The following is a 214,849-nucleotide window of genomic DNA, read 5'->3' on the forward strand; positions in this document are numbered from 1 at the left end:
GAAATAAATAAATTTTACTATAATTTCATCTTTTCAATGTCCATGTCAGTTCCCATACGTGTTCTACACATGACATATTAAAAAGAAATTCGTTTTCCTGAGAAATTATAAAAAATTATAAAAATATTAAAAATTAAGTTTATAAAAACAAGAATGAATATTACAAAGGCTGATATAAAAAACCGTTTTTAGTGTCGTTGTGAATAATAATTTCCATAAACAATTGTTTTATAGTATCACTACCCTTTAAATATACCTAAAACCTGGTACGGTCGTTATTAAATTTTTTTTTAAAAACCATTCTACGTACAAAAAAACAAACATTCATGCTATAAAAACTTGTGTGTTAACATTTTTTATTAATTGTTATTTTATTTATTTTATGAGTTTTTTTTTAGTGAAAGTATGAAAGTATTTTAGTCTAGGAGCCTGTTATATATAATAGGTATGATATTACCGTTCTTGGTATGGCTTTCAATAAACTTAACCGGCAAACTTGATTATAAGCAAATAGTGGGTATAAAAGATCAAAGTTAGTCGAAATATTTTAAAATATACTAAATTCAAAATAAAATATCTTGAGAAAGAAAGGTCAACTAGCACCACTCTTTCAGTGGATGGGTACGAGCAATTCTTAATATATATATATATATATATATATATATATATATATATATATATATATATATACAGGGCGTTCTGTTATTAACTGCAGATCGTGGGTCTACAGAATAAGCTCATAAAGACGAAGGAAAAAGTCATTTACCAATTTTGGATCTGAGCCCTAATTTGGGCGCTACAGATATGACAAAAATTGATAAATTAGTAAATTCACTGGCTATCATTCGATAACCAGTAGCCAATGATAATGAGTAGATATTAATAAATGTCATTTGATAATATTTAACTAAAGAAGGGGTATGAACTGATTTCAATTGGGTTATATTATTTTGAAAAAAAACATTTAAACAAAACTATTATATTATCTCATTGGCTTGTTCAATTCCCACTTTTTTTTATTATTATATTTTTGCAAGAAAACATTAGATTCTTAGTAAAAAAACAAATAACGTCACAAAGAAGGCGTTTTTTGTTTATTTACGCTAAATTAAAAACATCCTTTTTGTGACGTAATTTGTTTTTTTACTAAGAATCTAATGTTTTCTTGCAAAAATATAATAATAAAAAAAAGTGGGAATTGAACAAGCCAATGAGATAATATAATAGTTTTGTTTAAATGTTTTTTTTCAAAATAATATAACCCAATTGAAATCAGTTCATACCCCTTCTTTAGTTAAATATTATCAAATGACATTTATTAATATCTACTCATTATCATTGGCTACTGGTTATCGAATGATAGCCAGTGAATTTACTAATTTATCAATTTTTGTCATATCTGTAGCGCCCAAATTAGGGCTCAGATCCAAAATTGGTAAATGACTTTTTCCTTCGTCTTTATGAGCTTATTCTGTAGGCCCACGATCTGCAGTTAATAACAGAACGCCCTGTATATATAAGAATTGCTTAAGAATTGCTCGTACCCATCCACTGAAAGAGAGGTGCTAGTTGACCATTTCTTTCTCAAGATATTAAATATCATCAACTTTTTATATCTTACTGTGTACGTTTTGATGAAAAAACGCACATGAATTTGTAACACAGACTAAGGTTATAAATTTGAGTGATGGTTCACTGAGTTCTTATACTATGTTTAGTACCTGGATGACCGTGCTTTGCTCGATCAAATTTTTTAGGTAAAAAGATACATTTTCACTAATATAAGAACCATTTAAAATGTCTCCACACAAATATTAATTTGAGTATTATTTTACAGCCAATGTTTCAGTTTTTCTGAAAACACGTATAAAACGACGTTCTTAATTTAGAATCAATTTAGAAACTCGATTATAAGATTCCATGATTGGTTTGAAAAACTGATATAAGCTTTGAGAAATTATACGTTAAAATAGTTACTATAATTTCAGAAAAAATTAAGTCAGGAAAACCTTCATGAAAAATACTTTAATGAAAAACACATTTTATCGTAGAATCTGAAAATGAAATATTAAACTTCAATACAGTAATTTTAAAACAGTATATTGTATAACTTTAATTTATTTACTAAAGCATGAATTTTATGTAACTGGCACCTAATCTATTCGATGTCATAAGCTTCAAGCTCTTAATGGTTGGTGAAACTATGATGATAGCATGATATGCGTACGTAGATGTATATACGTTTGTACGTAATGTACGTATGTGCTATCCATAATTACGAGCTGTATAATTGAATTTTTACTGCATATATCATGCAGAATAAACCACTTATTATATTACGATTCTGAAACTCATTATGATAAATGCGTTCAATTTTTTTTTTTTTTTTGTGTATATGTTTTTTATTTATTTTACTTTTTTTTTTGTAGTAAATTTTGTAATCTTTATTCTGTATTCGTTTTGTACATAAAACATTGTCAAAATGCATTTTGATGACAGCATTGTCAGGAGTTTATAACTCAAAACAAGTTATACAGTGTGTTTATTTTTATATCATGCATAGGTATTTGTAACATGCAAGGTATACTAAGTTTAGTCCCAAGTTTGTAACGCTTAAAAATGTTAATGCTATGTACAAAATTTTGGTATAGGTGTTTAAAAAATCACCTAATTAGTCCATTTTCGGTTGTCTGTCCGTCTGTCTGTCAACACGATAACTAAAAAACGAAAAAAGATATCAAGCTGAAAATTTTACAGCGTTCTCAGGACGTAAAAAGTGAGTTTGAGTTCGTAAATGAGCAACATAGGTCAATTGGGTCTTGGGTCCGTAGGAACCATCTCGTAAACCGTTAGAGATAGAACAAAAATTTAATTGTAAAAAATATTCCTTATAAAAAAATAACCAACTTTTGTTTGAAACATTTTTTCGTACACATCACTTTTTACTCGTTACTCGAGAGCACAAATTAGTCGTAAATTGTATGGTATGTATTATATGGGGATATCAATTATGTATGTGTGACATGTATGTATGTGTAATGTGATAGAGTAATCAACACTGCTTATGCATGGTATTTCAATAACTAACTCAGTCAATTGTTTTTTTTTCACTTGTTTCTTAATAACTCTTGAACTGGTGTGATTACCTATTGTTTTGAATGATAACACATCGGTTAAGATATCGACGGGGGAAGTTCAAAAATGGAATTCATACCTCTTATCTTCTGTGTAGTGTATCTTAAGAAATAATCAATCCATTTCTTTTTTTATCATGGTCCGAAAATTGTATGCCCTTTCAAATGAGGTATCACAAAGTAGAAGATGCTGTTAGAAATTTCAAAGTTGGGGTGGGCAGGTGTGAAAGAATGAAACCTGAAATTCTCTAGGTACCATTTTTGAACTTCTCCGTCTATATCTAAATCGAATTGTTTTCACTCAAAACAATAATCACATCAGGCCAAGAGTTATTAAGGGTGAATGCCATGTTCCATCTTCTATGTTTAGTCTTCCCAGAACCAATCGATTGATAGTGAATTTTATGCCCTTTTAAATGATGTGTAACAAGGTTGGGGCATCATTTAAAATTTCAAAGTTGGGGTGACTGGGGGTGAAGGGATTAAACCTAAAATTCTTAAGGTACCATTTTTAAACTTCCCACTTGATATCTAAATCGGCAGGTTGCCTCAAAACAATAAGCACATCAGGTCAAGAGTTATTAAGAGTGGATTTGACTTTTTGAAATGACACGCTGTATAAGAAAAAAAGTTTCACAAATTCGAAAGAAATGAAAAATGAGAACCTAAAAATTGCAATTTTCGTAAAAGAAATAATTATAAATTTTCGTGTAAGAAAAAGTTGTAAATTTTCGTATAGAAAAAATTTGTTAAATACGACCATGACAATAGCCATTCAATCAACACTGAGACCTAAAATCATAATTTTCACTTATTAAATCTTTTGTCACTTATTTTCATATATTAAATTAAAGAAAAAAAAAAAAAATTCGAAAAAGAAAACTTTCGGAAGTGTTACCAAAAACCTGAAATTTTGTGTGTAAATTAATAAGTATTTAAATTCCTTTCCCTTCTGTATAAATTTCAAAGTCGATTCTCTGAACGGTTTACGAAAAATTAATTATTAAAAACAGCTCCTTTTTACATGGTGATATGAAGAAGTCGTTATTAAGGTTAGGTTTTTTGATTAATAAATGCATTTCAAAATGTTACCATTTACATAAAAAACTTTTATCAATATTCCTCAATTTTTAAGGTTTAAAATCAAACCAAAATTAAGAACTATGCATAGAAAACACTGACTTTGATAGTTAATTTTTCTAAGCCGTTCAGTGAATCGATATAAATTTTTTACAAAAAAAAAAGTATAAAAGGATGATTAATTGATAAAAATGTATGCGTCAGTCCAAAACTAACAGCGTCAAAAGTGAAACTTTTTATGTAATTCAAAAACTGTCAATGAGTGTACAAAAAAATACATTGCAGCAAAGAAAAATTGACTGGAAATTATAATAAAAATGATTTATAATAAAAATCAAGAAAAATCTACAGACTATCCCGAATTAATTACTACGGAAGTTTCACTCGTACGTACTATTATTTACATATACATAAAACTATACACATATACGTACAAGTGAAACTTCCGTAGTAATTAATTCGGGATAGTCTGTAGATTTTTCTTGATTTTTATTATAAATCATTTTTATTATAATTTCCAGTCAATTTTTCTTTGCTGCAATGTATTTTTTTGTACACTCATTGACAGTTTTTGAATTACATAAAAAGTTTCACTTTTGACGCTGTTAGTTTTGGACTGACGCATACATTTTTTGTATCTTCATTGACAATAACTGAGAATAAAAACAATATTAAAAAATTTTTAATATGAAATAATTTAATAGACATATACATATATATATATATATATATTACATATACATAAACATTCTACATTAAGAAAAGAACTATATAAGTAAAAAAGATAGTAGATACAAACATTTACAATTTATTGTAAAAACATTTAATAAATAAAGATCGACATATAAGATTTAAATGTAAGTAGGTTTGAACTATCCTTGTTTAATAAATAAATGGTATATGTACAGTTATCAAGTCCCACGGCCTCTCTCACTCTGCTGGAGTAAATGGTAATAAGAAAGAGACAAGGAGTTTAACAATGTTGTTAAACTCTACGAGTTAACTCTCATGACAAAACGTCCCATAAAAAGTTTCACTTTAATAAAATTTTTAATTTTTTGGATCATTTTAATTTTTTTGGTATGGAAATACCTTTAAATATATATCAATCTTTACACACTGAATACAAAATGTATTACTTGAAAAATAAATTAATTGTAATATGTTTAATTATAATTATAATAATTTTAATTGTAACATATAATTATATTTATTTATTCAATAATAATATATTTATTTTGATTATTTTTAAAAGCATTATCAAAATTAATATAAAATAATGCTATATTATTATGAATTGTACAACACATTATACAACTTTATGTAGTTTTATAATCATACAAAGTGTATGAAAAAAATATAATAAATAAATAATCATGTAATGGTGACTGTCGATAGAAATAAAACTTTGGAATAACTGTGTTTTTGTTTTCTTTTAAACTTTTTTCATGTAATATTCGTTATTAGTAAATTGAAATAGATAACTTGGTTATGAGAAACTATTGTGAATAATAAAACAAGTGAAAACAAACAATTGACTGTGCTAATTATTAAAATATTCCGTACAAGCGTGATACCCATTCGCTTCGCTGGGTTTAAAAGTAAATATTGATAAAGACCACCGTGTTATATCATCCACCTCTCTTGCTTTCACTTATCCCCTTTTTATAACAATCAAAATAATGATAGGGATTGTTTTACACAGGTAAAATATATTTAAATGTAAAATAGTAATTCATTGAGTATACCAGAAAAGATGGCCATAAAATTTTTATATTATCTATTTTTAGTAAAAATAAAAATGATTTAAAATTGGCAATACCATAAATTACAGATTACTGTAAAATTGTTTTACAGAAATCTGTAATTTATGGTAATGTCAAATAAAATTTAATTTAATTTAGTTTTTTTTTCTAATATATCTTTATAAATTATAGATCATGTGTTATTTTGATATATGAGCTATATTATTGTTAAGTTTCATTCAAATCAATTCATTAGTTTTGCGTGAAAGCGTTACAAACAAACAAACAAACATCCATACTTTCAAATTTATAATATATAGGGATAGGGATAGACAGTGTTGAAAAAAACCAAAACGAGAAAAGTTAAAAAACCAACACAATTATGATAAAGTATTTTATAGAATGTTTTTGTTTTTCGAGAATCTTTCACGAGTCCACTCGTTGAATCTACCTGTAAATTTCAAATTAAATCAACTCCCTATCGTTTATAGTTTTGGAGGAAATGGATACCAAAAGTTTGTACTAATTTACGTCCTCGCGGATAAACAATGATGTTTACAAAAAAATGTTTAAAAAAAAGTTATTTATTTGTTTTTTATACTTAAACTTTTGAACTATCTTTGTTTATAATATGGATCCTACGGACCCAAGACCCAATTGACCTATGTTGCTCATTTACGAACTTGCTTTTTACACCTGTATAAAAATTTCAGCTTAATTTCTATTTTCGATTTTCAATTATTTTGTCGACGGACAGACAACCGAAAATGGATTCATTAGGATATTTTATTTTATTATAACACCTGTACCAAAATTATGTTCGTATCATCAATATTTTTAAGCGTTACAAACTTGGGATTAGTATACCTTGATAATATATTTCATATTTACAAGGTATTCAAATTTCCAAAAAGTTTTAAAATTCAGGTTCAATGTTCAACCTACTTCAAAATTGTTTTCACACATTGGTATTTTTAACAGATATAAATTAAAAAATAATAATAATAAGAATAATAAATATCGCCTAAGCAAACCTTCAATCCAAAAACTCATTCAGATCAAGCTAGAGAAAGAACTCACTTTATCTATTAATATAATTGGACTTGATATCTTACTTAATTTCTCTTTAAAATCTCTTTTAATTGGGCCTTTTTGAATAAAATATTTGTATGTAAAAAATATTTGGCTTCTCAAAAAGCATAAATAGTAATAATTATTTCTTGGAGCACCTTGCATATTTATTGTTGTTTTTCTATGGTTTGTTGTTGTTGATGTTGATCTAATATAAAGCACGAATAAAATGATAATAATAATAATAATAATAATAATAATAATAATAATACCCAATGGTTTTGTATGTTTAAGCATCATTGTTTTGCTTGTATTTATATCAAATATACAAGATGTTCATTTTCAAAGTAAGGTAAGTGTACATTATTACGGGTTAGTACGTTATTCCGGGAGTTTTTTATTTTGATCAAAAAATAAGAAAAACTAAATTAATTTTTAATTTTAAAAAATAACAGATCCTCTAGCACTAAAATATAAACAAAAAAAATCGACTTTTGAACAAATCAAATCACACTTAAATACTCATATTGATCGAAAAAGTGATCGATCGGTTAACATCTGGTTTTATAACAAATATGTTGTCTGTAAACGTAAGATGACAGTGTTAGATTGTTAAGCTTTTTTTAGTTTACTGGTAACTTTATCATTTTTGAATATGTAAAAATATTGATTAGATTGAATAAATAAATCGTTTTAAAGCTTTTTCAAATTATTTTAATTAATTATTTTCTTTAAATTATGATTCCCGGAATTATGTTCTTAAATCATTGATAGTGAACCATATTACGGGAGTCTACCGTAATTAGGGAAAATAAGAAGTAATTATTTTTAATTCTCATTTTAAATTGGTGTTATAATTATTAAAATATTTTATACTGATTGAAGCAGTAGATACCGTAGATTTTTGTAAGGTAATTACGGGATATGTTTTTTTTTTTTTTTTTTAATTTGGCTAATTTATGCTTAAATACTTGCTTTTTATGATGAGTATATAATGTGTTTTTAACTCCCGGAATAATGAGCAGAGTTTTTACTTATGTATACAATTCCGGGAGTATCACATTGTCAAGGAGAAAATTGAAACTTGATTTTATTTTGTTATTTAAATTAATTTTTGATCATTATTAATGTTAAAATAACTTTTACTATTATTAAAAGAATTTTAAAAAATAACAATTCTATTAACTTCATTAATTTAATGCCGATAATATTTATAATACCAGTGATTTATTGTAATTAGTATTCCGCAATATGTTATGATATTTTTTTTTTAATTAATTAAAATTAAAAATTTTTTTTTTTTAATCAAATTTTATATGATAATATTCAATAATCTTAATTACATTAAACATAATAATTTTTTAATTTACCTATGTTAAGTGTGAATCCCGAAATGATGTACTTTTATTCCCGGAATCAGGTTGAAAGCCAAATTTTATCACGGAATTAGAGACAAATTCGAAGTCCAGAAAATTAACGTTTAATACTATAAATTAAAGACTTTGGGGTGAAAAAATGATTGTGAAACTAATTCTCAATAAATCATTTTATACGACAAACCAATTTTTATAGTAGAAATATTTATATTTATTTCAATAATCAGCTTCAAAGTGCATTATGCCTAAACATCCCGTAATATAGTACATTTACCTTATCGAGAAGACAGTTCAAAAATGGTAACTAGACAATTTCAGGTTTCATTCCTTCACCCCCAATCACCACGACTTTGAAATTTCAAATGGCACCCCATTTAGACTACCAGGCTTCTTACCGTTAATCATTAAGCAACAGAACTTATAAAACTTTCATGGAGATAAATCAAAAGCATGATGAAATTACCCGGGAGTAAGTTTTTTATAATTTTGTGGTTAATAAAAAAAATTTAAAAATTAAAAACTTTTAATATAGGTACCTTTTTTTACGCATTTGAAATTTTTTAACAATTTTTTCTAAAGTAAATCAAATAAGTTTCAAAAAATATTGTTTCGAGATAAAGAATTCCAGCTGTTAGTAAAAGTTTTCGGTTTCTCTGTCTTTGCAAAGAACTATTATAATTATAATAATTGTATTAGTAATTAGTCATAAATATTAGTTTTGTGATTCGCTACCTTGCAGGTTTAGTGTAAGTAGTGTAAGTATTTTTTTTTCGATCTCCATTACTTTTTGCATTTCTGTACGTTAATAGATTCAATGTTTTTTTTTTCCTTTTTTCTTGCACGATATTGTTTGCATATCTGTGCATTGGTAAATCTCAAAATTTAAAGTATTAAATTAAGAAGTCAAATACTTGTTTTATTGTTTAAAGCATTAAATATTATAGCTACGTTAACTCTATGCTTTATGAATTAATTGTAATATTAGTTTAAAAAAGACATACTTGTGATTTAATAGTCAAACCAATATGTGCGTACATTACCTACAATTTGGTTTGATACAGATATTTATTATGACTCTTCTGATAACTCATAACTCTTTTTTTTATGAAAAAACATAAATTTTAGACAAAAAATACAAATTGAAAGATTGTAAAATGTTTTTGCAAATTCTCAAAATTCACGGAAGGCTGTAAGGAACGTGCAATAAGGAACATAATTCCAAAAAATGAGTCGACTTAAAATTACCTTCTTTTTATCTTAGGCAAAAAATCTTAGATCTTAGAAGGGGCCAATCTTAGATGTAGGGAGAAACGTACATTTGGTACTACAAGACAGATATTCAGGTTGCGCCTATTTCAGGACACTTTTTGGGCGGCAGGTTTGCTGAACGCCTGGGTCTGGCAGTGTATCATGACCACTGCAGGTGCTGTCACAGGAGGAGGAGACAATGTCTCTCCTTCTCTGTCACTGCCCAGTTCTTGTTATGAGGAGATGAACTTACTTCAGCCAGCCTCTCTTTGATGACCTCTCCGACCTAAAGTCCGTCGACGTCAAAGCTCTTCTCCTGTTCTTAAACAGCTACAAATGGTTCATGGGATAATGGCCATGGATGCGTCCATCCTTTTTCGATATCACAACGGACCCTGTGATCTAAGTGTGTCCCACCCCAGGACAGCCACTCTAACCTAACCTAGGCTAGACATAAAATCTCATTATATTCTGAGTATGTAAATTACAAATAAATTTTTAATAATATTTAAATAAACATTAATACAACAACTTACACCCATTCGTAACATCCCTAACATATTTATTATTACGTCTACTATATAATATTTATTTAGAATAAAACTTGGAATGTAGTGTTTTGTATCCAATAGCAACGCTAAATTTATGGATTTAATTAAACTGCCCTCTATACTCTATAGCTATCTATACACAGCTTTTTTTTTATATATGCATTTATGTATGAATCTTTTATATATGAAAGACTGTTGTACCTTGAATCATAATTTGCATTTCAATTAAAAAAAAAAATTAATCGTCCCTTCTGATGAGAGTACCATTTTTCCTACATTATAAGTATTTTTTAACCACCGAACTAAAAGTGTAAGTAGTGTAAGTATTTTTTTTTCTATCTCCATACTTTTTGCATTTCTGTACGTTAACAGATTCAATGTTTTTTTCCCCTTGTTTCTTGCACGATATAGTTTGCATATCTGTGCATTGGTTTGATACAGATATTTATTATGACATAACATAAAATTATGTTTAACTTCTTCTGATACCTCATAACTCATTTTTTTTTATGAAAACACATAAATTTTAGACAAAAAAAGGGGTATTATAAGTTTGACCGCTATGTGTCTGTGCATGATAAACCTATAAACAGATTAACCGATTCTGATTTTTTTTTTTTTTTTTTGTTTCGTTTGAAAGGTAATTTAATGGAGAGCGTTCTTAGATTATTTCGAAAAACGTTAGCTTTCAGAGGAAATGCGACGTACAAATGTGTCATTAATGTCAATTATTCGCAAGAAAATACGCTAGCTTTAGAAAAATGTTTTATACAAAAGTTATCAAAGACAATAAAGATTATATTCGCCTTGTTAAGATTGTTAATAATTTTTAAACCCAAGTAAAGTATATTTATTTGAAAATCAAGGTAAAATGACCTTGAAACTGGAAATTTGGGTTAAAGTCATGGCTACAGATACATATATGATTGTAGCTTATAGCTAAATCATGTTTCTGTAGTAAGCGTGTTTTCTTTCGATTAAATGCAATGATGATATATTTTTCCAGAAGTTTTTTCGATTTTCGAAAAAAAGAAGAACGATTTTAGAAAAAAATCAACTTTCAAGGATCAACATTCTAATTTCAAGTGCTATTTAATCTGTTTCTGTTTTGGATCTAAAATGACTATAGAAGCAAACATAGATCTAAAATGACTATATTCAAAACATGATGTCCCTCATCAAACCCTACAACTTTTGACTCAGGTGTTTTTTTGATGGTTTACTATAAAACGAGCTAGAAGCCATATTATATGAAAATTATACACCCTGTATTCGGGTATGAACAATAGTTTACTTAAAAATAAAAATACATGATCGAATTATCTTGTTTGTTTGTTTTATTACCTTTCAAGAAACTTAAGCGGTTCGGTTGTCACGTAATTAGTAAACTTGTAAAGCGCCATTTGTGATAAATTCTCTTCATGATGAAAACTTTTTTGAAGCTCATTCACCGATTAATTTTTGTACAATTAACATTATTATGAGTTCTTCCATAAGGTACTGTGTTAAAAATCACTATTTTAAAATGAAATAATTCAAAATTTGCCTCGCAAGAATCCCCATAACTGTGTTTATTGTCATCAAGGGACTTTGAACTATCATCTACCGCCATTCACCGTAAAAAAAATGAACATTCACCGTACTTGCTGAAACAGCCGAACCACTTGAAGGTACAACACTTTACCCTATATATTATTACGCATATTTTATTTTTCTCGCATAATATTCTGTTCATTGTAGGCTGTTGTATTATGTGAGATGATTTTTTATAAATATTTGCGTTCTTTTTATTTGGTTTGAAAATGTTTCGTTTATGTAATTCTTTTTATACCATGCATATATGAAATATACATAGTATATTAAGTTTAGTCCCAAGTTTGTAACGCTTAAAAATAATGATGATAGGAAAAAAATTTTGTCATAGGTGTTCATAAAATCACCTAATTAGTCCATTTCCGGTTGTCCGTCCGTCCGTCTGTCCGTCTGTGGACACGATAACTCAAAAACGAAAAAATATATCGAGCTGAAATTTTACAGCGTACTCAGGACGTAAAAAGTGAGGTCGAGTTCGTAAATGAGCATCATAGGTAAATTGGGTCTTGGGTCCGTAGGACCCATCTTGTAAACCGTTAGAAATAGAACAAAAGTTGAAATGTAAAAAAGGTTCCTTATCAAAAATTAAACAACTTTTGTTTGAAACATTTTTTCGTAAACATCACTGTTTACCCGTGAGGGCGTTAATTAGGCGGAAATTTTATAATATGTACTATACTTGATTATCAGTTATGTATGTGTCACATGTTTATATGTGTAATGCGATAAAGAAATCAACACTGACTATGCATGGTATTTCAACAATTTACTCAGTCAATTGTTTGTTTTCACTTGTTTTTTGTTATTGTTGAATAGCGATATCCACTTATTAGCGTATATAAACAGAAATGATGATAATATGAATACCAAATGTTAGATAGAAATACTTTGACTTTCTAGAACTGATTATTTCAAAAAGTAAAAAAAAGGTTCTGAGTAAATTTGGTCAAGAGTCAAGCGTAAAATTAATACCTAACAACTTTTTCAAATTAGACGATAATTAAGGTAGTACGAGTGCCAGGACAGAGCAAGTTTTGACTTGTAGTTGAAATTATTTGTACTTCATTTTCAACTTTCATGATGAATTTTGTTATAACTTCATTAATGTACACGAAAAATGAGATACAATTTTTCGATATCTGTCTTAGTTTTCTAAATATCGAAAGCTAAATATTTAAACAAAATTTTCAATATTTTGAACATTTCTCCAGATATCGAAAAGTTTTATTCATACTTTTCGTCTTATATTATTGTCAAGTTATAACATATATGTCAGTCAAATCCTACATTAAAATCGCAAAGTGCGATGTATGGCTACTTTTTTAGTTATGTTATTACTTATGTTATTTGGACACTTTAGGAGAGTATGAAACCACACTTTGCAAGCAAAAAAAAGTTGCTTCTTGCGTAATAAGTGAAAAACAAAAAAAATTTCGAACTATTTTCAGTTTTTGCAATGCAATTCAAAAACTGTGAGCTTTTTGACATTAGCTATCATTATCATTTTGAAAGTATACTAAAGTTGAAACAATTTCAGCCTCTTTACAGTTCCGTATGTCTAATAGTTTTTGAGATATAATGTTTCAGAAATGCTAAAATTTTGACTTTTGCTTATGCTAAACCGTTAGAGATAGAACAAAAGTTTAAGGGTAAAAAATGTTCCTTATACCAAAATTAAAATCATCTATAACCATAAATTAAAGATTTCTGTAAAAATTTAATGATAAATGTCAAATTAAATTTAATTTTTATAAATTATAGTTCATGTGTTATTCTGATATATCAGCTATATTGCTGTACAGTTTCATTAAAAACCATTCGCTAGTTTTAGGGTGAAAGCGTAACAACGCAAACAAACATGTTTACTTTCACATTTATAATATACATATATGGATAGAGATTTTGATTTAACGCTGAAAATAGATTGCTTTGAGACATTTTTAGGTTGTTGTAATATCGCCAAAAACGAGTATCTCACACTAAAAAATTGTTTTTATGGTATTAAATGTTAATTTCAAAATTTGAAAAAATTACAATGTATTCGAAATGCTTTAAAGAATTTATTATCGTTGGAATGTATAATTCGATACAAATATAATTACTATATCGTTTATATTTCAACGTATTTTAGGTAATTATGATAAAAAAGATGTTACTGATAATAATCTATCAAATATCAATTCAATATAAATTTTTGAATATTATTAAATATCTATAGGTGATTCAACTCCTGGCGATATCTTTTGTGTATCATAACATCATACATCAATTATACCTACATGTAATGCCTTTTGAATGGATTAATTCGACATGACTCAGCTAGGAATACTCGTTATAACCTCAATTAATACAATTTGTTCATTTTATTTCATTTTTTTTTTTTAAATATTCAGGAAAAAAAATGTATATACATTAATTAATTATGAGAATTTTGTTGGCTACGACAGTTGTATCTGTAATTTTCATACAAAAATAAATAAAAATTATAAAAAAATAAAGTATATTTTTTATATGCATAAGGTAAGATGTAGTACCTACTTACGGAAACCTGAATGACTCACAATCAATTTATGAGAAAGTGGCGCTAGATTAGCTTAATTTTTAAATGTGTACTACCCACAAGTATAAAACCAACTTTTAAAAGCCACTAGTTCACTTTCAACAAGTGCACTTGTGACTTGTGGTATTATGGAAACGAACCTTTTTGAAAATGTCAGTCGGTGATGATTATCCTTTAATTAGACACTACCGAAACTATCTGGAATTATTAATAATTACTTTTCCGGATTTAATGATAATATGATAACGTTTATAATTTGTCTTATGTAGTCAGTAAAAAATTTTTCTTTATTTAAAAACTATAATACTTTAATCTTTGATGTTTTTCTTTTGCATCTGACATTTCTAATTTCTAACCTTAAAAGTATTATTAAATGTTTTTTATGACGTTATAATTAGAAATCTGCACATGACAAAATATCGACATCTTCAAAAAGGTTCGTTTCCATAATACCACAAGTCACAAGTGCACTTGTTGAAAGTGAAGTAGTGGCTTTTTAAAAGTTGGCTTTATACTTGTGTGTAGTACACATTTAAAAAATAAGCCAGTGTAGCGTCACTTTCTTATACATTGATTGTGAGCCACTCAAGCTTCCGTACCTACTACCTAGAGTTATCAGACCGTGGGACACTACGGTTTTTTTTTTTTTATCATGAATGCATACTCGAAACTTCATGAACGACTTCCTTTGACGGGTTTGCTAAACTTTCCTCTGCTATTTTTTGCGTTTTAAAATGAGCATAATGAATCATACTTGAGATATCATTTTGAAAAAACGCCGGAATCTGTTGACACTATGACCATTTGATAACATTAATAATTTAAAAGAATATATCGAAAATGGTAAAATAAAAATATAAAGAGTCAAACAGTGCTTAGAATAGTCAAATTTGTAATATCAGATGTTTTTTAAATACAATTTTTGACCATAATCACAAAATAAACTTGATTTTCGTCAATAACAAATTTTCGGAAAAAACCACTATTCTTTTTCAAACGCTGGTATATCGAAAATGCTAAGGTAAGGTAAAATGTTTGACTAAAACCACAAAATAATTTCTATTTTCGTCAGTAGCGAATTTTCGGTAAATATCCGTACTTTATTTATTTTTTGAACGCGTACATTTTAGTACATCGAAAACGATACATTTTAGTACAAAATGTCACAAGTCAAAAAAACTTAAAATCTTCCAAATTATAATTTTTAATAGCTTTCAAATTAAATTTTCGACCGAAACAACAAAATAATCTTTATTTTCGTCAAAATAATATATATTTTCGAGTTGTCGGCGAAAATCCACTTTTTTGTTTTTCATATGTTTATAGCTCAAAAACGGTGAGGTTAGGTAAAAAATTTTAAGGATAAAAATTGATCAAATTTTTCAATGTTAATTAAAAAGAGTGTGGTGTCCGGAAGTAGGGTGCTTCTGTCCCACCCTGTGGGCGTAAATGGAAAAAGCACAAGTACGCATGCATATGACTTTGTTGAGTACACAGTTTCTTGGTCAAATGCTTCATTTCCTATATAAATTCGTTTCTTCCTATATTTAAGATTGACCTTTTTTAAGATTTCCTTATTCAAAGCAGCTTTCAGTTCGAAAAGGGTACTCTTGGATGGCTAGTGATGATTATGTCCGACAGCTTTGTGTTATTTCTAATAAAGTCGTCGACTTCGCAACTTTCTGGAAGTATCCATAGCCGATTTTCGTTGATTTGTACCGCCCGCGGAAATTCAGCAGTCGTGTGCCATCTTTGATATTAGGATGGAATGTTAGAAGTATTAAAAACTCACCAATTTTTTTATATTACCTAAATGTAAAATGCAAATTTTTTTCACATTGCATACATTCCCTATAATTCAAAATTTAAATACTCTATGACCATTTGTCATGCTTAAATGTGGAAATATTGACGTAAATCCATATAGAAAATGTGTATATCTAAAATAATCCTACCGGTGGTGTGTAGACTGAGTTCAACTCACTGAATGGGTTACCCAAGTTATCGTAGTATAAGTAGAGAGAGTAATACCTACTACTAGGTGGACATTATTATCCCATAGGATCAGTAAACAGGAGTACTTTTCATACAGAGACATTGTATTTTATGTATTAGATGTAGTATGTATAGTGACTGAATAAAACTATTTTATACAAGTTATTGTCTCTCTCATGACAAAACTTAATATAAATGTGATTCGAGTATTCTTCGAAATTTTATGGTAATTAAGGGACGAATATCAAATATTTCTTTGTATATTTTTAAGACATCTGTAGTAGTATGAAATGACATGAATATATTTTTCTTTTATGGTACTTATTTTTGACTGAACGTCTTGATTTCTAACTATTATTAAGTTTCTAGGCAGTGATTGGGAACAAATCATCATCAGAATGCTCCATTATAATTGGTTCATGATGTGGGTTGTATTTAAAAGTTTGAACAAACAAAATAATTCGAAGAAAATTATTGCCAAGAAATAACAGAAATCATGAACTATGGGACTTTCCTATTAAGGATGTATGAGCATGACAACAATGTTTGATTTAAAGGCTCAAAATTTGTTTGTAGGTAGTCTTTTACTCAAAGAATATGTGGTTAAATTTTCAGCTTAGGTATCCGTGCAAATTTTTAAGAAAAAAGTCATTAAAAATCGATATAAAATACATTGGCTCTTATGGAGAAATCTCAAAAAACGACATATTTTGGAAGTTTTTGATAATTTTCATTTGGAATGAATGAAAACAAATTTAAAAAAAGCTTTTTAATAGAAAGTAAACATATTAGCAATGAATTAGAAAAGAAAAAAACTAAGTGTCACCGTCCATATAAGGGATGTAAGAGCAGGGTAGATTAAAGGTTGAAATTATTTTTATCTTATTTTCAACTTTGATGATGAATTTTGTTATAACTTCATGAATGTAGACGAAAAATAAGAATAAAATTTTTCGATATGTGTCTTGGTTTTCGAAATATCGAAAGCTAAATAATTAAACAAAATTTTCAATTTTCGATATTTTGAAAATAAAGCCAGATATCGAAAAATTTTATTCTTTCTTTTCGTCTTATATCGTCAAGTAATAATATAAATTTATCATCAAAATTGAAAATATCTATTTTTAAATTTGTGCCCCCACTACCATGCTCATACATCCTTAATCGCATTAAAATGGAAATATTGAAGAAATAGTTTCTTTAAAATGTACTGTGTTTAAATGTGCTGTTGAAACATTCTTCATATAATTTTATTTATTTTCGAATTATAAACGAACCTCTTTTCAGAATTATAAACAAACCTTTTTTCAACCTCTTCAGAAATTATGAGAATTTCTCTCATGACGATGACTTAATATGTAAGCAAAGTATAGCTTTTGGAAATTTTAGGCCCAGTATAATTTTGTTAGTTTACGAAAATTGGTAAGCGGAGAATCAGCTGTTAAATGGGCTAAGCGCTTGAGCTGAGCATAGTATAGCTATTATTGAATTGGAGCTGTAGGTTAATTAAGACTTATAATCGCTGATCAAAAGTTATTATCGAATAAATTGCAGGCGAAACAAAATTCGCCGGGCCAGTTTGTTTCAGAATAATATTTGAAAAATTTAATAATAATAATTGAAATTCTGCACATTCCAAAAATTTTATCATTGGAAAATATCTGGAAAAATACCACAATATAACCTTGTTTTATTGCTAAAATTTAAAAGCTGGGACTTTCGAAAAACAGTCTCTTGGAACTTTTTAAACGGACATGATTGATGAATCAGCAACCATACGAGAATCATACGGTAGTTGCCTATTGTCGAATTTGCCATATTACGCATATAAAAATGTAAAACTAGACTGATACCATGGCAAAATTTTGAAGTGAAATTCAAATTGATTAAAAAACGAAGAAGTTGTAAGCATTCATAGATTGAATTCAAAGGTTGTGCATCTCTTTTTAGCAAGTATTTTATATGTATCTCTAAGGATATTTTGGGTTCATCTAAAGATTTTTAAAAACCAACATCACTTTTCTGCCCGTGCAATGAGAATTACTCACCTGAAGTGATACAAAAAGTTTAGACAACATCCCTATTGTAAAATTAGTGGGGAAACAAAAATCCTTAAATCCTATACACTGGCGAAACTTTTCTACGAGTATTAGAATATTTTCTAAAATATTAATGCAGTGTTAAGATTATTAAACTATTCTATAAAGTCGTTCTATGTGCTTAAGAATATGTAATAGTTTATGTGTTCTCAGTGAATATGACCTAAACTAAAGGATTGTTTTTAAGATGATGTAAGTGTATTAGGTAAAGACCTTTCTATTTGACCTATGAAACAATACACTACTAATCTTTCAAGAACAATCTAACTTGCTTTTAACTTCACTAGTTATGTAAAATATAAACGGTACTAACCCGTTTCACATTTAATATTATATGTCACTTACAGGAAGTTACAAAAACTGTGTAGCGATATAAAAAGTATTCAAATTGTTTTTGGGGAGGAAATAATTTGGAAAGGATTGTACAGTTTAAAGTATTTCGATACCAAAATGAAAGTGTTATCAAGAAACTGAAATTTTGAGTGTTAATTAATGAGTATTTAATACTCCTTCCGTATAAATTTCAAGTCGATTCTCTGGACGATTTACGAAAAATTAATTATTAAAAACAGCTCTTTTTTACATATAAAGAAGTTGAATAATAAATATCGGGTTTTTAGTCAATAAGTGCTTTTAAAAATGTTTTACCATTTACATAAAAAACTTTTATCAACATTCCTCGAGTTTTAAGCTTTAAAATCAAACCAAAATTAAGAGCTGTGCATTAAAAATGAAAAACTTTTTAACCGACTTCAAACAAAAACGGAGGAGGTTATCAATTCGACTGTATTTTTTTTATGTTTGTTACCTCATAACTTTCGACTGGGTGAACCGATTTTGATGATTCTTTATCTGTATGAAAGCTGGTGCTTCCCGTGTGGTCCCATTTCATTTTGATCTAGTTCTGACAACGGCATCCATGAGAAAACCATAAAAGTCTTAAATTTGCATTAAGTATGCACGACAAGAGGACGAATAACTCAATATCAAGCCAACCGATTTCGATTATTCTTTTTTTAGTGGCAAATTAGTTAGTTTACTTCAGATTCACTAAAAATCATAAAATAAAAAAAACTTTTAACAAAAAGAAAAACCGACTTCAAAAGAAAAACTTTTCCAAAACAGATTAAAATACACTAAAAAGTATAAAAATAACGATAATATAATTTAGTTAAAATTATTGTTATTTTTGGAGTCGGTGTCAGCCAAGCTAATGAAGCAAACTGTTCTGTCAGAGTTGTTTCTTTAGCTGACACCGACTCCAAAAATAACAATAATTTTAACTAAATTATATTATCGTTATTTTTGTACTTTTGAGTGCATTTTAATTTGTTTTGGAAAAGTTTTTCTTTTGAAGTCGGTTTTCTTTTTCTTAAAAGTTTTTTTCGGTAAAAAAATATGACTTTGATAGTGAATTTCTCCTAAACAGCAAAGAGAATCGATATGAATTTTTCAAAAAAGACTTATAAAGGGATGATTAATTGATACATAAAATTTCAAATTTATTCTTGTTGGAATATACGGCCAAATAATAGACACTGTGTCTTTGATAGGGAAAAGCGTTTTGGAATATTTAATCTTCTACCAAAAACCTGAAGGTGGATATTTGAAAAAGTGTAAAAAGTCGATGTTAGGTTAGGTTAGTTTAGGTTAGGCTATATTGCCTGCCCATGAAGGATACACTTAGGCTATAGAGCCCATTGTGTTACCATATGTGTGTTTTACCATCTTTCCGATAATTTCATTTATCAGCCCCTCCTTCATGGATATACCGTGCACTACACCAGCCCATCATAACTATTAATTAAATTAATTTTTGTTGTGATGGCGGGAATCGAACCCACTACCCTAGGCATACCGCGTACGGAATTGGTTACGCCATAACTGTCTGAGCTACAAAGGTCGATGTTAGTTTAAACAAATTTGTCAAAAAAACTTATGTGGTTGAGTTTTTCCAATACTCTGTATCTTTCGATTTCTAAATCATAAGCTGTAAAGACTTTGAGAGCATACTTGCTCGCATAGTATATGAGTTAATTCTTCTCTTTTGTATATAATAAGAATATGAACCGAATGAAAATCGTTCTTGAATTATTAATGTTTTTAATTATACGTAACACACAAGTTATTATATACATGTACCTACTACACCTACGAACCAAAGTTGTAAATGTTTTGAATGTTAGTATCTATGTATATATAAAGTATGTGCATTTATAATTGAAAAAATATTCTATCGTCATAAAACCACAAACATAGAATATTTAGTTCTGCTCTACGAATATATGGAGTGTTTCGTGAAGACAGCTTGAGCAACGACACTAATAATTCAATCAAACTTAACATTGGACCTTGTTTACCGATTTTGACCTTGAAGGATTGGTTTTTACAAAAAAATGTTTCAAACAAAAGTTGTTTATTTTTTTAAAAGAAACATTTTTTACATTTAAACTTTTATTCTATCTCTAACGGTTTACAAGATTAAATTTTGCGCAAAATTGTGTAACTTGACAAAATAGACAAACTTTGAAAAGCTGAAACTATAGACCATTTTCATGAAAAACAGAAATGCTTTTTGTTAATTTTTTATGAAAATATAGGTCGAGTAGTAACTCGAAAATTACGCATTTTTATCAATAAAAGCAGTATGAAAAAAATTGTACAAAAGTCGCAATACTTGAAATAATTTAAAACGTTTTTTTTTTTTTGGCTAGACCGCACACGTGATCTGTGATGTCAATCTGACAAGCAATGACCATAAAACAGTGTCAACAGTCGTATTAATACTATTAGACGTCACAACGACATTCGTGTAACTTCGTGTGTTTCCGGATCATTTTCGCCAACTTGAATATTTTAATGATTTTCATTGTCTGTTTTCTTGGTCATTTAAAAAAAAAAAAGAAAAAAAAATGTGAAAAAGATCTATTGGTCCTATAAAAGCAGGCCGGAGCCGGTCTGATGTCAAATTGTTGCAAATTTAACCTGCGTTAAAAATGAATACTACAATTTTTGATAAAAAACCAATACTTCCGATTCAAAATCTGAAATGTCAAAATTTTCGAAGAGTTTTTCTTATTTATTGGCATGATCCGATCGTTTTCCGAGGTCAAAAACATGGAATTAACATTGCCTCAACATTGCAAACAATATAATTATCAAAAAAATAAAAACACTTGATTTGATGCAAGGTTCGCCCCCTTTTCATATATAATTTGAATCATACATAATATTCCGTCAGCACTCCTGTTATAAGAATTTTGCTCACGCTCGATTTAAAATATAAATTAACTTTATTTTTCAAATGGTATATGCGACTGAAACTTTCTCTATCTTCACATAATCTCTACCTCTATCTCTATATATTATAAATGTGAAAGTAAGCATGTTTGTTTGTAACGCTTTCACGCTAAGACTAGCTAATGTTTTTTAATAAAACTGTACAGCAATATAGCTCATACATCAGAATAACACATGAGATATAATGTATAAAGATATATTAATAAAAATTAAAAAGTAATTTAATTTGACATTACCATAAATTACAGATTTCTGTAAAAATAGTCAATATAAAATATTTCACGGCCATTTTTTCTGATATACTCAATGAATAATTAAAACCATTATACATTTAAGAAAATAGAAAACCATACACATATTTTACCTGATAAGCTAGAGCAGTCTTTACTTATCTTTACTTTTAAACCCAACGAAGCGGGTGGATACCACTCTAGTGTTATATACCTTCGAATTATCAAATTTTCAGATTTCTTCAACCTATCTACAGTTTTAAAAACTGTTATTTTTTCCAGCTCTACAGAAATTGTGAAAAATTCTCTCGTCAGGGACTAAAGATAGTCCAGTAACTTTATAAAACACTCGAGCGCCGAACGCAGTATTGCCCAAAATAGAAAAAAAAAAACGTGAAATTTTCGGCTTTTTTCAGATTTTGGCGACTATAACTCTTAAGGGCTAGTTTTTAATAGAACTTTTTCAAGATGTTTTAAAAGTAGAATAAATTTGCTACAATACGAAACAAGAATCGTCTCTGTAGACCCAGTGCATTCAAAATTCAAGAAATTTGAAATTGAATTTGATGAATTCTCCGCGTGTTTATTGGAGGGAACATCCTATATATGTGCTTTTTACGATGTGGTTTTTATATTTAGCTCGTACATAATTTAAACTTGTACACTTTTTTAGCTATTCTTATTTATTTATATAAAAGAGTTATGTGTATATATTTACTGGCTGTACATTCTCTAATCGCAACAGTATATGACTTGCCTAAAGCATTCTAGTCGCATAATTTTTTAATTTTTATATTTTAAAACGAAAGGAACTTTTGTGGGTTTTGATGTTTTTTTTTTAAATTTTTTTTTCTTCATATTTTAACATGTGCTAAGTAATAAGCGGGTAGCCCGTGTACTTAAAATACTTTCAATACTTAAAATGATGATTATAGACCTGATTTTTTTTAAATATATCTTTATAAATTATAGCTCATGTGTTATTCTAAAGTATGAGCTACATTACTGTACAGTTTCATTAAAAACCATTCGCTAGTTTTAGCGGGAAAGTGTAACAAACAAACAAACAAACAAACATGCTTACATTCACATTTAAAATGTATAGAGATAGAGATTAAAATCTATTAAGTTTATGATAAAACCTTTTGTTTCGGGTGAACGCAATAAGGACATATTTTTTAAGTTGCATTTTCTCCGAAAGCTAATGATTTTCGAAAAAATGTTTAGTATGAAAAATGTTAGTTTTTTTTATAAGGATTAACTTTCTAATTTAAAGTGTTTTTCTATCTCTTACCGTTTAGAATCTTAATTGGCTATTAAAGAAACCCAAAGGACTAGGTCCAATCTCATGTCAGAACATGATCCCTCCCATGTAAATCTGCAACTTATTCAAATTATTTTTTTTAAACTATAAAATTAGCTATTAGCTATTATAGATTAAAATTGTCCACCCTGTATATAAATATATTTTCGAAACAAAAAAAATCAAAAAAAAATTCTAATCACATCACCATCAAATCTAGCAATGATAATTGTTATACTATGCATATATGTAATATGCAAGGTATACTAAGTTTAGTCCCAAGTTTGTAACGCTTAAAAATATTGATGCTACGAAAAAAAATTTCCTATAGGTTTTCATAGAATCACCTAATTAGTCCATTTCCGGTTGTCCGTCCGTCCGTCCGTCTGTGGACAGGATAACTTAAAAACGAAAAAAGATATCTAGCTGAAATTTTTATAGCGTTCTCAGGACGTAAAAAGTGAGGTCGAGTTCGTAAATAAGCATCATAGGCCAATTGGGTCTTGGATCCGTAGGACCCATCTTGTAAACCGTTAGAGATAAAACAAAAGTTTAAGGGTAAAAAATGTTTCTTATAAAAACAAACAACTTTTGTTAGAAACATTTTTGCGTAAACATCACTGTTTACCCGTGAGGGGGCCAATTAGGCGGAAATTTTATAGTATGCACTTGAATATCAGTATGTATGTGTAATGTGATAAAGAAATCAACGCTGACTATGCATGGTATTTTAACAATTAACTCAGTCAATTGTTTGCTTTCACTTGTTTTTCTTAATTTCACACTTTTCTTAATTTCACAACAAAAAAACACAATCTGCATTTTTGTAATCTTATTTCTTTGTTACTATCTACTTAATTAACCAAAACTTTTAAATTATGTACATACAAAAAAATACAAAGGCTTGATAATTGCTGCGTACAAACATGCTAGGCGGTTATTCACAGTCACAGCCAATTAACAGTTGGTAAACTTTTTTTTTTTTTAATCTAAATTTTATTTACAAGAACACTTTTTTGAAAAACAGGAAAAAATAATTCGTGTAAAATTCGTACGTCACAGTAAATTTAATGTTTACAATTTAATTTAATTTAGAAAATTGACCTTCAAACGAAGATGAAGAAAAATTAAATGTATCTTGAAATAAAAATATATTCTCTACATAATTCAATCTTTGTAGATATATTCCTATGAAAAATATTTCTAATTCCTATGAATAGCATCCCATCAAAGAAAACATATTTCAGTTTTTCATATATTATTCATTTAAGTCTATTTTATATTAAGTTATGTTTCCAGTCGATTTGACAAAATTTCCTTTTTGAAAGGTAAAGTTGTGCCAAATCAATAATTTGCCTCAATTAACATATTTTTTTAACAAAATAGGATAAAAGAACAACAAGTTTATGTTGAAATGTAAGGCTGTCGATAATACCCAGCAAGAATTTAATGGTGGACAGAATCGAGACAGCTATTTTGAATCTTCTTAAATATGTTTCAGAATTGTCACATCATCAAACATTCGCTTTATCTAAAAAGAGACGAACAATTTTTAACAGAAAAACAAGTAAAAACAAACAATTGACTAAATTAATAGTTGAAATACCATGTATAGACAGTGTTGATCACATTACACAAATACCTACATGTCACACATACATAACTGATAATCCCATATTAATACATACTATAAAATTTGCATCTAATGTGTGCCCTCGTGAGTAAACAGTGATGTTTACAAAAAAATGTTTCAAACAAAAGTTGTTTATATTTTGATAAGGAAAAAATTTAACATTTAAACTTTTGTTCTATCTCTAACGGTTTACAAGATAGGTCCTACGGACCCAAAACCCAATTGACCTATGTAGCTCATTTACGAACTCGGCCTCACTTTTTACGTCCTTAGTGCACTGTAAATATTTCAGCTTGATATCGTTTTTCTTTTTTGAGTTTTCGTGTTCACAGACGGACGAACGGACGGACCTATACCCAAATTTTTTTCCATAAAATCAATATTTTTAAGCGTTACAAACTTGGGACTAGACTTAATATACTATGTATATTTCATATATACTTGGTATAATAATTCGATTACAACGTCTATAAAGGGCATCCAATTACAATGTGTTCTTCAGGAGAATTGCTCCAGAACAGATCGTATCGACCTAGTAAGGAGTACTAACAGACTAACAGTAAAACGGAACTCTCGATTGGAATTCTTATTCTACCAATGCTCAAACGAGGTTTTTATCAAAGATAGAAATATTAATTTTTAATTAATTAATTAATTAATTTTTTTTTAAAAAGATGCATCTCGTTCAGTGAAGAAGATGCATGTAGTATGAATACGATATTATTACTCATTGTCAGTCAAAATTTATTTTCTTCGTCTCACGTAAACAATTCAGTGAAACGTGAAATTATTTTTCAAATAAAGATCTTATTACGCCAACGTGCAAATAGACCTATAGCCATGTGTAATATTTGACCGACATTATAGATCAGTTGGAAATTTGACGGTTTGTTGACACAGTTGGCGACTTTTTCCTCTACAAAAAATTCATACTATTCAAATAATAAGTTCATAATTGAATTAAAAATTCAAAAATCATTCTCAAATATCTGCGTGCTTGAAAATCGTCCTCATTGAATATTCATCACTGGCCTCGCATCGTCGTAGACGAAGGTACACTTTGATAACAGCTTGTTCAACAATAATTATACCATGTATATATGAAATATACAAAGTATATTAAGTTTAGTCCCAAGTTTGTAACGCTTAAAAATAATGATGCTAGGAAAAAAATTTTGTCATAGGTGTTCATAAAATCACCTAATTAGTCCATTTCCGGTTGTCCGTCCGTCCGTCCGTCTGTGGACATGATAACTCAAAAACGAAAAAAGATATCGAGCTGAAATTTTTACAGCGTAATCAGGACGTAAAAAGTGAGATCAAGTCCCATCTTGTAAACCGTTAGAGATTGAACAAAAGTTTAAATGTTCCTTATCAAAAATTAAACAACTTTTGTTTGAAACATTTTTTCGTAAACAACACTGTTTACCCGTGAGGGCGCCAATTAGGCGGAAATTTTATAAAATGTACTATACTTGATTATCAGTTATGTATGTGTCACATGTTTGTATGTGTAATGTGATAAAGAAATCAACACTGACTATGCATGGTATTTCAACAATTAACTCAGTCAATTGTTTGTTTTCACTTGTTTGTAATTAATGTTAGTTATTAGTTATTTTAAATAAATTTAATGTTAACAAAATATCTTGCAATAGGCTTTTGTCCTTTTACGTTTAAGTTTCTAATGATTAATCATGATAAGTAGATAATAAAATACAAAATTATTATTATTAAAAAAAAAAAAAAATTCTTTAAACTATACATCCGGGCACGTGACCGCAAACACCTATCAGATATACTTTGAAGGTTCTACGTCATGCCATATGAAAGGATACATAAGGTTACAAATACAAAAACATGTTAACTTGCAAATACTTGTAAACTTGCCTATATAAAGATTATTGTATGTCACGGTTTGATGTCATTCAAGACGCCGTGATACTCTACACTGTTTTAGAAGTAAATAAGAATTGGTATTTTTTTAAATGCACAGAACATACTGTAAATAAATTGGGTGTACATAGTCGGTGTGGTACTGAAGTCGTGTGAGTGGGACTCCTGTAGTCCACTCAACTAACTTCCCAGAGAGGGAAGAAACATTAAAAAAAGGTCTTGTTGGCCTTCATAGATTATCCTTCGAACATCTGCAGCTTATGCTGGAACGATCATTATCTCCATAGATAAATTATGTTATTTATCCACTTTTCAGATTCTGTTTATTCAGTTTTTTCCAGTTTTTTTTTACCATTAAAAAACGGCTAAAGTTATTCTGCTAAAAACTCTTTCAGTTCTTAAATACGCAATTACGCGTCGAATAAGCACAGTCACGTGTTAATGACAAAACTGGTTCGGGAGATAATCCAGACGAAATAATTCTAACAAATATACGCATATACGTACACGCACACACACACACACACACAGACATCACATGGAAAAGGTTTGATTCGGAATTGTGGCCTTCAAACCGCGGAAATATGTAAAACTAGAGATTTTCAAAATCGGTCCCTTTACATTAACTTCCTCCTTTAAATAATACTCCCTTCGTGTAAATCAGATACTAACGTAACGTGTAAACCAATTTTTCAAATTTAATACAAAAGCCTATATTGTATTTTAAAGTTAACAGGAAAAAAATTATAAAAATAGTGCTTTATCCATTTTTAAGCAAAAATGTGTCATAAAGTAGTTTGAATAAATTGAATAATAATTCATCCCTTAATGCTACTTTATAAACTTTTTTTGAGGCAACTATTTAAGTGTTGAAATTTCGTGTTAAACTTAATTAATACAAAATAATTTATTTTAAAATGAAATTAATGTTAGTTTTAACTGAAATTTCTACACCATATGCGAACACATCATCTTAAATGCCATCCGTTCTGAAAAAAAATGTTAAAAAATACACCTGGCCTTCGACTTAAACTGTAATCAAATCGAATTAGAGAAAATACACAAATCTAATCAAATAAACACATCTTATTTCATATATATCTATGACATTGAGAAAACTGTTTAATCAATGATATTAGATTCTAATCAACATACACTTGAAAATAGATATTTATTTAATCAAGGTAACAATAATCTCAACATATACAAACATACATATATTGTAAACATTCACAACTAAATGTATACAATCACTTATATAACACAAAGGATATATAAACAGAATACAGAGGACAGCTGAGATACTACTATTATTATCAGAAACAGAACGAACAGTAGCAGATATAATATTAAAATGACTACAAAATATAATCCTACATCCGAAATAACAAAGTGACTACATATATATTTTAAATAGAAAAAACAGGAATAGAAAATCATATCATACAGAAAAAATAAAATTGCTATGAGTATCGTGTAACCTCTATGCGCTGCACAGTTTATACATATTTATAACAAATTTCCGGACAAAAGTTAAAAAACTTAACTCTTTTGTTTAGCATCAAAAATTGTTTTTTGGTATAGTTAGATAACCACTTTATCACAAGCAAGCCAATTGAGTTACCTGTTCCTGGCCCTCCCTCGCCCGCCTGTTTTGTAAGCCACAATCTACCTGTTCTTACGGATGCATGTAATAATTATTGTCGATTTACCGTGTCATTCAATTTACGTTTACTGTGTTTGTTAGTGCAATTAAGCATGGATTTTTTTATATTAAAGACGAAGATTTGTGCTTTATTTATTAGTATTTAATGTTAATGTTTCTATTAAGTAATTTTTTTCATTAAATTTATCATACTCAAAGCTTTTTATTTATTTGTGAGGTTTTGTCCGGCAAAATTTTTTCTATCAAGGCAAAGTTTAAGTATTCTTTAATATGTTTTTAATAAAAATAAAAGGCGAACTTGCGCCTTTTCTTTTTAACTAATATAAGAATAGAGATAGCTCACGTGGATACCAAGAAATTACGAGAGGATATTGTCATCTGCGACTGTCAAGTAAGATTAAGAGGCTTGGAAAATAGGAAACAAATATTTCGAAAAGCTATACACACAGTTAACTTACAAATTTTCCTCATTTTAATCGATTATCACTTACTTGTATACCCTCTTTGAGTTAAAAGTCCGAAATCTTACACTATTTTTCATACAAATAAAATGGGCTATAAGTTTGTGATAATTTTTTACCTGTGAATGTTTTTTGTGAAGTTCTGAAACTATTTGAAAAAGAACTAAATCCATCTCAAAATTTAATGAACAGTTCTAAAATATTTCTAGAAAATGGTAGTCATAGGAAATTCTCTAGATTTATATGTTTATTCTATGGTTTCAAAAGATATAATAATAATAATAATAATGTGGTTTTGCCTCCGTTTTTCAGACGATCCATGAACAACAGAGGCCAGTCACATCAAATTTTTTTATCTTTATTTATTTTAAACTACATCAGATTATACAATGAAATTTATGATGTGGGTGAAGCCGGTTATTTCGTTTTTATCCAAGTAACGACAGTGTAATCAATTTAAATTAATTATAGGTGATCAGTTTGCGGCTGCTTGGATTCGAAATCGCAACCTTCTAGTTAATAATGAAACGGTTAAAGACAATAGCGCATTTACTTGCTCGGTTACTGAGACGGCGTTTTAAAAGATAATCACAAGGTTTTTCCAAGCAAACAATACAAATATGAACTTTTAGAAGGTATATCCATTTTTGGTGGAAGCGCAGGGCTTCAGATCAACCACTCTTTATTACTATTGGTTGACCAATGTTATTTTCTTATCATATACTACATACAAAAACAAATCGGTGCGACGAAATCCTGGAATTGTTATTTTTCAAATTTTACTTCAAATGATAATGTCTTTTCGAGACTTTCATTCAAGGTTCCTGGTGGATCCTCCAGTTCCATAACGACATAAAACGCAACTAACTATGAGTGAAAAAATTTCTTTTTTAATTTAACATATAGAGGTTAAATGAATACAACTCACCGAGAAGAAAAAAAAAACAATGTTGACTATATTGTCAAATATATATGATAAACAATGATAGATAGACATAAAATAATGATTGAGAAGAAAAGTGTATATAGAGCTTTTCATATCCTTATACCAATGAATATCATTTATGTTTTATGTTTTATGTATGTATGTATGTATATATCGCTAATGTTTTGTTATTTCATTCATTCTACAACGCATGTGCTACGGATTTTCCTTTTCTGATTGGCTAACGATGATGTCATACCAAAGCTTTTATCAAAGTATGACTCACCTCTGCAACATCAGTGCAAACCCCGTCTAGCTCGTGATAGCTACACAATAGAAGCGGAGCTTTTATTTTTTTGCAAAATCACATGGTTGTTTGATATTAAACATTAACCATAAAAAACTTAAAACTTGTTTCTATTTTTTTTTGAAAGAATTATTTGTGCGTGGTTTTTATTTGAAAAAAAAAATTGGAAAATAGGAATTGGAAAATATCTGTGACCTTGTGACTGTTTTTTGTTGTTATTGTTCGGATAACTTATTTTCCGTTTTTCCGTGTTGTGTGAATTGATAATGACAGTAAACAAATTATTAAGTGTCAACAACTTTCTAAAAATAAATATGAAAATTTGATATTTATAAACTTGTGATAAATTGGGTTCATTGCATTTTTTTTTTTTGTGGGGAAAATATCTTTTGTTGAAATAATCTTCTGTTTTTCATTCATGTAAGTAAAGAGTTTTTTTTTTCTTTTTTAATTATTAATTTTCATTCATGATTTTCTATTCAGTAAAAGAAAAGCAATTATAAAATACTAGTAAATTGAAAAAAAGTATTTTTTTCGAATACATATGAAATACTTTTTTACTTTGCTACAATTTTTAACTTAATATTGATTCTGTCAATGATAAAATTGGACGAAATCTAGGAGCGAAATTTTTTTGACATAACTAAATTTTCGAAATATCGAAACTTGAGAGCAAAGAGTTATTTAGAAAATATCGCTCAAGAAATAAACAATTCAGAAGGCACAAATCAATTTTATCTATTTAAAAATGTCTTTTAAAGCAAGAATCACGGAAAGAAAAATTTGAACTTGTTGATAATTTAATTGGAAAAGATAAAAACAATCAGCTCATTTTGTAAACATATTATTAACAAAATTGATAAAACAAATACTCACATTTGTCACTTTCTTTACAGGGAAATATTTAAAAAATCAAGGTCTTTAAACTTCCCAAATCAACATATTTTAGTGTCATATATTAAAACAACCATTTCAAAAAAGTCAATGGTCAATAAAGTCTGCCTACCAATTAGAAAGCTTTACGAGTAATCATTATAAAAGACATAATGCCAAAAAAACAAACATATCTAAGGAACTAATTCTATTATTTTGATATACTCTGAAATAGCATTTAATTTTCTTAAAATTCGTAAAAAAAAACTAAAAACAAAAACAATAAGCCCATAATGCAGCGAAATTTCCATAAATTATTTTGTCTATCATTTGGAGGTGTCAAAGTAAATTTTGTTAGAAACAAAAATCAAATTAAATTTTTTTTAATTTTCTTGTTTTTTAACGACCGTGTTTTATCTGCTGCTTTATTCAAAGATACGTCGAAACAAATGGAAAAAACATGAAGAGGGTTGAAAAACGTTTTTTTCAGTTATACACCGTTTTTCTAATGTGTTGTAAAGAACTTTGTTTTAATATAAAAACAGACTAACAATCGAAAAACACAATTACTCTAAATTTAATATTCGAGGCTCGTTTTAGAGCCTTATTTTTCTTTATTACCAAAATTTTTTTACTACCAAATGGTAGTCAAAAATAATTAAAGAAATTTCGCTTCATTATAAGCATACGGTCCACAAATAAAAATAACAAAACATACGGACTACAAATAAATTTAAAAATAGACTAAGTTAAAATTTGTTTAGCATAAAATTTTCATTAAAAACTCATTTTCTTAAACTCATTTCAATAAAATTTTAATTATTATTATAACAGAATAACTTTATTTTTAATTCTCAGAATAAAAGCTATAATAACATGTACAAGGTTTATTTTCAGCATTATCGTAAAATTTATCAAGGATAGATTCGATGAATGTTTTTTTTTTTTTTTTTTTAAAAAAAGCCCTCTCAAAAACTACTCCGCAAAGAAGAATCAAAAATATTTAAATACAAGTCTAAACACTATTGGTCTAAGATTGGTCCGAATTAGGGTCGACCTTCCCTCATTGTTTATTGTCAACTTCAACACAATTAGACCCCTTGAAAGAGAAGTTCCCAGCTAGAGATATTTTCGTAACGGAAAAATTTGTCAGGGATGATCTAGACAACAGCCTTTCAAATTTCCATTCTTTCTGATTTGACTGAGGTAGAATTTACTCTAAGCTCTTCGATAAATGATTAATACATACTTGAAATTTCCTTTGGCTTTCTTTTGGCGAGTCTACCAAACTTCTTTCACAGTGTTGCGTTTTCAAATGAGCACTACAAAGTCATATTGAAGCTATCGGTTTGAACAAATGATGCAGAGAATTTGTCGGAATAGCATATAGGTTACTTTTTATCTCGGTAAAATGTATGGTTCCCGTGGGTTATATTTGTTTTAATTTTTCAAAGAGCAAAGGATCAATATGTTTTTTTTGCATAGTTAGTGGTAGTTTAGGGATCAGAAAGTGACAAAAGCTAATTTTTATCCTGCAAAAATGAACGGTTCCTATGGAATAGCATACAAGAATCGTGTTTTTTTAAAGTATTTTGTAAGAGTTCGTGAAATAGATTTTCAGCGCATTTTTCTGATAAAGGCTTGATTAATTTACACCGTAACGATAAAAACTCTCAACATCTCTTTTTTCTCGCAAACAAGCTGCGAGCCGCTGCTATTTGAGGATGTATGAGCATGGTAGTGGGGGCCCAAATTTAAAAATAGATATTTTCAATTTTGATGATAAATTTATATTATTACTTGACGATATAAGACGAAAAGTAAGAATAAAATTTTTCGATATCTGGCTTAAATTTCAAAATATCGAAAATTGAAAATTTTGTTTAATTATTTAGCTTTCGATATTTCGAAAACCAAGACACATATCGAAAAATTTTATTCTTATTTTTCGTCTACATTCATGAAGTTATAACAAAATTCATCATCAAAGTTGAAAATAAGATAAAAATAATTTCAACCCTTAATCTACCCTGCTCTTACATCCCTTATATGGACGGTGACACTTAGTTTTTTTCTTTTCTAATTCATTGCTAATATGTTTACTTTCTATTAAAAAGTTTTTTTTTTAAATTTGTTTTCATTCATTCCAAATGAAAATTATCAAAAACTTCCAAAATATGTCGTTTTTTGAGATTCCTCCATAAGAGCCAATGTATTTTATATCGATTTTTAATAACTTTTTTCTTAAAAATTTGCACGGATACCTAAGCTGAAATTTTAACCACATATTCTTTGAGTAAAAGACTACCTACAAACAAATTTTGAGCCTTTAAATCAAACATTGTTGTCATGCTCATACATCCTTAATAGATATTTTTAGAAATTTAAATATTCGAAGCATATACGCTATAATAACATTACTTACGTTATATCTTCTTTGTAAAATAATGAAAATACTGGTGGAACACACCTGTTTTTCATGGGTACATCTTTATACACAGTTAATGTTGTTTTCTCCGTATAAAACCATTTATCTAAATGACGTCAGAGCAATTCCCTGAATGGGTTGGTGTTTGCCGGTTGCTGTATATGATGATGGTATATATCCTATATATGTGACGCAAGTTTTAAGGTTAATCTCTTGACTTGACTTTGTATTTGTGATTGCTTTTAGTGTGATTTTATTATCAATGTTTGGTTTTAATTGATATTTATGATAATGTAAATAAATAATTTGATTGACTTTAATTTTATTAATGTAGTACGAGCATCAAGGCAAGTTTAAACTTGTGGTTGAAATTATTTTCAACTCTGATGATGAATTTTGTCAGAACTTCATGAATGTAGACGAAAAATCAGAATACAAGTCTTGGGAAAGTGTATTTTTAACCCCGAACTAAAAAAAAGGGGTGTTATAAGTTTGACTGCTATGTGTGTGTGTCTGTGTGTTTGTCTGTCTGTGGCATCGTAGCGCCTGAACGGATGAACCAATTTTTTAATTTTTTTGGTCTCATTTGAAAGGTAATTTAACGGAGAGTGTTAGCTTTATTTCAAGTGCGAGCTTAGGTTTCCGTACCCGAAAAAACAAAAATTGGCGATGTTCTTCAAAATCGATTCAGTTTAGAAAGGCATGACATATAATTTTAATATATAAATAATTACTATGGAAATGAATGATCAAATAAACGTGGCTCAGTTCATTTCGAAAAGTGAAATGGTAAAACAATTAGGTAATTATTTTACCATTTAAACAATAATTCAAAAGAACAAAATCAACTCAAATATTTCAATTTTAATTAAAATATTTCCAAAAATTTGTCCCAAAAAATGATAGCTCTCTAAATATCCTTTTCATCTCATTTGATGGCCTTGACCATCACTTTGATATTGATTTAAGAAGGAGTGTTATAAGTTTAAAGTGTTTATCTGTTCGTCTGTGTGTTTCTCAGCGGCATTGTAGCCTCTAAATGGTCAAACCGACTGGATTGAGAACATTTTATAGCTAAATTTCCCCACCTATAACCATTTTTTCTGTTTAAATACAAAGAAAGGTGTTTGAATAAAAATGGTTTTTGTCAATAAAAGCCGTAAAAGCTTTCTCGTTACCAAAAATTTTTAGGTTGACTGCACAAAAAAAAAACTCATCTTACCTAATCTGATTAAGTCTTTCAAATAGGTACAGTAGAGTCTCGATAATCGGCACATTCGATTATCGAAAAGGTTAAGTTATGGGAACACTTTTCATCCCAATCCCTTGCAATAAGGGTATTCTACTATTAGTAGAGTGAAATTACGCCTTGTGTATGGATTAAAAGTTCGAGCAGTGAAACTTTGGGGTTTTTCTTTTCACATCAAAATAAGTATTTTTTGAAATTTTTTACTTTCCCGGAGTGGTGCAACATGTTTAAAAAACAAAATGGCGTCAAAAATGAAATTTTTTTCAGAAATTTTATCATTTTTATTTTATATTCGCAAAAGGAGACATCGGTGCATATCCAAATTTGGTAGGTTCGTAGTCCATGTTAAGAACTACTCCTCATAATTTTTTGGTGGGGTTTCGTCCCTTCCCCTCCCAGTTATATATATATGTATACATACATATGGTAAAACAGTTCATTTGACTATAACTTGAAAAATATTCGATTGATTTTAATGAAACTAATATCAATAGTAGGTTTTATTACTTACAACTTTCGGTTAAAATTTTAGCGAAATCCGTTAAATAGTTCGGCCAAAATTTCCAATTTAGGGAATTGTTTAAAATGGCTGCCATTTTATGCCATTTTGTCCTACGGGGTTAAATTTTTTTTTAAATTGTAGAATTTTTTATTATCTTTCGATTTTATAATAAGTGGCTTACCCGTAAAATGACTCCTTGATCCATATTTTTGCGAAAAACGGAAAATTTAACACTTTCTGGAAATAATTGTTTGGGGGGTGTATGGACTGGCTTTGGGGGGTGTTTTTTGCTTTGGCATGAGAAAACTATTTTTAAAAGAGGTCTATATGGTTTAAAGCAAAATTTTTAAGTTTTAACCCCCGCACTGTAAGGGGGAAGGGGTGTATGAAATAAATGTATCTTAAAAGATTTTAAAAAGAGGTCAAAATAGTTTAAAATGCTAAAGTAACCCAAAATTTTAGAGGCTTTTATTAATATAGCACTTTTTACAACATCCACCCCTTCCCCTCCCGCTTTCATATTTTTTGCAAATTCAAAATTTTTATGACGTATAAAGGGGTTTTGGGTGTCGCTGATCTCGAATTTTGCAATAGATTATCAAAAACAATTGTAATATTTTTAGGGGGTGTACTTATTTGGGCCAAAAGTTCGAGATCAGCGACCCCCAAAACCCCTTTATACGTCATAAAAATTTTGAATTTGCAAAAAATATGAAAGCGGGAGGGGAAGGGGTGGATGTTGTAAAAAGTGCTATATTAATAAAAGCATCTAAAATTTTGGTTTACTTTAGCATTTTAAACTATTTTGACCTCTTTTTAAAATCTTTTAAGATACATTTATTTCATACACCCCTTCCCCCTTACAGTGCGGGGGTTAAAACTTAAAAATTTTGCTTTAAACCATATAGACCTCTTTTAAAAATAGTTTTCTCATGCCAAAGCAAAAAACACCCCCCAAAGCCAGTCCATACACCCCCCAAACAATTATTTCCAGAAAGTGTTAAATTTTCCGTTTTTCGCAAAAATATGGGTCAAGGAGTCATTTTACGGGTAAGCCACTTATTATAAAATCGAAAGATAATAAAAAATGCTACAATTTAAAAAAAAATTTAACCCCGTAGGACAAAATGGCATAAAATGGCAGCCATTTTAAACAATTCCCTAAATTGGAAATTTTGGCCGAACTATTTAACGGATTTCGCTAAAATTTTAACCGAAAGTTGTAAGTAATAAAACCTACTATTGATATTAGTTTCATTAAAATCAATCGAATATTTTTCAAGTTATAGTCAAATGAACTGTTTTACCATATGTATGTATACATATATATATAACTGGGAGGGGAAGGGACGAAACCCCACCAAAAAATTATGAGGAGTAGTTCTTAACATGGACTACGAACCTACCAAATTTGGATATGCACCGATGTCTCCTTTTGCGAATATAAAATAAAAATGATAAAATTTCTGAAAAAAATTTCATTTTTGACGCCATTTTGTTTTTTAAACATGTTGCACCACTCCGGGAAAGTAAAAAATTTCAAAAAATACTTATTTTGATGTGAAAAGAAAATCCCCAAAGTTTCGCTGCTCGAACTTTTAATCCATATAACAGCCTTTTTTTGCTTAGATTTACTCCAGTATATGTTTGAAAAAGTACTTCAAAATGTTGATTTTCATTATAAAAAGCCACCAAAAAATATATTTCGTCAAAATAAAAACGCTTTCTTGTCTAAATTAAATTAAATTAAATTTTAAACCTTTTTTATTCCCGCAAAAAACGCTGTCAGCCATTTTGATGACGTAATATTGGTAAAAACAACAGCCGTGTATGTAATTATTTTATATGTATAAATAAAGTTGATGGCAACATAATCTGCAATTACTATGAAAGCCATCAAAAAATTAGTAATTAATGCATATTATTTTTGCCTATATGATGTCACATCATGGCGGCTCGTGTTTTAGTCACATAATAATGTGACTAAAAATCAGAATATTTAAGTATATTTCTATATGAATTTTCATTTTAATCAAATTTCATAGTTTATTTATCACTACTAAAAGTACCCTACTTATTCCAAATTTTTTGTTTGTATATACATCTAATTAATAGGGAATAATCATGAAATTTAAATTTGGTTCAAATATTTTTCTTCCGTAACTTTAATGACTGGACATTTCAACTAAACCATTATTTTAGTAATTAATCTCTTAAAATTAATTAATAAAAGTACAAATTCAGTGAGGGCATTAAAAAATTTCTAAAACGAAAATTCTTATTTTTATACGGACGTGACATCATAGTACGGGCTTGTCAAATTTGTTGACATACTGTATGATATTAATTACTTACATTTTATATGGGTATTTCATTAAATTATACTATTTTACGGCTTTTTATTAAATAATAACGAGTGTAAATTCTGTGATGTAAATTCATTTTTTTAAAGTGTAAATTTATCATTGAACTGTCACTAATTGGCAGATCACGTACTTATACGTCATCAACACAGAACGCCAAAAAACTGCGTTTAATTATCTCAAAATTATAATGTATTTTAAATATTTGTTTACACTTAATTACAGCATTTTTAAGCACTATTTATATTTTTTACTTTGTTATAAACGGTGTAAACAATGAATTAAAAATATAAAAAAAATACATAAATATTTCCTATTGATAAAACACAATAGCACCACAACAACACTTGTTTAATGCAGTGTGTACAGTCTTGCTTAAAAATATACATACATTCCAATGCTGTTCTGCAGTTTCTAATACAGTCAATAACAAGTGGAAACAGACAATTGACTGAGTTAATTGTTGAAATACCATGCATAGTCAGTGTTGATTTCTTTATCACATTACACATACAAACATGTGACACATACATAACTGTTTACGAAAAGATGTTTCAAACAAAAGTTGTTTAATTTTTGATAAGGAACATTTTTTACATTTAAACTTTTGTTCTATCTCTAATGGTTTACAAGATGGATCCTACGGACCCAAGACCCAATTGACCTATGATGCTCAGTTACGAACTTGAACTCACCTTTTATGCCCTGAGTACGCTGTAAAAATTTCAGCTCGATATCTTTTTTCGTTTTTGAGTTGTCGTGTCCACAGACGGACGGACGGACAACCGGAAATAGACTAATTAGGTGATTTTATGAACACCCAGGGCCGGATTTAAAATTCTGCCGCCCTGGGGCACTGAAGAAAATGCCGCCCTATGACTGAAATTTTATTTTAATAGTTTTGATATCTTATTGGAAATAAATTAATTAAACTATTTTAATAGTTTTCACTTAAATTTGCTATATCATAATATACAAAATTTTAATTTGATACATAATGCATAAATTATATTTCTTGAAAGATGAAATGTTTATTTAAAAGAATTAGTTAATTATATATTGTATAGAAAATGTTTTCTCACTTTCCAAATTTTGCCGCCCTAGAAAATTTGCCGCCCTGGGCACTAGCCCCGATTGCCCCTAGTGTAAATCCACCACTGTGAACACCTATGACAAAATTTTGTTCCTAGCATCATTATTCCTAAGCGTTACAAACTTGGGACTAAACTTAATATACTATGTATATTTCATATTTACATGGTATAATATAAAAAAGGTACATGGTACATGGTATAAAAATCCTGTAATCGGTACACCTCTGGCTCTTTTTTATGCCCGATTATCAAGATTCTACTGTATTTACTGTATTTAGTTAAAAACGGTTTTCTATGTGATATATCTACCTTGTCGGCGGTAAATGAAATACCTATTCCAAGCGTATCTTGTTCACTATATATTTTAAGTAAATAATTTTACACAAATACTATTAACATATGTGATATATACTCGAGTCTAATATTATATGAAAAGATAATTTAATTATAAGTACAAATATGTACGCTTACTGGCATAGGAAATGAAACATCGATATATAATATCTAAGTAAATATGTTTTTTTTATATAAAAAATGTTTTATATTCACAGGAAATTAAAAATCATATTTCTTTAAAATAATATTTGTATAACTTTTCAATTTGCTTTTATTAATATAATCAATTTTCAATCTTTACAATATTCTCTGTTCGCGAACCGAAAGAATAGGATTTAAAAAATTCTTTTGAAAATATTTCTTCTTTATACTTTGAAGATTAGTTTAGGAGCTTATTGAGTTAAATTTATTTGATCCGCAGATATGAAATTGTCTATTTTTAACTAGTTCTAACCAAGTTTCATTTAGATATGTCTCCCTACTTGATAAATAAGCTTCCCCAATTGAATATATTGTAACAAGTCAGGATTCGTGGGTGGCTGGGGAGATAATTCCTGGAAGAATACTATTAAATCAAACATCTAAGGTGGCTGTGCGAATAAAAGAAATACCACAATGTTTCCATGGAAACGACTTATATTTAAAACAGTATTTATAGACACCGTAAAATAAAAAGTCAGGCGATATGGCGAGTTGAGTATGAAACATTCATATTTTTTCAAGAGTTTCCTACGGACAGTCAGTGTGGACAGTTATTAAATATATTTTTTGTGAATTTATTTGAAAGTCAAGATTGTAAATTGATTTTGCGTGGAGCAATTAATGTACATTAAAGAATAAATACAACAAAGTTTTCAAAGAATCTACCAAGTGGTGATTAATTGTATCGAAATTTATGCGACGTAGGACGTTTGAATCTTTATTGTCATTTAAACATTCAGAATTTAAAAAAATGTAAAGTCCAGTATTCTCATTATAGTAGAGTTTCAGTAATCCGTAACACTAATTATTCCGAGAAGTCCAATAATTCATACAATTTTAATCCGCCGTGTTATACATAAATCATATTTAATCAGTAAATTATAAAATCTAGTTTATCGAGTACAGATTAGTGACACTGTAAGTGTACTCATTTCGAATATATAAGAAGTTATTCCATTTTAAATGGAATTCAACGTACCACTTAAGTATGCGTTGGAATATTTTAGCTCTGCATGACGAGGTTTATTCCTGTATGATGAAAAGTTTAAGCTGAACTTAGATCACTTCCAATTTATACTTACCTAGAAATAATAAATTATTCTTGAAGTTACATTCTATCTTGGAGAAACGCAACACATGCTTGTATCAATCTAGTTGCATTTTAACAAGGTTATACTATACTATATTTGTTAGTTGTCCGCGATCCATGTTTTTGCAAAATATCTATGTGTAGAAGGTGTTTTGTTATTGACTGCAGAAATCTGGCTTCCGAAAATAAGCTCATCGAGAGCAACAAAAAAACTCCAAATTTTAAAAATACAAAATTTTAATAAAAATATAAAAAGTGGGATTTGACCAATACCAATTAAATAATTTTATAATTTTCTTAAAATCTCTTCCATTATTAAGTGAAATTCACTAATATGTTTTTTCAAAATAATATAATCCAATTAAATCATAACATACTTTTTAAAAATCCCTTCTTTAGTTGAATATTTTTAAATGAAATTTACTTATATCTACTGATTATCATTGGCTACTGGTTATCGAACGATAGTCAGTGAATGAACAAATGTATCAATTTTTGCCATACCCGTATCTCCCAAATAAGGCCTCAGAACCAAATTTGGAAAAGAGTTTTTTGTTGCTCTTGATGTTCTTATTTTCGGAAGCTAGGTTTCTGCAGTCAATAACAGAACACCTTGTATAAAGTAAATTATGAAAATATTTTCATAGATAAATTTATCAATTAAAATATTTGAGTAATATGTAGCACCTTGAATACAATGTACCTTGAATCACTCTTTAGTTTACAATCACTCTATATCAAGCGAATGTGATAATGAGTGAAAATATGCATATGCATTTGTTTTTCGCATGGTAAGCTAACATTTTTGCATTAAATGATGGGAGGTCGAGGAGTTTAAAAAATAGTACAATTTAATTGATTCGAATTTATATTTTTCCTTATTATAACTTATCTGAATGCAGAATTAAAAGAGCGAACTTCTTAAGGTAGTACGAGTGCCAATGCAAGTTTAGATTTGTGGTTGAAATTATTTGTACCTTATTTTCAACTTTGATGGTAAATTTTGTTATAACTTTGTGAATGAAGACGAAAAATAAGAATAAAATTATTCGATGTCTGCCTTGGTTTTCGAAATATTGAAAGCTAAATAATAAAACAACATTTTCAATTTTTGATATTTTGAAAATTACTCCAGTAATCGAAAAATTTTATTCTTACTATTCGTCTTATATTGTCAAGTTAAAACATAATTCACCCTCAAAATTGAAAAAATATATTTATGCCATGTATAATATATGAAATATACATAGTATATTAAGTTTAGTCCCAAGTTTGTAACGCTTAAAAATTTTGGTATAGGTGTTCATAGAATCACTTAATTAGTCCATTTCCGGTTGTCTGCCTGTCTGTCCGTCTGTCCGTCTGTCTGTCAACACGATAACTAAAAAACGAAAAGAGATATCAAGATCAAATTTTTATAGCGTACTCAGGACGTAAAAAGTGAGGTCGAGTTCGTAAATGAGCAATATAGGTCACTTGGGTCTTGTATCCGTAGGACCCACCTTCTAAACCGTTTAAGACATAACAAAATTTTAAATGAAAAAAATGTTTCTTATAAAAAAATTTACTCTTGTTTGAAACATTTTTTGTAAACATCACGTTTACCCACGAGAGCGCTAATTAGGTGCAAATTTTATAGTATGTATTAATATAGGAATATCAGTTATGTGTGTGTGGCTATTTAAAAGTGTATATGTTTATTTTATTTACGTGACGTCAAAAACAAACGATTTCGTTATCAACACTGTCTATACATGGTATTTCAATAATTAACTCACTCAATTTTTTCTTTTCACTCGTTATTTTTTAATTTGTGTCCTCACTACCGTGCTCATACATCCTTAATTAGTCGTGCACAACGAGTTTTTTTTTTTTTTTTTTTCAATAATTTATTAAGGTTTTTACTTTAATTAATTTTTGGCAAGTTTTGGAGAAATCTTTGAAAACATATCTTCCATCTACCGTTTTCCCATAAGACCAATGTTAAATATGTCTACTTTTGATGTCATTTGTGTAATAATCGAGAAACACCTCTAAAATTTTCAGCATTGATTAAGTACTTTAAAAATGTACTTTGTTTTTTTTCAAGGTTGGCCTCGGTAAAATAACTCAAGTATAGGTACTACGTCATCCCCTATGTTATATCAAAAAGGTATAAAAGGTACATTCTAATACATTAATATTTACCTGAATGTATATCTAGATACTTTCGCTAAGTTATTTAATAGGTAAGCTAAAATTGTGGTATGTTAAGTTTCAAATAAAACTTCGTTAGTTAAATAAAGATCAATACCATGCTTAAATTGTTTAGTTAAAGTGAAAATGTATATCAAATTATATTTAAAGTTTTGTATTGAAAACTATAAAATCATATAGTTACGATAAATGATTTAGGTAAATGAATTCCCTTAGGAAATGTCTGGAACATAAATTTAATAATTTTATTTAGGATAGTTATTTAAGATTAATGCTTCATATTTTTATATGGGGATTTTTTAATTATAAGCAAATAGCTCGAAATTAACAAAATGAGAATAGTGGCCTTGAATTTAACTTTAAATTTCAAAATTGTTTTAAAGTTAGTCTATGTTATAAAAATAATTAAAGTTACTATTTGTACCTTACTATTTTCAACTTTGATGATGAATTTTGTTATAACTTCATTAATGTAGACGATAAATAAGAATACAATTTTTCGATATCTGCCTTGGTTTTCGAAATATTGAAAGCTAAATAGTTAAACAAAATTTTCAATTATCGATATTTTGACATAATTCACCATCAAAATTGAAAAAATATTTTTTTTTTTAATTTTTGTTATCACAACCGTACTTATACATCCTTAGATGGGCACAACGGGGTTTTTTTTTCAATATTTATTAAGGTCCACCGACTAGTTTTGGTGAAATCTATGAAAACATATCATATACTTCTACCGTTTTCATATAAGACCAATGTTAAATATGCCTACTTTTAAGTCATTTATTTATTAAAATAATCAGGCAAGCCCCCCCTAAAATTTTGAGAATTGATTTAGACTTAGTCCAATAGGGAATATTCATTTTTTTTTTTTTAATATTTTTAATTCATTGTTTACACCGTTATAACAAAGTAAAAAATATAAATACTGTTCAAAAATGCTGTAATTAAGTGTTAAAAAAATATTTAAAATACATTATAATTTTGAGATATTTAAACGCAGTCTTTTGCCGCTCTCTGTTGATGACGTATAAGTACGTGATCTGTCAATTGGTAACAGTTCAATGTATAATTTACACTTTAAAAAAATGACTTTACAACCCAGAATTTACACTCGTTTTAAGTTTTCTAATAAAAAGTTGAAGAATAATATAACTCAATGTAATACCATACAAAATATAAGTAATTAATACCATATAGGATGTCAAAAAATTTGACAAGACAATACTATGAAAAAGATATTAATTACTGAAATAATGGTTTAGTTGAAATGTCCAGCCAATGAAGTTACGGAAAAAAAATATTTGAACCAAATTTAAATTTCATGAATATTCCCTATTTCACATTAAAAAAATCAATCCTTTAAGCCAAATTGGCCTGGCGCTCGTACATCCTTTAGACGGTGGAGCAGTTAAAAAATTTACAAAATAAATATATATAAAGCGTATCGTATCTAAAACATGCTCTTGCATAACCTTGAAATAAACCGAAGGTTTTCATCGACTAGAAAAAGAAATACGAATAGGAAAGATACATAGAAAATGTAATTTTGATATCTTATAAAATATTGACGTATCTCTTTCTTTCGGGTTGTTTTAAAATTAAATCTAGTAAACAAGACTAAACTCGACAACGTACAACGAAAACATCGCATCGCTTCATAAAAAGAAGATACGAATACGAAACAAGAGAAGGAATATGAATGACGAACGACCATGATGTCGATGACACCCTGCTATTTTTATTATCTTTTTTTTTTATTCAATTCATTTTACTTCTTCACTTTGTGTGTATGGAATCGAGCTATATAGGAAGGAGCTTTATACAAACGGACCACTCACTCTCTATGTACAATATTACGTTTCTTCAATTAACTTAAATATTTTATAATATTTGATTGTATGAACACACAAAACAGAGCTTTGTGGAAGGGCTGGGAAGGGAGTTTATATTTTTAGTTTGTTCTGTCTGATTACACTCGCAAAACAAAAAGTAATATATTTTAGGTATAGCAAAATTATTCTTTGTTCCTACAATTGTAGTCGCGGAAACGAAGAACTGAAGTTCGAAAATTGAAAACAGTAAGACAGATTTGAGTGCGGTTATTTGTATTTGATTCGTTAGAGCGTCAGAAAACTTTTTGTCCTATAAACTACCGAGTAACGAGTTTGGACTGATTATATAAAGAATTTCCCGCAAACTCCAAGAGATGACCTGCATACCGTTCACTCTGGGCACCAGGTACCTCACAAGCTGTCGCGATATTCGTGTTCAGCGGCTCCGAAAACCCTAGAGCTTGGAATCATTTTCATCACTATTAACCGAATGGCGATTTTAGTATATTTACGGTTAATTTAAAAAGCAATTATAAAATACATATTATTTATGCAAATTGCATATTTTTAGTTTCTTATAAATCAATTTAGCTCACAAAATTTCCTGTCGCTCCAACGAATCGAATTCAGAAAACCGCATTTAAATCCGTCTTACTGTTCAAATTTTTCGAACTTTGACTATTTTTAGCGTTTTGTTTCCGCGACTATTGTACAAGAAAACGCCAAATTAATACTTTTTTTGAAAGACAGTGAGCCAAATTACGTTAGCTAAGACTTAACCTGTTTTCAACTTCCTACGTTTACCTGTATGCATATTACAAAGTCCTCATATTTGCGCTAGCGTTTATTTTATCGTAGCTCTGAAATTGCTCTCAAAGCACGTCATTAAGACCCGTGATCTGCAAATCGACGAGCTTTACTATTGTTTACACAAATATCAATGTAAAACGATGTCTTTCCTTCCTCAATTACTGAATAATTCACCCACATTCTGAATAAACCCCCGAGAAAATACCAAAAATTATTCTTGCTGTGTCTCTACAGTAAGGTATGAGCAAATTCTCCGATTTATGCGTAGAGAAAAGGTAAAGAAAATGGCTTATATTGCTTAAATAGTATTTTTAAAATGACAAATCTCTTGGAATGACTGCATCTTTATTTCGATCCTGTTTAAAATCACTAAACAGTTTAAGTCGTATGTCCTCCAACTTTCAGCAACACGACATCCAACTTCTTGCAATTGTAGAGTGAGCTTTAAGGTGAAAAATACATTTGTTTTTACATACGAACAGTGAAGGATGCAAGAGAATTGCATTCAAAGTTATTATGAATTAATAATAAGATTAGGGATTAGGGAATACACTTATGTAAGTGTGTTTGTGTTTATTTTTTTTTGTAGTTAATGTGGTAGGGAATATTAAATATTTTGTAGGTAAACATGTTCTACATAAAACATGCATACACGTTTGACAGCAAAAACATTCTAAGTGCATTTCCGCTTCATAATACATAATATAAAGGTTTAGAATGTGTTTTGTAGTTCAAATCTATTGCGTTTGAGGTTGTACATAGATTGCTTGAATTATTTATTTTTTTTATATTGTATATTTGTTGTTAAAAAAATCCTTGGGATGGTAAGACCGTTTTGTGTATTTCGAAATTACATACTTGTGATGAGAATATGACAACTTTCGAATTAACCTTTTCTGATTGTTGCAACGTGTACTTAGGACATTATTAATTTAATTTTTTAATTTGCTCAACTTAAAATTTTAAATTTTTACAAGTGAAACTGCTTTAGAAACTTCACATCACATAAGAAACATTTTATACCATAACCCTTAGCACTTGACCCATCGCGTGAAATTTCCGTACAGAGTAGATCGGGTCACGAAAATGTGCCACATTGTAAATTTTTTTTTACAGCGCTGTCAAATTGTGACTGTCTATAAGCGCGCTGATTTAAACACTTATAATTACATCAGACAAATTTTTATCGTTATTTTTTTTGTATGATATTTAATAATTTTTATACCATGAATATAAAGTAATTTGCAAGGTATAGTAAGTTTAGTCCCAAATTTGTAACGCTTAAAAATATTGATGCAAACAAAAAAATGCTACGAACAAAATTTTGGTAAAGGTGTTCATAAAATCACTTAATTAGTCCATTTCCGGTTGTCCGTCCGTCCATCTGTGAGCACAATAACTCAAAAACGAAAAAAGATATGAAGCTGAAATTTTTACAGCGTACTCAGGACGTAAAAAGTGAGGTCAAGTTCGTAAATGAGCAACATAGGTCAATTGGTTCTGGAAAAATTAAAATCTAAAATTAAATAAAATTAAATAAAATTTGTTTTATTAACCCCTGAACTTAAAAAAGGGAGTGTTATATGTTTGACTGCTATGCGTGTGTGTGCGTGTCTGTCTGTCTGTGGCATCAGCAACTAAACGGATGAATCGATTTTGAGTTTTTGGTTTTGTTTGAAAGGTAATTTAATGGAGAGTTTAATATGTTTCAAATGCAAAATTAGGGTTCCGTACCCGAAAAAGTCGGGGATTTTTAAACGTGTTGACTACTAGATTAAATAAATTATGCATTAAATTTATTTGAGTAAATGGCTTATTTTCCCGATTCTGTCACGCTGACGGCTGAAAAGCATTAAAGTATATGGAAAAGCAAGCTACTAACTACAAGAAAACAAGAATTTGAATTCTCATTGAATTGAAATTCTACCATAGAATCAAAAGGTTGCATAAGATTTACAAGTGATAAAATAATTGAATTAAGTACCTGTTTTTCGTGGTGAAACATAGAAATTTTCCATATTTCACAAGATTTTGTCTATCGCAAGTACAAAAAAAAATATCCCAAAAGGCTACTTTTACTTCAGAATGTGTCACAACAAATTAAAAATCGGGACTGAAAACAAATTTTTCGTTATAATCAGCCCACAGTTCATTCGCGAAATTCTCCTTCTTTTTATCAACATAGAAATAGTTTTCGATGTTCATCAAAAGCGGTACAATGGCATTTTTTATAAAAGGAAAAATAAGAGAAAATTAAATTTAAGTATCTACAATTTATCCTTAAATTCTAAAATTTTACGTACAAAATTTCATTTTTTCCATATAAAAAATATGGAATTTTTACTTGGAGCATTCAATTTTCGAATCTTAAAAGGGTCTTTTCTTGGAATATGAATACGAAAGCTATGAGAAACACAGAATGTATAAAAATTTGAGTTGACACTCGGTATGAAGTGAAATTATTTTGTTCATATTGATGTCATAAAATCTGTATAATTTAGTAAATACTTCATCATAACATTTTATTTCACAAACAGACACTCGCACATCGCTTTTTATTCCTGATAAAAACAAAACTTGTTTGACGGTGAAGATAAGCATGCTAGAATGTTTTTTGTTTCTGAATGTCAAAACATTCATTAATTATAAACACGCTCAGAAATAAAGTTACAAAGATTTATAGTATATAATAAGATATTTTACGGAAATATACCATTTCCTAAAAACTATCATTATCATAATTAACGCTCATTAATATATTTTACTTTTTTTTTGGTGGTCTAAGTAAATTATGCAATTTTTGTTTCTGCGTTTTTATTATAACATAATGATGACTTAATTAACTTTCCGGTATAGGAAGTTGTTGTAATGGGTCAGATTTTCAACATCGAAATTTTCAACATATCTTTACGTTTCATGGTCAGGACCAGACATTAACACCACTTTGGAGAAAAAGTATGGAAGTATGTGTGTGTGTTCTTACGTTCGAAGTCAATTTTTTCGTGATCGACATTGCGCGAACAAAAAATGATATCGACTTCATTGAGGTGTCCATCGAAGCGTATTAACGGCAATATGATTTGTAAAAAATTTCATAACATGAAGTAGACTTGTTTCGAGTTCTGGGTACGGAGCCAGAAACTCGCACTTGAAACATAGCTAAGAACACTCTCCATTAAATTATCTATCAAACGAAACAAACAAATCATAATCAGTCCATCCGTTTAGGCACTACGATGCCACAGACGGCCAGATAGACAGACAGATAAACAGACAGATATAAAAAACACACATAAAGAGGTCAAAATTATAACACCCTTTTTTCGGGGGGCAAAAATTATTTTCCCGACAATCAAATGGCAATTTTCATGATATTGAACGATATACACTCTGTTTTGTCGATTGTCGAACAAAATAATTTTACATATTTTATTCAATATTTGAAAAATTTTCGTCTTGGCTTCCAATGAACAAAATTCGGGGCCTCCTGAAAAGGATGTCCCCAGGTTTGAATAGAAGCCCCTGGATTATCGTACAGGAAAAAGTTGTATCGTGTAACGCTTCAAATCATATTTTACGGTCATTTTCACGAAAAATAATAAGCATAAATATCTTCACCAGAATAGAGTACTTTTTGTAGTGAAAAAGAAATTTTGAAATTTGATAAAAATTAAAATTTATGTAGAAATATACCTAAATATTCTGATTTTGAGTCATAAAAGCATATTATTGTTTTATTATATTAAAATTAAAAGTCGTTATTTTTAATCTGCAGGTACATCATGAGACGTAAAACACGAGCCACCATGATGTGATATCATAAAGACAAAAATAATATGCATTAGTTAGTAGTTTGTAGATGGCCTTCATAGTAATTGCAGATGATGTTGCCATCACCTTTATTTATACATATAATAATTACATACACGACTGTTGTTTTTACCAATATTACGTCATCAAAATGGCTGACATCGTTTTTGCGAAAATAAAAATGGTTTAAAATTTAATTTAATAATATGGCAAGAAAGCGTGTTTATTTTGAAGAAAAATATTTTTTGGTGGCTGCTTATAAGGAAAATCAACATTTTGAAGTACTTTTTCAAAACTACTTCAATTGGTATTATTTTCGAAAATTTAGGAAATTCAAAAATAAATAACAAATGTTCGAAAAATGATTTTCATAAATAATAAAAATTAAAACAGTTTAATGGATTTAAAATCCTTATTACTTTTTTAATATATTGTCCCAAAAAAATTCGATGTATACATTAGCATAAAAATTTTAATGACTGTAATAAAAAAATTTTTAAATTGGACATAAAAATATTTGACGCATATAATAAACATCTGTATTAATTTATTCATACCACAGTCGGTGCAAACGACGTTCTAAAGTATGAAACGACTTTACCTGCTCTCAGGTCTTCAAAGAAAAAATTATGAAACGAAGCAAAAACACTTCACAAATGCCGACTGTTAGTACTCATGTAAAGAAACTCGACTCATTGCTTATTTCTATGAGTAGTTCTATATTTTCCATCGAATATTTTCTTGATATAAAGTAGGATTTTATACAAGTTTAAATTAAATTGAATTCTGCCGAGAGCTTACGGGGAAAAGAAACCTTAGATACAACTTTTAAAATCAAAAACAACTGCTATTTAAGGCATTTCGATACCAAAACGAAAGTATTACCAAAAACCAGAAATTTTGTGTATCAATTAATGAGTATTTAATACGCCTTCTGTATAAATTTTAAGTCGATTTTCTGTACGATTAACGGTAAATTAATTATTAAAAGCCCTTTTTACATGGTGCTATATGAAGAAGTCGTAATAAATGTTGGTTTTTAGTCAATAAGTGCTTTTAAAAATGTTTTACCGCTTACATAAAATACTTTTATCAATATTCGTCAAGTTTTAAGCTTTAAAATTATACCAAAATTAAGAACTGTGCATAAAAATTTTTTTGGTAAAAACACTGACTTAGATAGTTAATTTCTCCTAAACCGTACAGTAATCGATTTGAATTTTTCACAAAAGACGTATAAAAATGGTTGATTACTTGATAAATAAAATTTCTTTGGTATCATTTTCAATTTACGGTCTCAAAATATCTTAAAGAATCAAAATGAAAAGGATAACAAAAATTAAAATTTTTTTAAATCAATTAAGCGCTCTCGTAAAGATTTTTTGGGGAAAATTTATATCAATTCTCTGTGCGGCTTATAAGAAATGTGCCCTTTTTGGTTGAAACAGATGAATTTGTCACAAAATACGTATAAAAAAATATTAAATTCATAAAAAAAAATTTGCAATTTCTTCATTTTTTCGATATCGAAATACCATAATATGTCGACAATATTAAAGAATTTCATTTGCTAAGGGAGAGGAGGGGATAACGAACACTTAAGGTAAAGTAGGAATTGAAGAGCTTAGTGGATGAACATGTTAAGTGACATTTTTGAGGAAATCGAGATTTTCATGTGGATGAACATGTTATGCTCTCCTTTAAACATAGCATGTTTCCCCTTTTCGCTAACCTTTCAAATAAAGCTATTTTCAGTGGATGAAGTTGTTATGTCTTGCATAACTTGTTATGTCTTGCATAACTTGTTATGCAAGTTAAAAACTTTACAGCTGATTATCTCGATTCCACTTAATTGTCTCATAACATCTTCATCCACTAAGCTCTTCAATTGTGCTTATGCTATTGAAAAAAAATCAAATTGTGATTAATTACATATAATCCAGTAACCTTGTCGCCTGACAGTAAGGGGCAGTTTGCGTCAAATCCAGTAGTCCTTATTTTTTGCACACTTGTTTATGATGTTGATCCAATCAATAATCCAAGTTTGTTTCAGATTTCGCCGATTAAAACCCTAAAGGACTAGGTTTGGTTTTTTAGTATCTTTCAAGGGTCTTTTTCAAGTAGAATAAATTTGCTACAATATGGGACTAAAATTGTTTCTGTAGACCACATAGTCAAAACGGTTTTCTTGACCAAATGACCACTTTCAAACTGTTCTTTATTTATGGTAAAAAACAAAATGGTGGTAGCTTCTTTGAATTCATGTTTACATGTTTAAGCCTAAGAATAATTTTAATTAAAGGTAAGCGTCGGGATTTTAGGCTATTTACCTCCTCAAAATTTTATCTAAAGAAATTTAAACACTTAATAATTTTTCTGAATTTATTTTAATAATGACGGAAAATAATCTGAAACTATGGAAAAAAAATTCATCGAATAACATCATTCTATACATTTTCGAGTAATTTTAGGAAATCAAAAGCGTTAAACTAACGCTTTGAAGTCGTTCACTGAACGTCGTTAATAGTCAAAGAGTTAAAATCCAGAATGACATCTTATATGGAGTTGGCAGAATATCTCGTAACAATTACTCAAATTTAAAATAATATTTGACACCCTCAAATCTTATAAGAATGACGTAATTAAATTCTTTTTACACCCAGCTAGTAATTATTTTATAATTCTATTACATTCTACAACAAAATCCCCTGAAGAGGTATAGAGACACCCGAAGTATAAGTAGATATAGAGACACATCGTCAAATAGGTACCTAGATGTTACTACCTACTACGTAAAAATATTTTTTTTATCAAGTGTCACCGTACAATAATTTTCTTTCCCTTACGTGTTTTTTCTTTATCATTATTCTGATGAAAAATGCAATTTTAAGTGCCCCCTTTTTCATCATCACCGCTCCACGTCATATTTTAAAAACAGAAAATTGTATATTATATTATTTTTATAGTCTATCCTCTGTCCGACATCTATTTACCAACTTGCTTACTAGAACAATTAATTTGAGGCAAGAATTGATGAACAATTATTTGAAATAAAAACTTTTTTATCTTTTAATCCGATCATCCTAGTCATGAAATTGGGTCAACCTCGGAATCTAACGGAATAAGCTTGACTATTTTAACAAACCTTTATTTTGAATGTACAAATGTTGTCTCAAAAGTCACATATAGTCACGTGTGCGCGTCCTTAGATATTTAAGGTCATTGATCGTGAAAATTAGTTTTTTGAAAATATCCCGTTTCCTTTGCCTTCAATCGTATTAACATTTGTTATAAAAGTTATAGAGGATAAAATTTTCTACAAATATTGTCTAAAGCCTTTTTTTCATGATCCGTTTTTTAAAATTATTTAATGAATAATTATGTAAAAAATAAACCACATAATAGACTTAAATTCTCGAAAGACCCTGTCTATTATAGGGTTTTTTTACTTAATAATTCATGAAATCTACATAAATAATTATTTAATGCCTTATATACATAAATATTGATCCTGCAAGGTAAAGCTGCGGGCTCCATTTCTGCGCCCTCTTTGTAAAAACGATTCAGCGTTTAAAAAAAGGTTTCAACCAAAATTTGTAGAAAATTTTGCATCTACAACTTTTATAATAATACTGTGTCCTAAAAATAAGGTGACATTTGAATTTAAACTGCGCGTGTTTGTTGTGCATTATTGATTCCTTCTACCCGGCCAAACAATCAACAATGAATATTATTTGAACGTTATGCGTCATTTGCGTAACGCTATCCGCCTAAAAAGGTCGGAATTTTGGAAAGACAATTTATGGTTTTTACACTACGATAATGCACCACTCCATGCTGCACTTATCATTCGTGATCATTTCGTCAAAAACTCAACACATATCGTTCCGCAATCACCGTATTCACCTGCTCTGGCGCCCTGCGACTTCTGGCTGTTCAGCAAGCTCAAAAGATCCCTCTGGGGACACCGTTTTGGCACGATAGAGGACATTCAAGCCACAGCGAAGACGGAACTTTAGACAGTCCCGAAAAGTGACTACAATCCGTTTTTCGAAGATTGGAAAATCCGTTGGCATAAGGGCATTGCATCGGGAGGGGATTACCTTGAAGGTTATGAAATTCATACCATAAATACAATGTCACCTTATTTTTTGGGCACAGTAGTAAATGTAAATACGATTGAAGGATAGATTTGTGACTTTTGGGCCATGTAAAGTCAACGCATAATCACAGTTTCAAGGACAGAGAGGAAAATTCACTTTAATTTGTGAAACTTTTTTAACGCAACAACGATATTTTAACGCGTTTCTTTTATTTATTTTTATTATCAAAGTAGTTTGAGTGAATGCTTTCTACATAATTTCATGTCCCATAATTTTTACATCTTCAATTCATTTAGAAAAAAAAATGTATAATCTTTATAAATTTAACTGTCACTGAATAACACTTCAACCACGTTTTTTTTCCTTTTTCTAAGTGGTTGTAGCTTTTGCTTCGTGTATGTACGTGATAAATGAGGCTAGAAAATTTATAGAACTATTAAAAGAAAAATGCTTATGTATTTATATTATTTGACTGTTTTATTTGAAGTGGATTTCGAAAATGGAAATATATTGATGATTGTATTCTTATTAATTCTACTTTCTAAATACCATTTTATCTCGTTTTTTTTTCACTCCTTCGCAAATTATTTCAGTATTTTGGCCCTGGTGGGGATTCTAAAACGCGGAAATTATTTGCATATTTTTAACAAAACCATGAATACTTTTAGTTATTTATTGGATTCACTTGCAAATTCTCTTTCTCCACTCGAGTTAATGGAAATAAAGTTTTTCAATTTTTTTTAAATGTTGAAAAGTGAAAATTTTCTTTAATTATTTGGTTTTAAACTTTCAAAATATGTCGTTTTTTGAGATATCTCAATATAAGAGCAATGTATTTTATGTCGATTTTCAATTTTTTTTTCTTAAAAATATTTGCATGGATACCTATGCTGAAATTTTATCCACATACTAGAATGATACCCGCCCGCTTCAATGGCCTTAAAAGTAAAAACCAACTTGATATACACAGTTTTTAATTTTGTTAAATGTAAAATAGTTATAATTCATTGCGTATTTCAGAATAGTTGGCCATAATTTGCTTGACATTTACTATTTTACAGTATTCTTTAATTTATGGTTCAAAATGATTATCATAGATCTGCTCCATCTATGATCATCATTCTGAACCATAAATTAAAGATTTCTGTAAAAATTTGAAAAACGGTAAATGTAAAATTTAATTATATATTTTTTTATTTTTTTTATTTTATTTTTTTAATAAGTCTTTATAAATTATAGTTAATGTGTTATTCTGATTTATCAGCTATATTGTACAGTTTTATTAACAATTATTCGCTAGTTTTAGCGTGAAAGCGTAACAAACAAACAAACAAACATGCTTACTTTCACATTTATAATATATAGGGATTCTTTGAGTAAAAGTCTGCCTATACAAAAATTTGGGGCCTTTTAATCAAACATTGCTGACAGGCTCATACATTCTTACGTTTATTAATTTTTGTTTAAAATCACTGCAGATGTATTTTATTAATTTTCTTATTAAAAGTGGTAATACAAAATTCAAAATCTTCCTTCTGTAGGATGATGTCTTGATTAAATCGTATTAAACTCGTTTTTTAACCGACTTCAAACAAAAACGGAGGAGGTTATCAATTCGACTGTTTTTTTTTTTTTGTTTTTTATGTTTGTTACCTCACTACTTTTGACCTTTTGACTGGATGAACCGATTTTGATGATTCTTTATCTATTTGAAAGCTAGTGCTTCCCGTGTGGTCCCATTTCATTTTGGTCCAGTTCTGAGAACGGCATCCATGAGAAAACCATAAAAATCTTAAATTTGCATTAAGTATGCACGACAAGAAGACGAATAACTCAATATCACGCCAACCGATTTTAATGATTGTTTTTTTCGTGACAAATTTGTAAGTGTACTTCAGATTCACTAAAAATCACTAAATAAAAAAAACTTTTAACAAAAAGAAAACCGACTTCAAAAGAAAAGCTTTTCCAAAACAAATTAATATGCACTAAAAAGTAAAAAAATAATTTATAATATAATGTAGTTAAAATTATTGTTATTTTTGGAGTCGGTGTCAGCCAAGGAAACAACTCTGTCAGAACAGTTTGCTACATTAGCTTGGCTGACACCGACTCCAAAAATAACAATAATTTTAACTACATTATATTATAAATTATTTTTATACTTTTTCGTGCATATTAATTTGTTTTGGAAAAGTTTTTCTTTTGAAGTCGGTTTTCTTTTTGTTAAAAGTTTTTTTTATTGATCCATTATTTGATGTTTAAAAATACTTTATACATTTTAAGGTAGTAAGAGTGCCAAAGCAAGTTTAGACTTGTGGTTGACATTATTTGTACCTTATTTTCAACTTTGATGATGAATGAAAATAAAAATAAGAATACGATTTTTCGATATCTGCCTTGGTTTTCGAAATATCGAAAGATAAATAATTTCTAAACCAAAATTTAAATTTTCGATATTTTCAAAATTACTCCAGATATCGAAAAATTTTATTCGTACTATTTGTCTTATATTGTCAAGTTATAACATAATTCTCCATCAAAATTTAAAATATGAATTTTTTTAATTTGTGTCCTCACTACCGTACTCATACATACTTAATTAGTCAGGCACAACGAGTTTTTTTTTGTTTTCAATAATTTCTTAAGGATTTAAATAGTTTTTAATATCCACCGACTAGTTTTGGAGGAATCTATGAAAACATATCATCAATCTACCGTTTTGTCGTAAAACAAATGTTACATGTGCCTACTTTTGAAGTCATTTATTTATTTAAATAATCGGACAATCCCTTCTAAAATTATCCAAATTGTTCTAGCGCTCATACATCCTTAAATAACTTAAGCACTCATTCTATCACAAATTTTAGACTTACGTCTACACATTATAAACCCTATTTTTGCCAAACACTTTTATCACTAATTATATTTCAATTGTTTTTGTATTTCAGGTAAAGATTTCATTTTAGTTTCAGGAACTTTTCCAAAGAACAAACCGAGAACACTGCATACAAACAAAATGATATACGTCGGATAAACAGTATTTCCATGTTTCAGGAATGCTTTAAGTATTTCTTCAATTATGATACCTTCTATTGCCGCAATTGCAATTAACAAAGAACAACCTTTAGATTTAATATCCATTGGTAATAACTCCACACTTAAAACGTGAGGTAAATGAATCAAACCAAATCCGATCGTAGCTAAATAAATAAAACTTCCAATTAATTCCCATGTTCCCAGACTATCTGAGAGACCTTTGTTTTCTTCCATCAAAAATCCAAATCCAACTAAAAAATTTCCCAAACAGGCTCCTATTGTTACAATTTTAAATAGTAATTTTCGACCACATAAATTCACAGCGAATATACTTAAAAGACCTGCGCCAATGAGTATCAACTGAAATTCCCTTAAATGTTTCAATAATGAAAAATATTTTGGATGTGTTATTAAAACTATTGAAATGGTACTATCTACGAGAATATAACCACTAAATTGTTGAACACTTAAAACTCCAAGACTTATGAAGAATCCTCTAAGATTTGATTTTTCTTTATGCGTTTCATTCCATGCTGTTTTTATATCGTCGTATTCTCTTTCAATATTTTCTCCAGAACGAATTTTTCTTAAAACTTGCTTACATTTTTCATCTTGATTTTTCATGATTAAAAAGTATGGTGATTCATTCAAGAAAGTTACCAAAATAATAATGGGTACAAGTGATACAACCCCGATTGTTGGTAAAAATTCCATGGGTATTTGGATATTTTCTAGGAATACATAACTTAAATAAGTTCCTATTGGCATACAAATTATGTCAAATACTATGGCAGGTCCTCTTAAATAAGGTGAAGCTGTTTCACTCACATAAATTGGTATAACTGATAATGCCCATGCATACGACACTCCCATTAATATCAATGTAATGTACGCCATAGAAATGTTGTTAGCAAAATGTAGAAAAAAAAATGAAAGCATAGCCGTTAATGATAATAATAGCATTGAAAGTTTTCGACCAAGAATATCATTTGAACACGCTGATATAATTGCACCAGGTATTGTTCCTAATATTATAGAGTGCCGTAGCCAATAGGATTGCCATAATAAAGGTGATAATTGCATACTAGCTGTTCCTCGAAGAATTCCCACCATAAGAAATATGAGCGCACCTGAAAAATTAGAAGAAATTTATATTTAGTGCTTTTCTAAATTAATATAAAAGACTAGCTCGACCTGTGCGGAATTTCTCTCCCGTAGTTGCCGTAACTCGTGGCTACTCTGTACCCGTGATTAAAAACAACAAACAACAAATTTCGTAGAAAAGTGATGAAAAAAGTCAAAAGGTCTTAAATTTATATTATACGTCTAGAGTATTAGGAGAACATTTGTAAAAACTAACATGTTTGCCTAATAAACTTATTATTTAAATTTATGATAGTTTTTCGTTCACATTAATTGTCTCGAGTGTTTTTCCCAAAGAGTCACATCATAAGACCGTGAGTATATTTTTCGTCAAACCTAGACATAATAAGCTTGAAAATGATGGGTGAATCATGGAATTTGATAAAGGTATAGAGAAGATAAGGATAGAACAGAAAAAAACTTGCTAGAGTAATGATATGTAAGATAATTTATAGTCCAGTTCGTAAAAAATTGCTGCTGTATGCGTACACTATTTGTAAAAACAGACTTTTTACTGTACTTAATATTTACACATCGTATGTGTACATATACAAATTTTACACACAGAGCTGCATATTTATAAATGTTTTTGTTTATTTATCTTTAAACGAGACGAGCAACAATTATTTTTCTTGGTACCAAAAAATCCCAATGTTCCTAGTGAAGCAGGGAAGCATAAATTTAGATATTATTAAAGTGTTTCTGAAGAAAATTCGTTCGTATTTATAAGCTCTAAAATAAAATTTACAATTATTTGTCTAAGAATTTCCTACCTACGATAAGGATAATATGTTGAGCAATAACCATGCTGGATTAAATTATATCACAGTAAATAAAACACTAACTTCAAATCACAAACTGATATTTTATAATTATCTCCAATACAATACATAAGTATATATATTTTTTTAATTTGGTGTGATCCATACAAAACCTCTATGTATGAATTACAAAGACACACTTTCAAAATTGGACAAGTTTCTAGAATTCACATTTTTAATTTTTTCATTATTTTGGCCTTTATTCAAAATTATTTTAAGTTTATTAAAATATTTGAATACATACCACTATTAAATTATCAATTTGTCCAGTTTTTACATTCCATAGTACACTAGTTATAAAAGTTTACTTATTTATTATATACCCAGTGTGCAATGGAATGTTAGAACTGAACAAATAGATAATTTAATAGTATTATGTATTCAAATATTTCAATAAACTTGAAATAATTATGAGTGTGGACCATAATAATGGAAAAATTAAAAATACGAAATTTGTCATGAAAATCGTTTTATGGGAAAAAAATATTCTAAGCCACTTTTTCTAGTAATTTTTTTCGATATCTCTTACCATCTCTGACGCTAGGTAAAATATTAAATAGTGACCCTTTTTGTCAATTTGTATTTGGCTGAGTTTAAAGTTTTCATTTCGGTTAAGTATCTTAGAAAATGTGACCTATCACCTTGTAAAACTGTGTAAAATTTCAAATCGATCTCTATATATTATAAATACGAAAGTAAGCACGTTTGTTTGTTTGTTTGTCACTCTTTCACGCTAAAAATAGCGAATGGGTTTTAATGAAATTGTACAGCAATTTAGCTCATACTTCAGAAAAACACATGAAATACAATTTTTAAAAAAATTAAAATTAATTCAATTTGACATTACCATAAATTACAGATTTCTGTAAAAGTAGTCAATATAAAATATTTCACGGCCATCTTTTCTGAAATACTCAATGAATAATTACGACTATTATACATTTAAAAAAAAGGGAAAACCATACATATATATTAGCTGTGTAAAACAATCCTTACCATTATTTCGAGTGTTATAGAACGGGAATAAACGAGAGCAATCTTTATCAATCTTTACTTTTACAACCCAGCGGAGCGGGTGGGTATCACTCTAGTATTCTTATAAATTATATGAGGTTGTCTTCATATGACACACTGTATTATATTATCGTGTATACAGAGGTAACAATTCATGTATTTTGATAAAAGTTTTCTCGCTAATTGTTTTAATCAATAAACATTTTAATAATTCTTGAAAATATTGTCCATGGACGTACACGATAGAGATATCAACACTTATCGCAAATTCGCGTAAAAATATTACTAATGATTATATTTTAATACAAGGCAGATATCGAATTTTTATACCATGTATATGAAATATACCAAGGTATACTAAGTTTAGTTCCAAGTTTCTAACACTTAAAAATATTGATACTATGAACAAAATTTTGGTATAGGTGTTCATAAAAACTTCTAATTAGTCCATTTCCAGTTGTCTGTCTGTCTGTCTGTCTGTCGTCTGTCGTCTGTCTGTCCGTCTGTCATCACGATTACTCAAAAACGAAAAGAGATACCAAGCTGAAATTTTTATACCGCACTTAGAACGTAAAAAGTGAGGTCAAGTTCGTAAATGAGCAACATAGGTCAATTGGGTCTTGTCAACCGTTAGAGATAGAACAAAAGTTTAAATGTAAAAAATCTACCTTATCAAAAAATAAACACCTTTTGTTTAAAACATTTTTTCGTAAACATCACAGTTTATCCGTGAGAGCTCAAATTATGCGCAAATTGCATAGTATGTATTATATGGGAATATCAGTTATGTGTGACATCTATCTATGCGTAATGTGACAGAATAATCAACACTGTCTATACATGGTATTTCAACAATTAACTCAATCAATTGTTTGTTTTCCCTTGTTATTCTTATTTTTCGTCTACATTCATGAAGTTGTAACAAAATTCATCATCGAAGTTAAAAATAAAGTACAAATAATTTCACCCATAAATCTAACCTTGCCTTGTCGCTCGTACTACCTTAAAATTGTATGAAACTTTTACATTATTATGAAAAAATAAAATTAACAACAGTTTTGTTAAAAAAACTTATATGATGCGATCTTTCCAATTTATTTCCAAAAATTTTGTTCAACAAATCAAGAGATTCGCCTATAAATGCTGTTTTTTCAGTTTTCTTCATTTTCCGCGACGAAAAACTATTAAATATACTAATTAAAAGAATAAATGTAGAAGGCATCCAACACTTTGAACTTTACATTACAATTTAGTGCAATAAAGTTTGTTTTTTATTTAGTTTTTTTTAAATTATAATTTATTTCAAAACAAGGGTTTGATTTTATTTCAATTCTTTATCATAATTAATATTGATTTTTTTTTAAAGTTATGTATAATTAAATTTAAGATTGTTAGATAAATAAAAATTCACAGATTACAAATTACGTTACTTGGATACAGTGTACTATATTGTATAGTGTTGCTCATTTACGAAGTCGACCTCACTTTTTACGTCCTAAGCTATAAAAATTTCAGCTTGATCTTTTTTCGTTTTTGAGTAATTGTGATGGCAGACGAACAGACAGACGACAGACAGACAGACAGACAGACAGACTATCGGAAATGGACAAATTAAGTGATTTTATGAACACCTACAACAAAATTTTATTCATTGTAGCAATATTTTAAAGCGTTACAAACTTGGGACTAAACTTATACATGGTATTAATAGACGAATCATTTTAGATCAAAAAAGGCTATAATAAAGAATTTTTATGTACCTCAACCTATCGGACCAGTTTTTTTTTGTTTTTTTTAATGTAGAGGAAAGTCCATGTGTCAAAATCTACATCTAACTTCTTGCCGCTAGAAAGTTTGGCCAATTGCTATATGTGTGTGTGTGTCTGTCTGTCTATGCTATTGTTTGAAAGGTAATTTAATGGAGAGTGTTCTTAGCTATGTTTCATGTGCGAGCTTAGGGTTCCGTACCCGAAACAACTAAAAAATAGGCGATAATCCTCAAAATGTGTTCAGTTTAGAGAAAGTTCTAAGGAAAAACGTAATTTAATCGAGAATCTTCTTAGATATGTTTCAAATGTGAGTTTAGGGTTCCGAACTCGAAAAATTTGTCGGGGGTTCTTTAAATTTTATAAATTTCACCCTTTTAGTTTTTTTCATTTTTCGCGACGAAAAACTTTTAAATATAGAACGACTATTTTACATTTCCGTGACCTATTTATTATAAAGTTAACTCTTTTATTTTATATACTTCGTATATGAAGTAAGACTACAATAAACTTTTTATGCTTACCTAGACGTGCAGCATAAGTTGCTGATTTAGCATACATACAATATATACACTTATATAACACACCTCATCTTTATATGAAAACATTAAATAAAATGTTGGCTTCAAGCTCCTTACATAATATATCTACAACATGAATTTTATATTATGCATGTTCGAGCTTTACATTTATCAACTAACATGTTTGGAAATTTAATGCATTTATTCTGAAAACCAAAAACAAAACGGATTACTCTACTATAAGTCTCTAAAATTTTATCTCTTTAATATTTTAGCCATAAGAAAAAGTAGAGGAAATAAATTGTTCTATAATTTTTCGTTTGAAATCTTCTAAAAGACAAAAATTGGAGTTTAAAGGATCTGTGCAGTTTGATTTTCAAGTTATAAATAATGTAAGTTTATATAAGAACAAAACAAAAATACTATTGTATATAATAAATAACGCGTATAATAACAATCGCTTCTTAAAAACAGTAGAAACTTGCTGAACAGGGGAAAGTTATGAATTATGAATTGTTTGACTTATTATATGGAACAGGAATGGCTAACTAATGATAGGTAACTTTTATATATTTAAAAAAAACTGTTCGGAATGTGGTTTTATCGACTTAAATTTTTGTGCAACTTGTTGAAATATCTATAACCCACTCCTCAATATTCCGAAATTTGAAAAAATTATTAATTTTTTTATTGCTATTTTTATCTAAATTTGGAGCCAAGAACGCCCGTTTTATTTACAAAAATATATACAATTTCTGACCACTGAAAGCAATGCTAGAGTAGAAGCCAATATTGTCCGAACACTAAATAAAAAAATTTAAAAATAAATAAAATAAAAAGTCTAAAATAAATAAATAATTGGGTATTCTGCTATTATTGAAAAAGTACTTCAAAATTTTGATTTTGCTAATTAAAAAGCCACCAAAAATTTATTTCGGAAAAATACGTACGCTTTCTTGCCAAAAACTTAAATTAAATTTTAAACCTTTTTTAAACTGTAAAAAACGCGGACATCCAATTTGATGACGTAATATCGCTATCATTATACGAAATAACACAGATAAGTTTGCCAGATATATTCATAGACATCTGATTATAATAAATATAATTACTGATTATCTATGGATATATTATACCCAGCTGTCTATACTGACATCACAGCAGGGGCTTGCCCGCGTTGTAGATCACGTGATAAACAGTTTAAAAAATACGATTTTTAATTTTAATATTTAATGTGCTTTTATGACTCGAAATCAGAATATTTAAGTATATTTTTACAAAAATTTTAACTTTTTTCAAATTTCATAATTTATTTTTGACTAACGATAATAACCTATTAAAACAATCAAAAACCCGACTACATTAAATAAAATCTGAAAAGAAAGAAAAAAGTTATGTAGTTTGCATAACGACTTTAACAGTCGGGATTCATTAAAAACCAGACCAAATAAAATCTTCCCAAGAATGGGCCCCAACTGTTGAAGTCACTATGTAAACTACTGGACTTTTGTCTTTCTTTTTAGATTTTATTTATAGCAGTTGGGACTTTGATTTTTTTTTTAGATTATATTTATCGCAGTTGGGACTTTTATTTTTTTTTAGTTATTTATTTTATTTGTCATAAATAATAAGAATTCCAAAAAAAAAACTATATTAAAAACGTCGATTTTATGTCTGAAAAATATGAAAAGACCTCTATTAATTTAATAAAATGAACAAGATTGTATATATTTATCAGGATAAAGGTTATATAAAATAAATTTGACTATAATTTGGTAGTTACTATAATAATTTTTCTGAATCCAAATTATCAGTGGTCTAATATTTAAAGATTACATTCACTACGATTTGTTTATTATTTAAAACACGTTTAGTAAATTGATTATTCTGGTTTAGAAACAAAATGATAGAACAGTTTATAAATATACAGATATAAAAAAATTACTCGATTGAAATAAATGCACTTTTCTTATAACTTAAATAAATATATTTTGAGCCAATAATCTCAATAATTTCACTCAAGAAAATCAATATTCGGCTGGTTAAAAATTTTCTTAAATCAAAAAAATATTTGAACATATAATCTTGCAAGTGTATAGTATTAAAAAAATTTAAAAAAACAGGTTGAAAAGTGAATTAAAACTGATGTAGCAAAAAATGATATTAGACAAAACTAGCTCTAAAAAATAAAAATTGTTTTGTTTAAAAATAAAATTTTTCATCTAAATGTGATAAAATTACTAATAGTGGGATAATTCTTCTGCACGCGGTTTTGGGACAATTTGTCTCTACATTGTTTTCTTTTGTGGCATTTTCTTGAATACCTCTGCTTCTAGTGATCGGATTGAGGCTAATAAAAAGAAAAGAATTGTTTTTTTTTTTTTGCATCGACTTTGTCTGCTATCAAACCCTAAACAGAGCTAAATAACTTCAAAATCTAGAGAAAATCGCAGTAACCTCATATTTTCAACTTTCCTTGATTTCCTTTTCGAAAAATGAAGGAATTAAGTTGAAGTTCTGAAAAAGAACTGAGAACTTATGATCATAAAAAATAGTGGTAAATTTTAGACCACATAACCACAATTTTGAGGAATATGTGATGAAATTTGGAACAAAACGCTTTGTTTGATCTGCGTGCATTGAAAATATTATTATCTAAACGCCTTTAGACAATACATTTTGTATTACATGGTAGGTACTTTTACTCCCTGTAAATTTCAGATAAAATTTTAATGGATGTTCAATTCAACTATGAACTTAATCAAGTTTCCAATTCAACCGTTAAGAGCTAGCTATTAAAATAATAGGCAGGTATATATGTACCAAAGCATAAAATAGGAAACACTACTATATTCGAGAATATTCTAGGAAATATGTAATTATATGGTTTTAAATAGAATTACATATTTGATAGTTTTCATTGATTTCAAATATTAGAATGGGAAATTGTGACATTAAATATGGGTTATTATACAAAGTAAGAACTGCTGATAACTGCTGAAACTAAGTCTGATAACGGTTATCAATTTAACATAATCCTGAGAATTTTTAAATAATATTTTTTAAAAACAACCATTTAGAACTTAAAGAAAAATTAAGGAAAACAAAGCTTTCTGGTAAGCAACTTGTTTATACATATTTGGAATCACGGAAACAGCTCCAACTATTATCATGAAATTTAGTATGCAGGAGATTTTTGGGACGTAAATTCGGACTAACTACGTTTCATTATTAGAAAATGTCGTTTCATCTCGAAAACTTTAATCACGGAATGGGATCTGATGATTTCCATGAAATTTTGTATGCAGGGGGTTCGCTTGCGAAAAATTGACGTAGTTAAGTTTCATTTTTATAAAGCGTCGTTTTTTCTGGGAAACTTCGATCTCGGAAACGTTTCCAACGATTTTCAAGATATTTAGTATACAGGGGTCTAAAGACACGATTTGTCAAAAAAAAAAAGAAACGAGTTAGGTTCGGTCATCCAAGTACTTATTTATTTATTTCTCAAGTAAATACCATACAAGGATCTGAGAACTCGACCGATTTATACGTGACTTGCATCGTTGACTGTCCTGGGCTGACAACATCGTTTGGCATATATTGAACATTCACTTATTTTATATTTAGCAGGATCCCTAGAAACAAATTCTGGAAAGCATATTTTTAGTATATTTCTGAGAATATCTGAGAATTTATGCGAACAGTCAAAAACTTTCGATATCGCTAAATTCAATGAGGTATATACAAGTGGAAATTTTATCTGATTACAATGCTTTGCGATTTTAATGCTTAGAAATACTCTATCTACCGATATAAAAAAGAACTATAGGTGTTAGCTCGCATAGATATATAATATTTAACGGAAATTTTGTTTATAAAATTGTATATTGCATACCATACACTCATACATACAGGGTGTTACTTAAAATGGTTACATATGGAAAACTATTTTATTATAACGCTTACGAAAAAAAAATGATACTTTATAAAAATCTCTTTCGAAAAAATTAAAATTCAACTATTCGCCTTTGGCATTGTCCACCAATTGAGAAAGTTCGATAGGAATGTTAATGGTTGTTAAGAAATATACGCATACAGAACAGATAATAAGGGAAACGGTTCAAGAAATCACTTCCGAGATTCCAAGATATGTGGGAGTGTACATTTCAATAATTTTGTAAAAGAATAATTACATATGGAACACGAAATTGGATACGTTGAGGCAAAAACGACACTAATACTCAGTTGATTTGAGTATCAACTCCTTGTCTATAAAATAGAATTACACAATTATTTGATACAGTTTTCAATGATTATATATACAATTATATGGTTAGTTAGTTACTATAACATCTTTAAACTCAATTCGTTACTTCCTAAAATGTCACGAACAAATTCGAAACAAATTAATTTTATATAATAGACTGTGACCCCATAATGAAGCGAAATTTCAATTGTTCTTTATATGTATGGCGTTTGGAAGATTGATAAATATAAGTTTGACAATAAAGAAAAATCAAATATTAACCGTAGCTCGATTGTCAAATTTATTTCGTGTTTTTCGAAGATATTTTATGTTATTATATACACGGTGTACTGTTATTGACTGCAGATCGTCGGCCTACAGAATAAGCCCATAAAGACGAAGGAAAAAGTTATTTACCAATTTTGGATCTGAGCCCTAATTTGGGCGCTACAGGTATGACAAATTGATAAATTGGTAAATTCACTGAATATCATTCGATAACCAGTATCCAATGATAATCAGTAGATATTAGTAAATGTCATTTGATAATATTCAACTAAAGAAGGGATATGCACTGATTTCAATTGGATTATATTATTTTGAAAAAAAAAAACATTTAAAAAAAACTATTATATTATTTCATTGGTTTGGTCAATTCCCACTTTTTTTTTATTATTATATTTTTGCAAGAAAACATTAGACTATTAGTAAAAAAACAAATAACGTCACAGAAGGAGTGTTTTTAATCTAACGTAAACAAACAAAAAACGCCTTTTTGAACTCTCCTTCTGTGAAGTTATTTGCTTTTTTACTAATAATCTAATGTTTTCTTGGAAAAATATAATAATAAAAAAAAGTGGGAATTGACCAAACCAGTGAAATAATATAATAGTTTTTTTTTAAATGTTTTTTTTCAAAATAATATAATCCAATTGAAATTAGTTCATATCCCTCCTTTAGTTGAATATTATTAAATGACATTTACTAATATCTACCGATTATCATTGGCTACTGGTTATCGAATGATAGTCAGTGACTTTAACAATTTATCAATTTTTTTCATAATCGTAGCGCCCAAATTAGGGCTCAGATCCAAAATTGGTAAATGACTTTTTCCTTCGTCTTTATGAGCTTATTCTGTAGGCCGGCAATCTGCAGTCAATAACAGAACACCGTGTATAGTAGAGAGTCGTTAGTTTTATACCTCCGAACACAGGGATATGCAATGAATCTTTATAAAAACTGTTTGACTGCAATATTTAAAGCTTACTTAAAGAAGTTAATAACAAAAATTTGTGCGATCTTGCCCAGGGAGTGGGGGACACCCCTTTTTGGGGGTGGAAAAGTTTATGATAAAAATGACCACGGGATTCGATAGAAGGAGAAGTTCTAAGAAAAAGACCATTTAAGTATATTTCTAAAAAAAGTCAATATTTACCGAGTTATTGACGATTGAAATTCGAAGTATTAAATGTCCAATAATTGAAAAATTTGAAGTTTTTTGAAGAAATTACATTATACACTTTTTAAAGCATTATAAAAACCATGAAAATGAAAAAAATTTCAAGTAATTTGCATGAAAATTGATGGAGTTATAATGAAAACAAAGTTTTTCGAACCTTTCTTTTTATGTTATATTCAGCACAAAAACTGATAAATTTACCACTGGAACTAAAATTAATACTTGCCTCTTTTCAGTTAACTTTATTTAGGTATTGGCAACATGCTCAATAAGTTACGGATATATTTTTTTTTAAATATTGTAATTTAAATTCGAAATTTTTTTTCGAAAAATACAAAAAAATGTCTTTATCGTTAAATAACTCGAAAAAAAAATAAATTTGTAGAAAAAAATTTAGGAGGTTAAATATTTTGCTGAAAATAAGCTTAATTTTTTCTGCCAAAACTTTTTTCTGTAACTTTATTATGTATCGAGTTATTTAACGAAAAAGACATTTTTTTTGGAATTTAGAATTATATTTGAATAAACTTAAAAAAAAGTCGGAGAAACTTTGTTTTCATTATTACTCCGACAATTTTCATGCAAATGACTTAAAACATTTTCATGGTTTTTTATAATACTTTAAAAAATATATAATGTAATTTCTTCAAAAAACTTTTAATTTTTCAGTTATTTGACCTTAAATACTTCGAATTTCAATCGCCAATAACTCGGAAAGTATTGACTTTTCGAAATATACTTATATGACTTTTTTTGCTTCACTGGGTACTAACTCTGCGTAAGTATTCGAAGCGAATTACATTACGTAGTGAAGCTAATCTGCGCGTATTAATGACAGAAAGGTTATTATAAAAACCGTTTTTACTCGGTTTCAACCCTTTCGACCGTTGCAGTTTTTTAAGTATTACTTACTCTTAACGTATGCGGCCAGACCTAAAAAAAGCATCGACAATGACAACATGCCTTCTTTGCCTTCTCTAAATAGCAGACAAAAGCAAACAGAAATATTGCTTCTATTATAAGCTCACGGTCTCATTGAATTGTGAGTGGTAAGCATCTTCACACACTGGAGTGAAGCGTAAACGTGAAGGTTAAAACCTTATAAGGAATTATATTCTAAATACATATATGTCAATCAAATTAATTAGTTTATATTGTAAATAGAAACTTATATATTATTAGAAAATTATTAACCCTTAAAACTAGTTAACAAAATTGAAATTAATGATAATAATTATTTTGTAAAAGTGTACCGTATTTTGTTGCTGAATATTAGTTTTCTAATAAAAAATTTACAGTACCTACTACCTCGACTTATACTACCCCCAATCAAGCGAAATTGAAGTTACGCTATCTTTCATTTTTTTACATTATCTCGTACAATGGTCTATAGAACAGCATAATATAGGTTGATATACGCGAATTTTTCGTAAGCCGATTATCACTCGACCCTACTAATCATGAAAATACAACGTATCACTTATAAGTAGTATTTCTTAAGAATTAACATTTTTAGTCAAATCTAATAAAAAGGTTTGACTTTTTTTTTCTAGATTTTTGCTCAAATATTTAGTACGAGCGCTAAGGCAATTTTAAACTTAGGATTGAAATTAATTGTACCTTTATGAATGTAGACAAAAAATTAGAATAAAATATTTCGATATCTACCTTGGTTTTCGAAATATCGAAAGCTAAATAATTAAATAAAATTTTCGATATTTTGAAAATAGATCCAACTATCGAAAAATTTTATTCTACTTTCTACTTTTAGTCTTATATTGTTATGCGTTTCAAGTTATAACATAATTCACCATCAAAATTGAAAATATATATTTTTTCAAATTTGTGTCCTCACTACCGTGAATAACGAATTTAATTTTTTTTAATTTCCACCTACTAGCTTTAGACAAATCTATGAAAACATCATCTATCTACCGTTTTACCATAAAACCAATGTTAAATATGCCTTTTGAAGGTAATTATTTATTAGCTTCTTCTCTTGAAGGTAATTATTAATGTTGTATTTATTAAAATAATTGGGAAATCTCCCCTAAAATTTTTAGAATTGATTAACTACATATAAAAAAAATCAAGCCTTTTAACCCAAATTGTCCTGGCACTGGTACATCCTTAACTGTCGATTTCTACAATTATTTTAATTTTTATAATTATATTCCCCTCTTGTGAACTATTGCTTGTTTTTATCTTTCGACTTTTGAGGGGAATATAATTATAAAAATTAAAATAATTGTAGAAATCTACAGTTAAGGATGTACCAGTGCCAGGACAATTTGGGTTAAAAGGCTTGATTTTTTTTATATGTAGTTAATCAATTCTAAAAATTTTAGGGGAGATTTCCCAATTATTTTAATAAATACAACATTAATAATTACCTTCAAGAGAAGAAGCTAATAAATAATTACGTTCAAAAGGCATATTTAACATTGGTTCTATTTTCTTAACGGTCCAAATTTCCTAACAATCTGTTTTTCTGTAAAAAATTTGCTGATAGATAATTGTATCGTTTTTTTAACGATATTAAAACGTTCTTCTTCTTCGTGAATCGTATTCATGTTTTTTTTACTCGCCTAGAAAAAATTGTACTTGTTTTTGCAGAATAAAAATCACACGACCTTGGATAAAAGTATGCTATGCTAATTTTGAATAATTTAATATAAGGAAGATAACATACTTGATGTGCTTTTAGCATTGTTATTTCAAGAATTCCAAGCAATGAATCATCTTGTTTATAAATAGAAAACTTGAATATAATTAACGAAGAATACGAGAAAATGTTTTATTATATTTTATACAGCTTGTTCAACTTGAACTCGTTTAATCGAATATCACAGGTTCTCTCGACTTAGGAAAGAAATACAAATGTTGTAAGGTTTTTGTGGGGATCATCTAGTGAAGAACTTGTGATCGATGGCCAAATTTTCTTTAGTTTTTCGAAATATATACCATATCGCACGTTATCGTACTGATTTATTTGCGAGTTTAAAAAACTTACACCAAAACCGACCATTTTCACCAGAGTTATAACCAATATAACCTAACCTAAGGGTTATATTGGCTGTCCACGAAGGACACACTTAGCCTATAGAGCCCATTGTGATCACATATATGTGTTTTTACCACCTTTCCGCTGTAATTTCATTTATCAGCTCCTCAATTTCAGAGGCTGAGTGCACCTCCTTCATGCATATACCATGCACTACACCAGCCTATCACAACTATTAATTAATATTAATTTTGTTGCGACGGCGAGAATCGAACCCGCAACCCTAAGTATACCGCGAACGGAATTGGTTACGCCTTAACCAACTGAGCTAATAGGGCGACTCACTTTCCTAGTTACCTAAGTAACTAAAACTTTTTCAATCAATTCATCTTTGCCATGAATTGTGAGAACAAGAAAAAATACTTTTCTAATTTATCAATTTGTATTTTCGGTCAAAATTATGTTTTTTCATTTAAAAAAAATGAGTTGTAAAAGTGAGTTATCAGAAGTTAAAGATAATAAAGATAATTTAAAAATTTTAAATTTTGATATTTATAATAAATAACCTGATCAAACCAAATGTACGCAAGCATGTCTTTTTTAATCTAATATTACAATTAATTCATACAGTAAGAAATAAAATTAGTTACGAAATTTAATTATTTAAAGAATCAACCAGTATTTGACTTAAATTAATATCTTAAATTTTCAGAAAAGTACCTAGAAAAAGTAAGCGCTTCATTTATAATGTACGCAGGTAGGTAAGGAACATAGTTCTTACCGGATCCCCACGACACTTTTTGATATTATTTCATTCAATTCGGGATAATTTGTCGACGAACAACCACGGAAAGATATGATTTAACCGGTTGAATTTTCCCGACCATGAAATAAGAGGCGTACAAATAATTTTTTATTTATTAAAATTAAATAAGGTCCTAGAATCTGATAATAAATATTCGCACATTGGCGTTAAAAGTGGTACATACCGTATAATATAAAATAACACGTCTTAAATGAAAATTATAATTACAAAATAATATTTTTACATTTCTTTCAACTTTAATCATGGATAATAATTAATTTTAATTACAAAGAAAATAATAACTATTTATATGAAACATTGTAGAAAATGAAAATAAAAGTAATATTGTTAATTATAATTATCGGAAACAGTAGGGTAAAGTGTTACACCAGGGATCAAAATGTACTATTCTAATTTTTTATTTTAAAGCTATACTTTAAATTATAACAATGAAAATTTTTGGCACTGTTATTTTAGTGTTAAGTGATAAAAATTGTTGAAATCACAGAATCAGGCCGCAATGTAGAATGGATCAGATCGTAGTGTACCTAGAATCGACTCATTGTATCTGAAGTTTAATATCTAATATTCACAATTCTAGGATTTAACATCCTTAGAAATTAAAAAAAACTTTTTCTAGCATCGAAATTAATTTATTGTTTACCAGACTTTTATTGTTAAACATTTATCGATAAAAACTTGTAATACGTTAGTTGTCTGGTGTTGAATTTGCCATATTACGCATAAAATTTAAAAACTGGGCTTGATACCATAACAAAATTTGAAAGTGTAACTAAATTTGATTAAAAAGCGTAGAAGTTTTAAGCATACTTCTAAAGATTTTCAAAAACCAACTTCACTTTTCTGCCCGTGCAGTGAGAATTCTTCACCTGAAGGGATAAAAAAAATTTTGTCAACATGCCTAATAAATTATCAGGCCGTAATTTATCATGCATCAGATTCTATTGTACCTAGAATCGATCTCGCTAATTTTAAGCCAAGGATGAACGTTGTTTGAAAAAAAAACCTTAACGATATCATACAGTTTGACAAGTTAGAAACCAAACTCTAACCTTAATTCTCATTGAAGAATTTTAGTATTAAAGACTAAGTGAGATCACGGGATCAGGTACAAGGCCGTGATATACCATGGATCAGATCCTAATGTATCAAGAATCAAACCCACTGATCAAATCTGATGTCCAACATCTAATACTTAATTTTCTAGGATATAACGTCCTTTTAAAACAAAGAAACCTTTTTCTAGCAAATGAAATGAGTTTATCCTGTTCATCACGATTTCACATACAGTTTCACTTTTATAATAAGTATGAAACCAAAATCTAACCATAATTCTCAAACCAATATTCTCCAATGCCATATAACGTTCAAAATACAATATAATAACACCATATAAGAAAACCCGAATCAAATATATATTTATGTATGTATGTATGTATGCATGTTTGTACAAACATTCCCAATGGACCATTCGTTCATACGTTCGATGAGAAAGACGATCAAATTTAAGAGACGACACATATACCGACCAAAGTCAACGATATAACCATTCTTCTAGTTTTACCTCCATATAGGAACTATATAGGATCTACATGAAGGCTGAATATACAGCGTGTGTCATTTTATTCTATACACGTAAATATGTCGTTTAAGGATGTATGAGCATGACAACAATGTTTGATTTAAAGGCTCAAAATTTGTTTGTAGGTAGTCTTTTACTCAAAGAATATGTGGTTAAAATTTCAGCTTAGGTAACCGTGCAAATTTTTAAGAAAAAAGTCATTAAAAATCGATATAAAATACATTGGCTCTTATGGAGGAATCTCAAAAAACGACATATTTTGGAAGTTTTTGATAATTTTCATTTGGAATGAATGAAAACAAATTTAAAAAAAAACTTTTTAATAGAAAGTAAACATATTAGCAATGAATTAGAAAAGAAAAAAACTAAGTGTCACCGTCCATATAAGGGATGTAAGAGCAGGCTAGATTAAGGGTTGAAATTATTTTTATCTTATTTTCAACTTTGATGATGAATTTTGTTATAACTTCATGAATGTAGATGAAAAATAAGAATAAAATTTTTCGATATGTGTCTTGGTTTTCGAAATATCGAAAGCTAAATACTTAAACAAAATTTTCAATTTTCGATATTTTGAAAATTAAGCCAGATATCGAAAAATTTTATTCTTACTTTTCGTCTTATATCGTCAAGTAATAATATAAATTTATCATCAAAATTGAAAATATCTATTTTTAAATTTGTGCCCCCACTACCATGCTCATACATCCTTAATAGTTCACCAATCAAAAAATAACGTGAACAAAAGTTGTAGAGATTGATGAGGGACATCATGTTCTGACACCAAATTGGACATAGTTCTAGCGCATAGTACAAAATTTTGAATTAAAAAAAAAAATTGTATTTTTAATTTTGTTATAAGCAAAAACATACTCTTGGAATTTTTCTCTAGACGCTTAGTTTTTGAAACAAAATTCTTGAAAAATTAAAAATGCAATCTTCGATTTTAAGAAAATTGTGTCCTTTTTTCAATCTCTGAGGGAATGAGGGAGTTCCTTTAGCTAACGCAGCTCCTGTGCTATGAATTTTTCCATGATATATGAATGCCGGAATACAAAAACTGCCGCATTTATAGTTAAGAAATATACGTCGTTGAATAATTCTAATCTCATAAGTAGTTTGTTCATGTAATCTACGTACTCGTAGATTATCATATCAACAAATGATAGTCGAGTGTTTTATCTGCAGTTTGTCAATATTTATTGATCATATTGACAAATCTGAAATTATTTTATTTGATTCTAATTATATAGGGTGAGTGAATCAAACTCTTTTGACGTGATCTTGTTAAGTTTATATATTTTCAGAAAAATTAACTTTAAGATAAAACAAGTGAAAAGAAACAATTGACTGAGTTAATTGCTGAAATACCACGCATAGTCAGTGTTGATTTCTTTATCACATAACACATACATACATGTGACACATACATAACTGATATTCAAGTATAGTACATACTCTAAAATTTCCGCCTAATTGGTGCCCTCACGGGTAAACAGTGATGTTTTCGAAAAAATGTTTAATACAAAAGTTGTTTATGTTTTGATAGGGAACATTTTTTACATTTAAACTTTTGTTCTATCTCTAACGGTTTACACGATGGGTCCTACGGACCCAAGACCCAATTGACCTATGATGCTCATTTACGAACTCGACGTCACTTTTTACGTCCTGAGTACGCTGTAAAAATTTCAGCTCGATATCTTTTTTCGTTTTTGAGTTATCGTGCCCACAGACGGACGGACGGACGGACAACCGGAAATGGGCTAATTAGGTGATTCTATGAACACCTATAGCAAAATTTTGTGCATGGCATCAATATTTTTAAGCATTACAAACTTGGGACTAAACTTAGTATACCTTGCATATTACATATGCATGTTATAACAACAATCTAAAAATGACGCAAAAAGACCTATTTGCGTTAAATTAAAATTATAAATAATGCATTATAAATAATTCGACTTGCGGGAAATAATGAAGGTAGGGTCTTTCTCTTTTTCAAAATTTTTCTTTTTTTTTTTAATTTTTTAAATATTATCATTTTATGAAATTTTGGCGATAAACGAAATAACTTTTTTTTTCATCTTTAATTGTTTATCTTTTATTGCTTCAAGCACATTTTTTTTAGACACCATTCTAAATCCAATGAGCTATCACAACTATTTTTAATCTCCGAACCAAAAAAAAAAGGGGTGTTATAAGTTTGACCGCTATATGTATCTGTCTATGGCATCGTAGCACCTAAACGGATGAACCGATTTTGATTTTTTTGTTTCGTTTAAAAAGTAATTTAATTAAAAAAATTTAATTTAATTAAAATTAAATGGGAAGTGTTCTTAGCTATGTTTCAAGTAAAAGTGTAGGGTTCCGTATCCGGAACAACAAAAAAATTGGCAATGATCCTCAAAATCTGTTCAGTTTGGAGAAGACTCTAAAAAAAAAAGTTAATTTAATGGAGAGTGTTCATAGATAGGGAGAACGGGTACAAAAGTAACGGCGGGTAGAAAGTAACAAATACTCTGTACGTTTATCTAACAGTCAAAAAACCACTTCACTGCTGTCAAATAATAGCCGGTGCCGCACGGCTCCCTCTTTATTTGTAATCCGTCGCCGCGCGCGTCCGGCGCTGTCAGGTTTTGTGAGAGGACAATACGTGATTTTACAAGCCAAAAGTAGGATTTTTAAAGTTTACTTAGTAGATATTTACGTCGTTTTAATAGCTTGATATTAATCTGAGTGTTTGCAGATTATTTCTTGATAACATTGATTGTACAGTGTTTAAGTTCGTTTTTGCCTACCGCCATCCGTTTAAATATTATCTTTATTGTTTTACCAAAAATTTGGTAGGGTACAAAAGTAACACAGCTCTGTGGATACACAAGTAACATGTTACTTAAACAAGTGGGTACACAAATACGCAAGTAAAATGTTTCTTAAGACTGATATTGAATAATTTGATTAGAACAAATGATTATCATATAATAATAGATCTCATTAATTAAACTAAGAAAATTTCTTTCGAGGAGTTAACAATATTGATTTGTTTTCATAAAATATATAATTTTTGAATGCAAATTTTTATACCATGCATGTATGTAATATATGCAAGGTATACTAAGTTTAGTCCCAAGTTTGTAACGCTTAAAAATATTGATGCTAAGCAAAAAATTTTGGTTTAGGTGTTCATAAAATCACCTAATTAGTCAATTTCCAGTTGTCTGTCTGTCTGTCTGTCGTCTGTCGTCTGTCGTCTGTCGTCTGTTGTCTGTTGTCTGTCCGTCTGTCATCATGATTACTCAAAAACGAAAAGAGATATCTAGCTGAAATTTTTATAGCGTACTGAGGACGTAAAAAGTGAGGTCAAGTTCGTAAATGAGCAATATATTTTTATTTATTTTTTTCATCCTCCGAGCATTATCTTTTTTCGTGCGTCAGATTTACGATCAAAGTTTACAGCTTTTTGTAGTTGCAAACTAAACTATTAACAATCTATCATCAGTCGTTAGAGCATTACATGCTTTAAAGATATTAAACAATTCTTCTTTACGTTTTTGCAGTAACTGAGATTGTTGAGCTTCTAATTGTTTTTCAATTTTAGCGATACGATCTTTTTTAAGTTGCTGTAAATTAGACATGGTATTTCAACAATTAACTCAGTCAATTGTTTGTTTTCACTTGTTATTTGTCTTGTTCATATAAACTTTTCTAATCAGTCATTTGTAGATTTATTATACCATAGCATATTTACTGCAAAACCCCTTTGCCCTGTTACTTTCGTGTTTCGTGAAGATACTATTGTAAAGAGCATGCACGGAATTTAAATATGGATATAATAATTTCATTAAAATACTAACACCTAACCAGCAACCAAGGTGAAAGTACAAAGTGTTACTTTCATACCCGTCACCCTACGTTTCAAGTGCGATTTTAGAGTTCGGTACTCGAAAATTTACTCGGGGAATTTTTTTAAATTTTATAAATTTCACTTGTTACGACCAGTATTTCTATATTTCACCCAATTTGGACTATAGACTATATATAGACGTTACGTAAAATTCACACCAATAATATTTTTTTTCCATCGTATATAACAAAAATATCTTAGAAAAGCTAGTAAGATTCTTCGCTCTAACTATAATCATTTATAAAACATATAAACAGCAGATCGTATGGCATAAATATAGAAGCAAAACAGAGTTCGCATCTAGAAAGAATATTTTTATCGTGACTATATATTTATATTATACTATGATGTTTATATAAGAACAAAATAATATACGATCGAAACTTACGACAGAACCGAACGTATAGTAAACGAGTTGTTATTATTGTCAGGAAAAACATTATCTGATATTTGATTATAGTTATACATGTTGAAAAAGTTTTTACTCGAACAGTACTAATAAATTATCGCATTATTATTATACGTTCGAAAATATTATTATAGATTGAATTTTAGTATTTTGTCTTATAAGAGAATATTTATGAACAAAACAAATTAATTTTACTTTAAAGTTGGTACTTACCCATTAAGATTCTGGAGAAAGTAGAATTCGATGTTCTATTTATAAATACCAAGTTTTTAACCGACTTCAGCCAAAAAAAGGAGGAGGTTATCAATTCGACTGTATTTTTTTTATGTGTGTTACCTCAGAACTTTCGGCTGGGTGAACCGATTTTGATGATTCTTTATCTATTTGAAAGCTGGTGCTTCCCGTGTGGTCCTATTTCATTTTGGTCCAGTTCTGACAACGGCATCCACGAGACAACCATAAAAGTCTCAAATTTGCATTACGACATGAGGACTGATAACTCAATACCACGCCAACCGAATTCGATGATTCTTTTTTTAGTGACAAATTAGTTAGTGTACTTTAGACTCACTAAAAATCACAAAATAAAAAAAAATTTTAACAAAAGGAAAACCGACTTCAAGAGAAAAACTTTTCCAAAACAAATTAATATGCACTAAAAAGTAAAATACGAAAATATAATGTAGTTAAAATTATTGTTATTTTTGGAGTCGGTGTCAGCCAAGCAAATGTAGCAAACTGTTCTATCAGAGTTATTTCCTTGGCTGACACCGACTCCAAAAATAACAATAGTTTTAACCACATTATATTTTCGTTATTTTTTTTTACTTTTTAGTACATATTAATTTGTTTTGGAAAAGTTTTTCTTTTGAAGTCGCTTTTCTTTTTGTAATGTTTGTTTTTTTTTCTAAGAAATTGGTCTGTTTAACTTCTACTCCCATTTTTTGTCTTATTTTGTTACTGCTTATGCCGGGTTTTCGCTAAATAGGCAAATGAAATCAAAACTCAAACAGCAACTAAATAATAGCCATTTCATTGCCAGTATCCAAAAAGTTTGTAAATAGTTGCAGTTTTGTTTTTTTCGACTTTCAGTTTTGTTTTGTTTTTCCGTTTATTGTATAACCGTAATTTGACTGGATAAATAGTTCTCAAGATACCATCGACGCGAAAATCTGTCCAAAAGATCTTTTTATAAAATTTCATTGACAATACTGAACCACTCATCAAATAAAACAAATTGAAAAAACAATTTTATTTTTAGAGTTATTTTAAATTAGGACTCATTTTATAAGAAATTGTCTAAAATCGATCCGATAAATTGGACATTGTACAGGATTTTGGACGATATGACAAACAAGCGCGATTTTTGTATATTTTGCAAAATTACATTATGTACTTCATTTTACCGAAATTAGGAACAACAAATTTTTTTTTTTTTTTTTTTGTGTGTTTTGTTTAGAAACGCTTTTTTGGTTCGAAATCTAATAAAAATCCTTACTACTTTTTAAAAACCAAAAACCGAGGCAATAGAGCACTTTTGTTAATGAAAACTAAATTATGACATTTGTTAAAAACATAATGCACATTATTGTTTTATTATATTAAATTAAAAATCGTAATTTTTAATCTGTGTATCATGTGACCTAAAACACCAGCCGCCATGATGTGACATCATATAGGCAAAAATAATAAACATTAATTACTAATTAATTGATGGCTTTCATAATAATTGTTGGTTATGCTACCATCAACTTTATAAACATATTATAATTATATACGGCTGTTGTTTTTACCAATAAAACGTCGCTAAAATGGCTAACAGCCATTTAGCGAGAGTAAAAAAGGTTTAAAATTTAATTTAATTTTATGGCAAGCAAAGTGTGTTTATTGTGCTGAAATATATTTTTTTTATCGCTTTTTATTAAAAAATCAACATTTTGAAGTACTTTTTCAAACATAGTAGAATACCCTATTTTATTTAATTTGTTTCACTTGACCATTACAACTTACAACTTATTGTCTGAGATTCTATGGGAAAAAATACAAAATATTTTAAAACGGCCTTAAAAATCAATATTTTGAATTTTAAATACACTTATGTTCTTATAGAAAATAGCAATTTAATAAAATAATTATTTATCTTATCAAATTAATCAAAATATTAAACAATTTAAATATGATAAATTTTGATTGATAGTCTTTTTCAACAAGAGATAGAATTTATGAAATTATTGTAATAGCAATAAATACATGAATACTTAAACGATATATACATGCAATATAAACTGTTGTACTAAAATGAATATTAAACTTTTACAAGTAGTCAAAATATACGAAAATTGTTGTTATACAGGAGACAGCTGTCTAGGTAGGCCAATCGAATTTTTTTTTATTATACCATGTATATGAAATATACAAGGTATAATAAGTTTAGTCTCAAGTTTGTAACACTAGAAAATATTGACGCAACGAAAAAAATTTTGGTATAGGTGCTCATAGAATCACCTAATTAGTTCATTTTCGGTTGTCTGTGCCTCTGTCTGTCAACACGATAGCTCAAAAACGAAAAAAGATATCCAGCTGAAAGTTTTATAGCATGCTCATGACATAAAAAGTTCGTAAATGAGCAACATAGGTTTATTGGATCTTGGGTCCGTGGGACTCATTTTGTAAACCGTAAGAGATAGAACAAAAGTTTATATAAAAGTTTATAAAAAATATTCGTTATAAAAAAAATAAACAACTTTTGTTTGAAACATTTTTTCGTAAACATCATTGTTTACCTGTGAGAGCGTAAATTAAGTGCCAATTATATAGTTTGTATTATATGGGAATATCAGTTAAGAGCGAATATATGTATGTTTGGCTATCTTTATTTACTTATATAACTTAAAAAAAACAAACGATTGCGTGATCAACACTGTCTTTACATGGTATTTCAACAATTAACTCAGTCATTTGTGTATTTATTTATTTTTTCTAAATGTAGAGGAAAGTGCTATTCAATGATCCCCCCGGGTAAAATGATCACTCCTTAAGTGAACCATGAAGCCATCTAGAATATTTATCGGTAGATGGCTTTCGCATGATCAAATTAATCGTTCAACAAAGTCTTACGGCAATGTATAAGCTATTTAGTGTTTCGTAGCAAAAATATTCATTTTTGTGCTTATGACCTATGGTAAGATAAATTTTAACGTAAAATGTCTTTTCTCGTGTTAGTTTTCGCCGGTTGGTTGTTTTACTCTTCTTTTGTTTACTCTTTACTCTTGGTCTGTTGACTTTTAATAATATTATATCACATTTTGATAAGCGTATAAAAATTTTAAGGTCAGTTTTTATGACGATAATAAAAAATGTTACGAGTAAAATGATCCCCTTCATATACTTTAAAATGATCCCTATCTTGTGTGTAAAATAATAATAGCTAATATGATCCCCCATCATGTGACGGGTATTGAATGTATTGATTTTTATGATTTTACCGCAGTGATTTTTGTTTCATATTAAAGAACAATTAATACTTTACGTGAACTGTTTGGTAAGAAATGCTATTTCATGATTTTACCCACCTATTCTTACAAGGTCAGTAAAACGATCCCGTTTGAGAATCAATGAATAGTTCTAAAAATTAGAACAAATCAAAGAAATTGGCATGCTAATTTTGCAACACTTGAATACAGAAACCAAAAATATTTCGACGTTATACATATCTCAAATAGTTTGACTAAAACTTAAATTTTTTCTTAGGGGGATCATTATAGGATCATCTTCCCCTAAGTTTCTTCTCCTGCTATACAAAATTTGGAAAACCTAGGCAATAAAAAGTTTTCAATTCGTAATTTTTTTTAAATTTGAAGTTCTACACAAATTGTGCAATCCCTATTTCAATTTGTGCAGTTTTGCTCAGATATTTAGTTTAGGTTAGGTTAGAGTGGCTGTCCTGGGGTAGTACACACTTAGACCATAGGGTTCGTTGTTATACTGAAAAAGGGTTGGCCCATCCCCGGATACTATTCCATGACCAATTGGGGCTGTTTAAGAACAGCAGGAGAGCTTTGACGTCGACGGACTTTAGGTCGGAGAGGTCGTCAAAAAGAGGCTGGCTCAGGTAAGTCCATCTCCTCATGGCAAGAGCTGAGAAGTGACAGAGAAAATGAGATATTGTCTCCTCTTCCTCACCACTGTGACAGCTCCTGCAGTAGTCGTGATACACTGCCCGGCCCAGGCGTTCAGCATGCCTACCGCCCAACCAGTGTCCTGTAATAGCCGCAACAACTTTGCAAACAGAGGCCCTTGGAAGTGATATAAGATCTTCGGAACGCCTGCGATTTTACTCAGACCATATCTATCTTGTAGTACCACAAGTACATTCCTCCCTCCAGCTAAGATTGGCCTTTTTTTAAGATATCCTCTTTGAGGAGCAACTTGCAGTTCGCAAATGGAACTCAGATCTTTACAACAATATGATTTCTTAAATTCTTTCGTAAAAATAATGGACATTAGACACAAGTATGGCCTATCTTAACAACCTTCCCATTTACAAAAAAACTGAACACAAGAATATATTTATTTACAAGGACTTACTATTATGTTTTCATTAAAATATATAGCGCCTTCAAGTCTCATGAGACTAGTGCGGTGAATTACTATACGACTATAGTATTTGATGAGGGAAGGAATGTGGTATATACGCTATACAAGAAATCGAGTGACGCATCATACTTAGGTTAGGGATTATAGTTCACAGTTAAACACACACACATAAAAGTGTACACTGATTGAGTGTAAGTTGTATTCGGGAATAACATCTACACGATCGACGCCAAGAGATGCCTACCACGACTAGTGCCTTTTTCTTATTTCAGAGGGAATGAAAAGTGTCAAAGAAAAACTAATGTAAAAGAGGAAGTATTACGTAAGAAAATGAGTGACTCTATTGCCGGTGTCGACGATGGATACTTTCATATACATTTTAAGCACAGTTATGATTTCAAATTTCAAAGTCATAAAGTTCAAAAATTTTACCCGTCAGCACTCACGTTATATGTATCTTGCCTACGCTCGATTTAAATCATAAATAACTTTTATTTTTCAAATGGTATTATATATGACTAGAATGATACCCACCCGCTTCGCTGGGTTTAAAAGTAAAGATTGGAAAAGATTGCTCTCGCTTATCCCCTTTCTATAACACTCGAAATAATGGTAAGGATTGTTTTACACAGGTAAAATATATATACGGTTTTCTATTTTTTCAAATGTATAATAGTCGTAATTATTCATTGAGTATATCAGAAAAGATGGCCGTGAAATATTTTATATTGACTATTTTTACAAAAATCTTTAATTTATGGTAATGTCAAATTAAATTAATTTTCAAATTTTTTTTTTATTTTTTATTAATATATCTTTATAAATTATATCTCATGTGTTATTCTGAAGTATGAGCTCCATTGCTGCACAGTTTCATTAAAAACCTAAAAACCATACGCTAGTTTTAACGTGAAAGTTTAACATTATTCAATAATCACGTAATCAAACTATTGTTAATTAGCTACAGTCCAACTAGCAATTGAGCGGTTTTTACTTTCTACAGATATTGATAAAATAAAAAATTAGATAAATGTTACCTAGTCAGGTTAATAGATTACCTGGTTTATTTGGAGCCAAAAAACATACTTCAGATAAAATTTTATTAAAATATCTAAACTTGGAGCCGGCAAAGGAATTTATTCTTCAAAAAATGTACATATGTATGGTGTTAAGTTATACTTACTAAGAATAAAAAAACTTTTAGCAAAAGGAAAACCGACTTCAAAACATATTAAAATGCACTAAAAAGTAAAAAAATAACGATAATATAATGTAGTTAAAATTATTGTTATTTTTGAAGTCGGTGTCAGCAGGAAACAACTCTGACAGAACAGTTTGCTACATTAGCTTGGCTGACACCGACTCCAAAAATAACAATAATTTTAACTACATTATATTATCTAATTTGTCACTAAAAAAATCATCGAAATCGGTTGGCCTGATATTGAGTTATTCGTCCTCATGACGTCCATACTTAATGCAAATTTGAGACTTTTATGGTTTTCTCATGGATGCCTTTGTCAGAACTGGACCAAAATGAAATAGGACCACACGGAAAGCACCAGCTTTCAAACGATAAAGAATCATCAAATCGGTTCACTCAGTCAAAAGGTTCGGATTTAACACACATTAAAAAAAAAGTAACAAAAAATACAGTCGAATTGGTAACCTCCTCCTTTTTTGTTTGAAGTCGGTTAAAAATATGATAAAAATAAAATTTTATATTAGAAAATTGTGAATTGGATTTGAAATTAAATTGCATATCGAATTTCCTTTCGATAAAGATTTACATTTCATTAAAATGTTCCTCGTTTTGTGATACAAGACATTTTTAGAAATTTCCATAAATTAATCTATTCTAAATAAAATTTTATCTTAATCTTATCTGTTACAAAAGAACAAATAGTTTGAATCAAAAATTTTCTAAAAATTGTTCTCCTAGCAATATTATTGTCTATACCCATTTTTTAAGCTATTATTTCATGTTGTCGAAATCTTTAGAATTTATGACAGGAATACGTTTTTCTACAATTTTTCAAGGAATATAATAACCAGAAAGTAATTGACTTACCTTCTGAAGGTTATATCTGCAAAAGCTTGGTACGATTTCCATAGAATTAAATTTCATTACATTAACATTAACTTAAAACTTCTATTACATCGTTCATCCCTTCTTATGATTCTCCCCTACTCATTCCATCTGATACAACCATGCTTTCAATTTAATTATTATAAAAACCAAAGGACTAATAAATATTATCAACTTTTGCCCAAAACTAAACCGAGAGCGCATAAAAAAGTGAAATTTCCAGGAAATTTTTAGTATACTTTTTTGAGGATTGATAAAGATAAGTTTGTAGCTTTAATCGTAACTCGAGTATTGAATTTATGGAAACAAAATTTTCGATTTTCTAGTTTTTTAACGACTTTTTTTTGTCTTCAATAAGAAGTTTATTGGTAACAGGAAACGTAGAAAAATATGGCTAAGGTACTTCATCGGAAAGGGTTGAAAAATCAAAGGCAATCGTAAAAAACAAACATCATTCAAATCTTTCGACCGTAGATAAAAAAAACTTTGAACAAAAAGAAAACCGACTTCAAAAGAAAAACTTTTCCAAAACAAATTAATATGCACTAAAAAGTAAAAAACTATCGATAATATAATGTAGTTAAAATTATTGTTATTTTTGGAGTCGCTGTCAGCCAAGAAATAACTCTGATAGAACAGTTTGCTACATTAGCTTGGCTGACGCCGACTCCAAAAATAACAATAATTTTAACTACATTATATTATCGATAGTTTTTTACTTTTTAGTGCATATTAATTTGTTTTGGAAAAGTTTTTCTTTCGAAGTCAGTTTTCTTTTTGTTTTTTTTATTTTGTGATTTTTAGTGAATATGAAGTACACTAACTAATTTGTCACTAAAAAAAGAATCATCGAAATCGATTGGCGTGATATTGAGTTATCAGTCCTCTTGTCGTGCATACTTAATGTAAATTTAAGACTTTTATGGTTTTCTCATGGATGTCAGAACTGGATCAAAATGAAATGGGGCCACACGGGATACACCAGCTTTCAAATCAAGGTAAATCAAAATCGGTTCACCCAGTCGAAAGTTCTGAGGTAACACACATAAAAAAAATACAGACGAATTGATAACCTCCTCCTTTTTTGTTTGAAGTCGGTTAAAAACATCACATAATGGATATGTTGACTGTTAATTTTTTTTTATCCTTCCAAGTGAAGAATTTTCACTGCACAGGCAGGAAAGTGAAGTTGGTTTTAGAAAATCTTTAGAAGTACGCAAAATATGATTGTTTTAAATTCCCAGTTAAACAAAGAGAAATATATAGGTTAGTGACGTCATTGTTTAATAACACCATAGAGATACTTATAAAATACATATAAAACTTTGTTTTGCAAAAAACACTTTCAAATTTGATCATGGTATACAATCTAGTTTTAAATTTGTATGCGTTATATGGCAAAATGGACATCAGGCAACTACCGATTTTTCCCACATATACTGTAGGCAATATCTTTTAACTAAGAGGCAGACAACATTCGTCTAAATACTCGAAATCATGGAAGTATCGCTACAATATGGAATCATACACTTGCCGATTGTTATGTAAAATCCATTAAGTTGATTTAATTTATATGTCTATGATATATAAAAAGATAGCGGAACATCGAGATCTATACCGAAGTACCGACATAATACCCATTTGTAAGTAAATAAATATCAATAACATAGGTATATACACACAGAAAAAACGAGAGATTCTTATGTTATACGGGATGTATAAAGCTTTTGAAAGTTTGCTGATATAAGGGTTTTTTAAGAGGGTATTGTATATCAGAGGAAAAAAGTAGTTTTTTAATGTAGGTATGCAGAAGTGTATTATTTGAATTTAAACATACAAAGGATATTATATAGTTTAGTTTTTATATTCATGACATTCCAGTTCGTTACTATACCGTTATTTTTATAAAACTCAAACAAAAATGTTAAGAGTCTTCAAAATTAAGTATTCCGAATTCTTAAAATTATATTTTTAAAGCAAAATGATTTTTTCGAGTGATATTGTACGTCGAAAAATTTGGGTCACCAGAGAGTTCTTGTGGTAACGAAGAGGTCAGCAAAAAAGTAAAAGAGCCACTAAGTTTATGATAATAACACAAGCCGTAACAAACCGAATTATTCCAACACTTGAATATTGTTAAAAACTGTATACCATTCAAATTGATTAAAATAGAATAGAATTTGTTGTTAATTTGTTAATCATAATTTTCAATTTTTTTCCATTTTTGTTTTGTAATGTTTCGGCTTATAATCAGTTTTTGGAAAAAAAGTGTTGGCACTATCCGAAAGTACATAAAAAAAACGTCCAATTAAAAAAAAAAAGTTTAAACCAGATTTTTCAGAAAAATTCATTTTTCTCATAATTAATTAATTTCTCATAAGTTACATCTTTTTCCAGAATTGCAACTCAATTCCTTTATTTTTGGAAAAGTTAACAGAGGGAATTGAAAATATAAGGTTACTGCGGTTTTCTTGAGATTTTGAGATTATTTTTCTATATTAAGGGTTCGATAGCAGGCAAGGTGGTTGATGCAAACATTTATAACAAATAAAAAGTCACCAAAGAAAACAATGTAGAGATAAATTGTCCCAAAGCCGCTTGAAGAATGTCGTGCGGGTCGTTGCAGATCCGGAAAACTCCTTTTCAGAATTTTTACATCGAAAGAAACTTATTTAAAAAAAAAAAAATAGCCTTCTCCCAAAATTTTCCGAATGTACTATCAAAATTCGGTAATTTTATCCAACTAAAAAATAATAAATAATAAGACCTGTTTTAAATTTGTTGACACTATAAAATCTGTTTAATGTTAGAGACGAGTAAATAATTGAAATGGAACATATTTCATATTTAAATAATGTAAATATAAAAAATAAACTATACCTAATAAGTATGTAGGTATGTTTGTATGTTTTTTTTTTTATTTACAAATTTTATTTTGATAACTGTACAAATAATAGCAAACTTATACAAAACAGTTCAAGGCTCTTTTCTTTTATTCGAAAAATTTATTATTATCCTTTTCGATCGAATTAAAAAAAAAAAAAAAAAGAGCAATTTTTATAACAAAAGATTTAACTACCGTATTAAATTTTCCATTTCATATGCCATACGTTTGAAGTTTATTAAATAAACATACTAAATTTATTTTAAGAAAAACTTTTTTTACCAAAGATATTTCGCTCAATAAAATATAAACGATCTCGAAAACTTTAACACATCACGATAATTTTTTAGGTTCATTTTAGATTTTCTTCATTCTTCGAGAAATTTTTTAACAGTCCTAAATCTAAAAGTTCTACATTCTTTTGCGGGTGATTTTTGGACACCAAATCAATTTTTGTGTTTTTTAGGTTCATTTTACCACAAATCAGTTTGGAGAAAATTTTGGTCGCTTTTCTTCATTCTTCATTCTACGAGAAAGTTCTTAACAGTCCTAAATCCAAAAATTCAATGGCGAATGATTTTTGAGTAATTGGGGATGAAACAAATTTTCAATATCTGTATATACATACATAAAAGTACAAAAGAAGAGATTATTCCCAAACACTTTTCAACAAGTCAAAACTTTAAAAATGGAAATCGGAACAGATCTTTAAAAATGGAAGACCAAGTTTCATATGTCTTCATTTTGAGAATGTAGGATCTCATAGCATATTAATAGCACCGTAAGCCCATAATCAAGCTTAATTTCTTTGATTCTCGTTGCCTGTTCTTTGGAAGATTTGAGAAGACAATATAGGGGAGACCGGGTACAAAAATAACATATGCTACTTCCACCTTGGTTGCTGGTTCGGTGTTTTAATGAAATTATTATATCCATATATAAATTCCGTGAGAAAAAATTTCGTTTTGAAACTTTCGACCACGTTAGCGGGTCGAAAGTAACACTTTGGCGAATCGAAAGTAACACGAAAGTTAAAGGACAAAGGAGTTTGAAATAAATATGCTATGATATATTAAATCCACAAATGACTTATTAGAAAAGTTTATATGAACAAGAAAAATAAACATTTGCATTCAAAAATTATATATTTATGAAAACAAATCGATATTATGAACTTCTTGAAAGAAATTTTCTTAGTTTAAGTAATGAGATCTATTATTTTATGATAATCATTTATTCTAATCAGATTATTCAATATCAGTCTTAATAAACATTTTACTTGTGTATTTGTGTACCCACTTGTGTACGTAACATGTTACTTGTGTACCCACAGAGCTATGTTACTTTTGTACCCTACCACATGTTTAGTAAAACAATAAAAATAACCTTAAAACAGATAGTGGTAGGCAAAAACGAATTAAAACACTGTACAATTAATGTAAATATATGCAAACGCTCTGATTAATACCAGGCTATTAATACGACTTAAATATCAAATAAGTAAACTTCAAAAATCCGACTTTTGATGTGTAAAATCACGTATTGTCCTCTCACAAAACCTAACAGCGCGGCAACGAATTGCAAATAAAAAGGGCGTCATCGGCTATCATTTGACGGCAATGAAGTGGTTTTTCGACTGTTAAATAAACTAGCAGAGCATTTGATACGTTCGACCCGCCATTACTTTTGTACACGGTCTCCCCTAATATAGTTGGTAATAAAGAAAAAAGAAGTTTTAGCCATATCTTAAGTAACGAATTTTTAATTCAAGTGACAATTGTTTTCGATTTTACGAACGATGGATTCATAATTCGCCTTTATTACTTCATTACTAATTACTAATATTTATAAATTATCTTAATGCAAATAAAAGAAATTATAGAAACTTCGCTTCATTATATGGACTTACTGTCTAAAACACCTTCACTGTAAGACAATAAAGAAGATTCTGCATAACAAAGAACTTGTACTTTTTTTTTAATAAATAAAACAAGAATATTTTATGTGTTTATTAAATATTAAAAGAAATAAAATTGAAAAAGTTTTTTTCTGGGTGTTTTAACTTTTTTAATATGTACATAACAATTTCCTTCGAGCTCACATACCATACACAGAAAACAAAGTTCGATAATAAAAATATTCATGTCACTTCATAAAAAATTTATGAAGTGTTTACAAAACCCAAAAAAAATAATAATAATAATAAAAATAAAGAAAAACATAATTAAAAAATAGAAAGAAGGGACCAAGTACAAACACAAAATTAAATATTGACTAAATAATATGTGAATATGTACTTTATAAACTGATCGGGTGTTTCAAAAGTACTCTGCCTACACTCTATGGTTGTGTTAACAACGAAGTATCTCTGTCTATTTATCAAAACGAAAGAAAAATACTAATTAACAAGCCTGTAAGATAATAAACAGAATATTATAGAAGTTAATAAAATATGGTGGAAGCGTAAATAAACGTAAAGTACATACTAAGAATTAATAATTAACTCAATTTAACTGCGCTTCCACAATTCTAGTTTTTAAAATATTTGTTTGGACTATCTTCCTTATCGCACGATGTTTGTTTGCTGGTTGGGAGTTAAAACCGAAAAAAATGTAACAGACACCAAAAACCGACATCTAGGCTACCAAGAAAACTAAAACTTTTTCAATCGATTTAGGTTGCTCTGATTTTTGAGAAAATGCAAAAATCTTTTTATAACTGTCAATTTGTTTTTTTTTTGTCCAAATTTTATGTTTTTTCTCATTTAAAAAAAAAAAAAAGTTTTGAAAGTTATCAGAAATAAAAGAACACAGAGATAATTTAAAGTAAGGACAATGCAATTTTGATATTATGTCAAAATAAAGATCTTGATCAAACCAATCGTAAAGTACTCACATATTGGGTTGACTACTAAATCAGAAGATCTTTTTGAAACTAATACTACAATTATTTCATACTGTAAAAACTAAAAGTAGCTATAACATTAAATTCTTTCAGGAATCAAACAAGTATTTGACTTCTAAAGTTAGTAGGTACCTTAAATTTTCAGAAGAATATTTTGTAAATAAAAAAGTAAGGGGGTCTCACGACACCTCTTTATCTTTTTTTATATCCTATATATATGAAATATATATCAAGTTATATTTAATTTAGTCCTAAGTTTGTAACGGTTAGAAATATTGATGATGAGAATCAAATTTTGGTACAAGTGTTCATGAAATCACCTAATTAGGCCGTTTCCATTTACTCCTTTACCTGTCTGCCTGTCTGGAAACACGATAGTTCAAAATCGAAAAGAGATATCGAGGTAAATTTGCGTAAATCGAGGTAAATTATAGCGTGCTCAGGGCGTAAAAAGTGAGTTTGAGTTCGTAAATGAGCAACATAGATCAATTGGATTTTGGGTTCGGAGAACCCATCTTGTAAACCATAAGAGATAGGTGAAAAGTTTTAATATAAATGTTCCTTATAAAAAGAATTAACGATTTTGTTTAATATTTTTTCGTAGACGCCTTTGTTTACCCGTGAGGTTGCGAATTGGGGTAGAACACAAGTTTTCATATTCTCCAAAACTATCTATACATCCTAGAAGGTTGAAAATTTGTAGGTAGCTTCAAATACATAGTCTATTGATTCTTATTTAATACCAAATCTATCGGACAATATAAAGTGGAGGAGCCAAAAACAAAACTTTTCGATTTTTTAAAAGACTGGCCAGGAGTTAATTATTTTGTTTGACATAAATGTCTTTGTTTTTTTAAACTTATCTAATTTATAAATCAATACATCTGGTATTCGACATTGTCAATATCGGATATTTCATAAATAAATTCAATCAATTGTTTATTTTCACTTGTTTTCATATACAAAAGCTCATTTTCAAAAGAATGCGAATATGAATTCGTTCGACTGACAGGATTCCAAAATTACCATTAATTCAATATTTTTCAAATAACTTCTTACTCGCTTACGTTAATACTTTAATGTACTGGTAGTCAGAAAGTATAGTATATTATGTATTTAAACATCCTGTGTATACTTGGAATAGATATTATATTCAGTGTTGAATGCGTTTATGGAAAATCACATAAGACATATAAAAATATTTAATATTTATTCAAAATTAGATTGTATTTTTCTAGATTTGAAGACATTTCACAAATGGGTTATAATAATATATTCCATGTTTTGGTGTAGAAGATGTATTGAATATTATTAGATACTGAAGAAATCTCAATTTTATACAATGTGAGTTAAAAAATTTGGTTACAAAAATTGAGACATGTTTTTCCAAAATTAATTAAAATTCCAATGTTTGAAGAATAATTTTTCATCAAGAAAAAACATTATTTCCCTTACAAGTTCCTTTCACTATAGGCTGAAGGCTATAGCTATTTTTATCGTATAATATTATTTTTTTATTCACCAGTAAACGCTGGAAATCAAATATGGTTTACATTTATTATAGGGTGGTTCTAATATATGTATTTAGTTAACAGTTAGCAATAAAGAGTGTGTTTTGTAACATTCACCAGTATGCTGGCCAGTGCTCATGACATCAGAAATCGATTCCATATTGTATTGGTATACTACGCCATATTATACTGGTAAAACGGGCATGACAGTGTTCATGTGTTCATCGGGTGTTTAATGTGTAAGAAATTTATTTATTTATTGTTCATTAAGAAGGAATAATGGCATCTGAAAAAGAATTATTCGTAATTGACAAATGACTGGCCAGTACATTTCGGTACAATTCACCAGCATGGCGTCGGTTTATGGCGTCATCAGCAGTGGCTAGTATACTGGTTAATATTGCGGCACACACCAAAAATATTGAATAAAATCCAATAAGAATAAATTGTACTTTCCAAACTCCATACTACAAGTTGTTTTCTTCTCGAAAAATAGCTACTGTAAGATTGAGAGTATTGATTTTTATCTTTATTATTAATTACTGGTAGCTTACAACCATAGTAAAAGATTGGTGTATGGTAATATTACTTTCTCAGCAAGCAGGAATGATTTTGTAGTACTAGCTGTACTCTGCCATGCTTTGCTGTGGCATATTATGTTTGCATGGAAATAGATGTGAAGTTAAACAGCTTGTAAATTTTATAAATTTCATAAACCCTCGATTAAAGAGCAAAACCATCCTCGAAGCGAGTTGTATTGCGGATAAAAATTTGAGCTCAATCGATGCAAAACTTTTTGAGTTTTCGAAGCATACGCAAACGAACATAACACTTTTATACCATGCATATATGAAATGTATCAAGGTATAATAAGTTCTCAAGTTTGTATTACTTAAAAATATTGATGCTACGGACAAAATTTTGGAATAGGTGTAAATAAAATCACCTAATTAGTCCATTTTTTGTTGTCCGTCCGACTGTCTGTTTGTGGACACGATAACTCAAAAATTAAAAAAGACATCAAGCTGAAATTCGTCCGTAGGACTCAACTTGTAAACGGTTAGAGATAGAACAAAAGTTCAAATATAAAAAATGTTCCTTATAAAAAAATAAACAACTTTTGTTTGACACATTTTGTCATATACAACACTGTTTACCCAAGAGGGCGCAAATTATATAGTATGTATTATATGGGAATTACAGTAATGTGTGTGTTACATGTATGTTCGTATGGCTATCTAAGAGTGGCTATCTTTTTTTTAATTACATGATGTAAAAAAACTAACGGTTGCTTATTCAACACTGTCTTGCATGGTATTTGAACAATTAACTAAGTCAATTGTTTGTTTCCACTTATTATAGATATGTAGATGAAAAAAACTTGACTTCTAAAGCGTTTATCGATAATAATTGTCTTTTCATAAGCAAATTGTCTAGCTCCATATTAATTATTTCTTCAGACTTTTCTCCTATTTGTTAATAAGTCGTAAGAAGCGTATTTCCAATTTTTTTGAATGGGATCTTCGAAAATGATTAATTTGCAATGATAATCTCAACACAATAATTAATTCTTCACTTCTCAAATTTTTCCATCTTGAGAGCATTTTGGAATGATAATCATTTTTTTTTTCATCTTTTTAAAGTATAATGGACTTTCAGTCACAAATGAGTAATTTCGTCACTTCTTTCCAAAGTGACATATCTTTCAAAACAAAACATTTCCGGACAATTCTATTCATATAAATTTTTTCTTATTCAGATATGTATTGTGTGCCTTGTATATTCTTGAAGAATGTAACACCCTATTTAAGAGAAATATCCCATAATATCTATCCTGTCCCATTTAAGATAATGTTTTGGTATTCCTTTTTCTGATTACATATTTTACGCTCAAGTTAAAAAGGGATACTTGAATATATACAACAGAGAACACCAGCTATTATATTGCATCACCGAAAAAGATATGATCCTTAGTCCTTACATACATCTATCCATCCATCCAACGAAATCATCGTCATCATTCTCTCATCCCTTCTCAGTTCACTCCCCCCTAACAATCATATCTTCTCTCACATGTTAATAATAACATATACCGAGTGTAACATAATGACCGGAACATACCAGTTATTTTTGGGGATCACACTTATGAAGAAACACAAAGGAGTTTCAGTTGTCTGACACCTGTAAAATTACAATCGTATCGGATCAAGAATCTCGTTCTTTCAAGTATAATCTAGACGTTCTCAATTAATTTTCATCGATTTCAACACTTAAGAATGTACGAGAACCAAGGCAATTTTGGATAAAAGGCTTGATTTTTTTTTATGGATTAAGTCTAAATCAATACTCAAAATTTGTGGTTGGGTTGCTCGATTATTTAAATAAGTAAATGACTTCAAAAATAGCATATTTAACACTGGTCTTATGGGAAAACGATAGATGGATGATATGTTTTCATTGATTTGTCCAAATATAGTTCGTGAAAATTAAAAAAATATTATTTAATTAAAGTTAAAGCCATAATAAATTATTGAAAACATAAAGAAGGTCGTTGTGACCGATTAATTCAGGATGTATGAGCACGGTAGTGGGGACACAAATTTAAAAAAATATATATTTTAAACTTTGATGGTGAACTTGACAATATAAGACGAAAAGTAAGAATCAAATTTTTCGATATCCGGAGTAATTTTCAAAATATCGAAAATTTAAAATTTTGTTTAGTTATTTAGGTTTTGATATTTCGAAAACCAAGGCTGATATCGACAATTTTTATTCTTATTTTTCGTTTACATTCATTACATTCAAGTTACAACAAAATTCATCATCATAATTGAAAATAAGGTACAAATAATTTCAACCCGATATCTAAAATTGCTGGGCGCTCGTACTACCTTAAACACATAAATAATGCTTACGTCCACAAAATTAAAAGTTTGATGCGGTTTGTCTTATGGATTGTAAATGGGCCATATTTTTTGCAAAATTAGCCTAGTTATTACTGCGAAAAGGTGTTCATATACATGAAAGTATTTTTTTAACCGACTTCAAACAAAAAAGGTGGAGCTTATCAATTCGACTGTATTTTTTTTTATGTGTGTTAAATCAGAACTTTTGACTGGGTGAATCGATTTTGATGATTCTTTATCTATTTAAAAGCTGGTGCTTCCCGTGTGGTCCCATTTTATTTTGTTTCAGTTCTGACAACAGCATCCATGAGAAAATCATAAAATTCTATAAATTTGCAATAAGTATGCACGACAAGAGGACGAATAACTCAATATCAAGGCAACCGATTTCGATGAATCTTTTTTAAGCGACAAATTAGTTATTGTACTTCAAATTCACTTCAAATCACAAAATTAAAAAAACTTAATGAAAACCGACAAAAGAAAAACTTTTCCAGAACAAATAGCTATGCATTAAAAAGTAAAGAAATGACGATAATATAGTAGTTAAATTTATGGTTATTTTTGGAGTCGGTGTCAGCCAAGTTAATGTAGCAAACTGTTCTGTCAGCGTTGCTTTCTTGGCTGACACTGACTCCAGAAATAACAATAATTTTAACTACATTATATTTTCGTTATTTTTTCACTTTTTAGTGTTTTTAGTGCATATTAATTTGTTTTTGAAAAATTTTTCTTTTGAAGTCGGTTTTCTTTTTGTTAAAAGTTTTTTTTATTAAATAAAATTATCATAATTCAGTATCTAAAATAAAAAATAAAAACTGATATATCATTCCATTTTAATTATATTTCAAATTAGAAGTGCATATATAATCTCAATTTAATAATCCTATATCATATCTTTAGAAAAATTTCAAAATTCAAGGAACAATAGCGGAAAATTTTTTTGTTACATCTGGTATAAAAATATAATATCAGAGCGTTAAGTGTGGCATATAGGCAACCATCTTTGATATTTTATTACCTTATATACACTTGAAAATCATCTTCAATCTTATATGTTAGGAAGATTAAATATAAGTGTAGGAATAATGATAAAATACTTCCCCAGGCAAATATGATATTCAGTAGCGTATATAGCGTGGCAGTACAATAAACCTATAGTGGCATTTACATGATCATGAGTTAAAATCGAAAGTAGGAAATATATAATCGATTACTCAAACAAATCGTTAGTTACGAAAATAATTTGAGGCATTCTGAATTTTTGATGATTTCAAAATACTACAAGAGACGGTATTATGGTCCATCTACACTCATCTGATAACAAAATGAGACATATTTTTTCTAAAATTTTATTGATTTTTAAAACACTGTCATTATAGTTTTTCTATCGAAAAGTGTTCATGGCTATTTTTAATTAAAATTATTTAATAGATTTCTTAACCAATCGAAATTGGTATCAAAAGAAAGATAATTTAATTACAAAAGTAATGGTTCATGGAAAAAATTAATTAATTTAAAAATAGTCATGAACACTTTTCGATAGAAGAACTGAGATAAGAGTGTTTAAAAATCAATAAAGTTTCATAAAAAAATATATCTCGTCTGATTCTCGAAAATTTCCAACGGTAGCGAGTATTCTTATAAAATGTATTCCTATATAATATGAGAATGATGATTTAATAGTGGCGTCTTCAATCGTTTAACTTCCTACCCTCGCTTCTGTAGTACAAGAACAACTTAGTATTTACCTACTAAACTATACCCACACCCTTTTACCTACCTCTTGAAATAACAGTTTAGAATACTTATATGATATTATTATTAAGAAGAGTAAACTTAGGTATACAAATATGTTTATATTATTATCATAATAATAAGTCAGAAGCTTTTATTATAAAATGAAGCTTGTTCTTTTTATACGATCATATATGAACACTATTTACACTGAGTATAGTGCTATTGCACTATAATAGCACTATTTTTTTCTATCGAGTATGTCTTTAGAATTTTATACCTTCAAATTAAAACAGTTGAAAACAAACAATTGACTGAGTTATTTATTGAAATACATGTATAAACAGTGTTCATTAGGCAATTCACTTTTTATGTAATGAAAGTAAAGATAGTCATTCATACACACAAAGTAATAGGAGTATCTTTCTTCTCACTTCCTCAGTGGAAATGTTAATAAACAAACACATACATATCATAAGTGTATATTTAATAGAATACATGTATAATGTGTTATCTAACCTAATTTAGTCCCTCACGAGAAAACAGTTATGTTTACGAAAAAATGTTTCAAACAAAAGTTATTAAGTCGTTTTATAATAAACATCTTCTACATTTAAACTTCTTTTCTATCTCTAACGGTTTACAAGATGGGTTCCAAGACTCAATTGACCCATATTGCTTATTTACGAACTTAACTTCACAATTTACCAGAACTTAAAAACTTCAGCTGGATATCTCTTTTCGTTTTTGATTTATACTGTCCACAGACTGGCAAACCAACAACCGAAAATGGACTAATTAGGCGATTTTATGAACACCTATACCAGGGATTGTTCTTAGCATCAATCTTTTTAAGCGTTAAAAACTTGGGACTAGACTTAATATACCTTTATATATTTCATATGATAATCGGAAAAAAATCACCCAGCAAAAATAGACCCAAAATTTTATAGACTCGGAGTATTGTTGTAATTACGAGTTGGTTGGCTATAGTTTGTCGAATATAGAGGAGATGGTTGGGTCCTGAAATTTTTAGCAATTGCGTTAAAAAATGGGACACTCTTACAGAAATTTTTTTCGAGCTATTTTTTCCTGGTATTTTTTTTCCTAATTCCACATTTCATACATATACTATTTTGGTCAGGACCCGCCGCTGCTGGTGTGTAAATATCGCAATTTTCACACACTTTTCGTAATTACGCCAATTATCGGGGTAAAAAAATGACTCCATCCCCATGTTACTAAAAAAAATGATCTTTTTGGGTAAGTTCGAACCATTTTTGAAGGTCAATTAACATGTTCATTACGTGATATTAACAAAACATTTAATAAATTTTCATTTTAACCATTTGCTAGCGTTGTGGTTGCATGAGTCTATTCATTATGAAAGAGCAAACAAAACTAAACACAAAGCAGCTGTCTGCTGTCAAATCGATTATCAAACAAAAGACTGTTGCCAACTAAAATATCTGAACCCTTTAAAAAAACACCCTTTACACTCAGTGTAGTACACTGAGACAAATTATTGAATGTAAGGCAAGGAAACAAACACACTATGTTTTAAGAACAACTTATTAAGTACTAGAATAAATATGATTGGTAAATAAATAGGGTTGTTAAACAATTGATTTTGCTTTGTTATACGACAAATATGAAAATCTCATTAAAATTAAAATAATATTGGGAAAATTATGCTTCATTGTCTCTTAAAAATTATAAACAAGTATGGGCGTAAGTGACCTTCATATTCAAAGTTAAGGTCGAATCCAAGGATTCTTTAGATTGTACGTACGAGCAAAATCCTTCAATTTTGTCTTTTTTTTGCAGTCAATCGAAGTTTTTGAACAATCTGTAAATTTTCGTTGTTCCTGTAACATCCAGTAAAATCATTTTAAACTATTAAATTTAAAGTAAACAAGTGAAAACAAACAATTGACTGAGTTAATTGTTGAAATGCCATGTATGTGTACAACACTGTCTATATATTTACTGTCTATATATATAGACAGTGTTGATGCGCAATCGTTTGTTTATTTGACGTCACATAAATAACAAAAGATATTCACTTTTAAATAAACACACACACAACTGATATTCCTATATTAATACATGCTATAAAATTTGCACCTAATTAACGCCCTCGTGGGTAAACAGTGATGTTTACAAAAAAATGTTTCAAACAAAAGTTTTTTATTTTTTTATAAGGAACATTTTTTACATTTAAACTTTTGTTTTATCTCTAACGGTTTACAAGACCCAATTGACCTATGATGCTCATTTACGAACTTGACCTCACTTTTTACGTCCTGAGTACGCTGTAAAAATTTCAGTTCGATTTCTTTTTTCGTTTTTGAGTTATCGTGTCCACAGACGGACGGACGGACGGACGGACGGACAACTGGAAATGGATTAATTAGGTGATTCTATGAACACCTATACCAAAATTTTTTTCGTAGCATCAATATTTTTAAGCGTTACAAACTTGGGACGAAACTTAATATACTATGTATATTTCATATATACATGGTATAAATATTCCTATATATATGTATATTTTCTTAATACTTGTATATATATTTACTTTTCTCCGCGTTCATATTTTTGGTAAATACTTACAATAAGTATGTATACCTATATAAAATGAAATAATAGCTTTTAACTTAAATTTATAATTTATTCACTAATTGCACGATTAAAATGTCTACACACTTAACAGAATTATTATTAAATTAAATTTTATTTAAGTGGAATTTAAGCTACTATTGTGTATATGTCTTACTCTTTTTTTATTAGTTAATATTTTGAAACTTCGTAAGTGAAATTGTCAGTCTCTTAGAACTTAAAACATAATTGAATTATATTAATTATCTTTATGAAATTTTAATGGTTCTATGTTTTTTATTTTAACGAGGTAAATGTACTCATTAATTTTAGTGTTTTATGTCCGAGTTGTGGCTTTTAAAACTAATTGTAAAAGATTAGAAAATAAACATGTTTTTTGTATAGGCACTGTATATATGACATTGTCTATAATAAAAATATTCGAAGCGCAGGAGCTGCGTAATCTGTGCGAATTACCCCAGAGAGTGGAAAAAAAATAACACACTTTTCTTAAAATCCAATATTGTATTTTTAATTTTTATACCATGCATATATGTAATATGTAAGGTATACTAAGTTTAGTCCCAAGTTTGTAACGCTTAAAAATCACCTAATTAGTCCATTTTCGGTTGTCTGTCCGTCTGTCCGTTTGTCCGTCTGTCCGTCTGTCTGCCGACACGATAACTCAAATACGAAAAAAGATATCAAACTGAAATTTTTACAGCGTACTCAGGACGTAAAAAGTGAGGTCAAGTTCGTAAATGAGCAACATAGGTCAATTGGGTCTTGAGTCTGTAGGATCCATCTTGTAAACCGTTAGAGATAGATCAAAAGTTTAAACAAAAAAAAAAATTTCCTTATAAAAAAATAAACAACTTTTGTTTGAAACATTTTTTCGTAAACATCACTGTTTACCCGTGAGGTCGCAAATTAGGCGTAAATTGTAGGGTGTGTATTATATGGAGATATTAGTTACGTATGTGTGGCATGTATGTATGTGTAATGTGATAGAGTAATCAACACTGTCTATACATGGTATTTCAACAATTAACTCAGTCAATTGTTTGTTTTCACTTGTTCTATAATATTTTTTCGAAATCTAAGCGCCTAGAAAAAAAAATCACAGGAGTACTTTTTTGCTTAAAATCGAAAACTACAAAAGTATTTTTCATTTTGAAAAAAATCTGTATTTTTTGCTTTGCACAAAAGCTTTGCTTTTCAGAATAAAAAATAATTGGTATATATATTTTTTTTCCACGCTAAGATTGTTAAACCAGTATATTCATTACGATCTCTGGTTTTACTTTTAAAAAATGGGGTAAATTTACCAGATTTTGATAATCAATTCAGAAAATTTTTGAAGAAAGCTATTTTTTTTAATTGGCTTCTTTCCTTGTAAAACAGAGTAAAAGACAGGTTTCTTAACAATTTTTGCATCCACCTTGCCTGCTTACGAACCATGAACATAACCTCAAAATATCAAGAAAATCGCAGTAACCACCTATTTTCAACTTTTTGAAAAATGAAGGAATTGAGTGAAAAATTTTCTTGAAATTTTTAAATTGCAGATTTTATTATGTAGGTACTTTCGGATAGTACTAATGTTTTTGTTTCAAAACCTGATTATGAGCTTAATTAATTAAAAAAACTTATGGTAGAAAAATGATGAAATAAGTTAAAATGAATGAATTAATTTAGATTATTTCTATGCTCTAATATTTTCACTTTCAAACATCATTTAATAATCATAGCGGATTAAAATATAAATTTATATAAAATTATGTAGAAGTTATGATTTACAAAGAAAAAGTTCGTTCAACGCGCGAGATATTTGCCACATCTGCAGAACTCGTGAGCAAATCTCTCACCACGCGACTAAAGATTACCGAACGGTTGACGCGAGTGTTGACGGGATAATATGACTTGATAATTTTCAGAATAAAAAATTAATCGTTTATATTTTTTAATATTCCATGCTGAGATTGTTAAACCAATATTTCCATTATGATCTCTGGTTTGACTTTGAAAAAAAAAATTCATTTACAATTTTCGTTTGGACTATTTGAATATTCTATATTTTTAAAATCATGTTTCATCTATATACAAACCACATAAATAATAACTTTTTTAGAATATAAAATTGTAACAAAAACCACATTGTTATAATGAAATCCATACGAAAATGATCCTTCAGGGGTATTTCGTCACTGTTTGTTATTTTTGATAAAGGAACATTGATATCAGCATTGTTCAGACAATAATTATTTGTTGGATAAAAACAATGTTGATTGAAAATATTATTGAATATCATAGAAAATGATTTTAATGATTTTTCCACTTTTCATAATTATTATACCTTGTGTTACTCTCTTTATGAGCTTTTTGCTCAAGATTTAAATTAATAAATAATTTCGATTTAAAACATAAATAATTTTTATATGTGGTTGAAATTTTTTCTATTTTTAACCCCCGAACTAAAAAAAGGGGTGTTATAAGTGTGACTGCTATGTGTGTATGTAAGTGTGTTTGTCTGTCTGTGGCATCGTAGCACCTGAACGGATGAACCGATTAAAATTTTTTTTTTCATTGGAAAGGTATCTTAACGAAGAGTGTTTTTAGCTATGTTTCATGTGCGAGCTTAGAGTTTTGTACACGAAAAAACTAAATAATTGGCGAAGATCTTCAAAATCGATTCAGTTTGGAAAAGCCATGACATATAATTTTATTATCTATGTAAATAATTCCTATGGAAATGAGTGGTCAAATAAACAAAGCTCGGTTCATTTCGAAAAGTGAAATGGTAAAGTAATTAGGTAATTCAAAACAATAATTCAAAAGAACAAACTCAACTTAAATATTTCAATTTCATTTAAAGGATTTCCAAAAATTTGTCTTAAAAAATGATAGCTCTCTAAGTATCCTTTCCATCTCATCTGATCCTTGACCATCACTTTCATATTGATTTATACAGTGAAAGTTTTTTCCCCAAAGTGGCCGAGATAAACCAAAAGGTTGAAGACCCCTAACATATGTGATACATATATGGAGACTACAGTCTTACAGACAATAATTGACCACTGCGTGCAAAGCTGCTGTGGTCACCATGAAAATGGCTGTAGGTATATAAAATATAATACATTAATGGATTTCATTTTTGTAGACACATACTTAGGCTTTAGTGGGTACTTTTAAATATACATAGAGAAAATAATAGCCCTAAACATATTACTAAGCTAGAAAAAGATAGAAACTAGAAGAGTGCTATATGCATATAAATAATATATAGAATATTTATATGTAGTAGTTCGCCATTTAAACGACTATTAAACACAGAGAAAACCCTTTGTGTGTTGCTTGCTTGCTTGCTTGTTGTTCGTTCAACATTCATCATCGAAACAAACTCACTCTTATTAGAAAGACGCACGGAGGAAAGGGGTCCATCCATGCACACTAAACACATACATACACACATCTATCTATACTAACGACAGTTCTGTTGTTTTCAACATTTCAAACCACTAAATTCCCCTGTATCATGTAAATAACATCATATAATTTTTTTTATACCAACCCCCCAATCCCAATCTGAATTAGAATTCATAGCGCGGGAGCTACGCTAGCTAAGCGAATTCCCTCAGAGATTAGAAAAAAAAATATCACTTTTTTTTCAAAACCAATATTGCAATTTTAATTTTTCAGAAATTTATATTTCGAAAACTAAGCGTCTTGAGAAAAAAATCATAAGAGTACTTTTTTGCTTAAAAATAATCAAAAAATACTAAATATTGTTTGTTTTTATATTAAGGTTATTGTCTTGCTATGGGTATATCGACAGAAAATTCTAAGAACATAAATACATAAGACATATTATAAACATTATCATATTATTATTAAATCCGGACAAGTATATATTAATAATTCCAGACAGTTTCGACAGTGTCTGATTAAAGGATAAGCATCACCGATTGACATCTTCAAAAAGGTTCGTTTCCATAATACCACAAGTGACAAGTGCATTTGTTGAAAGTGAACTAGTGGCTTTTTAAAAGTTGGTTTTATACTTCTGGGTAGTACACATTTAAAAAATAAGCTAGTGTAGCGCCACTTTCTCATAAATTGATTGTAAGCCATTCAGGCTTCCGTAGAAAACAGATATGATTACATTCCTTTTTCATAAAGTGTACAGTTTCTTTAAGTGAACACGATATATTCATATATTGTTTTATGTTTATTTCAAATTATTACGAACTTCTATAAAACACATTTTATATAACTTCAAAGCTAAATAAAACCAAAACAAACCCCTCTAGATATTTATGATATGTTTATGCAGCCAATTGAAGAATGAAATATATTATTACGTCATAATAAAAATATGTATTATTAGAAATATTTTTACGTATATATATATATACACAAAAAGCTATTAGTACAGTTAAAGATGTTACAAATAAAGGAAAATGAAAGAATCCGCTCGAATTTTGCTAAAACCTCATGAAATGTGTTTCTTAGGCGTCAACTATCATTAGGAAGGCATGAAATGTTTCTATTTATTAATAAACAATAAATTGTTAATTAATTAAAACGGTTAATGTAAAAGTTGACTTACAAAATTAATAAATAGGCAACTTGAATTACGCAATTTCTTTTCGATTATTTGGCAAGCACTTAACATTTACGTCATACAAGTTGCCTAACTACTAATTTTTTAAGTGAACCTTAACATTGCTCGTTTCATTGAATTAACAATTTATTGTTTATTAACAAATAGAAACATTTGCATCACTAACTCATGCCTTATTAAGAAGCACATTTCATGTGCTTTTGGCAAAATGCGAGCCGTTTTTGTAACATCTTTTATAGTACTATATACAAAATAACTTTTTGTTCACTTTTTTTGAGTGTAGTACACTAAATGTTAGTAGAAAAATATAGTGCTATTACACTGTTATAGGATTATATTTTTCTGCTTTCACTTAGTGTAAAAAGTGTATGCTCTAATGTGAAAAAGAACATACGAAATAATATGTATATATGTGTACGTACCATACTACCTATTGTGTATTGTTGTCAAAAGAAAATGTGAGAAAATGAACTTCTATTGTTATATTTGTGCCCTCTAAATCCATGACTCACAATCCATACATAATAATAATAATAATCATCATCATCATCATTTAAGGCTTTTCTGGATTTCTATTTTTAGTTTTATGTCAATCATAATAGATGTTAGGATTCAGTAGTTTTTATTTCATAAATAAATCATATTAAAAGTAAAATTTGCAAAATATAATAAAAAACCAACAAGTTTTTGGGGTACGGAACCCTAAACTCGCACTTGAAACATATCTAAGATCACTCTTCATTAAATTACCTTTCAAACGAAACAAGAAATATTAAAATCGATTAATCCGTTTAGGCGCTACAATGCCACAGACAGACAGACAAACAGTTAGCGGTCAAACTTATAACACCCCCTTTTTTTAGTTCGGGGGTTAAAAAATTATCGAAAAGATATAATAGACTACAAGCGCATGGTATAATTTTTCGGGGGAAATGACCCACCAGTAATCATGTGCTTCTATATGTAAAAGTCAGTTTAAGTACCATGGCGTACTTAATTTTACGAGATACGGAGTGAATACGGAGTGAGAATTGAATGTCACACCCTTTAGTGTCATACCCTTGCGCCAGCAAATATCTACGGCGTTGCTGGGTACTAACTTTGTATAAATATTCGAAGCGAATTAAATAAATGGCGTGCAGAAATCATCCTTATTCCCTATTTCCTATTCCTTATTCACTATATATTATAAAAGTGAAAGTAAGCATGTTTGTTTGTTTGTTACTGTACAGCAATATAGCTGATATTCAGAATAACACATGAACTATAATTTATAAAGATATATTTAAAAAAAAAAAATTTTATTTAATTTGACATTTACCATTTTTTAAAATTTTACAGAAATCTTTAATTTATGGTTATAGATGAAGGAGATCTATGATCATCATTTTGAACCATAAATTAAAGAATTCTGTAAAAATTAAAAATATTAAACGTCAAATGTAAAAATCATGGCCAACTTTTCTGATATACTTAATGAGTTATGACTATTTTACATTTAACAAAATTGAAAACTGTGTATATCAAGAGAGGATGGAGGCTATAAAGCGGAGGTTTTTACTTTTAAGCCCAGTGAAGCGGGCGGGTATCAATCTAGTAATATAATAACTATATAATAAATTTTCAATTAATATTATTTCGGCTAACTAAAAATCCTAACAAATGCTAACGAAAAAGCCACTATAATATAGTTAACAACATAGAAATTCCATCAAAAAGGACAACTTCAATTATCACGTTATGTTACTGACAGTTTTCTTAATGAAATTGCGGTTTCCCATGTCAATATATAAATTCGGGGTTCGTTAACCGTAGTGACATATAAAGTGTGTTTAAAAAAGTAATTTTAACTCTTTTGTTTTAAACATAAGGATGTTTTGTAGTGTATAATTTTTATCGCCGCTTTCTTAGACTTAGATGTTAAGCGTTGCAAATCTTTCTATTCATTTGAAATTACGGCTATTTTTATCTCACAAGCAGCCCCAGAACTGTTATTTTGTTCACAAAAGTGAATATCGTTGAAAGAACAATGTAAACTATAGATCAGCATCTGGCGAACTTTTTGGTTTTGGAATTATCTGCAACAGATTGAAAATTAGAATAACAATAAGATAGTGATTATTTGAGAAAGCTTCTCTTTATAGTAATTACCCACTTCGAACTATCAGACAAAGACGAATACGGATTATTTTATTGATAAGAATAAAATTGTGAAGTAATTCAGGTTTTAAATAATACCAATATGACCGAATATGTATAAATTTCCAACATTAAAGGAAATGTATTATTTATTTGCGAAAATTACTGATAAAACTGCAAATTATCTGGTAGCAAATAAGTCTGAAACACTCCAAATTTCGATACAGCAATTGCGTAGCTAGATTTTGTCGGGCTGCCCAAGGGCTAACTTTTTAGGCAATTGTTTTTCTTGTTGCAAATACCTAAGGTAGTATGGGTAAAATCTAAAAATAAACCTAAAACAATTAGCCTTTTACTATATTAAAGATAAGCATCTAAATAATGTTTTATTCAAGTTTGAGGTTGCCTTATCGACTTTTTTGAAGAAATATTGAAAATTAAAATTCGTAGTTTTTACATTGACTCAAGGGGATCACGTGCGTTATTCTTTATACAAGACTAAAATTATCATATTTCCTAAAAACTGTTTTCACATAATAATGCCCCAAAAAAAAGCTTAAAGTTGAAGAATTTAATTATCAAAATAATAATATAATAATATCAAAAATTATTAACGATTAATTATAATTCACATTGTAATTTCCGTTATTATTTCATTCCGTTTCATTATCAGTATGATAACTTTAAAAATCATTAACAAATGTCGTAAAAATCGGTTGACAAGTTTAATCAATATGTCCCAACAAATTGTTTTTTTTTAAATAGACATTCGATTCCGAAAATTTTAAAGAACCATAACTCGGCGCTTTAAACCGCTGTAGCGTTGCCAAATCTATTATGTTAATTATGATACAGAAGATATCTAGAGTATAATACGTCGCTAATATAGGAATTATAACTACAATAACTAATCAAATGAATGGTCAAAATACAATTTTTTTTTTGTAATATAATTTTATGCATTAATTAAGTTTAATTATTATGATAAATTATGGTAATGTGTGTATTAAATTTTGGACGCTATTTAAAATTTTGAAAAAAAAAAGATGGTCTGTTGACGATCCATACTACCTCAAACAAAATTTACGATGACTTTGTTGCTATGTGAAAATAATATATTGAAACAACCTTTATTTTGGGAATTTGAGAACTTAAACCGCTGCCCATGAATTGGATAACTTCAAATACCGCCCATAATTCTGTCCATAGAACTGTGTGATTACGGAACCCTTTTCATATCCAATATATTTCTTCTTAACCGAATTTATTTTTATATTCTACTAATAATAATACATAAAACGCATTCCTATTTTTTGGATGAATGCTTTATATTCTTACCTATACAATTTTTCCTTTTCGCTATGATGATATTTTTCCGATTCATTGTGATATAATAATATAAAATTTTCGAACAAAAAAATATTTTCTTAAATGCTTTTAATATGTATATTTCTTTCTTTATGAAAGAAAATCAATATTTCGTAACGAATTTATTATTTTTATTTTTTCATATTTTTTTTTCTGTGTTACAGGTATGATGAATAATCAGAAAATGTATGAAAGAAGGAGATTGTAGATGGAATAAGGTTTGTGTTATAATCCAATTTGAAATATACAAGCGGGTGCATAAGTAAATACACACCATAGTATCAGTTTAATTAAAGTTTTGTCAATGTTAGTCATAAATGCAATCCATACAATTATATATTGGAGAAACGCCACCAATAAAACTCATACAAGGTGCGAATAAGCTTTAGAACAAAACTGTTTAAAAGAACTTTTCAAAAGAGAAACGAAAATGCCCGACAAAAAAATGTTCGTAAAACATCATTTTGACGTAATCATGTTAATTGAATAGTATACACTGTATTCAATTAGTAATTAACATTATGACGTTACTCGAACTTATACAAACATTTCTTTTTGTCGGGCGTTTTCGTTTCTCTTTTGAAAAGTTCTTTTAAAACTGCCTGAACAATCCAATTTAGAATACAGACCAATAAAAGACATAAAAAATTAGAGAACCAAAATTGTACTGTCTCAATTTTTACAAATTTTCCTTCGCCAACACCAACAATATACATTATTTTAGGCAAATATTACAAGAAATTTTCTTGTAATATTTGCCTAAAATAATAATATTAGAAGTATGAAATTAGTCACCACAGAAATAATAAATATAGCAGTATTCAGATAATAATTATAAATCGGAAAAACAAGTCTTTCACTTACAAAGAAAATAATACCTTTTATTTCTGTGTATCTCCTTATGCACCTCTCCTACCATGTTTTAGCGAATTATTCGCTATTTACGTTTGTTAACATATTATTTGGAGACTATAGTTTTTCTAGCGAGATCCATGTGCTTAGATACTGTAAAAATACGACGCCTAGAAATAAACAAAAACAAATGAAAACAAACAATTGTCTGAATTAATTGTTGAAATACCATGTATAGACAGTGTTGATTACTCTGTCACATTACACATACATACATGTCACACATAAATAACTGATATTCCCATATAATACATACTATATATTTCCGCCTAATTTAGGCTCTCACGGATAAACAGTGATGTTTACAAAAAAATGTTTCAAACAAAAATTGTTTTTTTTTATAAGGAACATTTTTTACATTCAAACTTTATTCTATTTCTAACGGTTTAAAAAATGGATCCTACGGACCTAAGACCCAATTGACCTATGTTGCCCAACTACGAACTAGAACTCACGTTTTATGTCCTGAGCACGCTGTAAATTTCAGATTATTTTTCGTTTTTTGAGTTATCGTGTTGACAGAACGACGGACGGACGGACGGATAACCAAAAATGGACTAATTAGGTGATTTTATGAACAACTCAGGTGTTACACCTGTACCAAAATATTGTTGGTAGCATCAATATTTTCAAGCGTTACAAACTTGGGACTAAACTTAGTATACCTTGGTATATTACATATTAATAATAAAAGAAGAGTTGGAAAGCATGTTGAAATTAGAATAACCGATCTAAGAAAATTTACTTTGAAAATCATTATTAAGATGTCATAAAAAGTTTTTTCATCAAAGAAAATCTAATTTTCTTGTCAGAGTATATCGTATTATTAATTAACCTAAATAAGTTGCTATAATTATTTTAACTCCATCACATAGTTTAATATATTATGAACAGTCTTCAATTTTTCTGCTACATTTTCCGTAAATACAAACTGTCCAAAAAGTTAGTTTAAAGTTTTTGTTCGCTGACGATATTTTGAAGGATTATTATTAAGGTGAATACTAATATTTGTGAAATATTATAAACATTCTGACCTGTGATTTAAGGTACTTTAATCATGTTTTCATACGTCTTTTGTGTAATTCCTATCGATTCCCTGAACGATTTAGGAGAAATTAAGTATCAAGTGTTTTTACCAAAAAAAGTTTTTAATTTTATCCATTCTTTGCACCCGTCGTTTCATTCCACGCACAAAGTACACGACTCAACGACAAAATAATTGATTTGCATTGTCATTTTCGAAGATTCTAGCCCCAATCTTATTAAACATTAGTTTTCTATTTATTTAATAATTATACATTGAGGTTTTAGATTCAAACAGTCTGTAATTACTATCCAAAACTTTATAAAAGATGTTCAAAGATGATTTTAAGATTTTGAAAAGCTCTAAAATTTAATTTATTCGCATTAATTTTCATCTTTGAAAATAACGTTTCTGGAATTTTTCAAAACATTAAACTGTTAATAACTCACAAATGATGCACTTATTTGATTCAGAAAATTGACATTTGACTGTTTCGTGCACATTTGACTGTGGCGAGCGAGGGATATACAAAAATTAGACCACTAGGATTTTTGGCAACATCCGGTACTAGCTTTTCTGCACAAGAATCAATTGACAAAATGTGGTTCCCTATTTTTGCTCAGCTCTTTCTAACACCCGCTCTAGTATAATCCCCAATCTTCTTTAATTTACACGAAATTTTCTTTAAAATGTTGCAACCATAGTTGTATAATCAATTCTACAAATTTTTTAATGCCATAAAAACTATTTTGGTTGATATATTTTTGGAAATTCTTGTAAACAAAATAAGAATAATAAATGATCAAGAGAATAATTTTCCTCATTTTTTTCTTGTGTATTGTGTTACAAATGTAACACAAAAAATTTAAAAAAAAAACATCATTTTACTTTAAGAAAAACATAAAACGTGATGATAAACAAACATTCGTGTTATAGACATACACAACTCCAGAAAGAGGAAAATATTTGTTTTGTTTATAAAAATGTCAAGAAAATATGTTTTAAAGATAAATCTTGTTTTAAGATACTATCCATACATCATATATCATACATTTTTTGGTATTCTTGTAAAGAAAATTATCTTTTTTTTCATCAAATTTTCATCTTCAATATTACAGCATTATACAGTGTGTGCATTTTAAGCATATCTGTCTTAAATAACTCTTGACCTGATGTATGATTATTGATTTAAAGAAATTGACGGTGAAGTTCAAAAATGGTACCTAGAGAGCTTTAGGTTTCATCCCTTCACCCCTAGCCACTCAAAAATTGAAATTTCAAATAGTATCCCTACCTTGTGATTCCTTATTTGAAAGAGCATAAACTTATCTCAATAACCAGAGAAAAAGAAAATGAGAAGAAAAGAATGTCCTTTCAAATAATGTATAACAAGGTAAAGGATGCCATTGGAAATTTCAAAGTTGGGGTTTCTATGGGTGAAGGGATGAAACCTAAAATTCTCTAGGTGCCATTTTTTAACTTTACCCTTCTAAATCGACTTATTTTCACTCAAAACAATAATCACACCAGGTCTAGAGTTATTAAGGGTGGATACTTTTGAAATAAACTCTTTATGTAAAACCCGTCGCAATTTTTCCCGTCTTTCCTAGAAAAAGTAGGTCCCATTTTCCTGATAATCCCATTTCCTTGGTGTGCTATGTAGCCAGAACTAATGCTAGGTTTAATGAATTTCGATTAAACAGAAGACTATAAATATGATCGAACATAGAGTGCTGCATTAGAGTGATATCTAATGCAATAAATGAGCCATGACTGCGATGTTTGCCGTTATGTTAAAAATTAAATCAAGAAAGTTTTATAGTAAAAAATTACTTTCCAATTTGAATTTAATTGATATAAAAAATAGTCCTATTTTAAAAATAGCTCAAGTTTATACATTTTGGCCTTAAAATGATTAATTATCTCTATCTCTGACTGTAAATATTAATTCAGACTTCAGAGAATTTTTTCCTGCGTTAAACTACGAGAGTTGTTTGACATGTTTTTTAAATAGGTTTAGTTTTACGTACGGAATATAAATGCACAAATCCTTACAAATTTGGAGGACGGAAGTATCGCCATTTTAAGAAAATTCATTTCGGTTTACCATGTTAAATAAAAAATGTTTATAGTCTTTAGTGTAGATAATTAAAATTCCTATCATTTTTGGCAAATTCCTTATTTTTAACTTCAACCGGTAGTCACTGCTTTTGAAGGTAAGACGGAAACTTATTTTTTGTTAATTATGTCACTCAATATTTATTGAATTTTCATCATTATACTATGCGTACCTCTTTTTTATTAACCTTGAACCCGGTTTTATAAGTCATAAACTGTTGTGATTCAAAAAAAACTTTTTACATAAAAGTTTTAAAAGGAAATTTAATTGTCTACAATAAAGATGATTGTCATTTTTTTGTCTAAAATGCACGGTTACGAACATAAAGCTCAAAACGTTTTCATTAAAATGGAGGCACTTCTGCCTGCTTTTTTTTGTAAGGATTTTGTGCATATGCATTCAACACGTGATACTGAATCTATTGAAATGAGAAAATAACTCCCGTAATCAGTGACGGATTTAGCCTTGCTGCCGCCCTAGGCCCCGTTCGATGCGCCGCCGTTTTTGATAGAATGAATTTCATTAATTTTGATCCAGTTTTTTATTTTAAGGTAACTTAATTTATTTAAATATAATTTTTTAAATATTACTGATAAACAAGACATTAGATTGACTAGAAAACCAATACTTTTCAATACTTTTTTCTTTGTCTCCATATTTTTTTTTTTTTTTTTTAATCAGGGACATACAAATCTTCGGTATTTTTATTTCACACTAAAAACAATTTGAGAAGTCATTTGGATTAAATGAATCCAAGAAGTCCGGGTTCGAGTCCTGGTTCGAGTGTATTTTTTTTCAATTCTCTTTAATTAAGATTACTAGACAAGTATTTGTCAATAATTAGTTTACGAATGAATGTAACATATTATATATCAAAATTAGTCGAACAGACCATGATGTAAATATTGTGTGCATGATTAAAATGTGAACAACAATAATAAGTAATTTCAAAATGCTTCATACACGTGAGATTAATCTCACTAAAGTAACAGAAAGTGAAGAACATTACTCGATAAAGAATATCATTGATCGATTTAAAAATTAACATCTTACCCACACAGATTGAGAAGTAGATTAATGAATTGGATTATAATATTTTCTATCGAAAATTTTTTATAAAAACTATTCTGAACCAATTTTTATAATTGATTGTCTTTACTTTTTTGTGACTCTTAAATTTTGGCTTTTCATAAATTTTGCCGCCCTTCAAATTCTGCCGCCCTAGGCCCGGGCCTCACGGGCCTAGGCCTTAATCCATCACTGCCCGTAATTTAATACATTATGGAGAAGAGTAAATAATTTATATATACATGCATTACATGGTTTAGCTGTAAATACGATGGAATCGAAATTTTACTCTTACACATACATAAATTATTTTTTTAAAGAATGCTTTTTATTATGACTTTTTATTACGATATTAAAAAACGGGCGTATAAAGTATGAATCTTAAATAGTAAATCCACTACCGATTATTTGAAGTCGAAAGCTTACATGTATTCGTTTCTTTACAAGTCGAAAAGAAAATATCTCAAGCTTTCAAAAACACCATAAGCTTTATTGTTATAGTACATTTACAAACTTTTTTTAAAGAAAAAGAATTTGACCGAATTTTTAAAACTGTGTTACTAAATCAATACATATTCGCATTTTCGTATAAATATTGGAAAACACATCGAAACGTAGAATAAAAAAAAACAGTATTTCCTTTGTTGTTTGTACATATTTTATGAATTTTCTGTTATAATCTAGAAATATTTTATTTCAACATAAAATTTATAAAATATTTATAAAATAACGTGAGTGCTAACAGATGGGATCTAATTACACATGTATCCTGCCTCATCCCAATATCTATTCCTTTTTTTATCCTACTCTTTTTCATATACAATTGTAATAATCCTCAATAATGGCAATTATAAATGAAATAAAAAATTTACATATTTGTCAATATATCCCCACTATTGAGAAAATCAGTGATGACGTCAAACAATAAACATGGCAGTCATAAGAAGGCTTAAAAACATCAGTGGTCTATAGTCTAGTCAACAAATTCAAATTGATGAATTATGGATGAACTGGTCGTAGAAATATGTGTGATAAATCGTTGGATTCGGAATGATGCTTAGAAAAATATGCCAGAAGCGTTTTTCAGCACATAAAAATTGCAAATTTATACAAAATTAAAGATGAAAAAAAGTTAAAGAGGAGAAAATTTCCAATGAAAATTTTCAACTCTCTATCTCCATCATTTATAATTTTAGTTTAACGCTGAATATAGGTCTTTTTGCGTCATTTAAGAGTGTTGTAATAGTGTCAAAAACGAGTATGTCACACTAAATAATTTTTTAGACATTAAAAATTGATTCAAAAATTTGAAAATACAATTTTTTTAAGTATTAATATTTTATGAAATATTGACGAAAAATGGAACACCTTTTCATGTCATCTTTAATTGTTTATAATTTTTGCAATTTTTTATGTGATAAAACGCTTCTGGTATATTTTTCTAGACATACACCTAATAGGAGACAAAAGAACATTTAATTTAGAGATAAAAAATTTTTTATTAGAGAAGCTATGACTCTAAATTCAAATTAGATATGAATTTAATTTCGTTCCCATGCGATTGAGCTACGAATTTTTCACTATTTCTCCTGTATTATTTGCCTTTTATAAAACCAATTACGTGCTAAATAATACAAATATATAGAATAGTAATAACATTAATAGGAATATAAAAAAAAAAACCAATTACATTTTTAATAAATAATAATAATATAATCTGCTACCATTACTATATCTGTCTGTCTAGTATAGGTGCCTCTCTTTCTAATATTTATTTATTTATTGACATAAACGATTATATTATTTCATTAACTTTCTAGTAGGAAATGATTCATTTCATCCCGAAAAATCGAATCGAAAATCTATTTATTATAGGTCCTAAAATGTGTGCCTCATATGTGTTCTCAGAAATTTTTGTTAGTTTAGTTCGAAACAAATTATTCGAGAATTGTAGCGTCCAATTTTGAAAGTCATTAGATGGACATATAGGGAATATTCATGTATTTTTTTTATATTATATTTATTCATTGTTTACACCGTGATAACAAAGTAAAAAATATAAATACTGTTTAAAAATGCTTTAATTAAGTGTAAAAAAATATTTAAAATACAGAATAATTTTGAGATGTTTAAACGTAGTCTTTTGGCGCTCTCTGTTAATGACGTATTAATATGTGACCTGTCAATTGGTGACAGTTCAATGTATAATTAACACAAAAAAATGAATTTACAACACATTCGTTCTTATTATTAAGTTTTCTAATAAAAAGTCGTAGAATAATGTAACTCAATCTAATACCATACAAAATTTAAGTAATTAATACCATGCAGTATGTCAACGAATTTGACAAGACAAAACTATGACGTTATGTCCGTTTTAAAATTTGAATTTCCGTTTTAGAAATTTTGAATTTCTCTCACTGAATTTGCACTTTTATTAATTAATTTTAAGTAATTAAAAAGATATTAATTACTAAAATAATGGTTTAGACGAAATGTCCAGCCAATAAAGGCGAAAAAAAAATATTTGAAAATTCATGAGCATTCTCTATTATTTTAAAGCAAAGAATAGTTTTGAAAGAAGAGAGAGTACAAGAATTTCTAGACCGGTATTAGTAAAATAGAAATTTTAATGATTAACATAATATTTTTCAAGATTTTATCACCATTTTTCTGTAAGACTATTATTACCCAAGATGTTGGGGATTTAAGGAGGAAAGAGCTTTTTGTTACGCATTATTAATGAAAAGTATAAGAAATTTAATTTATCCAATCGCTGCATACGAAATAAATACATTGACTAAATTTATCACGAATTTATTGATCTGATCTAAGCAGGCCAAATATCCATACAGCTTGTTTCGTATTGTAATTTTATGTTATTTTCCATTATATTATTTATATTGTAATATTGTTTTTGTATAGCTTTTAGTTCATAAATATGTAATAATAATTTTATATGTCATATTGTAGTTTATATGATGTGTACAGACAAAACAAGCCAGATTGAGTTTATCAATCAATCAAAGAGATAAAAAACTATCACAAAAATATTTAAATCGCCAAGAAACCGTCATACTGTGGTATTATCTTAGCTATTTATAAAGTTAGTTTTTACGTCTACAGAGAGACTTTTTACCCGACTGTCAATTTTATTTCTCTAAAAAGCCCAAGTATTCTTATGTAGGTGTTTAAAAAAACAAAACAAAATGGCGGATTTTTGGAGTGAAATAATAAAAAATTTACAAAATCTATCGAATAGGGTATCAAAATGAAAGAAACTCATAGGAGATTACAAAAATATATATCAGTTATATGTTTAAATTTAATAAGGAATAATAAAGTGCCTTTCAAGTTTTAATTTAGTATAATAAAAGGGTTTTTTTAATTGTGGGACAGTAAAAAGTATAAATAAATAAAATAAATAGTTAAAAAAATAAAAATCCCGACTGCGGGAATAAAATCTGAAAAGAAAGAAACAAGTCCAGTAGTTTTCATTGCGACTTAAACAGTCAGGGTCCATTAAAATCTAGACCAACTCAAATCTTTCCAATTATATGCCACGATTGTTAAAATGGCTGTGTTAAGGACTTATTTCTTTCTTTTCAGATTTTATTAACGCAGTCGAAATTTCTTTCTATTATTATTATTATTATTAAATTTTCGAAAATGTTATTTAAATTATAATTCTGGTCGAAAAGTCATCGTTCTACAAGGCTCTCATGCTCATCAGGTTTTAATATGAAAAACAGGCTAGGGGAATAGGAAAGTAAAAGAGAGAACATGTTTATAATAACGAACCTGAAAGTAAACAACCAAAATGGCACATTAAATATATTTAAATGTAAAAATAGAAAGAAAGGAAAATAACACGCGGTGTCGTCATAAATCTGTAATTGCCATACAGACAACATATAAAAAATTGTTTTGCAAGAATAAGATAGAAAAGATTATTTAATTGCTTATATCTTTTATGTTTATCAATCGATTTTAATTTTGACTTCAGATCTTGTCATCTATTCTCGTTCATTTTCAAATTTTATAAGCACAATGGCCTATTATAAAAACTACGCCCATTGTGTAGTTTTATTCATCTCTTTCTATGCCAATGGCGTAAATCGAAATTGTTACCTATTTTATTGATCTCTATCAACTGGATTATATTAAAAATGGTAATCAAATGAGTTTATAATAATTTTAATCAAATTTAATGAGAATATATGACGCTATTTATTTATACAACATATATTAATGCAATTAAGCGTTTTGTATTAATAATAATAATTATAATAATGTAGTGTTTTATTATTTATTAGAATTTAATTAATTACTGTTCAGAGACAATTCATTGCATGTGGAACCAAATTTATTGACACTTTCACACAAAGTCGAGATTCTAAAACATTTTGATCAGAGGATCATTGAACTTTTCGATTAAAAGTTTATACGATAACAAAATCAATAAAAAATAATTAATAAAGAATAAATATTAAAATAAATATTTTTCGATCTAAATTTTCCGAATGTTTATCTTCAATGAATGATAACGGTATTTTTCTTGGGAAAAACTAATCTACAATTATGTAAATAAAAAATAAGTAATGTTTATTTGTATACACATTGAAATATGTATCTTGAAATATAAATATTGACTAGAAACATTATAGTTTGAACAATTTTCTAGAAAAATGATTGTGTTCACCTCAAAAATTCTATGATATCCTTCTACACGAAGAGCATGTCAATTGGTTGATTGGTACGAAAGTCTGAATGGCTCACAATCAATTTATGAGAAAGTGGCGCTACAGTAGCTTATTTTTTAAATATGTACTACTCACAAGTATAAAACCAACTTTTAAAAAGCCACTAATTCACTTTCAACAAATGCACTTGTGACTTGTGGTATTATGGAAACAAACCTTTTTGAAGATGTCAATCGGTGATGCTTATCCTTTAATTAGACACTGCCGAAACTGTCTGGAATTAAAATCTTTTGAAAAAATAAAAAATAAAAATATGCAACTTTTCTTATGAAGTGGCAAAGCAACAGCCAAAATAATCAGTTGTGGAAATTTACAAAGAAAATTCCGAAGTAATGTTTAAGGTTAAGTTTCGAAACATCTTGAGAAGTTTTTTTTTTTCAAATAATATGATCAAAAATACGGAATTGATGACGGTTGAGCTTGTTATTCAAATTACTATTTTGTCTTTATGAGAAAATAAAGAAATTGTTTTGGGAGTTCCAAGGAAACTTCTTAGTTAATATTAACTTTATCAATACACACTAACGCAAATAAGAAGTCCAGGAAATCTGAACGCTATTGATATACTCTGTTAAAGTCATAACCACTACGGTTTGTTATAAATAAACTTGATATAGATAAACTTAGAAGTATATTTCTAGTTTATGTGAACAAACTATTGGATAAATTCCAAGAAATAGAACCTATCTTATATTTATCCTGTAAGTATAAGTTATTGCTATACATAGTAAATTTGTATTACTGACATAAATTTGAAAGTCTAAATAATTTTTCACTCATAAATTGTATATTAATATGTTTTACTTAATAAGATAGATAAAACTAGATGAAATTAACATAGGACAGAGAATCAGAGCTTTTGAAGAAGGTTTTATAGGAACTATGATCCTTATCTCACGTTATTTTTCTGATTTGTTTGCTGGTTGGAAGGTAAAACCAAATAAAGTGCAACAAAAAAGTAACACCAAAAATCGACATGTAGGTTACCTAGGAAACTAAAACTTTTTCAAAAATGCAAAAATATTTTTAAAACTGTCAAATTGTTTTTTTTTTGTCAAAATTTTATGTTTTATCATTAAAAAAATTGATTTGTGAAAGTCATCAGAAGTTATAGCTTCCAGAGATAATTTACAGTAAGTACAATAAAATTTCGTTATTTCGTAGTCAATATCCTGTAATGTGCGCGGACATATTGGGTCGACAACTAAATCAGAAGTATGTCTTTTTTAAACTAATACTACAATTAATTCGTACAATAAAAACTAAAAGTAGCTATAAAATTAAATTCTTCAAACAAGTATTTGACTTCTAAAATTAATAACTTAAATATTCAGAAAAATATATTGTCAATAAAAAAAGTAAACGCTACATTTATAATGTACTAAGGTACGAAAAGAATATAGTTCTTACTGGATGATCCACGACACATCTCATTCTTTTTATACCATGCATATATGTAATATGCAAGGTACACTAAGTTTAGTCCCAAGTTTGTAACGCTTAAAAATATTGATGCTATGAACAAAATTTTGCTATAGGTTTTCATAGAATCACCTAATTAGTCCATTTCCGGTTGTCCGTTCATCCGTCCGTCCGTCCGCCTGTGGACACGATAACTCAAAAACCAAAAAAAGATATCGAGCTGAAATTTTTACAGCGTACTCAGGACGTAAAAAGTGAGGTCAAGTTCGTTAATGAGCATTATAGGTCAATTGGGTCTTGGGTCCGTAGGACCCATCTTGTAAACCGTTAGAGATAGAACAAAAGTTTAAATGTAAAAAATGTTCCTTATCAAAAAATAAACAACTTTTGCTTGAAACATTTTTTCGTAAACATCACTGTTTACCCGTGAGGGCGCCAATGAGGCGGAAATTTTATAATATGTACTATACTTGATTATCAGTTATGTTATGTGTCACATGTATGTATGTGTTATGTGATAAAGAAATCAACGCTGACTATGCATGGTATTTTAACAATTAACTCAGTCAATTGTTTGTTTTCACTTTTTTTGCGTTGTCGGTTAAAAAAATTTAACCGAATGAAAAATAACTTTTGTTAGAATAATAATAACAATTTTATTAACAAAAGACCAATACAATTAAAATAATTTTTTTGTCAGATAAACTATTAAAAAGAATTAAAAATCATTCAGATTATACAAAGATGATTTTGTTGGTGCTTTCTGCAGCTTTTATATAAATGGGTAACTTATTATATATTTCTAAGTATAAAATAAATGGCATTTTCTTAAATATAGGTAATTAATGTTGAGGAATAACAAGCTGAAAACCTTCTCTGGTGGAATAACGGGTGCAAATCACACACCATTTTAAAATTTCTTATGTTATTTTTGATGTACATTGCAGCTTGATAGATGAAAATGCAAGAAACCAAAGCTGTTGTAATTGTATATGCAAGAAACAGTTAAAATTTTTAAATTTTTATACCTTGCATATACGTAATATGCAAGGTATACTAAGTTTAGTCCCAAGTTTGTAACGCTTAAAAATATTGATGCCACGCACAAAATTTTGCTATAGGTGTTCATAGAATCACCTAATTAGTCCATTTCCGGTTGTCCGTCCGTCGGTGGACACGATAACTCAAAAACGAAAAAAGATATCGAGCTGAAATTTTTACAACGTACTCAGGACATAAAAAGTGGGATCGAGTTCGTAAATGAACATCATAGGTCAATGGGGTCTTGGGTCCGTAGGATCCATCTTGTAAACCGATAGAGATAGAACAAAAGTTTGAATGTAAAAAATGTTCCTTATCAAAAAATAAACAACTTTGGCTTGAAACAATTTTTCGTAAACATCACTGTTTACCCGTGAGGGCGCTAATTAGGCGGAAATTTTATAGTATGTACCATACTCGAATATCAGTTATGTATGTGTCACATGTGTGTATGTGTTATGTGATAAAGAAATCAACACTGACTATGCATGGTATTTCAACAATTAATTCAGTCAATTGTTTGTTTTCACTTGTTAAAGTAAGGATTCTCTGAGTTTTAAAGTAGTTCGGCCGATACATGACGAGTCAAGTTGGCAAGCAATTTATATTCATTGAATTTAAATCTAAATTATCAATAAATTTATATCACGTGAATGTTGTTTAAGGGATTAATAATATCGTAAAAAATAAAATTTATACGTCAATTTGACTAGTTATTGACGTTTAACCAAAGTTTTTTTCTGTTTTCTTTTTGGAAAGCGCCGTAAGTTTTTTTTTTTTTTTTTTTTGCATAAACTGAATCTATGATAAATTTTCTTCATGATAAATACTGCTTTGAAGCTCTATCACCGATTATTTTTTGTACAATTAACATTATTTTGAGTTCTTCCACAATATTGCCACTCAAGAGGCCCCAAAACTGTGTTTATTGTCATCAAGGAACTTTGAACTATCATTTACCGTTTACCGAACTATTATTTACATTCACCGCAGTTGCTTAAACAGCCGGATTACTTTAAGTTGAACATATAACGGAGGATCATTTTTTGAATAATTTGAAATAATTGTTAATATATCAAAAGTTTTATTTTTAATTTAATACCGTTATTAAAATAAATGATACCCTCTCAAAAGTCATTTATAATAACTACACTTCTTTCTATATCTTTCTAAATAATGTAATATTTTCTCTTTTAATATATTTATGTCTGTCATATTTTGACATCGTTAAGAAGAGTTATATCAAAATGACGACTACTGGTAATATATTTTTGTATCAAGTTTTAAAATGAGATAACACACTAAACATACAGATTCGTGGTTCTTCTCTATGTTGTTCGTGATGAGATTCTTTACCGAGTTATTCAAAAGAAAGAGAGCTCGCATTTTTATCATGCGATTAAAAAAAATGTGCGGAGCAGTATCATTAGGCTTGAACTATTATCATAGTAACTTGAGAAATGGTTCAGGGCATGTACAGAGGAAAATTCGTACGAGAAGTCTTCGTCGGGACTTTAAGTCAAAGATTACCTTACCTGTGGTTTTTCAACTAAATTTGGTATTCATGGTAGAGAGCACTTTATTATAATTTTATAATTTGACATGTTTCGCATTTTACTCCATTTTCAACTGTGAAAATGTACAACAGATTCATCGTATTTATACTAAAAAATGTGTTTAAAAAAACAATACTGTAAAATATTGCTGGAAAAAAATTTCCGATGAAAAAGTTCAAAAAGTCAATTTGTAAAAAGATTTTTTAGTAAAAAAGAGTTAAAATTGATATAATTTAATCAAAACATTTTAAAAGTTATTAAAATGAAAACAGTACTGTATAAAAATTGTTAAAAAATTAAACAAAATTTTTAGTAAAAAGTTAAAATAATTTTATTATACCCGTAAGTATTAAATTATTATAGCAGAGAAAATATTTTTGAATAGATCGTGGTTTCTGTTTGCTCATTTAGAATAGGTTGGGGTCCTTTTTTGTGTTAAAAAATTTCCAGAGCCTCTAAAACATCCAACTTTTCTTTTTTGCAATATGTAGTATTTCCCAATTTCTGCTTGGATTATGGTTCTGTTCAAGAAGATGGTTGGCAAATGAACAATCTGTTTTTTTCAGCCTCAACGATCTTAGATGTTCATTACTTCTATAGTTACAGCAAACAGGAAGATCATTTTACTGTAGTAGAACTGAATATCTGAAGGCGTTAATTTTAAGACGTTTAACCCTTTTGAACGACCATCAAAGCTTCGTTTTGCTAATCTTTGAAAATTTTATATACACAGAAAGAAGCAAGGTTCATCCAGAATATTCTTAAGCTGTGTTCGAAGTGTTTTTTTTGATGACTCGGTCATATGATAATAATATTTGAATGATGATATAGTTGATGTTTGAAGGTAATACAGAGGTTAACAGTTTGCTGTTATTCATTGAAGAAAATGTCAACATAACAAAAATATGATATATTTCCCTTATTTTTTTAAGCTTGTTCCCTTTTTTCTTCCCTATTTAATATAATATATTATACACGATTGCACAAAGGTTCATTACTTGTGTTTATCATTGATATGTTACTCAATTTAAAAAACTGTCTTACAAATTTAACAAAGTCTTTAACTCCCTTTCGATCCTTTATTCGATTTTACTGAAGAAATAAAAAATTTCAAGTACTAATTTAAATTTCGAAAAATATACCCTAATTAATTTCGACAGAGTATATTAAAAAAGTTTACTTAAACTGCAGATCCTTGAAAAAAACGGTACCAGAGAAATAAAATTTCTCGTTAAAAAGTCGTTAAAAGATACGCGTTTTTTTTCTATCGTGAACTATCCTAAAAATGTAAGCCCTTGCAAACTTAAATCAAACATAAATTTTGTTAGAACTTCAGGTATGTAGGCGAAAAAAAAGAATAAAAGTTTTCGGTATCTACCTTGGTTTTCGAAATATTTTGAAAATTACTTCAGGTATCGAAAAATTGTATTTTTACTTTTCGTCTTATATTGTCAAGTTATAGCGTGATTCACCATCAAAAAAAATTTCCAACTACCGTGTTCATAAATCCTTAATTATTCGAGCACAACGGGTTTTTTTGTTTTCCATAATTTATTAAGGTTTTAACTTTAATTTAAGTAGTTTTCTTTTTAAATTTCCACCTACTAGTTTTGGAGAAATCTATGAAAACATATCATCCATCTACCGTTTTCCCATAAGACCAATGTTTAATATGTCTACTTTTGAAGTCATTTATTTATTTAAACAATCGGGCCACCTTCCCCAATTTACAGATTTGATTAAGACTTATTCAAACCTCATATAAAAAAAAATTCAAGCCTTTTATCAAAAATTGCCCTGACGCCCGTATATACTTAACAGAAAGTTCTGCTAGCAAATCGTTCGAAATTTAGTTATAATTCGATCTACATCTTTAAATGTCATTTCCCATCGTAGAAATATCAAATTGCTAGTATCAATAATTATCTAAAAAATTTAAGGTAATTTCAAACCATAAACAAGTATTTATTTTTTCAATGGATTGGGAATTTAATTTTATTTCAGTTTTAATTCACTATTTGATATGCAACTATACAGAATGTTCGATTTTCATCTATGCATATAAATATCATGGGTATGACAGAGTACATGCGTTAAGCAATGCATCTAAGTAAGTACTATCTGTTGTAGCTCATTTATTCAACTAAGAAACTCCCACTCTCCAAGCGTCTTACAACTATCGCAGCTTCAACACATGTATATAATACCTCTCACCTAGATGCATTGCTTAACGCATGTATTCTGTCATACGAGTGATATTTATATGCCTAGATGTAAATCGATCATTCTGTATATTATGCAGGATAATACTAAACGCTATTATCTTTTTTTAGGTCAAAATTAATATCAGTTGATCGTAAACAAAATGACATGATTTCCCTTCAGGCCCTTAATAAATAAATATATTGATAAAATTTATAATTTATGATGAATAGTACCTATTATCTAACTAATGGGAGACAGACAATATTATATTTAATACACAAAACCAATTATTATATTGTATTTATTAAATTTTATATGTTTAAACCATAAGCCCATAATGAAGTGAAATTTTTGTTATTCGTTTTGGCTGTTATATTTTGAGGATTGATAAAGATATGTTTGATAAAAAAGAAATTCAAACTTTTAATCGTAACTCAAATATCGAAATCGAATTTTTCAAGACAACTTTATTAGTTGTGATCCCCTAATGTCATATTTTTCTGTGAATTATACTGTCAATAAATTTATTTCCTTTAGAAACAGCATGGAAAAAAACAAAAAATCGTCACGAAAATCGAAATGCTCGATACCCATTAATTTGACACTTGAGCCATAATAATTTGAAAGTTACATACAGTTTTAAAAATTTTTTTAAAAAGAAGCGAACACGCCAGAAGAACAAATTGCCGTAAAACATCGTAGTGACGTATAAAATTATGTATTTATATAATTAATTATATGTTTTGTATTATCATTTCTTCACACTAACATTTGTAATCTGTGAATTCTTTTTTAAAATTTTATTCATTTTTTCATTTTAATAAACTTACTATACCATGTATATGAAATATACCAAGGTATACTTTGTTTAGTCCCAAGTTTGTAACGCTTAAAAATATTGATGCTATGAACAAAATTTTGGTATAGGTGCTCATAAAATTACCTAATTAGTCCATTTTCGGTTGTATGTCTGTCTGTCGTCCGTCAAGCAGAAAAGAAATATCAAGCTCAGCAACATAGGTCAGTTAGGTCTTATAAACCGTTAGAGCTACAACAAAAGTTTAAATGTAAAAAATGTTCCTTATAAAACATAAACAACTTTTGTTTGAAACATTTTTTCGTAAACATCACTGTTTATTCTGAGAGCGCATATTATTCGCAAATTGTAGTTTTATATGGGTATATCAGTTATATTTGTGTGACATGTATGTATGTGTTATGTGATAGAGTAATCAACACTGTCTATACATGGTATTTCAACAATTAACTCTGTCAATAGTTTGTTTTCATTTGTTTTTAATTATTATAGCTTTGAAAAAAGTTGAAGATGATTTGTTATTCAACATCTCAAAATGACAAAAAGGCTCACAGCAATTTCGCTACATTATATGAGTTTACGGTCTATTTTTACTAAAATCTAAAATACAAATTTTTTGTATACACAATAGAATACTTACGGGGTTTTATTATTTTATCGACTATAACTGATATTAATATTGTTTATAGTGTTTTATAGAGTGTTTTATTGAAATTAATAAAAACAATTATGATTTATGGTTATTTTTGATGATTTATTTGATATTATCATTACGGGTTTTGTACACAGGATTGACAGTAAAATGGGCTAGAACATAAAACCATATACGAATATTTTATTTCATCTATCTCGTTACACATTATGTGATCCTGTTAGTTTTATGCAGAAGAGTATTTCATACCCAAAAATTCAAAAAAATAAATAAATAACTTACATTTACAAAATAGACTCAACAACTCTGTAACAACTCAAATTTTATACTAAGGAATTTCTGTGAAACTTTCTCTAACCAATCCTAAAATGATCTTTGGATCATTCTGATCAAAAGCTTCCACGGTTACATTATAGTAACTTATATAACCCGTAGCGCGGAAACTAAATTTTGTGACCGAGAAGGCTTTTGATCAGAACGATCCGAAGAATTTTTGGGGTTGGTTTGAAAAAATTTCACAGAAAACCATTTTCCTAGTCATATACTAAAACTAAAATTTATTCGTAGATTTAATCGAAAGTAGCTCGAAAACTACTCGTTAAAAATTTGTATGGGCGTGAAAACTTTTGATCATAATGATCCAAAAAACATTTTAGGGTGTGTTAGTAAAGATTTCACAGAAAGCCATTTTCCTATCTAATATAGGGGAATCTTTTTTATAAATCAAGCAAGAAATTCCACTCAAAACCCACACACAGCCTTATGGAAATTCAATTTCAGCCGAATCAGTCTTAGTTGATTCAATGAATCCTGAAATCTCATAATTTTCGATATCATAGATCTCATACTTACCGACTTGATTCACTTATGCCCAAACAGATGGCGTATTAGACAAGGAAAATTTCTGTTTTTGACGAAAAATCATCAAAATTCAATCAGTTGATGCTTAGGGGCATATTATTTATTTACTTTCGCTACGGAACCTCAAAAATATTCACCAAATCATGTATTGGATAATATTAAACATACAATCTATATGCATCCTTGTATAAACATACCTACACAGAAACACAGGACTGTGTTGTGTTAACCGCAATGATATAGTTGAAAACTATATACGCAATAACACCAAATCCAATAAATTCGCAAATCAGCACTCTTGTCACGATTTTGTGGAGGCGGCTGCAACTGCTACTGCTGTTAGCAACACAACAGCAGAGTCACAGCCGTTACCGATATAATCATCATCAGGAACATCATCCTCGTCTCAATTGTATCAGAAACTTCCTTCACCATATTATTATTATATATTCCCCCAAAAATAATATAATATTATGTCTACCCAAAAGACATACACATGTATGTGACGGGAATGTTGTATAGGTCGGACGGTTTAGTCCACTCTTGTCGTGGTTTAGTATAAATCAGATAAAATCTGATTGACATAAGTTTTTCAATCGGAGGATACGAATTCAATCTCAAACTTGGATTGAAGTTTGATTTACGCATAATGGACTTCATTTGTTTTACTTAGTTGCTTAGAAAGGAAAATAACATGAGAGCGAAAATAAAATAAAAATTCATAAATTCGATTTTTTTTTTAGAGAGGGTTCATTTCATTTTCAATCAGATAAAATCTAAACATCAGTTTTGAATTGGTAAGATACGAAATCCAGTCTCAAACTTCATTAGTTTTGCTTAGTTGCTTAGAAAGGTAAATAACATAAGAGCAAAAATAACTCGTTTTGTAATTAACCAATCAAAATATAGCTTTCAAAACAAAAAGTTTCAGATTGGATCTAGTTTTCCGGGTTGCTTTAAAAGGCAATTTAGAACCTAAAAGTAAAGAGGTAGAATAACACGTGAAATTAGAAAATTAATCCTTACAAAAAACACTTATTTTTTATTTAAAAACTAGAGTGATACCCACCCGCTTCGCTGGGTTTAAAAGTAACGATTTCTCTCGCTTATTGCCTTTCTATAACACTCGAAATAATGGTAAGGATTGTTTTACACAGGTAAAATATATGTATGGTTTTCTATTTTTTAAATGTATAATAGTCGTAATTATTCATTGAGTATATCAGAAAAGATGGCCGTGAAATATTTTATATTGACTATTTTTACAGAAATCTGTAATTTAAGTTAACGTCAAATGATTACTTTTACAGACATCAGCAACGTCAAATTAAGTTTTTAATTTTTTGTTTTTTTATTAGTATATTTTTATAAATTATAGCTCATGTGTTATTCTGATATATCAGCTATATTTTTGTACAGTTTCATTAAAAACCATTAGCTAGTTTTAGCTTGGAAGCGTAACAAACAAACAAACATGCATACTTTCGCATTTATAATATTATATAGAAATTGTTTTAAAGTTAGCTTTCAGAAAAAATAGCAACTTTCAGTCAGCTGACCTTGACAGATGAATGATGTTTGTTGTCCTTGATAACTTTTGTAAAAACAATTTTTCTAAAGCTAACGTATTTTCTTTCGATTAAATGCAATAATGACATACTTTTAAGTAAAATTTCCCCCGAAAGCTAACGATTTTCGAAAAAAAAATGTTGTAAATAAAAAATGTTAGTTTTTATATGAGGATCAACTTTCTAATTTGAAGTGTTATTCTCTTTTCTTTTAGGGTCTAAATTGATTATTAAAGCAATCCGAAGAACTAGGTCCAATCTGAAGTTAGAGCATGATGTCCCCCATCAAACTTTGCAACCATTGTTCAATTTATATTTTAATTAGTTAACTACAAAACAAGCCAATAATAGATTAAAATTAAAAAATATTCAAAACTAAATTTTTTTTAATTTGCTTATTAAATCTTTTTTTTATCAATTTGTGATATAATAAAAAATACTGCAAATAAATTCCCGAAAAACATTGCAACAATTTACTTGAATTTACCAAATTTCTTTCTTAAAAGTTAGTTATAGACAAAAGTCAAAAATTGGACCGACCTTCACGGCCTTCCCATAATGTATGCACATAGTTAGTTTCATGTAATAATGTCACATATAGTTTTCATTTGAAACAGTTGAAACTGTTCAATATTTGGTAAAATAACGATACATTTGTATATTAAACAAAGTGTAAACTATATGAGAAACTGTAGTGTACCAAGAATCAAACTTTATTGTATTTATGTGTTTTTTAAAGCCATGTATAAAGTACGTTAAAGTGAATGAAAATATTTGAGACTTACGTTTTAAATGCTGATAACAAATAAATTAAGAAAATTTTTCAATATACACATACCATAGTTTTTGAAATTATTGATTCCTAAAGATTTAGAGAAAATCACTTCTCAGAGAAAAAAAACACAAATACCATTCATTTCATCAGTTTAAATATATTTTATGGAAAAACGAAGACCCCTTGTTATCAGTTTCTTTATAAACAAGTGAAAACAAACAATTGACCGAGTTAATTGTTGAAATACCATGTATAGACAGTGTTGATTACTCATATCATATTACACATATTCCTACCTTTACATGTCAAACAAACATAACCCATATTAATGCATACTATAAAATTTGCATCTAATGTGTGCCCTCGTGAGTACCTAAACAGTGATGTTTACAACAAAATGTTTCAAACAAAAGTTGTTAATTTTTTTATTAGGAACACTTTTTTTACATTTAAACTTTTGTTCTATATCTAACGGTTTACAAGATGGGCCCTACGGACACAAGACGCAATTGACCTATGTTACTCATTAACGAACTCGACCTCACTTTTTACGTCCTGAGTGCGCTGTAAAAATTTCAGCCTGATACCTTTTTTCATTTTTGAGTTACCGTGTTGACAGACTTGCGGGCTGACGAACGGACAATCGAAAATGGAATAATTAGAATCGAAATTGGGACTAAACTTAATATATACATGGTATAAAAATTAATCTTGTTCCATAATAATAAAAACACACCTTTAAAAACACTTCAATATAGGATTTATATGTACAGTGTGTTCAGTTCTACTCTACAAACACGTCGATTTAGATTTCGAGGGGGAAGTTCAAAAATGTTAAAATAATTTTAGGTTTAATCCTTTCTTTAATCTTTCTTTAGGTTTCTTTAATCCTTTTTAGGGTTTTTTTGGGGCGAAAAGTCGATCTAGCTAGATTTCATTTTTAAAAAACGTTGTTTTATCCGTATTTTCAGGAAAAACTGAAACATAAACTACAAAATATAACTTTTCCTGACATCTATTGGTGTATATCGTAGTTAAAGAAATAAAGTACATTCCCTGGACATTAAAATTGGTATTTGTGTGGAGACTTTTTAAACGGTTCTTATATTAGTGATAAAATTTGTGTGTTTTTAACTAACTCGGTCATCCAGGTACTTAATTTTTTAAGAAAACTCGTAAACATTGATCGTTTCATTGAATTAACACTTTGTTGTTTATTAACATATAAAAACATTTGCACCACTAACTCATGCGTTACTAATGATATTTGACACCTAAGAAACACATTCCATGAGGTTTTAGCCAAATGAGAGCGGCCTCTTTCATTTTCCTTTATTTATACAACTTTTACTGTACTATATGAAATATATTAAGGTATACTAAGTTGGGTTCCAAATTTGCAACTCTTAAAAATATTGATCCTACAAACAAAATTTTCACATCAAAATTAATTTATGAGAGATTAATTAATAAAAGAGAATTCTGCTTTATATACGATTCGATTCTAGATAATGATTAATTTAAAATATTTTCTATATTATAAAATATTGACATAAAATCTACAAGATAATATTATTTGTGCACTCAAGTAATTTGTTTTATTATCCACCTTTTCCAATTTACCACGTGTTGTGATCAGACAAAATAGACAGGCAATCAAGTGGATTCGAGTCGAGTATTCTAGTTACCATCGTACCTTGTAAGTTGATAGTATTGAATGAATCTTAACATACACCCATTAACAATGATTTATACTTTTAATATATTATATCGGTATCGTTCCTAATAACAATTACGACCATGTTTGAACTATTTATATACTTTATATTGTATATACACTTTAACGCCTGCACAGGGTATTACAAAAGTATGCCCTTAAAACTTCTACAACGCTAGAATTCCTTCAAAATATCGATAATTCTCATGAACGTTTATTTCGAAAATTTACGATTTAACAACCATGAAATAAAAACTTCTTTAGGCTTCTTTAGCTTGGACATTTTTGAAAGGGAAAAAAGGTGGAATCCAAGCGCTAAGAAATCAATATATATTCCACCTGTCTGGTGGATTTGTGGTATCGCTACTAATCTGTCATTAGGAAAACCTGCGTTCGAACACCAACCTAGTCAAGATATTTTTTTATGATTTAAACACACGTATGCTAAACCACATACCTAGCTTGCCTCCTATCGAAAAGTGTTCCTGGCTATTTTTAATTATATTAATTTTAATCAATTTTGTCGAACGATTTTTTGCAGGCAAGCCCATACCAATATTTTCGTAATTAAATTATATATATTTCATCCGGTACAGATTCGGTAGGTTATTATAATCCGGTAATTATATATTTCATCCCGTACAAATTCGATAGGTTAGCAGATCGGAGTAGTTACCTATATTGACTTACCTGTGCATATGGAATGAACAGGTCTACACCCATCTGTTAACCAATCGAAATTAGTAGCAGAAAGAAAAAAGATAATATACGTTGGTTTTGAAAAATCGTTAGCACTATCCGAAAGTACATTAAAATAAGTTTCTGATGATTTTCCTGAGCTGTACGAGCCGTTTGTCAAAATTGACGATATGTATGGAGCTTAAATTTATCACATTTTTTTAAAAAAAGTTACAGCTTTCTTCAGAATTTCAACTCAATTCCTTCATTTGTCGAAAAATTATCAGAAAAAGTTGAAAATATTTGGTTATTGCGATTTTTGATAGCAGGCAAGGTCGGTGAAGAAATTCGCAACAAACAATTTTTTTTTTATTCGGAAAACTTCTTTTGTCTGTTTTTTGCAAAGAAAGAAACTTTTTTTTTTTAATTAGCCTTCTCCCAAAATTTTCCGAATTGATTATCAAAATCCGGCAGATCTAATAATCTTAATTAGTATATTTCAAAACAGATAGGTCTTGAATTCAATTGGAAAGAACAGATAGGTCTTGGATTAAATTTTTGCTGAATTTATTCGTTTTCGATCAAACAATGTTTCCAAGAAAAGTATTTTTAACCCCCGATGAAAAAGAAGGATGGTATTAGTTTCAACGTTATATATGCCTGCTTATGGCACTATAGCTCTTAAACGGGTGAACCGATTTGAATGCGGTCATTTTGTTTGACAGGTAATTTGATATAGAGTGTTTTTATCTATAATTCAAGAAAATCTGAGGGGGGCCGCTATTTTTGTGTGCGTCTGTCTGTGTGTGACATCGCGGCGCATCTTTTTCTGTTTCGCTTGAAAGATAATTTAATAGAGAGTGTTCTAAGCTATATTTCAAGTGACAGTTTGGGATTCCGTACCCGGAACAACTAAAAAATAGGCCATGATCCTCAAAATCGGTTCAGTTTGGAGAAGGAACTAAGGAAAAAGGTTATTTAATGGAGGGTGTTCTTAGATATGTTTTAAGTGTGAGTTTAGGGTTCCGTACCCGAAAGATTTGGCGGTGGGTTTTTTAAATTTTGTAAATTTCACTTAGTTTAAATAATACTTTCAATTATTTTTAAGCAGTGGTGTTTTAATAGTGCTAATTTGGTAAATGGTTTTGTACTTAGTCCATTTCGTTGCATACTTTTTTTTTCAGGACAGATCACTTTTACGGTAACGTGTACTTTATTATACCTCGTCTAGATATATTCTCTGGTTCATCGTTAATATAATATACAACCATATCTGTGTAATATACATGAGACGATTTTACGTCATAAATCTAAACACAAACACACACACACACAAAACACACAAAATAAAGTGTTTTGTGTTGTGGTTAACCGCACACACAAAACTATTTTATTGGTTTTAGCCATAATAATAATAATCATCATCATCACAATAAATGTAATCTCAATAAATTTATGTGAAAACATGTGAGCAAAAAAAAAATCAATGCTTTTGTGTGTAGAGAATAATAAAGGTTTTGGTTTTGGACGAAAATATGGCAATTATAATGTGCTTTGTTATTATATATGGGCATGTAGTTCGGAAAAAGCGCCGGATTTAAACTTCGGAAACGACTTAAATGAACTGTTGGAGTATTTTACATATTACATATTTCTTGTCTGGTCCGATAATTTTGTTTCTTTTTTTTATATGTCTCATCTTTTGATTCGCAAATTTTATCACTATTTTTTAGCCCCCGAACCAAAAAAAGGGTATTATAAGTTTGACCGCTTTGTGTGTGTGTCTGTCAGTCTGTGACGCTTTAACAGATTTGAATTTTTTTTGTTTTTTTTGAAAGTTAATTTAATGGCATGTGTTCTTAGCTATGTTTCAAGTGAGAGTTTAGAATTCCGTAGCCGGAACAATTAAAAAATAAACAATATCCTCAAAATCAGTTCAGTTTGAATCAGCTTTAGTTAGTTCGGCATTTGTCTTCCATCTCGGCTACCCAAGTCCCTGTAGGCCAGGATCGTTACCGCGCGGTGAGAATCGCGCTCTTTCTAACAGCAATTGACGAGTTTGCAGTTCATCCGCCTGAATAGAGGAGCAACTCCATCCGAGTTGAATAGAGGAACAACTCACACTTCGCAAAAGTGTGCAAAGTTATACCGAGTTAAAGCTATTCTTAGCTTTTTAGGGGCTTGAACCCATAAGCGACGAACAAGGGCAGCTTAAACCGTACCCGGAACAATTAAAAAATAAACAATGATCTTCAAAATCAGTTCAGTTTGGTTAAGGCTCTAAGGAAAAAGGTAATTAAATGAGGAGTGTTCTTAGATATGCTTTAAATTCGAGTTTAGGGCTCCGTAGACATTTGTATTCTATCCATCCTGCGTTCTATTAATTTTGCTATTTTCCTTCCACCATTTTTTAATTTTTTCTTACTCCACTGTATCTGGGTAAGAAAAATGCAAATTGAGATGAAATTAACAGGATTTTCGAAAAATAAAAGTACCCAGAGCAGGTAGAATAATAAAACCTATAACATAGAGAAAGGTATAATCACAGTGCTTGAAATCTAAACGTTACAATCATGTATCAAATATTAATAATGTACTTTTATTGAAAGTTTATATCATCAATATATTACTAGTAATTGGATATTTTCTATTAAAAAAGCAGTAGATATCATATTGAATTATAGCATCCATCTGGCAGACCATGAGCCTATTACGAAACTAAGTTATCATGATTATTGGTGTCTGACTTTTTGGAGATATTATTTATAAAGAATCAAGAATCGTGGCTCGGGTGTTATAAAGAGTAGGCCATTTTAGTCTATAATTGCTAATAGCTCGTTTTGTAGTAAAATAACTTAAACATAAGTTATGACATCAGATTAGATCTAGTTATGCGGATTGCTTAAATAGTCAATTTAAATCTGAAAAAGTAAAAGACGGAATAATACTATAAATTAGAAAGTTGATCCTTAATAAGTGAAAACTAACATTTTTTTTATTAACATTTATTCGAAAATCGTTAGCTTTCGAAAAAATTATGTCATTATTGCATTTAATTATAAAAAACAAGCTAGCTTTAGAAAAATGTGTTAGATGGAAGTTGTTAAGGGCAATAGAAAATATTTATCTGTGTCCATGACTTTAACCTGATCTTCAAATGATCTTGAAAATTTACCTGAACTTAAAGTTATTAACACATACGGATAATCTTTATTATCCTTGGTGACTTTTGTCTATAATTAAAATATTTTTTTAAAGTTAGCGTATTTTCTTTCGAATAAATGCAATAAATACATATTTTTAAGTCACATTTCCTCCAAAAGCTAACGATTTTCGAAAAAATATACATAATAAAAATTTTTGTTTTTTATGAGAATCAACTTTCTAATTTAAAGCTTCAGTAAAATTTTTTTTCAAAAGAATTAACGAGAATTATCTTACTAAGGGATTACTATTAAATCAAAAATATGAATTTTTTTTTTAAACACAATGTAAGTATGCCTGTTTACTTCTATAGTGCCATAAGGTTTACGAGGTAATTATGGCTGTTTAAAACACGAGATAATTATGCCGTTCCCAATTCTGACAAATTTACGTCAAAATTAATATTTTTTACTTTTTATTCCTACTTTTTTTAACTAAAACATTCCTGCTTTTTTTTCAAGTAGAGATAATTTTTTAATATCGTAAAAAATAGCTGGGAGTACGGTGAGTTTTACATGCTCTGAATGGGGAAATCGTGAACTTTACAGTTGTTTATTTCGCGATCTAAACAACCAAAAACTTAGAGATCTCATAGCTAACATTAATTTGATTTTGTGAAAAAATAGGCCAAATCTAGCGACAAGTGCATTCATGCTGGAAATACTTTATCCTTCGAAAGTTAAGCCACGGCTAATTTTTTTTTTTCAATTCCTAATAAGATAGGAAATAATAGAATCATAGAATCATATATTAAGAATCAAATTTCCCTTTACTATGGGTACACGGTCTATTAGCGTTGTTGAAACCTTATAAAAATATTAAACATGAATAATGTATGATAATTAAACCCAAACAATATTTGTTTTCATCATATTGTAGGGCGAAAAACCTTTTTTATTAATTGGGTAGATTTGCTATTTATAGAGACGTGAAAATATAAAGTAATTAATTAAGGTTGTAAAATATTTTAATTAAAAATATTTTTATTAATTACCAGGGATTAAATTTTATTTTGTATTGTCATGGACGGGAGATTCAGGACGTTCCTCTAAAATCACGTTTTATAAAAATTATCCGTCTTCTATTCGATAAGAAAATGATCTCTTGTGAAACTTTTCCAAACTGCCCCCAAAATGTTCTTTGGATCGTTCTGATCAAAAGATCCCGCACCGACAAAAATTTTTTACAGTTGGTTATCGAGCTACCGATGATTAGAGGTACACATTATAGTGATCGCCTGTAGCTCGAAAAATACCATTAAAACAATAAAGTGGCCGTGTTTTTGAGCGATTTTAAAAAGTTTCACAGAAAGCCATTTTCAGAAAAGCTTTATATTTTCTAAATATTTTTTTACAAAGAAAGTTATACCAATCAGAATTCGCTTTACCACAAAATACGCCTAAAAATCGTTTTCATCTTTTCTAGTTATACATTTTTACCAAAATTATCAACCAAATTGGGTTTCTTGGGGCTTTTGTTTCTAGATTCTTTATTAAGAAAACATTTTGCTTGAAACGAATGTCTTTTGTGTCAAGAAAATAATATATTTTTCTAACTAGTGATTTCCTCTGAATATTTAGTCTTCGATATTAAAAAACTTTACTCATGATTTTCGTTTAATTTGCCTAAGTTCTAACAAAATCCATCATAAAAATTCCAAAATAAAAAATATTAGTATGCACTCACTTATTGATTGCATAGAAGATAATTCTGATGTCGAATTGGCCATATTATCAATAAAAATGTAAATCTAGACTTGATACCATAACAAAATTTAAAGGGGAAATGAAATTTAATTAAAAAATGAAGAAATTATAAGCAATCAAAGATTGAAGTCAAAGGTTGCCCATCTCCTTTTAGCAAAACAAAATTTTATATGTAATCTATATGGCGATACCCACGTATGACGTCACTAGTGGATGTCTTCTTTATTGTTTATTTAATAATTTTAAACGTTCATATCTTAAAAACTAGTACAGATTTTTAAAAACCAACTTCACTTTTCTATTCGCGAAGTAAGAATTTTTTACTTAAAGTGATAAAAAAATTTTTGTCCGATCCCCTATCGCCAAAACTCTTTGGAAAATAATATCGATATGTATTAAAAATCTATTCAACAAACTTTTATCGATCCAATGTACATCTAACACAAAGATTTAAATTTTTATTTTATTTCTTATTATATAAAATATTCATAGACGGTTTCGCATAATTTACATAAATTAGAATCGTTATCAAGTTTCACTGATTATACAATTTATATTATAGAATCAATTATAGTATAATTGTTTATTATATTATATGTAGTAATAATTTATTATCTAATTAAAATAATGATAGTGTTAACTAAGGCTTAAGCGATAAGCTAAAACACTTAACTAAATATACAAGCGTAAACTGTATACCCCCTAACTGGAATATTACTAGGATCATAAATTAAATTGATAATGTGGTGATATATGGTTTAATTCCAACACAAATGTCTAATTAAATCTAGATCGCTGGAAATGTACATATTATTATTATAAAAGATAAATATTATTAAGGATGTATGAGCGCCAGGGCAATTTTGAATAAAGGGTTGAATTTTTAAATATATGAAGTTGGGCTAAGTCTAAATCAATTCTTAAAATTTTAGAGAGGGATTATTTAAATAGATAAATTACTTCAAAAGTAGGCATATTTAAAACATTAGTTTTATGGGAAAACGGTAGATGAATTGTTTGTTTTCATAGATTTTTCCAAAACTAGTTCATAGAAATTTAAAAAAAACTATTTTAATTATAGTTAAAACCTTAATAAATTATTGGAAACAAAAAAAAACCGTCGTGCTCGACTTATTAAAGATGTATGAGCACGGTAGTGGGGACTCAAATTTGGAAAAAAATATATTTTAAATTTTGATGGTGAATTATGTTACGACTTGATAATATAAGACGAAAAAGATAAATAAAATTTTTCAATATCTGGAGTAATTTTTAAAATATCGAAAAATGCAAATTTTGTTTAATTATTTTGCTTTGGATATTTTGAAAACCAAGGCAGTTAGTTCGGCATTTGTCGTACGTGAGGTACCTGGAATCCATTCGGATACATCCCCACAGTCAGACAGTGCCAAGCACCGCATCTCAACCCCTCCGATGGGGCAGGTCACTGGAATACGCCCAAAGTACCTACAGGCCAGGACCGTTACCGCGCGGTGAGGATCGCGCTCTTTCTAACAGCACTTGACGAATTTTCAGCTCATCCGCCCGAATAGAGGAGCAACTCTATCTGAGTTGAATAGAGGAACAACTCCCACTTCGAAAAAGTGTGCAAAGTTATACCTAGTTAAAGCTATTCTTAGCTTTTTAGGCGCTTGAACCCATAAGCGATGAACAAGTGCAACTTAAACTTCCCGATTACTTTATTGCCACCCCGCTAGCCCGCGATGTTGAGCTTACCACCGTCACTACGAAGCTATCGCCAAACTTTGCTTGCTACTTGCGAGGAATATACCTGTATGGGATTTTCCAAGCTAAGCCGGACCTGGATACAAGCAACCTCTAGTACCCATTCAATCCTGGGTCGAGACCGGTTCCCGAGCATGACTAAATTCACAAACTGTCAGCCTTGGGAGCTGTATGATTGCCATTAGGCATGCTCAGCCCAACCCATCCACCCCTGGCAGTGCGAAGTTGGTATTTAAACACACAGACTGTTGGCTCTTTTAGTCGCCTCTTAAGACACGCAGAACTTACCGCGGGCATATTCTACTACCGCTACCTGCAGGGGGAAAAAAACAAGGCAGATATCGAAAAATTGTATTCTTATTTTTCGTCTACATTCATGAAGCTATTACAAAATTCATCATCAAAGTTGAAAATAAAGTTAACCACAATAATTTCAACCACAAGTCCAAACTGGCCTTGGCGCCCGTATTACCTTAAAGAGTTTTTACTGTTATAATACTTTTGAGCTTTAATATGTAGCAGCAGTCCATCCACATTTATGAATAAAAAATAACTTTTTTAGCTTTTATAAACTCAATTTTTACTGTATATTAACAAATTTCGAGTATGATTCAAATATGTATAACAGGTATTGTAGTTTCAATTAAAATCATCGCCATTGTCTGTTCATGTTTTATATTTAAATAAAAAACTTGTTGTGAAATAAATGGTACACTTTTTTTAATCGAAATTTTCTAGCCTGTTCCATAAAAAATAGTAATTTGAATTGACTTAAACGAATAAGGAAATAGATCCAAAGCGCAATACAGATAAATAATTTGAGATTTAGTGACTTGCTAGAAATGCAAACGATGTTTTCCTTGGAAAATTTTTGTCCACACAAATAGGGTATTCCACTATTTTTGAAAAAGTACTTCAAAATGTTGATTTTGCTAATAAAAAGCCACCAAAAATTTATTTCGGAAAAATACACACACTTTCTTGCCAAAAACTTAAATTAAATTTTAAACCTTTTTTAAACTGTCAAAAACGTGGGTATCCAATTTGATGACGTAATATGGGTATCACTATACGAAATAACACAAATAAGTTTGACAGATATGTACATAGACATCTGATTATAATAAATATAAATACTTATTATCTATGTATATATTATACCCAGCTGCCTACACTGAACTAACCTACATACCGCTATGACATCACATCAGGGCTTACCCGCGTTTTAGGTCACGTGATATACAGTTTTAAAATTACGATTTTTAATTTTAATATTTTAAAAGAAAAATGTGCTTCTATGACTCGAAATCAGAATATTTAAGTATATATTTACATAAATTTTAACTTTTCTCAAATTTCATGATTTATTTTTGACTAACGATAATATCCAATTGTATACTTGTCAGAAGCTCTTTAATTCGGTATAATTACATACCATTGGCGTATCTGTTCATATTATATGAACAGATCTACACCGATTTAAAACCGAAAAGACAATTTAATTACGAAAATAATGGTGGAAGCTTGTTTGAAAAAACCATTCATGGAAAAAATTGATAAAAATTATTTTATTTTAAAATAGCCATTTCGATATAAAAACTGTGTTATGAGTGTTTAAAAATCAATTATTTTTCGTAAAAAATAGGTCTCATTTGGTTATCAGATGGGTGAAGATCAACGTTATACCTCTCGTACTATTTGTAAGCGTTCACATAATTTATATAGTGTCCAATTTATATTCTTAGTCCTGTCATTTTAGGGTTTCACCTCGGAATCTAACGGAATATAAGAATAAATACCTTTAGGCTGAATAGCCTTTATTTTGATAGTACAAATGTTGTCTCAAAAGTCACATTTTTTAACGTGCAAAGGCCGCGAAAATCAGTTTTTTTGATAATATCTCGTCTTCTTTACTTTCAATCGTATTTATACTTATTATAAAAGTTGTAGATAAATTGAATTTTTTACAAATTTGTTACTACTAGAGGTCACAGAAGATCGATCGCTCAGCTTTACGTCCCTTATTGCAGAGTCAATCGTAAATCCCAGTCTATTATACTGGGTTTAAATTTCTTTCATTGCATATATATCACTTTCGGCTTGGTGAATCTTTCTTATTGGAGATGGTTTTGGCTTTCCAAAATTGCTGCAGCAATAGGTTTTGTATTTTGTTTCAGCAGCAAGACATGCTCGTAGTATACCCGATCTTTAACTTGGACTCTCAAAATATCATTTCGTTCTTCTGTTAGTTTTCAAAAACGATCAACGTATAAAAAAAGCGTTTCAAACAAAATTTTTAGAGAATTTTATGTTCTTAAACTTTTATAATAAATGTAAATATTGAAGCAAAGGAAAAAAAATATTATCAAAAAATACTGATTTTCGCGACCTCTAACTATGAAAATCGATTACCTTGACGCCGTTACTTGAGACAACATTTGTACCTACTACCAAAATAAAGGTTTTAACAAAGTTTTCAGCTTATTCCGCTATAATTCCGAGATTGATTCCTTTTTTAACTTAGATGAATGAATTATTTCAGATATTGTTAATAAAATTTTTCAATTTTATAGATTTTGGCATACTCTGGTCATCGAACATTGCATCCTACTAATATTAAGCTTAATCATGATAGACATTTATGTTTTTCTCGTTATATATGGGACTAAAACATTCAGTAGTCCGCCTACAAATATAAATAATGCAAGTCTAAAAAACATGATGACAGACAAAGCAGATATTTTGCGTTACTTTTTAATTACAAAATGTGCATAACAGTGTAAACATGTATACATTAATACATACATACATACATACATATAGACAGACATAGATTCTACATGGAAAATAAATTCGAGGTTTGTATGATGATGATATGCATTTCATTAATCTATTGTTCTCTGTTATGCATTTCATGTAGCGTGCCATAATACATGATGGTAACGTTTATCTTTTTATATATGTTTGGAAAAAAGATCTTGTATATCATTTATTAAAAATGGAAGGCTGGATTCCTAATAGTTAGTCGGTGAAATTGTCCACCATGAAAATCTATAAAATAATGATCTAACGATTCATCTCTGTACCTACTGGATTAAGTTAACATTGGTTGAGTAGCCCACTTTAACAATGTGATATACTTTAAAAACAAGTGAAAACAATCATTTGACTGAGTTAATTGCTAAAATACCCTGTATAGACAGTGTTAAATATCAGTGCTTGAATTATCCCTATCCCTATATACTATAAATGTGAAACTAAGCATGTTTGTTTGTTACGCTTTCACGCTAAAACTAGCGAATGGTTTTTAATAATGATATATCGGAATAACATATGAACTATAATTTATATAGATATATATATTTTTTTTTTTAATTTAAAACAAATAATTACCTAATTTAATTTGACATTTACCATTATTTAAATTTTTAACCGACTTCAAACCAAAAAAAAGGAGGTTCTCAATTCGACTGTATTTTTTTACAAAAATCTTTCGTTCAAAATGATGATTATAGATGGACCAGATCCAAATTTAAAATAGTTAATGTAAAACAAATCATGGCCGACTATTCAATGAATTGTAACTATTTTACATTTAACAAAATTGAAAAATGTGTATATCAAGAGAGAGTGGAGGCTATAAAGCGGTGGTTTTTACTTTTAAGCCCAGTGAAGCGGGTGGATATCAATCCAGTTTTTAATAAATCAGAGAGGTTTAAAAAACTAACATAATAGGCTTTTGTCCTTAATTTGAAAAATTGATTTATACGTTACATTATTATCTGAATAACACCAAGAAAGTATTATTTTAAACAAAAATACTATTTACCTTATGCATTTTAAAAAAACCAATTCGAATTTGATTTGAGTGTCATGGCGTCTTGAATGATATCGAACCGTGAGATACAATCATTTTTATATATGCAAATTTAAAATATTTGCTACTTTACATATTTTTGTATTTGTAAGCTTATATAGCCTTTCATATGGCGTGACGTAGTACCTTCAAAGTATATCTGATTGGTGTTTGCTGTCACATGACCGGGTGTATAATTTTAAAGAATTTATTTTTTTTAAATAATATTAATCCTTATATATTATAAAAAACAATTTTGTGTTTTGTTATCTACATATGATGATTAATCATTAGAACTTCCAACCGATTTATTCTTAGTGGACAAAAGCCTATTATGGCGGCCGAAAGGCTGAAATATATTTTGATTTTCGAAAATTTCAAACATTTCCTTAATTTTTTTTTATTTTCGAATATCTTTCACAAGATCACTAGTTGATGCTACCTGCAAATTTCCAACTCCCTAACTTTAATAGTTTAGGAGAAAATGGACACAAAATTTTCCCTAATTTGCGATCTCACGGGCTATGATTAGGAAAAAATGCTTAAAACAAAGGTTGTTTAATTTTTTATAACGAGCATTTTTATACCATGTATATGAAATATACAAGGTATACTAAGTTTAGTCCCAAGTTTGTAACGCTTGAAAATATTGACGAAACGAAAAAAATTTTGGTATAGGTGTTCTAAATAACCTAATAAGTTCTATTTCGGTCGTCTGTCTGTCTGTCAACACGATAGTTAAAAAATGAAAAAAGATATCAAGCGGAAATTTTTAAAGCTTGCTCATGACATAAAAAGTGAGGTCCACTTCGTAAATAAGCAACATACGTCAATTGGGTCTTAGGTCCGTGGGACCCATTTTGTAAACCGTAACAGATAGAACAAAAGTTTAAATATAAAAAATGTTCCTTTAAATCGTAAAATCACTGTTTACCCGCGAGAGCGCAAATTATCTATATGACGTAAAAAAACAAGCGATTGCGTGATCAACACTGTCTTTACATGGTATTTTAATACTTAACTCAATTATCAATTATTTGTTTTAACTTGTTTATGTTTAAACTTTTGTTCTGATATTAAAAAAAAAAAAATCAAAAATCTTTATTACATTACATTATCTGAAAAGATGTATTTAAGATTCCCAATTCTAGATCCTTTTGATTCATTTATGAAGTTTCTAAGCTTGAAAATAAATGAAAATTATATATTTAAATAGAATCAAGTACCATACAATCTTATTCAAGTTTGAAAATTTAATTTAATTTACACATAAGGGTACAATGTTTTGTTTCTTTTAGAGTAATGATTTTTGTTCTAATACAACAGGAAAGTAAATTTAGTTATTTTGTAATCCTTCTAGCCAGATTCAAAAATATTTGCTTCTCCCACGGTTTAAAATAAAGAGCTTTATGGTCAAACTAATGGATCGAGTTTTTTCGTTCAATTATTCTAAGTCACTTTTAACTCGATAATTAGTAAAAAAAAAACAGAAAATATTTCAAGCAACTTACCAAGATTTTTTTCTTTTTTGTAGAAATGACAACCAACCACACCATTATTTGTTGATCTTTACTTATTAAATTACATTATATACAATTAAATTTATGATGTGGGTGGAGTCGGTTACTTCGTTCTTATCCTTTAATTTAATAGTAATTGCTCACACTGTCGTTGCCTGGATTCGAATCCGCAACCTTAGTCTAAGTAAACAAACGGTTAAAGTCTAACGCCTTAGAGCGCTCGGTCACTTAGGCTCTCTATATTTTGATAATAAAATGTCCAATATTCAAAACTTAGCTTGGCTTTAATAGAAGCAAACCATTCAAGTACGTCAGCTAAGTTTACCAAAATGTATGTCTTATCCGGTGCAAATCCACAACAACTTACTGAAAGTTTGCGTTTCAGGAAAGTAAATCTCATAAAAGAAATAAAACAAGCTAGATTAGGTTAGGTTAGAGTGGCTGTCCTGGGGCGGGACACAATGAGATCATAGGGTCTTGATACCGAAAAAGGGTTGGCCCATCCCTGTCCACTACTCCATGAACCATTTGGAGCTGTTTATGAACAGCAAGAGAGCTTTGACGTCGACGAACTTTAGGTCGGAGAGTTAATCAGGCTGGCTCAAGCAAGTCAATCTCCTCATGAGAAGAGCTGGTCAGTGACAGAGAAGATGAGACATTGTCTCATCCTTCTCACCACTGTGACAGTTCCTGCAGTAGTCGTGATACACTCCCAGGCCCAGGCGTTCAGCATACCTGCCACCCATCCACTGTCCTGTAATATCCGCAACAACTTTGCGAACAGAGGCCTTTGGAAGTGATATAAGATCTTCGGAACGCCTGCGATTGAACTCAGAACATATCCGTCTTGTAGTACCACAAGTACGTTCCTCCCTCCATCTAAGATTGGCCTTTTTAAGATATCCTCTTTGAGTGGTCCAACACGAACGAGTATTTAGAAGACAATTTCTGTCCAGTAAGGCTATTCAAAAAAAAAAAAAAAAAAAAAAAAAAAAAACCTTAAACAAATGTGTTCTACAGTCCGATAACCACTGGTTTACAATCGGATTAGCATGATTATATCTTGAATGATTTTACATCCCTAGCAAATGTTTTGTAAACATAAGATATGCGGAAACATTTTCTAACAAATCTTTTTCATTTGACTTTAAAAATACAATATACTTCAAGTTTTCTTTATAATGTTAGCAGAATTCAAAACAACAGTATAGTAACAACATATATTTATTTATTCTTTAATAATAAAACACTAAAGATTTATTCGAATTGTTTCTGATACTAAGTACTATTACATGTGTTTTCTGGTATTTGGTTCCTTTTGTGCTATATAGGAATCCCTTTTAGATCGTGAGCCCATAACGAAGCGAATTGAAGTTCTTAGATTTTTTTATTTTTCTACGCTATATTTTTGTTCTCTCATTAAAAATAATTGCGAACAGTTTAAAAATATCGAATACAATTTTCGATCGAATGAAAAATGAAGCGTATTTTATAAAAACAAAACCATTAACAAAGCCTTTCGCTAGTTGTTACTATGTGTAATGCGTTGTCATTAACTATGCACTACACGAAAGACATCAATGTAGAAATTCAGGAAAACCGACAAACTTAATTTACATAAATTCACACAAAAAAATCTCAGTCCTGGGGACTGTCGACAGATGTGACTTTCGACAGAAGAAACAAAAAACTTTGGTATAACTGTGTTTGTTTTTTTTTCCACTTTTTAAATTAATTATAGTATGAATAAAAAAAAATTGTATCATTTGTAAATTGAAATTATTAAAGTGGGAATAAGAAACTATTATAATATTTATAAGAAAATAAATAATAGTTTAAAAAAACTAAAAATAACGCTTTTGTAACTACCCTAACTGAAAGGTAGAAAATAATTTCTTTAAATAAATAATTTTATCGTAAAAAAGCGAGGAGTGCTAAATTTCAATTATTGTAAATATTTTATAGATAGTGCAATCAAATGAGTTTTAAATTTAAAATAAATATCCCGGCCGGTTTTTCAACGGAATAATTATGATAAAAATAGTAGTTTTTAAGAAAACATACTTTGGAAAAAATCGGGGTGTAAGAAGTTGTTTAAAATCCATCGAAAAATTACTAAAAAAAGGTTTTTTGCAAATAAAAACCGGGAAAAAAATTTCGATAAAAAACAAATATAGCGTTCAAGAGCTAAAAAAAATGAGACTAGCTAAAGTTAAATGCGATCGAAATTTTACGAGAAAACACGGTTTTATGACCGAAAATATCGCGTTTTTCGCCTATTAATTTCTCGGTTTGTATGAACCGCAGGGAATCCTTTCTGGTCTCAAATTCTTGCTTTTAATAGTATCTCCTTGTAAAAAAAGAAATGAATTGCAAAATAATACAAGGTGTCCGCAAAATTTGCGAAAATGCAAAAATATGAGTTTTCGAAAAGCCGTGCGCGATTGCTAACAAAGCATCCTACGGCAATTTTAAAAAAAAAAAAAAAAAACATTATCTTCTTCAAGAGTTTCCCAAAAACCTCTGCATAACTATGCATCTTTTAGACGCACGATGGAACCGTGAAAACGCAAAGGAAATCGAGGAATATTTAATTTTAATAAATTGAAACGAATTGAAAAAAAAAAAAATATATTCAAATACTTGGAAACTATCGGACAGATTTGGATGAAATTTGAAACACAGATAATTTATAACCTGAATTAACACATACCTACTTTTTAATGCGAAAAAAGGCTGTGTTTTTTAGTTCTTGGACTATTATTTATTTATCAAAAATTCAGTATAAACATGGTGGAAGCGCAAGTCATCCCAAAAAAATCCCAACGGGCCTAAACAAATTTTTACTTCAAAAACATGGAAATTTCGATTATAGGCTTATGGTCTATTATGTACCAATCTCTTAATGTAGATACGATGTTTGGACTAAACAAAGCAAAATTCTATGCATATATACTATTAAAATTCCATACCACGTTCTTGAATAGGACTGCTTTTTCCACTCGTATCAGTATGCATATTGTAGATACATAGAAAAAAAAAGTTTACAAGAATATTTATTTCTAGATTTTGTTAACAAAAAATATCCAGTTAAATAGTGATTTATATTTTCTAAGAAGTTCCACACATATTTCGTCCCAATATTTAGTATATTAGTATAATAAATTTCTTTAGTCTACTTCTCAAGGACTCAAATGAAAAATTTGAATAAAAAAATATATTTGTATCAAAATTACTATAATTTTCTCAGGGTTTTAAATTTTTCCCTGGTGTTTTAGGAAATTTTTTTTCGTTTAGTTTCATCTTTTTATTGGATTTGTTTTGATTTTAGCTGCATATGAATAAAATTATTTTTAAAGACATAAAATCAAATTAATTTCCCGAAAAATTCACTATTTACGTATTTTTCACATCGCTTCCACCATATTTCAAAGTTAATTGAAATGAAAACCTCTTTCGGCACGTCAAGCACTTTTTGAGTAAACAAAAATCATGGAACTCGCGTCATCGGGTGTTTCATGATAATTGAACTTCTCCTAAACGAATGCACCGTCTTTGATAAAATTTTATGTGTGTTCAAGTGGATGCCAAGATTCACAATTTGTATCACTACAAAATGTTTTTAAGGGTTCCGCATGAAAAAATTAAACCCATGAAATAAATGGTTGAAACGCATATAAAAAATATATTACATTGCGTCTTACTATTCAAATGTATTTATTTGCGCTCCCACCATATTTATCTAGATTTGTGAACAGCTATTTGAATAGAATTAAGGTATTTTTATTATTATTCAGGTATTGTGAATAGGTATTTATTAGAGCTATATGCGAGTATAACGAGTTCCAATCCCGAAGGCTCCAGCTAGGCTGAAGCTAGGCCACTTATTCCTAAGTTTTAACTTTTCACTTCGGTTGACAGTTTCCGTGACTGACTATCTTTTCTTACGTATTAAGAATTAACATAGTAGTATCTATGCATACAGTGCACAAATATTTCCCTTTTTATACCTTACATGTAATATGTAATATACAAGGTATACTAAGTTTAATCCCAAGTTTGTAACGCTTAAAAATATTGATGCTATGAACAAAATTTTGTTATAGTTGTTTATAAAACCGTCTAATTAGTCCATTTTCGCTTGTCTGTCCGTCTGTTCGTCTGTCCGTCTGTCTGTCAACACGATAACTCAAAAACGAAAAAAGATATAAAGCTAAAATTTTTCTAGCGTGCTTAGGACGTAAAAAGTGAGGTCGATTTTGTAAATGTGCAACATAGGTCAATTGGGTCTTGGGTCCGTAGGACCCATCTTGTAAACCGTTAGACATAGAACAAAAGTTTAAATATAAAAAATATTCCTTATAAAAAATAACCAACTTTTGTTTGAAACATTTTTCCTTAAACATCGATGTTTACCCGTGAGGGCGCAAATTAGGCGTAAATTGTATAGTATGTATTATATATGGGGATATCATTAATGTACGTGTGATATGTGTGTATGTGTCATAGAGTAATCAACACTGTCTATGCATGGTATTTCAACAGTTGACTCAGTCAATTGTTTGTTTTCACTTGTTATTACAAACTTTTATTTAACTTGCAATGTTTGTATATGTATGTTCGAGGCAAATCTTGCAACTAAATTTTAAAGCAGTTTGTTTGGATATCAATGCATGGTTACCTAATAACGTCATTCTAAATCTAATATGACGGACAATTTATTTTATACAAGCAAGTTATTTTTTATGTATTCGCATGATATGAGTATCAAATGAAAGGGTTTGCTAAAAACAATTTGAATTACAAAATATGAACATCGGATGAAAACACATTTTTATGATAAGCATGACCTAGTTTTCCCATCGTTCCTACCATTTATCAAATACATACCTTCTTTAGTTAAACAGTTAAAGTTCGACTTTAACTGTTTGACTATATAAACTTAGGTTGCGGGTTCGAATCTAGGAAGCGGCAATCTGATCAATTATAATAACTGGGGCGGTAAATTGATCACACTTTTGTCGTTTGAACAAGAACGAAGTAACCGATTCCACTCACATCATACAAATTTAATTGTAATCGGATGTAGTTTCATAAATAATGATTAAAAATAATGATGTGGTTGGCCTTTGTTATAAACGTATATGTCTGAGGAACGAAGGTTAAACCCAATTATTATTATTACCTTCTTTAGTTTCATAAAAAAAATAGTTTTTGTAGGACAAGCTTTTATATTATACTAACGAGCGCTTCCATTTTTTACAAATAGTCATGCATGAGTACTTTTTAGTACAATAAAACCTTGCCGAATAAAACACTTTTTTTAATTTAAATTTTTTTGAAATTGGATAAAAAGGCTGATTTAGGTAAAGTAGCTAAAAAGGTTGTATAATAATTATACTTAAATACAAATATGTACATAGAATTGACATTAAAATCTATTTAGAAGATTACTTCCTCATTGGGTATATAAAGATTATAATATCATTAATAAATGATATGGATTTATAATAACATTAGAATTAATCACACCTGAATAAGGATACAAGCGAACTAAGATACCTACATTATGGACACTCATAATCCTTTTTTACACACATACAAAGTAATATCTTCACCACATTAAACCCAAACCTAACCAAACTAAAACATAGTGTTTTATGCGGTGATATTCTACCTAAAATATACTTATTTTCATATTATATACATACTAAAATAAAACCCTTCATATGTATAGTGCACAAAATGGAAAAAACTAATTATTTTCTAGTTAGTAAAAGAAATTAGTTAAACTATTTGTTCTTCTAAATGCGAATAGTTTATCATACAGGAAAAGTGGCCAAAAAAAGTTCTCTTTCTAGCTCGACCCCGTGCAATTTTAGTCTTTTTAGTCTGGGTTGAAGTTCCCTCCCCACAAGATAGGAACATGTAGAGATTTTTTAACTCCCCTCCTCCCTTCTTGGGTGGCTGGAGGAAATGGCGGCTAGTTAAGAAATGGCTCCAAGTCTGTTACAGAAAACGCGACTAATTCGAGTGCCGGCATCTAACTTCAAATGATCATATCTCCGGAGAAAATTAAGTTAGAAATGTCTGGCAAAGTAGAAAATATTTGTAATTTATAATTTTAAGGTTCTATGCACATTTTTCAATGGCGTGAAATCATTATTTGATTGGCGTGAAATTTTATAATTTTTTTAAGACTCCCTTTTAATATTCATTATAAAAAATATTTATAAAGAAAAACGGTTTTCCAGATAAGAATGGTTAAAGTTACATTTGAATTTCAAGCACTTCGATTATACTCTTTACTTTATCGATTTGACATTTTGAAATTTTATTTTTGAAAATCCTGTAAATTTTCATTGTTTACACTTAGGTACTTTTTCGGAATCTGCTATATCTGGATGTGAACAATAAAAATTGGGAAAATGAACAGGATTTTCGAAAAATAAAGTAACCAGAGCAGGTAGAATATAAGTAGGTACTTATAACATTTCCAAATTTCAAACCGATAAAGTAAAGGGTATAATCGCAGTGCTTGAAATTCAAATGTAAATTTAAATATTATTATCTGGAAAACCGCTTTTCTTAAAATTATAAAGTTTCACGCCAATCAAATAATGATTTCACGCCACTGAAAAATGTGTATAGAACCGTCTTAAGATATTGAGACATTTTTTGAATTTAATTTTCTAATTTACAATTTTCGTATGAACCAAGTTTATGATAAAACTTACCGTTTTGGTGAAAATCTCGAAAAACCCGTTTTTGCGACCTTTGATATTGAAGAACTTTTTCCCCAGGTATCACATCGATGAGAACTTCATTCCTACCACCTTTGAGCTGGGTGCGAAATTTTTTACCTTCGGATGTTTAATTTGACCGGATAATAAAACAAATTTATTTTTAAATTTTTGAATATATTATAATTGTGAAAGTATGTTTGTTTGTTTGTTAAGCTTTCACGCAAAATTTAGCGAACGGTTTTTAATGAAACTGTACAGCAATATAGCTCATACATCAGAATAACACATGAGCTAAAAAGATAAAGATACAACAACAAAATCTAACATTTTCTATTTTAAAGTTTTACATCTTTAATTTATGGTTCAAAATAATGATCACAGATGGAGCAGAGTTATGATCATCATTTTAAACCATAATTAAAGATTTCTGTAATAATTTAAAATAGTAAATGTAACAATTCATGGCTACCTTTTCTGATATACTCAATGAATTATGGCTACTTTACAATTTAAAAAATTGAAAACTGTGCATATCATATGGAACGTTGATAAGTTAGATCAAGAGAGGTGGAGGCTATAAAGCGGTGGTTTTTACTTTTAAACCCAGTGAAGCAACAAAACAAATGTTATGTAACAACAAAACCCTGTATACAATTTATAAGGTGTTAAAAGTTTGTTAAACCATTTTAAACGTTACTAGAATATTGAATATAAAACCACCATTTTAGGTGTATATTCGTTCTTGTATTATTGGGTCCGGACATATAAACCATACGTGTAGGTGTAATAGCCAACATTCGTATATAATAATATATTGGGGTGGACATAACAACATTTATACTCAAATAAAATCTATACAAAACATTGTCGTACCTATACATACACTCATATTGCAAGCGATAATTTCCGTTTTTAGTAATAATTCACAATGTTTTACAAAACATTAATGTCTAAAACAAAACTCTCTATTTATTCATATCTATTCAGAATTTGTTGTTGGTCGAATTTCGAGGAGGTATTTATGCATACGTTTCCTAAATGGTTACCTATTAATATGTAAAATGCTTTGGTTTATATCGAAAAACGAAATGTGTACATCGATGTCAAAAATAATGAAAACCAATGTTTTTTCACTCTTAGTAAAAACATGTGCCGTTTTAATTTATTCTTTATCTAACAAGTGAAAATAAGCAATTGACTGAGTTAATTGCTGAAATACCTTGCATAAATAGTGTTGATTACTCTTATCACATTTCACATACAATTTATATAATTCATACTATACAATTTACGCCTAATTTGCGACCTCGCGGGTAAACAGTGATGTTTACGAAAAAATGTTTCAAACAAAAGTTGTTTATTTTATGATAAGGAACATTTTGTATATTAAACTTTTGTTCTATCTCTAACGGTTTACAAGATAGGTCCTACGGACCTATAGGTCAAGAACCAGTTGACCTATGTTGCTCAAAAATTTCAGCTTGATATCTTTTTTCGTTTTTGAGTTATCGTGCCCACAGACGGGTGATTTTATGAACACCTATACCAAAATTTTGTTGGTAGCATCAATATTTTTAAGCGTTACAAACTTGGGACTAAACTTAGTATACCTTGCTTATTACATATATACAACTATACATGGTATAAAAATAAGGAGCAGTTGAGTTAAAAATTTTATCTCCAGGTTTCTCAACAATTTTTCATCAAAACAAAAGTTGATTGTAAAATTCAAAAAATATTTTTCTTTGCATTCAATTTCTGGAAAATCTAATAATGTTCCTAAAATAATTTTTATATCGCTATATACAAGATGGACCATTTTAATAAATTATGGAAAAAAGCCCGTTTTGTAGTAACCAATCAAAAATCTTAGATGAAAGTTGCTTTAATTGTCAATTTAGGATCCTAAAACGTAAGAGATAGAATAATACTTTAAATTAGAAAGTTGATGCTCATAAAAACTAACATTTTTATTAAAATTTTTTTTTTTTTTCGAAAATCGTTAGTTTTTGGTGGGAATGCGACTTAAAAATATGTCGTTATTGCATTTAATCGAAAAAAAATATTGATAATATATTCTGCTAAAATCTTGCTAAAAATGCGGCTTGTTAAAATATACGGGATTGTTACTTACAGACATTCAAAAAACTTTGGGAGTATTATTAGCCTTTGCCTAGAAGTCAGTTTCAATGTATCTTTCGTTAAAATTTGAAAATGTGCGAAAATAGATGGCAAGATCTGAAATCGATTGATAAACATAAAAGATATAAGCAATTAAATAATTTTTAATAATCTTATTCTTGCAAAACAATTTTTGATATGTAGTCTCTATGGCAATTGCAGGTTATGACGTCACCAAGCCTTATTTTCCTTTCTTATAGAAGTTTATTTAAATCCTTCATATTTTCGTAGTGTATTTATGTTATCCAAAAATTGATTTCACAAGAGCTGTAGCTCGATAACGAACGTCTTTTGAAACAATACGACAAAGGCCCATTCCTTAATGTTTTACCTTTCCTCAACAATAATTTCTTTGATGTACCTGTCACTTCTACATTCCTGACAAAAAATTAACAATCTGTCTTTTGTGGAATGAATCTTTGTTATTATTTAATCATGATATAAGTAAAATTTTGTACTTTTCATGTCGCCATCATTTCCAATCCTTAGCAAAATTCGCAACAACACCAAGAGCAAAAACAAAACCATGTAGTAACTAAAAAATTACCGCTCATGTTCTTACATTTTCTTAAATGGCATCCTGTTTACTGAAAGTACAATTACTCAACTGAATAGGGGATAATTTTAATTTCGAATTGACTCCATTACCCATAAAAATATAAAACTAGACTTGACCATGACAAAATTTGAAAATGAAATTAAAATTGATTAAAAAGCGAAGAAGTTATAAGTAATCAGAGATTGCAGTCAAAGGATGGCCATCTCCTTTTAGCAAACCAAAGTTTTATATACAATCTCTATGGCGATACCCACATGTGACGTCACTCGTGGGTACCTTCCTCTTTGTTTAATTAGGAATTTTAAACATTCATATGTTGCATACTAGTAAAGATTTTTAAAAAGCAACTTCACTTTTCTATTCATGAAGTGAGAATTATTCATCTTCAAGTGAAAATTTTGTCCGTTCCCTTATTGAGTAACTTGTATTTCAGTAATATTTCTTATCAATATAAATCGATCATTATATATACCATGATGTAATATTAATCATCATATTCATATATGCATACAAAATTTAATGACTTTCGCTTCTCTACTTACAACACAACATATCCTTGTTTTATAAAATATAATAATCGACCATAAACCGTAGAATATAAATTGTACCGACAACCGACATGAACATAGGTACACCTACCGTAAATGTATGTAGATGGTCGTTATATTAAATTATCGTCTACAAATAACATATTATACAAACTATATGTAGAATGTTGATACGATATTTAATTTTTATTTACATTAAGTGTGTTTACATAACATAAACTCGAATAAAGTTTAACATACTAATTTTATTAGTTGCAACTATCAACAACGTTATCTAGAAAAATTCAACATTTATCGGAAAATAAATATATTGTAAAGTTGTATTTTACTTAAGGTAGTACCAGCATGAAATCACTTTTCGACAGATTTGGCCGAATTTGTTTTCTCGGGTTTATAATAGCTTTATTTATGAATTCCTAAAATTTCATAATTTTTGACCGTTTAGATCGCGAGATATTTAAAGACAAAGTTCGCGATTTTGAGGGTCATGTCCCATTTAAAGCATGTAAAATGTCCGGTCTCTCCAACTATTTTTTATGATATTATTATATATTGAAGAAAAAGTAGAAAAAAATGTTATTATACAATACAATTCTAAAAAAAAAATTTAGAAATTAATTTTCACTTTCTAGATATTAATTTTGACGTAAATTGATCGAAATTGGGACGTTGGCATAATTATTTCCCATTTTAAACGGTCAAAATTTCTGAAACTTTGGGAATTAATAGTAAGCATTATTAAATTCTTAAATTTAATTTTTCGTTAAATTCTGTCGAAAAAAAAAATTGTACCATTGCTTTAACATAGAAACTGCAAATACCATGCTGGAACATCGTTAAGCAAATATATGTAAAACTATATTTTTTTTGCTTATGTCACCAGAATTTCTCTTTTTGTAAAGTGTTTTTAGCGTGAGAAAAAACTACAATGGAACTTGTAGGTTAAGTGGGACTTGGATAAGTGTGAAACCTCCATGACTGAGACTCATGTTAAGGTCTCAACACTTTGGCACTGAATTATCTCTGTAAGTGGGATGAAGCAAACTTCTATATCTGGGATTCGTTTTTTAGATTTTACCGTCTTATTATTTACCTCTATTACTGAGACAGTGATTTTATATGCCTTAACCTCTGTTACTGAGATAACATCGTTTGTTTGTTTACTTATTCTTATTCTACCCGAAAATTCCGCACTTAACTAATTTTAAGTCTCAATTACCTTCAATTTTTTGAAAAATGCCGAAACAAAGGCTCAAATCGTTATCAGTGCGTTAAAAATTGAAGTTAATATCCAATTATGAAAGTGGGAAGACACTTGATGAAGTCTGTATCGAATTTAATGTGCCAAAATCTACTCTTTGTAGAATAATTCAGAATAAAGATAAAATTCAATCACAATATTCTAAAAGACAAGAAAAACTAAACGTGTACGTTTATCAGAATATTCTAAACTTGGACAGTGTTTGCTAACATGGGTCAAGCAATTTCGTAACAAAAAACGTTCCGATAAGTGATTCGATGATTAAAGAAAACGCACAAGATTTCGCGCGAAGACTCGGTATTTATAATTTTTGTAGCAGCAATGATATTGCTAATACGTTAGTTTATTTAATATTCACACCTTTATAACTGAAAAAATCTGTATTCTGACCTCTATTAATGAAACCTTCTGTAAATGAGACAGATATTTATTTATACCTGGATATCTGAGACATTGGATAAGTGGAATTTCTCTATAAATGAGAAAAATTTGCAAGTTCCCTGATGTCTCACTTAACCAGGTGCCACTGTAATTGCCATTGCATTCGGGAAAAAAAAAACAGTGTATAAAAAAGTCTCAATAGTCGCACTAATGATTGGTTTCGAAAAGGGACGTCTGAATATAATATCCTTGAATTTTTACGTTTATCTTCAGGAAACTCAAATTGATTGCAAAATTATATCGTAAATAGTTTACAACTTATTAGTATTGTATACTCAGTGTCACAAAAAATTCACGGATTACATAATACTACATGTAATCCGTGCATTTTTTTATGTCATTGAGATACACTGTTGTCACAAATAGTGCCCAAATATAAGAGCATGTTTTTATGAACTTGACTAAAACGATTGAAATGCCTTAAACAATCATGATGCCCAATAAATGTACATGGATATACTGAAAATTGGAGAACTAAAATCATTCGTCACATCAAGCATTGTCATGCATTATTCTGCACCGTATTATGTATGAAGTCAACCGTACAGCGTAGGAAATTTAAACGTTCATATCTTGCGTACTTCAAAAGACTTTCAAAAACCAATTTCACTTTTCTCCCGTGCCCGTGCAGTGAAAATTCTTCACCAGAAGTGATAAAAAAAAATTTACTCCAACATACCTATGGCGATATACAACAATTGCATGCGATATAATAAAGTACCAACTAATTTAATCCTTTTTATTTAAAACAAAACCAAACAAAACAGGTGACAATTAAATATTATTGAACTATTTGTACCTATTCATTTAATTAAATATAATGAATCACGTGCTGGTGTTAGTTGACCTAATTGAATGAAATTATGTTTCATGTATATATACTACCTACCTACTATATACTAATATATATAATAAATAAATTTTATATATAATTATATTTATTTTACTACAAATAATATATATCATTTATGTGACTTCATGTCACGCAAATAACATACAATAGAAAGAAATATATATACGAACAATAGAACGGTTACTAAGCCTTAAAAATTGGTGGTGATTCCAATCAAGACATCATTTCCACATAAACAGTTGAAATTCCTTGAAACAAAAAGTATGATTTTATCCCAGATGCGTAGCTAATCATCGGGAATAACAATCATTCGAAACCCTTTGAAGTACCCTTAAAACGTGAGAAATATATAATACGTCACAAGCTCCACCTGAAATGGCTAGATATCCAATTAATTTACAAAATTTCTATCAGAAAACAAAAAATACGTTGTTATAAAAGAAAACAAGTCATGAAACATAGCGTTTTTTGTTAATGGCTTACCAAGTTAACCGAAAGATTTTTCAAAAGTCAAAAAACGGTTTTATTGCGATTAAAAAAGAAGTTGACGTACAATGCAAAAAAATTAAATGGGAAAGTTCTAAATCTCAAAAAAACCTATCGATTGACATCGGGTAGGTCCGATTTGTTTGCGTACGTAGATATTTGGAGGAAGATATGAGTAATAGGTTCAAAAATTTTGAAAATTGTTCGATACATCGCATTTTTTCGAAAAAAACATCTTTCGTAAAAACTTTCCTCTCGACTGAGCGATTATGGTAGAGCGGTTTTTCGATATTTCATCTCTTTTTCAAGACTTCTTCGATTATGATATTTTAGAAGCAATTGACAGTATAGTGTAAGTCAATGTTTTCTCAGGCTGTTGAAGCCGTCGACACTGTTTCCAAAGCTGAAAAGCAGGAAAATAACGATTGACAAAAGCCAGTATTCTATTTTTCAAAGAGAAATTTTTCAAAAATAAAATACAAAGAATAAAGTATTTAACGCCTTTTTAATGGGCTATCAAAGAGGTTAGATTCTGGATTAGGGAATTTATCATTTAAAATTTTATTTAACAGAATCAATGTGAATTATTGTTTAGACCAAATAAATTTTGTCAGATATTTTAACAGTATGGTTGTATCAGCGAAAAAGCAAAGTAGAAGTAAATACGTTCATTGATAAGAAAGCAAGAAAACCCATTCAGTCAATGGAATATTTTATTTTTATTAGATCTTGCTTAAGAAATTTCGATACAAGACACCATCAGTAGCAGGGCCGGATTAATCCTCAACGGGGCCCTAGGCAACCATCAACTTGGGGGCCCTTTTTTCACGTCCGATCCCTTCTTTTTTCGATTAAAAAATACAAACTTAATCTGACTCAATGCAAAGTATACCTAACATCTCGAATCGCTCTTGTCGCGTTGTAGCTCTTTCAGCAGCTTCGATTTTTTTTTTAATTGCGAGAAGGATCGTTCGGCAGAACAATTTGTGATCATTAATGTTAAAAAAATCCGAAGAGCTATTTCTGTGTTAGGAAATACATCGGCTAATTGATCTTCCATTAGAATCTTATACAAATGACTATAAGTTGTGTCAAAGTAGTCGGAAATGTCCTTTTTAGGAACTTTGTCTAGTTCGTCGGTCGTCGCCTTTTGAATGCGGCCAATTGAGTTTTATTTATTTGAGTAAAATTTCTTTTCAGTTCTGATTATATTTCCTTTCACTCTCTAGAATTTTATGTTTGTAAGAAAATTTTAGAAGGCTTTTTCATTTTTTTGGGGCCCCCTAAAATCGGGGGCCCCAGGCAACTGCCTATTCTGCCTACTTGTTAATCCGGCCCTGATCAGTAGCACCTATGCCACTGGCTAGGCCCCTACGATGCATTAGTCATTTCGCCTTGAGTCCGTAACGAATTTGAGGAAGGACGGGAATTAAATCTACGATTGTTTGTAAATCCACCCCAGCTTTTCCCACTTATTAGCAAAAAGTGAAGTAAGATAGTATGCCCTTGATCATAATTGTTATTCATTTTAACAAATAGAAAGAAACGTAAAAAATACATAGAAATCAAGACTCGAAGTCGGGTCCTTCAGATGTCCTTCTCCAGTCTAGGATGTAGCGAACTCCGCCAACTCCTGCTCTATGAGTGTGTCACAAATTAAAATATAACCTCTTTGTGTCTTTATTCTATTCCCGACTTTTTGTGTAATTTTTTCGTTTCTTTCTATTCGTTCAAATGCAAGTACGTAATGTGCGTTTATTATTTAAGTGTACAGTCTCAAGTGGTATAATGTGTTAAGATATCAAAAGTTATTTAAAGTATTATTAATGAGGAACTTTGACTTATAAAGTACACAGAAATTGGAAATAATAAAAATATGTTAGTTGTTAGTGCTTTAAATAAGCATAAATTAGAATTATCGTATAGGCATAGATTTTTCTTTAAATAAATCTCAATTAACGGAAAGCGCAACCCATTTTTTCGACCAAATACCGGTCTATAACATGTGTTATTGACTGACTACAAACAAATAGCTTTCTTTCTTTTATGAAGAAGGATATTATTATTTATTTATTTTTATTGAAAAGCAATTTGTTTATTTATTCAGATAAAGGTATATAATATGAAAATGTGTTCACACGTCATAACATGAACATATTATTCATGAATTGAAAATATTATAATGAAAATATCAATTTTTATTATTATATCAATTTTATAATAAAAAAAAATATAAATGTACCTTCCAGCTAAATTAATGTTTTTTTTATACACTATTTCCATTAAAAATTGGAAATAAAATTCAACGGAATGGAAATGCGACACACAAAAGCGGAAATTTATTATCGAAACAATTTTTTCAATGAAAATGATTAATTACACAAACTTCCAAAAATGTTTGTCTCTATTTACTGTAGTATATATAGAGTACAATTAAACCCAAGATTCACAAGAAATTAGTTTATTTGGCGACAATATAAATAGTTCTATGATCATTAAATAAATTTCGAAAACTAAAACCCCGTCAATTAAAGAATCGCTCTCTTATTAAAAGTATGCGTATGAGTGTTATTGCACTCGGTGGACCTCTTTTCGATCCTGTGGAAAACTTTAATCTTAGAGGTCCCTCGACTGTAATGACGATTTTACTTATCATAACAATTTCAGTTGAAAATATTTTCTTGTTTTTATACTTAATAAAAGAGCGATTCTGTAATTGTCGAGGTTTTAGTTTTTGAACTTTATTTTATTTAAACCATTTTGGGGTTAAACCAATTTCGTGAGAAAGTTTAACAACATATATATATATATATATATATATATATATATATTTGAAAAGTGCTATCATAGCTTTATGCCCTCTAAAAGACCGCCGTATTCAATTTAGACGGTACATAGCCTATAACCAGTGAACGACGAGACGCTTCTAACGATACCTCATTTGTCAAATTATGATAAGTAGTTTAGAAGCTAGGTGGGAACAGATGAACATACATACATATGGATCAAACACATAACCCTCGCTCATTGTATAGTCGGGGTAAAAAATCACTCTGGTATTCTGATATGGATTTAAACATTTGTACAGCTTACCCCAAATTGAGCTGTAGAGTTGAAAATCGGTACGTAAATTTTGATCAGGGATATGTTTTTTGCAAGCTATTAACTTCCCAAATTTCTACTCACCTTTTTTATGCCAAAACGTGTTTTATCGCGATTTTTATTGCTTTGAACATCTGTACAGCTTCCCTAAAATAACCCGGAGGGTTCAAAAATCGGTATATTTGGTAATTAAGCTAGTGTCAAGAATGTATACTCAATGTCACAAAAAATGCTCGTTTTAAAACATTCTAAGTGTTACTATTATAACATAACATATGATGCGTACGCTTAGAATGTTTTAACTGTGGCACTTTTTCTGACAGTGAGTGTACGTCTTAGGGTGCTAGAAAATTTTCATTCTCCTTCTCCTTTTTTATGTCGAAATATATTTCTACGTGATTTTTATAGAATTGAAAATTTGAACAGCTTCCCAAAATTGAGCTAGAAGGTTTTATATGTAGATTAATATATTGTGCCTTTTAAGGGTTGTCAGTTTCACTCAAAAATTCAACTGGACATAATGTTGACTTTAGAGTTGGCTTGACTATTTCATAAAGATATAAAGACTCTAAGATCGAAGCTCTTTTAATTCTTTATTATCCCGAGATAACATTTTTTGTGCAAATATTAATATTTTTGTGCAAAGGTTAACAACTATGTAAGCAAATAACATTATATTTACTGTGGAAAATGAAGAATTTGACCCAGGAAAAAACTCCGTACCAGTAGATTTTTATGAGAGCCGGTGGAAAATGTTTGCCATAAAATGGGACAAAACTATCCTACTTCCAGATATCACATTCTCTTTATTACTATTTTAGACGACTAGTATTTTTTTGTCCCTGTTTTTATTTTACTTCGCCTCATCGTGTTCGAAGCATAAGCTTTAAAAAAAAAGAAAGGATTTTTGTGCTTCCAGTCAAAAATTTAATTTGAAAGCCATTAAATATTATTAATTTGGGCTTTTTTGGAATTTTTTTTTCATCTAATTTTACCGTTTTCGATATTATAAGCGTTAAATAAAGAGAATGAGATTAGGGTACTTCTGTCTCATTTTATGGGCGTAAATCGAATTTTCCACTGGCTACTATGAAAATCTTTTCACTGGCTTCCATGAAAAAGTTTTTTCCTGGGTCAGACTGTTCTTTTGGTTTTATTTCCTCGATTAATTAGTTAAAAATTTCCACTCAAACTTTTATGTAAACACACATTCATAGTGAAACACATGATTTTTAGTTGGGTGTTAAAATGTAAACATGTATTCCTACTACATCCATACTTTTTCTGTAGACTATCTAGAATAGAGATATGTAATTTACAAATTCAATAGATATTATTTACAATCTATGTAGGTGGTATGCAGGGGCGTAGCTACCACCGTATCCGTCGTATCAATGATACGGAGTCCCCGGGCTACAAAGGCCCTCGGTCTAATTTTACACAATGTATATTTGACCATGAAAACTCACAGCAGCATATTAATGTATTCCTATCTTATAATAATTGGTTACTAGAAAATACCATCGATACTTAATTGCAAAGTGGAATCAAAAGTAAAAATACTTTCTAGAGAGATGTATAGCATCGTATAATTAATGTTACAATAGGATATATTCATGAAATTTAAATTTGGTTCAAATATTTTTTTTCCGTAACTTTATTGGCTGGACATTTCAACTCAACCATTACTTTAGTAATTAATATCTTTTTAATTACTTAAAGTTAATTAATAAAAGTGCAAATTCAGTGAGAGCACTTCAAAATTTCTAAAACGGGAATTTTAAAACGGACAAAACGTCATAGTATTGGCTTGTCAAATTCGTTGACATACTGTATGGTATTAATTACTTATATTTTGTATGGTATTACATTGAGTTATATTATTCTACGACTTTTTATAAGAACACTTAATAATAACGAGTGTAAATTCTGTGTTGTAAATTTATTTTTTTAAGTGTAAATTATACATTGAACTGTCACCCATTGACAGGTCACATATTAATACGTCATCAACAGAGAGCGCCAAAAGACTGCGTTTAAACATCTCAAAATTATTCTGTATTTTAAATATTTTTTTACACTTAATTAACGCATTTTTAAACAGTATGTTATAACGGTGTAAACAATGAATTAAAAATATATAAAAAAATTCATGAATATTATCTATTACTTAAGCATCATGTAATCTACCTTTCAAGAGGCCATGATTCTGATTTTGGAAATTTTATGTCAATTTTACGTTTACTATCTAATTATGATTCTATTTTAAAAGGTCTTCTTTTAAAACCGAAGTGGCTCAAATGAAGATTTGGGTTCCCTTCGAAACTAATTTTAATACAAGGCCCCTCCAAGGCGAGCTACGCCACTGGTGGTATGTATACTTTTACTTTGAATGTGTATGAATTCCCAAAACTTATTTAACAACTAAATTGAAATTGTATACACTTAAAACAAATATCACATATTATTTTCATTATGTAAATTTTCAAATTGACAAAATATATATTTCTATGTTTACACAGATAGAGTGTTATTCAGAAAGAGAAGAAAACTTTATTTGGGGAAAACATTTTTTTTCAAAATTTCTTGTGATTTATACCATTTAAAATTTAATTTTTTCCATATTATTTTCATCATTTACTAGAACAAAAGCATTAGAGAGAATGTTTACGATAAATCTTAAAATTTTTGAATTATTTGTAAAAGAACATTTCTTCTGTGTTTTTACTTTATTATATTATAAATATAATAAAGTATTGCGATCGAAAAAAAAATCGATATCGGGGTTTCAACGAAAATACACGTTTTGAGTATCGTGATTCCAAAAAAGTGGTTTTTAAAAAATGTTGCGTCCGTCGGTACCAAGCTGGAGCCTTCAATTTTCAACCGATTTGTCTCAAACTCGGTACATAGGTTCAGTTTGGTCATTATTACAGACGATTTTTTCATTTTTTCTCTAGGCTTTTTTTCAAGAGTACTTCCCTCTAGGCCAAAACAGGATTTTTGGGGTTTTCTTAAAAACGGCCCTAACGATTTCGATTAAACTTGGCACAAAGCTAGACCTTAAGGTGTTCCTAGGATTGGTATAAGCCACATATCCGGGAAAATTCGAGAAGGCCCACACCATAGGGAAAACTTTTCCAAATACAGAAAAATGGGATTTTGTAGGGTGAGGCTGAAGGGACAGCAGTGAAACATCGTATCAGGGTTTATATCAACAAGGTTCTAGGTTTGATATAACTCCCCTCTGGGACCCCTCCTCCTGGAGCCGTGGAGCTGGAGGGGATGAAATCGTCAAAAGTGGTCAAATCAACCCTAGCCAAAGTTGATCAAATATTATTTAAAATGTCTTTTTAAGTAACTTTTGTAACTTGGTAATCTTTGCTCAACCTCACCCTTACCAAACTACATTGTTCTAAATATTATATTAAATCCAATAAATATCTAAGCCTGTTCCTCATTACTTGTTTTTAAATAATTCTTACAATTGGCTGCTTTCAATAAAAATATTACAAGAATAATATATCAATTTTATAATTTATTAAAGTCTTGTCCGATGTTTCGGGCCGTTTATTACTATTAGTCTAGTTAACAAGTTCAAATTGGTGAAATGTAGAAATACTGTACGTAAAAATACGTGTGATAGTTGTATTCGGAATGATGTCAAGAAAATGTGACAGAGGCATTTTTCAGTGCATAAAAAATTTCAGAAAAAAGTTTTTGAGTTTTTCGCCAATATTTCATAAAATATTAATATTTAAAAAATTTACTTAATGATTCTTAAAGAGGAGGATATGTCCAGCCTTTACTTCCGATCTATCTCTATTATTTATAATTTTAATATAGGTATTTTTGCGTCATTTTTGGATTGTTATAATAACGTCGAAAAAGAGTATAATAACAAGTGAAAACAAACAATTGACTGAGTTAATTGTTGAAATACCATGCATAATCAGTGTTGATTTCTTTATCACATTACACATACAAACATGTGACACATACATAACTGATAATCAAGTATAGTACATATTATAAAATTTCCACCTAATTGGTGGCGCCCTCACGGGTAAAAAGTGATGTTTACGAAAAAATGTTTCAAACAAAAGTTGTTTAATTTTTGATAAGGAACATTTTTTTACATTTAAACTTTTTTTCTATCTCTAACCGTTTACAAGATGGGTCCTACGGACCCAAGACCCAATTGACCTATGATGCTCATTTACGAACTTGACCTCACTTTTTACGTCCTGAGTACGCTGTAAAAATTTCAGCTCGGTATCTTTTTTCGTTTTTGAGTTATCGTGTCCACAGACGGACGGACGAACAACCGGAAATGGACTAATTAGGTGATTTTATGAACACCTATGACAAAATTTTTTTTTCTAGCATCTTTATTTTTAAGCGTTACAAACTTGGGACTAAAGTTAATATACTATGTATATTTCATATATACATGGTATAATAAATAATTTTATTAAGGTATTAAAATTCAAAGTCGTACGAATACAGCAAATATTGAACGTTACAACTTTTTGAGTCGAATTTTCTTAAAAGATGTTAGTCGCACGAAAAAAAACTTACTGTATATTTCTTATAGGCAATTTTTTTATCTAAAAATTTTATAACAAATATTTTTTCGATAACAGTAACCCTTAACGAACTATTAACGAAAATTCGTATTTTGTGACCTTTGACCCCGAGTAACTTTTGTAGTGGCATTCCGATCGATGAAGATTTTTTGTTTCGAATCATAAATAGAAATTTCATTCAAAAATCCAGCTTTCGGGAATTTTTCCAAAGTGAAATGTCTGTATTCCCTGTATTAGAGAGATTCAAGGTCTAAAAAATTACCAGATGCTACTATAATTCATAAATTTATACTCAAATCATAGTCGAGTATTTTTTTTTTTTTTATAATGAATAGCTTGTTATACTTAATAATTGAAATTTTACATAGTTACAGCGACCACAACATATAATTAAACCCAAGCGTTGCCATGTATAAAACCACGATTCCATATTAAACACACGCATATATATATATTAAATTCCATAAATCTATGGCTAGATACCATAGACTATATACAAGATGGTACATAAGTAGGTAAACAATTATAAAAAGTATTAGTATCTTTGTACGCCAGTAAAATCTTATAAAAACAACAACTAAAATCGTAAAATGCGATGTAAAGCTGCTATTTTGCCGTTTTATTTGGATTTCTAAAGAGGGGTGTGAAACTATGTTTTGCAAGCCAAAAAAGGGTTGTGTTATCTGCGTAATCCGAGCAAAATTTTCGGACTTTTTTCAGTTCAATTCAAAAATAATGAGCTTTTGACATTGGTTGCTAGTGTCTCCTTAAAAGTATATTAAATTTAAAACAATTAAAGCTAACCCACAGCTCCGTATGTCTGATAGTTTTTAGATATGATGCTTAAAAAATTTAGATAGTTTTCAGAAATGTTAAGTTGTGAGTTTTGCTTATGTTAAGGGCGTACGAGCGCCAAGGAAATTTTGGATAAAATGCATGTTTTTTTTTTATATGATGTTGGACTTAGTCTAAATCAATTCTGAAAATTTTATGGGGGTTGCCGATTATTAAAATAAGTAAACGACTTCAACAGTAGTCATATTTAACATTGATCTTATAGAAAAACGATAGATGTTTTCATAGATATCTCCAAAAGTAGTTGGTAGAAATTAAAAGAAAAAAAAATATTTATTTAAAGTTAAACCCTTAATAAATTATTGAAAGAAAAAAAGAAACCGTTGTGCCCAACTAATTAAGGATATATGGATATGCGCACGATAGTAGGGGCACAAATTAAAAAAAATATAATTTTTCAATTTTGATGGTGAATTATGTTATAACTTGACAATATAAGAAGACGAAAAGTAATAATAAAATTTTTCGATATCTGAAGTTATTTTCCAAATATCGAAAATTGAAAATTTTGTTTGAGTATATAGCTTTCGATATTTCGAAAACCAAGGCAGATATCGAAAAATTTAATTCTTGTTTTTCGTCTACATTCATAAATCTAATAAAATTCATCATCAAAGTTGAAAATAAGGTTCAAATAATTTCAACCACAAGTCTAAACTTGCTTTAGCGCTCGTACTTCCTTAAACCGTTAGGGATAGAACAAAAGTTCAGTTATAAAAATGTTCATTATAAAAAAAAATCCTTCTTTTGAAACAATTTTCCGTAAACATCATTGTTTTCTCGCGAGAGAGCAAATTAGGGCAAAACTTTAGGTCCATTTTCTCCAAAAATACACTAGATAGAGAATGAATAGAGAATGAAAATTTGTAGGTAGCTTCAACCAGTGAGCCTAATAAAAAAAATTTGGAAAAAAAGTCTTCTATTAAATACTAAAGTTTTCTAAAAAGTTATCTTAATAAAATTATAAAAATTTTCGAAAAGTAGTACAAATGGTAGTGAAAAGGGCATGTAAAGCTGCCTTTTTGGTATGTTATTTGGACTCCTTAGAGGAGTGTGAAACTACGTTTTGCAAGCAAACTAAACTGAAAAAAATCCGAAAATTTGGAGCACAACCTTTTTTTTGCTTGGAATTCATTTATGTTATAAATTGAGCGTGGAATCGAGAATGTTCATAACGGGAGTGCTGATGGGATAATCTACTGTGTATCTGCTTTTGCACCCACCTGTAATACATACAAAGAACCACTAACACGTAATATAATATTTTGGTAACACCAATAATGATACATCGCATTCAATTAACTTTCACTGGTTATGCAAATGCGTAATGAAATTTCTCTCTACCAAATGTTACTACCAAGCACACATAGCAAGCAAGCACATCACCACAATATTCTAGCAAACCACCATCATCATCGAAAAGTATATCTACCAACTCTGTGTGTGTGTGTGTATGTAAATCCCTCTAGGGACAACTTTATACAACGGTGCGCGATGGGTAAATATATCCCCATGTATACCGATGTTGTCTCGTTGTTTTTAGCTATTAGTCGTGTCATTTTAGCATTTCAGAGAGAATTTTTTTGTACCTCAACCTATCGAGCCAGAACTTTTTGACGCTAGAAAGTTTTGGTTTTTGCTATGAACCATATAGGAAAATCATTAGAATCCATTTATATAAGGTGATTTTTGAAAATTTTAAAACCTTGAAAATATGGGCCAGAAACGTATACTCGGGGGTTTTCGGGGTCTCTGATCACTATTCCGAAATCAGAATTTCGAAATAATGTCCCCCTCTTGGGGTAATTTACCTCGCTGGTCCAAAATTGCAATATTCTGTAAATATTCAACAAAATGGATCAAAAAAGTATACTCGGGGGTTTTTGGGGTCTCTGATCACGATTCCGAAGTTAGTATGAGGATATACTCCCCCTCTTCTTGGGGTTTTTCACTCTTCGTTGACCTAACACTGCAATTTCCTGTAAATATTCAATTTGGACCAGCGAGGTGAATTACTCCAGGAAGGGGGAGTGTATCGAAATTCTGACTTCAGAATAGTGATCAGCGATCCCGAAAACCCCTAATTGTTCGTTTCTGACACATTTTGTTGCATATTTTCAAGGTTTTAAAATTTTCAAAAATCATATCAAAAATGGATTATAATAATGAGCTTTTTTGGCCCATCAAACTTTCTAGCGGCAAGAAGTTAAATGTAGATTTTGATATATGGACCTTCCTGAACATTTAAAAAAAAAATAACTGGCACGATAGGTTGAGGTACATAAAAATTCTTCATTTTAGCCTTTTTTGATTCAAAATGATTCGTCTATATCTATAAAGCTCTCATCGTTATTACGAGCTTTTTATTTTATATTTCATTAACGAACGAAATAAAAGTTTTTTTTACTCTTTTTGACACGCTATAAAAGTGTATAGTTTGTTCTTCTTTTGGTGATTTTTGTTAATTTTTATTATTTTTTAAAGTTGTATTTCAATAAAAATGAAATTATCCCTCGTTTTTTTTTTACGTTTTAATTTTGATCGTATTTTTTTTATCAATTCATTTACCTTTGTTATATAATCTTTTTGGAGAAACGTACCTACATAAGATGTCCTTCAGGACCTTTTATTTCTAAATTATTATATTCAAATTTTATTAAAATATATCTGACAGAGGATCGGACTAAATTTTTTTTATCACTTCAAATGAAGAAGTCTCACTTTACGAAGTTGGTTTTTTAAAAATCATTGCTAGTATGCAAGATATGAACGTTTAAGTAGAAGATACCTACTAGTGACGTCATACGTGGGTATCGCCGTAGAAATACACATATAAAACTTTGTTTTGCTAAAAAAAGATGGGCAACCTTTGAATGCTAATTACTTGTTCGATCTTTATCCTATTTTAATTTCACTTTCAAATTTTGTCATCGTTTCAAGTCTAGTTTTACATTTTTTTTGGGTAATATGGCCAATTCGACATCGGAATTATCCTCTATTAGCACCAACATTTTTCATCGAAATAGGAATCTCGTATAAATTGGGAAACCATTTTTTACAGGACAAGATTGTCTCATGAATAGGGAATATTTATTTCTTTTTTAACATATTTTCCCGTTTCCAATTTTTTTTATATACTTTCTACATAAAAAGGAATTTTCCTTATTATTCCCTGGAATAAAAAATAACAGAGCCTTCAGATTTCTTTATCGTCAAGTGCATTGAAAAGCAAGTTTTACGTTTGCAAACTTAAAAAATCGAGTATTTTTCAAAAAAATTGTTCAACCTTCAGTTTTCAAATTTGGATTTGAATCATTTCATTAAAGTGACGTATGGCCGAAATGTCGTTAATAATATATTTACAATGAAAGCTTTGAGAAAATGTAATGAAAAGGTATAGTCCGCGAGACAGCATCCTTTTTATTAAATAATCAATACATAGTTTTGAAACTTCGTACCTTGTTACCTATTTCTTTTAGTACCTAGTTCTTTTAGCGAGTTTAAAACTTTCTCTCTACGACTTTTTTCGAAAGTGCATTTTCAAATAGGCACGGTAACATCAAATCAAACTGTATCCTTAAAAAAATATATATACTGGAGTAAATTTAAGCAAAAAAAGACTGTTATATGAATTAAAAGTTCGGGCAGCGAAACTTTGGGGTTTTTCTTGTCACATCAAAATAAGTATTTCTTGAAATTTTTTTCTTTCCCGGAGTGGTGTAACGTGTCTAACCAACAAAATGGCGTCAAAAATGGAATTTTTTTCAAAAATTTTATCATTTTTATTTTATATTCGCAAGAGGAGACATCGGTGCATATCCAAATTTGGTAGGTTTTTAGTCAATGTTAAGAACTACTCCTCATATTTTTTGAGTGGGTTTCGTCCCTTCCCCTCCCAGTTATATATATATATATGTATACATACATATGGTTTAAAACAGTTCATTTGACTATAACTTGAAAAATATTGGATTGATTTTAATGAAACTAATATCAATAATAGGTTTTATTATTAACAATTTTCGGTTAATATTTTAGGGAAATCCGTAAAATAGTTCGTCCAAAATTTCCAATTTAGTGAATTGTTTAAATTGGCTGCCATTTTATGCCATTTTGTCCTACGAGGTTAAATTTTTTTTAAATTGTAGCATTTTTTATTATCTTTCGATTTTATAATAAGTGGCTTACCCGTAAAATGACTCCTTGATCCATATTTTTGCGAAAAACGGAAAATTTAACACTTTCTGGAAATCATTGTTTGGGGGGTGTATGGACTAGCTTTGGGGGGTGTTTTTTGCTTTGCCTTCAGAAAACTATTTTTAAAAAAGGTCTATACGGTTTAAAGCAAAATTTTTAAGTTTTAACCCCCGCGCTGTTAGGGGGAAGGGGTGTATGGAATAAATGTGTCTTTAAAAAAATATAAAATAAAAATGATAAAATTTTTGAAAAAAATTCCATTTTTGATGTCATTTTGTTGGTTAGACATGTTGCACCACTCCGGGAAAGTAAAAAATTTCAAAAAATACTTATTTTGATGTGACAAAAAAACCCTAAAGTTTCGCTGCCCGAACTTTTAATCCATACACAAGGCGTAATTTCACTCTACTAATAACCAACTTTTACAACGTTTAATACAAGAACGCTGAAAAAGATTTACAATCCACTCATACCCTTAATTTTCATATATTTTCATTTGAAATTATATTTGAATATATTTTACATATTTTATTGCGTAGAAACCAATGTAATTTTAACATTACAATACAATACAGATACATAGAACAGACATAATGCTTGTTGTTTAAATGATAGGGGGGAAATGAAAATTGGGGATAAAGGCGGGGGTGGTTATTAACATTACGTATTATTATTATTATCATACAATAGTTGCATTTTAAAATAAATGAAATTGTTATTTTAAAACTAGCGGTATTCTGATTTATAAAGCCAAAATATTTTTTTTTAAATACAAGCTTTTTACTTCAGACTACAAAGAATTTTTTTTTGCAATAAACTACAGGAGCAATTTTTTTATTTAAATAGGTTCAGTATCAGATACTGAATGTAAATGCACAAAATCCTTACAAAAATAGACGGGGGAAGGGCCTCCATTTTAAGGAAATTATATTAAACATTCAACGCGTTATAACTTCATAAATATTAATTTTAGAACAAAAATTTCAAGTAAATGTTTTAAGAAATTTGTAGATTTAAAGTTTCAGTTATTATCATTTACTTGTTTAAACAAATATTAGAAGACATACCGGTCACATAATCAATAAGTAAATCGTCATAGTCGTATAAGTCATAAACGGTTAATGATACAAAAAAAGATGGAGATATAGCCCAAAACGGTTTTCCTGATAATGGAGAAACATCCCCCGCCTATTTTGTAAGGATATTGTGCATTTATATTCTCCAGGTACGTGATACTGAACTTATTTAAATAAACAAGTGAAATCAAACAATTGACTGAGTTAATTGTTGAAATACCATGTATAGTCAGTGTTGATTTCTTTATCACATTACACATACAAACATGTGACACATACATAACTGACAATCAAGTATAGTACATATAAAATTTACGCCTAATTGGCGCCCTCACGGGTAAACAGTGATGTTTACGAAAAAATGTTTCAAACAAAAGTTGTTTAATTTTTGATAAGGAACATACATTACATTTAAACTTTTGTTCTATCTCTAACGGTTTACAAGAGGGGTACTACGGACCCAAGACCCAATTGGCCTATGATGCTCATTTACGGACTCAACCTCACTTTTTACGTCCTGAACACGTTGTAAAAATTTCAGCTCGATATCTTTTTTCGTTTTTGAGTTATCGTGTCCACAGACGGACAACCGGAAATGGACTAATTAGGTGATTTAGTGAACACCTATGACAAAATTTTTTTCCTAGCATCATTATTTTTAAGCGTTACAAACTTAGGACTTAACTTAATATACTATGTATATTTCATATATACATGGTATAAAAATAACTCCTGTAATTTAATGCAGAAAAAAATTCTCTCTAGTCTGAAGTAAAGCTCTTATTTAACACTATAGGCTAGAAATTTTTGAATATTTTAAAATTGATCGCCTCAATCTTTTTTTATATGTGTTCAAAATTTTATTAAATAGTGTTTATAAAATGTTATTTTTCGTCTACATTTATGAAGTTATAAATAAAATTCATCATCTAAGTTGATAAAAAGATACAACGTACTACCTTAAATGTTATTTTTGACAGCAAATATTTTTCTAATTTTCATTAATATTGAAAAAATCATTTTTACCATCGTTTTTAATAAAAGAGTTTGTTAGGACAAAGTTCAATAATTCTATTAATGAAATAAATGCTATATTTTAAATTGAAATGAATTATTTGTAATGATATTAAAACGATAAAATCATTCGATTGTAAAGTATTGTTAACATATCCTCCGTTTAATAAAATTCTAGAATATTATATATATGTACCATAAATGCGGTATAAAATGACTAATTGCATTGCCAAAAGAGCATTTAAAACAAAGCACCATTCTCTGAACCGAAGACCACATGATCCATTATAATACTAAAGCCAAATTATTTTATATTTATAAACATTTCGAATGGTTTCACTTGTGATAATAATTCATTTGAATGGATTCCATAAATGATTCATTTAGTGAATCATTGATTCATTAGGAGAACTTAACTATACCTCACTCACAATATTGGAAATGGCCAACTTTTAAAATTCACATGCTATCTTTCAATCTGCTTGACCTCGCTTAGCCCGCCTCCTAAACGTCAATTTTTCTCACATCTCCTTGGAAAATAACGCGATCTCTCTGCTTTCCCGTAAAGAATGATATAAAAAAAATGATACCGTACACTTTTGTTTTGAATCATGAGCTTATATATGAATTTTTACACTTCTAACTTCAAAAATGACAAAATTTCTTTTAAACTTACATCCCTTATTTTACCCTCTTGAGTAATTTTTTTGAGAATAGGCATACAGTAAACTTATATTTTAAACCATGAGCTCATAAGTCATTTTTTAAATTTCTAATTTCAAAATTAACCATGTTCCATATAAATTTCCAACCTTCTTAATGCACACTTCATGCACGTTATTTAAGGAACATTTCATGCTGCTAGACTCAGCGGTTTCACCTGTGCGGTGATCAGTCAATCTGTCAGTTTCTTCTTTTATAGAGACAGAAGATTAATATTTTTGAAAATTCGTACAAAAAAAGGCATGTTTTTGTGAGTTTTTTGTGACAATATAGTTAAAATCTCTTTATTAAAACAAATGGTACATTAAAGTATGACCTTCGAACAACATTGTATAAATTTTTCACGAAGAAATATAAAATTAAAAAAGACAAGAATGACAACAATCATTCTGTCGTATCTCGAAAAAAGTAGAATTGCGATGCCCCTCATAACTTGGTGCTGAATCTCTGGGAGGGTTTTTCGAAATTTCATTTTTTACTTTTTTGAAACACTTTGAAGGGAAAACGCTATTTTTTGCGAAAAAATCGGCTAATTTCCTATTGTAAAATAAAAACAAGTGAAAACAATTGATTGAGTTAATTTTTGAAATACCATGTATAGACAGTGTTGATTACTCTATCGCATTGCACATATACCTACACATGTCACACATACAAAACTGATACTCCCATATAAATACATACTATAAAATTTGCACCTAATTAGGGCCCTCGTGGGTAAACAGTGATGTTTACAAAATAATATTTCAAACAAAAGTTGTTTATTTTTTGATAAGGAACATTGTTTTTACATTCAAACTTTTGTCCTATCTCTAACGGCTTAATAGATGGTTCCTACGAACCCAAGACCCAATGTTGCTTATTTACGAGCTCGATCTCACTTTTTATCGTGCTCACAGACAGACTGGTGGACGGACGGACAACCGAAAATGACTATTTAAATGATTCTATGAACGCCTATACCAAAATTTTTTTCGTAACATCAATATTTAAAACGTTGTAAACTATAATTACTAACAAATTTGAAAAAAAATCTCCAGCGTTACCTCGTAAATTATGTAAAAAATAGTGTTAAAAATTTCAAAAGGATCGGTGCAGTAGTTTTGAAGTTATGGGGGCACCGACTTTGAAAATGTTTATTGTGGGGAAAAACGCTTTAAAGTTTTAAAAACTCAAAAATCTGATATATGGTTCATAAGCAATTTTTATCGGCTTTAATCACAATGAATCATCAATGCCAGGTCCATTGACGATGTTATTCTGACGATAAATCACAAACTGTATGATGTCTACAGAAATTAATAGAATACAATTAAATATAATTACCTAAAAATTACAAAATAAATCACATTATAATAATGAATAATAATAATATTATTTTATATATGAATTAAAATCACAAGCTATATATTATCGATATCGATATCGATATATAAACGCACTATTAAAACCCCCAAACTTGGTTTTACCATACACACCAGATATTCAATTTAAATTGTTCATGGCTCATTTCCTAGTTGATGATATGTATGTGTTGTGAACGAGAAACTACCTCATAGATATAAATCAAAATAAATTTATTTATCTGTTAACATTAAAATTACCAAATAATTAAAACGATATATATCGAGACTACAAACTTTAGTGGGCTTAAAGCTATTAATTAGAAAAATTTCTCAATAAATAGTAAAAAGGAAATTACTTGAACTCAGGTAAATGCGTTTACTTGGCTGTTGAGGAACCTGTGTGTTCAGAGACCCCCCGAGTAAGGAGTTTGGATCAATTATATAACGAATTTCCCAAAAACTCCAGCAGACTACGATGATAGCGTTTACCCTGGACACCTCGGATACCAGGCACCTCGTTTTGTAGTTAACCAATCTAAATATATCTTAAATAAAAAATGTAGGGTTTCATGGGGGACATTATGTTCTGATATCAGATAAGACGTAGTTCTTCGAGTTGCTTAAATAGCCAATTTAGATTATAAACGGTAAGAGATAGAATAATACTTTAAATTAGAAAGTTGATCCTCATAAAAAAAAACAATCTTTGTTTTAAAGAGTTTATTGAAAAAAGTTAGGTTTCGGAGGAAATGTGATTTAAAAATATGTCAATATTGCATTTAGTCGAAACAAAATATGCAAAGTTAATCGATAATTAATATTAGGTCAAGGCTATGGACATAGGCGAATGTCCTCTATTGCCCTTGAAAACTTTTGGCCAAAGTATTTTTCGGTAGCTAGCGTGTTTTCCTTCAATATGATCTCTTTATGGGCGGTAAAGGCCTACAGGGTGGCGGTAATGCTAATTTTTATATTAAATATAAAACACGGAAAGAAAAAATTAAAATATTGACAACCTCATCCAGAAGTTGACCGTTTCATATTAAAATAAAGTAAAAACACTTTCCAACAATTTCCTAATGATTGGAAGTTAAATAGTAAATATTTGTATTTACAATAGAATGGGATTGAATTTAAAATATGAATTCATTGATACAAAATCACTGAAGTTAAATAAACAAAATCATTACTTCCATGAAAAAGATTGATTTTAGTTTAGTCATGCATTTTATTGATGGAAAAATAAAATTGTACTTAGTTGTAATATATAATCGTGTAAAAAAAGCGATTCGATGAATTAAAAGAAAACTTCTTTGCTTTTGCTTTAAATATAGGATTTGTTTATTAATAACACATAGCTGTTATGTCTAGTCCATATGTGATTGTGTCAACCTCGTAAATATTGTTGTTACAAACTTGCAGTGAGTTTGAAATAAACTTATTGATCATTTTTATAATATATAACATATTTGTTTAAATATATACAACCATCAGTAGCACAGTCGATACAGTAGTGGACTGGACACCAGTAGCAATCTTTATCAATAACAATCCGTAAGTCGCTGGTTCAAATCCGAATCGAAGAAATCTTTCTCTTTTTTAAATAAAGCGGCTCATGTCTTTGTGACAATCACATCAGTATTTTGTATAATAATATTTATAAGTAGTAGAACCAATCAAAAAAAGGATTTTTTAAAACTATGTTGCATTTCAAAACATCAATATTTTACTAACACTTACAGCTTGCATCTTATCAGAAGTGTGTTTGAATTACTTTTTGTTTTTTACTCTAAATACTCATGAGCAACTCGAAATGACCTTGTTAAAATATAAAGTTGACAGTTTTTTTTCAGTTTCTTTAACTACTATAAAAATATCTCTAATAAAATTGATGGACTAAATGATATACCTACTACAAAACTCTTAGTGTTAGAAAAGCTATAGCAGCTTTGTAAAAACTAACAAGGATAAATTGTCGAGTACATCATCAAAAACATTTATTTTGTCAGATTGATATAAATGAAGTCAGAACTTAACAAACCCTATCTTCTATATATAATATCCTAGTTCTCTGAATTATATTTCAAAGTCGTGTAAGCCACCATATAGAAATTCGTCAACTGATAAATGGCTAAATATACCTGTTCGTTGTGTGCGTAGTCATGGTAGGGACAATAAAAACGATGCCAGCGCTTCCAGTGAAAAATTTTGGCGATAAAGGAGGCTGTTATGAATAATATGCAATTCTTTACATGTTTATGTTATAGAAAAAATCAAATAAAAATTATTGAAAAACACTAATTAATTATACTTAATGCATTACAAATTGTGAAAATAAGAAAACAAATTGCACAAATATTATTTTTTAAATGTAAATTATCATAATTATTTATTTGAATTTGTGAGAAAATAATATTAAATTTTCAATGTAAGTCATAAATACAATCCATACAATTATATATGCATCCATACAATTCTATAATTAAAGTAGTGTATCGTTACCATGGAAACGCCTCCAATAAAACTCACGCACGGTGCGAATATAGAAAATCGCAAGTAAAGAAAAATTTCATATATTATTATTCTAGCAAGTTTTTTTTTGTCCTATCCTAATCTTCATTTATCAGATTCCATAATTCACCCCTCATTTTCAAGATTATTATGCCTAGATATATTGTTGAAAAATATACTCACGCTCTAAAATGTACCGCTTAAGAAAACTTACGCTAGACAATTAATTAACGAAAAAATATTATAAATTTAAATAATAAGTTTATTAGGCAAACATGTTAGTTTTTACAGATGCTCTCTTAATACAATATAGACATATAATTACTATTTTTAATACATGTTCTCCTAATATTAACTTTCGATTTTTTTCACCACTTTTCTACGAAATTTGTTATTTGTTGTTTTTAGCTAAGGGTACAGGATAGCCACGGTTACGGTAACTAAGGGAGTGGAAGTTTTCACGAATCGAGCTAGTAAACTTTAAATCGAAATTAAATAAATGAAAAAAATTATCCAAAAAGCTCAAAACAATTTTGAACCTGTTTATCGGGAAATTAAGGGCTTATATCTGTGATATTATAGAAAATATAAGATTTTAACGGATCATATTTCACACATAATCAACGCAACCTAGATTAAATCGGCGAAGCCTTCACATATCACCACTGAAAAAATACAATATCTATCAATCGGTTTTATTTTCTTTGAACAGCTCCTGCCCTCCATCATAAAATCTATTGTTCCAACCTCTAGAATGAAATGAGACGGTTATAATTGATAAGTGAAAGTTTTAATTCCGCCGCCTGGCGGTAATAACTCGTAATACTTGTATTAACCATTTTTCAATAAAACCAAAATTCTCTGATTCGTTTTACATGCCTTTTGTTGGATTGGTAAAGACAAGTTTGGATTGATAAGTGCTAAAGAAAAGGGAGATTTAATCCATGGCTGAGCGTTTATTAATGGATTTGAGATTTAAGCAAAAGTCAAGGAACTCGACTTACATTAACTCGATATTGCCGTCATGCTTAAAATCTCAACCCTTGTCTTCTGCTTACAGGCAGTTCAAGCATGTAGTGCGTTGTCTTCTGTAGTGGTAAAAACACATTATTTTACACTATTTTTAAACTTAGGGATGTACGAGCACCAGGGCAATTTTAAATAAAAAGCTTGACTTTTTTTATATGTAAGTCTAAATCAACTCAAATGTGGGGGAGGGGTGTGCCTGATTATTGGGGTTATAGGAAAACGATAGATGGATGATTTGTTTTCATAGATTTCTCTAGTCGGTGGAAAAAACTATTTAAAGTTTAAACCTTAATAAATTATTGAAAACAAAAAAAAACTTGTTGTGCCCGACTAATTAAGGATGTATAAGCACGGTAGTGGGGACACAAATTAAAAAAAATATATATTTTCAATTTTGATGATAAATTATTTTATAACTTGACAATATAAGACGAAAAATATGAATAAAGATTCTTCGATAACTAGAGTAATTTTCAAAATATCGAAAATTAAAAATTTTATTTAATTATTTACATTGTAAAAAAAATGTATTCTTATTTTCCGTCTACGTTCATGAAGTTATAACAAAATGAATCATCAAAGTTGAAAATAAGTAAGGTACGAATAATTTCAACCTTAATTCTAAAACTTCCTTGGTGCTCGTACAACCTTAAATTCACTAAAGTGCTAGCCAAAATATAGATCAACTGATTTTCGTCTTGACTGGTCCATTCAGTGTATTCTTCATATAGAATATATTTGTGCATTGATTCTAAAAGTGAACAACATTTTGAATGCTTGAAAAGTAAGGGTCCTGTATGTATTTTCATTCGTTTCAATAACTTGACTCATTATAGCTAATGAAGTAACAAAATGTGAATCCTCTTACATTTCTCAATTTAATGAATGAAAGTCCTTTTCTCTTCCAGTCATTAAATTTATCTTTCATTCTGTTAGATAGGTAGATATGAATACCCAGTACATGATGATACGATAGTCTTTTTTATTTCTAGATGACCAATGATATCATTATTTTTATCTCTTTCATCAACAAAATTAAATTTAATATCGTTCGTGCTTACTTTGGTCAAAATTATCAGAGGTACGAAGAGGTATGGCTAATTGTTATAATGAGTATCCTCATAGTAATATAACGATTTTTTCTAATTTGGATAAAAGCATGGATTTTATTGCTAGAATTAATTATAAAGGGTGATAAAATAATATTTTTATTAAAATTGAAATAAAAACAAAACAGAATAATATATCAAAATAACTTTTTTTTTTTTAATTTTTTTACAGACTAAGATATTAAACCGATATTAGTTTGTGACATATTTTGTTTAAAAGTAATTTCATGTAAATGATTGCTCTACGGCAGGGATGACGAACCAATGGCACGCGACATAATATTTTGGGCATGCCAACGATCACCAAGTTCACTATGAAGTATTATATTACGATCAAACGTGAGTGATCTTACGAACGTACGCTCGTTTCTTATTGTACTTACATCGTAAATTGCAATTGGCATTTTGAAACAAATCACAAATTCGCTAGTCAAAAAAACAAACCAAAGCAAAAAGGAATTAATTGCAAGTGTAATCAATTACAGAAATAAAAAATCGACTACTATGATTAATTATGTTGACAAAAATTGTCATACACGCGCGGAAAGATACTCCGCTGCAAACGTCATTGCTCTTATGACGTAGTAATCCTTTTCAAGAAGGAAGGTTTTTGAAGGAAGCCTGGTAAGCATGCACGCCCTCACTTTTGAATGATTTCGATAATGAAGATAAGATAATTGAGTACATCAAAGATACTTTTATACCTAGAAACACAATAAAAGAAGGAATCTTAAACTTGGCCGGAAAAGTAACAGATCCATAAAAAAATTACATTAGCTCCGCTCTTTGTATATCGCTATGCCTTGACGAAACCACTGATTTCACTAAATCTGCACGTTTAGCTATTTTTGTACGATATTACGAAGTAAACGTCATTAAGGAAGAATTAATTACGAATCCAAATAATCACGAAGTCAAAATTATTTGATGGTATGCTATGTCTCATGAAGCATTTTAAAAAAAAGGCACGTTGATACATAAAGGTTCGGCACCCCTGCTCTACGGTAACCACTATGCAATTTTCTACGATTCTACGATTTGATTACGCTTACATACCACAAACCACAAATTTTTAATCAAAATTTTTAATTTTTGTGGATATAATTCATAAACATGTTTATTGTAGAGTTGCATATGGAATTTTTACTGCAAAGACGGCAATTTCAGTTCTGGCAGATCCATTTTGTCATAACAAAATCTACCAAAATTAGAAAAAAATCATATTATTATGTCGCTTTGTTTTTAGCTACCACTCATTAATTACATACGGTTCTGGAGGTTTAAATGCCCTTATCTTGTTGGAGGGGTAAAAATAACCTCAAAATCTCATGAAAACCGCTGTAACCTAATATTTTCCACTTTCTCTGATACCTTTTCGAAAAATGAAGGAATTGAGTTGATTCTATATAGAAGAATATTTAACTTATATTTATAAAAAAGTGTGGAAAATTTTATCCCAATACATAAGCTCAATTATGAGAAAGACGAACTTTTCTGAAAAATTTCAACAGCTCGTACAGTTCAAGCAAATCATCGGATTTTAATTTTTTTTTTTAATTACAGGTTTTTTAAGAACTTTCAAAAGTACATACACATATCATTACAAACTACAATAATTGAAAATTTCCAATTTTTGAGAAAAAACCGTATACTATAGATTTAGTAAAACGCATTTAATGGTTCTATCTTGTAACTCAAACAAATTTTTCATTAAAATTGAAAACTAATTATCTTAAAAATACACTAATTTTCATAAAATAAATATTTGGTTTTTTTTTTTTTGCTTCATATTTATATTTGTATATAAATAAATAATATTCAACGAATTCTACTTATTTTACCATATAGAGTTAAATCAAAACAAAGTGGCACCGAGCAAGAGAGAGTGTATGATGTATATGTATGTGCACTCGTATCTATACTCTCTCTTGTTCAGTGCCACTTAGTTTTGATAGAACTCTACCATGTATATGAAATATACATAGTATATTAAGTTTAGTCCCAAGTTTGTAATGCTTAAAAATAATGATGCTAGGAAAAAAATTTGTCATAGGTGTTCATAAAATCACCTAATTAGTCCATTTCCGGTTGTCCGTCCGTCCGTCCGTACGTCTGTGGACACGATAACTCAAAAACGAAAAAAGATACCGAGCTGAAATTTTTACAGCCTACTCAGGACGTAAAAAGTGAGGTCAAGTTCGTAAATGAGCATCATAGGTCAATTGGGTCTTGGGTCCGTAGGACCCATCTTGTAAACCGTTAGTTATCTTGTAAACCGTTTAAACTTTTGTTGGAAACATTTTTTCGTAAACATCACTGTTTACCCGTGAGGGCGCCTATTAGGCGGAAATTTTATAATATGTACTATACTTGAATGTCAGTTATGTATGTGTCACATGTATGTATGTGTAATGTGATAAAGAAATCAACACTAACTATGCAGGGTCTTTCAACAATTAACTCAGTCAAATGTTTGTTTTCACTTGTTTTGTATAAATTTTATTACAATAAAATTATACATTTTAAAGTAGAACACAGAAACTCAGGACATTTGTAAGAAGTATTGATATTTGAGATACAACTTTTATCTTTATTCTACTTTGGTTTTAAAATAACAAATAAACTTCCTTCCTATAAGTAATCCAAAGACAAACTCCATAAGCGCATCATTTAAAATTCAATTTGAAAACGAATGTTTGATATAAACTGCAAAATCTGTCTGTGGATATTGTTTGAAAACATTATTTTGCATTATTCAGTTGGGACTCTAAATATTTGAAGATATTACATATAAATTCATCAAAATTTTATACAATCAATTGTTTTATGCTAAAATTTATAAAATTTAAAATGACCCGTCCTGAAACAGCAGTTTTTTCGGTAGTTTTTTATTTTATATTTTTATTTTTATTTATTTATTTCTTTTTTTTTTTTTTTTTTTAAGTATTAAAAAGTTATAACTTTTTTATGATGTCAGACCACGGAAGAAATATATTATAAAATTTCCAATCTAGTAATAGATCTGCTAATATTTAATACTGTTAATATTTTTCATACTTCATATTAATTACTCTGGTCGGCAAATTTGTATTGAAACAATATACATGTATTGAATGTAAGTGCTTGCATTATTAATTAGAAGAGTTTAAAAAAAATTTGAATTTTTCCGATATCTTTTTTCTTCTTCGAAAAATTATATGATATTTTATATAGTTAAAATACATATTTGATTACTTACTCTTAATATAAATATTTAAGTATTATAATTAATTAATTCTACTTTTAACCTATTTATTCTGTTTCCTGGAAATAGATTTTGGAAAAATTCAAAATTTGAGAGGAATAATGAATGATATTTTCTGATTACTTAAATTTTTTTGTGAGAAAAACTTAATCACTAGTGCATGACTTCGAATTTAGGAAGAAAACAAGTTTTTCCCTATTAAGGGACGAAATAATTATTAATTAAGGGGCAGATTCGTATTCAGTACGTCAAAAATCTTTCGAAAGTAAACTTATACTTCTAGGAAAACTTTTGTGTTGACTAGTGTTATTAAATTTTCATCATATACAAACAAGAGCGAACCAAAAAAACGTTATAAAGTCGAAATGATTTTAGAACTAAGTAAACACACAATCTCTCATAATTCACAACTTCACAACTAGAGTGATACCCACCCGCTCCGCTGGGTTTAAAAGTAAAGATTGATAAATATTTCTCCCGCTTATTCCTTTTCTATAACACTCGAAATAATGGTGGGGATTGTTTTACACAGATAATATATATTATTTTTTTAAATGTATAATAGTAATAATCCATTGAGTATATCAGAGAAGCAGGCCTTGAAATATTTTATATTGACTATTTTTACAGAAATCTGTAATTTATGGTAATTTCAAATGCCAAATTAAATTAAATTTTTAATTTTTTTTTTTTTTAAATATATTTTTTATAAATTATAGTTCATGTGTTATTCTGATATATCAGCTATATTGCTGTACAGTTTCATTAAAAACCATTCGCTAGTTTAAGCGTGAAAGCGTAACAAACATACAAACAAACAAACATGCTTACTTTCGCATTTATAATAAATAGAGATAAAGTTTTAAAAAAAGATTCTCGTGATTATGGTTGTTTGTAATTCTTATATCATTCAATTACAAATTTTTTAACAATATTCAATTATTACGAGTTTTATGAATACCAAGTTTTCCTTGTAAATAAACCTTAAATAAGTTTACAATAAGATTTACGGGAAAGGGAATTTCGGTAAAAAGGAAAGTTAGAAAGAAAACTCATGATTCCGTCTATTTGTGTAATATATATTATACAATTCTTTAAAGTTTTCCGTGTTTTTTAATGTCTTTAAAAGTATAAAAAATAATATATAGACATCATGTTTTTTTTAAAAAGGCTGTATATTATTTTAAATATATATACATAATAGACACGGTATTTCAAAATTAGGAACAATTTTTACATTCCATTGGCTTTTTCATCTAAGAGATACTATCTAGCGATTAATTATTAAGAACCCGCATATCCGATAAGTAACCTGGGTATATCCAGGTACAGTGAAATAAGAAAAATTTACCCTTTCATGAAAATAGCAAAAAAATTTTCTATTTTTCTTTCACCTTTCTAATGGGATTGAATTTTTATCTGAGACTATCGAAATTTTTTTTAATCCACTGTACCTCATTGTGAAAAATGAAAATTGTGCAAAATTAATAGCATTTTCGAAAAATGAAAGTACTCAGGGCAGATTAAATAGAACAATATACCCATAACATATCCAAATTTGAAATCGATAGAGTAAAGGGTATAATCGCGGTACTTGAATTTCAATGTAACTTTAATTCTATCCATCTAGAAAAGCGCTTTTCTTTATAAATGTTTTTTTCCATCAATCATAAATATTTAAGAGAATTCTTAAAAAAATTTCACACCAATCAAAATTTTATACTTAACAGCCATAAACAAGTGAAATTTACAAAATTTAAAAAACCCCCGACAAATTTTTCGGACACGCAACCCTAAACTCGCAAAAATTAATATTAAAAACTAATTATTATAATGGTCTTTATTTGATTTTTTGAGAACCGATGAATAAATAACTTTGGTTAAGACTTACAATTCAAATTTTCAAAATTTATAAAACACCTACAAATTTCCGAGTACGGAACACATTTTTAAGAACACACCCCATTAAATAACGTTTTTCCTTTGAATTACTCTCCATTGAATTACCTTGCCAAACGAAACAAAAAAATCAAAATCGGTTCATTCGTTTAGGCGCTACGATGCCACAGAAAGACAGACAGGCACACACACATAGCGGTCAAACTTATACCACCCCTTTTTTTAGCCCGGGGGTTAAAAACGATATTAATTACAATTTTGAAAGTATTTGTATCTCTACAAATTTATACAACATGTATCTAACAAAAACTTTAGTTTTTATGTTAAAGTTTGAATTATTTGTAGCAAAAAAAACAACTTTAGAAGGGATGTTTTTCTTTTCTTTTTTTTTTTGTGTATTTCAATATTTCATTCTCATGTTACATAAGCACGCTGTGTGTGTTAAGTTGTGAGAATGTTAAAACTTTTCGGTTGAGATAGATGCGATGATTTTTCAGTGATGATGATACTTTCTGCTGTAATCCTGCTCCATTGTTTTACAAAATATTATAAACTTGCTGATAGAAAGTTTTGGTTTGTACTCCGAAAATCACAATTGAAAATTCCGTTATCTTTACTACGTTTTGAGGTATTTTAAAGCCAGTTGTGTTTGTAATCGAAAATTAGCATGCTTTCTATCGCAGAAAAACAATAAAATTGAAATTTTTACTGACGTAGAACGACAAGCTTTGAAAGAAGGGCTATTAAAACAACCACAAGGAAAGATTATATAAAACCCCGCCATTTTTTCTGTACTTTAAATGTAATAAATACATTTGTACACGAAAGTATGAAACAGAAAATTGGTTGGTCTTTTCGCTAAGAATCATACCCACTACAGTTTGCTTTTTTGTGTTAGAAAATTCTATGACAAAGTTTTTAATATTGTTTGAATACAATTATAATTTTTTTTTGTAAATATACAAAAATATGAAACATAAAAATTTTAAATTAACTTTTTTTTATTTAACATTATTGCCATAACGGATTTTAGGGGACCGTAAATTGAGGATATTATTTTTTTGTGTGACTTAAAGATGAAATAAGCTCTAAATCTATTAAAATTCAAATTATGAAAATTAAACTGTAAATAGAAGAAAAAAAATTGAGGGGACAGAAATCTTGTCATATTTGGGTTGCTGTCCATTTGGAAAATGACCATGATTTTATCTAAGGTTATTTCGTTTAAAATGTGAAAATCATGTTGATTTAACAATTTTCGATATAATAGAGTGGATCAATTTTATCTGTTATGGTTAAGAGCTCGTTTTGTGATTAATCAATCAAAAAATAACTTAAACAAAAGATACAGAGTTTGATGAGGAATATCATTTTCTGACATCATCTTCAAGATGCTTTAATAGTCAATTTAGATCCTAAATGACAAGAGACATGACATAACACTTTAAATTAGAAAGTTGATCCTTATATAAAAAAAAGAAAAAAAACGGTATAAAACATTGTTTCGGAAATCGTTGCTAAATACAGAAAAGGTTTTGACTGAAGGTTGTCAAGGACAATAGAGTACATTCGTTTGTGTCCATAACTTTGATTTAATATTCTAGTGATTCTTCCAACGATCTCGGAAATTTATCTGAGCTTAAAAGTTATTAACACAGACGAATGAACTTTATTGACCTTGATAACTCTTGTGTAAAACATTTTTCTAAACCTAGATTTTCTTTCGATTAAATGCAATAATGACATATTTTTTAGTCGCATTTTCTCCCTATGCTAACGATTTTCGAAAAAATGGTTTAGATGAAAATTGTAATAATCATTTATAAGAATCAACTTTCTAATGTAAAAAGTGTTATTCTATCTCTTAATGTTTAGAATCTAAGTTGGTTATTAAAAAAACCCGAAGAACTAGGTCCAATCTGATGTCAAAACATGATGCTGTCCATCATCAACTTTGAAACTTTTCTTTAAATTATTTTTTGATTAGTTAACTACAAAACAAGCCATAATAGATTAAGATGGTCCCAACCCAGTCGTCGCAAGATTTTGACGCACGCTGTTCCCGTAGGTGAACAATCATAACTGATTGTTCTTTCTATAGTTAAATGTTCCACTTTGATTATCCAATGGTCGTATGCTAACACTAAAATGATCAGACCAACGTGCGTCAAGATAGAACTTATCCTTCTTCATACATAAAGATAATTTTTTGTGAATAATTTTTTTTTAAAGGGCGTCTAAAATTACATAATTCGAGGTCTATAAACAAAACTATAAAAAACATAAACAATTTTTGTGTGTGTTTGTTAGTGACTCTTTGTTTTTTGACTAAAAAATAACAATAATATATCCATTTCAAAAAACACCCCAATATAAAAAAGTATAAACATATACATGTATACAAATACTATACATTTTCTGCATAGACTGAAGGGTAACTAAAGCATATATATTTCTATGTGTGCAGAGGTATGTGTGGGAGAGAAAAACCTTTTGAAGATCATTATTTATATCACACAATTTACAAACACCCAAATATACAGAATGTAACCAAAAGAGTGAATACTGAATTCATAATTTGAGGGGAAAAAGCGAATAGAACTTGCGAAAATAAATGCTAAAAACTGTGAATTCAGGGTGGCTGGTGGTTTTATAATAATTTTTGTACCCACGCACGTTCATAATTTCATTTTAGTAACTAATACTATAATTAATTAAAAATTAAAAAAAAAATAACTGGAAACAAACAATTGATTAAATGAGTCAATTGTCTAAATACCCTGTAAAGAAAGTGTTGAATGTCAGGCAGTGCCAATAAAAGATAAAAAAAAAACGTATTACTTGTCTGTATTCTATTTAAAGCCAGAACTGTTTCTTAGACAATTCTAGAAAATTGGAAAGTTTATGACAGTCCTTCTATTCTGCATGATTCATGATTTCAAGTTTATGCAAGTCCGTTCTTCTGCTTGATTCATGATTTCAAGTTTGTACAAATCATCCTCTTCTGCTTGATTTATAATTTTAATCAAGTTCAGACTCATTATAAACTCTAACTTGAATCTTTTTCCTATATAAAAACCCCACGTCAAAGAAGTGTCAAAATTCAACTCTAGATGAGAACGTAGGACACAAGAAAACGATACCATTAAACTATATTCGACGTCACAGCTTTCAAATATTTTTAATACAAACCAGTCTTTTGAGGTTTCGTGGCCCTCCAATTGGGTGACGCCAAAGTTTTGCAAGTCGATCTTTTTTCCTTGATTCTTGGTTCCATACACACTCTATAGAAAGAGCAAAACTTTTTTTTTCAAATCGCTTCCAAAAGAATAGATAATAAAGGATAATCCTAATATCGAATAAACCATATTACCCACAAAAATGTAAAACTAGAATTTGAAAGTGAAATTAAAATTGATAAAAAATCGAGAAAGATATAAGCAATCAAAGCTAACCCATATCTTTTGAGCAAAACAAAGTTTTTTATGTCATCTCAATGGCGATACCCACGTATGACGTCACTAGTGGGTACCTTCCTCTTTGTTTAATTAGGAATATTATATATTACATACTAGTAAATATTTTTAAAAAAACCAACTTCACTTTTCTATTCGTTAATTTTTCTTCTGAAGTGATAAAAACTAAATTTGTCCGCTCCCCTTTTGAAGATAAAGTTTGACACGTCATTTCTCGCTCACTTTGTACTCTCAACATTTTACGTTATTATTACTAAGTAAAGACTTCATACTGTGTTTTATATTATACAAGATTATAATATTTTCAAGGGTATATAAAACCTACATCATACCTACCACCACAGTACTACCCAGCATACAGTCCTACACGTACTACGAACCTAAATATAATATCACTTTTGAATATGGATTTTAAACGGAAAACTTTTAAACCAAATACACCTGGGTTTTAATACCCATCACCCAACATACACATACACACATACACTGACTTAGGGTAATGCATTGTACCTGGGGGGCAGTATGTCTTGGATCACTGTAAAGTTTTTGGATAATTTCGATTTTGCCCAATTTACTATATCAATTTTTGTGTTATATAAGTACGTATTTCGACTATCATGTAGTCATCTTGCAGACCGTCACCAAATCCATACTGATGATGACTATTTAGTAGTCGAAATACGTATTTATATAATACAAAATTGATCTAGGAAATAGGGGAAAAATCGAAATTTAATTCGAAATATCCTAGAGTTCTCATTATCTTTGATAATATTTAGTACCTGGATGACCAAGCTTTGCTCGATATTTTTTGAGTTAAAAAGACACAAATTTTACCACTTCTATAAGAACCGTTTAAAATGTCTCCACATAAATACCAATTTGAAAGTCTCGGTAATGTACTTTATTTCATTACCTTCGATATACGTATACCGCACAGATATGATTAACCAAAACATACGAAAAGAACCACGTAGAATGTATATACTCACTTCAGATGTCAGGAAGAGTCATATTTTTCAGTTTACATTTCAGTTTTTCCTGAAAACACAGATAAAACGACGTTATTATTACGATTACATGTTTAATTTGTGAGAGTGCTGAAAGGTACATTATGATATTTTACCATGGGTAAAAAATATTCTAAAAATTATAAATTGTGATTCAAGGTACAACATTTTCCCTCTAATATATAGCATACAACAATAAAATAGTGTTTATGTTATAATTTATGAGCTTTTATAATAAATATATTATCACTATTTTATAAAGGAGAGAATAGAAGAATAAACTACTATATACCTATTACCTACCGCTGCCATAGCAGAAAATAAATATGTTTATCATTTGTTTTAAAATGTTTTACATAATTTATTAGTATACATGCGTGTTTATGATTGTTTACAACATTACACAATTGATGGGCTTTTTTTTGAAATAAAGCACATAAAAAGCGCAATAGTAATAAGACAATACTAAAAGCAATTACTTTATTTAACAACATTCACTATTGTACACTGTGCTTTGAATTTCAACTAATTTTTAACGATTATTGAAACGAAGCAAAACTTTTGAAGGGTGGAACAGCTACGAAACTTAAAAGATATAAAGTTTAATTGAAAATTTTGAAGAAAATTTAAACTTAATAGATGTTTCAAAAAATTTCAAAAAGGTTGTAATAATTTGAAATATTTTTTTACATTGAAATCAATTTTTAGATTTATAGATATTATAGAGAGAATCACTAACATATTTAGATGTAGCTTTATTTCAGAGCTTTGACCTAATTTCGAAACTTGCCTTGTGAGAATGATAAAAACTGAAATATATTGAATGGGCCATTTTATTCTATAACCTAAATATCGAGTTTTCTAGTTCCCGATACCAATCATAAAATAACTTAAATAAAAGTTCCATAGTTTGATGGGGTATATCATGTTCTGACATCACATTGGACCTAGTTCTTCGGATTTCTTTAATAGCCATTTTAGATCCCAATCAGTAAGAAATAGAATAACACTTTAAATGAGAAGGTTGATCCTCATGAAAAACTAACAATTTTTGTTTAAAACTTTTGTTCGAAAAACGAAAAACTTTCGGAGGAAATGCGACTTAAAAATATATCATTATTGCATTTAATCGAAAGAAAATGCTCTTAATGGGCACAGGCGAATGTCCTTTACTGCCCTTGACAGCTTTTGGCTAAAGCATTTTTCCATAGTTAACGTGTTTTCTTTGGATTAAATGCAATAATGACGTATTTCCTCCAAAAGTTTTCCTCTGAAAGCTGAGGGTTTTCGAAAAAATGATTTGCGTGAAAAATGCTCGTTTTTTTATGAAGTTCAACTTTCTAATTTAAAGCGTTATTCTATCTCTTACCGTTTAGGATCCAAATTGAAAATTATTAAAGAAACTCAAATAACTAGGTCCAATCTGATGTCAGAACATGATGTCCCTCATCAAAAATGGCCCACCCTATATGCGAATTAGATTAAATGCTACCGGTTGCAATTTTTAAGTAATTTTTTTAAATTTTTCATCAATTCGTAAGCTATTTACTTATTGGAAAAATCATTTTTCCATGTGGCAACTACGTTAAAAGTCGAAAACTGCGTTTCAGCAAGGTTGTATAAATAGAAGGCCAGGAAAAAATCATATTAATTTGTAAAATAAATAATAGTTTAAAAAACAAAAAAACACGTTTTTGTAACTAACTGAACTAAAAGGTAGAATATAATTTCTTTAAATTAAAAAAAAAAAAATTTAGTCATAAAAAAACGTGGAGTGCTAAATTTCAATTATTGTAAATATTTTATAGACAAATATTGGTAAAAGTAAAGTCATTATAAAATATCTTAAAAAGCACCTCACGCTTCTTTTCGATAAAATGATTTTTTTGAATTAAAAAAAATTATTTTCTACCTTTTAGTTCAGCTAGTTACAAAAGCATGTTTTTTTAAGTTTTTTAAACTATTAATTATTTTGTGTTTTATTATTATTTATTCGTCAAAAATTCAGTATAAATATGGTGGAAGCGCAAATAAATGTATATATTTTCAGATATGGAAAACATAGTCAGGATAATCAAATAAAATAATTAAATTATTGTATTGTCATCGGTCCTTGATGAGCCGAATTTCGAGTTAATCCGAATTTGAAGGGTCCCAAAATCATGTACAAAGTTTCCGTTGCATACTAACATATGTATTAAGCTAATAAAAGCGTGTTAAAAACTATCCAAAGGTAAAAACGGTGTATAATAAAAACTAGCCTACTGTTTTTTTAAGGTTCCCAATATATGCCTATTGGTTTCATTTAAAATGGTGTTGGCGCAAGGAAGCAAAGAGACTATTTTTTAAATTTGTTTTAAAACTATTTTCTTTTTTTAACAATTGAAAGATATTCTATCTTGAGGTTAAGATACTGGATGCGCAGTTTGAATTTTACCAAAATGTTTCGCGGATAATTACATTATAAACTTTCCGCCATTCATGTCAGAATAAGTTAAAAATTAATTTTTATTCAAAGTTCTTTATTTATATTACAAGCATCAATCATGTTTGTTTTTTTCCTCGATACATTATAGATAGACATACTCGTATAGATAGTAATAACAATTTTTTTTTTTTAAACCAAACCATCAAACAAATTAATGTTTTATTCATATCAAAATAAAATAAAGTGAAAGTGATTTTTTAAACTGTGAAATTCTTGTCATTTGTGATAGCAAACACATCAATACTCAAATATATATTATCAGTTCACTATATATCGTATTCGAACCGAATGTCTCGTAAAAATAGGGTATTCTACTATATTTGAAAAAGTACTTCAAAATGTTGATTTTGCTAATAAAAAACCACCAAAAATTTATTTCGGAAAAATACACACGCTTTCTTGTCAAAAACTTAAATTTAATCTTAAACCTTTTTTAAACTGTCAAAAACGGGGGCATCCAATTTGATGACGTAATATGGATATCACTTTACGAAATAACACAAATAATTTTGACAGATATATTCATAGACATCTGATTATACTATAAATATAAATACTTATTATCAATATATATATTATACCCAGCTGTCTACACTGAACTAATTGATGGTCTATGACTCATACCGCTATGACATCACAGCAGGGCTTACCCGCGTTTTAAGTCACGTGATGTACAGTTTAAAAATTACGCTTTTTAATTTTAATATTTCAAAAGAAAAATATGCTTTTATGATTCGAAATCAGAATATCTCTTGGACCACCCCTCCCGCTTTCATGTCTGTCAACACATAGGTATTGGTATTTTTAATTAGATGGTAGATTCGCGACGACTCATAAAAAGTCTATTATGAGAAGCTAAAAGGCTTTTGTCCTAAATTAGAAAATTTGGTTTATACGTTACATTAGTATCTGATTTACACTAAAAAAGTATTATTTAAAAAAAAAAAACTATTTACAGTATGTATTTTGCATTTAAAAAAATTCGAATTTACTTCGAAAACATTGTAGAGTGTCATGGCGTCTTGAATGACATCAAACCGTGACATATAATCATTTTTGTATATGTATGTTACAAGTATCCATAAGTTTACATGTTTTTATATTTTTAAGCTTACATAGTCTTTCATATGGCGTTACGTAGTACCTTCAAAGTACATTTGATTGGTGTTTGCTGTCACGTGATCTGATTTATAATTTTAAAGAATTTATTTGAAAAAAAATAATAACAATCCTAATATTTTATAAAAATTAAATTTGTGTTTTTTTTATCTACATATCATGGTTAATCATTAGAAACTCTTATCCATCCGATTTATTCTTAGTGGACAAAATCCTATTATTTCTAATTTACACGTATTTTACTTAGCTCTTCTTTTACTCCCGAAAGTATGTTTTACACATTTTTACGATCTACCTTGTGTGCTATCAAAGTAGATGTAATACCATATATTACTATATCTAGTACAGTAAATAAATATTCTATTGCCTGAAGCACATCAGAGATATATCTACCAATGATAAATAAAAGTGTGTGTGATGATGTCAATGACAATAAATGACTGTTTTGCTACCATTCTAGCTACCAAAAGCTATCTAGTTACTACACTACCATTCACTCAATGTTCAGATTAAATATTATTCACTAGAGTGAAATCACATTAGTCTTTTATAGTTGACAGTATCAAGCTTGTGTAGTACCTAGCCTAGATATCTACTAGAAGTCATCATCATTATATCACTTTTCTATACAGGGGAGGAAGGGTGGTGAGCTTGATATCTAGAGATTGTGGGAGGGTTGATTGTGGATTGTTTATATCCTGTATGTAATATTTACCTGAGTGTTTATATATTTTGGGTGATGTAATTTAGGGATTAAAAAAAATATGGAGCATTAAGTGAAATATGAGATCATGATATTAATCTTATAAAAGTCATTTATGTATGTACATATAAATAAGAACCGTTGATGGGAAAGGGAACTAAATACACTTTGGAGATTATTGGAGAATATTTCTTCAATTTGATCTTCCTTTATTTAATGTCATTAAGTAATTTAAATAGACTTGTTGAGGTAATACAGGAAAAGAAATACCATTGACTTAAAATTTTGAGTTATCGTTCTTAAACATATTAAGACAGTTAAATTTTGTAAAAATATTGTCTTAAAATTGTGCAAGCTATTCAGAAAATAAATTACCTTAAGGTAGTATGGGTCATCAACAGACCATCTTTTTTTTTCAAAATTTTAAATAACGTACAAAATTTAATACACACATTACCATAATTTATCATAATAATTAAACTGATTTTATAACAATTAATAATAATACATAAAATTCTATTACAAAAAAAATAAATAGTATTTTAACAATTCATTTGATTAGTTATTGTGGTTATAATTCCTATATTATCAACATATAATACTCTAGAAATATTCTGTATCATAATGAAAATAATAGATTTGGCAACGCTACAGCAGTTTAAAGCGCCGAGTTATGGTTCTTTAAAATTTTCGGAGTCGATTGTATGTTTTATAAAAATAATTTTTTGTGACATATTAATTAAACTTGTTAATCGATGTCAACGACATCTGTTAATGATTTTTAAAGTTGTCATACTCATAATGAAACATACGGAAATTACAATGTGGATTATGATTAATCGTTAATATTTTTTGATAATGATCGATAACATGTATTTATATATAAATTCTTTAAACTTTAAGCTTTTTTTTTGGTGCATTATTATGTGAACACAGTTTTTTTTGGAAATAAGAGAATTTTAGTCTTGTATCAAGAATAACGCACGGGATACCATTGAGTCAATGTATATATATATATATATGAGAATCTTTATTGACATGCTCGTAGAGCTAATCAAATTACATTATAGTGTGTAACAATAACAAACTAAACAGAAAAAAAAAAAACACAAAAATTAACTTGTAGAAAAAAATAATAATAATAATAAAAATAAAAAAAAAACCGAAAAAAAACAATGTACAAAATAAAGAAATAGCACTCTAAAAAATAATAAACATAATATTAAATAATAACCAGAAAGGTAAAGAAAAAAGAGAAAAAAAATTCGTAATAAGATAAATAGAAAAAAATATCAAACACTTATACCAGTCGGTCTTTTCTTCTTTTTAATATGTCATTGATATATCGTCCTACCATTATCACATCCTCCTGTTTCCTCACATTTAGTATTTGATCCGGATTCTTCAACCCAGAATCAAGTATGCTTACCCTCATATTCTCATCTGTGCCCTGGCAATCCATTAATAAATGATGCCCCGATTCGATGCCATGACACAGCACACACACTCTTTCACCATTCACTCTGATTTTATTCTCCCAAATATACCTTCCAAGTCGAAAATTTGCAAATACTCTCCTCACCTCTCTACCAGCAACTGTTAAATAAGGTGCTCCGTATTCAAAATGCCCAATACAGTTGAATAATTCCAGAGAGGGCTTTAACTTAACAGACTCCAGAATTTGTTTTCGAAATGTAAATACAATGTAAATACAACGATTTTTAATTTTCAATATATCATTAAAAAAGTCAATAAGACATCCTCAAACTTGAATAAAACATTATTTAGCTGCTTATCTTTAATATAATAAAAGGCTACCTGTTCTAAATTTATTTTTATATTTTACCCATACTACCTTAAGACAATATTTATAATTTCCAATGAGAAATGTTACGACACGCACTTAGCAACCATCTATAAAATGTACACAGCATCAATATGAGAATCTATGGTAGGTATAAATAGTTTTCATTTGATTTTCTTTTAAAAGAATAAAAAGAAGAAAAAACAAATTGTAAGAAAATATTAACTTGAAAAACCAAAGTAAACTTGTAACGAATGAACAGGAAACAAAATGATGACGTAAAAAGAAACTTAGTTATATTTTGACGTTAACTATACCTTCAAGGCAATTGTATTGTGTACATGTATATGTGAATGTGATGTAGTTCTTTGAATTGATTGACAAAGTTTTCAGAAACAAAACTTTTCACTAATAAAAGGCTGCTGCAGTAATTCTCCCCATTTCATATTGTTTTGTTGTTGTCTACATGCATGATGGTACAGTACAGTATAGTTGTTGTGTATAATAACAAATTTCTATACAAAACAAGGACAACATAACTGGAATTCAGGAGCTTTCATGTGCTTACAATGTGATTAAAATTACACAGTATGGGGTACAAATGTATATATACAGTGTGTCGCATTTAAGATGAAGACACCCTTATATTTTCGTTATTTATAGGAATATCGATTTGAAACTTTACACAATCATACAGGGTGGTGGATCTGGATAACATTTTTAAAATACTTAACCGAAATCCAAACTTTGAACTCAGCTTACTACAAATTGACAAATAGGGCCGATTCTTAATATTTTGCGCTATTTGTATGTGTTCAGTTAAAAATATTTAGATCACGCCAAAATCTAGAACTTTTATATTAGTCTTATTTAACATAACCTCAAAATTTCCGAGAAAATGGTGAAAAACCGTCTTTTTTATTTTTTTTTTCTCATTTCTCCAAAAATAGTCCAATTTAAATGATAATTATGGAAAAAAATATCTGCTTGTGTCCTTAATAACAACAATTTTTTTCAAGTAAAGTAAATCAAATAGTTTTTGAGATATTCCATTTTTTCGTGAAAATACCTTTTCTTAAAATGAAAAATGTACTTCAGAAAAATTCATCTAAAAGATGCTGTTTTTGGCTTTCGACGCAGAATTGTTTTTCACCTACGGGAAATTAACCGAAATCAAGTTAACCGAAATTTTCAAGTTAACAAAATTTTCAATAACCACATCGCAAACCTCCATAAAAATCGGTAAAACCCCCCCAAAATTACGTTTTTCTATTCTTCTGCTTTACTCTTACTGCTGTCTACAACTATGCTTAAAAGTACAAACCACCGCTTTATAGTCTCCACCCTCTCTGGATATGGACAGTTTTCAATTTTGTTAAATGTAAAATATGCTTATTTTCATATTTCACATTTATTATATATAGGGATTGGGATAGGGATAGGGATAACTGGTATAAATATTTCAATAAACATTTAATAATTTTGAATGTAGACCAAAAAATAAAAAATGCGAATTTTGTCGTGAAAATCGGTTTATGGGTATAAACAAAATATTCTTTTCTTTTTGACGCTCGGAAAAATATTAAGTTATGATTTCAGTTAAGTACCTATTTTAAAAAATATAACCCATCTCCCTGCATGACTGTGCGAAATTTCAAATCGATATTCCTATAAATAACGAAAATATAAAGAAGTCTTCATCTTAAATGCGACACACTGTACATATATTTTATTTCACTCATATTTTCACATCAAATACATAAAACCGTAAATAAAGTTGTTATTTTGAAGTTAGACATTTATAAAAAAGTTTTATTTTATTGACAGATTATTATGATATATTTCAAAGTCAAATTTTCCTTTTCTAAACCAGGTAATCACTTTCGGTTAAAATCTTAAAAATATATGAATGTTAGTAGAAAATACCTATAGAATGAACTAGTAAAAAAAAACAATTGATTGAGTTAAATGTTGAAATACTCTGTATAAAAAGTGTTGAATGTCGCTTGCTTTTTATTTTTGTCAATTAGAAAAGTTTAAAAAACCAAAAGAATTTTCCTTTCGGCCGCTATTTATTTGGTTTTCGAAAAATTATTTTCCAGAATTTTCACTCGTTTTTCGAGAATGTTTCATGATATCACTAGTTGAACCTACCTGCAAATTTTCTACTCAGTATTCTATTTCAAAGTTTTGTGCTAATTTGCGCCCTCAATAGTGGCCTTTACGAAAAAATGTTTCAAACAAAAGTTGTTTATTTTTTTATAAGGAATATATTTTACTTTTATTCTATCTCTTACGGCTTACAAGAAATGTTTTAGTAGAAAAGGTTTTATCTTGAATCTTCTTGAATATCTGCTCAAATCTTTCTGAATAGAAACTGATGGCTTCATTCATAAATGACACGGAGCTAGATTATACAAAAAGATATGCTAGTTTATGAAATAACTTTAACAAAATTTAAGAAAAAAAAAGCTAGATTTATCATTACTAGATTACGAAAACATAACATGATTAAATAGGCGAAAACTCAAGAATTTTTGTAAATTTTGTCCCTATGGAGGAAATATATCAAATAAACTAGCTTGATACCCACCCGCTTCGCTGGGCTTAAAAGTAAAGATCTCCGCGTTATAGCCTCCACCTCTCTTGCACTCACTAGCCCCCTTCCAAAACATTCGCAATAAGGGTAGGAATTGTTTTACACAGGTAAAAGATATGTACAGATTTAAAATGATTCGTTTATTGAATATATCAGACAGGTGGCCATGAATTGTATCTAGTTTCCCATTTTTACAGAAATAATATTTATGGTTGAAAATAATACTCGTAGATGGCGTAGTGAAATATTATAGAATAAATTTAATTTTGTTAATTTTTTTTAATATGCGTCTATAAATTATAGCTATCAGATCTATAATCATCAATTTGAACCATAAATTACATATTTCTGTAAAAACTTAAAATAGTAAATGTCAAATTAAATTTTATTTTATTTTTTTAATATATCTTTATAAATCATAGCTCATGTGTTATTCTGAAGTATGAGCTATATTGCTGTGCAGTTTCATTAAAAACCATTCGTAAGTTTTAACGTGAAAGTGTAACAAACAATCAAACAAACAAATAAACACACATGCTTACTTTCACATTTATAATATATAGGAAAGGGATAGAAAAGCGATAGAGATAGAGATAATCTTCATATGGAGAGAATTTCCTCTTTATGGAGGCTTTGTCATATTTCTTATTTATGCAGATCTAACAAGAAAAACAAAGTGATATTACGCATAGAAATTTCTCTCTTATTTATTGATTGCTCGCTTATTATCTAATTACTTTCATCCATGGATATGAACAAATGAAAATTCCTACACAAATCTCTCATCTTCAATGAAAATATCAATCAGTTGCTTTTGAAAATCACCCAGAGATTTTTCGAATTTAATTATAGATATCAAAGAAACAATAAAAATATTTATTTTCATTGAAATTGATTACTAATAATTATTTTTCCGAATTAATATTCCCAGAAGTAAACTACACATCACACCCATCACTATTTAGATTGATAAATGGTCGAATAAAATATACAGGGTGGGTCATTTTAATCGAAACACCTAAAACAACAATAAAATCGATGCCAGCGATTCCAGTGGATAATTTTGGCGTAAAAGGAGGCTGTTTACATGTACAAATTTTATAGTAAATGTCAAACTAAAATTATTGAAAAATAACAATGAATTAAACTTGTTGAAAATTTAAATTAAACATTATTACTTATTTAAATTTGTTAGACAATAATATTAGGTTTTCAATGTAAGCCATAAATGCAATCCATATAAATATATACACCGTGTTCTGTTATTAACTGTAGAAACCTAACTTCTCAAAATAAGCTCATCAAGAGCAACAAAAAATCTCTTTTCCAAATTTCGATCTGAGCCTTAATTTGGGAGCTACAGGTATGACAAAAATTGATAAATTTGATTATTCATTGACTGTCATTGGATAACCAGTAGCCAATGATAATCAGAAGATATTAGTAAATTTTTTTTAAATAATATTCAACTGAGGTAGGGATTTTTAGAAATTATAACATGATTTGATTCGATTATATTATTTTGCAAAAACATTAAATTATTGTACTTAAACAAACAAACTATGTGACAATGGGTGTGGTTTGCTTGTTTTCGTCCAATGATAAATTGTTTATTTATAAGTATTATTATTTTCTCAGAATAATAAAAAACAAAAAATGTATAAAATTATTAAATTGCCCCACTTTTTATAATTTAAATATTTTTATTCTATTATTCTGAGAAAATAATAATAATTATAAGTAAACAACTTATCATTGGACCTAAGCAAGCAAACCACACCCATTGTCACATAGTTTGTTTGTTTAAGTACAATAATTTAATGTTTTTGCAAAATAATATAATCGAATCAAATCATGTTAAAAATCCCTACCTCAGTTGAATATTATTTTAAAAAAATTTACTAATATCTTCTGATTATCATTGGCTACTGGTTATCCAATGACAGTCAATGAATAATCAAATTTATCAATTTTTGTCATACCTGTAGCTCCCAAATTAAGGCTCAGATCGAAATTTGGAAAAGAGATTTTTTGTTGCTCTTGATGAGCTTATTTTGAGAAGTTAGGTTTCTACAGTTAATAACAGAACACGGTGTATGCACCCATACAATTATATTAATAAAGTAGTGTATCGTTATCATGGAAACGCCTGAAAAAAAACTCATGCACAGTGCGAATACGTTACATTCAAATTTAATTCAAAAACAAATGAAAACAAACAATTGACTGAGTTAATTGTTGAATAATCATGTATAGACAGTGTTGATTACTCTATCGCATTACACATATACCTACACATGTTACACATACATAACTGATAATCCCATATTAATACATACTATAAAATTTGCATCTAATGGATGCCCTCTTGAGTAAACAGTGATGTTTACAAAAAAATGTTTCAAACAAAAGTTTTTTATTTTTTGATAAGGAACATTTTTCACAATTAAACTTTTGTTCTATCTCTAACGGTTTACAAGAACCAATAAACCTATGTTGCTCATTTACGAACTCGACCTCACTTTTTACGTCTTGAGTGCGCTGTATAAACTTCAGCTTGATATCTTTTTTCGTTTTTGATTTATCGTGTTCACAGACGGACGGACGGACAACCGAAAATGGACTAATTCTATGATTCTATGAACACCTATACCAAAATTTTGTTCATAGCATCAATATTTTTAAGCGTTACAAACTTGGGACTAAACTTAATATACTATGTATATTTCATATATACATGGTATAAAAATACAAATAAATATACAAAAACCTCACCCAAAAGCAAATAAGCAGAACACAATTGTAGAGATTGTGTTAGATGGGATAGGTTTTTATTGATAGATTAAGAGTATACATGTCGGTTTTAATTTGTTGAAAGAAAACCATCGATTCTAATTTGTTCGAGTTTGCTTGTTCGGATTCGGATATATAAAGATAGATAGATGTTCATTTCAATTAAATAAACATATGTTTTATTCGATATTTTATTGGATACATGCGTACAGTATTTGATTAAATTCGTATAAAAAAATTTATATACATCCTTTTGGGAGGGAAAAAATATTGTTACTACTCCTTTAATTAACATTTTTCTGTTTGCTTAAAATACGATTTCTGTATATGTAGGTACACTCACAATCAAAATAAATTGTAGCACATACTAAACAAAGCATAGAATCTTGATTAAGCATCTCAAGGTTTTAGAAAAAAGGCTGCCCTTTGCATTCTGGTAAAAACAATCTTTTTAATCTAATAGATCAAAATATAACGGCAGATTAGGGTATCCCATTTTCTAGTTTCTTCCTGGGAGAAATTTGGGAAGATTCCGTGTATCTTACATATCAAAAATGGAGTTTTTACTTGAGAAAGTTGCCTGATGTCAAATTTGCCATTTTACGCCATTTTACATGACAAAATTTGAAACAGAAATTAAAGTTGATTAAAAAACGAAGAAGTTATAAGCATTCAAAGATTGTTGCCCATCTCCTTTTAGCAATACAAAGTTTTATATGTAGGTATTTTATATGTATCTCTCAAAAACTAACTTCAATTTTCTGTCCGTGCACTGAGAATTCTTCACTTGAAGTGATAAAAAAATTTAGTCAACATGCATATTATTAAACCAATCGCTCTAAAATGCAATTTTTGTTATGTGTATTAAGCGAAACAGGCATTTCATGGCCACTGTTAAAATTGACAGGAACATGGTGCTTGTGAGAGGTGTTTAGAATATTTCCAAGCCTACTGAAATCTTTATAGGAATACTTCTGATAAAAATCTACGGAGCAATTAAAATCTGTCGACATGATAAACTATCAAACGTTTGTGAATAGGGTAGTTTGCTGATGTCGAATTTGCCACATTACCCATAAAATTTTAAAAGTGGACTTAATACCATAACAAAATTTGAAAGTGAAATTAATATTTATTAAAAAATGAAGAAGTTATAAGCAAACAAAAATTGTTGCCTGTCTTTTTTTTAAAATACAAAGTTTTATATGTAATCTCTATGGTGGTATGACGTCGCTAGTCGATATTTTCCTCTTTGTTTAACTAGGAGTTTTAAACGTTCATATTATGCGTAATTCTAAAGATTTTCAAAAACCAACTTCATTTTTCTATTCGTGAAGTGAGAATTCTTCATCTGAAGTGATAAAAAAAATTAAGTCAACATCCCCATTCGACTTTTTTCCCTCAATGTCGAATACGTTTCCAATATGCTGAACATCAAGCATATTCTCAGACAAACTTTTTGACCATGGTTTTTGGTAAACCGATAAAATAAAATATAATATATTAAGTCACGAAATATTGTCGATAAAACTTTCTCGAGATAAACATATTTATCTAAATATGTTTGGAAATCAGTAAAAGAAAACAATGGAATGGAATGAAAAGACGTGCAAAATCAAATCAGTTTCAAAAACTTTTTTTTATAATGTTCAGATTTTCTAATCACTAAATCAATGGCTACAATCAGATTGGTTTCAATTTTTTTTTAATTAGAGTGTATATATTTTACGTGATTAATACACCTACAATTCGCATAACCCCACACTTATAATAATATTTTCTCATAAATGTTACACTTCGAAATTAAATCGAAAGATCCACTCCTTTGTTTCGATTAATACTACGTTTGAATAGGTTGATTCGTATATTAAATTGATAAGACAAGTTTTGTTCAAAAACACTATAGAACAAGTGAAAAAAAAATTGACATGAGTTAATTATTGAAATACCCTGTATAGAAAGTGGTGAATATCAGAGATTGCATTATTTTACACAATTATGGCGGCCTTTCGGTCACTATTTATTTGGTTGTCGAAAATTTCGAATATATTCGAAAATATTTTCTAGAATTTTTTTTCGTTTTTTAATAATGTTTCACAAGAACCGAAGCTACCTGCAAATTTTCAACTCCTTATCTTTTATACTATAGGACAAAATGTACATCAAAGTTTTGTCCTAATTTACGCCCTCACAGGTAAACAGTGATGTTTACGAAAAAATGTATCAAACAAAAGTTGCTTATTTTTTTATTAAAATATTTTTTATGCTTAATTTTTTGTTCTATCTCTAACGGTTTACAAGATAGGTCCTGCTTACCCACTACTCAATTGACCCATGTTGCCCATTTACGGACTTAACCTCACTTTTTACGTCCTGAGCTTGCTATAAAATTCAGCCTAGATATCTCGTTTCGTTTTTGAGTTATCAGGCTGACCGACAGACGGACAGACAGGCAGCCGGAAATGAATTAATTAGATGATTCTATGAACACCCATACAAAAAATTTGTTCGTAGCATCAATATTTTTAAGCGATACAAAGTTGGGACTTAACTTAGTATACCTTGATTACATATATAACAGGGTATAAATATTTTGAATTCGTTCAATATTCGTCTACTTACAAAAATAGTCATGAACTCGTAAATAAATATTTTCAAAATATTTCCTAATGTTTATTTTTTGGAATCAATTTCTCTTAGCCATAAAAATCATAAATTAATCTATTAAAGTTTTTTCTAATAAATTTTCTTTTTTGTTACAGATTTCCCTATGTGATGAATATAGCCTTCCTCTTGATCACGTAAATCGAAGACGCCCAAACAGTGCAGCTGCTGTAACTGAAACAAAGTGGAACGTAGAAAGTCCTACCAAATCAGAGAAAGTATGTTTCTATTTTATAAAAAAAAATCGAAAAATTTTTATTTAAAAAATATACTTTTGTTGCTTTAGGTTGAAGTGGTCGAGGCATACTGTGAACCAAAGGATTCAACAGCGATTACTGAAAGTGCGAATAATCCGAATCAACAACCTGATACGAATACTAAATTGAGTAATTATATTCGTCCTTGTTCGCCAGGTTTGTATTTTATTATAGAAATTAGATAATCTAATTGATTTTTTGTCTGAGAAAGCCAAATTTTATCCAATTCTTGGTTAAGGTAAATAATTATTCATTAAATACTACTTTAATAACTATTTAATACCTTATAATTATAAATATTGACCTAGCATAAAGTACGCTAAACTGAGCACATCATTTTGTACACCGTCTATTTCAAAAACGGTCCAACATATAAAGAAAGGTTTCAGACAAAATTTCTAGAGAATTTTATTCTCTACAACTTTTATAATAAATTTAAACACGAATAAAGGCAAAAGAATCGAGATATTCTCAAAAAATTATTGAGACCTTTGGCCTTGAATATAAAAGGACGCGTACATGCTTTAAGCAATGCATCTAAGTAAGAAGTATTATAGATGTTATATGGAATTGCAAAAGTATGTCTTACAACTCAAAGCGTCCTACAACTAACTCAACGCCAATCGAAGCTTCAATACTATCTATAACACCTCTTTCTTAGATGCCTTGCTTAACGGATGTATTCTGTCCTACTCGTGGTAGGCCTATGCCTAGATGTAAACTGAACACTATGTATGTGACTTTTGAGACAACGTTTGTACTGTAAAATAAACTTTTGTACAAACTTTTTTTTTTTAATAAGATGATCGGGTTATGATCCATATGGAAAATGTTTAAGGGCATAATAGCTCTATAACTTCGAATTTTGGACATTCGATGAGGGGTAACAAATACAGGTAGTATGTTTAAGAGCATTATTCCTGTAGAAATTTTTAATATGCTCGTTAAGAAATCAGTTTCGGATATTGATCCACTTCTCGTCATTTCTCGGATCTTATGAAGTCTTTTAGTTCATTTTAAAAAAATTTACCAAAAATTGGTTTAAATTTGGTTAATATAAATCAAACATACGAAATAAAATAAAGTCAAATGTATTCGAATTTTCAGAAGAAGACTCTGAAGTACCAGAATCGGAAGAAGAAGATGTTTGTGGTCAGTGTTATCGTCAAACAACAAAAGACAAACCAACAACCGAATTAAATTCACCAGACAGTATCGCTGAAGCAATACTACCGCTGGTAAATTTGCAATCACCTGACCGTCCAGAAAACCCTCTATTGAAACGTCATCCGTCACCATATTACTATTCCGATCTATATCGAACCAAACACGAAGAATCACCACAGAAGAGTACAGCATCCTCCACAAATCGATTTCGTAAAAGTAACAATCTCGAGACACCAACCAATGACAGTGCAGTTCTAAAACGATATTCTGTAACAGAGGATGGTATTTTCAAGGAGGTAAATGCTAGCGATGGTGAATCAGATTCGATTCACATGCCTCCAAATCGATTGACATCGTATTCATGCACATGTGCTGCAATTACTGATGATGGTTTTAATGTCGTAGATTGGGACGAAGACGAAATGACTCGTCAACGACATTTATATGAAACAGCATTCGATTGTAAGGTCAGCAAATCGGATGATGATTTGGATGAAATTGAAAAAGTTACCAATCATCCGGTACTTATACAACTTAACACCAACAAAGTTGTACAAGTATCACGTGCTAGTTCCATGGCCGGATGTTCATATGAACCACCAAATACCGCATTAAAAGGTCGCAAAAAAGTGTTACTTCGTCAAGAAAAGAACCGTCCAAAATCAACACCCAATAACAATAGTCAAGATAGTAATAGTATTTTAAATATATCTGATGAACTTGCAGATCTTCAGATAAAAACAGTTTCAGAAGAAGCCTCAGATCCTCAATTACCATTACGAGGATTTACCCCGTCACCGCCATCAACAGCACCTTTACCCACGAAATTTCCTGGAAAGGATCTTTTTATGAACAGTATACGTAGTGCGCCTAATTTACCGCATCCAACGTCACATCAACGTATTAAAGATTTACGCTTACCAATCAAGTCATTACGAGGACGAGAAAATCCAACAAATTTAGATGGAAATATTATAGAGTTTAAAGGTAGACCAACAAAAACTAAAGATTCCGCACCTATATTGGAAATCAAAGGTAGGCCTAGAAGTAAGGATGTATGTGCAAATTTGATTCTGGAGTTCAAAGGACGGCCTTCAGAAAAAGGTCCAAAAGGTATTGATTTTAAAAGTCGTTCTACGAGGAAGCAACACAAATATTCCAGTACAGAAAGTGTTGAAACTAGCAGCAGCGGTGGCAGTATGGAATCTATTCGAAGTAGTACTAGTGAAGGAAACAGAAGCACTAGCAGCTCGGAAAGTAGACATTCAACGTCTCTTAGTTCGCATAGTTCAGATTCAGGGAGTATGAATTATCATCACTTACCACAAATGTCAGCCTATCTTGCAAATCATGCAAATAAACTACATATTTTAAGTCCTATATCTGATAAATCATCTCAGGAACCAGTATCAGAAACTTCCGATAATAATCGGAATAATAATTCACAAAAATGCTCACCCGAAGAAGTGGTGACGCCTACGACAACATCTTTAGAAAATAGTAATTTCAAAATTAAAAGAAAATTACCACCGAATAAAAATCTACTAAATTTAGCCTTTAAACAAAGTTCATCATCCGGAGATGCTGAAATACAAGGCTCTGATAGTGGTATATCAATACAATCACGGGAAGGTGTTAAATCACGGAATGGTTTTGGATTTTTAGGATGTACAGATAATAAATTTAATATCAGAAATGATTCACAAAGTCAAGATTTAAGTGATTTACCATTTGATATGCCAAAATTACGTCGTCGAAGAATGAATCAACAAGATGCGTGTACATCGAGTAGTGCTACTTCGGTGGAACTAAGAGATTTACCATTTGATATGCCAAAATTAAGAAGGCGATTAAAGACATCAACTCAACCAATTACTGATAGTGGAATGTCGTTAGCGTCGTCAAGTCAAAGTGTTCAAGAAGGAGACCGACAAGGTATGTTTGTTTGAAAAAGTACTTCAAAATGTTGATTTTCCTAATAAAATGCCACAAAAATATATATTTCGGCCAAATAAACACGCATTCTTGCCATAAAATTAAATTAAATTTTCAAACTATTTTATTCTCCAAAAAACGCTGTTAGCCATTTTGGTGACGTGATATTGGTAAAAAAAAACAGTCGTGTATGTAATTATTATATGTATAAATAAAGTTGATGGTAACATTACCTATAATTACTATGAAAGCCATTAACAAATTAGTAATTAATGCATATTATTTTTGCCTATATGATGTCACACCATGGTGGCTCGTGTTTTAAGTCACGTGATATATAGATTAAAAATTACGACTTTTGAGTTTAATATAATAAACCAATAATGTGCCTTTATGACTCAAAATCAGGACATTTAAGTATAATTCTTCATAAATTTTAATTTTTATCAAATTTCATAGTTTATTTTTTACTACCGAAAGTACCCTATTATTCAAAAATCTTTTCTGTTAAGAACAAGAGGTTAATTATTAAATACTTTTTTTCAGTTGATATATTCAGACCAAAACTTACCCTAAACTTCGGTAATTCTGGAGAAAGGAACACTTTGGAATTAAATATGGGATTAAATTTGAATATTAAACCTCGAGATGATTCTTTAAGCTTGGTAGACATTGATTTGCCTCTAGAAAGACAAGGGTAAGTTTTTATGTCATACAAATTTTCTAACATGGATTTAAAATACATAATTTTTTTCCAGGTGGTATCATGGCGCTATAACACGAGTTGAAGCTGAATGTGTCTTAAAAATGTTACGAGAAGGAAGTTTCCTGGTCAGAAATAGTGAATCAACACGTTTGGATTACTCCTTATCCTTAAAGTACGTAAAAAATATATTTACAAAACAACCAAAATTTAACCACCGACAAATTTTTCGGGTACGGAATCCTAATCTCGCGTTTGAAACATACCTAAGAACAATCTCCTTTAAATTACCTTCTTCCTTAGAGCCGTCTCCGAACTGAACCGATTTTGGGGATCATCGCCAATTTTTTAGTTGTTCTGGGTACAGAACTTTTAACTCGCACTTGAAAGTTAAGAACACTCTCCATTAAATCACCTTTAGGCGTTCCGTTTAGGCGTTACGAAGCCACAGACAAACAGACAGACACACACACATAGCGGTCAAACCTATAACACCCCTTTATTTCAACAAATACAGATCAACGTTTGCCTAAATGTCACGTTACTAGGGTTTTTTTAATTTCATGATTTATAATATGTATTTACAAAAGATAATTCTAATTAGTATTCTCCCAAGCAGTATGTTAGAAATGTCTCTTTATTAATGAAAATCTAAAACTGTATTTTATCGTTGCACGAAAACATTGACACAATGGTTATAGCTTTATATGTAAAGTTCGAATCTGCTAAAATTGGCAAACTATCGTTTAATCACTTGGGTAAAAACAGGAATCCAATCGCATCACTAATTTTAGTCCACTACTTATAAGACACTTTTAGAGCTTTATAATTTACGAAAAAATTCCAGTGTTAGTTGAATTCGTACGTATTTTTAATAAATTTATAATTTTTCATTTTCAGGAGTGCAAGAGGTTTTATGCACATGCGCATTCAACGTTCCGATGATTCTGGTCAATATATCCTTGGACAATTTAGTAAACCATTCGATAGTATACCAGAAATGATACGACATTTCACATTAAATCGTTTACCAGTACGTGGTGCTGAACATATGTGTCTATCAAAGCCAGTTATTGCTCAGCTTTTGTGATTTGAAGAATAGCAGCAGTATCCTCCCTCACATCCAACAAAACCCCTTGTATCCATCATTTTTAATTCTATATACAATCATAATAATAACTTTTAAAACTACAAATAGGCCATATTAAGATGATGACAGATGGGGATATCTCATTTTCTCAGACCTGCCTCGAAGCGGACTACAAAGTATATATTCTTTGAGTAGAAATGAGGTAAAATTTGTGAGTTTTCTGTATGGGTGACATAAAGTGATGGAAATAATAACATAATTTTGTAAGAAAATTCTACACCTTAGAAGATTCAACCAATAACGGGAATATCGTGAGGCGAAAATTATCAAGTAAGATACATGACTTGTAAATGGTAAGAGACAAAATGTGGTATCCAAATTTGTCAATATCTTAGGGCCTAAAACTTCTAGTCATTTCATACATACATAGTTTTTCAGGTTTTTTTGTATCTCAGATATCATTTACTCAAAAAACAATTATCACATGTATAAATACGAAAAGAAAAACAAAATCATAACCAAAAATATTCAATATGCATTCAAGCTTTCATATGAAACTACTGACGTCTATACTAAATCTAGATTGCTGAATTAGAAATGCTTTAAAATTAAGGCACCATGAAAGTTATAACGGTGTACGTGGTTCTATATTGCCTCTTTTTGTTTCACTAAACACATTCGTTGCTACAATCGTTCTACTAAAGTGAAAAATTCGATTGTTTTGAAATATTTTGCAAAAAGCAGATGATAAATGGCACAAAATCTTAAATTTGACTATTTTATGTGTTGGAGGTAAAGAGTAGAGATGCGTTTTTACCAGTTAAATTATATATTTTACTTAATTTATCAATAAACTGCTGGTAACTTCCCGGACAGTTACCCAAATAAGTATTTAATGCCTTCTAACATATCTACAAGGTATTATTGGAGCTGTAATAACGCGAGATATATAAATATTAAATGAAATTTTGTATTCCTTATTCTAGTTTTATAATTCAAAAATTACTTGAATAAATAATTTCAATAATCACTTTTAAGTTATTATAAAGGTTCACTTTAAAAAAAATACTCTCAGTTATAAAAATGTTTGGCAAATTATCCTTCAGAAATTTATTTTACCGGTTAATTAACCGAATAACTTACCGGTAACTAACCAGATACTTTTCCTCTCAACTTACTAGGAAAGAGGGTCCAAAAGCTCTCGCACAGTTCAGAAATTATTAACAAAATAGCATTTATTAATAGTCAGCAATCTAAATTTAGTAACGACTTTAGTTTGTGAAATCATTTAATAAATAGTAAATCATTCTCTTAATTATCATTAAAAATCATTTGTTTTATCTATTTCTGGTAGTTTATACAAATTTATAAAAATGGCACTAAATGTATATACTTTTAATGTATTAATAATAATTTCATTCTTACTATTAAGCATAAAATTTTATGCTTATAAGTTATATAGTAAAGAAAACTACTAGAGATAGTTAAATCGAATTTCATCATCAAACACTGTTTCTTGAAATTCGTATTTTTTTTAAATGGTGTCCTATGTAAATAATTGTTACAAATATGTATTTTTTTAAGTTGTTTTATTAGTCGGGGCTAAAGTGCAAAGAATAAAAATGTGATTTAGAGTCATCTATGAAACAAATTGAGAACTATAGTTAATGTGCCAAAATATATAATTTTAATTTATAGAATTATTTTGTTGTAAACTAACAAACCTTAAACAGTGCAGTATCTTAAACTCATGGAGACTAGACAAGGAGACCGATCTTCATGTTAAGAAATGGCTGTCACAAATAAGATGTCAGTAGTGTTCCTTTTACACCGAGTGTAAGGCGCGAGTTTGATTTTAAAAATATGACGCATTTATTATGTAGCATTTCGTTCGTATGTTCGTATGTGTTCGTATTTATTTCGTGCAATGCACTTCGGTGCAAAAGGAACACTAGCGACGCTAGTAGTACAAATAATTTCTACTATTAATTTAAAAAATTTTCCCACTTGATTTCAATCTCCTTGTGTAGACTCATCCATTAAGGGAAATCATCCCATGATGTAAAAATAAGGAAGGTATGCTATCAGGAAAAGTATCTGCCGAGCCAATGACATTGTTTTTTCCAAATCAGCCATTTTGAATTATCAACCAATGGAAAGGCTTTGAATGTATACCTAGCGAGTACACTTTCCGTTTCTTTGCATCATGGCAAATTCTCTAGTCTTATTTTATTTCTCTAATTTCAGAAATTGAGAAAATTTTATCAAGTGTTAAAAAAGGGCTGGACACCAAAATTATATTTAAATAATTCTGAAAATCTTCTTCCAATTTTCCAATTCATAATAAATTTTAATTATATAAGTATCTCGATGGAAATTATAATCTGTAATATCAACTTCGAAAGGTATCAATAAAAAAATTGCTACAAATTGAGGAAAATCGATTTCTTTATCTTATTTTTTATAAAAATTATTCCAAACTTATAACGAAAAGTAAATATTACAGTATTAAATGGTCTTCCTCAGTGTTACCAACTCAGTGGTTTTACCACCAAAACTAATGGTTTTACTCTTCCTTTAATTCTCGTAACACTGCTGTCTAGTGGTTTTTTAGTGGTTACACATGTTTTTAGTGTTCTTGAGAATTGAAAGTTGGCAACACTGGTCTTTTAGAAAGCGTTTACGATAGAGCTAATCAGAACGATAAACTAAAGTGGAAGGGGAAGCCCTAACTGCGGTTTCTATTTTATCTGTGTGCTTTTGAGTGTAAATCATTGACATAATAGTACATAGACTGAGCATCGCCTATCTTTCCGTAGAGAGGCGTGCCAACATCTGAGGTAATTGTTTAGGTTGGCTAGGGACATTTATCAAATAAATACATTTATCAAAATAATATAGGGACTTTTATCAAAAAAACATACATTGAATGTCAAATTTTCATATCAAAAAGTGTTTTACATAAAAAATCGTGATTTCACTGAACTTTTTCACTTTTTGACTTCAAAAAAAAAAACTTATCACGTATAACTTAACATTTTTTCTTACGAATCTTCAATGAAAAGTATGAAAACAACACTTTGTTTTGATATTTCTACACCTCCGCCATGATGAATTGGACCTAAGCAATTACCTCAGATGTTGGCACGCTTAAAATCGTTTGACACTCAGTCTATGTAACTTAAAGGTCTGAGGTTTAACTAGAGTATTGGCTCACAGATTTGAAAGAAGGTTTCAGAAACGCCATTTACTTTTAACAGATCATTAGATAAATTGTTTCTGAAATATCACCTGAAATGGATTCTTTCTATGAGATATTAAGTTACTCCATCTCCGAGTTTTGTCAAATTAAAAAGAGAAAGAATATCGAAAAAAATTTTGGGTTTCCAATTTCGATAAACCTCTCTATATAAGGTAATTTTGATCCAAAAATTAAAAAAATTTTGTTCATTTAACAATTAGAACAATATAGTTTCCGAGATATATTGCCATTTTCTGGAATCGATTTCAAACGATATCTTAAAAACTACTTATCCAACGATAAAATATTATGGATTTCCGTAATTTTTAAAAAAATATCTAGTCTAGAGAGACGTCAAAGCCTAATACTTATTTTTGTAAAAAATATAATAAAGAAATTCGATTGTAGTATGTTCAATCATTTGATAGTTACCATTTTATACTTAAACTACATTATATTGTATAGAAATATATAAAATACATTGTACTTTTTAGTTTATATTCAGTTAATTAATATATCAATCAACAAAAATATTATTATTAACTAATTATAATAATAAAGTTATTCATGTACATATTATTACTAATATGTAATATATTATATTATATACATTAATATACAGCATTCATAGAAATATTATTAAATACTAGATCATAAAGAGACATCATTACAAAATTATTGACAAAAATTACGTTCCTCGCTGAATAAGTTGTGCGAAGAAATAATGTCTGTTATCTCTTAAATAATATCTATCCATAAGTCACTTGACGCTTACTTTGAGAGTCAAATTAGAATTCTACGTTGTTGAAAAGAATAAAATATCCAACATCAAATTGTAAAAATGAACGACAAAAAAGTTTATTAACATTGAAAGTCGATATCTCGAGATATACATACTAAAAACAAATTCCTAACCTCATTTTTAATAAAACCCATGGTATTGATCATGAAGAATGTAGAACAGGAGAAAGATCGCTATGTACTAAAGCATTAGCGTACCTGTCCCTAAAAATTTGTAGAATTTATAGTTCATTTTTCAGCCACCAGTCGCGCTGTCAACAAGAAGTAGTATCTGTGAAGTTAGCTGTTGTTGTTAGCATAATGTACAAATTGATATATCATTTGAAATTAGCGCACAACAGACCGCTTTTATTGATACTACATATTGATCGCAGCGCCTCACTTATTTTATACATATTTTGGGGACAATATTTTCTATAGCGATCGTTCTCCTGTTCTACATTCTTCATGGTATTGATAAACAAACCAACTGTATCTATAATGGCTGGTGATTATGATTATCAATTGTGGGTTTATCAGTGAAAAAACATGATTCGTGAAGTGCAAAATAAATATTCTTTACACCTCTATATAGATTCAAGTCTATAAGGAGTCCGAAGGTAATGTTAACGAATGGTCTCAATTTAGGGGACAGATAATAGCATCGGTACGTTCTGAATTCTTGCGAAGCCAGTGGCAGAAAAGTAAACTATGATCTGGATTTATTATAGTGTACATCAATACCATGGAAAAGAATACCGTTTCAGCTCCCTATATCTATACTTCGTGTTAATTAAGAAAGATGATAAAGACGCCATATATTTAGCCAAAAATTACTTCAATGATTCCATGACGAACAAACACATTTCTCGTTAGGGTGCAATAATCAATCAGAAGCACGTCATAGACGTCAACCAACATGGCTTCTTACTTTTATTGGTACTTTGGAAAATTGTATCGTATTATGTTAACTCTTACTCAGAGTAGCTTTAATATTGTAAACACATGGCGAGGATACTCTTAAATATGACAGTCAAAATTACATTAAAGAGATTAATTATTAAAGGAGACCAGGAGAGAAAACAAAAGTAGTAGGAATTTAATATAAACTGTGCTTACTTACTAACATCAATCCTATTCCCGTTCCAAGTTAATTGGTGAATACTATCATGCGTAGATAATTAGCCCGTCACACGTCAGCAAAAGTTAAATAAACTTTGTAAATCATAGCCTCTACATAATTTTATTTTTAATCCACTAGCTAATAAAAAATAGATTATTGAATGATGTTTGAGAGAAAATATTAAAGCAGAGAAATAATCTAAATAACTAAATTCATTTTAACTAATTTCACCATATTTCTATCACAAGTTTTTTTTTAATTTACTGAGTACGACTTATATTATACTAACGAAAGTAAACGAACAGGCCCGAAAATTTCTGAAGTGAATATTTTTTGCTCATCATGAAAGAAATTCTCACAATTTCTACAGGACTTGAAAAAAATATATTTTTAAAACTGTAGATAATTATATGATAGAAAAAGTTTCAACCGCGTGAACAAAATGCTCGTAGCGCGAGTGCTGGCGGGTTAAGTTAGAATGTTTCCTTTCATATATACTTTCTTAAATGAGCTTTCCAGGTCGGATTACTTACACCTAAATCAGGGGATAATTTTTAATTGGTACATTTAACAATACGCCCTTTGTCAACTCAATATATTATTAATTAACTTAATATTATTTTTATGTGTGCTGTATACGTATATGTGTATATAAATATATACATAATGTATATATTTATATATTAAATTTTAGCGGAAAACAAAAAAATCATATTGTTAACAAAAAAAAAAAAAACATTCTTTTATTGTTGTAGAATCAATGTTGTCATTCAAATATTAAAAAAAAATCATAATAATAAACCTTATACTTTGTAATAGTTTTCATTAAATAAACATGTATATAAATAAATTTTTTTTCAAAATCAATTATATCCCCAACATTTTCCCTACCCTATAATAGTTTAAGATCCAGTGGCACCCCCATGGAAAATCTGGATTATATATCAACAAATCGTGTTAATACGAAAGAGCTAGCCTCTTGGGTCGGTCTCGCTGGGTTTAGCTAGATCAAACCTCATAAGAGGAAAATTTTCAGGTTTGATACTGGCGCTTAAACCACAAGTCTTAAACCAACACAACGAGCCTTAAACAAGCTATTGAAGTATAGGATAACTACAACAAATAATAATGAAATAACGCTTGTACTTACCACACTTGCCGCAATCTAATTACTGGCAAATAATTAAAAGTTTCGTTACCTCTAATACTAACGTTCTACATACACTATAAGTAAGGCAAAGAAGAAAACCTCTGAAGGGAAATTATAAGCCAGTCGCACGGGCATTGAGGACTTTTGCATATTTATGAATTTCCTGATCTGACTAGTCAGCTGTTCAAGCTGTTTCGATATTTGTTGGCATATTTTAATTTTTTATCTTGATATTGTTGACCATGGTTATTCGAATTTTCAAAACCGCGATGATGAGAGCACATGCCCGAGAACAGGCGTTGGCCATGGCCCGATCCAGAGCGACAAATCCTTAAAATATGATATACAGTAATTTCGATAATCGGGACTCAATAAAACCAGGGCTATTCCGAAAACTGGGATTGTTTGGAAAAATTCATTATAATTTATAATTAAAATAAATCACTGAAAAAGCATAATTGGAATCTATGCATTTAAGCGAAACTGTACATATGAGACATAAACTCTGTATACAGGATGCGCATTTTTAAGTTGTCATATACCTTGAAACTCAAAAAATCAGGGTTCGAAAATATCCGATATTTATTATAAATATCAAAATATCGGATATTTTTTATATATATCCGACATATATCAAAATTTTGATATTTAAAAAAAACTAAAATGTTTTAAAGGTTTTATTTACTTAGGCACTTCAAATCAGACAAATGAAACCAAAACATAAAATATTCTTCTAGATCAGGCAAAATCAATTAAAAATAATAAAATTTTTATAAATAAAAATCAACTTTAAAACAAAAACCAATTTTATAAATTGTTATCAGTCTTTTAATTATCAAATCAGTCATCAGTCATTCGTAATAACTGTTAATTATTAAATAAAAAAATAAAATGTCGTTTCATAATTGTGCTTTGTTTGACTGCAAGGAAGATAAAGATAGATCATCTTCCGATTCTGAATCTTACTTAAACTTACTCTTTAGTAACGAACTTTTTCTGATACGGCACGATTTGAGCTTAGTATTAGTAGGTTTTAACTTTACTTCAATGCCATAAAAATTTGGGAAGTAGAAATACGGTAACAAACGCCAAAAATTACTAAATAATATTAAATTTTTTTAAATCATTTTTGTATTGATATATATCATAAAAATTCACGTGATATATATCGGATATATATCGGATATATATCGGATATATATCGGATATATATCATGATATATATCCATTGATATACATCCTCGAACCCTGCAAAAAATAACTTTTATCGATAAATAATTCGAGTGAAAAATGTTGGGTGTGAAGGCGCACATCTTACGCAGACATTAAACGTGTCTTAGGTTTTCATGCTTACCCTATTACATAACTGGTAATCGATAGATGAACATTTTAAATTAGAAAGTTGTTATTGATTAAAAAAATAACATTTTTGTGCAAACCGTACAGTTCAGGCAAAAACGGACTGAAAATTTTTTTCCAACCTTGTTATTTCGTATAATTGTTTCTACGTAATTGTGGTGGCACTCTTCGAAAAAATTTCCAATTAATCCAATAGAAGTGGTTCGTTTTTCTATAGACCATTTTAGTTCAAATTGAATGACCAAACGCACAAAAAGTAAGATTTTTGCTATCAATTACTGTTTAAACTATTCGGTTTACAAAAAAGGTTTATTAAAAAAAATATTTGCGTATTTATAAAGAACAACTTACTCATTTAAAGCGTTCATCTAATGTTTGCCTGTAATAAATCAGAGTGGGGTTTTAATTGAACCTGAAAACTTAGACCGAATTCGATGCCGGTATAAGATGTGTACTTTTGAAATAATTTTTCGTTTGAAGAATTTTCCTCGATAAAATTTATTTACCGAGTTTCAAGCATATGTCAACTTAAAAACGAAAGACACCCTATATATGATATGAGTGTAAAGGGCGACAAATATTATTTTTGCCCGGAGCGGCTAACTAGCTCACTCCTGTCATATGCCAAGCGTACGAGCTCATGACAGTTTTTAAAAGTGTAATTATTAATTGTCTGAAGAAAATTATGTCATATACGGCCTCTTTTTCTTCCTTCATTCATGCATCCAGTTAACACTACACTTTCAACGCTTCCTTCGCGTATTATGTGACTTAAAAAATCAAGTTGTTTTTAAAAAAATATTATTTGCTAGTTGTCGCGATGCATGAGTACTACATCGTCAGCATATATAATATTATTGACATTCGTTCCACTAATATTCATTCCCCGCATGTCCTTTATAGTATCGAAGATTGTCTGGCTATACAGCAGAAACATACCGGGAGACATAACGCAGCCTTGTGTACCTTTCTGTATACAAAATAATTCTGACTTATTATTTTTATACTTTACTCTGCGATAAATACGACTTGGAATTGCGTAAGCCAAGGCTCACATCAAAAGAATTCATGACCCTATCGATTCTCGTTGTCATTGTTAACATATAATTTTCCATCATATAACTTTTGTTTACCTACTTACCGTCAAATTTTCAAATCAATCGGAGTTATAGCAAAGAATTTAGAGGTTTTACCCCCGTTTACTGTACTAATAATAAAATTTTCTCTCACTCGATAAAAGAGTTTCTTGTTTTTTATTGACTTGATGACCTAACATGATGAACAAAAGTTTGAACAGTTTGGACCATTACAATGCACACGAGTCTGATTATAAGCATTAAAACGAAAGTTATTATACTTCCAAATAGACATTTATTTTATCAGTTACATCTTACATTCAGTTGGAATGGTAAAACATATTTATAATGATACTTTCATAATTTTCCAATACAAGAAACTTGTAAATGTATCAATTAATAATATTTTAATTACAAATAAAAATTAAACAGGACAAAAAAAAATTTAATTACTTAATAAAAACTGAAACAATTAAAGTGCCGTTTTAATGAATCCATATATATTGTATATGCAGACTCTATATAAGTCATCAAATGAAAATTTGATCCCCTTTGGAAAACGTCTTACAGCAAAAACAAAAATACAAAAAAGCTGCACAATATTTTTTTAAATTTACAATGAATAATTAATGGCACTTAAATTGTTCGTTGCAGACATACCAGACTTGTAACATAAAAACCTTACACCAACAAACACTAATGACGTCAGCATGTATTCCCTTGTTTGTGAGTGTGATTTCAAAGTTTTCTTTTTTGTTCACATTTATTTTTTAATTAGTTAAGTAGTGTGTAGTTAATTCTCTAGAATTTTTTCCAAACAAATACCTTGATTATCTAAATACTTTTTCGATAAAATAGAAATTACATGTAATTTTCAATAATTTTTAAGTATTAGCTAACAAAAAAGCTAATTTTTAAAAGTTTTTTATACATATTTTTAGATTAAATCACGGCAGAGATATTTATGACATGCTTAAGAATATTAAACAAGAGTTTCAAAAAAAAGTTTCTAATCACTTTTTTTAAATTCTTTTATTTATCAAACAAATATGCTTCATAATGTAACGTTTTCGGTGTACAATTGTTTATTAGGCCTGAATACTAGGGTCTCGATTGTAGTCCTCTTTATTCTTTATCATTAATATTATTATTAACAATTAAAATC

The 214,849-nt window shown here is 29.1% G+C and overlaps 2 protein-coding genes across 3 annotated transcripts; one reads left to right on the plus strand and one right to left on the minus strand.

The window, feature by feature from the left end:
* Positions 1 to 30,552: 30,552 nt before the first annotated feature.
* LOC123293222 lies at positions 30,553 to 205,378 on the plus strand. The gene is made up of 8 exons (XM_044873968.1): positions 30,553 to 30,593; positions 106,333 to 106,386; positions 199,902 to 200,021; positions 200,090 to 200,216; positions 201,168 to 203,162; positions 203,709 to 203,859; positions 203,921 to 204,040; positions 204,766 to 205,378. The coding sequence occupies exons 2-8, from the start codon at positions 106,357 to 106,359 to the stop codon at positions 204,953 to 204,955; spliced, it is 2,733 nt and encodes a 910-aa protein (XP_044729903.1). The 5' UTR covers positions 30,553 to 30,593; positions 106,333 to 106,356; the 3' UTR covers positions 204,956 to 205,378.
* LOC123293223 (sugar transporter ERD6-like 1) lies at positions 55,570 to 58,094 on the minus strand. Of its 2 annotated transcripts, none has more exons than XM_044873969.1 (2): positions 58,022 to 58,094; positions 55,570 to 57,235 (listed from the first exon to the last, which is right to left on the minus strand). In XM_044873969.1, exons 1-2 carry the CDS (start codon positions 58,053 to 58,055, stop codon positions 55,986 to 55,988), a joined length of 1,284 nt encoding a protein of 427 aa, XP_044729904.1. In that variant the 5' UTR covers positions 58,056 to 58,094; the 3' UTR covers positions 55,570 to 55,985. The 2 variants fall into 2 exon arrangements, with proteins under 2 accessions (XP_044729904.1, XP_044729905.1); XM_044873970.1 differs by having other exon boundaries at positions 58,026 to 58,087.
* Positions 205,379 to 214,849: the final 9,471 nt, after the last annotated feature.

This window comes from Chrysoperla carnea, chromosome 2 (genome assembly GCF_905475395.1).
Source record: "Chrysoperla carnea chromosome 2, inChrCarn1.1, whole genome shotgun sequence".
Classification (NCBI taxonomy): domain Eukaryota; kingdom Metazoa; phylum Arthropoda; class Insecta; order Neuroptera; family Chrysopidae; genus Chrysoperla; species Chrysoperla carnea.

Excerpts from the sequence above, each read along its gene's own strand:
- LOC123293223 (XM_044873969.1), bottom strand. The coding sequence starts at position 58,055 with ATGGTTATTGCTCAACATATTATCCTTATCGTAG. Across the intron at positions 57,236-58,021 it reads ACATATTATCCTTATCGTAG|GTGCGCTCATATTTCTTATG; the intron begins GTAGGAAATTCT and ends CTAATTTTTCAG.
- LOC123293222 (XM_044873968.1), top strand. The coding sequence starts at position 106,357 with ATGAAAGAAGGAGATTGTAGATGGAATAAG. Across the intron at positions 200,217-201,167 it reads TATTCGTCCTTGTTCGCCAG|AAGAAGACTCTGAAGTACCA; the intron begins GTTTGTATTTTA and ends TCGAATTTTCAG. Across the intron at positions 204,041-204,765 it reads GATTACTCCTTATCCTTAAA|GAGTGCAAGAGGTTTTATGC; the intron begins GTACGTAAAAAA and ends TTTCATTTTCAG.